At 33.6% G+C, this 260,631-nt stretch overlaps 7 protein-coding genes across 11 annotated transcripts; 3 read left to right on the top strand and 4 right to left on the bottom strand.

The window, feature by feature from the left end:
- Positions 1-74,918: 74,918 nt before the first annotated feature.
- Positions 74,919-178,852, bottom strand: LOC125060453 (interference hedgehog-like). The gene is made up of 17 exons (XM_047665357.1): positions 178,687-178,852; positions 140,662-140,721; positions 125,220-125,449; positions 113,721-113,915; positions 112,888-113,060; positions 107,090-107,294; positions 102,794-103,010; positions 100,972-101,102; positions 97,970-98,057; positions 96,240-96,346; positions 93,977-94,095; positions 88,344-88,503; positions 87,797-87,877; positions 86,337-86,456; positions 85,596-85,779; positions 79,593-79,681; positions 74,919-78,497 (listed from the first exon to the last, which is right to left on the bottom strand). Exons 2-17 carry the CDS (start codon positions 140,711-140,713, stop codon positions 78,390-78,392), a joined length of 2,259 nt encoding a protein of 752 aa, XP_047521313.1. The 5' UTR covers positions 140,714-140,721; positions 178,687-178,852; the 3' UTR covers positions 74,919-78,389.
- LOC125060454 (putative nuclease HARBI1) lies at positions 107,590-109,459 on the top strand. Its single transcript, XM_047665358.1, has 2 exons — positions 107,590-108,263; positions 108,643-109,459. The coding sequence occupies exons 1-2, from the start codon at positions 107,961-107,963 to the stop codon at positions 109,423-109,425; spliced, it is 1,086 nt and encodes a 361-aa protein (XP_047521314.1). The 5' UTR covers positions 107,590-107,960; the 3' UTR covers positions 109,426-109,459.
- Positions 109,460-111,385, bottom strand: LOC125060455 (myb/SANT-like DNA-binding domain-containing protein 3). 2 transcript variants are annotated; one of them, XR_007118861.1, is made up of 3 exons: positions 110,513-111,385; positions 110,083-110,315; positions 109,460-109,868 (listed from the first exon to the last, which is right to left on the bottom strand). XR_007118861.1 is itself a non-coding variant. In XM_047665359.1 (3 exons), exons 1-3 carry the CDS (start codon positions 110,690-110,692, stop codon positions 109,474-109,476), a joined length of 786 nt encoding a protein of 261 aa, XP_047521315.1. In that variant the 5' UTR covers positions 110,693-111,385; the 3' UTR covers positions 109,460-109,473. The 2 variants fall into 2 exon arrangements, 1 of the variants encoding a protein (XP_047521315.1); XM_047665359.1 differs by having other exon boundaries at positions 110,083-110,293.
- A 10,421-nt stretch (positions 178,853-189,273) lies between the features above and the next one.
- On the bottom strand, positions 189,274-198,030 carry LOC125060543 (hypoxia up-regulated protein 1). 3 transcript variants are annotated; one of them, XM_047665506.1, is made up of 11 exons: positions 197,864-198,030; positions 197,440-197,756; positions 197,174-197,316; positions 196,902-197,062; positions 196,429-196,583; positions 196,068-196,278; positions 195,169-195,401; positions 194,472-194,583; positions 193,802-193,807; positions 193,052-193,473; positions 189,274-190,391 (listed from the first exon to the last, which is right to left on the bottom strand). In XM_047665506.1, the coding sequence occupies exons 1-11, from the start codon at positions 197,882-197,884 to the stop codon at positions 189,443-189,445; spliced, it is 2,730 nt and encodes a 909-aa protein (XP_047521462.1). In that variant the 5' UTR covers positions 197,885-198,030; the 3' UTR covers positions 189,274-189,442. The 3 variants fall into 3 exon arrangements, with proteins under 3 accessions (XP_047521462.1, XP_047521461.1, XP_047521463.1); XM_047665505.1 differs by lacking the exon at positions 189,274-190,391 and having other exon boundaries at positions 191,561-193,473; XM_047665507.1 differs by lacking the exons at positions 189,274-190,391; positions 193,802-193,807 and having other exon boundaries at positions 191,561-193,473.
- A 1,360-nt stretch (positions 198,031-199,390) lies between these two features.
- On the top strand, positions 199,391-228,765 carry LOC125060277 (forkhead box protein N3-like). Its single transcript, XM_047665095.1, has 8 exons — positions 199,391-199,519; positions 214,465-214,679; positions 221,653-221,750; positions 223,794-223,861; positions 224,473-224,742; positions 226,012-226,086; positions 226,544-226,732; positions 227,939-228,765. Exons 2-8 carry the CDS (start codon positions 214,465-214,467, stop codon positions 228,080-228,082), a joined length of 1,059 nt encoding a protein of 352 aa, XP_047521051.1. The 5' UTR covers positions 199,391-199,519; the 3' UTR covers positions 228,083-228,765.
- An 8,406-nt stretch (positions 228,766-237,171) lies between these two features.
- On the bottom strand, positions 237,172-243,403 carry LOC125060424 (E3 ubiquitin-protein transferase RMND5B). Its single transcript, XM_047665327.1, has 8 exons — positions 243,085-243,403; positions 242,660-242,752; positions 242,210-242,370; positions 240,956-241,162; positions 239,998-240,175; positions 239,120-239,304; positions 237,749-237,900; positions 237,172-237,295 (listed from the first exon to the last, which is right to left on the bottom strand). The coding sequence occupies exons 1-8, from the start codon at positions 243,218-243,220 to the stop codon at positions 237,229-237,231; spliced, it is 1,179 nt and encodes a 392-aa protein (XP_047521283.1). The 5' UTR covers positions 243,221-243,403; the 3' UTR covers positions 237,172-237,228.
- A 3,218-nt stretch (positions 243,404-246,621) lies between these two features.
- LOC125060259 (mitochondrial genome maintenance exonuclease 1-like) lies at positions 246,622-251,111 on the top strand. Of its 2 annotated transcripts, none has more exons than XM_047665061.1 (5): positions 246,622-246,976; positions 247,313-247,771; positions 249,576-249,789; positions 250,317-250,659; positions 250,971-251,111. In XM_047665061.1, exons 1-4 carry the CDS (start codon positions 246,784-246,786, stop codon positions 250,651-250,653), a joined length of 1,203 nt encoding a protein of 400 aa, XP_047521017.1. In that variant the 5' UTR covers positions 246,622-246,783; the 3' UTR covers positions 250,654-250,659; positions 250,971-251,111. The 2 variants fall into 2 exon arrangements, with proteins under 2 accessions (XP_047521017.1, XP_047521016.1); XM_047665060.1 differs by having other exon boundaries at positions 246,625-246,976; positions 250,968-251,111.
- The last annotated feature ends 9,520 nt before the right edge of the window (positions 251,112-260,631 follow it).

Genomic DNA, 260,631 nt, shown 5'->3' on the forward strand with positions numbered 1-260,631 from the left:
GAGTCCATAGCGGACAAACAACGTGACACGTAATTTATATATATTAAGATATAACCAAGCAATCTCAAATGACCGGCATGCTTGGTCAATGTCGTGAAAGTGGATGAAGCGAGAGCGGTATGTCAGGACCGTAGCAAGTGGAGATCCGTGGTATTTGCCCACCATTTTGGGAATCACCACGAATAATTAATACTCGCGCTGACGTGGAAAACATTCGACTAAACTGCTTAGGAATTATTAACAACTTCGAGTACGTTTACTGTCACTTTGTTTGCGTATCTTAAAACATATCGTCGTCGCTGTAGAATGATAACCTCGTATGTACAAAGAACCAAACATTGCAGGAAGTGAAAAAAATGTTTCATTTCGTCAATGTTTGTTAAAATATTATTATGTGCTTTTGTCCATGGTTTTGGTAAAAAGGACTTATTTATTAATAACATAAATGGTTTTTTTTAAGACAATTCACACCAATTGGCAGAGTCCCATGCTACATACATATTATAGATAGATAGACATATAAATTCATATTTAAACACCCAAGACCCAAGCACAACACCAAATGCTCATCACATCGATAAAAAAATAAAAAATAAATGATAGAAAAATAAATAAAATAATGGTAACAGTATAACTGTTGCTATGAGTGTTAATTTAAAATAATGTTTATTTGAAAAGCATACAAAATATAATACATTATTTTATAGCAACCATCATTAATCCACGTCATTAGTAATGAAATAAAATAGTTGTTAGAAATATTTATCTCGCCTCGACTCGTTGGCATATTTGTGACCATCGAACTAAAACCAAGGGTAGAATGTTCAATATTATATTTTAGTCAGAGATTTTTAGTACATATTTAGTTTGTTACTTTGTAGTTATAATAAATGTTCCTACATGTCGATTGTAAAGTGTTGGACTAGTGGCTTCAGCGTGTGACTCTCATCCCTGAGGTCGTAGATCCAACCAATCCTTCCAGCTATCCACCAATGGACTTTCTTTGTATGAGCGACCAAAAGAAGAAGACAAAAGGGGCAGTTTTATAACTCAAAAAACATAGTAGGTTATATACAATATACATATATATTATATATAAATTCTACTGTTTTAAATAAAATATTATTCTCTTTTATTTGATTTTATTTCGAATATATATATTTATATATATAATATATATATACGTTATTAAACCTATTTAATTGTCATAAATAAAAGTTTCTTGCTAATGATTTTTACTCTTAGGCTTGATTATCACGGCATTTGACTTTAAAATACCCCTAATGAGTACTACGCTTAACGCAGAACATTAACAGAATGGCACCATTCGCGGGAATTTCATTAGTCATTCCTTACAGCGGGCATTCTATCATGGATTCCACCAGGTTTGCGGAATAAATATAGATCGGTAAACTCTTAGATAAATATTTCTCCCGCCCTATTTATATAGGTAAACTAACTGACCTGGCAAACGTCATTTTGCCATGTATATCATCTATAATAAAAAATAGGGGTTGATCGTAGAGGGGTGAAAATTAGGGGTTGTATGTATTTTTTAATGCTGTATCATAAAAAATCAAAAAATAAAAATTTAGAGGTGACCCCTAACATTTAGGGGGATGAAAAATAGATGTTGTCCGATTCTCAGAAATACCCAATATCCACACAAAATTTCATGAGAATCGGTCAAGCCGTTTCGGAGGAGTTTAACCACAAACACCGCGACACGAGAGTTTTATATATTAGATAATAATTAGCATACCTATGTATACACAATATTATGAGCAAAACTCATTAGAGTTACGCAATGTAGATAATGTACGATTTACATAAGCATTTCTATGATTGATTCTAAGATCTGACATATACCTAAAAAAAAAAGGTTTTAACTCATATTCAAGCGGTAAGCTGTGTAATATAAATACCAACGTATACAAAGTCTCCTGCTTATTACAATTGAAAGGACTCATGTATAAGTTTATAAATTTACATTTAAATCTGTTATGCCTAAAAAAGTAACAATAACTCATTTTCATTCATACAAATAATAACGTTAAGACTGAAGAATCCTACAAAGTTAGGGGAAGTTTTGCTTCATACACGTAATTTATTGACGTTTATTTTTCCATTTGTGTTACGAATATTATAATAAATTGAACGTATGATGAAGCGATGGAGTTTTGCGATGGCTAAATTGAATTTAATATATACTTGGTATCGTATGACACGGGTGAAAAATGTAACTGACAAAATCGATAGACATAAATGCTATAATTGGTTCAGGAATTTAATTGAGAGAGAGCAGCGTTGGCCTAGTGGTTTCTACCTCTGAGGTCGCAAGTTCGAACCCCGGTTGTGCACAAAAGGAATTTCTGTGTATTTAACAGTCACTCGTACGATGAAGGTAAACATCGTGAAGAAACCGGCATGTTTAAGACCCAAAAAATCACCATACAGGCTACGTACTTGCGTATTAGAAAAAACAAATGATCACGAAATGTAAGGCCCAGAGCTAAAAGGTTGTAGTGCCACTGTTTTTTATGAATTCAATTAGGTTTTAATAAATCTTGTACGCATAGTTGCCTCGATGGATCGACTCTAGTTCTATAGGTCAGTGCCCCGCACCTATACAGCCTTCATTCTATCCAACACATTATTTTTGACCTTCTCAATTCGTACTGCAGGTCCTGCAATTCGCACATACAATAATACAAACTCTTTTACTTTATTATATTAGTATATCACTACTCATATAATAAAGTAAAAGATATATAATAATATACCACTACTCATAGACGGTAAAATAGGCAGTAAGCATGATTATACTCCATGATTTGCAGCATAGGGGAGCGTGGGGCTTGTTGTAACAGGGGTAAATAGTAACAGACCTTTTTCAATACGAATTTGAATTTTATTCACGTTTTTTTTTAACCTAATCTTAAACATATAACGTGCCACGCAACTTTACCACAGCCAGGGTCCCGCCAGGCGGGTCAGTGAGTGGGTGTGTGCAAACGCTTTATTGTTGACAGGTAAACTATAATTTTACTAACGTAAATTTTTGGTTAGTTTTACTATTTTCGTAGCTTTGAAGTTTTATATATTTTATTTTATGCTAAAATATAACTATTTATGATGTTGTTTAACAATTTTCAAGATTACTAAGTTGATTTAATAGTTATCGTGATAAATATTAAGAACTATATCAAGGGGCTAGTTGTAACAAAACCGCGGGGTTTGTTGTAACATGTTACAATTTGCCCCCAGATTGCTGTAAGTTACTGACGGCCGATGTTCATTTTTCCCCGGCCTAAATACTCAGAAATGTTCATTCGCGGTGGACCTCAAGATTGCATTGGATAAAGAACTTTTGATTTTTGTAGATCATTTTATCAAAAAAAATTTTTTTCGAACTAAGAGATAATTACAAGACTTAATTTGGAGGTTATAATTTAACTTTCTGTGATTTTAAAGTGCCATGTTGACATGATATAAGTACCTTATACGCGACACGAGAGTTTTATATATTAGATAATTAGCATACCTATTAGGTATACACAATATTATGAGCAAAACTTATTAGAGTTACGCAATGTTACATAAGCATTTCTATGATCTGACATATACCTAAAAAATAATTTTAACGAATATTCAAGCGGTACATTATAATTATTAGTCATTTTTGTAGAAAATCTGTGAAATATAAATACCAACGTATACAAAGTCTCTAGCTTACTACGATTGAAAGGACTCATGTATAAGTTTACATCTAAATCTGATATGTCTAAAAAAGTAACAAAACTCATTTTCATTTATACAAATAATAACGTTAAGTCTGAAGAATCCTACAAAGTTAGGGGAAGTTTTGCTTCATACACGTAATTTATTGACGTTTATTTTTCCATTTGTGTTACGAATATTATAATAAATTGAACGTATGATGAAGCGATGGAGTTTTCCGATGGCTAAATTGAATTTAACCCTAGAAAGATAACGTGCGCCTCAGAGGCGCCCGCGAAATATATATTTCGCTGCCATTTTGTTACCGACGCGCATACAAGTTTGTGTTTCCTCGCCAATTCAGTCCTTGGTCATCACTTCCAAAAGACGGCTGCATCTGTTCGGTAAGTACCACAGGTTTGCTGTTAGAGCGATGCGTTGCGCTCGGGAGGCGCATGTTTATCTTTTGTGTAACTTTCGCCACTTTCATAGTGATTTTGTTTTTATAATTTTTTCCAATGTACGGTAAGTTTAAAGGTAGGTTTTTTTTATTGGTGAATACTTATTGTAATTAATTGTTTTTAGGAGCGTTTTCGCATCATGAGTGCGAGCAGAAGAGTGTTGGTAAAAAAGAGAAATTGTTTATTTATTGAATGAAGAAGATGAAGGCGCAGATGTCGGCAGTGACAGTGAGATCGAGGACCATGTAAGGGAAGACAATGTGCAAAGTGATACTGATGATGAGTACGTAGTTGAAGCTATGATTTATGAAAATTCGAATGATCCTTCATCGCAGAATGTCACTGAAAATACTGGACATGACCAACGCCGCCTAATGATGTGATTAGGGGCAAGAATAGGCATGTTTGGGCTACTGCTAAAGGACAAAATAACAGAAGAACGTCTGCGATCAATATACTTCATTCCAATAAAGGGCCTAGTCGCATGTCTCGAAATATTTTTGAACCACTTCCATGCTTTGAGTTATTTATAACTGACGAGATTATTCAAGACAAAGTATTGAGAATATCCTCCCACAGACTAACCGAGAGATGTCTGAAGAAGCTGATGAGGAACCTCCAGCTAAAATTCGACGGTACTGTAGCTTATATACAAAAAAAAAAGAAGAGAATGTCCAAGATGAGTTGCACAAAATGTAAAAAGACAGTGTGCGGAGAACATAAAAAAGATGTTTTCAACAATTGTCTTTAGCCGTAGATTTTTCCAGTATTTTTTTAAAATTGAGACTGATTATATTATAATTAATTAATTAATAAGAAAAAACACTATAAAAGTTACCTACTTTTAAAAATTTCTACCTAAGTACAGAAGTCTTAAAAATTTTGTTAAGGGTTTATAAATACCTACAAATTTTCATATTTTGAATAAAAATTTATGATAATACTTATGTATTTTATTTACTTATTAATAATTCAACAATTTACAGTAGTGAATGAAATAAAAATAATTGACATTCATAAAAAAAAACTGGTATTAAAACAGTGCGCCTCTCAGGCGCATGTTTATCTTTTCAGTACAAAAAAATAACGTTATCTTTCTAGGGTTAATATATACTTGGTATCGTATGACACGGGTGAAAAATGTAACTGACAAAATCGATAGACATAAATGCTATAATTGGTTCAGGAATTTAGTTGAGAGAGAGCAGCGTTGGCCTAGTGGCTTCAGCATGCAACTCTGAGGTCGTAGGTTCGAGCACCGCTTGTGAACAAAAGGAATTTCTCTCTATTTAACAATCACTCATACGATGAAGGGAAACATCGTGAAGAAACCGGCATGTTTAAGAACCAAAAAATCTACTGCGTTTGTCATATACAGAAGGCTACGTACTTGCGTATTAAAAAAAAACAAATGAACATGAAATCTGAGGCTCATGCAAAAAAGGTTGTAGCGCCACTGGTTTTTTTATGAATTGAATTAAGTTTTTATAAATGTTATTCACGCATAGTTGCTTCAAATTTATTTATTAAACACATTATTTTTGACCTTCTCAATTCGTACTGCAGGTCCTGCAATTCGCACATACAATAATACAAACTCTTTTACTTTATTATATTAGTATATCACTACTCATATAATAAAGTAAAAGATATATAATAATATACCACTACTCATAGACGGTAAAATAGGCAGTAAGCATGATTATACTCCATGATTTGCAGCATAGGGGAGCGTGGGGCTTGTTGTAACAGGGGTAAATAGTAACAGACCTTTTTCAATACGAATTTGAATTTTATTCACGTTTTTTTTTTACCTGATCTTAAACATATAACGTGCCACGCAACTTTACCACAGCCAGGGTCCCGCCAGGCGGGTCAGTGATTGGGTGTGTGCAAACGCTTTATTGTTGACAGGTAAACTATAATTTTACTAACGTAAATTTTTGGTTTTACTATTTTCGTAGCTTTGAAGTTTTATATATTTTATTTTATGCTAAAATATAACTATTTATGATGTTGTTTAACAATTTTCAAGATTACTAAGTTGATTTAATAGTTATCGTGATAAATATTAAGAACTATATCAAGGGGCTAGTTGTAACAAAACCGCGGGGTTTGTTGTAACATGTTACAATTTGCCCCCAGATTGCTGTAAGTTACTGACGGCCGATGTTCATTTTTCCCCGGCTTAAATACTCAGAAATGTTCATTCGCGGTGGGCCTCAAGATTGCATTGGATAAAGAACCTTTGATTTTTGTAGATCATTTTATCAAAAAAAAAAATTTTTCGAACTAACAGATAATTACAAGACTTAATTTGGAGGTTATAATTTAACTTTCTGTGATTTTAAAGTGCCATGTTGACATGATATAAGTACCTAGTATATCATGTCAACATGGCACTTTATACTTAAGTACAGAATAAGAAAGATAGTTAAAATCTTAAATCTTTAATTTGTTGATTATATTTTTTTTCCAGTTAACTATTTCATAAAAAACACATTATAGAAATAATTAGTTAGTTTTTGTTATATACAAAGCAAAATGATACAAGATGTGAAAAAATTAAACAATTGAAGGTGTAATTTTTGTTGTTACTACTTGCCCCAGCAGATGTTACAACTAGCCCCAACCATGGGGTAAGTTGTAACACTTCCCTTTTTTTTAAAAAATAATAATTGTGAGATAGTTGCCTGTAAATTTGATAATATTTCGATTAGACTTCATAGATAAATAGTTAGAGTATCGATCAAAGTTTATTTGGTAGTAATTTAGCGAATACACTTCATGATATTAAATTATTTGTTAAAATTGTTACAACTAGCCCGACGCTCCCCTACAGAAATAAGTAGGTACAAGAACCTTATTATTTATGAATGTATCAAAGGCTTCAACTACATGAAATGTTTCGGACGGACTTAGTATGAGTATAATGAAACTTTGACCGTATTCAAATATAGTTATATTATAGCCAGATTATAAATCAATGTAATTGCTACTTACGTTGCTACTCATTTTCATTACTTCGTAAACATAATTGCACAAAGACAATAAAATCAAAAATCAAAATTTAATTCATATTACACAAAGTACACTCATGAACGTCCATTCTTTTTAATCGCCAAGTTTGTTGGTTTCACACAATGATTTCCAGGAGCTGCAACCAATACACCATGTTCCACGTGACATCTTAAGTAATTAATAGTTAACTATAAATAATAAAATTAATTAAAAACAAAGATTTTACTGTAGAGTATTATTGTCAAAATTAGACATTTAGACAATTAGTTTTCATGAAATGGATTAAAGACACAACTGTCCTTAGTAAACAGATTGTTTATTTTCCATATATGCTTTTGGCAACTATCTAAATTATACTTATCAAATCTTCCCACGCAAATAAATAAGAAATAATTTAAATTTAAAACAATTGTGCTTTTATACAGGACAGTAAAAACGCCACTGGGCGTCTCCCACTCAGATAGATTTTCAAATCGCTTTACAGATATGTTTGCAGTGCGATGGATTTTACTGTTTAAATCGAGGTGCTGCGATTTATTTGTCCCTAATAGAATTTAAATGTCTCTTTGAGACATAATTATCTCTAAAATTCAAACTATTCCGTGTTTAATACATACTACAGTCCTGGGTTGTAGTACCGGCGAATTACACAAAAGTTACGAAAAACTTTAAAAGCCATACATAATATATTTTATATTGAAATTTTTACGTTACATAAAGCTAGCTACGTAGTGTAGGAACAAAACATAATAATCAGCCTTTTACCAAGCAAGTAATTACTGAGCACTACAAAGGTATTCTGTAAATGAGAGTTTCAGTAAAACCTAAAATGTAATATTAATTCACGTACATTTTCACATGCGGAAAAGAAAGCTAACAATGTGTTCGCAACATATTTTTCTGTTGAGAACAATACAGGTTACAGAACCAAAAATTTTTATATTCATTTATTATGAACTAGCTGGTCTGGCGAACATCGTACCGCCTAACAGTCTATTCTTTATTTTTGTTTAAATACTTATTCTGCTATTCGGGACACCGGTCTAGCTAGTAAGTTAAAAAAAGAAACTTGATAAGACAACAGATACATTATGTCAAAAATAAAAATATACCTTCCCGTAACCCCTCCACTAACACTTGAACTCTATGATATGGTATTAAAGTTCAAATTGACTTTTAAGTATTATTACGAATATTTTGTATGGGAATATAGAAAAGTGGTTTTTAGACGTTTTCACTCATTTTTTTAAATTTTTCTCTCCGTAAGAACCATCCTCGTACTTCAAGGAATTTTATAAATAAAGAATCAGACAAATTGGTCAAGCCGTTTTAATGTTATGTCGTGACAACGGAAAAAAAGGTTTCATTTTTATATATATAGATTTAAAATATAAAATGCGGTCAAGCAAGCTAATGTTGTAAAATTAAATAAAAAACAGGTTCGAAGAGCGGTTTGAATCGTCGACGACTAATTCCTTTCCGAGCGGCTTGAACCCTTCACGTTGCGTCCCTTCTACCACATTCACATTGGAGAATGTTCAGAGGACTTGTTCGGATTAATATCTGCAGCTAAGTTTCTTCGTTGACGTCGAGGCAGAATACGAAATTCCACCCGTAACAGCCCGACGTCCGTCGTTCCACAACCGAGCGTTATTTAAGGCAGTTTTTGTCGAACACCACCACTATGTGCAACCAGCTACCCACTAAAGTAATTCCAAACCATTTGATTTAGAGTCCTTCAAGAAAAGAGCGTACCAATTCTTAAGAGGCTGGGAAAGCACTGGTGAGCCCTCTGGCATTGAGAGTATTATTTAACATCAGGTTTTTATTGGACGTTTGCCCCCTGTTCTATAATAATAATAAAAGGTACAGACATCTTAACCCAAACCTACGTTGTTGGTTTTTAAAAACCAACGGGTTTTCACGTGACAACATCTAATAAATCGATGAATGCCGGCTGCACGCACGAAAAAGCATGATTCCTTGTCCCGTTACGCTCATTGTCCCGTTACGCTCATCGTCCTCTTACTCTCAGTGTACACTTGCACCGCATCTATCTCTCTTCCACTCGAAAACTTAAGTATGTAATTATTTCTTTTGTTATGACGTTGTCACGGTTAACTATCTGTAAACCGTCTTCACAGACAACCATTTTTATTGAATTCTTAAAGAATATTATACTTTGAAATGATTCTGATAACGATAAATACATAAATAGAATCTTTCAAATCACGAAGCGGGGATCTCGAATAAATTATTTTCAATGATGATTAGAGATAAATTGTTTTGCCACAGGGTAACAATATAGAAAATTATTAAATAATTTAATCTGGATTATACGAAATTAATCTAGAAACGAAGCTGATAGCATTTTGTTCGAAAAAATATAATTTGTACGCCAGCGGCGAGGAAAAACAAGTTATTCGCAATTATTATTTGCTTAACATTTTTAATAGCGTGGTTTATGTATTCACAATACATACCTAATATATTTTATTTATTTATTTACACTTCGTTACAGTTATAGAAAAAAAATAACATCTTATATATAATATTCTCGTTACGATACTCCTTCCCATACTCCTTCGAAACGGCTAGTCCGATGATTTTTTTATGCATATTTAGTCTGAGAATCAGCTACTATCTAGCTTTCTAACCGCTAAGTGATAAGGGCTGTCCACACCAAAAAAATTTTTAGTTAATGTTTTTTGTTTTTATTTTTTTATAATACAGAATACAAAAATATATACAACCCTTTATTTACATCTACCGTCTACGATCAACCCCTATTTTTTATTTGTTAGTTAAGAACTAATAACTTGAAATCTGAGGTTTATATAGAGAAAAATGACAGAAAAACCTAAAAAGTTTTCATTCCGGACAACCGAACAGTTTCTGGGATAGCATAGCAAATGTCCCATGTTGGTATTTACTTAAAAGATAGGCTAAGTAAAATCACATTAAGGAGAAACAATGTTCGCGGGGGCAGCTACAGTAATACATAAAAAATTATAAACGATGCAACGGGCAGCCTTATCACTAACAAGCGACCTCTTCCAGAAAACCCTATAAGGGTGCAAACTAAAAAAAGAAATATGAATAAAGTGCGTAGCCAAATCTTATAAAATTCTAAATTATATAATCACCAACCTTAATATATAATTCTGCGTCGTATTTCCTATAAAGCCGTATTCCTATTGTCGTATAAAGCCTTTCGTGCCTACGAAATGATAACTTCACCACTTCACCGTAGATTAAACATTAACCCTTTCGCCGTTTTAGTGACATTTAAATGCTATCGTAGCAGGTCAAATCTGTATATAACTATGTGAAGATGTGATTTTTGTGGTGTATTTTGTGATATTAAATACTTTGAACGATACGATACTAAAGGGTCCATCATAGACGGTTATTGATAACCGTAAAAATGTATACAAAAGACTATTGAACGGTTTTTTTTATCTAATCTCTATATTATATATGAAATTCTCGTGTCACAATGTTCGTTCCCATACTCCTCCGAAACGGCTTGACCGATGCTTATGAAATTTAAAAAAAAAATGCATATCCAGTAAGTCTGAGAATCGGCTACTGTCTATCTTTTAAGTGATAAGGTCCATCCCAAAAAAATTTTCTTTATTTTTTAGACAATTATTTTGATTTTATTTTTTATGATACAACATATAAAAATACAAACAGCGCCTAATTTTCAACCCTCTACGATCAACCCCTATTTTTATTAAAGTATAAATAATATACATGGCAAAACGGAAACGAGGCAACCGACTTGGCTTGGCTGACTGATGCACCTACTTGCCTATTAGATTGACCAATTATCATGAAAGAGACAGAAATCTGAGGCTCGAACCTAAAAATGTTGTGCACCTCTGAATGATTACTTTTATATATGTGATTTCTTCAGGCACACATTGAAAACCTGATTGAATCGGATACAATTAATCAACGTCTGGACAATTTATACGCACTTTTCACTCGGAAAGAATATTATTTCGCCCGAATACAATAATTAATGGTGCTTTTGATTTATTATACAATACATTTGCGGTATTTGTTTGGATTAATCTCTGCTGTCGTTAAATATTTCGTCGTTAATTTGTTGTACATGTATTAAATGTTAGTTGATTTAAAAGAACATATGAAATTTTTAGATTTATTTATTTAAGATCACATTCTTATTTCAATATATTTACTCTTATAAATAGTAAAAAAAACTTAAAAGGTCGGCAACGCACTTGCGAGCTTTCTAGCATTGGGAGTATCAACAGGCGATATCCCTGGATATCCCTATACAAATTCTTTCAATTAGAATATCATTTGAAAATGGAATCTTTTCGGTCTATTCAAACTATACACAAAAAGTACCAATACAATTTAAACAAAAACACAATAATATTGAGAATGTCAAATCGTAAATATATTTTGTATTCCAAATTTAAATGTTCCCTAAACAATATATAAAGATAACAAAAGAAAAGTAACTAAGTTTTGAGCAAGTGTAATCTCGAATATGATTAGGATTCTTAATTCAAATATTGCCTAAACAATATATAACAAGAGATGTTTACTAACTACCATAAGTATATACATTCAAAATTTTACGTTCCAAATTCAAAATTTTCCTAAACATGTTGATCGTACAACATTTAATTTCAATTCCCGTAGCCGGGAAACTCATTAAATTTACAAGCTTACACTTTATGCACCATTTCAATTTGTAAACCCCCCTTGTACGCTTACCCCCTGTAAAAAAGCTTCTCCAAGCTATATGTGTATTGAATTTAACATAATTTTGAAAAATACTGGCAATGTAGGCACCACCTTCATTCTTATCCCGTGCTCATTGGACCGATCAAGTTAAAAGTAAAATTCTTACGTGAGATTCTTATAAATTGGCGAGGGGCCTCATAGCCTAGCGGTCTTATTAAGTGGCAGCTAGGTGAGGGGTACCGGGTTCGATTCCCGGTTCGAGGGCAAGTTTTAATTTAATTTAAATTTGTTCTCGGCCTTTGGGAGGGTTGTGCGGTACCGGGCGAGTGCCTAAACCGTACATGGAGGACATGGTCGAATTTCTAAGGCAAAAAGCACCAATTATAAAAATCTTATACTTGACGCTGGCTAATGCACAAACCGTGCCAGAGCCATAAAAAAAATGGCCAAATTGTATAAGTCGTATAACATGGATCAGAGAAAATATAACATAGTGACTTCTTTCTTTCCTTCTTTCAACCTCTCGAAAAGTAATTCGCACTCACATACTTCGCTATTTCCCCACACGAGTGGTTCCCACTAACCTATACCTTTGACGCGGTATGAGGCAGCAAGGAGTTGCGCGTCTGTGATTTTACTTAGCCTACCTTTTTAGTACATACCTACATCTTGCTATGCTACCCCAAAAACTGTTCGGTTTTCCGGAATGAAAACTTTTTAGGTTTCTCTGTGATTTTCCTCTATATAAACCTCAGAGTTCAAGCTATGTTTGTAACTAACAAATAAAAAATAGGGGTTAATCATGAGGGTGAAAATGAAGGGTTGTATGTATTTTTGTATGCTGTATTATAAAAAAAAATAACTAAAAAATAAATTCTGAGGTGGACAGCCCGCTTCTCAGACTTACTGAATATGCATTAAAAAAATCATAAGAATCGGTCTAGCCGTTTCGGAGGAGTATGGGAACGAACATTGTGACACGAGAATTTTATATATCAGATTAATAAATTAAGAACTAAAATGTGAAAGATGTTTGACAGTTCATGAAAAATAATATCTACACTTCAAAGTTTCATTTTAATTCGCTTTTTACCTCAGCGCGACAGAGTTCATGGAATGAAGTCGCAGATAACTTCGGTACTTATTCAGTACTGTTTATCTTTACAAGTTACTTTTCACTGTTAATAAGAGACTGAAAGGGTAAATAAGATTTTGATGAACTGTCTAGACTATGTAATGCATTGTCTGTATTTCAAAAGCATTATTAATATTTTAAACTCAAAAGTTTCTAGGAATTTTTCACGTCCGAACTCATTAAATTCTAATGAAACACAACATAGTGACGACAGTTTAAAAGAATCTAATATGAAATTACGTCTTTTATGTTAATTAAGCCACTATAAAAACATTGTAAGGGTTTTCCACTACTTACCTAACAATTTATCAATTAAAAAAATATTCCAAAACGTTAAAGCGGAATTTCACAGAAATTGTATTGTGCCGAGGTTCGAACCTACGAACTCAGTAATAAGAAGCTCAAGCCGCTAGGCCAATACTACGCTAGTAAATAATTGATTTTTGAGCAAGCCGGTTTCCTCACGATGTTTTCCTTCATATTGCGCAAATAGAAAGAAACTCCATTGGTGCACAGCCGGGGATCGAACTTACGACCTCAGGGTACGACGACATGGGAGTCGCACGCTGACACCACTAGGCCAATACTGCGCTCGAAAATACACAGCTTATATAAACGCTACATAAAACATATCCGAGAGTTCAAACATTAAATTACGACCTTAAACGTCTCACTTTAAAAGCGATAAGAAGACACTTAACTCGGTAACCCGGCGTTAACCGACGGTTGAAGGTTGATTAATGCGTTTCACATTTGCTGCTGACGCGGACACCTCAGCAAAAAGAAGTTCTGTAATGGATAGGCTCTGTTGACCTCTGGTATAAACGAACGAACTGAATTTATTTGTATTTAAGTGTTTAAAGGTGTAAAACTTTGCTTTACACTTATTCAATCAATCAAAATTCATTTAATCATAAAGGTAACACAATGTACACTTATGAACGTCAAAAAAGAAATATGCATTAAATGCTTCCAATTTTACATTTACTGCCAGTTCTCAAATCAAGGGCGTGGAACGGAAGAGAAGAACTGGCAATAAACTCTCCGCCACTCTTTTTAATCGCCAAGTTTTTTGTTTTACATATTGTTTGTAAGGAGCTGCAAGCATTACCATGTTCCACATGACAACTTAGGTAATTAATAATAGTAATATAAATTAAAAACAAAGATTTGTCCTCGATCAGCAAGAGGTATGGTGAAACAGGAGCACGTACTTACATTCTCGTGAGAACATCAATCAAATATAAAGTCGAAATAACTAAGATCACCGCATACACGAATTCAAGTCCGACCAGTCACCACAAGTAGCACTCGTTCACGAGTACGACGCATGGCCAGCCACCTTTAATATTACATATTAAAGGTGTACTAACTAAACTTACTCCAATTTTTATGCTGTGAAAACTTTATCTTAATTTGAATTCCATTTTTGTATGAATACATCAGTAGTTAATTAATTAATAAAATTGTTAAAACTAAATTTAAAGCATTTCTAAACTGACATACTTTTAGTAACGATACATTACAAGTAATTTTAAATAGAAAATTAAAAGAAATTTATAAAGTTTGGTCTCTGTGGCAGTGTACTCTTAACGCTGGCAGCATTTCCTCGCTGTATTGCGATACTTATTCGTTGAGCGAGGAAAGCACTGGGGTCACCGGTATTATCTCCCAGACGCTGATTGAAATGTTTAACTATCCATTTTAGTTCTTATAATTACTATGTAGGTTAATAATATTGTAAAGACTGTATATTTTAAATAAATAATATACACTTTCTTTATAAATAAATTGAACACGAACCTATTGGTATACACTCTTAGTGTTGTTATGACTTTAAAAATACTGAGAGTTAACAGTGAATAACGTGTTTTATTCATAAAAGTCTTTGTTCAATTCACTGAATCTGTATTCAATGAAACTTGTAACAACCTTTAAAAACCCTTATATTTGACATATCAATGTTCGGTAAAAATAAGGCCGTTACTATGTTACCCGAAGTTCGTTATATTTGCGAACCAAATTTTTCCGATACGAAAACAATAAATATTAACCCAGATTTATTTACATCATCATATATTTACTGCCTATTATGTACATTGTAGAGGTAAATAAATACCTAACAAAATATTGGATGTATAAATTTATTATTTATTTGTAAGATATAATATCTCGTGCTACGGTGTTTGTGTACTCCTTCGAAAAGACGATTATTTTGATAAAATGTTATATTATTATAACATAAAAAACGGCGGATCTTATCTAAATTATTTATTTATTCAAAGGATATATATGCATGCGGCATTAGGAATAATCAGTATTTTGATCATTCAACTAATTTCAATCAATAATATTACAATAATACATTTTATAGTGACGAAATTTCTTATATCCTTTTTTTAAACTAACAACTAGAAAAAATACAATAAAATTACTGGCTCAATTTGGACTATAAACTAAATTGAATTGTAAACGTATGTCATAGTGGCAGTTTTATATGAATTTACTACACATATAGGCTCCATTTATGTCACCATAACTTGGCAGTCTCTCGACTACTATAAAGTATTAGAACAAATATTACGATAAATTTGTTTCTACATTTCGGTTAAGAAAAACCACTAGCTAAACATCGAGCTTCTCTAAGTATGTTCGTGGTAATAAAGAATTCCGTTTTCAGAGAATTTTTTGAATTGAAAAAGATTGACTGTCTAATATAAGTCTCTTTTCATCATAACTCAAATCCAATTGGACAGAAAGAACAATTTAATGATTTAGTTTAAAAGGGGGATATTGTTTCATATATTTCGTAAACAAAGCCATATAGTCTAGTAATTATTTCTTCAAAGAAAATGAGCTAGATGAGTCCTCGTTTCCCTCTAGGGATGAGTCAAGTTCAACACCCAACTCCCCACATATGTAATTATGATAAGTAATTAATTGTACCATAATCCCAGAGCTAATAAAGGAACGTGCCTATTAACAAACAGTTCGTATATATATTTTATTCTGCCACAAATAAAGTAAAATCCATGTATGCAGGGATATTTTTGTTATTTATGAGGAATAAAGATATGGCGTATAAATAAATGCAAAATTTTCAGTACATCCTAGTCAAGTTGTGTAATTCATAAATTGTATTCCAAACGTATCAAATAAACGTAGTTCTTTACGACGTCGCAGTTTGGGAAATAATTTATGAGCTAAATTCAGTCTCGATTACATTTTTGAACGTAAACTTGTGGTCGTCACAAATATATTAGACAATTGTGCAACGGTTCCAGAAGTAAGTAATACCTATTTTATTTCCGCAAATATTAGAAAACTTAATGGTAAAGATAGTAACTTATTATCTATTCTTTAAAAATGTGATTTCGTTACATTTAGAATACTTAAAAGTAGTTGTGCTAATGCTGCTTCTATAATTAACCATCTCATCTTCAAATACACTTTTTTGTCTAATATATTATTAGGTTAGCAGCAGCTTAAGGCATCTAATGAAAACTAACGTACTCACAAAAAAAGCCATTAGTTTGAAAGTGCAAAGGAACTTTTGTTACTGAACTTATAACATCTTAAAGTTTGTCTACACTCCGGGAGCGTACATGAATCTAAACGCAATAAATCGATTTAAAATGTATCATTTAGTTATCTGATGGAACAGTTTACTAAACTATGTTATAAAACTATGCCAAAACTATCTTATTGAATAAACCAAGTATGTTTTCAATATATTGTTACGAGCTGGGATCGGATAGAAACGGCCTGAAAACGCCTGATGGTTTCCTGAAAAGTGTACCACTCGACTACACTTGTTTATGAAACGGCCTGAAAAAATATTTCAGCCTCCTGAAAACTAGAGTAACATTATGTAAATTACATTTAAAATTATGTGATTGACCCTCTCCTGAAACGGTCCGAAATCATATTTCAGCCTGCTGAAAAGTTCTCTAAGTAGTGGAAAAATCAAGAAACATTGCAGTAAACGTAACAATATGTTCAGATATTAATCGACGCTTTTGTATTTATCGAGGGCATATTTTTTAACAAAGCAAGGAATAAACCAGCGTAAATCTGTATCGTACTAAAATTTGGCCATATATGGGCTGTAAATAAATGTAGTGGTTCCACATTTAAAGGAAATGATCGAGGTATTTTGAATTAACATTTTCATTGATAACCATATCTACAGTAGATAGAAGGTCTAGATTACCGTGTTTACACGCCATCACGCAATAGGCTAAGTAGCCTTCAACATTCAACATGTCTGCAGATTGTTAAGCGATATTACTTCTAGTTAATTAAACTGAAAACGAAATCTTTTTCGAATACATTCTTACGTAACTGTATGCGTTTCATATTCTTTTTGAGCAGTTGTGCTTATGGTTAACCATTAAGTTAAATCTCGGCATGCATACATTTTTTGAGGTCGTATTTGAAACGATCGAGCAGTGTTGGCCTAGTGGCTTCAGCGTGCGACTCTCGTCCCTGAGGTCGTAGGTTCGATCCCCGGCTGTGCACCAATGGACTTTCTTTCTATGTGCGCATTTAACATTCGCTCGAACGGTGAAGGAACATCGTGAGGAAACTTGACTTAGACCCGAAAAGTCGACGGCGTGCGTCAGGCACAGAAGGCTAATAACCTACTTGCCTATTAGATTAACAATTGATCATGAAATAGATGAAGAAATCTGAGGCCCAGACCAAAAAAGGTTGTAGGGCCATTGATTAATTTTTATTTGAGATGATCAAATAAAAAGAGGCGATCTGACCCCAATATTAGAATATTTTTGGGGTCATACCAAGGGATTTGGGGGAGAGTGTTGTTAGCAACACTCTCTTTATTACGTGCATTAAATAGAAACCTTTATCACAGTAACCAATATATGCTAGGTTTTATAACACGTAAAAAGTAACATACAGAGCAGTGTTGGCCTAGTGCCTTCAGCGTGCGACTCTCATCCCTGAGGTCGAAGGTTCGATCGCCGGCTCTTTTTGTGTGCATTTAACATTCGATCGAACGTTGAAAGAAAACATCCTGAGGAAACCAGCTTACCTTACAACCAAAAAGTCGACGGCGCGCGTCAGGCACAGGAGGCTGATCACCTACTTGCCTATTAGATTAACAAATGATCATGAAATAGATACAGAAATCAAAGGCCCATACCTAAAAAGGTTGTATTGCCACTGACTTATTTTTTTTACATTATGCTATGTGGGGTACATAGCTTCATCAGTCCGTAGTGATTTTCTTTATAAAGCCTTCTCAATAAAGATGCAGCTAGCCGGGTTTTATATATTTTTAATTTAATATACCTTAAATGCCTAAATCTGTAAACTAAACTGACATTTTACACAGAATTCCCTGCAGTTCGCCATAAATTAATTAAAAATAAATATTAAAGCTATACAAATTTACTTAAGACATAAAAAGTTATTTTAATTACTACATACATTTAATGCAGCTCTAGTTCAGTGATATATTTAAAAGCGTGACACATTTCTGAGTATTCAGTAGCTTTCATACTAAATGTCCTATTTAGTAGCTTGTGTCATTCATTTAGCGTTTGCTTTACTGTACACAGCTAGTAACGGCTTGATTAGCTTGTTTATAGTCAAAATTGGCTGCACGCAACGGTTTGTGCAGCCGCACGCGTAATTGCAAACACTCTCCAATTCGTTTATTTACTTGTTCCACGCGCCAACACTGTACTCGGAATTTAAATTTGGAAGATTTTTATGCAAAGTCATTTGAGTGTTTTTAATTGTATGTTCTATTTAAATTTGAATAAATGGAACCAATTAAAACCTAGATAATGTGTGACGCCTGTGTTCGTTCATTTAGTTCGTTCGTTCAGTTATTTTAAAAAGCGCATTAAAATGCTGATTAGGCATTTCAAACTGTCTTTGTTTACTTGAGGCTGAATGTTAAAAAAATTAGTTTGATACTCTAATTAGCTGCGCAGTTTAGACATCAATTGAAGTCTAACACCATATTTTTAAAACTGTAATAGTAAAACTAAAATTTAAAAAGTCACCGCATACCTGCTGTATTGACAGATCCTATCAAAATATGACATAATTTTAAAACCTTTAAACATGTACCAAAACCCTTAGCTTTAAAATACTTTAAATATATTTTTTATTAAATAATTATATGTACTAAAACAAAAGCATATAGTATTTTAATTTTATTGATAAAACCTTGTTAACGCTCGATACATTGGAACCACAATACATATTTTTTATGTGACAAACACTTATAGGCAAACATGACATACACGAAGAGATAATATAAATATTAAACAAAACAAGTATTGAACAAAACAATTACTAAACAAAATAATTAAAATTACAAAACCTAAACGAAAATCGATTTTAAAGTGTGAGAGGTCTATGGAGATCCAGCTCGTTTGTCAGAATGCTCAATCTGGAATTGTAATTGATGTTTTATTTAAAATAATATTAGCATTAACTTTATTATCACAGAATCATCTGTCGGAGCAAGTTGAACAGTTAAATTTCAGAACTCAAATAGAAACCACAAACAAAATTATCGTTCCTTCGTTCGGTCTTACCATTCAAATACTTTCAAATTCAGGTCATGGACCGAAAAAATGCGATTTAATTTAGGAACCTTAACTCATTAGTATCGTTAAAAGCTCATGGTTATCGCCAAGTTTATTTTGTCAATAGGCTCCCAATAAGAGATCCCCCCTGATCATTTAAAATTTTATATATTTAACATCAAGTATACACGGTATGTCTATAAAAGCAAAAGTTAAAGTTCAAATTTCAAATTATAGGCATAATCATACGCTTTAACTCAGAGCAGATCTTGATCGGTGCGTCGTTGAATCGCCTAATATTTTTTTTTTACAACTTGAAATACCTATATACATCTAGCATTTTAAAAAAACTGTTTCTGAACACACCTTACGCAGAGTATTATTACATGTATTTTGTTTTATACACCTTACACTTAGGAGAAGAAACAAACATATATACCTACTTTATAATAATTAAAAAATATAACTTTTATATAGAATTCACTATTAACTTTGCTATCGAAGAGCTGGGAACACAGGTACTTTTTACTTAAAAGGATTCCCAAATCTTAACATTGTAATGCATATCTACTTAAAATGAATAAGAATTTTTTTCCGTCACTCCAATTACGGTGTAAAAACTTAGTGTCTCGTTCATATACTATACTCGCAGACCGGCCAAGCGTTGCTGTGGCTAAGGTTTTTGTTATATTACATAGTAGCAAACTATTCAAGGAAAACGGTAGGAAAACACCAGTCATGGGGGCCACCATGCTTTTTTGGTGGTTATGCCATTAAATTGTAGCTTATGTGAAACGTTGGTACTTTCAACACAGCGCCATCTGTTAGAATTGTGACTATCAAATAATAAACAAATATTTTGCAGTAAAATAATATTGCGGGTATAAATTGAGATGTAAGCTATCCTATCTTTTAAGTTGGATCAAACTACACACGGTGTGCTAATTTGATTGATATCGGTTCGGTAGTTTAGGAGTCCATAGCGGACAAACAACACAAATTAACAAATTAAACAAATTAATCTTCTTCCTCTTAAATTTAAATGTACAGCTAAAGGCGTAAATAAGGAATTTTATTAATTTGCTTTGCATAATAATGTTCACAAATACGAAGTCAATTTCATTATCTGGGATAAAGTACAATACATACATTTCCTAATAGGCTGGGAAGTTTCTTCGAGGACGGTCGGATTTTTTGTTATCCCTCGGTAAGTTCAGGCTATTCCATTTAACTTAGGGATGACAGGGATGTGATTGGGTTGGGTTAGGGGTTAAATAGTTTTTCTCGAATATTTGAAATATTCAATTGTGTTTGGTGTATATGTTAACGTAAAATTGTAAACACCGTTAGATTGTAATCTATCTCGCGAGATTATAAACTGTCGAAAGATTGTGAACCTAAGCTTACTGCTTACAATTTAACATATTATTATTTGGTAGATTGTACTACACTAACTTAGTTATCATTCAAACTTCTTTGGTAAATTACAGATTAATTTTACTTTCCAACAATTTCATATAACTACCGAATAATAATACGTTAAATTGTAAGCAGTTCGTTGAGGTTCACAATCTTTCGACAGTTTATAATCTCGCGAGATAGATTACAATCTAACGGTTTTTACAATTTTACGGTGACATATACATATTTTAACTCTTTTTTTTACAAATTTAACTTTTAAAATAATGTATATAGACAAGCTTAAAATAATAATATACAGTATTTATATTTTTCTTAACCTACATAGTAATAATAATATTTAAAACTGAATAAATAGAAAATAAAAAGAAATTTAAAAATATTGGTCCCTGTGGCAGTGTACCTTTAACGCTGGCAGTATTTCCTCGCTATATTGCGATACTTATTCGTTGAGCGAGGAAAGCACCAGCTCTGGGACACCAGTACTATCTACCTATAACTTAAATCTTTAATTAGCGCCTGTGAACTTGAACCCTACGGCAAGAATCTCCACTCCAAAGGGAACAAAATTGAAGTTGGAGGAAAGAGTTGGAAAATTATTATTTTCCGCCTGCTCTGCGGCCGCCCTAGCTTTTTTGCTTGGAGGTGAAACGGGGCTATCTTGTCCACAAGTATCATCCCATCCCGGGGTTTGCCCTGTCTGATCCTCCAAAGGATCATCGACATCCCATATATATATCATAATTTAATATAATTCGGTTACGCCTAAAAGTAAACATGTTTTTAATTATATAATAGTCCACGAGGTGTTCATTAAGAGATTTTACAAAATTTTGTTCAACTGTTTTTTTTTGGTAGATACTTATTTTTTTCCTCAAAAAGATAATTCCACTTCTAATAAAACTAAGATAAATCCCGGTTAACAGGCTAAAACCTTTTCATAATGCTGATAATCCACTAAGCGGTCGCCCACGATCCAAGACTAATAAGCTTTTTAGCTCAATGACCAGTAATTTATCCCTATGATTCCTAATACCTCTCTTAATAGATTTATTGTATCGATAAAGGATATTTCTATTGATATTAAAGAATACTTAATATATTGTTATAGAAATATTCTTCATAAAAACGTTTCCAAATTTAACCGATTTTTGTGTTGACACTTTTATAGAAATGACAGTTGACAGTTTTGTTACCTTAAGTTTTTGGCAAAGGTGTTTTGCCTTAAAAAATTGTATAAGGATTAATAATAAAATATCTCATGAAGAATACCGCTTTATCCTCCCACTTCAGCAATTTATGTAGAAATCCAATCATAGTGCGGGATCTCAGGATTTAGAAAAGTATTTACAACTATTATTGGTCTATATATTATTTAGAGTTTTAGATAATATACAGGTTGGCCAAAAAGTCGTGGATCAAACGCAACTAGGGGTTAGGTGGGGTCATCAGCTGCAAAAAAGTGTTCTACGGGAGGTCCTTCAGCTTTATTTTACTAATTCTTATTAAAATTCGAAAAAATCTACACCCTGTATCTTTTTCATAATAGCCACTAGATTGGTACTGAAGAGTCCTTGTGCTAGACATGCTATTTATGGTTGTTTATTGGGTGTATTAAACATAACAGAAAATTATACGATATAAAATTTTCACAAATCATTACCTTTTTGTTTACATCGGACCCCACTGTAGAAAAAAATGCTCTACCGAAAATTGACGCTGTATTACAAGTTTTGAGCCATGGAAAGAAGCATGCTGAGGATAAGAAAATTAGACAAGCAAAGTAACATAGACATAAGAACTAGAACCGGTGTTACAGACATTCTTACTAAGATAGACCAAATTAAATGGAGATGGACGGGTCATATGCTACGGAGCCCCATGAACATTGGAGCAAAATATTGACGGAATAGTACCCTAGAGTCGGTAAACGAAGAAAAGGCCGACAACGCAAAAGATGGGAGGACGAAATCATATTTACAGAAAGCTACAATTGGAGAAGAGTCAAACTCAAACTCAAAATATCTTTATTCATGTAGGTAAACAAGTACACTTATGTATTGTCAGAAAGAAGGTAATTTAATTGTAAATTTACATTTACTACCAGCTCGTAAGTCAAGGGCGTAGAGCGGGCAAGAGGAACTGGCAAGAAACTTTCCGCCACTCTTTTTAATCGCCAAGTATTGTCATACAAATTGTCGCAAAGGATAGAGAACAGTGGAAAGGGTTAGAGGAGGCCTTTGTCTAGAGACACACCGAAGTACGCGATATATTGTAGTGAAAATGTATCAAAGATCACAGGTCACAGAGTTTCGGAATATAAAGGCTATATTATTATATAATTGTAATTTCTAATAAACTAGTAGGTAGGTGTAAAAGCGCTTCATTAGACACAATTAGACGTAATTATCTATTATTTCTAAAATATAAATAAACATGTCTCAGATGACCGTAACAATTATCTAATTTATAAAATTCTCGTGCCACAATGTTCGTTACTCATACTCCTCCGAAACGGCTCGACCGATTCTTATAATTTTTTTATGCATGTTCATTAAATCTGAGAATCGGCTACTATCTGTCTTTCAACCCTAAATGGAAAGGGGTGTCCACCCTAATTTTTATGAATTTTTTATTTTTTTTATTATGTGGCATTAAAAGATACATACAACCCTTAATTTTCCCCCTCTACTATTAATTTTTATTTTTATTGAACTAAAAAATGTTTCTTGAAATAATATACATGGCAAAATAATGCTTGCCGGGTCAGCTAGTTATATAAATAATAATTAGTTACTTCTATTTGCAAAAAGTATTTAACACAACTCGCAGCTCATATAATGTAATTAACCGCAACCCGCGAGGGGCAGTAATTAATTCGTAACACCCGTTACTATACTTGTCACATAAATTCCTCAAGTTCATATTATGCCTACATGTAACTGGGGTGACCATGGATAACCGACGATTGCTTACGCAAACTACTCTCAGAGTTCCATGGGACTAGTACTGAGAAGAATTTATAGTTTTTCTTATAGAAAACCACGTAAAGTTATGCATGATAATACTCATTATCAATATGTGCAGCGCGAGTAAACATATTATATTGATGGTAATAATAATGCACAAATATAAATTACGATTTATACGATATAAATGGAAATTTATTTTATTTGAGTCCGAAACGAATTAATTAACCAAAATATAAAAATCTTTATTCTAGGTATGCACAATGTAGAAAAGAAATGTGTATTTCTATATATGTTTTATATTCTGTCTGGACATTAAAAAATACAAAAACAAATAAAGGTAACGAAAAGTGAAAATAGCCGGATTCCGCCCTCTTATTTCCTAAAAATCTGACTGGATTAAACCAATCTAATGCCCTCAAATAGAACATGTTTAAAGAAAAAAGCTATGAAAATAACCTTACTTCTTAATTAAAACAATTTTTCCAGTAAAAAGCAAAATTTAATATGCAATAATGTTTTAATATCTTCAGAACTTCCGCAAAATAATACAAGTCCGAGCATTTGAATAAAAATAAACTTAAACTTAGTCTGCAGCCGGTGCATCCGTCAACTTTAGCTTCCTAGCTTCACTTAATCGCGAAATAAACGCTGAAGTTTCATTAAACTATCCTTTAGTTTTCATTTATATTTCTTAGGCTATAGTAGATTTCAAACTTCAAAGTGCGAAAGTAGGCTATGTGCGGCGGAATCCGAGCATTTCATTTATCGTTTTATTTACTTAACTTTTAGTTCCTGAGCCCGTAGTCCGTAACTTCCAGTAGAGACAACGAAACTGATGCTGACATTTTTGTATGCAAGTTTGAAGTAGTTTCCTAAATATTGGCAGGCTTATATCACCATGTACACCACATACTTTTCTTGGCCGGCGGCTGAAATTGGTACTACCGCCATTTTGGTGCGTACATTAAATAATTTTACAATCTACCTACATCTAATAAAAATCCAACTGAAATGTATTTTTATTCCTTGCATTATATACAATGGCAAAGTTTTAATAATCGAACGGTTCGGATTGCTAGGTATCTTAAAAGATATTAAATTAATAGTACAGGTAACAAAATCTATCATATCAGTTGTTCCTAATTTTGTGTCACATTTATAGATATGTATACTACATTGTTTTATTAAGACATTTCAATAAATTGTTAGGTTCATGGATTTATATCGTTAGATAGGCCCTTACCGCAGTGAGACCGCGCCGTGTTGTCGCACTGTCTAAGTGAGTGAGACTCACTAACCTGGGATCAGTGCACCCCTAAACACAGTGTTAGCCGGACGTGTTGTAAAGGACGTTTGCGAGCAGTTTAGTGTCACAAAATGCCATCGTGTGCCTTTCTAAAGTGCAACAACAATTCTACAAACACAAATAAAGCCAGAGGTGTAACATTTCACTCGTAAGTATTGCGATTTGATTTAAAAACTTTTATTTTTCCTTCCGCACTGTCTAAAATAACAAATTTAAATGGCGAGTGCACGAAAGAGAACGTAGTGTTTGCAACTAATGTAGGAGAAAAAGAGATGACACTAGTTTCGACCGTACCTTCTACACAAATTGCACTGTTTTAGGACGCCATGTTGACGCACACATTCAAACGTTTTCGTTAACGCACACATTCAAAAACAATGCCACAGTTTTTGGTGTCGGGGCCTATCTAACGATATAAATATATGGTTAGGTTAGCCTGCGTGACTTAAAATTATTCCCCAGATAATGGTTAATTTTTATTTACTGGCAACACTAATGTCCATGACAGCGAAACTCTTAACGGCCAAGAAAAGTATGTGGCACTGTACCTGTTGGATCCCTATTAGAAGTATCGATATATATTAGATCCCTATTACAGCTGATCTTGTTTATAAAATGGTATACTATCACAACTAAGAACACATATTTAATCAATGAGTATGAGGGTGGTGAACGAGTACTGTTTACCCAAAGTCTAAAGCTCAGCGCATTATTAACATTATTAAATGTACATGAAACCCTCACTGACTTTTTTACCTATTTGTAGAATTAATCTGTTAAAAAATGTTTCTATGCAATATCAAGTATATATTTCTATCTCACTCTTCAGTCGGCAGCTCATGCGTGAGCGTTGTGGTCAGCAAGGAAACATGTGGAGAGGACAATCTGTTTCCACCTTTTCTATCCAGCGCTTATTACAGTTTTGAGGACGATGAGTCTCACTTGATCGGTCCATCTGGTTGGTGTACGCCCACATGATCTTTAGCTTTCTGTGTTACCAACCACGAACTTCAAGTTCGCCTCTGCGCATTGTATGGCGGTATACTTCTATAGAATTGAGAAGAATAATATACGTATCAGCGAAAGCATGTAACATATATATACTGTATATTGTGAAGAATAAATTAAACTAACCCCAAAACTCGCTCTTATCTTAAAATAAATTCGAATTCTCAGGTCCTTATAACTATATTTTACGCTCTTCGTCCTTTTAGGCAATTCGTTTAGGATCTCCGCCATTAAGTTGTGGAATAGGCTGCCCGACTTTATATGATTGGGTACCTTCCTAACATCTTTTAAAACTCTTCTAAGTAAACACGTCTTGCTCAATCGTGACTTTTGTAATTCTTGTATTTCTTATTATTTTGTATTGCATCGCAATCCACGAATCCGTGAGATTAGCGTTTTAGTTTTTAGTTTATATTATGAATTATTTTTTGAACTAAAACTTCTTTAGGCGCATGAGGGTAACATTTTGACGGAACGTCACGAAGATGTGCAGCGTTTATGTCGAAGAAAAGGGAGAGAGCGATTGAGACCGATTGAGAGAGAGTGAGAATGGCGAATTACCTTATAGAAATTCTTCTATTTTATATTTTATTTAAAAAATTTATTGAAATCTCAAATGATGAATTGTAAATTACAATGACACGTGTTTTTATTATCGAAGAAATACGTTATAAAAATTTAATTTATTATATTTTGTATCAAGTTTCGATACTTAACATTTTAATCACAATTATTAAATAAGATATGTTAATATCTTATTTAATTCCTCGCTCTAAGTCTCGGAAATCGAAAGGTTTAGATTTGTATAAATATGAACAAAAGTTAAAAATTAGTTTGCCAAAAAAGTTTCCCTTCTGACATGTACGCACCTCCATGTGCGTACTTGGTACGCACGCACTTTTTTTGTATTATTTGAGATTAAGGTTGGTTTTGTATAAGATTTGGTTATGCGCTTCTTGCACTTTACCCATCATTTGTCTTTTTAGTTTTTTTTTATGTATTATGTCATTTGTTTTTCTATAAATGCAACGAAGTGTAAATAAATAATTAAAACAAAATTGTCTGATGACAATCTGACCCGTTAAACAAAATGTCTCTGTTCTGCAAAATATATTGATACCCTACATTAATGTTTCAGCGCCCAAATAGGGTGTGTATTTAAGAAAATTACGTAGTCTCATTCATATCTTTATGGCCCTAATATTAAAGTTCAAAGTCGGCCAAATATTTATATGGAGTTAAATATCACGGCACATTAAGCATTCTAAGACATTCACGGCAGACATGTCAACGGTTTAAGCAAATTGGGGCATGCTGTTTGTTTTGTAACATTTAAATAGAATTAATTAGAGTCTTGCCTGAATAAGCCTTTAGTGGTAGGACAACATCAAGGCTTTTATTAAAAGCTTAAATGTGCTGTTATATTCTCGTCACATGGGCGCAACGTTAAATGTCATAATCTCATGGTCGCGACTTTAAGCATGACTGTCACATGTCAGGTAGTGGATTTTGACATAACAGAGCCGAGCTTACCCTTATATAAATGCTTTTACTATCAACGTAGAAGAAGATTTGCATGTGTGTAGGTCTAAAATCGTGTAAAGTATAGTATTGTCTTTTATTGACATAACGTTTACACATTATGCAATATGTCCAGCAGACTCAAGAACACATTGCGGGCATCAGACATAGACGACACACAAAATCAGCAGTCTGTGAACACACACTAGATAGGCCAAATCACTACATACGCTTTGTCCAACCGAAAGTACTTGCGAAAGAAAAGATTATTTCCAAGATTGGTACGCAAAGCCATTGAAATCAAAAAACACCCCAATTTCAATAGAGAAGACGGCCTAAAATTGTCAAATACCTGGGTCCAATTATATCCAAATTAAAATCTCAAGATAAATGAGCCATTTCTGCCAAAACCCTCCATCTTTTAGTCGATACCAATTCCGGGGAAATAAATACAGATAATACAACTTTTTCTACAGCTGTGATACTTTTTGACATTCAACACCTTTTGTCGTCAGTCACCGTGACCACGCACGCTGTAAAGCACGCGAAACGTCGGTTAAATTTAAAATAATTGTAAATTTATGATACATAACTTCAATCCGGTTAAAAAGTGTTTTCTTTAATAGTGTAAAGTAATTTACATTCCCTGAGTCGAAATTGTGTAATATCCTTTAACCCGAGATGTATTAACGGGATAAGTAGCATCAGTCTTCTGTGCATCACTCCGTTGACTGTTGTCTATGACATGCCGAATATCGAGATAAAAAGTCTCAACAAGCAGCAACCTCCAGACTCTCTCATATAATAATGTAACAATTGTATGAGTAAAATAAAAATCAAGATAATTTAGTGACGAATCACAATTTCCACTCAGGGATTTGTGAAATAGCTGCGGTAAGCCGGGCTTTTGCAGTTAAAAAATCTGCCTGATCCGAGTAAATTTCCGCCGAGCCTTCATTTCTTTTTCTTCTAATCTGAGATTTTATTTATCAAAACTGTTAAGTATGAAATGCTAGCGTATTAATACTTATGTATCACAGGCAATGTTGCGCCCAATTTTCTATTTTATAATTAACAAAAAAAATATTTAGTTTATTAGTAAATAATTATTTTTTAAACAATCACAAATGCAACTTGTTGTTTACAGTATTATCTTAAAACAATATAATATATATTGTCGTGTGTTTTGTTATGTAACTGAAATAAAAAAAACTACGGTTTGCACTCCGGGAGTGCCGGCAGAAGTGAAAACTTGAATATTAACGTTGTGCAATTTTGAATTTTTTGGAATGGTTAGGGAATAATTTTGGTCGATATCGATACGATAGAATACAATATTTATTTATTGCGCTATCGTACACAAACATGACAATTTATATTACATTAAATACGCCGCGCCAGCTGCCTAGTCTCCATCCGTCTTATGAATTTTCGATCAGGTCACGTGTCCTGACGCGAGTTTAACATTTCTTACCCATTCCAAAAAATCGTACACTTACACGTACACTTTTACAACGCCGCTTAAAAAAGAAATTTTCACTTCATGAATATAATTTTACGCATTTTTTTTGGTATGTTCTCTTTAGACTGGTGCGTTCATGAATATTCCTTGTTTATGCATGTGCCTACTAACTATTTTGGTGATAAAATGAAGTTGTATTAACCTGGAAGTGTTTTAAATTTAATTAATGTCTGAAATCAAATAATTTACCGAAAATAGTAGTTGTTATCCATCCTAGGCCCAATATCGAACGAAAGCTATGAATAAAAAATTGCTAGAAGCGTCGCAATTTTTATTACGTTCACGAACCGTTCATGAAATCCCGCAAAAACACATATCAAAAACAATTTCCCGCCATAAAGCCTACCTTTGAATGTTTCGACGTGAATTGAATGGTGGCCGTTTGATCCCGTGATAGGATTGAAACAAATTTTATTTGTATTAACTGTGGCAAAGGAATAAGTTTTCTAGCGATACGTATAATCCGTAGGTGTAAAAATTTATTAATTTTTTCTTACAATAAATTTCACAATAGAGAGTGCGACATGAATTACAATCTAGATAATAATTATGGTTAATAAGTAATATTACTGTGTGCGACTCTCATCATAGGTCATAGGTTCGATCCCCGGCTGTGCACCAATTTACTTTCTTTCTATGTGCGCATTTAACATTTGCTCGAATGGTGAAGGAAAACATCGTGAGGAAACCGACATATCTTAGAACCAAAAACGTCGGCGGCGTGTGTCAGGCACTGGAGGCCGATCACCTACTTGTCTATGAGATTTAAAAACGATCACGAAACAGATTCAGAAATATGAGACCTAAAGAGGTTGTAGCGCCATGGATTTATTTTATTTAAGTAATATTACTGTACAGCTTGCCAGCTAATGGACTGTAAAATGTGTGTTTAAATTTGTGTGATAAATGTCAGGAGTATCTGTATGGTATATGTAGTGTATGTATTAGTAGGCTGTACTAGATAACTAAATATATGAGAGGGTGAGACCTAAGAACCTAACAACCCTACGGCAGGGATCCGAGCTTAACTTTGTATAACAATAGTGAATAGCTTAAGCCTTAAACTAAGGTAATGTTCATTAACAGTCTTAATGTTCTGAAATGTTTTGACACTGTGTTCGTGTGCTTGAGATACCACACTTGTATTTATATTCGCTACAAGAGTTTTAGTTACTGTAAAAGTTTAGTTCTGTTTAGGAGTCTTGTTCCTGTTGTGTCAAGAAGTTTGATTGCATCAGCAATTTCTTTTCTGTGTGTGCGTTAAAAACATCGTCAGTAAACCGGTTTTAGACCCGTAAATCGACGGCGTGTGATTGTGAATCGGCGGCCCAGAATGCTGATTACCTAATTGACTATTAAGAAAAATAAATGATCTCGAAACAGATTCAGAGATCTGAGGCCCAGACCTAAAAGGTTGCAGCGCCAATGGTTTGTTTTACTGCCATTATTTTTGTTTCTTTGTCTTGTTTATTCTTGTTTTTGTGTTATAAATATATAAAAAAATCGTATTAAAACCTTTTTCTTATTACAAGTAATAGAAAGCCAAGCTAATACACGTAGCTGCCTGTTTGATATCGATTCTACGACGATTTCTAAAATTATTAATGTATAGCTAATAATTTAAACAGAAAAGATTATGAAATATTTTATAAAGTTGTTACGTATAAAGCAAAACAATCCGGTGATCCAGTGCCTACGCCTCAGGGTGCGTAATGGTTTCGTTACAACATCGACCGCCGTTACTATTCCTACCCTCAGCGAAAACTAACCTCTCGAACATAGGTAGTATAAATTTTCAAAGAATTTAAAGGTATTGTGTTGTGTTACTGTAATGTGTAATGTGGCCGAGAAAAAGAGGCCGCTAGTGTTATATAAATGTTGCGAAAATAGAAACTATTTTGATAGTATAATACACTAGTAATAGTACTATTAGTTATTATGCCTATTAACCCGATAGAATTGTTTCGCAGGTATACACAAGATGAAGAAGATGTTAGTAATAACTTGTAGTAGTATACATACAAAAACAGCTTTTTATCATTAAAATAATTCCGACTTATTTATTATTCTTATAACACCTCTTCTATACTTAGCCTGTCTGTGACATCACAAAGAGATTTTCTCAATAATATTTACGGCAAAAGGAAAAATTATTTTTGTGAAAACATACCATTGTATAAGTTGACGCTCGTCCGAGTATATTTTTTCGCTTTACGAACATCGAAAGTCGAAAATCCGTGAAAATTTTCGATTACTGCTTTTATATTTGATTCGTGTTTTCCAATTATTAATATAGTTCAATGATTGGCATTTATGTATATTATTTATACAATATTTGAATTAACAAATAAAAAAGTATTATTATTGGTTATTGGTTAGTGGTTTCCGTACTTAGACTCTCAATAGGTCCGTTGTGCGTAAAGTCCTGGCTAACTAAGCCAGCCTAACTCCTTCCAAAAGCTCTCTAAGCACTTCGCAGGGATCACGGAGCGACCTCACTGTTCCGGGGATTTCTGCATGCATTCCAGGACTACGTGGGTGACTAATAAAAAAGTATAACCTAAAATTTTTTGTTAGCTATAGTTTTTATTTTAACTGTTCTAGTTTTGGCTTGCAAATAACACATTAATATAACATAATATATATGTTCGCAAAGCCATTGCTGTGAGTGAGGTAGGGTATAGATAACCGTTAAGCATCAGATGCATTGAACCATCCTTAATTAGTAATAATAATCGTACAATTAAAAGTCGTTGTGAAAGTTGGAATCCTTAAAATTGTCTTTCTACCTACAATGAAAGAAAAAAATAATGTAATTATAAAGTTAAAGGATAATTCATTTATTTAGTTTGAGGGCACTTCCCTGGGCAAATGCTTGGTTGGCCTTTTGACGCAAATACAGAACAAATAATTATAATACAAAATACTTAATTCGGGGTTCGCCAATACTTAAGAATTGTTAAGAAGGTAACGCGGTGCTACGGATATTGATTGAAGTACAAACCTTACAAAAACGTGACCGGTATCGGTATAAGTTTATTTGTCTTTTCACAATATTCCATTTTACGGGTTTTTATATCTATAGATAAGAAATGTTCTATTTATTTTGACTGGATATATTTAAGGAAGTGAAGTCATAAAAGGAAAAAAGTACTACTAAACATACTAAAGTAAAATGGTGCCCCAGGTACAGGAAACAAAAAAAGCAGAAGATAATTTAGAAGGTGGACCAAATTAAAGAAACAGTAGGTGGTACATAGCAGAGAGTGGCACAGTGCAGAGAGGAATGGCGGGATTTGGAGGAGGCCTTTGCCAAAGATACCTAAAAGAAGATTGAAATAGAAACGTGTTTAAATGTAAAAGTATCTGAATTAAAAGGTTATTATTATTTAAGAAAGAATTAAGTTTATTGTAAACTAGCTGGCCTGGCGAACATCGTACCGCCTAACAGTCTACTTATTCTGCTATTCGGGACACCGGTCTAGCTAGTAAGATAAAAAAAAGAAAGTTGATAGTACAACAAATACACTATGTCAAAAAATAAAAATTTACCTTCCCGGAAACCCCTCCACTAACACTTGAACTTTATGATATTGTATTAAAGTTCAAATTGCCTACGAATATTTTGTATGGGAATATAGAAAAGTGTTGTTTTTAGACGTTTTCACTCAATTTTTTAAACTCTCCGTAAGAACCATCCTCGTACTTCAAGGAATATTATAAAAAAAGAATCAGACAAATCGGTCAAGCCGTTTTCATGTTATGTCGTGACAACGGAAAACGGGTTTCATTTTTATATATATAGATGTTGGGAATTAAATTGCAAATGTTGTGACCGAAATAGATTTGCTTGTGTTTTCCGTTTGTTGGTGTGATGGGATCAAACGTAAGTTGGTAAGAATTCAGGATTTACGTTTGACATCCCACATTGTATATGTTGCTATCGCTATTAGAAGTTACAGAGTACTAGTGCTGATCGAACTCGTACGGGAAATAGTTAAGCTACGGGTCCACTGGATCGGAATCGGAGGGTACGGAGTCTTTCCGAGAATCCTTCCGGGATTTGATGTTTTTTATTGATTTCTATGGTACAGCGTGCACTGGATCGGCATTTTTGCACCTGAGCTGATGACGTCATCCGCAGTGACCGCGTCATTTGGATTTAATAGTCTAATTTCATGTTGTAATAAATCAGAATATAATTTAAGAAAATTTATACTTTTGTGTTTATATTATGAACCCATATCTATCGATTCCTCTTGTTTCTATCTTTCTCTTCTGATAAACAACTAATTACAATAATAGGCTTAGCTTTAATGAGCTATATAAATTTGACTCATATGAAATTATATCATAAAGTACAAAATACCGCGGAGGTTCTAGGATCAACTCCTAACTTTACAATATTTATTTTAGGAAGTCCCAGAAAGCTGCATTGTAAATTATTTGAAAATTTTTACCAGCTCTGATATATTAAAACTAAACAAAAAATATTGGTTGTTTGTAAAGTAGGTTTACGATCGAGATGTTTACGTGATAACGTCTTATTGGTAATATAAGTTTTTGGGAAGTAAGGAATTAATGAAGATAACAATTTTTTCAAATTTTAAATTACATCTATCGTTTTATTCACACTTTTGATGATAAATTTCGGGTGTAAAATGACAAGTTTACTTATTCGACTATGATATACATTTTTCTTCATACATTTACGGAATGACTGGCAGCGCTCGAGATGAGACGGGAGATCGGTCCGTCTCTCTCTCGTTATACCTGTGATCGCGCTCGTGAGGTTTTGGTGTGACACAAGTTTCTGAACATGTCACCCGACTAAAACGATTTTAAAGTCGTTATCACGTCAAAACCATTTTGACCTCATTAAAACATTGACGAACTTTCGAATTGCAATCACGAGTTCGCTAGTACATTAAAATATGTGAATAAGTTTTCCAAGGAAGATAAGCGCTTAAAAGACTTGTATGCACAAAAGCGTGCAGTGTGACCTGCTTTGTATAGAACTTCTGTTATACGGTGCATATACGCGACGAAAATCACATTTGAAGCTTTGTAGAGCGCTATTCATTTCAAATATTTTAAGTTTCACTAAGTTAGTTAAGTTACTTAACTCCGAGAAATTATAATTAAAGAATAATAATAATAACAATTATAATTACATTTACTTGTATATAATATTGACAAATGATCATGAAACAGATACAGAAATCAGAGGCCCAGACCTAAAAGGTTGTAGCACAACTGATTTATTTATTTTTACACGCTTTATATTAGCTTCACCTGTATGTATGTATGTAACCGACTCCTTCGGACTCGATTTTGACCCACTTTAAACGGACAGATTTAATTCAAACATTGTACACTTATAAAGAATCAGCGACAATATAATAATTTCATAGGTTTATCTCGAAAAACCAATGAATTTTTTTTAAGTCCACAAAGCAATACGGTTAAATTGAGATAACACGTATTGCTGCTAGGACTAAAAAGTGGAAAATAAATATAGTTTAAACAAACTAAAAAGTGAAAAATAATTCCTAATTTAGGCTGAAAATGGTAATGAACAAAAAATACTGGTATTATTGTGAAAAAACGTGGGTTGCTCGATTTAGGAAAAATATTGCACAGAGAGACTGATGTGCTTTAAAAGCGTGTTTTTTAGTTTTTTTAACTATATTTATTAGATACTTAATCTAGCCCGTCCATCATGTCAAATCACGAAAAGACAAAACTAAATTTGATATGGTTCTCTATAACACGGTAATGTTAATGTACTTATATGTATTTATAATAAGTAACTATTAACTAAAACTCTTGGGTCTATTACTGACCATTACGTAATTAAAAATGTTTAAAGTATATTGTTTTAAAATTGTAGGTAAACGTCGAATATTTCGCCAACGCGTTTGTTTTACGTCGCTAATAGTCTATTGTCTAAATTTGTACGAAGATTAATTTCCTGAGCTCTGGTATCCGCTACGGTCGTCCGGATATAGAGTTGCTAGATGCTCCGAGGTTACCACCGATTTGTAGGATGCCCAAAAGATTATTTTATCAAATTACAAGTTATAAAGCAAAGTTTTAATAACACTAGGGGAGGATAGTCCAATGAAACCTAATAATAATAATATCAAATACAATATAGTAATATATATAATAATAATACTAATAATAATAGAGGACATCGTGAGTCACTTCTGCAAAAACTCTTCTTTTAGTCGATATCAACTCCGGGGAAATAAATACATATAATATGTTTATTATGGAATATAAGATACAGGTATCACTTATTCCACGTCATTAAATATCTATTCCTTAGTAGACTCTTGGGCCGTAGGTTTCAAGTGCACAGGCGCTAATTAATGATTAAAGTTGGCGCCTGATAGATAGTACAGGTGACCCCAGAGCTGGTGCTTTCCTCGCTTAACGAATAAGTATCGCAAAACAGCAAGGAATACAGCACTAAACGTACACTGCCACAGGGACCCAACTTTTAAAATTTGTTTAAATTTTCTACTTGTAATTTTTTTTGTATTATTATTACTATGTAGGTTAAGAATATTGTAAATAATTTATTGTGTGTTGGAAATAAATCATATTACGTTATAATAAAACCGATACAGTTGCTACCCACCGAAGCCAAATTTGGCAATCGTTTCGAAAGGTTTGCATCGAATTAGCAAGTCACCGTCAGAGGTTTTTCTTTTTATTATTTCTATAAAAATAGTAGCAAATAACGTATCTAACTAACTAACTATCTAACGTCTATCAAACCTCCATCCCAATAGACAAATTAATTATTTTTTCATATTTTTGAATTAATTCTAGATCGGCTATAGACTACGGACTAAGGCTGTATCTACAATGTGCATTAATAGGCACCTGATCATGCCTGCTAAAGGAAATAAATAAATAATACAGCCTTTTAAAAAGATATGCAATATTTCAAACTATAAAGTTGCTAATCAATACTTGTACGAGCCAAGGTTGTACATTTTGCCCACTCAGTCTTTCTTAGTTTTATAAGCGTGGCGATTTCGTAATAATTTCGGGGCGTCGTATAGGACATCTCAACTGTAACATTGCATTCATTCGTAACATAGCAATTAACATTTCATTATTTTGCTTATACATATTTCTATTGTTGAACGCGAGTAGTTAATATAGAGTAAAACTAAAATCCTCTTCATATAAAGCACCCCCATGAACCAGGAACCGTACAATACTTGTCAAGTTATTTAAAATACATATGGTATTTAAAAAAATCGGTTGTCTGTAAAGTCGGTTTACTGACGATAGTTGAACGTGACAACGTCGTAAAAAAATATTTATGGGATGGTTGCATTTAAAAAAAAAAAAATTTAGTATGGATATAGAGAAGGAGGTAAATGGAAATCACAATTGAATTGATCAAGTTACATTTATTTGTACGCATTAATACAATTATGTCAATTTTAAATGGAACGCCTCAGAGCGAGGTAACGCCGCATGAGTCATGTTTTTTCGTGCATGCAGCCGGCTCCATCGAATTATAAGACGTTGTCACGTCAAAAATTAATATAAAACAAATTTACTAGATGCTTTAAACATTAACTCTTAATCTCTGAGTGATTAAAAAAGGATTTACCAAAAATATTAAAATCTTATCTAGGTCCGATAAGTGCTTGTGCTTAGCCTATCAATCTTTTATGTCAGTTGCACGTCTCAGGGCTTTTCAAACGATTATGCTTTCTTAAGTGCATGTTGAGTTTTACAATGAAATTAATGCCAACCACACTCAACAGTTGTTAAATTAAAATTTCCTAAAGAGATTTTATGTAATATTAGTATTTTATATTTTATGCAAGTAATTCATTGAAATCTTAAATGACGAATTGTAAATTAAAATGCCACGTATTTTTATTATCGAAGAAATAAATTTAAAAAATTAAATTTATTTTTTGTATTAATTTTCGACACTTAATATTTTAATGCCAATTAAATTCATTAAATTCCTAACATATCTTCCTTCTTCCCTCCCTCTAAGTATCGGAAATCTAAAGTTTTAGATTTGTATAAATAAGAACAAGACTTAAAAATTCGTTTGCCAAAGAAGTTTCATTCTGACATGTGTACTTTGTACGCACGCACTTCTTTTATTTGATGATTAAATATAACTTAAAACTTACCCACTAATATTTAAGTTAATCATATGGACTTATGATTGTCTTTTAAAAAAATAAATAATTATGCTCATGAATTTAATTCAATATTAAATGTTTTTTTTATTGATAAAGCTTAATATGAACAAGAGTTAAAAATTAGTTTGCCATAGATGTTTCACTTCTGACATGTGTTTTTGTACGCACGCACTTTTTTAAGGGCTCATCAACACGGCGCTACAATTAAAACTTAGCCCAACAACAAGCAGATAACCTGGATAATCTTATTGCTAAGTGCCGCTGCTGTAACCAAGTGACAATTCTCGTATGGGTCTTCCCATTAAGGCTCAGTAAGTGACCGAACAAAACAAGTGAATAACACTAGGAGAGGATACTGAATAGTCCAATGAAAGCCAATAAACTTCTAATAAATTATACTAAAATTATGCTTTATCTATTCCCTTCGGAGTTGTTTCAAAGCGATCTTTGTTAGATAACGCTAATTATTCCCTTGCGTTTTTCGTCCGCGGTTTTAAATTAATTAAGGAGTAAAATAGCCTTCGAAAAGCATCGTAAATAAAGAATTCAAAGTTTTCAATTTAGCTTGAAAAAGTACACTGCGGAGAACCGTTTTATCAGTTAACTTGTCTTCATTTTTTATTTTCAGCCCGTCAAGTTCCGGCTTCAATGAAATATGAAAACTGCCGAATCCTAGTTATTGCACTGGATTTTTTTTTACTTATAAGTACTTGCTTTTGTTAATAGTGTTGAGAGCACGGCATTAGATGGCTGTAGCCTATGGTCGTGCTATACAAAAAAAAAATGTGAACCGTCACGGGACACCTGACAGATGTGATACATCGACATTATTTTGTAAAAGTAATATGCAGAAAAGAACAGATTGTGATAGGAACTAAATATGTCATAATGATAAAATAAAATATTACGATTTTTTTTCCAGATAACGATGGCTATTTATTGAATAAACATTTATTTTCATTAAATACGAATTTATTTCAAATCGTGACTACTTAATTCGTTTAATCAGTGACTTCGAAATACACACACCGTACACACTACTGCATATAGACTGTATATTTATACCATCATATAGCGACGCGTCGCCACGGCATGCGTCGCCACGCCAGAAATCGGTTTTACGTGCGGCTATAGATGTTTCACATCAAAATTGCGTGCGTACAAAGTACACATGTCAGAAGTGAAACTTCTTTGTAAATTAATTATTACTAAGGTAAAAGCCCCAATAGATGATCACGTGTGATCAGTGAAACTACTTTAGGCGCATGAAATTTTTACGGATGAAACGCAATAATAATATTATTAGCGTCACGAAGATGTGCAGCGTTTTTGTCGAAGAAAAGGGAGAGAGCTATTGAGACCGATTGAGAGAGAGAAGGGCGAATTACAATTATATTTTTTAAATTAAAATTTCGTTAAGAGAATTTATTAAATATTAGTATTTTATATTTTATGCAAAATAATTTATTGTAATCTCAAAATACGAATTGTAAATTAAAAGGGCACGTGTTTTTATTATCGAAGAAATAAATATAAAAATTAAATTCTTCTTTATTTACACACAATATCACCTTTTACCCAATTTTTTTAAACAAACAAAAGATCTTTCACTCAAAATACTACATCTCACAAACTAATACTACGACAGTGATCAAATTTATACAAGTATCTTTTTGAAGCATAACTTAAAACCATCTTTAATATTAGTAGCACCATCTATATGTCAGCCTAGGAACTTTTCAGCCCGCCGATTATTACGTAGGAAGATATAAATAAATATACTTAACACAAAACACTAAATAGTATTGGATAGTTACAAGAATCGCTTTAGACAGCTTTAAACTAATTTTGCATAGCTATTAATAAATTATGTTGCCTAACATAAAGCTCTTTGGTGGATATGTAGGAAGGGCTTCATGAAGACCTTATATTATATACAATTTGTGTGTTTACAATGTTCTATCACTAGCAATTGCTATTTTTTACACATCAATAAGAATTTTCATGGGGAAGGTGATTAAATATTTAAAGGCAAAGTGCCTCAATAGCGTAGGCGAGTATTTAGACCATAAGTTTGACTACAATTATTATAAATGACTCAACTTAATATTATGACATTATGTTAATGTTCTTATTATATCACATTTATGAAAATTAATATGACATTTTCATGCCTATTTTATAGGGCTAATTGTACGAATTTAGAATTAATCGATATAAATGTACCACTTTCTTTGCAAATAAACGGTTTATTATTAATTAAAAAAATTGATTCTCTAAAATAATATAATAAAATCGCCTCTAGGAATTCATTTACAAGCAAACAAAGCACAATTTAACGCTGATGACGTAATTATAATTAATTTTAATAATACTAAAAGTTTACGAAAACGAGCAAGTTTGTCAGTGAATTTTCCCAGGTGTAAAGTTTGATAATTTTGTTATTTACGCTAGCAACATCTTGTTTTGTTTGAGGCTTTGTTTAATAATTTGGAATAATATCTTCTATGCATAAATGTGAATTTAGGATAAAATTATATGCAAGATTTTGAAAACCAAAAGAAGAGGGAATTATATTTAGGGGTCCATGACAAACCTAATACCAACGCAAACAGGGGCCTAAACAATGAACTTTTTGCTTAAGACCCTATTATTAGGGAAACGTAAGAATAAAACCAATCTTTAATACATCATATAGGAGAAAATCGTAAACTTTTATGAAATTTAATTACTAAATATTTTAAAACTATATATTATCTAAATGACTTTCGTTTTAGGCTAATTTGTTTCAGTTAAAATATGTTTTTTATAATATTATTTGAAGTTTTTAACATCTATATATTTCTCGTAAAAATGGACCCAAAATAGACTAAAATTACTCAACTAATATATATAATTTAAGGGCTATTAAATGCACAAAAGTACTACATGGAAACTCGAAAATATTTGTTAAGACCCTATGAAAAGATGAATAAATAAAAAAAGATAAATAAAACCACAAGCTGTATATATGAAATGTAGGAACCTAAAAACAAGTTGTAGCAGGGCATTCATCAGGTTCATAGTTGTCAGGGACGTGACTGGTCACGCAAAACATATTGTTCCCACGTCGACGGGTTTATACGCTTTCTTCATTCTATTTTCTTTTTCACTAGAAATGAATAAACAAGTGAATGTATCATGGTTAATCATATGTTCCAGCGGTATAATAGATATGCAATTTCTTTTTACAAAATAAATAACTGACTATTACAAACAACACACTCTTTTTTTTTCTTCGTAGTCTTTCATTACTGAAGGTTGTTCCCGTCTTGCTTCCACACCACTTTATCCTTAGAATGCCTTAGTCAATACATTTATATAATTATAATAGTCAAGTACACTTATATCGACTTACTTATGCTTTATCACTTATTATGAAGATACACATTAAATTCAAAACCCCTTCCTTCGGTTAATTCATTCATCAAAAATATAGTAAAAAAGTTGTGGAATTGCGTATCGATTTAAAATCATGGATATAAATAAAAAGCTTTTTATTTCTTGCAAAATCAAAACTAATTATATCTATTTCATATAAGTCAAAAGTCAAATGAATTATTCACAAAGTAACACAATCTACACTTGTGAACGTCAAAAAAGAAATATACGTTAAATGCTTCTAATTTTACATTTACGGCCGGTTCTCAAATGTAACGGAAAAGAAGAACTGGCAATAAACACTCCGCCACTCTTTTTAATCGGCAAGTTTTTTGTTTTACAAATTTAATTTTTACATAATTGTAAGGAGCTGCGACCATTACACCATGTTCCACATGACATTTTAAGTAATATATAATAAATTAAAAACAAAGATTTATCCTCTATCAGCAGTAGGCATGGTGAAATAGAAGTACGCACTTACATTCTAGTGGGAACAACACGCTAATACATAGTCGAAATAACTAACATCACCGCATACACGAATTCAAGTCCGACCAGTCACCACAAGTAGCACCCGTTCACGAGTATGACGCATGGCCAGCCATCGGCCCCCTCGCCATATTTTAGGGAGAGAGACAACCCGACGCATGCATAACACCTCCGCAGGAAGGCCTCCTCCAAGGACTTTAAATGTTAAATCATGTAACTCAGATTAAATTTCAATTCACACAGCAGTAAAAAATTTAACATTCCACCTAAGACTTTAAGTACATTTAGGTTTCGTTTGAATCGTAAAATACGTAAGCAATGTAATGAATTTTTGAAAGGGAAAGGATTAACCGTGCCCCGGAGATTATACTTTATTTCTACATTTGCGAAACGCAAACAAACCGATCATTAAATATGTACGAGCCGAGGACTGGATGATATATGTGATTTTACTTTCAGTTGTTATTATATTTCGTTCTTTTTAAGTCTTTCTTTTTTTGACAAATGGCGATTTAATACAAATAACTGCTATTATTGTTCCAAAAAAACAAATATATTTCCGTAAATAGATCTGCCCTGCGATTCTGTAACTCACTTTTCGAACTCACACAGCGATTTTCGCAATATAAACAATAAACTACAAGCTCCCACCTTTTCAGAATGCCAAACCATAAAATGACTGCTTCACGACTGATTTGAGAGCGACCGCCGATGTGAAAACCGCTGAGTGAGTTCGAAAAGTGAGTTACAGAATCGCAAGGCTTATCTGACCTTTAAAGCTGTTAATCATGTCACCTAGTTACCTAAGACTGGTAATTAATAAACGCCGATATAGCTTGTCAACTATGTAAAAATAATTTTGGTTATTTTGGGTTCTCATCATACTTAGTAGTTATAGATTCGAACCCCAGCTCACACCAATGTAATTTTCTTTATATGTGCAATTGTGCAGGAATAGATTGATCACGAGACTGATAACACACTGATAACAAAATCTGAGACCCAGACCAAGAAGTTGAAGTTTTTCTTATTTTTATAGTCGAAGCAAAGTGCAAAAATATTGTCGAACTGACCGAATACACGCAATTATGTTTAAAGGTCTTAACAATTTAATTGTAATTTTTAATATTAATATATATTTTAAATCGATAACGATATTGACTACTTACAAAAGTTATTCATAGTTTTTTTTAAAAGAACATTTTTTGATATGTGGCACTCGACCCACACCAGAATCTCTGCTATTCAGTTGGAAATACACACTTAAAACACATCGGGTAACTACCCAGCTTCCTCTACAAGGCTGCGTTAGAAATGTGGTTTTCGCATTCTCCCGAAGTTCAGCGGCAGTAAAGGATGACCATGTACAACAATAAAACAAGACAATATTTTAAAAAAAGACAGTAAAAAGAGTTATGAGCACACTCTAGCCACTCTGCGCGACATTGGAGTCGTGCAATGAATTAACGTAATATAGACAGTATGCTATGCTTTACCGTATAGAGCGCTTTTTGGCGGTAAATAATGTACATACACAAATAATAATAATAGTGCCTGGAGCGCGTACAAATTTACTCAAAGACGCGCTATTAACGATATACGACGCGATATATTAAGTTGCACACTGGCTGAATTCACAAGAATTGCATTATTTATATTTAGTTATAAAAAGGTTTAGGTTTTTGTTTTTTTTTTTGCTTTTAGTTTAATTTTTATATTAATAAGCTTTCTATCGTATTAATTAGTAAAATAGGAAATAAATAAATTACCGTTAATGTTGGCGCTCTTAATTTTTTATAAATATATTATCATGTTTAAAAGATTTTATTTTAAAATATTCAATCTCAAAATTCACTGAATTTAAAATGCACTGTAAAAGAGCTTTATAAAGAAGAGCTTTCAACTAAAATATTAACAAGAAATTTAATATTTTCACCTTACTTAATTTAATGTAATTTTTTTTCTTATAATTTGCTTCAGTGTTTTAATTAGCCAAATTATAGTGATTCCCGGGGCTAGTCGCTTTTTATTGTTTAAATAATTAAAAATTTATCATTGTACGCTACAACCTTTTTAGGTCTGGACCTCAGATTTCTGATTCTGTTTCATGATCATGCATTTATCAATCTAGACAAGTTAGTGATCAGACTCCTGTGTCTGACACACGCGGTCGACTTTTTGGGTTTAAAGCAAGCCGGTTCCCTCACGAATTTTTTCCTTTACCGTTCGAGCGAATGTTAAATGCGCAAATAGAAGAGGACAGCTGGGGCTCGAACCTACGACCTCAGGGATGTAAGTAGCACGCACGCTCCTACGCTTTTTATCCTTTATTTGTAATATACTTTTATTATATTGCTAGTGCTCAATAATAGCAATTCAATAAGGCAGATGACATTTATTAGTAACGAACGTTCGATATGTACAGTATTTCCGGATTCATCCTTTTGGGTCACGTACTGTGACGGATCGTGAGAGTGGAGGAAATAGGCCTTACTGATGTTTTACCGATGTACGTGTTTCTAGGAAACATATACGATTTCTCATTGATATAAGCCTTGAGTAAAAATTTTTGTACAGCAATGTTAAGAGTGAGGGGCTTTGAAAATTTATTTCGTGTGTTTTGAGAATTGGCTTAGTAGCTTGGGTGCATATCAAAGCTGAGCTCGTCTTTTTGAATCATGGCTGTGCACCAATGTACTTTTATTAATACTCTCTCGCACGTAAACCAGTTGGAATGGCTTAATCCTGGCTTCCGAACACACCTTACGCACAGTTGATACTGATACCTGACATGAAGTTACACCTTCATACACATTACACTTACTCATTTACTCACATGCACCCATACACTCACTCACATGTACCCACACACTCACTTACATGCATACAAACACTCATCATGCACACACACGCGGCGTCGCTTTTTGTTAAAAACAACTGGGAGAAGACTTGTCGTAGACAGTTTTAAAAAAATGACTAAATGTAATTGAACAATATAAAGTAAAATTAATAACTTTGTTATTGAAGAGCAAGGAACCGAGACACAGTTATTTTTTACTTAAAAGGGTTCCCAAATCTTACACATGCATAGTGTATATGTATAATAAATAAACACATTTATATATTTTTAAACAACACCTAATGTCAGGCACAGATGGCTGATGACTGACTTGCCTATCAATAAAAATAAATAATTATAAATATAAAACACTAAGGTCAATATTTAGAAGTTGTAGCGTTACTCGATTTTTGTTACATTTATTATAAGCTATAAAACTTATATTCGTTTAATCCTAATGCCATCTTCTTGTCTCATAAAACTAAATATTTTTTACCCTTTTTAGATAAAACCACATTTATTGAAGTAAGTAAAGTGGTAATTAAGTTATAATTGCAGACCTGAAACGGTAGGTAACTCTTAGGTTCAATAAATTTTCCTAATAATGGTGTTTAGTGGATAATCCAAAACGTATAAATACGTCCAGTTCTGATTTGATTGATGAACCTGCTCGTGATGATTGATTGCCACTTTAGCGATAAGTACCTCTCACAAATAAAACATAATATTGACATGTTAAATTGTCCTATATCGAACCTAACCTTTAGGGGTAAATACGTACACGAATCAAATAATCATTAGTATTCCTTCTGTCACTTAAGTACCTACAACATTTTTTTACCACGTAGTTCATTCTTGCTATTCTTGATATAATCTGTGGATGTGCCAACATTATAAAACTCAACTACGATAAAAATAGTACTATATATTGTATATAATAACCTCAATGTCATAAAGAATATTATTTATTTCCAACACACAAATGTATTCACAATGTTCTTAATCTACATAATACTAATAATTTAAAAATATAAATAGATAGGAATTTAAAAAGTTTGGTCCCTGTGGCAGTGTACCTTTAACGCTGGCAGCATTTCCTCGCTGTATTGCGATACTTATTCGTTGAGCCAGGAAAGTGCCAGCTCTGGGGTCACCGGTACTTTCTACCAGGCGCCAACTTAAATGTAGCATTTGCCTTTCTATTTTTGGCTGATTGTGCGGCTTTTATTATTAATCAATCTAAACTTTCTTGCAAATTAACTATTTATCTCGATACAAACGTAGGTAAAGGTTCCCTACAGGTTAAGATTATTATCTAAGTAAAGATTAGGTTAAGTAATTTATTCATTTATTTCGTAATCCTACAGCTAACAAAATATATTTATAAAAACAAACAATTACACTAAAAATATAACCAAAGATAGAATATATAATATTTGCGAAAAGATTGAATCATTTACAAAAGGGAAAAAACAATCAAAATTATTCAATAAATGTAACTAATTAATACCTAATTTGGCTGATGTGTATTATATATGTCTATACCTAGTTTTATTTTAATAATTAAGAAATAATATATAAATAAATAATAAGTTGTTGAATACGTATTTGATTTAATTAGACGTTCGACCTTGTTTTTGATCAATAGCCTTAAAATAAAACTGGCCTAACGGCTCGGTCACTGCCTTTGTTTAGAGTAACAGCGATAAATTGAACTGCTTCCGGCAGAAATAAAGGAATTTTAACGAAATCTAGCGTTATTCATTAAAATTGTACGCATCGTTTACTTTCTATATAGTTTTGTTTATATTTTACATATTATGTATTTGTATATTTGTTATTGATATATTTTCAAGTCATATTTAATTAAATTATTGTCTTTACATAAAACATAAAAAGAATCAAATACCACGTGACCCAAGTTGCGGGCGCCTAGACATAAATATGAAGGAAAGAGAAGATGACAGACAAAGACAACAAGACGAAACACTTTAATAATGTCGGAGAGCAGACAGAAGGATTTGACATAGAGAAAGGTAAAAAATCAATGTCAGAGACTGACAATTAATTAATATTTACGTTTAACAAGAGGATGGCAAAGGCAGAGACAGGAATTGATTGTAGACAAAGCCGCAATTAAGTTCCTGAAAGTTCCTGACTCCAGCCCATAAATAATAAAAAAAATATATTAAAAATATTGCTAACGTCATAGTTAATTATTTTGAATATTGTATCTCAACGATTCGTTGCCTATTATATGTTTACAACCTTAAGAATGTAAGTACAAAATGTAATGTTTTTGCGTCAAATAAAGTGATTTTTATGATATTTTATTTTATTGGCATCAGTTGATTAATCTAGATTTTAGAGTCTACTCTATAAAGGCTTCTGCTTAGTTTGAATTGAAATCCTTACCAGTGCCTATATTTATAGCTACTCAAATTTGTGATAAACAAGTGCCGTGAACGCCAGTTGTAGGCACGAGTGTCAAATTATTATTTTAATACTGATTGACTTTAAGTTTCAAAGGGTTATAGTACCAATAATATATTTTAATAACAATAATGACTAGGAATTCACTATTGAATAGTCAACAATTATATCGATCCAGTGATATTGGCCAATCGAATAAACCACAAGCATTAACGGTTTAGAACTGATTTGACATTGACGTTGTTAATTTGTAAGCCGTGTGACATATAATAACAATGACAGCTGACAGTTTCAATTCGTCAAGCCTGTAACGATAATGGCACCTGACAGTAACGCCATTGCTTCGACATATATATTTCCAAAATTTAAAAAAATACAATATATGTAATATTTCTTGTTATTTTAAACACTTGGCCGATACGACTTATAACATCTTACATCTCTTTACAACTAAATTTGTCATCACACGAAGAGTATGTATTATTTTTTGTACATTTAATTAATTAAAGGCAAGTTTGTGAATATTATTATTGTATTGTCTTTGATTAACATAACTCATTTCAAAAACACTATTTTGACCGGATTTAAGTTATGTATTATTATAAATTTACAACTATTTAACATAATTTTAAATTTATCCGACGTTTCGCGTGCTTTACAGCGTGCGTGGTCATATTATTATTGTATTGTCTGTTATTGACATAACTTTTAGACATATAAAAACACTTTTTTAACGGATTTGAAGTTACGTTTGATTAAAAATTTACAATTGTTTTAAATTTAACCGACGTTTCGCGTGCTTTACAGCGTGCATGGTCACGGTGACTGAAGACAAAAGGTGTTGAATGTCGAAAAGTATCACAGCTGTAGAAAAAGTTGTGTTATCTGTATTTATTTCCCCGGAGTTGGTATCGTTGGTGACCACGCACGCTGTTAAGCACGCGAAACGTCGGTTAAATTTAAAATTATGTAAAATAATTGTAAATTAATAATAAAACAACTTTAAATCATCGTTAAAAAAGTGTTTTTCTAATATTATTATTATTTACAACATTTATAAGCTACATATTAATTACTGAGTTTCGAACTTAACAAAACTTATATTATTAAAAATGATACATTATAAGGTATATTGTCTTCAACTTACAAATGCCAAAACCACAGTAATACGAGTATATAGCGGGATATTTCCTGCAATACGTTTAAAAATTTCTATTCATACTACTTAAGCTCCACTTAAAGATCTCCGAACTCACATTCCATCGTTAAAACTTCGCTATTACCATTCGTTGTCGGAGTTAAGACCTATAAACCTTCCGATAAGGTTTAATGATGTTAAAATATGCTTCACCGTCTGGAAAAGCCGTGTACGATCTCGAAGCCATTTTAAACCACTTTGTTTTAAAAGACGCGACGCGGATTTTTATTATCTTTATTCGTGGCCTATTTTATGTGCATTAATTAAGTTATAGCATAATATCCTTTATAACTAAAGCCTTTTGCGATAAATGGAATCTCCATCGCATTGGGTGTTAAGCATCGTATTTCATCTAGCTTCAAGTCTTTCCGGCTCTCTTATACTAAACATAAATCCAAAGAGTTTAGGGGCCTCATAGCCTAGCGGTCTTATTAAGTGCCAGCTACAGGTAAATTAGCTTGGAGAAATTTTTGCGTTTGTAGTAGTGTATGGTCAGCAAATAAAAAAAAAAACAACATTTTATTTTTAGTTTTTATTTTTTTAAAGGTAATATACGTTTGTGGCTGGAGCACACCAAATGCGTACACGTCTACGCATACGCACTACGTACTAATACGGACGTGAAAATGTGTATCCACTGCATTGTAATCTATGGAACTGTATGAGGCAGATAAGCCAGTTCCAAATATTACAAGCAGTGAATGCCGGTTTTCACTTCAGTGAAGACGTGTATGAATTAGGTGTTCTCCGGCCATAAATGTTTTATTCTAATAATTCATCAACCCCAGGCATATCACAATCATCCCCATCCTCGCTTTCATCAGATGAATTATTTAAATTAATTATGATTCGTTCTGATATTGTGTCTAAAGCTGCGTCTCTACCCTGATATTTGTTTTCCTCCTCAATAGCATGCAGACAAACTTTTCTCCATTCCTCTACAGTTATGGCGTTCATTTTTTCTTCAGCTAATGACATTATAACCTTCATATTCATTGCGACATTCTTTTTTGCGACATATGTTTTCACTATCCCCCATATATTTTCTATAGGATTAAACTCCGGATGGTATGGTGGTAAACGCAGCACAGTATGACCGTGCTGTCGTAATATTTCGTCTATCTTGTACTCTACAAATCTCGCCTTGTTTTGCAGAATCAGTTCATATAATTGAGGCTTAAGCAACGTGGATGAATGCTCAATGTTTCGCAATGTCAGCCAGTCAATCATTTGCTGTTTTCTAGAATTACTATTCGGTGCAGGATTTTGTATTGAGTTATGATATGGTGCGTTGTCAACAACAACAACACTATTTGGTTGTAAGTTGGGTATTAATTGAGTTTGAATCCACCTTGAATAGTTGTCATAGTTCATATTGTCGTGGTAATCTCCACTTTTTTGGTTGGCTTTAAACATAAGCAATGCATTTGGTATAAAGCCATCCATACCACCGGCATGAACAATGATTAAGCGGTTGCCTTTCGATATATGTTGCTTCAAACCTGAAGTGCTTCCATCTGACCAAGATTTCGAGAGGGTATGTGATGTATGTATATATGTTTCGTCGGTGTAAACAATTGGTCGGCGTTGTTCACGATATTCAGCAATTTTCATCAAATAATTAATTCGCAAGTATCTAATTTCGTGTTTTTCCATAAGAAGTTTCCGGTTATCTTCTGTTTGCTTCCAATTAAAACCTAATGACATGACGTGTTTTCGTAACGTGCTGACACAACCTTTATAATCGATATCTTCTTTTAATTTTGCGTGCAAAGTTTTCAAAGTGGGAATTTCTTTATTTGTGATGTGGAAGTCATGAATTGTTCTTCTGATAACTTGCTGATCAAAGTTATCGATTACTATTGTAGGTTTACGATTCGGTTTCTTTTTAGGAGATTTAAATGTTACTTCCTGATCTGAAGGTCGACATTTGCTTTCTGATACTACCTTTCTGACGGATGCTATTGAAATTCCCGTTGATTTAGCAACTAATTGAGTGGGAGTCATAATACTGCTCGGGTTGTTATTACACTCATTTTCGAAATATTTGTACAAACAGTACAAAACTTCTTTAGTTTGAGAAGTCAAAGGCTTGCCTCGACCATGTTTTAACACTGGAGCCATTTTTAATTAACAATATAAAGTTGCAACACTTACACACAAATTAAACACTTCAACAAATATTATAACAATAATAACAAACAATAACAACAATCAACAAATACAAAATTTAACAATTAACGTAATAATTATAATTTTTGAATGAAATGTGTGCTTTATGTTCTAACAGTACCAAGCGACTGACGCCGGACTGCACGTGGCACCTGCGGACAGCGTAAACTGGTTTATTCTGGTTTTGTGCGTGTTTCCACTTTCCACTATCAAGTGACGATTTTTTGCTTTAGATTGAAATATCTCGGAAACGGTGCGTCCTAGGCCAAAAATAAATTTTGACCCCCCCGTAGACCCCCCGGAGTTTTAAAAACCTAGATGAAAGGAAAAAAAAATATATATCGGTCTCTCCTCTTTGAAGTTTCACTTCTATCGTGTGTGAATCGCGCACACACCTTTTTTTTATAAAGTCAAAACCTTTTTTTTTAAATAAAAACTTGTTTTTATTGATAACAAAAATCAGAGTGTTGCTAGGGATAAGTATAATATTAAATAGTAATGTTAGGATATCGAAACATTTTTGTATAGGCCAGAACGATATAGTGGAAACGCGCTCTAAGATCTGAGTAATATACACACCACTACATATGCAAAAATTTCTCGAGACTAATTTCACTGTAGGTGATTCGATTCGATTAGCGGGTTCGATTCCCGGTTCGAGGGCAAGTTTTAATTTAATTTAAATTTGTTCTCGGCCTTTGGGAGGGTTGTGCGGTACCGGGCGAGTGCCTAAAAACCGTACATGGAGGACACGGTCGAACAAGCACGAATTATAAAAAAATCCTATACTTGACGCTGGCTAATGCACAAATCGTGCCGTGCAAAAAGGTTCAAAAATTTCCGGAAGGGAAATATCAATAAAAATAGTAATACGTAATACCTAATTCGGCTGTGCTAGCTGATGATGTAAAAGTGAGAGTATGTATATGAGGTGTGCTCATAATGCAGGTGAAGCATTTAGCACTATATTCTTAATTCTCCTTTGAACCTTATTCCGCGATAGCTTAAACAAGTCAAGACCTTAATTGTGGTCGCTGTATGTGTTGTATATCGATCTTTATTAAAAGATATGATATCTCATTCACACATAATTTTTTTTATTATAAGTCTCATATTTTTAATTAACGAACGAAGAATCATCCAATTTAGTGCAGTCCCTAATTAAAAAGAATGATTTCATAATTAATTATATTAGGTACTAAATCACAGAGCCTTCCTTAATATATTTTTTAGGTTATTATTATATATATTATATAATTTATAGGTTATAACCTAAAAAATATATTAAGGAAAAATAAAATAAGAATATTAAAATTAAAATTAAAACCAGTAAAACAAATACAAAGATACATTTATATAATATTAAAGTCTTAGCACACCATAGACAGTAGACCTAGATCGATGGACAAATGGCAACGTTTAGTCTATGGGCCATAAAAGCAGTAACATAGTGTCTGTGTAGGTGGCAATTCGATGACCACAGAGTATCTAGTGTTTGATAAAATATGTGCTGCCGGGAGCGGCTGTTACTTACACAATATCCATCATTTTTAAACCTTCTTTTATAGTAACGTAATACGATTTTGCTTTTAATACAAGGATTCATAATATTTAAATGTTGTGCTCGTGTTAACAATATCAATTATTTTACTTTGAAAGTAGTATTTTTAAGGTAATTTTTATTTATCGGATTTATTATTCAAATGGTATGGGAATGATCCATTGTTGGTTCATGCATACCTCATTGTGCATACTGAAAACTATTACTTATAAAATAATTTATTCATCATTTACTTCAATGGCATCTCAAAAAAAGGGTGCGTGTACTTATGTAGGCGCGTAAGAAGTTATACTTCTTTGGCATTATTAAAAAAAGTTTTTGATTGCATGCAAATAATAAATTACATTTAAATAATCAAAGACTGGAAAAGGAGTCATTATAGTCAATAAAGTTCAGTTTATATTTGAAAAATTAAATAAATAAATATTGATTATTATTCTCTTACATTAAGTGTAACATAAATTCTATTTTTATTCGAATGTTGTTTTTAAATTATGTCCAATGCCGTAGCATCTTCCGTGGGCAATTTCATTCTGTTAATTTTGTGTCACGGTGCGCGCGCATCGTAAAATTTCACTCTCATCAATTCGTCGCGCTTAAAGAAGTGTAACTTCAAAAAGAGCCAACATACGAAACCAGGTTAGAGTACTTTAAGATGTAGTCATTGGAGAAACATAGAGAATTGATATTTCGTTTGCTTTTAAGATATATAAGAACCTTTTTACTAGATTTAAATTTCGTTCTAGATAACCTAGGCATCCCATTTGTCCCTTTCAGATCCCTTTCAGATGAACGCGTTTTGCCCAAAACTGATATCCAGATAGAGCATACTGATAAAGGAGCTAGGGCTCTAAATATCCATGCTCCCCTCACACTTTGAAATAAATTTTCCTATAGTTAATGAATCGCTGTATTTTTTTTTCTTTTCTTGATAATAAGTGATTGCCACATAATCCTTGTATTTTATTTATCTTAAGTAAATTCCAACGCTGGCCTGAATTTTTATATTAATGTATTAAAATTGTACTTGCATCACTGATTATTATCATTTTAAACAGAAACATTCGTTAACATTACACTAATAAAGAATCATTGCGTAAAATGTCGTTTTTATCTGCAATGTATTGCAGGGATACCGTTATTTTAAAATTGACTTGATTATTTCATGAATTATTTCATATAAAACCATTTTTTGTTCAATTACGCATATAAAAAATTGTCGTTCCAGTGTCGCTACAACCTTTTTAGGTCTGGGCCTCAGATTTAATTATCTGCTTCATGTAAGTCGTCAATCTAATAGGCAAATACGTGATCAGCCTTCTGTGCCTGACGCACGCCGTCGACTTTTCGGGTCTAAGTCAAGCCGGTTTCCTCGCGATGTTTTCCTTCACCGTTCGAGCGAATGTTAAATGCGCACATAGAAAGGAAGTTCATTAGTGCACAGCCGGGGATTGAACCTACCACCTCAGTGATGAGAGTCGCACGCTGAAGTCATTAGGCTGACACTGCTTACATCCGGCTTTACTCCTTAATAAACGTACTACAATCACTGAGATGACGTCATACTCTGAAACGCGCCTGGAAGGTATCGCTCGAAAGCGATTAGGCCGCCAGATGCCCTCCTTTTTGTTTAGTTATGTCAATTGTATTGTGTCTGTCCATGCAACGAAATGTTAAAAAATAAATTATATTAATTAATTAGTCGGTAGGAGGCATAACGGACCTTCTTTCTTTTTTAACTTTCTTTGCCTAATTTGATATCGCTATATAGCTTCTTTTGTTAGATTATAAACTTTTACACTGATTGCGATACAAATATTTTCCTCGCATCCTCACAAATATCTCCAATACGAGCGCCTATCCGTCATAAAACGTAATATTTTCCGAAGCCGTACATCAAGTTGGAATATATCTCCGTCCATTTGCTTAAACCCTAGCATTGGATGGTTTTCAATTTCCCTTACGGCAACTGAGGATACATTTACTTAACTTTGTTGCTAAAATCTTGCTGGACTCAAGTACAATCTTATATAAGTATCAAGATCTTATATGAATATCTTTTTACACATGGAAGAAGTTTTTTCAAAATTTTGGGAAGGTTAGCAACATTTTAAAATTGGATAACATTTATTTCATGTCTAAATCAATATTATTAAGCCAGTATTTGCTATCAATATTTTTTTTATGTTACAGGAGGCAAACGGACAGGAGGCTCATCTTACTTAAGTAATACCGCCGCCCATGGACACTGCCAGAAGGCTCGCAAGCGCGCGCTGCTTTTGAGAATTGGTACGCTCTTTTCTTGAAGGACACTAAGTCGAATTGGTTCGGAAATACTTCAGTGGGCAGCTGGTTCAACATAGTGGTTGTGCACGGCAGAAATTGCCTTAGGAAACGCTGAGTTGTGGAATGACAGACAATGTGATATGGATAGTATTTCGTATTCTGCCTTAAGGTCCGATGATGAAACTTAATTTGAATGTCCTAAATAGTCTATGTTTTATCTTAAACATAATATAGAAAATAACAATTAAAAATAATGATTTAACAATTCAGTCTAGGCTAGGCTTTAAACAATTCACTCACAACTCAATGAGTGACCGACTTCTGAAACTTTTATATACCTTTGTTATATACTTATAGTACCTATACAGTAGATAACAGTACATTACACATTTCCATTTTAAATACAGTAGTAGAAGCTGAAAAAATTCCGGCCAAAGAAAAACTTTAGTCAAATTTTCTACGTGAATACGTGAATAAAGTTTACAATGTTATATTACTATGAGCACATCTTTTTACAGTTCTATTTCGCATTAGTTGTTCACTAAATTAGATTTATTCCAGGCCTGTAGGTTACTAAGCTTTAATTAAGGTCAAAAGCTCTTAGGCGTGCTTATAAGCTATGAGAACACATGAAGCGAAAATAGCATACTAAAAAATTTGCTATGCGGACGGGCCCATATTTGACGTCATTTAGAAAATCTACGAAATTATTAATACGGTTCAAAGATACTTTATTTCTCAAAGAATTACATTCACTTAGTGAGAAATTTTAGAGGTTTGTAATGTACATAGTATTGAAACTATTTAAAAATAAGTTATATAAAATAAAAATATCAGTTGCTAAGAATATGTACAATAATTTTTTTTTACAAAAGTGCAGGTTGTTCAGATCGATGTTACAACATGCATTGTGTGACTAATGAATAGTAATAATTTCTTAGACGCTCCCTTAAATTAATAGTAAAATTTACATAGTGGTTTGAGCGTGCAACATTCCTGAGGTCGTAGGTTCGAACCCCGGCTGTGCACTAATGTACGGTGAAAGGCTGCTACCTAACTACCCAGTAAACAGTTGCAGAAATCTGAGGCCAAAACCAAAAGTTGTTTTCTTTTAATAATAAAATAATTTTGTTTGGATGTCTTACGGCCCTTGGTACTTGGCCTTTGAAGAATAAAATATTTTATTACTATTAAAGTTAAAAATAATACAAAAGTAGGACTAAAAGTCAAAGTCCTATACGTTTTCACAGGGGTAAAAGTTAACGTTTCGACATTTAATCTTACCCTATAAGCTAGGAAATGATTTATCGTTCCTTCTCTCGTATTACTTTGCTAATAAATGATATCAAAACATTATTAAACTAAGCTTTGTAGTACGTTTACAAATAAAACCTATTGATTACTTAAGCTCAAGACTTTGTCTGTTAAACTATTGCTTTTCAATCATGTAATTTACGGGTTAAAGACTGTTCAATACCCAAATTATCCTTACTGTATTAAGTCAATACGATGATTTCGAAAAAAAAAATTAAATACGTTAAAAAAGTCAGTGGTGCTACAACCTTTTTAGGTCTGGGCCTCAGATTTCTGTATCTGTTTCATGATCATTTGTTAATCTATTAGGCAAGTAGGTGATCAGCCTCCTGTGCCTGATAGACGCCATCGACTTTTTGGGTCTAAGGCAAGCCGGTTTTCTAACGATGCCTTCACCGTTCGAGCGAATGTTAAATGAACCTACAACATAATGGATGAGAGTCGCACGCTAAAGCTACTAGGCCAACACTGCTCAATATTAAATACATAATATACACAATATCGCTACTGTGAACTCACTCTGCGTACATATATATATATATAAATATAGTATTGGAGACGGCATTCAGTAAACGCTTTGTTAACGGGGAACTGTGCAACAGACTGGTACTAGCCCTTGGTGTCGCAAACAACCTTCGCCGTCGCCGTCACACATACTTAGCTACAATGAAACTGAGTACTTGGAGAACTCTTGCGTTGCTCACCACCTCCAGCAAGACTTTAGGTATATAGTTGGCCAACTGCAACCCGTCTAGTTTCTAATTTATTGTACCCCACCTTCCCTAAGACCAATAATGTTGGGTATGGAATAGTAGGGATAAACGAATCGTGTAAACTTATCTGTATTCGCTCTAACATAAGACAGTTTCATACGGAGCCCAAACAGACAAATTACCGCTTAATTAAAATTAAATCATTGTTTCGCGAAAACAAATTTAATTTAAATTTTCCGTAAAGGCAACAGCATAAAAGGCTGCCTAATAAACCGTCTTTGAGAGTATTAATACCATAACTTTGGATAAAGACGCTGGCACTTCAAACTAGACTAATATCAGCGCTTATTAGACACGGCGTCTATACAGCCTTCTTGAATAGGTTTAATATAATGAAAAAGAGAATTTCCGACGAGAAATTTTCTACCTTATTATGCAAATTCAAAGTATTTACAGATCATCCGCTGTTGTAAGTAAATAGAAAAGTGTAGTAATTAAAATAGAATCAACAAGTAAATTCTAATTATGTATTAACTTTTATATTAAGGCAACGTTCAATCGTTTAAGATTTCTCTTCCAATCAGAATTAATAATGTTTTAGTATGGCATGATAGATATAATTTTTGAAGTAATTATAATAATCACAGAAGTCGAAGTATGAAGTAGACATGGGGAGAAATTGGCTATGCCAAAAATCAATCTGGAACTGTTTAGGGAAAACACCTTTTCTATGGCAATTAAGGTTTACAACAAATTACCAACAGAATTAAAAGATCTTCCGACTAGAGTCTTTAAAAAGCGACTTGGTGTATTACTTTTGGAAAAAAAATACTATTCAATAAATTATTATTTGCGTGAGACATTGTAGTTGATATAAATTGAATAATAAGAATAGACTTTGACTAATAATGTAAAATTCCTTAAGACAAATTTTCGCGCCATTGCAATTGTGTGTGGCGGAATATGCGAACTAACGATTGTACCACCTTACACATTTTTATACCATATTCTTGCCCTTATCTTAACGATATACCTACCTAATTTATTTACCGAAATACATACATTATCCTTACAGACCATTACGATAATGTCGTAAAATTAAACACATAATATACACAATATCGCTACTGTGAATTCACTCTGCGAACATATAGATATGTCGATAGTGTCGGAGAGAGCATTCAGTAGGATCTGTGCAACAGACTGATTCTGGCCCTTCGTATCGCAAACGCTTGGCCTGCGCCGTTGCACATATCCCATAGGCACAAAGAAACCGAGTTCTTGGAGCACACTTTCAATACATAGTAGGCCAACTGTCAGTCCCGTCTGGCTTTTTAATTTATTATGTCATGTTGTATTAACTAGCAGAAGCAGTCTTCGTAATGTATAATTATGTAAATCATATTTTAATAATCGTCTAGATATTTTCTATTATTTATAGTACACAACATTATACATTTTGTACAGTATACGTTACAATATTTAAAATACATGAAAATTACGGTAAACATAAATTCTAAGAATAAAATAGTATTTATTTAGTAATTAACTATTTGTTGGATATAAGATCTTGTTGGGTAAGTGCCGGCTTCCCTCGTATCCAGCAGCACCATAAAATATTGTAGACTTTAAAATATCCCTGACTTAGGCGAGGCTTTTCTTGTAAACATAAAGAAAAATAAATAATCGTATTGAAATTAAAAGATGTTTTAATTTTAATCTTGAAATGTACAAAAATATTTTATTATAATGTTGCGCTTGCAATTGAAACTCGGGGACTTGGGTGCACCGGTTCTAATTAAAGATTTCCGCTGCCTGGATCTCTTCAGAGCGAGGTAATAATGTAATTTTTTTATAATGTTATTTTATAGTATTCTGTCTGTGATAATGTATGAACGAAAATAAAACAAATCAGTGGCACTACAACCCTTTTAGGTCTGGGCCTCACATTCTGAATCTGTTTCAATATCTTATAGGCAAGTAGGTGATCAGCATCCTGTGCCTGACATACTCCGTCGACTTTTTGGGTCTAAGATATGTCGGTTTACTCACCGTTCGAGCGAATGTTAAATGCGCACATAGAAAGTAAGTCCAGCCGGGGATCGAACCTACAATCTCAGAGATTAGAGTCGCACGCTGAAGCCGCTAGGCCAACACTGCTCTGTATGAACATGAAATATAAAAAGGCCATTTTCGTATACTAGTCTCCATAAAATATATTTTTTAATTCCTAAGTGATTTCCTAGAAAAGATTTCCAAAATGGAAACGTGAAATTTCACTGTCACTAAACCTGATGTTGAAGAGGCTTAAACGATTATTTGTGAAAGAAATGGTAAGTCTGGAACACTTATATTACGGATCAAAGGGAAGCTTTATCAAATTGATCTAAAAGCTAAGCCAACCCTACGAATCAGCATTTTTACGTCTACATACCATTTACTATATAGGTATATCATTGCCATACAAACGCACAACGGACCTATTGAGAGTCTAAGTACGGAAACTGAGGCCAGAAACCAATAATAAATAGGTATATCAATACGTTCAGATATTTCGTAATGAAGGCATGCTAAAATAGTAAAATCTATACAGGTATATTATCCCGTCTCTATCCACTTTTCTACATAGGGTTTATTTTTTATAATACAGGGGCAAACGAGTAGGAGGCTCATCTGATGTTAAGAGATACTGCCGCCCATGGACACTCAATTCCAGAGCTTGCGAGTGCATTGCCGGCCTTTTAAGAATTATTACGCTCTTTTCTGATCGTTCTATGCCTGACACACGTCTTTCCCTCTAGGCCGTTGTCATTATTGTAAGATTGTTAAGACAGAATAAATTTAAATTTTTCCTTAATAATCTACGTTAATAGTCACAATAATTGGTTTAAACTAAACCTTGGTTGCCGACTCTTAGACGCCTTTTAACGCATTACATATGGATATCTAAAGATTTATGTTGGCGCGCTAATTAAAGATTTATGTTGGCGCCTGGTAGTACTGATGATCCCAGAGCTGGTGCTTTCCTAGCTCAACGAATAAGTATCGCAATACAGCGAGGAAATGCTGCCAGCTTTAAAGGTACACAGGGACCAAACTTTTTAAATTTGTTTTGATTATCTTTTTATTCATTTTTAATTATTTTTATTATTACTATGTAGGTTAAGAAAATTATAATATATTTAATAATATTAACTTCATCACATTTAAAAACTAATTTCACGTTAATATGAAACTATTATAAATACCATTTAACTATATATACAAGTGAATAGTTGTATAAGTTTTAATTAAATTTGCTAGCGGAGTGTAATTATGAGTGATCTCAATGCAAATGATAATATATTTCGCATTCCCGTCATTTAGTTTAATCTGGGGACTTTAGGTACTCATCAACCAGTTAATTTATGCGGAAACTTTTCATTAATGCTGCTATGGAGTTAAAAATATAGTATACAAAACTTAATATTCATAATATTCAACGTTGTATTTAATTCTACTAGGAATTCTCCTTTGTTTAATATGGCCAATGGTTCTGTACGGTTGTGAGGATTGATAATAAAAGATGACACCTGCCGGCATTTAGAAGCATTTCATTTCTTCGCTTGCTTCATATTAGTTGGATCCACGAGGTCTCTTTCGAAAAAGTTCTGCCTTACGATTCTGTAACTCACTTTTCGAACTCTCACAGCGGTTTTCGCAGCGGCGGTCGCGCTCTTATCAGTAGTGAAGCAGTCATTTTACGATTTGGCATTCTGATAAGGAGGGAGCTTGTAGTTTATTGTTACAGAATCGCAATGCTGGATTTGGTTGCAATGTTGAGAAAACTTATGCAGTACATTAAGCAGAGAAAAGTTGCGCCATAACTGCTACCATCTTTTTCTATTAGTTATGATAGGTAAACAGCGTGTTGGTAGAAATAAGAGTATTCAGAGAATTTGTTCCGATTAATACCTGCAGTTGAGTTTCATTATTGGAAGTCAAGGCAGAATACGACATTCCACTTGTGGCACCTTGATATACGTCGTTCCACAACTGAGCTTTTTGAAGGTAATTTTTGCCACGCACCACCAATATGTGGAACCAGCTGCCAACTGAACTATTTCCGAAACAATTTGTCTTGTCTTTCAAGAGAAAAGCGTACGAATTCTTAAAAGGCCGTCAACACACTCGCGAGCCCTGTGGCGATGTGAGTATCAAGGGCGGCGGTGTCACTTAACATCACGTGAGCCTTTTGCCTATTTGCCCCCCGCTATATAAAAAATTACCTGCGGGTATTGCTACTGCGGAGTAGTTTTTCCATTTGGCTTAGAACAAGTCATGCTTCACTGGAGTGACGGCGAACCAGTAATGGAGAGGCACCAAAAGAAAAAAAGAAGAAAGTCGAGAAAAGAAGAACAGAAATTTATAATTTAATACTTATTAAGTCTAATATAGATATATGTCAAATTAATATAAGAGTGTTCAGCAGAATGTGAATACTTTCTTAAGTACACCTCCCCGTACTCTATTCATTCACAAAATATATGTATTGGTTCTCAGCTGGGGATCGAAACTACGACCCCGCACGGAGAGAGAGTCGCACGTAGAAACTACTAAGCCAACACTGCTCTGTTTATTGTTGACGTTATTATTTAATTATAAAAAACCCTCGTCCAATATAAATAGAAATCTAATTTATCGTAAATTTGAAACCGTAAATAATTTAGCCTAAGCTCGAGTTAATAATGAACCAATTTACTGTTCAGAACCAAACCGCATGTTCAATGTATAGCCATATGCTATATAATCCTAGACGTATGCCTATTATAGTCACCGCATCGCACTAAGCCATAACGAGGGACGCCGGCCAAATGACATGGATCCCATTATGATGTTCCCACTCCTTATTTACTATATTAGTTACTATGCAATGGATCTTAATAGATCTTTACACATAAAAGAGACATTGTAGTTAGACAGGTCATTTAGACACGCCTATTAACAGCTTTTGCAAAATTAATAATTCTTGTGAAATTGTTATCTCTAATTCAAATTTAAAAAAGGAATGCGGAATTAAATTAAATTAGGAACGCACACCATAGTATATCTTATAGTTATTAGTATTGTCATAGTAGTAATGAAAAAAGTATGTGTAACTTAGAGGACGTGTTTAATGAGTTTTTATGTTTTGCGATCCACTTTAAAAGTATTTGTTTCAATTGTGTTTTATAATGTATTTATTTTATGTTAAAGGAGGCGGACTGGCAGAAGGCTATGATGATGTGTATCTGATGTTCTTGTTCTTGTTCTTGCAAGCGCGCTGCCGGCCTTTTAAGAATTTGTACGCTCTTGTGTAGCAGGTGGTTCCACATATCACTATGAAATTGCCTTAAGAAACGCTCAGTTGTGGAACGACGAATGTATAGCACACAAGCAGTGTTAGCCTGCGCTCGACTCTCATCTCTGATGTCGTAGGTTCGATGCCCGGCTGTGCACCGATGGACGGAATGTTCGCAGTCACAGTCAACAGTCACTCGAACGGTGAAGCATAACATCGTGAGGAAACCGGCTTGCCTCTCGACTCAAAAAGTCGACGGTTGTGTCAGGCACAGGAGGCTGATCACCTACATGCCTATTAGATTGACAAATGATAATGAAACAGTTAAAGAAATCTGAGGTCTAAAAAGGTTGTAGCGCCACTGGTTTATTTTTAATTTTTGATGTATAGCACACGCCTATCATTTGTTTGGAATTCATCAGTTTAATTTTAGTATTCACTAAATGGCTTTCTAACGAATTTCAAGGGACCTAGCATTATTTTTCGTTATAGAGAGTTATAGACAGGGAAGATAAAAAGAAAACAAATTTAACCAATTACAATAATTTCTAATTTTATTACTATCAATAGGTTAATTATTCTTAACAAATATAATACATAACGCTTTTCTTTTATTGGGCATCTTGCCAGTTTGTTTACGACTGATAATTCACGACAGGTGTCGGTGGTGCGTTTAGTAACTGAGACCAAAATTTCCCACAGGCATTATAATCTAAAGGCGGCCATTCACGGTCAATCCATATGGCTTTCGCGTCACTGGCTCGATCGTCGTCGCGCCGAGCCAAATTCATGCCATTCACGAACGCGACAGCGAGACGTTCCATTTGATCATTTTGAGTGTAGGCGTCGATAGCACCGGACGTGTTCATAATGAACTTCAATTCAGAAGATGAGTTTTATTTATCGACCATAGCAATTTGTCTAGTTTTAAAAAAAAGAAAGTGGTGTAAGGATTGGTTGCTGAAAAGATCGCAACTCACTTACATAAATTTAATGAAGGAGTTGACTTTTTTTTCTAAACTTATAAATAAATTGAATAACAAAGTCACGGTCTGAACTCATTGCGAAAACGAATTATATTAACAATACGTCACGTGCTTCGCGTCCTACGGCTAAACACAAACTAAAATCAAAATGTCGTGTTTGGCTCGCGAGTAACACCATTCACGAGCGAGCAAACCGTACGGCACGATGGCTCAGACCGACCGGACCGTTGGTTTTCCGCATTTACGAGCGCGCCGCCTGCGTATGCGCGCCGCGCCAATTGACTCGGCGCGATGGACTTTCGCGCAGTTGGAATTCCATCGCGCCGAGCCAATCCATTTGGACCGACAGTGTTTTCACATTCATGGACGAATTTTGGATCGACAGCGTGCCAAATGTATCGATGGATCGCCCGTGAATGGCCGCCATAAGAATGATGGCACACGTGTTCATGCAATTAACAATAACAAACGCGAGAAGGCTGTTTCTGACCTCAGGTGTCTTTCTTAGAAAGTTCAGCACCTCAAAAGGTTAGTTTTATAAGCTGATTATAAAAACAATAACACTTAAGTATGTCGTTGATGTCTAAATATGAAAATATTTATTCGCTATAGAGAATGTCTTAAGCGTTATAAAGAATAAATTAATGTATGGATTTTGTGTTAAACCAAACAAATATAACTATTTTTTACGTTATAGAGAGTTTACACTGTATATTGCAGCTATTCTATTAAATATTGAAAATATTTAATTTAAGTAGCGATGAAAAAGTTCTTGTCCTTTTTACGCCTTTGATTTGAGAGCTGTCATCCCGTATCACCTCGACGTCCGCCGTTCACACCTGAGCGTTTTTCAAGGCAGTTTTTGCCGCGCATCACTACCAGCTGCACACTGAAGTATTTCCGAACCAATTCGACTTAGGGTCCTTCAAGAAAAAAGCGTACCAATTCTTAAAAGGCCGGCAACGCACTCGCGAGCTCTCTGAGTGTCCATGGGCCGTGGTATCCTCCTGCCCTTTTGCCCCCTGTTCTATAAAAAAAAAGATCGTGTTACATAAATAAAGCAATTATGCATGTTTTATTTATCTATGCATACAAAACTTTAAGTAAGTTATATAAGACATAGCTTTAATGTCACAAAACCGCAATAACATGTTTTAATCCAAACACAGCACAAATCCACGTCGCTATAAACATTTTCTCATTTAATTAAAGAGATTCCGCGTAAGTGCGACGGAGGAACTTATTTCGAGCCGCGCTAAGAATCTGCTGCCGTGTGCTTATGAGTTCGGCCACAAAACTTATCAATATCTTCATTAGAACAATTATTCTTATTTTAATTTTTATTTACTATATACTTTTACACACTTATCTTCCAAGACTTCTTTACTTACACTGCAAATGTGTACTATTATTAAGCGATTGCATAGATTTTATCGCGGGCTTTGACCGCGGCGACCGAATCTAGAAATTCCGTAACGAAAACAAACCTTACACACGATGACGTAATATTGGAGTGGCCAATACGCGTTAGAGAGAGACAGACTATATAGCCGTGTTAGTCTGAGTCAAAAATACATAAATAAAACACAAATCATACCATACTAAATAATAACACCATTACTACTAGGTACATCAAAATTAGTCATAGTTCTTTGTGATAAAATTACTCAACTCACAGATTTGTGTTTTAACTCCTGCTGTTTCTTATAAGCAAAATTCAAGATTTACTGCATACTGCATACGGGGAAGGAATGCATATATTAGTCTCAATCAGAAGCACTGGTATATATGTAACAACTTTACAAATTATTATAATAGCAATGTACAGTAAACTAAAATAGTCAACAAAGCTTTAGTTCAATTATGGGTTCGCCATTTTAATTAAAATACGCCGTTTTCCTGGCTTCAGTTTAAAGAGAACTAATAGTTACCGCAAGCATTGTTCTGAATTCCTGCTCTAAGCCGGGAACATGTAACAAGCTCTGTAACAAGAATTAAGACAACGAAGCCTAGCCACAGATTATAAACTACGATTTACTATGTAGAAATAAAAAAATATGTTAAGTAATAGTAACCAAACATTAGTTAAAGTACATAGATATTATAAAACAAAACACTTAAACAATATACAAAGCCAAAACAGATTACATAGATAAACAATATATATGAAACAGAAAACATAAGTAAGTACATTAATACACAGAATATAAAAATTAATTAAAGAAAACTGAAACTTAACATTAAACAAACGACAATTAATACTTAATATTTTAAAGAAAAAGTAGATTGTAATTGCTAAACAAAGTTAAATATTTCACATCCTCTTTGGTAAGGTGTAAATTATCAATATCCTCATAATTAGTGGCATAGTTAGAAAAAACCCGAAACATTGGCAAATTATGCAGGTAATTCGTTCGAGGCACATGGAACAATCGTTATATATTTTAGTAAGCCAAAATGTGCCCTTTAGTTTTTCCCACACTAATAAATTGTAATATAACATTCTTGTTTCCGATACTGTCCAAAAGTTCGACTATAGTTATGTTGAAGTGTCACTTAGATTTAAGCTACGCTTCCCCAATAATTTTGTGTTAGTTACGTATATGAAGGGTACAGCGAAAGAAGGATCATAGTCAGTATTTTTCCAAACCACAGTTGACAATGCCATCTAGTAGAAAATTAAGAAAGCTATTGAATGATGAAATCAAAAAATTTTAAAAGAAATCTCAGTCAACATGTGGCTCAAAGTTTACTATGGCTGTAGGAAAAAAAGATCACAGTCACCTCTCTTGTTTCAAAAAAGATCATTGTCTATGGACACTGATATTTTTTTTGACATTTGTAGTATGACAGGTTACAGTAGTCTGATCTGTGGCCTGGCTTTATGAAGTTTATGTTTTGTTAAGTTAAAACAGGTATATATTAAAACTAAGTAATTAAAATATTAAAAAAAACATGTCATTCAGAATATGTATTAAGCTGTAAATTTAGTGAAAATTCATAAAAATTGACCATGTAAAAAGGATCATAGTCAAGTGACTTTTATCTTTGTTATAAGTAATTTAATTAAAGATATAAGTTTTTTTAAATTTGTCATAAAAAAAAACATTTAATAATGTGTTTTATAATGTGAATCATTGGCCTACATGTCCGATATAAAAGTGTGTACTTTAGTTGTAGTTTAATAAATTGATTTTAAGAGTAAATCTGTTTTTTGTTATTATCTCAAAAATATTTTTTCTTGACAGTGATCTTTCCTTCCCTGTACCCTTCATATAAGCTCATTTATAAACAATTAAAGCCAGTTGACACTCAGCTTCAAAGAGTTTAACTAACTATACATTTGAACATCCCTCCAACAACCGCCACCGAACTTAACTCACGTTATAAATTATAATCAATAAGGTTCTATACTTGGCTGAAGGCTGTGTCGCTAAATGGTTTCCTAGAGGTAATGCCTATCGGGATGGAATCCCGGTCAGAGGGTATTTTATAAATTTTTAATTGGCTTTTCGTCTGTGAGATGTATCGTATTGATTTCTCCATCCTCTTCTAGAAGCTGGTCAAGTACTTAGCACACTGAAAGCATTTACAGATGCTTAAAAAATCGTAAAATGAATATACCTAGAACTTATAAGGGAAATATTTTGTCTTTCAAAGTAAACGTTGTCGGAGCTAATCATTTATCTATTATAACTACTAGTATAAGTACTATGAATACAACACTGTATCAATATTTCGTATATAGGAATTAAATTAGGCAATAAATTATTGTTTGATGAGAGGAGTTGATTTATTTTTGGAACATGTTATAAAACGATTACGAATATTTGCAATTTCAGCTGAAATTATTTTCACATTAAAGCGAGAGCCATAATCCATGAAAGATATTGAAACTCGTCGTTGTTACGTAAAATAACCAGTGGCACTAACTTGTTAGGTCTGGGCCTCAGATTTCTGTATTTGTTCATGATAAAAGGCCGGCAACGCACTTGCGAGGGTACTGGCAATATGAGTGTTCATGGGGGCGGTTTGACTACACTAGACGAGCCTGCTGTCCGTTTTCCTCTTGTTACATTAAAAAAATGATAATTTGTCAATTTAATAGGCAAGTAGGTGATCAGCCTAGTGTGCCTGACACACGCCATCGACTTTTTGGGCCATTTTCCTCACTACGTTTTCCTTCACCGTTCGAGCGAATGTTAAATGCGCACATAGATAGAAAGTCCATTGGTGCACAGCCGGGGCTCGAACCTACCACCTCAGGAATGAGAGTTGCTCGCTGAAGTCACTAAGCCACTCACATAAGCTAAAAACAATATAAGAAAGTTATATCCAATTGATATAATATAATTTCAGTAATACATTTTATTCACTTTTGTTATATCCTTAAAACGTATATTTAAAACTTACTATTCTAACACTAAACCATTCCAGTTTTAATTAATCTTTATATCGAAAGTTAAAACAATCCCAAAAACCCATATCACAGTAATTTAATTAACCTGTCGTGCCCCGCGATAAATTAAAAATAACAAAGGCTGAACCCATCAAAATGGCCGCACATGTCGAAATTGAAACAGAATTTGTCTTCCTCATTTTTATTCAATCTGTACCATTTATCTTTTAATCTATTGTTAAGTCATGAATAATGTATTTCCATTGGATTACAAGATAATTGGGATTCCATGTAATGTACTAAATCGCTCTGGATTTTGTGAAATCTATGTTCTTTTTGAATTGCTTTAATTTAACAATCTGTCAAATTCGCGATGAACCTTATTGTATGCTGTAATTGCTATACTCGTATATGTTTGACATTCCTATGTATAAAGCGATAGATATGTATAGATTACTCCAAGTTTTACACAAAACTTTGCTGCAACTGCGCTACTACTTAAGGTAGTTAAAGAGTTGTACTAAATATATATTATTTGGAATACCGGTATTATTAATAAAATATAACCTACTACTATAAAAATATATCGATTAAAGTTTTACGCATCTGCTTTAAGATATTTATATTGTATCTAATAAAGCAACATCCCTAAATAATGAAATAAATTGAAAAAGGAAGTTTCGTGCGAAATTTTTAGCTATTGTGCTTCACAGACATCGTTTATTTATTTTATTGAATAGAAAATCCTAATAGAGCTGCAATGCAATTCAAATAGTTAAAGACTGACAATTTTAGACTGAAATTTTACGATGCGCGCGCACCGTGACACAAAATTAAGTTGCCCACGGAAGATGCTACGGCATTGGACATAATTTAAAAACAACATTCGAATAATAATAGAATTTATGTTACACTTAATGTAAGAGGATAATAATAAATAGTTATTTATTTAATTTTTCAAATGTAAACTGAACTTTATTGACTATAATGTCTCCTTTTCCAATCTTTCATTATTTAATTGTAATTAATTATTTGCATGCAATCAAAAATATTTTTAATAATGCCAAAGAAGTATAACTTCTTACGCGCGTACATAAGTACACGCACCAGGAACCAGATTTTTAGTGATATGCCCTTGGGCAGTGGCAGCTGGTATCATATAGCGACAAAGACTGCCTAAAATCGCTCAGTTGTGGAACGACGGACGTCGTAATACGAGTTTATTTAATTCAATTAATCAATAAATCCAAATTAAAAATCTAATACGGCAGACAAATAAATTCTTATGTCGCTAATAATATCAAGCCCAGCGTTGAAAGAATTCAAAGTTTTCTTTAAACAATTACTGTTAACAAAACTAAAGAATATATTCAAAAACTACAATTTACATTGTTTAATAAAATTTAGAAGCAACCCGCGTGTTTCATACCCACGCTGCATATTTATAGCTTAATCAAGCTACAGCTGTCGCATTGTTTACATGAACAGAATCACGACCTTTGTACATGATTTGCTACAAATGAGCGTCGCGACAAACGGTGCCAAATTGTCACTTGAATATTCGAGGTTCACTATTAAAGTTCTATTTTTAGGTATTATTCAGGTCACCTATGACGTGGCCAGAACGCCTCTTATGTCTCAAGTAGATATAATGGGTATTGCTCACATAGCCTGGCATTGGGAGCTGTCATGAATTCAAACTGGACCTATTAGAATTATTATAAAAATATAATATATCTGAAATCCTACAAAAAAACAATAACTAACCTTAAAATATAATTACTAAAATATATTATTAAAAGGAGTCCCTTTAGGCAAGGTACCGAAGATACTGGCTGTGTTCCCCCTTTAAATAGCTATACTACGCCAGCTCTTCGGCCTCCTGTGATGTCAACAAACATTTTTGCAATATCCTTAAAAAGCCTTATATGTTAGTATTGCGTGAATCAATATGAAGAAATATTAACATCCCCAAAAGATTAGAAAATCTGACGCGCTCGATAATTTTTTTTCTCATTTTCAACCCTTACGTACCACCACATGCATCAGAGTAACTTACGTACATTATTAAACGTAGGACATAGATGCTATCAATATGTGACGCGCTCGAGTATGTACATGCAACGAATTTTTTTTAAATTAGGGCTCTATGAATTTCGAGTTAATGTCCATTTAGCATCGTGGGCTCCCATGCTACACGGGGACTTACTATTTTATTAATTCGAAACCTCTGAATATTTCAGGTAATCATGCAATTGTATATAACAGGACTTGTACGGTATCTGTGGCCTTATAACTAATATTTGCTGACAGCTGACAATTAGCTTAACTGGTTGTAATTAATAGATTTGACAACCGCAATCATTGCCAATAATTAACTAGACGTCTTTATATGTACCTTGATTTCGTGGCTTAGCTTAGCTTAGAAATCTGATTATGGTTATATATGACTTCCGTACGTCTGTTAATCATTTGAAATACTATATATTGTGATTGCCGTTTGTTACCATGGTTACGTAATGTATTCTCTTCTTAAAACACAGCACTGTAGTATCTTCAGTCCACGCTTTATATAGTATACTAGCTGACCGGGCAAACGTCGTTTTGCTATGTATAATTGTATATCATTTATAATAAAAAATAGGGGTTGATCGTAGACGGGTGAAAATTAGGGGTTGTATGTATTTTGGCATGCTGTATCATAAAAAAATTAAAAAAAAGTTTTGTCTAAAAATTAAAAAAAAAATAGGGGTGGACTACCCTTACAATTTAGGGGGATGGATAATAGATGTTGTCCGATTCTCAGACTTACTGAATATGCACACAAAATTTCATGAGAATCTGTCGAGCCGTTTCGGAGGAGTTTAACCACAAACACCGCGACACGAGAATTTAATATATTAGATTTTCCAAATTTATTCAATAATAAAATATAACGACTTAAAATACCTGTCTATACTATTTACCTATAGTTTGTTGAAACTTGGAACTATTCCTATTTTAACTCTAATTCAAATTAATTAACTGATCGTGAAAGACATACAAGTTTTAATATTAATATTTATATCTTACATGTAACATACATATTATAAAACAAAACACTTAGACAATATACATAGCCAAAACATATACACTGATTAACAATATATATAAAACAGAAAACATACGTACAATAGAGAAAACGAAAAAAATAAAAGAAAACTGAAATGTAACATTAAACAAACGACTTATTTATATTTTCCAACCTTCCCTGACCTTCCATAGATAATTCAAGATCATAATTAGCCAAATCGGTCCAGCCATTCTCGAATTTTAGCGAGACAAACGAACTGAAATTCATGTATATATAGAAGACTATTGGACCCGACAGACGTTGTCCTGCATGATATTTCAAGTAATTAGTAAAGAAAAGTATGAAAGTACCGACTGCAGCGCTATCTGGCGGGCTGATTTGTGAATCTAAACCATTCCCAGATCCCCTTCAATACACACATTTCATCAAAATCGGTCCAGTCGTTTGAGAGAAGTTCATACACACTCACAGAAGAATTATATATATAAAGATTTACGGACTTATAAACGTAGCATAGCAAGCATTTATTATTAAGAAGACACAAGCACAAGGGTGATAACGTATTTGCTAAGTTATATGGAAAATAAATCTATTGGTTTTAATTTTTTATAGTTTTTATATGGTTATTAAGGTCAGTTAAATGTCAATTTAAATTAACAAAGAATAATTGAAAAACGCTCAAAACTATTAGTCACACTTGCATCGAGTACAGGGGCTGTCGACTATTGCACAAGATTTATGAACTGACTTCGCTTATAATTTATGAGTATAAATTCTCGGCTATTATAAGTTGAGCTCTAGACTGCTTGATATATCTTAAAGTACGTAGCAGCGTTGGAGCTCTAGTTGTGTAGCTGACGCATAGTCCAGTATTGTCTTTTAATTTATCGTCCATGGAGAAATGTGGACTCCATTCCAAAATGTTAATTCATTTTAAGGAGCTGTTTTTATTCATAATATAAACCTTTATGTGACGCAAAATCAAATAATTTTTGAGGTTGATAATATTCTAAAGTACATAATGAGGACTATATAAATAGGTCTGTATTACATAATAAAATGACGCCACGTAGCATTACATGGCGGTTTCAAAGGCACAAATATGAAGCTAGGTTTGCTTCACAGGATTTCACACAGTCAAAGTTAAAAACTTTACGTTTAAGGGTTTTAAGTCGTATTTTTATGTCTTATATATTCAATTAACACAAAAATGTACAATAAGGATACGTGGTGGGATGTATTTTTTCATTTCAACCGTATTGAATTAAAAATTTATGATAAAGCAAGATCTTTTACAAAATCCAGGGAGTGACGCCAGCTTATTGTTTTCCCCCAAATTTAGAGAAAATCAAGTTGTTCATGGAGTATTTAGGGGGTACTTTATTCAAGAAACAGTTTTTTTGTGTGTCTTACACGATTTTATACAATTTATATTCAGTCTCGAATCCATCCATGAACCTAAACCAAATATAAACTTCAACCATGGCTATAGCTGAAATATCGAAAAGGTATAATACTTATAGATCGAAAGAACAGCCATTTTGTACTACATGTATTTTTAATTCATATTTAAAATTACCTCTCAAACTGAGTGTTCAAATCTTTAGGGGTTTTTAATCGATAAGGAGTATTTGATGTTTGTCCTGGGGGAAACACTCAATAAGAGATGGCATCACTGGTTCCAGGGGCGTCATAACAAAATAATAGTCAAATCAAAAGTGTCTATATATAATAGAGTTTTGTGTACATGTTATTACTGTTGGTTCCATACGATGTTTGCTCCTCATGGTGCAGATGAAGAAGCAAAATATGCTCTAACGAAGTGGTATTTTTACCTCCTCAGAGCACAGCACATATCACCCAATTAACATGATCATGTGACTGCCCCCCTGCTCGAATTATTTTCCAGTCCTTTATACAAATTCATGCGAAAATGATTAAATAACTACAATATATTGTGATATACTGCACGTTGTATTAGCATATAAATTACTTACCGATCAAACCACTTAGGGCAATATTTGTATATAGCATATATTTTAATATATCTATAATATAAAAATGAATCGCAAAATGTGTTGGTAAGCGCATAACTCAACAACGCCTAGACCAATTTGGCTAATTCTTTTTTTATAATATTCCTTGAAGTACGAGGATGGTTCTTACGGAGAGAAAAATTAAAAAATTTAGTGAAAAAGTCTAAAAACAACACTTTTCTATATTCCCATACAAAATATTCGTAATAATACTTAAAAGTCAAGTCTACTATACCATATCATAAAGTTCAAGTGTTAGTGTAGGTGTTCCGGGAAGGTAAATTTTTATTTTTTGACATAATGTATTTGTTGTCTTATCAACTTTCTTTTTTTTATCTTACTAGCTATACCGGTGTCCCGAATAGCAGAATAAGTATTTCAAAAAAATAAAGAATCGACTGTTAGGCGGTACTATGTTCGCCAGGCCAGCTAGTATTACTATAATATTGTTCATTTCTGTACTGATATATATTTTCTCAAAAGAAAATCAATCGATATTATTTTAAATGGAAAAGCGAACGAATTACTTTCGGTAGATGACGTTCTAATTTAATTGGCGTAATTTTGATGAAATAAAACTCCACCGAATTTACCAAACTATATATACAGTCTACTCTCGATAATTTGACACTCGTTTATTTGAATCTCTCGATAATTTGAAAAAATATTCCGGTCCCTTGAAAAATACTCGATAAATTGAATAAAATCAATGATAATTGGTCCCTTCGGTAATTTGAAGTTGAAAAAGTATTATCTTGCTCGCCAACATGCGATAATTTGAAATTCGGTCTTCCCTACTCTCTATAATTTGAAGCGTTTATCATGCACATACCTGTCGTTTGTTTACATACATGCACAGACTTGTCAATTGTTTACATAAATGAGGTTTGTGTCAAAAATTTGTGAATAATTGTTATAATAATTGTTAATACATAATAAGAATATAGAAATAATAAGTAACAAATTTTGATCAAATTCTTATTTCCTTCAGTCGCCCCTCCCCCTCGTGGTTATTCAAACACTTGTTATTTGAACTCTTGATAATTTGAAATTTATCTCTGGTCCCTTGAGTTTCAAATTATCGAGAGTCGACTGTAGTTGGTAGTTTTTTGTTTAGATTTGATAACGGATAAAATTTCCTTGAGGATTTTATATTTTTAAGGTTTTTTTCGCCCTGTTACGGTGATGTTTTTGATTGGTTTATATTAAGTTATTATTAAATTACAAATTGTGACTGAAACAGCATTCGACTAAAAATGCAGCAAAATTTCTAACTTTAGGTACTATTAATGTATTTGTGTTTTTTTTTAAGACAATTCACACCAATTGACCTAGTCCCATGCTAAGCTGGTGAAGCTTGTGTTATGGGTACTAGGCAACGGATATACATACATATTATATATAGATAGACATATAAATACATATTTAAACACCCAAGACCTAAGCACAACACCAAATGCTCATCACATCGATGTTCGTCTCAGCCGGGGATCGAACCCGAGATCCATGGATTCGCAGTCAGGGCACTAACCACTAGACCAATGAGCCGTCAATCTACTAAAATATATGTAGATGAGTAAAGGCTGTCATGACGAAACATACATATATGAACAGTCAATATATGTAATCAAAACATATCACTCACAATAATCTAAAGAACGTATGTTTTCGACATCGTAGCATATCTCGTAGCATCCGTAGCTGATCGCTACGTTCGTAGCGAAACGGCTACGTTAATCCTTTGAGATCGGTTCTGATTTAACAATTTGCTTCGTTGCGTATAAACAACGTAACACAAAGGCTACAGTAATCCTACGATTTGGTATTTGATTGCATCGATAGGCACTTGTCTTCTACTTGCGAGCTCTGTCCCACATTTCTATGCAAATGAAATGCTGCCGGAATAATTTCCCTTTGTGTATACAAAAATATCACAAGGTTTGTTCTGTTTTTTATAACAATCAGCAATTGTTTTGCTTTTTATGTTGTATCTGTTTTACAAACATTAAATACAGAGCCAATATAGGCGCATACATAATAACCGTATTTGCTTAATAGTAATGTAAAAAATATCAATTCGGTTTATTAACTACTGTATATACTCGTTTATTACGCTGAAAATGAAGAGATGTTCAAACCATCGGCGATCAATCCCTCTCCGAGCGGCAGATCCTGTGGCTTTGTAGAGATGTGGGATCACTCTGCATCTTCTACCGCATTGACCATGGAAAGTGTTCAGAGCAATTGTTCATCTTAATACCTGCAGCTGAGTTTCATCATCGGACGTCGAGGCAGAATAAGAAATTCCACCCGTATCACCTCGACGTCCGCCGTTCTACAACTGAGCGTTTTTAAGGCAGTTTTGGCCGCGCATCACAACTTTGTAGAACCAGCTGCCCACTGAAGAATTTACGGACCAATTCGACTTAGGGTCCTCCAAGAAAAGAGCGTACCAATTCTTAAAAGGTCGGCAATGCACTCGCGAGCCCTCTGGCGTTGCGTGTCTATGGGCGGCGGTATCACTTCAAAAAAAAAAGTATATGCAGTCAAAATCTGTTATTACATCGAAGGGACTACTCATATTTAGTCGTAACAGCCGATGACATTGTATTAAGTACCTAATACAGTAGAATTCTGCCGGGACCTTTGACTTTGGTATGTTGTTCTAAACGATGTCATTGTAAACGGTTTTGACTATATCACTAATATTTGATACTAGTTTTAAGTAACTATAGATTTTAGAGCAGTCGTGGGTCAGACTTGTATTATGTTCTTAGAAAATGATGAGTTAACAAAAGTTCCGTTATAAAAGTCTCAGCAAAATGTTATAATACAATACCTCTATCCTTACAAAGCTCGTTAATTTGTAGAACAGCTCGCCCAAAATTAATTTAGATCAAATCGACCCTCAATCTTTGTCGAGTGGCTGGACACCTGCACAAAAGCCGATTTGGCGCAACGCCACGCTCGCACTTAAATCCAACAATCCCCTAAAGAAGAATTTGTTCGACAGCCTCGCTATTAATTGGCTACGAATGCTATAATACCTTGTACCTAATTACCCAATAAATTGCTTCCGGTTTAATTAAAACACATCTATTATCGTAATTGTTTATTTTCCATGTACAAATTGTGGACAGAGTAAGATGAGTTGAATATCAGTTCTTATAATTCATTAGTTACTTAATTTAAAGTGTTGCCATAATACATTCTACACAATCGGATACAATCTCTTGACCGCTTATAACAGTTAAAAATAGGCAAAGGTCAGCGCAACTAAAAATATGACACCGAGATAAAATCAAACCCTAAAGGGCTTTACAGAAGCTCCAAGGTCACCTGCATGCTTTCTGTAGACCAGTTGTGTAAAGCGTCTGCTTTTGTATTCTTCTAAAGTTTTGATACGTTCAAAATGACGCATCATATACGCATCATACAGTGTAAACTCTATATAACGACACTGAAGATACTGTGTATTTTATATCGTAATACAGAGTTCTCATTAAATGGAGAGAAGAAAAATCTGAATTATTTTCTTTTACTAGCCATATTTATAGTTTGAAAGTTGGTTAGCAAACTAAGAATGTGATAACGTATAGATGATCCATGATTTCTATGCATGTTGGTGACAGTCGAGTTTATTGCGGGCTAGGATAATAAAGCGACAAAAGAACGAACACAGCTGCGCAGTTTTTACTAATTTTAACAACTAAAAAAGTACTTTATTACTCAATTGTTGTCGTTATTGAGACTAGGTGTAACGCTATGTAGAGTATATCATTGTATAACAAGCTAAACCAACCAAAGCCAATTGATTTCAATGCTTTAGGGAGTTTGTCGTTAAATCGAGAGACGTTATATGGAGTTTGCACAGGACTTTGATAGACATCAATCTAGGAACGTCGCTGAAACTTCACGTAAATTATCTATACGATTTAATGTAATATTAATATAGAATTGATTTACGTAGAATTTATATTTTATTTAGAAATTGAGTTTCAAACTTATCACAGTTTGTACGAGAAAATGCAAACGGCCATTGTAATTTACTTCCCGACTTTAAATATATTCGAATGTCGTCCGTACGAGCTAATAATCTTATTACAGGGTTGTTCTAGTTTTACAATGAGTTACGTGGTTTGAGCTTTGGACGAATTGTGTAAATAAATAGAAATTTAATAAAAATGCTTATAACTTCAGAATTTGTTTTCTATTTATTTTTCACGTTCAATATCTGTAGACAACATTTTTACCATGATTTAGATAAGGTCAAAAGCCAGCACCCACAGCTCATGGACACTCATTTTAGTGGATGCGTTGCCGGATTTTGAGGAAGGAATATTTAATAAATATAATAGCAACGCTAAAGGGAGTTATAAACGTTATATATATAGTAAAATTCATACAATATATGCACGTTAGCATTTTTACATACAAAAAAACATATATATGTTCCAAATAGTATTTGATTCAATGCAATATGTTTCATTCACAACCCATTTGTCCACACAATAAATGCATTTATGCTAATTAAGTACGACGCCGATTAAAGCTATTTTTAATTTCGTTAACTTGCCTTCGTTGCGAAAGTTATCACATATTCTAGGATCTTAATTCGAGCCGAGATTTAGAAGACCGTCAGGTGCAAATAATGTAGTGAAACTTGTGTAAGCTAGAAACAAAGCAGAAGCTTGTGGGGTTCGAATCCCGTGTAACAACGAATTTTTCTATATATTTTCGAAGTTTATTTCCTTCGTACGGTAAATGTTTTGGCAGTTACAGTCCTCCAGCTAAGTTTCACTGTTAAATTTATAAAACTTTTTCCTCCATTTTCCTAGCCTATTTGTATCCACCAAAGAAATTATATAAATCCCTAAATCGTAGAAAATATGATATTAACAACATATAATTTGAAAAGTTATTTTGTAAAAATATTTTAAACGTTAAGTTTTCAAATAAAAATTTCATCAAACCGCAGATGTCGAGAAATCGCTTATTGAAATGAGCGTCAATAAATCACATTCCACCATTTACTATGCATTTACCAGGAATGTCGCTTATGACTAATGTCAGATCTAGAAAAATCTATATAAAACTAAATATATATAAAGAGATGAAACGATTGGTGAAACGGAACGACATGTCGCATGTTGGGTTCAAGTTGGAGATCACATTCAACGTACGTTTATTTTTAATTTTGAAATAGGAACGTCATCAGATCGATTTGCTTGACCAATCACAATCAAGCAAAGCGTCATCGTTTCGTCTTACATTTGGAATTTTGAAAATCGAACGCCGGATCGTGTTCCTTGACTAATCTCAATCAAGCTAAGTGTCACTGCTCCGTCTTATAATTTGAATTTCGAAAATCGTACGCCGATTCGTGTTCAATCAAGCATCATCGTTTCGTTTCACATTTTGAATTTTGAAAATCGAACAACGGGTCGTGTTGCTTGACCAATCACAATCAAGCTAAGCGTGCTCCGTCTTATAATTATTAAAATTTTGAAAATCGAACGCCGAGTCGTGTTCAATCAAGCAAAGCGTCATCGTTTCGTCTAACATTTTGAATTTTGAAAATCGAACGACGGCTATAGTTCCTTGACCAATCACGATCAAGCAAAGCGCCATTGTTTCGTCTTACAATTTTGAATTTTGAAAATCGAACGACAGATCGTGTAGCTTAAGCAATCACAATCAAGTAACGCAAAATGTCTATATTTTTGTGCTTTAATTTGTATTTTAAACCATTGTACACCAATGACATTACTAGAGAAAATATATTTAAATACAGCATCACCAGATTGAAATGTGTTTAATTATCACAATTTGCAGACACGAGTTTTATTTTTCATTTAATTTCACACAATTGTGATCATTGAACGCATCTTATAATATATCGAGGATTAAAGTTAAACACCGTATCTGTTACCATGGTAACCATGGCGACTCTAATCTCCGATTTTAAAAATAGTATATTTCATAGACAAAAGACAAAAACAAATAGTTTTATGGTTTATATAAAATATTGCTATTCTTAACTAATCATAAATTACGACTTTATAGAACTTACTTGAACTTAGAATCTAGTCTATTTAATATTAAACAGTTACTTTAGACTATAATTAGTTATTAATTAATTAGGTATAGGCTAAGTCCAAGTGCGCTCCACAGATATTTACGCTAAACATACACTCCTTAACTATAATAAATATATTTTTGTACTGTCAAAGACCGTGCACATCACTATCACATTTTAAACACCTAATTTCGAAATTCTATCAAAATAGTCTTAAGTAGTTACCGTCAATGTGTTTAATCTGCCATTCTATGCAATACCTAGGCATAATAATAATATTTTTTTATGTAACAGGAGGCAAACGGACACTAGGCTCAACTGATGTTAAGTGATATCGCCGCCCATGGGCACTCACCAGGAGGCTCGCAACAAAATTTGTTTGTTTTACTTTTACAAAATGTATTGCCGTGATTTTGCATTACCAAGTTTGCCTAGGCATTTCATAAATTGTCAGATACACTGCCAGTAACATATACAGTCTTATTTGAACCTTATACGTATTGTCTCGAAGGTCCATTTTTCCTTGGGGTGTCATCGTTGTTGCCGTTATTCCCGCAGTTGTTATTGTGGAGGAATGACATTTCCACGCCAGCTTCGCCCTGAAAAGATTCGATTTGAGGAAATTGTATAAATGCTCTATGAAAAATATCAAATTCAAATCGAAAATATACTACGTTATATGCAAAACCCAGTGATACTAACAAAATTAAAAAATCATTTAATCATATAGGTAAAACATTGTCCACTTAATCGTCAAAAAAAAAGAAATGTATCAGAAATGCTTCTAACTTTACATTAAATGCCAGTTCTCAAATCAAGGGCGTAGAACGGAAGAGAAGAACTGGCAATAAACTCTCCGCCACTCTTTTAAATCGCCATGTTTTTTTTACACAACGTTTGTAAGGAGCTGCAACCATTACACCATGTTCCACATGACATCTTAAGTAATTAATAATAACATAAATTAAAAACAAAGGCTTGTCCTCTATCAGCAGGAGGCATGGTGAAATAGGAGCACGTCTCGTGGGAACAACAACGCAACAGTCAATGAACGTCGTGTAACAGATTATAAATAAATCAGTGGCGTTAAAACCTTTTTAGGTTTGGGTCTCAGGCTTTTGTATCTGTTTCATGATCATTTGTTAATCTAATAGGTGAGCTTCCTGTGCCTGACACACGCCGTGGACTTTTTGGGACTAAAGCAAGCGGGTTAAGTCCATTGGTGCACAGCCGGGGATCGAACCCACGACCTCAGAGAGAAGCGGAGCAGTGTCGGCCTAGACATCTTTTATTTTATTTATTTTTGTTTTTGATTTTTCAACTGTTCAACACGCCTGAGTGCATGGGTGAGTGTGTGGGTGTATGTTAGTGAATGAGTAAGTGTGTGGGTGCAAATATGTGAGTGAGTCAGTGAGTGAACATACACATTATGTTGTACATATTAGGTCTCAGAAGCAACACTACGTAAGGTGTGTTCATAAGCCAGACCTTTAGTCGTATTTTTAGATGAGGGGGTAATTTTTAAGCAGCCTATTTATTCTAAATATATAAAATATTTTCATTTGTTTTCGAAATTTAATACGCTTCCAATCCTCTATATAATAGTGGAAGATCAACTTAACGCTACGTTTAGTCTAAATCAATGTTCAAATTAGGTCGCATTAATATGAAAGTTAGAGTTTATAATAGCTTACCTCAGTGTGCATCGGGTTAGCTGTAATGGTGATGGGCACTTTGGCCGGCATGTACCCGTTGCCACCGCTCTCAGCCGAACCTTTCTCTTCTATAAATAAAATATTGTATTAGATCTCGTTACGACGCCTAGAGCACTTTAAACTAGTCGACGTTATGGACTTTGAAATGATTAGCCTAGCTTGGAATATTTCTTCTACTTTCGTGGGCTTTTTTTGTATGGATTACCATTAAAAATCAAAACGTTTATAAAGTTTAGATGCGTCTTAGGGCATGCTTATGAATGTCAAAAACGTTTACAAAATTCGCGAAAGAGCAAGACTACGACATCCGTTCGCAAAACTACCAGGAGGCCTTGTTCTGAGAAGAACGGGCAAGAAACTCAGCAATTTTTACCCTCCCACTAAAATGTCATAAACCACAACGTCATTAAAGTTACATAAGTAAAAACAATCTGTTCTGTGATTTACCACATTCACCATTACACACATATTCACAACACTTCAAAGATAACAAAAAATATTGGTTGTTTGTAAAGTAGGTTTACGATCGAGATGTTTACGTGATAACGTCTTATTGGTGATATAAGTTTTTGGTAAGTAAGGAATTAATGAAGATAACAATTTTTTCAAATTTTAAATTACATCTATCGTTTTATTCACACTTTTGATGATAAATTTCGGGTGTAAAATGACATGTTTACTTATTCGACTATGATATACATTTTTCTTCATACATTCACGGAATGACTGGCAGCGCTCGAGATGAGACGGGAGATCGGTCCGTCTCTCTCTCGTTATACCTGCGATCGCGCTCGTGAGGTTTTGGTGTGACACAAGTTTCTGAACATGTCACCCGACTAAAACGATTTTAAAGACGTTATCACGTCAACAAATTACAACAATATAACTAGAACTATTGCCACGCGTTTTTAATAATAATAATCCAATAGAACCCTATATGGGTCTTAGTCTCGGATTGCACGCGTTTGATCATTGCAATTTCATAGACGGTGATCAGCCTTCTGTCTGACACATATAGTTTTTTGAGGGAAATGCCGATATCTTCACGATGTATGGTTGGTGGACTCAGTTTTCGCAGTTAAGCTACGGTTTCCTAGAAAAGCGGTGCCGTTAACTAACAGCCGTCATTTTACGGTTGTTAATAACGGCCGTCTTTACGGTGGCCAAGTTGTGGTTTCCTAGAAAGTAGTGCGACCGCATTCAATCGTAGTTACTCAGTACTCACTCGTGCACTGGTAAAAAATGGACGATTTGGACATAGCATTATTAGTATTTTTGGATGATGAAGAGTCATCAGAAGACGAAAAAAAGCGTTTGGAAGAGAGTTGCTTCACAAATTTTGCTTCATCTGAGCTTGTCTGTACTCTTTGGATTTGATATTGTACAAAGCTTCATGATTTTTAACAAAATCAATTAATTGTTCATCATTTTCGCTCGTCCAAGTCATTGTAATAATTAAATATGCGCACCGCTAACAGCAGTAGCATGACTTAATGATATTTTATTTTATCATTAAACCAAGCTACATGCGTATAATTTGTATTTACAATTTTATTAACCTACAAAGTAATAATAAAAATAATTAAAAAGAAAATTAAAACAAATTAAGTGGTAGTTGCAGTGTACCTTTACCTTTAACACTCAATTAATTACTTGAACGCTATATTTCAATTCGTACTCTTAGTAGGCCGAATAGTGCCCGGATATTCTTAAAATTCATAAACAACAGAATGAATTGAAAACAAGTTAGTATTACACTACTAAATTTGATCTGTGGTAAAAAAAATTCTTGCATATTTACGTTTAGTATATTAAATAATACATTGAACTGTTTCGACAACAAGTTTATCAGGTAACTGCGATTTCTACATGTCCAATACGATAAAATTTCGGGTCTTACCTTGGTATATATGTCACCGTAAAATTGTAAAAACCGTTAGATTGTAATCTATCTCGCGAGATTGTAAACTGTCGAAAGATTGTGAACCTCAACGAACTGATTACAAATTAACGTATTATTATTCGGTAGTTATATGAAATTCTTGGGAAGTAAAATTAATCTGTAATTGACCAAAGAAGTTTGAATGATAACTAAGTTAGTGTAGTACAATCTACCGAATAATAATACGTTAAATTGTAAGCAGTACGCTGAGGTTCACAATCTTTCGACAGTTTATAATCTCGCGAGATAGATTACAATCTAACGGTGTTTACAATTTTACGTTAACATATACATTACGATATCGACTACTTAAATAAAATATAATAAATCTAAAACTTAGGATTCTATTGTCCAGAGCAGGCTTTAACTCTCTGACAGTGGACGATGTCAATTAGGCGACTGGATGCCGCTCTTTGAACGTAGGATTTAGTCTCATTGAAATAAAGCTGGGGGAACTAGATTTCGCTTAAAGCACTGAAATTTGTATTAAGATGAAAATTTAATTCTAACTTTTGATACGTCCTGCCGGCTATACGCTTATCAACGCAAAATATTTATTAATTAACATACTACTACATAATTATGTATTTTGAAAAACTTCACAAGTAAATATTTATTAATTTACACTTCGTAAAATTAAACATACATATAAAAAAACAGGCTTCACAATTTATTAGGAGGGCGGCCTTAATATTTTATTACAATGCAGATTATTATTTAGTATTGTAATAATTGAAGGTAAAAAAAATTCTTGTGTGTGTAATTTAATTCAGGCAGTAATTTTAAATTATAAAATTTATTTAATGTTACATTTGAAGATTTAATATACATATATAATTATAATTGTAAAATTAAAAACTTGGCGATTAAAAGAGTGGCTCTTGTTTTGAGAACTGGCAGTTAATGTAAAATTAGAAGCATTTAGAATTTAATATGTATTTCTTTATTGACGTTCAGAAGTGTACATTGCGTTACCTAAATGAATAAATGATTTTGAATTTGAATTTGTAAATTTTAAAAAAATATTAAAAATCAATAAATAGAAAAATAAAACAATTTTAAAAAGTTGTGTCCCTGTGGCAGTGTACCTTTAACGTTGGCAGTATTTCCTCGCTGTATTGCGATACTTATTCGTTGAGGGAGGCAAGCACCAGCTTATAAGCCTATGCTTGTGTTAAGCTAGTGTCAAAAATCTATATTAAAATCGATTTTTGACACGATTTTTCTTTGCCGTAGTAAAGGTTTTACTTAAGTAGAAAAAAGCTATATAATCCCAAAAATACTAATTTTTGGAATATATTATAATGCTGAGAGTTTGAATGTTACGCGCTAATATCGGGAACTACTACGAATTGAAAAATTCTATTTCTCATAGTTATCAAGGAATACTTTGTATTTCATCACACTATGACCGAAATACGCATGGAAAACTGCTAGTAACAATTTCAATATTCTATAGAAAAATCTATACCCGGCATTGTTTTATTTTGTAATTTTAACCACAAGCTTAAAACATTGTAACTTTTTAGTTATTTTAAGCATGTTGAAGCTAATGCACTAGTATAATGAAATAGCTCGGCGGTCGTTAAACACAATCTCAGTTGGAATAAAAGGGAAAGAAGACAGATAGTGGCAACCTCGAATAAAACTTAACCTTATTACTGGCAACTTGACACTTTATGGCACCTATTTTTGTAAGCTTTACGAGCGATAAGCATACTCAATACGAGTGCTTGTTTACTTTATGGCCCATTGAATCCGAATCCAAAAACGCAAAGGGAAATGAGAATCTGTATCGTCGGTCATAACATTCGTTCTCGAATACTCATTCGTTTATTATTCGTTCAATCGTTCAGTTATCGGCTCGCATTTTTTACAGTTGGCATTTATTACGCTTTATACTGTTCCCTTATCCATTCATTTGCTAAGCGAGTTAATATTTTACATAAACAAATAGCCCTGTTCAGGTGATTTACTCGCGCAGATGGGGTTTGCTTAGCCAGCATTAGATATGTACTCAACAAGTTATTACGAAAAATACGCGGACGTATCGAGGTTTAAATTTTTACATAAAGGAAATACTTTTTGGTAATGTATTAAAATATTTAACGTGGTTTTATATTATACCAAGGAAGGTCTAGTTAATCGTTAAATATTTTTTTATCCATTCACGCCTCGTATATAAACTTTATACATCAATTAATATTACGTACTCATACCAAACTATCAAATAACAGTTAGTGATGAACAAAAAAATGATGTGTGTTCATCATATTTTTTTGTAACAATAACCGATCCTGTTTTGTTTCAGTGTACAATAAAGAAATAAAGTTTAATAATTATATTTTTATTCAAGATAAAGATAGTAATTAAAAATTTATATGACTACAAATATAGCAATTCGACTTCGAGGGTCCTTCAAGAAAAGAGCGTAAAAAATCTTAAAAGGCCGACAACGCACTCGCAAGACCTATGGCATTGAGTGTCCATGGGCGGTATTACTTAATATCAGGTGAGCCTAAAGCTAAAAGCTCACTGACCACGAAAGCTGAAAAGTACTCGTCTATATGGAAGTAGGGTTTAAAGAAGGCTGCTAAAATACTTGAGTTAATTTAAAAATTTGCTCAAATTTTTAAGTCAAACGAAACGCGAATAGTATTGTAGTTGAAACAGTTATCAAATGTAGCGGTTTGTATAACGACACTTTGTACGTGTACAATTAGATGGTTACCGAGTTGGGATCGTTTCGAGATGCAGAATAGATGTTTTGTCTTAATTAGAATGCGGTTTTTTGGGTCGACCCATTTCTAGGCTCACGGAATATTGTAATACAGTTTTATCGAATTGGCAAACCGGAAACCGGGCAATTGGTAGACGCTAGAAACATTTACATTGATATTGACTACAAAAACGCAAGCAGGTTTTTATTAGTAGTGCATTGTATACTCCGTTGATTGACCTTGATTTATTTATTTATTATTCACACCATTCTCCCAAAGGGGTAAGGGAGCGTTCAAGTATTACGTAACGAATTTGGGGGGGGAGGGGGTCCTTTTGTAATACATTACGATACGGGGCGGGGATTGATTTACGAGTTATTGTTAATATTATTTTCGACTTTCCAGTACTTTACACCACATAATGGTAACTTTTAGGTATAAAGAGTCACTAAGTGATCACGAAACGTTTTACTATACTTGGGTCCAGTACTGTACTTGGGTACAGAAAAACGTTACGGCGCATTACATGGGGAGAGGAGGGTGTCAATAATCTCCAAAAATTGCGTGACGTAATACTTGAACGCTCCATAAGCACAGATCACAAATCTACACTTGTTACGGTCCTTACAAACCTCTTTCGCTTCATCCACTTTCATGACATTCACCATGCACGGTTATGGGTACTTTCAACTTGTCCTGGAGTTGGTGGTTTCGTGATGGAGTAATGTACCACAAGGCCTACCGAATTCGACATAATATAGACGAATAGACATATCCATAATTGTCGGCAGGTTTCACCGCGTTCGGACACTTGGAATTCGATTTTATATTGTTAAAGTGTGGTGATATATTATTTATTAATAATTTTCTGCCTTGATTCCCCTTGATACGTTTTTTCGTGTTGTACCAACAGTAATGTAAGTTGCATACTCCTATTTCAGCATGCCTTGGTTTTATTATGTATTTAAGTTAATTATTTTTTATTTAATTACAATAATTAACATGATGATGAGCAAGAGGTTGCCGGTTCTAACAAAGATTAAAAATAAGTAAAAACTGAGAGTTTATTGACAGTTATTCTTGTCCGTTCTATGGTATTCATTTGAAAACTGGCAGTAAATGTAAATTTACAAACATTATCTACTTTCTTTACTGACATTCACAAGTGTGCATAAATACTTCTTTCCTTCTTCTCCAAACTCAAATATTATTTTTTAATGAAGTTAGAATTAATTTAACTTTTCGATGGCTCACGACTTAGTTTTAAATAACAAAAAACGGGACGATAACAATATCTTTCAGTTTAAAAAAAATACTTACTTGAAGCTGGCCGCCGGCTCCGCTTACACAAAAGCAAAGTAACGGCAAGTATGAGCAACAGAGCTGTCGCCCCAACTATCCCACCAGCCGTCACCAGCGTGGTTGGACCCTCCTCTTTGACATCCTCAGTTGGGGATGTGGTAGTGGTTGTTTCGGTTGTTGTAGCTCTCAGAGTTTTCGCGACCTATAATTTTTTAGGTTTAATTTTTCGGTAAATATTCCGTATCGCGACACCAGCGATTTTGAGGCAGATTTTTTTTATGAATTCGTCATGAGTTCTCAGCACCATAACTAGTGTTGTTATGATGGCGCATGCGCTTTTTTGCACAAAAAAAAAAGTACCTAAAACCGGTTCTTTAAAAAAAAATCTGCCTCAAAATCGCTGGTGCCGCGATACGGACCAACTTTTCTAACATAACTTTTTGATTATAATAAAATTGACATTGTACTTTTTTTAATCTATACTAATAGTATGGTAAGGTTTGTGAGGTTGTAGGGGGTTATTACACCAACGATCAAAAGTTTAAATTTTTCATTACATTAATAATAATATTTTTTTATAAATCTTCAGTTCACTTGTATTAAACTCCTAAATGGCTGGACCGACTTTATGAAATTTTTTGTGTTTTAGTGGATTCGATAATGGTTTAGATTTTTAATTAGATGATGTTTTTAAAAAGTGTACAAGACAACATCCCTCCGCTTGTATCACAATATAAGATTATTCAAATTTAGACTTACCAATCTGGAGCTAAAGCCTGAAGGCGCCTGCGTAGTATAAGCTTGCAGTTTGAGCTCGTAGGCCGTGTCTGGCGCAAGATGTGAAATAGACACGCTACGTGCAGAGCCGTCGACATTAACCTGTATATGTTAACGTAAAATTGTAAACACCGTTAGATTGTAATCTATCTCGCGAGATTATAAACTGTCGAAAGATTGTGAACCTCAGCTTACTGCTTACAATTTAACGTATTATTATTCGGTAGATTGTACTTCACTAACTTAGTTATCATTCAAACTTCTTTGGTCAATTACAGATTAATTTTACTTTCCAACAATTTCATATAACTACCGAATAATAATACGTTAAATTGTAAGCAGTTCGTTGAGGTTCACAATCTTTCGATAGTTTATAATCTCGCGAGATAGATTACAATCTAACGGTGTTTACAATTTTACGGTGACATATACATATCAAAATACGTCAAAACATAAAATTTTATACAAAATTTAATCAAACGTGTAAAGTAATTATAAAATACTATAATTATTCCTAACGTATTTCCGAACTGTGAATAAACTTAATAAATATCAACAAAATTGATTTTTTTCGTAACTCGAACAGAAGGCTCGTGAGTGCACTACTTTTAAGGCTCTATCCCAGAACGAATTGCTGTGTCAGTGTCTCGTCGTGGACTGCTGGGCGCAGTGAAGAGCTGGAGCACTGAGCCGCGCCGGCCCGTAATAACAATTAGTTATTTAAAACATTAAATTAATGTAATTTTATAAATTTGTTTTTCTGAAATGAATAAAATGAATGGCTTGCGATAAAATATATCGTGTAAATTTCAAAATCATGTTCTATATACATTTTCGACATAAAATGAATTCAAAGTGTTTGGATTATTTTTTTATCAAGTGAAGTTATTTAAACCGTGTCAGCTTTCAAAATGGATACATAAACTACTCAATTCCACCATATATTTTTCCATTCGCCCGTCTTCAAGAAATGATGACGAAAAATGGAAAGAAACAATGTGCTTTTTTGGAGTTTTGCGACCAGATCGGTCTTTGAGAATTGGTACGCTCTTTTCTTGAAGGACCCTAAGTCGAATTGGTTCGAAATACCAGTGGACAGCTGATTCCACGTAGTAGTGGTGCAGCCAAACCTTAAAAAGCGCTCAGTTGTGGAACAGCTGTCGAGGTGATACAGTCAGAATTTCGTATTCTGTATTTCGATTCATATTCTAAACTCAAAAGCTCAATCTACTTCGAAACACGCGTGATTAATTTTAAGATTAAATGTGTAATACAGAAAATAAAAATATTATTATTGCCATTTCCGTATTTAATTTATTAAACATGTTATTTCTACTGTATAAAATGTTAAATGTCTTCGTTTTTAATTCTGTAAAAACCCTAAAAAGCACACAAATTCTTGAATACAATGAACCATAATTCAAGAAGTACAAGAATTTTACCTTTTCATAAGCCCCGGCCGAGGATACCGCTCGGAAGTACACGTAGAAACCTTCCGCCTCCACGCCACCCTCGCTTGACCACTGTACATACAGCCTTTGTTACACGTTTAAGTATGAATAATTATATACTTAATTAACTTCTTACTTCAAATGTGATCCGCTACGTTTACAAAAGTATAAAAGAAAACTTTTGCTTATATTCTTACTAAAATTATTGGGAGAGCCTACTATAGCCTAATGTGTTACCAGCGTGAGGTGCCCCACAGGGGGCCTAGTCGTAAATTTATTAAAATTATATGGAATTTGAATTTCAGTTTTTCATTGTTTTGAAAATATACTTCCTGTGTTTGGTTAACAATATCTTAGCTATTCCTAAAACCTATAGTTGAAGTTTCTTAAGTGAACAATTTTTTTTTAATATTAAAAATTAGGTATGTAAGATAGATCCCCCCCACCCTCTAAGATTTTAAGAAACGCAAAAAAAAGGTTCGGAAACTTTAGGCTTTTAAAATAATAACAGCCAAAGTAATTTATATGAACAACTCACGGTCCAATTTAAGAGTAAACTATGAGGCGACAACGCGACCGCCATAGCGATGTTCGGTGTTCGTGGACGGGTCCCAGACCCTCCACGCCTCAAGTAGAACTTGGGACTGCTTCGTCCTAACTTGTTGTCCTGGTTCGAATAAACAGCTGCTATGCGGAATCTGTGGATAAAATATTACAAAGATATTTACAAAACAAAACTTTATATACGTAAAGCGATAGATAAAATATATATTTATATCATCACGCCTCATTCCCAAAGGCATAGTAGACCACAGATCTCCTTTTTCTACGGTCGCGGTGTCCTGAGATACTTCTCTCGCATCATCCACTTTCATAACATTTACCATGCATGCTCGTCGTTTAGAACCTTTTAACTCGTCCCTTCTCTAGTACCTCCTGGATTTGGTCTAGGTATGTCCGACAATCCCCAACCCGACTTCACCATCCACCGTTGCCATGTATAATGTATATCCTACTTCTAATTCATCCCGTCTACATGGCCAAACCACCTAAACATTACCTTGCGTATCCTTGTCTCCTATTTTAACCCACACTACTCCTATCTTAGTATTACTAAAGTACGAAACAAACGGAAGTGGGACAGCGATATACATAAATATTAGGTCCTTACATATGAAATTGGCGTTTTGTATGGGAGGAACAAAAAGTCGAATATTTTTAAATATCATATATTTAATTAATCAAAGTATGAACCATTGTTTTCTATGCCCTTTTGCCATCTCATAGGTAGTTCATTGATCCCTTTACTAAAAAAACCAGTCGGACGGGAATCAATAAAATCTGTGAAGGCGATTTGGACTGCCCCATCGGAGTTAAATTTTTTCCCTTGCAAGAAGTTGTCCAAATTTAGAAAAAAAATGGTAATCTGTTGGAGCAAGGTCCGGGGAGTACGGAGGATGTCTTAGACATTCCAATTCAAGCTCTTCTAATTTGGTAGCCGTCTGTTGTGCAGTGTGTGGTCTAGCGTTGTCGTGAAGTAGCAGTGGCGTGGAGCGATTTACCAGCTTAGGTTGTTTAGCCGCTAGCTTTTCCATCATGGTTTGCAATTGCTGACAATAGACATCAGCCGTAATAGTCTGGCCAGATTTGAGAAAACTGCAATGAACAATACCGGCACTAGTCCACCAAACGCTTACAAGTAACTTTTTTGGGGTTAATTTTCGCTTGGGGCAGGATTTGGCTGGCTGGCCAGGATCCAACCATTGTGCTGAGCGCTTCCGATTATCGTAAAGAATCCATTTTTCATCACAGGTAATGATTCGGTTTAAAATACCTTCATTATTGTGCCGGTTCAGTAATGTAACGCAGCAGTCGACGCGCTTTTGCCGGTTTGCTTCAGTCAATTCGTGAGGTACCCATCTTTCAAGCTTTTTAATCTTCCCAATTTGCTTCAAGTGAATTAAAACAGTTTTATGACTAACACCGCAGTCTGCAGCTAACTCGGACGTGGTTTGCGATGGATCCGCTTCCACAATAGCCTTCAATAGTTCATTATCAACTTGGGTCTCAGGCCGTCCACGGGGCTTGTTCTGCAGGTCGAAATTTCCAGAACGAAAACGTTGGAACCAAAAACGAACTGTGTTTTCTTTTGCAACATGACCGCCATACACATCATTCACCCTTCGAGTCGTTTCCGCAGCACTAGTGCCACGGCGGAACTCGTACTCGTAAATAATGCGATACTTTAAGTTTTCCATTTTGTAAAATGAGTGACGCAAACAGAAAAAAACAGAAGAAAAAAACAAATGAATGACGGTCATCGAATCACAAATACATGAGTAAATAGCTGTACAAATTTTAATTTGGAATTCTTAACCAAAGAGGAGATATTTGAGGTCAAAGTGGACAAAACGTATAACGCCAATTTCATATGTAAGGACCTAATATAAGCGTGAACAAAATTTCGTGTTTTCCTATCGTTGTATTATATCTTTCGTCTCTTTCTAACAAATTGTATTTACGCTTAGATGAAAAGAGATGAGTGTTTTAGTAAAAACAGTGGAATAGGGGTGATTTATTTAATAAGGGGGACAGAGATTTCAATGACCGCGGTTGTTTAAAAGCACTTAAAACGTCGAGTTAGGTAAATAATATAATTCGCGATCATATCCATTAAAAATGTTAAGAATTCAAGTGTGTGTCAAGGCATTATAAATATTAATATAATATTTGTTAAAAAAAAAATATTAATATTTGTTATAAAATGTTATAAATATAACAAATATTAATATTTTCTTGTTTTGTTAGAGTATGTGATATTGTTCTTAGTTTAATTTCTGTACTACAGTGAAATCTGTGGGACCTGGATAAGTAAAAAATCCTCTATTATGGAGAATTGCAATAAGGTCCCGGCTTTTTCATCGAATTACCTCTGTTAATGGAACTTTTCGAACCTGGTTAAATAAGATTTGATTCTCGGATGATTACCTCTATAATTGGGACTCTGTAGCTGAATGCCCTATATATGTTTGACAATTTATCAGGTTTTTAAAATGTGATAAAGCCTCTCTTGAAACAGCCATAAAACACATTTCAGCTGGGTGAAAACATCGCTAACTTGTGGAAAAATCGAGAAACATTTCAGTCAACCCATCCTCGTAACAATATGATTGTGGAAAGTCTATATTTCGACCTCTATAAGCGAAGCCTTTGTAAAAGACAGCTAAAATTTTAAACCTAATTGGAAAACTGGATAAATGAAACCTTTAAATGGTACAAAAATCCCTGGTCCTTTGAGGTCCCTATACAAGTTTCACCGTAATAAGTTTTCTAATACAGAAGTATAAATTCATTATAGTAAAGATAAATTTGTAAATAATGTTTATTAAATACAACTGTTTTACAATTGAATGCAGAAATTAAAAATCATGTGTCCAATTCACACGTGGTAGAAGTGAAACCTTCAAAAACAAAGTTTTTATAATTAAAATATGTAAATTAGACTTTTTCTCTGTCTAAATGTAGGATCTTTTCTTTAAAAAAATATATATTTTAATGTTAAATTTTTATTTATAACTTTAATATCAATCTTTAATTTGGTAAAAACTAAAATAATAAAAGTTTGAAATAAATTCACAAGATCCAACGTGGGAGAAAATGAGATAGGAAGCATTATACAGTGTATAAACTTTTAATTAAGTGTAGTACGAAGTTTTCACTTCAAAAAGTTTCTATAATTAATGATTTGTAAATAAAATTGCTAAATAATCTAATATTTAATTTTCATCAAATCTGTTTTTTTATTTCAGAAAATGTTTAAATACACACTAATTTAAAGTTTATACACTGTATAATGCCTCCTATCTCACTCTCTCTCACGCCAAATCCTATTAATTTATGTGTCTGTCCCTTTTTACTGTCGCTTTTTCCGTTGCATCCGGTTTGAAATCACAACGATTCTAAAGAAGTTTCACTTCAATAATTTAACATATGCTTTCAACAAAAATCAAACGAAACTTGAAATTATTCGGTTTGTAATAACACACTTTGTATGTCTGTACCGATCAAAATTAAAAACAAGTATTATGTCAGTAGCCATTAAAATCACCACTTCGTTTCATCACAATGTTTTGTTCTTGTTTTTACGTATGAGTAAATATTTTCCCATATAGGATACAATTCATAGGTTTAAACACCTTATTGGATTAAAAGTAGCATGAGTAAGTGCTCACTCTGAAAAATTTACTAAGAGCAGTGCACTCTAACTTTCAACAGTGATTCCAAATCTGTGATCCTTTAAAAGAAGCAAAAGAAGAGAACCAATTTTTAAAAGGCCGGCAACGCATTCGCGAGCCCTCTCCCAATTGCTCCCTGTTCTATAAAAAGATACCGACTTTGGGTTTTGACAATAATTGAAATTAGACCACACTGACAAGTGTGAAGCTAAGCATAGATTTTCATAAGAAATTCGTAATAATGAAAACATAGATTTCATAAGAAATTCGTAATAATGAAAACATAGATTTCATAAGAAATTCGTAATAATGAAAACATAGATTTTCTTATGAAATTCGTAATAATGAAAACAAAGATTTCATAAGAAATTCATAATAATGAAAAAATAGATTTCATAAGAAATTCGTAATAATGAAAACAACAATAATGAAATAACATAAACGAAAAAACCGTGTGAGAACTATGTACTTTAAACATAGGCATTTCTTTAAAAATACGCCACCTATACAAAGCAATAGCTAACTAGACACATCGGCGTCGTGTTTTCCAATAAATCTATCAATCTTTTTTTCATTAGTTCGTTTTGGTTTTTAATACAGACATTCACATACACTGGCTAGTGTTTCATAATCCATAATGTTTGATAATATGCTCAATACAACGCGTAACCGCAAAACTAATTAGTAATTACCTATTGAATAGAATTGAATTCGTATTTCAGTGTATCTGTTTGATTCGATTATGCTTGTTTGTATTATCACATGATATAGTTGTGGTAATAATTCAATATGCAGCCTTGCATTGCATTGGCATTCTGATAATCAATAAACTACAAGCTCCTTCCTTATCAGAATGCTAAATGACTACTTCACGACTGATTTGAGCGCGACCGCCGCTGTGAAAACCGCTGTGAGAGTTCGAAAAGTGAGTTACGGAATCGCAAGGCAGTGCCTAAAAGATTTAAATTTCTAGTGGATAGGTTAGGATTAACTAGTGAGCTTTGCATTGGGATGACTATTGGATAACGGGTTTTTTCTGGGAACTGAAAACAAATAAGCAGTCCCGCGTGCATATTGCCCATGATGGTACGCACTTGAAGTATCATATCGGTTCGAAAATACCTCGAAAAGTTCCACTGAAGGTGCGGCAGAAAGTGTCATAAAAAGCACTGTGTTGGAACGCCAGACGTTGAGGTGGAAAGGATGGAATTTCACATTCTGGCTCGACATCTGATCATGGATAATTCTTCAGAGAGGAAAGCCCTACGCAAAGAATCAAGCCGATCGGAAAGAGCAGGGCCGTCGATGATTCGAGTGATTGGATGCGATCAAAAGGTACTGCTGCGGAGCTGGGAGCTTCCGCTAGGTAAGAACATTACTACATGTGAGGCCGAATTTTCGCATATATTGATATTCGTTAAGCATTTTACAGCTGACATATTTAACAATAAACAGCTAGACTCAGTATGGACACAAATGGTATGCATTATATACAGAAATAACGTTTCTGTACTTATGTACACGCGTTAGAAGTTATATATCTTTGGCGTACAAGATGAAAATCTTTTCAAAAAATTTATTCTACGTTTGTAGAAAAATCGACACTAACAATAGAAAAAAGTTATTTAATACATTGAATGTTTTATTGTGACTCTTTATCTAGTTAAATAAAGTTTATTTTAATATCACAAATAAAAATGTTGACTAGCTAACTTCAGGGCGTCGGATTTTTGGAACGGTGTGCGCGCGCATCATAAAATTTACTCTCATCATTTTTCGCGCCAAAAGAAGTTATTCAAAAAGAGAAATACAATATATTTATTTAATCCTGGATATTTTTAATACTCTTTGAGCAATGAAATGTACCTGAAAATTGATGATTCGTTAGGTTGAAGTGTATAGTTATATTAATTACCTACAGATGATGAAGACTTACTTGTAGTACTTATCTGGCAGAAGTCCGCTTATCTCATATGAGTTTGTAGATGACTTGATCTCGTCGGTGGCAGTCTTCCAATTCACATTCGACGAATTCGTCACCTCCCTGTATTGAACCTGAATTGATATTTACCATTTATTAAGAGCATATTGGGTTGAAAAATAAAAAACAGAGTCAGGAACGTAGACATGAGAACAAGAACAAAACTCATAGACATTCTTACGCGGATAGACGTCTAAAAATGGAAATGCTGCGATTGCTACGCCAACCCATTAACAAATGGAGCAACAAGTACAACACTCTCTGGTAACCAAGAGACGGCGAAAGAGGTAGGGGTCGTCAAGTCAGGAGATGGGAAGATGACTTGAAACTGGCAGCGGGACCATTCTGGTTGAGAGTAGCTAGGGACAGGATCCACTGGAAGGAATTGCAGGAGGCTTATGCCAAAAGGCACACCGAACTTAGGGATCTCTTGTAACCCTACGTATAGAAATAAAAGGCTATTATTAAAGAGCATATTAAGTATTATTGGATAGTTGGTTTGGATGTAGAACGGATGAACGAAAAGCGGTTAACAAGTGGGATAAACAAAGCAACCGTGGATGGTGGGATCGGTTTGGGTAGGCCTTCTCGTACCTTCTCATACCTAGACCAGAGAAGAGACAAGATAAAAGTACCTAAGAATAAAGAATCGAGAGAGGTATATCAGGACTATATAGGATATATTTTCAATGTATTAAATTACTATATTTGTTCAAAATATTTCAGAGAAAAATTTCACTTGATCGATATCATAAAATTACTTGACAATGTAAAACGAAGTTGATGCGATGGCATGTTTGGTTTGAAATTGCTCGAACGGAACGACGCCATCGCATCATCGTTAGTGGATCTGTGATTGGGCTAACGATGCTTTTCGTTGTATATTCATAAGCTATTATTAAAAAAGACTTATCATACTTATACTAATTGCACCGTTGTCCAATGGAATCACCTTTTTCTTTTTATCGTAGCGTAAACACTGTTTGAAAGAAAAAGAGAGTGCTAGTGGGGCCAACGAGCTTACGGGACAGCCATGAAAGTTATTGCTGCCCATAGACAATCTAATTTAGTGAGAGTAGTTTTAGTCTTTTTCTTTAAGATATTTTTTCTTTGTCTCAGGCAAGACCTTCACTGGGAGTGAATGACGGATGAGATTGACTAGTGAAGCGGACTGGAACGGGATCTTGAATTATTACGGCTCGTACAGTTATGAAACGAAGTAGTTGCATACCCATACAATTCTTCAGAAGACTCTCCATAGTACAATTACATAATAATGTAGTCAGTCCCTAGATTATTTTTTTCAATGCCCGGGTGGAATGGTAATTTCAATGTTTCGTATTAACTTGATTTAAATTTTATCTATATAATAATAAACTATGTATCAAAGGAATGGTGCAACACAAACAAAATTGAATACCCAACTTAGCCATAAAAACTTTTCAGCTATGAACCTTTATTCGATTCCTGGCTGAGATAAAACATTGATGTGATGAGCATTTGGTGTTGTGCTTAGGTCTTGGGTGTTTAAATATGTATTTATAGGTCTATCTATCTATTATATATATATCCGTGGCCTAGTACCCATAACACAAGCTTCACCAGCTTAGCATGAGACTAGGTCAATTGGTGTGAATTGTCAAAAAAAAAAATTTAAGTACTCGTTTATTTTTTACTTTCCCTGCGATACTAAAGCATTTTTAGCACAATTATATATGCATTGTATGTTAAAACATACAATGCATATATAATTGTGGTGTAGTATTATCGAATCAGTTATGTGTAAATCGGTTATTGCTAAGATAAATACTGGTTTATCAATCCTTAGAGATTTAACCATATTACATTGATTTAACGAATTTAATTAGTGTTTGTTCGTGCGTAAACCATTAAAATTATTTGCGTGTAAAGGGAACTAATTTATATTATTATTAGTTTGATGTGCTTTAAAAGCGTGTTTTTTAGTTTTTTTTAACTATTTTTTTTTTTTATTTTTTAGTTAGATTATTTTTTTTTTTCGGATTATTGCATTGTCCGTTTAAAGTGGGTCAAAATCGAGTCCGAAGGAGTCGGTAACATACAATCATACATACATACATACAGGTGAAGCTAATTTAAGCGTGTAATAAAGAGTTCACACTTCAGTTTTCAATAATGAAAATAAAACATTTAAATCAATGATGGAAAATGATGTATTTAAATGTAAAAGCTATATTACCTTGAAAAACTGTATCGGTAGGCCGTGTTTTGAATGTGTCCAAGAAACCATTACTTTGTCATCGGAGAGTCTTGTCACATTCGGTCGAGTAGGAGCTATAAGAACCGCTGCAAACGTATCATTTATTAATTAAAATATTACTTTAATATTAATCTAATGGTGATTAATGTAATAATTATAATTCTTACGATGATAAATGTAATGATGATTAATGTATAATAAATAAAATTTGAGAGATGAGACAAATTATTCATGTGAAAGGGATTTTTTGGTAACGTATAAACGTTAAAAAATTTTCGTATTAAAAAATAAAATTAATTAGTGGCGCTACAACCTTTTTAGGACTGGGACTCAGATTTCTGTATCTGTTTCGTGATCATTTTATTATGTTATTGTAATAGACAAATAGGTGATCAGCCTTCTGGGCTTGACGCACGCCGTTGACTTTTTGGGTCTAAGGCAAGCCGGTTTCCTCACGATGTTTTCCTTCACCGTTCGAGCGAATGTTAAATGCGCACATAGAAAGCATGTCCATTGGTGCACAGCCGGGGATCGAACCTACAACCTCAGAGATGGGAGTAGCATTTAAAAAATAGCTTTTAAAAATACGGATTTTTCTTATTTTAAAATTATTAATAACGAAGCTTTAAAGCTCGGTTTGGTAACCAAAAACAAAGCTATGTTTGTACACATTGAGTTTTTAAAAATCGGCGAAACATGTTATGTAGCTAGTAAGCTACTGTAAGCCAGTGCAATTTTTTCGTATCGCATAACAGATGTTCCATAAACAAAATCACAGGCCGGTATCAATAAATATTCATGCCACTTTAACACCATTATATAAGCGAACTAAAAACTTATAAAATTGGTAAATATCTATAAAATTGTACTAAAATATTTACTGGCTGGAATATAGAAAGCATTACTGAACTTTTATGAATATAACCCTAGATGCATTTTCATTCATTTTGAATAAAATTTTACGTCATAGTCTGAAACTATTGAAGGAATGTCTTATAATTTTGGTATTAAGACAAAAATGTCTTTATTAGTAAATCAAAAAGAAGACTATTAATTATTATTATTAGTATTCCAACTTTCACAGACTATTTGTGGCTAACTGCGTAATTAAATAACTCTTAACCTAATTAATTCATTGCCATATCCTGGATTTAGAATAACTATAAAATTTATTGACTTTATGAAGAATACAGTATGGCAGACGAAGACTCTTTGATAATCTAGAAAAATTAAATCTCCCTTCAGAAACACGTGTTAGTTTTTAATATTCTTAAAATCTTGTATTTTTTTATAAAATATATAAACAATTTTTAAGAATCTTGCCATAAGCGCGCATGTGCCATAGTTGCTCATTTTACTCGTTCTGATGCTTACAAATTGACGTCGATATCGACTGACGCCCGAAGTGGGATGGAATATAAAACAAGTTGTGGCACATGCGCATGAGCATACTTCGTTTAACTTTGAAGCGATACAGTAATCAGTATGTAAAATCAGTGAAGTGAATAGTGAATCAAGTAATTAATGGAGTGATTAATTTCCTACCCTTGATCTAGTCTATCTTTATTAAGTGAAAATCAGTTTAGCACGATTTTGAGTTAACTCAAACAGTTCCATAAAAATACCTGAATTAAATCTATGACGTTGAGCTTCTGAGTTATTTGTGGACAAATAATTCAATACGAAATCAGTCGAAATGTTTATCTTACCTTTATTCTTTCTTGAGTTTTTTCTGTTGTGTTTTTTCGGAGGTTGGGATGGTATGTGCATAGATTTGGGTATATCCGCTGTGTAATCCTTGAAACATTTGTTATTTGTTACTTACACCGAATTAAGGAATAAAATCTTAAGATTTTTGTCCTTATCAATAAAATATTGCTATAACCAAAGTATGTTGACTATATCATATATATATATGTATATTCCATATATATACTTATATGTGGAATATACTCGAATCGTTTCGTACCTGATAACATCGGGGGTTCAACTACGAGAGATCTAGGAAATCTCACGTAGAGAAGGGAAACTAAATAAAGAAGAAATGATAGGAATATCAAAGAATGTCTTTTTTATGTTACACTAGGCTCATCTGATGTTAAGTGATACCGCCGCCCATGGACACTCTCAACGCCAGAGGGCTCGTGAGTGCGTTGCCAGCCTTTCAAGAATTGGTACGCTCTTTTCTTGAAGGGCCCTAAGTCGAATTGGTTCGAAAATAGTTCAGTGGGCAGCTGGTTCCACATAGTGGTGGTGCGCGGCAAAAACTGCCTTAGAAAACGCTCAGTTGTGGAACGACGGACGTCGAGGTGATACGGGTGGAATTTCGCATTTGTAATCTTTTGAAAAAATCATAGTCTAGGTCACGAAACTCCCTTTGCACCTTTTTACTGACTTCAGTAAAAAGTTCGTGACTCTTTTAATCACAGCGTCAAAACAATTTGTTAGAAAGAGATGAAACAGTATTTTAGTTAAAGGAGTGGAATAACACTGATTTAGATTTTATTAGTCAGGGGTTAATTTTGAATTAAATAGATAAACATAGAAAAACATTATATTTATTATTTGCTCACCCGTGATTTACATCGCAAGTCAAAACGTCGTTATATATCGAAAAATAATTGATTTTTGATATTAGATTAACGATTGTGCCTAGGGCAAATATTATTTTAATTCAATTATTAAATATAAGTAAGCTGTCAAAAATAAAAGTTTTTTAATTAATTAGCTGTCTCAGCGAACTTCGTTTCGCCTTAATATTTGTTTTTTGAAGTTATACTTCTTTAGGCGCATTACGAAAAATTGATGAGAGTGAAATTTTACGATGCGCGCGCACCGTGACACAAAATTAACAGAATGAAGCCCCCGGAAGATGCTACGGCATTGGACACAATTTAAAAACAACATTCGAATAATAATAGAATTTATGTTACACTTAATGTAAGAGAATAATAATAAATATTTATTTATTTAATTTTTCAAATGTAAACTGAACTTTATTGACTATAATGACTCCTGTTCCAGTCCTTGATTATTTAATTGTAATTAATTATTTGCATGCAATCAAAAACGTATAACTTCTTACGCGCGTACATAAGTACACGCACCCTTTTTTTTTACTTAGCCTACCTTTTTAGTAGCAACATACCAACAGTTGTAAAATTATGCTATGCTACCCCATAGAGACTGTTCGCTTTTCCGGACTAAAATCCTAAATACTAATTTACTCGAATTGGTCCCGCCGTCCTTGATTTTTGCGCTTAGCATATTATTAATAATGTATATTGCGATTCATTTTTGACGTGATAACGTCTTTAAAATCGTTTTAGTCGGGTGACATGTTCAGAAACTTGTGTCACACCAAAACCTCACGAGCGCGATCGCAGGTATAACGAGAGAGAGACGGCCCGATCTCCCGTCTCATGTCGAGCGCTGCCAGTCATTCCGTGAATGTATGAAGAAAAATGTATATCATAGTCGAATAAGTAAACTTGTCATTTTACACCCGAAATTTATCATTAAAAGTGTGAATAAAACGATAGATGTAATTTAAAATTTGAAAAAAATTTTATCTTCATTAATTCCTTACTTCCCAAAAACTTATATCACCAATAAGACGTTATCACGTAAACATCTCGATCGTAAACCTACTTTACAAACAACGAATATTTTTTTTTTTACTTTTTTTATTTAGCCAGGAAAGCCAGCCAGGAAGAGATCGCTCAAGTAGCCGCCCGTTACACCATGTTTTGTTAAGTTTATTGTTTATATTATAATTTAATCTTTTGCAAAAAGTGTGAAAAATAAAGAATCTATTGCGTTGTTGTAACCTCATTGTTATTTATTAAGTGATATAAACCTTGGTATTTTCGCGTAGACGGTCGAATGTGAAGGTCAAACGATCATCGCCCGCTTACAAATTAAAGATCAATGCTGTCTATGGATTTAGATTATTGCTCCATTATTAATGCTAATTGAATACTTATTTGTTCATTTTATAAACGTTTGTAAGTCTGCATTAGCTGGATTTAATCTTTAAGCTCATTTAAATGAGTACATCTTATCTTTTTATGGCATAAATACAATTTGAAAGAGAGACAGAACTAGTTTCGTTATGAGTGCTGTTTTTTTATCAGGAGGCCAACAATCCCAAGCCCATGGACACTCAGTGGGTGCATTGGGGGCCTTTGAGTGAGGAGTATGCTCTCAGGTAAGACCCCCACCGAGAACTGATTCCATAGTTCTTAGTTCGCAAAATAAAGTTTCTTATGAAGCGGACCTTGGAAGGCTTCGACGTCCATTGTTTCATAACTGAGCGTTTCTTAAGGCAGTTTTTGCGGCGCACCACCACTATGTGGAACCAGCTGCCCACTGAAGTATTTCCGAACCAATTCGACTAAGCGTCCTTCAAGAAAAAAGCGTACGAAATCTGTCAATAAATCTCTGGCATTGACTGTCCATTGCCCATATTCTTAAAAAAAACAAAAAAGGTGACCTCTTTACTGACGCATAACCCGAGACGAATTCGCTTCCTCGTAAAGTATCGTGTTGGGAAGTAGACTTGTATTAGTAAAAATTTATTCATAAATATTCATGGTCGTCGGTTCCTGGCTTTGATTACCGGCAAAACATTGTAGCTCAAAGCACAGATGACTGATTAATTGAAATACACGGAAATTTCCGTCCCATTTGGGGGAATCAAACAAAGTACCTGTTCTGATATCTGCACAGGAACAACAGTGAGCATGGCAGCGTCGTATGCGCATCCTAACTCGTTGCACGCAAAGCATTGAACGATTCCCGCGTGACGCTTTTCAACGTGGTCTATGTAGAGATCCGAGTCTGAAAAATTAATGATTTTAATATTTAAATTAAAAAAAAATTTAAGTAACAATTAGTTGAAATTTAAAAAAAGTAACAAATTAAATAAAAACTAATAAATTAATAAATGACTGGCGCTACAAACTTTTTTAAGTATGGGCCTTAGATTTCTATATCTGTTTTATGATCATTTGTCAATCTAATAGACAAGAAGGTGACCTGTGCCCGGCACACGCCTTCAACTTTTGGTCTAAGGCAAGCCGTTTTCCTTCACCGTTTGAGCGAATGTTTAATGCGCACATAGACAGAAAGTCCATTGCGGCTTAGCCGGGGTTGAACCTACGACCTCAGGGAAGAGAGCCAACACCTCTCTTATAAAAAATAACTAAAAGAGAGAAAAGAGTACCCTGTACTAAAGTAAACTTTGTAGATTTACTACAGAGTACTGTAGTAAATCTACAAAGTTTGGACCCTCACTGTTGCGATACTCAAATGTTGAGGGAGGAAAGTTTAAATAAAATCTATGGATGTTACTGATCTATATAGTATTTAAAAAAATAGTCTCGCTACCCCGTATTCGCCTCAAATTTCTGTTTATGTTTACTGATATTTTTCGTTAATATACCTTCTGTGCCTAACACATGCTGTCGACTTTTTGAGACTAGGGTTCATACCCTGTCTAGGGTCTAACTTCACAGAGCAAGTAATGCGCCCGTGAAATGAAAAGTTCATTGCCCAGCCGTAAGTTGTAATAATTAATACATTCCTAATTAAATTTCTATTAAATAATACTTCTTAAATAATATAAACGCAAAGAATAATTTACGATGTTTTGTGCTTTTAAAAATGGCAGGTTGCCACGACTGCGTGTGTCGTCAGTTGTCATCTGTCAGTTGTCAGATGAAATATTGACATTAACGCGCCATCAATTGGCGCGAATCAAAATATCGATGTGTGTAAATAATCTATGCGTTCAAATCTGTTTAAACAGGTTAACTTAAATGTACCCATGCGCAAATCACAATGAATTGGCAATGAATACACAAAATCAATAAAATTGTGGGCGTTTCATTGTGATTACTCGGAGAACAAGTTTGATTCAGCAATATTTCTTGCTAAATTATGTAGTATTTTGTATGATAATCCTAATTTAGTAGTATCAGCGGCTGAACTTAAATATTTTATATAGAAAACACTCTTTAAATTAGTGGTTGCCTGGAAGATCTTAAAAGCGATAAGGCCGCCAATTGCTCTCTTTTTCATTTAATTATGTCAATTGTATTATATTTCCGTATGCAACGAAGTGTTAATAAATAAATAAATGAAGTTTAAGGTATTAAGGTAACATTTAAATTCGAAACTTAACGCTGAGTGTGGCTCTAGTGTGTCAAGATTGATAGATTGTAATTTATTAAAATGATTTTATCATATTTTATTTCATTTGAATGGAATATAATTTATTACATAAATATATGTTTTATCAATATAAAGATATATCTTTAATTTGATTAGGTTTCATAAAATGGTCATGTCACTTCTGATATAGTCTATTACGTGTCATTATGTCAATAGTCAGATGACATTTGCAGTTCTTGACTAAAAAAGGAATTCAGTCCGTAATTATTTTTTATTAACCAGACAATACTATGTCTCGCCTCTGAATTGTAAAAGTGTTGACTGAATTAATATGAATCAGATTTCGTTAAACTCACCAGTAGCCCGAACGCCTTTCCCACTTTCAATGACTTCAGCGTTTAAAATCCAATGGACTGCAGGTGGTGGTTGGCCATACAGCCTCCCACAAGCAATGTGCGCACTTCCGCCTTCGCTGGCGTTCACACTTCCAGCTGAGCCTTCCCAATGCGGAGGTTGTAGGGCAATCGCCTTCCAAGAGCGACGAATCCCATTCGCCGAACACGAGTATATGCCCTGAGGAAAAAATCAGTTGTCTGTAAAGTCGGTTTACTGATGGAATGGTTGCATTTTTACAAAAGAAAATTTTAATTTTATTTGTTTGATAGATATTTTGTATGGATATAGAGAAGGAGGTAAATGAAAATCACAATTGAATTGATCAAGTTACATTTTTTTGTACGCATATTTATGCATTATTATATTGTATTTACAATTATGTCAATTTTAACGAACGAACGCTGCCGAACGCGGAGGCAGATTGTGCCTCTTTGTCGCTCGTTCCGCGCTCTCGCTTGCACTTCAAGCCTTTAATGGAACGCCTCAGAGCGAGGTAACGCCGCATGCGTCATGTTTTTTTGTGAGTGCAGCCGGCTCCATCAAATTATAAGACGTTGTCACGTCAAAAACCTTTAATCAATACACGTTTCATCGTCGGTCGCCGGTCAACAACTGAAGGTTTTTATGACAGTGTTGGCCGGGGATCACCACTATGTGGAACCAGCTACTGAAGTATTTCCGAACTCGACTGAGAGTCCTTCAAGAAAAGAGCGTACCAAATTCTTAAAGAACCTGCATTGCGAGCCTTCTGGCAATGTAAGGGTCCAAGGGCGGTATCACTTAACATCAGGTCAGTCTCCTGTCCGTTTACGTTTGTTATATAAACGTTTCTGTATAGAAAAGTGCGGTAAAAGTTTTCTTTAGCACTTTAACACTTTTTTAATGACATAATATTATTACACATTATACATTTTCAAATGACTACGACTGGCTCCTGACAGAGCGGGCATCATGCGCCCACCTCGTGTAATACTCGCATGTTATTAAAGTGAAACTTTTAGTACATCGTCTCAAACTTTTTCGTCTGTGTGTCGCATGTCGCGTGACGGTCGGCCGCGGAGTAGGAATAAAGTGAAAGGCGCTTGTCATAGCAGCCAAGGCCAATATGGCGGCGCATATAGTTCGCAGCAGCTGACCGTGTAGTGTATAGACTATTATTTAATATGTGTATATAATCTAAATAATTGTTAAGTATTATGTATGTCGTACTCTGTAAGACACAGAGTTCAATAAAAACATTCGTTGGAGACTTAGTCTACTTTTATTATTTCCCATTATCATTCCAATTTTCCAAGTATAAAATGATTGATAAAGCGATTTTTATACCCTTATACTATTCCAAAAAATTTTACTCTAATGTCTATAATGTGAAAAAAGTTTCATTTTTACCGTGGTTTCATAAAACCTCACAATGCTTTTTTTTATTCGTTTCATTTATATTTTATTTTAACCTACAAAAAGCGCAAACGCCCCATTTTGCCGCCCATCATGACATGAAACATGATGTATCAATAAATATTACAATTAATAAAAAGGTATTTAAAAGAGCAGTGTTGAGGTAGTGGTTTCAGCGTGAGACTCTCATCTCTGACGTTGTAGGTTCGATAGGGTTTTCTGTATGTGCATTCAACATTCGCTCGTACGGTGATGAAACCGGCATGCTTAAGTAGACCGGCATGTATCAGGCTGATCACCTCCAAACATCCTCCTTCAGGAAACAAATACATAAATCTGAGACCTGGATCTAGAAGGTTGTAGCGCAACTGGCTTTTTACTTTCACACAACTTTGATAAGCTTTATTTGTAGTAATTATTTTGTCTCCAATAGAATATCATACAGATATGATGTCTTTGATTAAGCGTATAAGATATTTCCGAGAATTATTCCTGTAATTCAAAGCATTCATGGCAGATGATTGAAATCGATACCATTGATGCCAACTGTGTTCTTGGAAGTCTGCTTTCTATATATCTAAAGCGTATCAAACCATGACTTATAGGAATAATTAAGTGATAAATTGTGTCAAAAAATTACCGACATTATTATGCGTCCAATTGACAAAAAGTTTTTTAAATCAATACATTTTTATGACTGATTCGTGGTCATTTTGTTTTTCTTATAAACAAGAGTTTATCAGCCTCCTGTGACTGACACACGCCGTCGACTTTTTCTGTCTATATTAGTGTTTTTTGTTTTGATTGTTAAGGGGCCAATTCGAATAATGGACTCGACGTCTTTCATTACTTTGAAAATTTAATTACTGTGTACAATTAATGTTTTGACGTGATAACGTCTTTAAAATCGTTTTAGTCGGGTGACATGTTCAGAAACTTGTGTCACACCAAAACCTCACGAGCGCGATCGCAGGTATAAAGAGAGAGAGACGGACCGATCTCCCGTCTCATCTCGAGCGTTGCCAGTCATTCCGTGAATGTATGAAGAAAAATGTATATCATAGTCGAATAAGTAAACTTGTCATTTTACAGCCGAAATTTATCATCAAAAGTGTGAGTAAAACGATAGATGTAATTTAAAATTTGAAAAAATTGTTATCTTCATTAATTCCTTACTTCCCAAAAACTTATATCACCAATAAGACGTTATCACGTAAACATCTCGATCGTAAACCTACTTTACAAACAACCAATATTTTTTTATATTAAAATTTATGTATGTTACTTGAAGGGGGCATAAGCGTTTTAAAGACGCTTAGGTAGGGGGCATGTCACAAAAAAGGTAGGGAAACACTGGTCAAAGCATGCGTGTTTCCTCACGAAGTTTTCCTTCACTAAATAAAGATTAGTTCCTTATAAATTTATCTCTTGCATTAAGTACACAAAGCCATAAATGCTTGAAATAATATCGTCAAATGTTGCATTCGTTCAATCCGCTTAGCAAATGTCAAGTGCTCACAACTCGGGTAAATAAAGACGCCTCAAATCGGCTTATATTCAACGCACATGTGGATCTTAAGTTATGTTTTCCTATATTTCTTATATTTTAGATCTACGAAAGCTCTATTTCAAAGGAATTGAAATTACGGTATTATTAAATAAAAGTACGTTGTTTTGGTGTACAGTAATGCCTTATATAACACGGTAGATTGGTTCTGCGTTATAGGAAACGCGTGTTAGATGTATTCTCGCATAGCACCCTTGTATGACCCCATATAACGCGTTATATACAAATGTAATGCAACTTATCTCGTTAAAGGGAAATATTATGAAAACCTATTTTACGAACAAATCATTATAAATGTCACAGTAATCCGTCCTATAACACTGTTCTGCGTTATAGGAAACGCGTCTTAGAAGTATTCTCGCATAACGCGCTTGCATGATCTCATATAACGTGTTATGTACAAATGATTCACGTTTAACATTTCTCGTTAAAGGGGATTTAAATCGAATATTAATGCTATGTTATGAACGAAACAGGTGCGTCAATATAAATCAGTACAGAAATATAACGTGTGAATATCCGTGTTATACGAAGGACTGAAATCGCGTAATATGTTATAAGGGGGTTTACTGTTTTTCAAATACTATTTATTATATGAAATAAGTTTTAGGAATATATTTGATTTGTTTTATTTTATAAAGAGATAGATAATCTGAAAAGCTTAAAGAAGTTAATGGTGAATATTGGGAAAAAGGGCTTTGATAGTACGCTCCTCTGTACTAACAATTGTTTATTGTAATATCCTTAAATGCAGGCGACTCAATCAAATCTAGCTGACCATTTCATGAAATAATCAATTTTATTATTATTTTTTTGTATTTCGTAATACAGCTAAAAAAATATAAATAAAAACAAACAATTACACTGATAAATGATTTATTTCTGTAAGTAAGTTTGTACAAACACTTTTACACGTCGAGCATATTTTTTTTTTAAATTAGATGAGTTCGACGTTTCCTATCTGACTACTCTGAGAAGAAACGCCGAAACAAACTCACTATAAATAAAGAAAAGGTTAGAATACATAATATTTACAAAAAGTTTCAATCATTTACAAAAGGGAAAAAAACAATAAAAATTATTCAATATATTTAACTAAGTAATACCTAACTTGGCTGTGTTGTGTGATGGTGTAAAAGTGACGGTATACGTGAAGATGTGTACGTCGTGTGCTCATGATGCAGGTGATTTTGCGCTATGGATATTCTTAATACTTCTTTTAACCATATTATCGGCCTATACAAATGAAATCAATGGATTCAAAACCCAACCCGGTTTTTTTTTAGTTTCGTACCTCATTTTCTGTAGTAAAAGGTGACACTGTGAGAGTGTGGTCATGTCTCCGAGGGAGGCTGGGTGATCCCTCCTTACTCCAAGTGACCTTCGGCGGAGGAGTGCCCACGGCCCCACACCAGAGCCGCAGTCCATCATCAGGACCCACTGGCGCTATGAGAACTTCTTTCTCGTATTTACCAACGTATTCTTCTGTTTCTAGAAATCTGTAGATACAAAATAAATAAATTATTAAGTTATAGACCGATTTACATTATCTTAGGGTGAGATCTATAGTCCGCACTTGGACTTTGCTCAGACTTACCTTACGAAAAACTTTGCTTAGTGTACACTAAGGTTAAACTATGATTTCGTATTTATAGACATTTTAACGGTTAGATTAAGCTAAGCCCAAGCTAAGACAGCAAATGTCAAAATACAAATTGATGTTTCATTTCATGCAATACTTTGTTTATTATCCTTTAAAAAAGTAAACAATAACAAATATTTAAACATCTAAAACGGTACACATATATCTTCAATTTATTGTTATTTATGTATTTATTTATTTTATTATTGCAATAACTAGAAATTTACGAGTAACCTTTAGAAAATGTATTTAAAGATGGCAATAATTTTGTTACGTAGAACGGATCGCATTGTTTTGGCAACAGCAACAGAGAACTTGTATCAACAATTCAAAAGTTTCAACCGCTTTTTCACTTCTCTGTTTCTGTTTGTTTGAGCATATAAATATTTATTAAAACAACGACTGGCTTTGTGACTTGGACCTGTACCGATCCCGTATACCTACTTAAGACCTACGCTTTCCTGAAGGACTGTGACGTTTTGTGTTTTGGCTTTGATACGAATTTTCAATATCGAAAGTGACAATGGAGAATATAGAGAGAGTTCTAACTTCAATAGAAAACATTGAAACGTTAGGAACTGCAGCCGATATGAATCCCCGTATGCCTAAGCTATATGTTCGGAACGAATACAACCAAAATCCTTTCGAGCTGTACAGTGAGAATGAATTTAAAAGAAGGTACCGTTTTTTTAAACACACGGTACTAAATGTGATCCTGCCACTGATAATTACAAACTTACAACCTTTTAATAACAGAGGATTGCCAATTCTACCGCAATTGCAAATACTTATTGCATTAAGGTTTTATGCAACTGGATGTTTTCAGGTAATATTGTGGTCATAAATATGTATTGTTTTTCGATTTGATATAGACAGTACTTTCAGATTGTCAGTCCAGTGGGCCAGAATGCGTCCCATGCTATTTTTGCTTGTTCTAGGTCACTATCGGACAAATTGTTATTGCCAGTTCACCTTACAGACAGCTATATTGGTATCCTTTGTTTTCTGACGGATCACCTCATTTCTAATTTGATCCTTCAGAGAAATACCAAGCATAGCTCTCCCCATTGCTCGCTTAACCAGTGTCAGTGATGTTTCTTCACCATGCATCATCATTGGCAGGACACACTGGTTGAAGACATTTGTCTTCTGACTTTCAGAAGCATAACATATATGTAACTAATAATTATTCCTTGAAATTACAGATGGTGTGTGGTGATTTGAACAGCATAAGCCAATCTTCAGTGTGCTTAATTGTAAATAAAGTTTCCGCAGAGTTGAGTAAATTACTTCCTAGATTTGTGAATTTTCCAAGAAATATGACCACAGTCAAAAGGAAGTTTGAAGAATTAGGAAAATCTAATACGCACCATGGCCTAAATAATATAATCGGAGCTATTGACTGTACCCACATTAAAATTAATAGACCCAGAGGTATCACCCACTCTGAAGCATACAGGAATAGAAAAGGGTATTTTTCTGTAAATGTGCAAGCTATAATAGGGCCTGATCTCGAAATATTTGATATAGTGACTAGGTGGCCTGGAAGTTCACACGACAGCAGGATATTTAGAAACAGCCAGGCGTATGCAAGACTGGTAAATGGTGAACTAGAAGGAGTTTTAGTAGGTGACAGCGGCTATCCAGCACTGAACTTCATGTTAACACCACTTTTGAATCCACAAACAAGAGCTGACAATAATTATAATTATTCTCAATTGAGAACTAGGAATATTGTTGAAAGGTTTTTCGGAGTGTGGAAAAAGAAATTTCCATGTTTGCAGAGAGGACTACGATCAAAATTGACAAATACCAGCAACATAATTATAGCTTGTGCTGTATTACATAATATAGGTATACAGAGAGGGGATGTTTATGACGATGGTGATTTTACTGATCAAACACCAGAAGTCGAACAACACAGAAACAATGAAAGATCTACTACAGGTCTAGCATTCCGGCAATCTGTGATTGCACAATTTAACTAGGTTGGTTTGGTAATAAAGAAAATTAAAACAAAAATTGTTTCATTTTAATCATTTATTTTCAGATTCTTTTTTAAACTGTAAAATTTCTAGTTCTAATTTATATTTATGTCGAAGAAATTCGATTTCTAACTGATTTTTTAGTTTCATGTGTTCCACTTCTATCTCAAATTTTTTTTTGTTGTTGTCTAACTCTTGCCACAGCAATTTTTTTTTAATATCCTCAAATGAAGTTTTATTTTTTCTGATCGCTGATGGTGTAGCTGATAGCTGAGAGGGTTCACTTTTAGTGGTGACCTCAACACTGGTTTCCGTTAACCCAGCTTCATCAGTCCAGTCCTGGCTTGTTCCCGGCTGAATTACAGATTCAAGTGTGGCCTCTATACTGGACACTCTTGCCCTCTTTGGTCTCCAGCTTTCACCGTCGTTGTCATAACCAGTACCAGCTATAAAAGTAAACAGTCAAATAAGTTATCATATAGGTATGTCTTTTATTGGTTAGAATAAGATAACATGCAGGTCAACTAATATACCTGTCCAGAAGTCTGGTAGGGGTGAGAACAGAGTGTTGTCACATACTTTGGGAGAGGCCTATGTTTAGCAGTGGATGTGAGTTGGTTGAAAATGATGAGGAATTATATCTTTGGGAAATGATCTTACCTTCTACTGTAGTTAATGTGTCACAGTCTATTGGCACATCTATTGATGGCATTATTTGTGGCATGACTGCAATCACTTGAGTGTCCATTGGCCCCATTTCAGGCGGTGCTGGTCCTCCTCCTGTCCTCTTCCTTTGGGCTTCAAGGGTTTTGGCATCCCTAGCTTTTGCCTTCATATTTTGCCACATCTTTTTTAATTGTTTAGAATCAGCCTAAAATCGAAAAAAAATTGTACTGAAATATAAAAGTTCATATGACAAACATGAAAATTTTATCAAACCAAAATTTACCACCAAGGTTACATTAGCATTGCTTTGGCTTTGGCTCATTCTATCCTTGTACCTAACTATACTCTAGTTATATATCTATCTTTGTAATTATCGTACAGCATATTGATATTTATAGATAGTGTATGTTGGTGGATTACTTACAGTATGTGACACGTTAGAGTTATTAAATTCTATTGCTAATTCTTCCCAAGCCTCGTGTTTCTTTTTTTGGGAAACGGCGTCCGTCTTCCTGTTCTCTAGAATGCCAATCTTTGACTGAACCAACTGTACAAGCAGTTGCCTCTCATATTCCGAGTAAGGCTTCTGTTTTTTTTTATCCATTTTTTGTGAGCGAGTCCGGTCCGAGTGAGAATAGCCGTGGTCAGTCGTTTAAGCAGGTACAAAATCCGTTGAGCAAGCAAGGTCGTCAGGTAATAAAAGGTAGAAGATTCAGGTAATCGAAAATAACGGTCAACGGATGTGAAGCGATTAGCGAGAGACGAAGTTGGTTTGCTTATATTATGTAGTTTGAATTTTGTTGTCAACATATGCCAGTGCTGCCAGATGACAGATACGATATCACACCAGTTATTTATAAGATCTCTCAAAAATGGGGTTGAACACTTATATAAATAATGTAAATAAACAACAATAGATACCATAATAATGTGTAATTATTTTATTTCATGCATTTCATAGGTATTTATCAAGCTCATTTAAAATTTCTTTGAATTCAAATTCTATTTTTCCCAAAGTCTATGGAACTCTGATACCAAATGGCAACACCGTTCATTAAAAACCGACAAAAATAAAAAGTCCAGTAAAAGATATGATGGTAGAGCAAATTTTAGGCCATTATTTTTGTTAGGCTTATAGTCAAAGTTTTTGGTAAGTCGTCGATTTCGTGGACTTGAGATTAAGCTAAGCCAACACTAGGGAGGGATTCGCAGTTTGCTCTATAAATACCGACTGTGTCTTAGCTCGATAGTTAAGTCAGAGTAAAGTCCAAGTGCGGACTATAGATCTCACCCTTAGTGTTTAGGATAGTACTTTAGTTGAAACATGTAAACGCTACTTGCTTTAGTAAACGCTACGCTAAAGAACTTGCCTTTCAAGTTGTACTAAAGCACTCTCCTAAACACTAAAATGTAAATCGGCCCTATTATGTAGTTTAGTTTACTTTTAGCGAAGTTAATATTCCGTTTAAGTAATATAAAAAAGGGCCCACGCCTCACAGGCGTAATTTCATTGATAAGGGAGGCTACTCGAAAATTATTTGGAAATTGAATTTCAGTTTTTCATTTAAATTTAACTTAACTTACTGTGTTTCGTTTACAATTTTCTAGTAATTTATTCCGAAAACCTATTAATTAAGTTTCTCAAATGAACAATTAATTTTTTTAAGTATTCAAGATTATGTATGTCATTTTAAAAAGGCTAAGGTAAAAAAATGGCATAAAAAAGGTTCGAAAACAATGGGCTTTATCTTTAGTATAAATGTTATATATAATTTTAATGTTAGCTGTATAACGATATTTTTGCTTGTATTACGGCTTCAGTGATGTATATACGTGGTGTACTTATACATATTATGACGATCACAACTCTTTCAAACTTTTTGAATCGTGATATCTCAAAAACGGTGGTTCTTAGGAAAAAAAGTATTTAGACATTTTTTATAGATAATTAACTGATCTACAATTTTTGTCAAAATTAATTTTATGATAAAACTTACAATTTTGCTGAAAATCGCGAAAAACCCATTTTTGTGATCTTTTACCCGGAGTAAATTTTTTTGCACGTGCCGGATCGATGAGGACTTTTCACATTTCCTTTATAATAGTGTATTGAGCAATCCTACCAATATTCAGCCAAGTGCGAATTATTGTAACCTTACCCCTATTTTTTAGTCTAATTTGACCGGATTATGTACGATTAAATAAATAATGTAAAATATAAATATTTAATATTCAGAAATTCCTACTGGGACTAGCTAAGCATTTTCTAATAGACATACATTATGAATCCACAGAACGTGCGTTCGACTCCAGGTACCACAGATTTTTCACATTTCGCGCGTAATGTAAAGGTAAACTTTGAATAAAAAAACTGGAATTTTATAAACCCAAATAGACTTGTATCAGGCACATTTGACTTTGATAAAAAAAAAAACGGAAAATCATAAACACAAAATATAGACTTATGTCAGGCACATTAGACTTTGATAAAAAAAACGGAAACTCATAAACACAACATATAGACTTATGTCAGGCACATTTGACTTAAAAAAACGGAAAATCATAAATACAAAATATAGACTTATGTCAGGCACATTTGACTTTGACAAAAAAAACGGAAAATCATAAACACAAAATATAGACGTATGTCAGGCACATTTGACTTTGATAAAAATAACCGGAACATCATAAACACAAATAGACTTATATCAGGCATATTTGACTTACAATCGTTGCGCAACAAATATCATGCGACATAAGATTAAATATAAAATGTTACACGGAACTGAAAAAACTTACCTAACTCCACCATTTCCCTCATGCTGCACCCTCAAGTATGTCCTCTCGGGAAGGTCGATGCTTTGCCCGCTAATCTCGTTGGTAGCGGCACATCCATAGGTTCCATCATCAGCAGCTGTCGCGTTGTGGATGACCAGCACACCGTGCGGTGTGTCCAGTTGTTTGCGAGAGCCCTAATTTGACACTCATTTAATATGTATGTGTGAAATAATAAATAAATCAGTGGAGATTAAACCTCTTTAGGTCTGGGCCTCAAATTTCTGTATTTATTTCAATCTCATTTATCAATCTAATAGACAAGTAGGTGCCTCCTGTGCCTGACACACGCCGTCGACTTTTTGGGTCTAAGACAAGCCGGTTTCCTCACGATGTTTTCCTTCACCGTTAAAGCGAATGTTAAATGCGCACATAGAAAGAAAGTCCATTGGTGCACAGCCGGGATCGAACCTACGACCTCGGGGATGAGAGTCGCACGCTGATGCCACTAAGCCAACACTGCTCATTTGTATGACATGACAGACAACAGCGCTATGAAGATATCGCTTTTAGGCGTAAGAGAGTATCTGCGCAAGTAGTAATTCTTTTCACGGTCTTATTTATATACGTAAAAGCTCAAAATAAAAACCGTTTTAATTACAAACTTAATTAAAAAAGATATAAAAAATAGTTTCAATTTTAAAATAATGTACCAAGAGTCAGAAGCGTTGGAAAATCATTTTTTTTTATCTTTTGTCTTCTTCATTAATTAGTAACGGGAATGGAATAAATATCAAAAGTATTTAAACATTAATAAAATCCACTAATGTATGTTTAATAACATTCCAACAGCTTACCTTGCCATTCTCCTTCCACCAGCTCAACACTGCCGGCGGTTCAGACTTCGGCTCTTTACAATGCAGTACCACGGTGTTATGCAATGGTGCAGTGATCACACGTTTCTCTGGCGTGTTCTGGGTTAAATCCAGTCTGGCAATGGACAGCTTTGCCGGTATCGATACCAGGCTAATTGCGCCGTACCATATTACACACTGAAAACATCACGGTTATATTTTATTTTCAAATACTTATGAATATATGTTATACAGAGGATATCTATACTAATATTATAAAGAGGAAAGATTTGATTTTTGTTTGTTTGAAATGAATAGGCTCCGAAACTACTGGACCGATTTCAAAAATTCTTTCACCGTTGGCAAGCTACACTATTCCCGAGTGACATAGGCTATGTTTAATTTAAAAAAAAATAGGGATGCTTACTAAAACTTGAATAATCTAACCCAAGGTGTAAAAAAATAAACATAAAACTTCCTTTAATCGCGTGCGCTGCGAAAACTATTAATGATAGAACAGAATGATGTATCAAAATTTTTCAGGACACATCACTATCTATAAAAAATGTCGCAACAGCATGTCTCTATCTTTTATAGTAACGTCACAATAAGTGTCCTTTTATTATTATTTTTTTTAATTAAAATACCACCGCTAGAAAAGGCTCTTTATTCGTATTGATCAAAATAAATACCAACGTTTCACATAAGCTACAATTTAATGGCATAACCACCAAAAAAGCATGGTGGATTGGTGTTCTCCTGCCGTTTCTCTTGAATAGTTTACTATGTACTATGTAATATAACAAAAATCTTAGCCACAGCAACGCTTGGCCGAGTTTACTAGTATATATGTGTAAAAATGACATGAGAACTTAAGAAAGCAGAGCTCTAACCAGATCCATGCAACTTCCTCACAATCGAGTAGCCCGCGATGCAAAACCACTCACCAGGGGACTCTTTGTATTGAAGTCGCATGGGTCCGCCAAGCATCCGCGATTTTTTTTTTTTAAGACGATTCACACCAATTGACCTAGTCCCATGCTAAGCTGGTGAAGCTTGTGTTATGGGTACTAGGCAACGGATATACCTACATACATATTATAGGTAGATAGACATATAAATACATATACTTAAACACCCAAGACCTAATCACAACACCAAATGCTCATCACATATATTTTCGTCTCAGCCGGGGATCGAACCCGGGACCCGTGGATTCGCAGTCAGGGGTACTAACCACTAGACCAAATACCAATACACTTTCAATAAACAATTATGTAGGAGTAAAGAACATAATAATAATAGCAAATAATGAATAGAGCAAGGTTGCTAAAACGATTCGGCGGAAAGGTATTATTTATACAGATTCTGAAAATGATAATATCGCAGGTGATCGAGTGACGTTTATTAAAGTTCATTATTCTTCATAATTTATAATTAATATTGCTTCGGTTGAAAGAGTGGGCAGGCTAAAAAGGCGGGCTTTGCTATAGAAATAGCAAAAACGACTCAAAGTCAAAAATTATTTATTCAATAAGGTAACACAATGTACACTTATGAACGTCAAAAAAGAAATATGTATTAAATGCTTTTAATTTTACATTTACTGCCAGTTCCCAAATCAAGGGCGTAGAACGGAATATAAGAACTAGCAAAAAACTCTCCGCCACTCTTTTTAATCGCCAAGTTTTTTTTGTTTTACACAACGTTTGTAAGGAGCTGCCACCATAACACCATGTTTGACATGATATCTTAAGTAATTAATAACAAAAAACTAAGATTTGTCCTCTATCAGCAGGAGGCATGGTGAAATAGGAGCACGGACTTACATTCTCGTGGAAACAACACGCAAACACATAGTCGAAACAACTAACATCACCGCATACACGAATTCAAGTACGACCAGTCACCACGTGAGTATGACGCATGGCCAGCCATCGGCCCCTTCGCCATATTTTAGGGAGAGAGACAACTCGACGCATGGACGCCGCCACAAGCAATCACATTTAAGCATGACGATCCTTGAAATGTGAACTTGGCTACATAATAAAACAATACTGGAAGACTATTGGCGAAGAGCGACATCTGAGAGTTCTTCGAGGAGTCAAGAGGGGTCCATATCTACAGGCGACTAAAATTTCAACTAACATTAAGCTATAAATAGACACTAAACAAATTTTAATAATAATAATAAAACTTTATTCATGACAGAAATATGTATGTGACAAAAAAGATCTGACGCTAGTCACAGGGAGTTGTTGTAGGTTTTTACACGCTTTATATTAGCTTCACCTGTATGTATGTATGTATGTAACCGACTCCTTCGGACTCGATTTTGACCCACTTTAAACGGACAGGTTTAATTCAAACTTTGTACACTTATAAAGAATCAGCGACAGTATAATAATTTCATAGGTTTATCTCAAAAACAATGACATTTTTTTTAAGTCCACAAAGCAATACGATTAAATTGAGACAATACGTATTGCTGCTAGGACTAAAATAATAGAATAAATAATAATAAATATAGTTTTTTTAAACTATATTTATTTTATATGTAATTCTACTTATGGATACGGAAATAATAATGGTATCATTATTATTGTACCGAGGAAGTAGTCGGAACTCCGGCTGTCCACCAATGGACTTTCTATGTGAGCATTTAACACTCGCTTGTACGGTGAAGAACATCGTGAGGACACCGGCATTTCTACACCCTCGGCGTGTGTCGAGCACAGAAGGTTTATCACATAACTGCCTATTAAGTTAAAGGAATCACGAAACAGACACATAAATCTAAGGCCCAGACCAACTGTTGTAGTGTCATTGGATTGCCAGAGTGCTAGGAGGATCGGCTCTTTCTTAAAGGGTATTAAACTAAATCAAGTTCGGGAATTAGTCCAGAATTGGGGAAAAGCAAAATTTCAATACATTTGGTAAACTGTGAATATTTAAATGGTACGTAATGAAATGCGAAATCTAACGTTGAGATAAATATTCGCCTTGGGGGTATTCCTAACGGGACTAAATTCTGGTTTCCGAGAATAATTAATCTTAGCCAAGTTTTCAGTCTATTGTAAACTTATGTTAAAACATCGAAATAATTATAAATTCATTCATTTGCTTATATTTAAGGCTTTATCAAATAGAATATTTTGTTAATTACACGCAAATAACGTAAGGAAATTTAAATACGCGATGAGATTACGAGCCGTAATTAGTCAATATAGTCCCGACATACACATATGTGTTTCGTCCGCTATGGACTCCTAAACTACTGAACCGATTTCAATCAAAGTGTGCAGTTTGATCTAACTTAAAATATAGGACAGCTTACATATTACTCTACTGTACGCGTATATGTCACTGAACTCCTCTTAAACGGCTGCACCGATTTGAATGATTTTTTTGTATGCGTTTGGGTGGAGCCCTGGATGGTTTTAGATTCACAAATCAGCCCGGCAGATGGCGCTGCTGTCGGTACTTTAATACTTTGTTCAATATCCTAATCTCCTGAAATATCATCAGAACAACGTCTTTCGGGTCCGCTAGTAGTAATAATAAAGTCTCTTTACAAATGTTGAACAGTAGGTACATAGTTTAGCTTTATTATATACATTTTTTTTCTTGTTACTCACTATCCTAACTTCCTTCACAATTGAGTACTTGCCTATTAGAGAAAACAAATGATCACGAAACAGACACACGAATCTGAGGCCCTAATCTAAATGGTTGCAGCGCCACTGTTGTTGAAACTTTTAACCTTTTTTTTTTTAAAAAAAGAACGCATTATACAAAACTATTTTTAACTACGGTACGGTTAAAAATAATAATTTTAAAATTGACAAATTATCTTTAAACATAATATGTAAATCAATTAGATATTATATTTAAAGACAATTAAACATTGATTGCACATAAGTATTGTTTTGCAAATAACTCATGTTGTTAACTTTAAACTTGTAATTGATTTACAACCATTAATAATTATGAATTGATATCTACAAATTAAATTAAACGTTGACAAGTTTAATTTGTTTGTCTTTTAGTACCTAGTTACAATGTCACACAGATACCCAAATAGCACCGTAAGCGTTAATGCAATCAATGCTTAGTCTTATGATTCCATTGTGTTCCACGAATCAAAGTTATCATGTAAGGGGTTTTAGCTGTAAGATTATAATTATATTAAAAGTAGTCTAATATCGGCCACCATAGTGATAGGGTCTTGCATCGACCACCTTAGGATTAGGGTCTAACATCGACCAACTTAGAATAAGAGTCTCGTATCGACTATTAGTTAAGAATATTTAGTGTAATTTACTTAATAAAGTTTTCCTTTTTAAAAAAACCTTTGATAACCGTCGCGATTTGACTGGCGCAGCCGGTAGGATATCCGTCGTGATCCTGTGCCTGTGAAGACTTAAAATCAGTCTGAGTGTAGGGTTGCGCGTGTGTTTTTACGCATTAAACGGATATTTTACGACCAAACAAATAAGTCATTATTGATCGCGTAATTCGACGGTAAAAGGTAAAAAGTGAAAGAAGCAGAAGCAGTTATAAATAGAAGAAATGGGTTGCAGACTTATGTGAGTAAACCTCTTCGCATTCCAACCTGTCCCATTTTATTTCCGTTTGACTGTGTATTGTGTAAAATAGATTTAAGTTATTTTAAGTTGATAAAGATTTTAATTGAAATAAAAAGAGAATTATATTGAATTATTAAGTAAGTAAAGAAAATAAATTTATATTATTTTTAATTTTTATTGTAATAAATAATTTTTGTTAAAAAAAATGCAAGAAATACGCACTATTCCAACTGATATTCTAAATATTATACCTAAGTTCGATGGGGAACAAAAACTACTAAATTTATTTTTAAATAAAAGTGAGTATGTCATTAGAGCCTTTAGGCCAGAACGTCCGAATATAGCACAAGATATATACATATTTCATGTTATAACAAGCCGCCTTAGAGGTAAGGCAAGTCACTTGATTAGCGAGAGACAAGATATCAATAATTGGGAGGAGCTAAGAACAACTCTTATCCAACATTTCGGAGATCCTAGAACTGAAGAATGTATTTCGATTGAATTAGAAAATATTAAAATTAATCAAGGCGAGTCATATTTAAGCTTTTGTAATCGAATCCAAAGCGTCCGTAGCACATTATTTTCAAAAATTAATTTAATAGAGGACGAGAATATTAAGAACGCGAAGATGAATATATATAACCATACATGTTTAAATGTTTTCCTTTTCAATTTGCCCGAAGATATGATACGCGTTGTCCGATTACATAGATGTACAACTCTAGAAGACGCGCTCAGTGTAGTAATGGAAGAAGTAAATTTCCTTAACCAATATAAATCACGGAGTGTTAATAGACAAAAATATACTCAAAATATTAATGAAAAAAATAATTTAACACAAAATAATTTTCCACAAAATAATTTACCACAAAATAATTTATCACGAAATAATTTTCCACAAAATAATTTTAATAAGTTTAATCAATTACCCCAATACCAAAATAAGCCTCCAATGAATTTCAAATTCGGAATACAACCACAACAACAACCTCAAGGATTTAAACCTAATTTCTCTAATTTTAAATTCGGTACCAACCAAAAGCAAGGGATATATAATCCTAATAATCCTAATAATTCACAATTTAAGTTTGGTGGTGGACCACCTCAATTTGGATACAGGCAATTCCCCCAAACAACGAATCAACAACAATTTAAATTTGGTATTCCACAAAATCATCAACCAAAACCGGTACATAGATATGAAAACGATGTATCGATGCGAACGGCGCCTCAAGCTAAGCCAAATTTTATGACACCAAGAACATCAAATAATTTATTTTATACAAATTACATGAACGACGATATGAATAATTATACACACGAAGATAATTATCCCTATGAATATTATAATATAGATCCGAATGATTTTACACCAGATAATTATTGTCAATTAGAACAAAATTCAGAAGAAGCGGTTGACACCTCAGAACCTGAAAATTTTCATACACAAGCCTCAATAACCGACAAACCGAAGTAATACAATTAAATCATCACGGTGCTTTAAAGTTGCCACATATTGAAATTCCCGAAATAAATAGTAAGTTTATGATAGACACAGGTAGTTCACGATCCTTTATAAGTCCTAAAATAGTAAATAAGTATTTGTCAGAATTTAAATATTATGAGCCATTCGAAGTCGTGAGTACACACGCACAGAGTCACCATAACGAAGTAATTTATATACCCCTCTTTAAAACTTTTTGTAGTACAGATTATCATAAATTTTATATCTATAATGTGGATAGCGATTATGGCGGTTTAATAGGATCAGACTTATTAAAACAACTTGACACTAATATAGACATGAAAAATCAAATTTTAAGAACTCGTGACACAGAAATACCAATTATTTATAGTCCACCTTTTGGCATTCATGTTGATGCACGATCTGAAACTCGTGTTAAGGTTCCTGTTAATCTTCCTAATGGACAAGCAATATTAAATTCAATTAATTTTGGTAAAGGTATAAGAACACCATCTGCTCTTGTAAAATGCGAAAACGGTTATGCTACCACTATAATACAGAATGCAACTGATAAAAACTATAAAATTAAATTCACTAAACCTCTAATGGTTACAAGTTACAATAATTTGTGTTTTGAATATAGAGATATTTTTTACAGCGAGCATATACCATTAAGTTTTTCTAATCAAGTTAAGCATAGAACTCGTATTAAAATAAATGCTTTAGGTAAAAACGATAAAGATAATCAATCAATGAAAGTAAATGTAGGAAACTCTGATAGAAATCTTGATTACTATATTCAAGAATTAACCGATTCAATAACACGATTAGGACAAAACAACCAAAGTAAAGAACCTGAAAATGATAACAGTAACTCTATGTCTTTTTCTGAAGTATCTAAGTCTATTCCATCTCGAGTTAATTCCAGGTCATCATCACGCACATTAACAATAAACTCTAGTACAGATACAGCACATTCTGCTGAAGATATGGATACTGATGGCATTCCCATACTTTACGAAGCTATAGATACAAAACCAAACCAAATATTAATATACCCATGGTTTAAAAATGAACTTTCAGTTAAAATTCGTTCACATCCCAAGCAAAAGATTTTAGAGGTTCACTTACCCCTAGATAATTCCGAGTTAATAAAAAAATTTCTTAAAGAATATATTAGACCCAAAATTAAATACTTTATCTATTACGAAAATAAAGCACACCGACAATTATTCACACAAGTATTAATTTCATTATTTAGAAAAGAAACCGTAAAGCTTTATGAATGCACTGAAAGAGTAATTAATGTCACTGACGAAAAAGAACAAGAGGAAATAGTAATGAAGTATCACGTAGGCAAAACCTGTCACCGAGGTATTAAAGAAACAATTTCTCATTTAAAACGAGTTTATTTTTGGACAAATTTAGAAGAAACCGTAACCAGTTTAATAAATTCATGCGACACTTGTAAACGTATGAAATACGATCGTAGACCATTTAAACCTCAATTACAACTTACACAAACTCAATCAAGACCTTTTCAAGAATTATTTATAGATTTATTCTCCATAGAAGGAAAATATTACTTAACCATATTAGACGCATTTAGTAAGTTAGCACAAGCTTTTGAAATCCCAGATAGATCAACACCTGAAGTAGTCAGGGCACTTATAAAGTATTTTTCATTCTACGGCGTACCTACTAAAATCAGTTCAGACCCTGGTTCTGAATTCAATAATAAACTCATGAAAGACTTAATGACATTATATAAAATAGACATTCACATAGGCACCCCTAACAATCCAAACTCAATGGGATTAATAGAACGATTCCATTCCACAATTTTAGAAATATATAGACTTGCGAAATATGAACATAAATTCACAGATGCTACATCAGTGATGACTTATGCTATAATGGTTTACAATCAAACAATCCATTCAGTAACAGGTCTCACTCCGTTTGAAGTAGTATTTGGTCACACGGAAAATAACAATCAATTCAATTTAAATTTTGATAAAGAATATACTCAACAACTAGTTAGGGATCATGCAAAAAGAACTCACTACTTATACAAATACTTAACCGATAAAATAGGAACTAGGAAAGAAAAAGTTCAACAAAGTAGAGTAGGAGAAACTAATTTTGATTTAAATGAAGGTGATAATGTTTTTATTAAAGGCATAAATCGACGTAGAAGCAAGGATAAGCCCAGGTATGAAAAAGCAAAAGTTAAGGGTAAAATAAAAAGAAATGTAGTATTGGTAGAAACTAGCACAAAAGATAAAAACGTTCCAATAAAAGACATAAAACGTCCCCCACAGGTTCGTCCTGCTAGTGACCCAAGCAGTAACGATCCGGGCCCTTCAACTTCAAAAGGTTGAGAAGAATCCAGGCGTTCTCCCTCTTAGAGAAGGAACCGCTATGATTACGTATGATAAGTGGATAGTAATTAAGACATTAGATATTAAACTTATTAAGGAAGAATTAGAATTTAATATGCATAGGTATATAGAACTAAATAGAATAGTAGAATTACAGTTAAATACCAGTAGTCCTTCGTTAATATACTTCAATGATGTTAAGCTTCAAGTTAATTATATGTTAAATATCACATTGAACAAATATTCAGAAATTGTACCAATTAATAGACAGAAAAGAGGACTCATTAATCCTTTGGGATCTCTAGTTAAAATGATAACAGGAAATTTGGATAACGATGATGCTATTAAATATGACAACTTAATAAAAAAATGTAAAATCTCGTGAACATTCTCTGGAAAAGAAAACTACTATCCGAAATGATAAGACTTGTTGCAAACTCTACTATAAATATTACAAACAATATCGAACAATTAAGTGATGCAATTAATAAAATTAATAAAAATATTAAAGACATTTCAATTATTTCACATGTTAACCAAATAACACATATCTATAATTCCTTCTTACATAATTTTCAAATAATTTACACAAAATTGACCGAGATTGAAAACATTTTAGCATTCAGTAGAATGGGCGTATTACATCAATCTATAATTAATACTAATGAACTCATTAATGTACTTAGAATCATAGAGAAAACAGATAAGCTGATATTTAAAGTAATTCCTGAAAATATTGTAAGAATTGAACAGTCCATGACATTGAAATCGTATTTTAAGAACAATGTTATTACTTTAGTATTAGAAATACCCTTAGTTAAGAAAGAAACTTATTTTTATTATAAAATTGTACCCTTACCTATCACCCAACCTGAAACAAACCTTACCTTAATAATATTACCCAAGTATCCTTACCTTATTGCGAAGGGGTTGAAAGCGAAATCGCTGTCGACACCATGTAAGAATATAGAAGAAGAAATATACCTCTGTGATGAGCTGCAGACCATGGTACCTGTTGAAGACACCTGTATCCTGGACCTAATGAAATATTCTCACAACGTCTCTTGCAAACAAATTCCAATAGAATTCGAAGAAATTAAAGTAGAACTTTTACAGATTAACCGATGGATAATCTACTCTAAATCACCTGTTGATCTGATTAGAACCTGTGATAATGAAATTTTACATTACACTCTCATAAATACTTACTTATTAACCATAGAAGATAAATGCCAATATAACATTGCAAATCACAATTTAAGAATACATAGCAGTAACGGTGAGAAGCTTATATCTCAAAAGCTGCCGCTAGTAAATTTACCTGAAAATTTGAAGATCAGTATCCAGAGCAACATTAATCCTGTTAAGCTGAATGGGGTTGATTTAACCAATTTAAAAGTATTATCATACGCCCTACAAAACAGTGAAAATCAAAGTGATAGTGTAGTGAAAACCAATAGTGTCAGTTTAGGGACAATAATTCTATATGTAATTTTAATTTTAAGTCTTATATCCTTTCTGGCATACAAAAAGATAAAAACATGTATAATATTTCAAGGCCGAAACCATCCTCCGAAAAATTGTTCTTCAGATGATTTCGAGCTTAAGGAGGGAAAAGTTACAATGTCACACAGATACCCAAATAGCACCGTAAGCGTTAATGCAATCAATGCTTAGTCTTATGATTCCATTGTGTTCCACGAATCAAAGTTATCATGTAAGGGGTTTTAGCTGTAAGATTATAATTATATTAAAAGTAGTCTAATATCGGCCACCATAGTGATAGGGTCTTGCATCGACCACCTTAGGATTAGGGTCTAACATCGACCAACTTAGAATAAGAGTCTCGTATCGACTATTAGTTAAGAATATTTAGTGTAATTTACTTAATAAAGTTTTCCTTTTTAAAAAAACCTTTGATAACCGTCGCGATTTGACTACCTACTTCGTTATTTGTTTCTTAGTATATTTATATACATTGAATTCTTAATAGAATTACGGAACATAGAATTTACAATTTTAACAAAGAATTTCCTTGAACAGTGTCTAGTGTATTATACTCTGAATATTACCTATAGACAAAAAACCACGGAGGCTAGAGACTAATAATTAATATAATTTTAAACGCACTTGGAGTAGGTTCTATTTTTTAAAAGGTTTTATTTAGCCCTTTGTTTAAATAATTATTATTTAAACAAAGGGCTAAATAAAACCTTAAACAGTAAAAACTTTTAAAAGTACATATAATTAACAACATACCTACCTATAAAATAACAAAAATAAAAACAAACATATTCTATATCTGTGTCTGTATAAATCGTAAAAGTTCAATATAAATTAATGGAATAATTATGTATTTACAAAACATCAAAAAGGCCCTTCTAGCATTTACTATGTCTGTGAACGAGCGTCTAAGAAATTATTACTATTCATTAGTCACATAATGCCTGTTCTAAAATCTATGCGACCTACTTGCACTTTGGTAAAAAATATTGTACATATTGTTAGAAACTATTTTTATTTTATTTAGTTTATTTTCAAATAATTTCATAACACGATGTACATAACTAACTTACTCTAAATTTTCTCGCTAAGTGAATGTAATTCTTTGAGAAATTAAGTATCTTTGAACCGAAACTTTTGAAATAAGTCGTATTTGGTACAAATTTTTTCGGAATATTTCGAGAAAAATCTTTCTGTGGTAAAACAAAAGTATGGTGCTCCGTCTTGGCACTGTTACTTAATATGATGAAGTTCTTGGGACATAAAGGTATGATTTTTTTTTAATCTGTTTTACATCCTCTACATGCATACATTAAGGTGTTCCTGGTGATGTGGAACTATTGTGGATTACTGTTATTCTTAAATTTATGTAAGCTGTGCCTTGGGATTTCATCCCATTTATTCGATCCTTTAAAGAATTTCAATTCGACACCCTGGTTTCAGAGATTGGAGCGTTCGAACCCCTTTATAATAAGAGTATAGTATAATGTTAATAAATAGACAACAATAAAATATTTGTTTATGATTCCTTTTATGAAATATTTCCTGTGGAACGAACCTGATATAAGCCATCAACCATATTCTCATTGACATCCACAACCAGCTTGGTGGACACTCCGTCATTTTCCCGTGCTGGTATCTCCTTCCACTGCCTCCAGTCTCCATCAGCAGCCTTCCACCTCCACTGTAGACGTTCTCCTGGAACTCTTACTGCGCACTCGAAGGTGACTTCATCACCAACCGGGGCTGCTACCGATTCAGGATATTTTGTGAACTCCATTTCAATTTCTGGAATGTTTGAATTTTATAGTTAGTTTTAAATTGTTTTTCCTTAAAACAGTGTTGAGGTTTTAAATAGTTTTTTTTTCAGTTTAAAACAGTTTCATACACAATGGTATCTAATATCATGGCCATACATAACCAACAATTCCCAATAAAATAATTATTATTATCGTTTTGTCTAGTCGTTTAGTAAAACGCGACATCAAAACATATCTGGAAATAATAAAATAAGATAAATACACTATAAATAAATTTAAATCACAACCAAAAATGACGAAATTCTAATATGTACTTCTATACGAAATGGCGCCAAAACACATTGCCGCGCTTTCGAACGCTGCCACAGATAAGTCAAAATTGCAACATGATATACCACAGAGATGGCGCTTGAATATGCGTTCGAATCGCGAAAATGATGACACCTCCTTGGTGGGATTAATTGTTATGACGTATTCTAGTCGAGGAATAAAAAATAGCAATATTTCGTTGCTAAAGTATTGTTTGGGTATTAATTATGTACGTGAATATATATGGAGATATGATTGGCAATAAGTCAAGTCGATTAAAAAAGGCGGCACGACCGTACCATCCTTTTCTTGAAACATTTCAAGCCATTCTCGACCCCCTTAACTTCGTTGTGGATAAAATTTGAAGCCATTGAGTAACTAAGCAGACATTGAATCAGTAGTTGGAGTATTATACCTAGTCAAAGTTTCTTAATTTTGTCACCCACTCACTGACGTAAAACCGACTGACCGATCATCAAAACTTTAAGTTATTTCTAGCAGAAAGAGGAGCTTGTAATTAAGAATTCATTTAGTATTTAGACCAGTGATTCCCAACCTTTTTTGTGCCATGCCCCACCTTAGCCTTACTAAAATTCTTATGACAATTTCAACATACGTAATTTTTATATAAATAACTCAATTGTTCACTTAACTTAAATAGGAAGAAATTACTAGGAAATTGTTAACGAAAAACAGTAAGTAAATTCTAAATAAATTTTATAAATTTTTGTATAACACCCCATAGCAATAGAATTGAAACCTTTTGGGAAATCTCCACGTTGGGAAACACTAAGTAAACTATAAATCAAGGAAGATTTTTTTTTTTTTCAATTTTGCTCCAGTTTTCTAGACGGTACACCAACTGCCTTAATAATTAAGGATTGCAATGAATGATCAGTCAGGTCTATAATATATAGAATGCAGAGTATTTAAAGTAGAAGAGGTACCAGAAAGGAAAAAAAGTAGGACTATCTAAAAAAAGAACTCGTATGCAATCGATCCTACCGTAAAAAATTGTGAGAGCCATGTCGTTTAATTTATTTAATCAGGGATCTTTGTCTTATGTTATTACGTTATTAGCTAACCTAACAACATCTTATAACATATCGATATCAAAAATGTTGTATGTTTTAAATAAATAAATTGGCTTGGCACTCGCACTAAACAATCTCATTAAATAGAATATGTTTAATTGTGAAATGCATGCGTTACGAATTTTGCGATATGAAGGTAGATAAGTGTAATTGCTATTTGATTTTTCTATTTGGCTATTCAATTGTTTAGATTATTTATTTCTCATCTTTCAGAATATAATTTCTATTATTTAGGCTTAATAATCAATTAATTGTATTTTAGGTACGTAAACAAACTACTATTTTAAAAAAATATCTAAACATCTTTGAGCCATTACATTGGTTTGTTGACATTAGTGTTAGATGATTGTGTACACAATTTCACATTAGATTTGACAATTGACTTTTTTTACATGCCTAAACAGACTAAAGTCATACCGCCATGATTTAATAACTTGTAGATTTGATAACAAATAATAATAAGCAATGTATTATTATACTTAAAGAAGACTATTAAAATTAAATTTGAGACCTGGGCTTAATCTAAAAACAAAATTCAAATGTCAGAAATGTAAAGATCATAGATAATTGTTTTTGACACTGTTCAAACAGGCTATAAACGTTATTCAAATTCCACGTTATAATAGTGGATATATTATTATTTTTTAAGAGCGAAGGTGCGCGAGCGGCGAGACTTCGGACGCTTTTTATTTGCATTCTTATGAACAAAACATGGAATAAATAACGATCAACTTGGCCTTGAAACGCGATTATGTTTCGAACGATTATTATCAAATGACGCATCCTTGTTACTAAATACAAATATAATATAGTAAAATATGGTATGTTTTATAGCGTGTAATTTTTTTATTTTTGTATGCAAGAGGCCTGATGTGAAGTGATACCGCCGCCCATGGACGCACATTGCCAGAAGGCTCGCAAGTGCGTTGCCGGCCTTTCGAGAATTGGTACTCTCTTTTCTTAAAGGACCCTCAGCCAAATTGGTTCGGAAATACTTCAGTGGGCAACTGGTTTCACATAGCGGTGGTGCGCGGCAAAAACTGCCTTAGAAAACGCTCAGTTTTGGAATGACGAACGTCGAGGTTGTTAAAAAGAATGAAATTACCTACTTTCTTTAAGATTTAAGCTACCAAGCCCTGGTCCTGAGAAAATATATTGATTATAGATTTTAAGGCTTGGTACGCTGTTCTGTGGGACTAGATTTTTCGTACGCGGAACCATTCATTGGGAGAAGCTTTTTATTTCATATAACGTAGTAAAAATAAATTTCTTCTTACCAAGCCTGAAATAGAATACCATTTACATTTTTTTAGAATTATTCCTAACTCCAAAAAATATATTCTCATAGTAAAAAATAATTGTTCATTAGTCTCACATTAACATATACAACAAAGAACACTCAACGCAACTTAATAAACATACCATAACACTATTATATCATGTTTCAAGTGATATAAGCTTTATATCAAGATCATAGAACAAGAAACTCAGAGGTGTATCAGATTGTTCCCATGTGCCAATGACCGTTTCAAGAATTTTAAATAAAGAATTTATTTGTTGCTGACTCACAACGTTAGCCTTTTTTATAATAATTAAATTATTGTGTGTGTGTGCGAATGAATCACACAGGTACAAGGGGTTTACTTAATGCCTTAACACAATAGTTTTTGTATGAAAAGTTTGAGTTTAACGCGTGTTAATATTTTTGGCAAATTTTACGTTCACCGTTATTATCTCTTTAGAACAATAGATTGTATCTTACGCTGTAGAACATTGTATTGCATATGCTGTGGTACACTTAAATAAACGGAAATGCATTTTTCGAACAGAATTCGAATAATTCAATCCGTGTAAAATTGGCGCGTTCGAACTGTCAAAAACTGACATTGACTTATGAATACTTGACAATGAGTAAATAAATATATATGTAATGGAATGATATTTCATTAATTTGAATTTGACGCGTCGGAGTGACACGCGATAAAATGGCGGATGACGTGTAAATTAATTTAGTGGATTATAGTGTAAAAAGATAGATTAAAGGATAAATGAACATTAAATGTCGTTTCTTTGTATTTCAGGTAAGAATAATTATAATAGTTAGATCATAAGTGCATTATATTATAAAATGTGATAAATAAAATAAAAACTTTGTATTTCAGAGAAACAATTTTGTGTTTTCATTTAGAAAAAATCCTTGATAATATTACTTATAAAACGACATTTTTGTTTATTAAAAAAAGATGGACCGGCTACAATTTGAGTTTACAATGATAGCCTCAATCGATGGCAAATCTAATATTTTGGCCATAACTTCAATATTGACAGAAGAAGGAAAATGTTATGTTTTACCTGATGAACTGAAGCCGGTGATTCATCATAAATATATAGTTAAATTGAACACTTTTTCAAAAATAAAAAATAGTATAAAGAAAAGGCACCAAAGCAGAAAGATATGGGTAAAATTAGATGAAGATCTAAAGAAAACATATATAGATGAGGAAGGTAATATGCAATTTTTAGATCAATATTTAGAGGAAATGAGCACAAAACAACCAAGAGGCAATGATGATAATTTGCAGCATATCCTGGAAAAATTAATAGAATCTACGACAAAAAAAGAAAATCAACATAATTTAAAACATGTTTCAGAGAAATTTATTATTGAAAAATTCACAAGTAAGAATCCTAATGCAGTGCAATGGATAGAGAATTTTGAAAAAGAGTGTGAGCGTTTTAATATTACAAAAGATGAAACAAAAATAGATATATTGAGATTATTTTTAGAAAACTCCAGTTTGGATTGGTATAGCTCGATGGTAATTAAACTATCAGTAAATTCTGAATGGAATGAATGGAAAGACAAATTTTTAGAAACTTTTAGGAACCAAGGGTGGGATGTAGTCACAACTGCTTTCACATTCAAGTATAAAGAAGGGCTGTTAATTGATTATGCTATAAAAAAAGAACGGCTTATACTAGACATAAATAAATCGATAGATTCCAGAACAATGATAGATCTAATTGCAACTGGTTTACCTGGTTTTATCTTGAATAAGTTAAACAGGGACGAACTCAACAACACTACTGATTTGTTCAACGAGATAAGAAAATATGAAGGTATGATCTTCAAGAAAAACTCAACTATAACAAAGAATATATATTCTTATAAAAATAAATTTAATGAGAAGAAGCCATGTAAGACTTGTGAATCCTTGGACAAAGGAATTAGATATCATCCGGAGGAGTTATGTTGGTTCAAGAAAAATAAAAGTGAATCTGAAAAGGTTTTTAAAGCCAAAAATGTAAATAATAATTCGATTATTGAAGTAGATATGAATACTGAGAAAAAAAACGAGTAAGTACACCATTAATCAAAATCAAGCTTTTATTAGAAAATAAACTAGAAGTGAGCGGTGTTTATGATTCAGGCTCACAGATCTCTTTAATAAATTCAAGATTGATTAAAGTAAAAGAAAAAAAAGACAATGTGAATATAACATATATGAAAACGGTTAATGGTGTGAAGAAGACAGATGGCTTGATAACAATAAAAATAAAAATCTTTGATTTAGAAGAAGAGGTCGATATATATATAGTAGAAAATGAAGATTTTGAGGATTTTATAATCGGATTGGATATGATAAAGAAGTTCAAATTAATCCAAAATGAGGACTTGCAGATAGAACAAAGGAAAATAGACAGGATGTCTAAAGATAACAGAAATGAAGATAAGAATATAAAAATATATGCAATAAATTTCAATGAACACATAGAAACAGAGGAATTTGTTAGTAAGACAGATCATTTAGATAAAGAAAAGAAAATTGAGATAGAAGAAGTTATAAATAAATATAAAACTATTTTTGCTAGGGACAAGTATGATATAGGATCAGTTAAAGATTATGAAGCTCACATAGATTTACTTGTAAATACATACTGTAGTAAAAGACCATACAGATGTACAATAGAAGATAAATTAGAAATCGAAGAACAAATATCCAGATTACTAAAGAATAATTTAATAGAAGAATCTTACAGTCCTTTTGCTGCGCCAGTGACATTAGCATTTAAAAAAGGTGAAAATAGAAAATCTCGATTATGTATAGATTTTAGAGAACTTAACAAAATTGTTGTACCACAAGCTCAACCTTTCCCATTAATAGATGATTTAATTATTAAGACAAGAAATTGTAAGTATTTTACTACTCTTGATATAAACTCAGCATTTTGGGCCATACCACTACGGGTGGAAGATAGATATAAAACAGGATTTGTCACACAAGATGGCCATTTTCAGTGGACCTGCCTTCCTTTTGGTTTAAAAACATCACCAGCAATTTTCCAGAGAGTTTTAAGTAATATTCTGAGAAAGCACAATCTCACAGGATACTCTGTAAATTATATTGATGACATTTTAATCTACTCCTCTACTTTTGAGGACCATATAAGACACATAAAAAATGTATTAGAGGCAATAATAAAAGAAGGCTTTAGATTGAAGTTTATGAAGTGTACCTTTGCCGCAGACTCAGTAAAGTATCTTGGCCATGTAATTCAAAACAACTCGGTAAGACCGTTAAAAGACAATTTGATTTCGATAAAACATTTTCCAACTCCGAAGACACAAAAGAATATCAGACAATTTTTGGGAAAAATTAACTTTTACCATGAATACATACCAAGGAGCGCGATTATCTTAGATCCATTACATAAGTTATTAAGAAAAAACGAAAAGTTTGTGTGGTCAGAGAAGTGTGAAGAATCATTTAATCAAATAAAGAGATATTTATGTTCTCAACCGGTATTGGAAATATATGACAAAGACTTACCAATAAAAATCTTTACAGATGCTTCCTTAGAGGGTATCGGAGCAATATTAAAACAAACACAACTGGACGGTAATGACAAACCAGTGGCATATTTTTCAAAAAAACTGAATGAATCTCAAAAACGGAAAAAAGCTATATACTTAGAATGTTTTGCTATGAAAGAAGCAGTCAAATACTGGCAACACTGGCTCATTGGAAAACAATTCACTATTTACTCAGACCACAAACCTTTAGAAAACATGAACATTAAATGCAGGACAGACGAAGAATTGGGTGATCTCACATACTACCTGTCTCAATACGACTTTACGGTAAAATATATACCTGGTAAAGAAAATGTAGAAGCAGACTGTTTGAGCCGAAATCCTGTATTAGAATCAGAAGATAACAAAGAAGAATTATTGAAAATAGTTAATTTAATACAAATAAAGGATATAGTTGAAGATCAAGAGCAAAATGAAACAATAAAAGAAACAAAAGAAAATCTAATACAAAAAAATACAATATATTATAAGAAAATAAAGAAACATGAAAAGATTATCCTCTCAGAAGAATTTAGTAAGAAACTTATAAAAAAGGTGCATGAAGATTTATGCCATATTGGGATCAGACAATTGCAGAAAAAAATAAGTCCCATATACACAGCTAAAAACCTAACAAAGAATATTATAAATATTTGTAAAACATGTGAAATATGCATAAAAAATAAATCAAGAGGTCAAGGAAAATTTGGATTAATGTCACAACTGGGACCAGCAACAAAACCATTTGAGATAATGTCAATGGATACTATAGGTGGCTTTGGAGGATCTAGATCAACAAAAAAGTACCTACACCTTTTAGTAGACCATTATACAAGATATGCATTTATTGTGACGTCAAAAACACAGAATGCAAGTGATTTTATAAAACTAACAAAGAATGTACTAGAAACAGATGAGATTGGAATAATTTTGACAGATCAATATCCAGGCATCAATTCAAGAGAATTTAAGCAATATCTAAATGAAAATAATGTGAAATTAATTTTTACAGCTGTGAATACACCATTCTCAAATGGCTTGAATGAAAGGTTAAATCAAACAATAGTTAATAAAATAAGATGTAGAATAAATGAGAAAAATAATAAGAGAACATGGACAACAGTGGCAAGAGAATGTATAGAGAAATATAATGAAACAGAACACTCCGTTACAGGTTTTGCACCAAAATATTTACTGGATGGTACAAATGTCAGCATTCTACCAAATGAATTAAAAATAATAGAGGGAGAAGACAAGTGGATTGCTGATAAAAGATTGGCATTAGAAAATACAATAAAATCCCACAAGTATAATAAGAAAATATTTGATAGAAAAAGAAAAATGCAAGAGTTTAATATAGGAGACAGTGTATATGTTGAGAATGGAAATAGACTGAATAGAAAGAAATTAGACGAATTAAAAATAGGTCCTTTTAAGATAGTAGGGAAAATATCGAACTCCATTTACAGGATTGACACTGGTAACAGAAAAACAGAATCAACTTTGTTCCACATAACAAAATTACAACCGGTTACAACAGAATCTGAAGAAGATGAAATATAAGGAAACGAATATGAAGATAGCTATTAAGTATAGTGTGTAGATATATTATTCAGAATTTTTTCTCTTAGGGGGGGAGATGTAATGGAATGATATTTCATTAATTTGAATTTGACGCGTCGGAGTGACACGCGATAAAATGGCGGATGACGTGTAAATTAATTTAGTGGATTATAGTGTAAAAAGATAGATTAAAGGATAAATGAACATTAAATGTCGTTTCTTTGTATTTCAGGTAAGAATAATTATAATAGTTAGATCATAAGTGCATTATATTATAAAATGTGATAAATAAAATAAAAACTTTGTATTTCAGAGAAACAATTTTGTGTTTTCATTTAGAAAAAATCCTTGATAATATTACTTATATATATTATCTATGCTTATGTTAGTGATTAGTTTGTGGGTGTAATTACAATCTATGTTCAATATAGATGAGGGCCATAGACTATAACTATCACGCTACAACCGAACTAACGCGGTTTAAGTCAAATCGTTATCTTTAAATAATCAATAGTAGCAAGCAAATGTTAACCAAATTTATTACTAAAATAAAGATTTTTCTAAATTCAACGCGCACTTAGTAGGAACGACGGTGACCTGTACGGAATTTCGAAGCAACTCCCACGCATGGAGACGGAATGTTTTGGGAATTAAAATGATTTATCAATTATTTTACATAGACCACCAATACACGGGGTCAAAGTTCTAATGCAGTAGAGGAAAGAAAAATGTCACAGACATTTGAAATGGATATAGTCGGCTCGTAAGTGTCAAACAAAAATAGAGAAATAGACTCTTTGGATACTGCAACTCCATAGACCTTTCGCCGAGTCGTATTAGAAACATTGCTCTATTAATTATTTGCTATATAATTTCTTTATTCCTACATAATTATGTATTGACTGTGTATATTCGCGGATGCTTGGCGGACCCATGCGACTTCAATACAAAGAGTCCCCTCGTGAGTTGTGTTGAATTGCAATTTGATGGAAGTTGCATGGATCTGTTTAGCGCTGCGCTTTCTTAAGCCCTTATCCTAGCACGAATTGCTGTGTCAGTGTCTCGGGGTAGACTGCGGTGCGCAGTGAAGAGCTGGAGCACTGAGGCGCGCCGGCCAGTTATAACAATTAGTTATGTTAAACATTAAATTAATGTAATTTAAAAATCTCAAATTTTTGCGATAAAATATATCGTGTAAATTCCAAAATCAATTTCTATATACATTTTCGTCATAAAATGAATTCAAAGTGTCAAAAATTTGCTATGTTTGGATTTTTTTCTATCGAACGAAGTTATTTAAATCGTGTATCTGTCACCGTAAAATTGTAAAAACCGTTAGATTGTAATCTATCTCGCGAGATTGTAAACTGTCGAAAGATTGTGAACCTCAACGAACTGCTTACAAATTAACGTATTATTATTCGGTAGTTATATGAAATTGTTGGGAAGTAAAATTAATCTGTAATTGACCAAAGAAGTTTGAATGATAACTAAGTTAGTGTAGTACAATCTACCGAATAATAATACGTTAAATTGTAAGCAGTACGCTGAGGTTCACAATCTTTCGACAGTTTATAATCTCGCGAGATAGATTACAATCTAACGGTGTTTACAATTTTACGTTAACATATCGATCTTTCAAAATGGAACTACTCAAACGTTTTTTTTTTATTTATTTATAAATCAGGCTGATCTGTGGCCTAGAAGCTAGGCTGGGGCTGTCAAATCTTCCTTTTCCTAAAAACTGTATTTACTCAAAAGCCTTGGCGTCTCCCACCTGGCCAGGACAACTAGCAAATAAGCTAATATTATAATATATAATAAGATAATTTATATTATCTATAATTTTGTATGTTATTCGGGACGCGGAGACATTTAAGATTCCATATAATTTAAAATTCAGAGCTAACATAACCTTCTATTTTACGACCGGTGTAAATTATGTGAAAATTGGAGATAAAGTGTACAATTTACCGTTGTGTGCCTATTTATACGCCGCAAAGAATCAGAAACTAGAGTCAGTCATGTCGTGTTTCCGAACTTTAATCTAACTGATTTGCTTTAAATTTTATCACAATGCACATAAGTGAACAAATACAAAACGTTATACATAATTCTATTTAAAGTTTGTTCGTTTTTATGAGGAAGTAAGTTATACTACATGGAGCAGTTAAAACGTTTTTGAAGTTATACTTCTTTAGGCGCGTTATGAAAAATTGATGAGAGTGAAATTTTACGATGCGCGCGCACCGTGACACAAAATTAACCGTCTAAGTGATTCGGGTGCATATCACACTCTATTATGAGAGACAACATAGTGAGCTGTTAAATAACATGTAAACTATCACTGGAGTTTCTGTATGTTTAAAACACTAATTTGAATAACAGGAAATTCAAAATTACCATAGTACAACAATTTTACAAAGGTTACAAGAAGTATTTTCGAACCAATTCTACTTGGGTCCTTCAAGAGCGGAACAATTCTTAAAAGGCCGGCAACGCACTCGCGAGCCCTCTGGCATTGAGTGTCCATGGGCGGCGGTATCACTTAACATTAGGTGAGCCTCCTGCCCGTTTGCCCCATGTTCTATGCAAAAAAATCGTACCTATAGCGAAAACTAACCTCTCGAAAAGAGCACACATGACACAATGTACGAAAACAATTAACTGCATAGATTAGGAGGCGTTTTTTATTGTCCGTTGAGAGAATTGACAAAAGATCTCTTTCATGCCAGTTCCTATACTGGTTATGGTTAGTCTTTTAGTAAATATTTTAATATATTACTGTTTAATGATGTGTTGTTTTTTTTTGAAGTGAAACTTCTTTAGGCGCATGAGGGTAAAATTTTTACGGAGCGTCTCGAAGATGTGCAGCGTTTTTGTCGAAGAAAAGGGAGAGAGTGATTGAGACCGATTGAGAGAGAGTGAGAAGACCGAATTACCTTACAGAAATCTTCCTTTTTCCCACGGAAGTCCAAAGACGGAGTCACGAAAATCCAAAGATTTAGATTTGTATAAATATGAACAAGAGTTAAAAATTAGTTTGCCAAAGAAGTTTCACTTCTGACTGATTGATGTGTACTTTGTACGCACGCACTTTTTTTTAAATTGTAATACTCGTATTACTAATAAGTATTGTTTTGTATGTAATGTATGTATAGTTAAAGTTCAATATAATTTATTTCTGATAAGGTAGGTACGTCAATAAAAAGGACTTATAATATTTGTTTCTCCGAAAGTTTCGCGCAAAGAAAAGCTTCGTGCTTATAAAGACATTTTACAAGGTGTTATTTAGAATAAATTAAGTCTGAACAAGAAAGTAGATGCGGAGTTAAGTAAAGTTTTGATTAAAAAGTTACACACTCGCTGCAACTCCTGTTTATATTCATATTCTGGTTTATTTTGAAGAGCTTTTGCGAGAGAGTTATCTGACTGTCAAAATATGCCATAAAGCAGACATATTTCTGTGTTTGATTCATGCATACACGTTCTTTAAGGCACCTAATTTGAAGCAGACACATTTCTGCATCTGATTCATTTATAAACATTCTTTAAAGCGCGTACTTTTGTGTCCGCTTTTTTGCGAGAGTTACCTGGTGCACTGTGTAAATATGTCATAAAGCAGACATATTTCTGTGTTTTATTCATGTATACACGTTCTTTAAGGCACCTTATTTGAAGCAGACACATTTCTGAGTCTGATACGTTGATACACGTTCTTTAAAGTTCGTAATTAGTTTTTTTGTGTCTTTTGTTGCAGAAAACGGGGGTTATTAATTTTTTTTAGCAGCCATTTTTAGCAGCCTACGGGACAAAAATACCGGTCATCGACATGGACACCCAATTTAGTGCGTGTGTTGCCGGCCTTGGAGGGGCTGTGTTATCATTACAATCTTTTCGTAATTTGACAATTTAATGTACACACAGTTCTTAAAAACTAGACACTTGAGTTAACTGTCAGTGTCAACTGTCATATGTCATATTTAGGGAAATTCTCGCGCATTAAAGTATTCAATTGTATATTTACTATATTGGCTTAGACTCATATAGTGAGTCAATATATTAATTTCGAATCAAAGGTTTCATTCCTACATTTGTTGCTTAAGTTTAATTAACACGAATAAAAATAAATAACACGAATATTCAGTCAAATACCGCTAAATGGTTCTAAAATTTTAATGCAGTAAATATAAGTTCAAATATTAAACCGTCTTTGCTTTATTTGAGGGCCCAAAGTCTACAATAACCCATTTTGGTGCTACCGGATTATTTATTTACAACTGTCGAAGTGTGTGTGACTACCTGCTGTATCCGCTTAACATAAAAAACCGTAACGATTCCAACGCTACTTTACTGAATGACAAATTGTACGTCATCTGTCTTGAAGCAGCGACGGATAATGAACATGGAATTTTAAACGATATCTTTTGTTGAACTCATCAATTGTGATACAAAGATAGCGTAAGCCGAAAGCTATCGTTTCAATACAAGTTTGAGTTGGAACATCTGTATTTATTGATTCATTAAGCTTTCGCCAGCGTCTTAGCCTTGCCTTGTTAGGCAAAATACCAAATTTTATTACATAGATACTAACCTAAAAATGATGGCTCTACAAGCTTTTAAGTCGGGGCCTCGGACATTTGCATCTAAATAGCCAAGGTGATCAGTCTTCTGTGCCTGACACCATCTCAAATGCATGCTGGTTTCGTCACGATGTTTCCTTTCATCGTACTAGCTAAGTTTATTCATGACAGACCACAAATACAAGATATATAAAAAAGTTATAACAGAGAACTGGCAATAAATGTAAAATTAGAAGCATTTAATGTATTTATTTTTTGATGTTCATAAGTGTACATTGTGTTACCTATATGAATAAATGATTTTTTACTTTTTGTTAAACATTTTGGTATTTCGTCTAAATCCTTGATTAGTTTTAAATTGTCTTTTTTTTTTTTTAAGACAATTCACACCAATTGAACTAGTCCCATGCTAAGCTGGCGAAGCTTGTGTTATGGGTACTAGGCAACGGATATACATACATATTATAGATAGATAGACATATAAATACATATTTAAACACCCAAGACCTAAGCACAACACCAAATGCTCATCACTTCGATGTTCGTCTCAGCCGGGGATCGAACCCGGGACCCATGGATTCGCAGTCAGGGGTACTAACCACTAGACCAATGAGTCGTCATTAAGTCGTCTTGTCATTATTATTGCTAAAAGTACAAATCCTATGACTATGTATACTGCAAGCTTTCAAAATTTGTTTAAATCAGAAGCATCGTGTCTGAAACTGGAGGTACAGAAGAGGACATTACCTCACGCATTCCATTATCCGTCATTATCTGGTGCCGTTTGCTTGTACATACACTACATATACACATACTCCTGACATATAAATTTAAATACACTTGTCACAGTTCTCAGTCCAGTCTCACAGCTTTTACACAATTTAATATTTCTGTTATAAGCTTTTAAGTCTGTCGATTCGAAGAAGTGGATTCATCTTAAGCCGTCCAGCACAACATTTCTATTAATCATTTAATATTTTGTCTTCCAAATAGAGAAAAAAACGTTTTAATAGCCAGTCCTAAAAGAGATTACCTGAGATATGGTCTGGATAATATTTCTAAATAATTTTTTGTGTTCATCATTTACAAATTCTTAATATATATAAATTACGCATCTGGACTCTTAATCTACTTAACTTTTTTCAATCAAATTTGCAAACCGTGTGCATTTTGACTGCAAATTCTAACTTAAAAGATAGGATATGTTACATATATGTATTTGATTCTACTGTACGTGTGTATGTCACTGAACTTCTCTTCATCCTCTGGACCGATTTGACTGTTTGTAAACGTGCAGGAGGCTCACCTGATATTAAGTGATACCGTCATGGACATTCTCAATGCCAGAGGGCTCGCAAGTGCGTTGCCGGCTTTTAAAAATTGGTACTGTTATATCATAGCCTTGTACCCTATCTGGCTGACACACTAATATCTTTTGTCTAGTCAGCATTTCCCACCGAGAGGTGAAACAATATCTAAATTATGAAATCAGTTCGGTATCATCCTTCGTCGCGGAAACACATTTATTGGTTTCCATTTTATTCTGTTCTTATAATTAATTAATATTCAAATAAAAGGTCAATTGATTGTATTGTGAAATCATTTTTCTTTTTTTTAAAACCCAATCACTGGGATACTTCTAACAGTACGCTCTTTTCTTGAAGGATATGATAAAAAATTTAAAAGACCATCAAATTTTAATCACAACCAATCGATTATCCCCTTGTTTTTAGGGGATAAACAATTTTATGTCATCCAAACAGATAAATGCTTTAAATTTCATGTTAGAAACTAGTTTTTGTCAGAGAGATTAAAACTTCATGTAAGTTAAGTGCTCGTTACTGCAGTGGCCTATATGCGACGAATGCACTTAGAACAAAGCAACCCAGTTTTAGTTTCAAAATTAACGCGCTTTTGAACATTACAAAAAAATAGGGCCATACAAAATAATTGTAGCGTCTACGTTTATATAAATAAATCAGTGGCAACCTTATTAGTCTGGGTAGATTTTTGTAACTGTATTATCATTTGTCAATCTAATAGGCAAGTAGGTGATCAGCCTCCTGATACACGCAGTCGACTTTTTGGATCTAAGACATGTCGGTTTCCTCACAATGTTTTCTTTCACCGTTCGAGCGAATGTTAAATACGCACATAGAAATAAAATCTGGGATTAGAGTCGCAAGCTGAAGCTACTAGGCCAACACTGCTCTCTACGTATATATATAACTTCTTTATTAACACAAAATTATTTGAATTAATAATACATATATATTATATATATAATACATTAAGAAGGCAACGGGCGGCATTATCGCTAAGCCAACCCTAGTAAGGAATAAGAAATAATAAGGGTGAAGAGCCTAAATTACCAAAAATAAAATAAATAACAATAACTTAAACAATTACAGAATGAAATTAAAACTAAAAGCTTAAGATTCACAATTTATCCAATGAATACAATTAAAAATAAATTATGATTTTTTTAAAGGTTGGAATACCTCCATAGGTGGCTGCCAACATATTCCTGATCTTGCCGCATAAATAACAATAGGTATACAGAGACCTTACTTAGTCAGAAGGAAAAGTTAATCTAAAATTTAAAAAAAAACCCCTTAAAATATATCTATAGACAAGTACAAGTTCTCATCTATAAATATAACACTTAGGACAAAATACACGAACTATACGTTCGGGCCAAAGCACAGAACACATCGTGATACTAGAAAATGTGACATTTATCTATGACATTGGTATCTCGCATTTACAGGCATTAAATCGCGACTGGTGCATACATTGGTATGTTAAAATTTTAAGCTTAAAAAAACTAACTAACCTGCTAATACGGGCACGATGGCTACCAGCAGCAAGTGAAGGTGAACAGCCATCGTAAGTCCTGGAAAAAATAAAATAGCATATTATTCTATAATAAACGAAAACATTTCATACTAAAAATAGTTTCCCTTCAAACAATCTCCTTACAAAATTTTATAAGCGATCCATACGTTTTGACTACGATTTTTTTTTACCAAGTGTTATAATAATTAATTAAACATTCAATGAAACAACACTTATAAATAACGTTTATAAAACAAATATAACCAAAACATTTTAAACTTCCTAGTAATAAAAGGTACATATGAAATTATCACAGTGTAAAGAAACTCCTCCGAAACGGCTTGACCGATTTTGTGTATTCGGTAGTTCTGTTAATAGTAAGTAGTAATCTCAATCAATGGCTCTATAGGCCCTTTGTGGGCCTTAGCCTCCTCAAGTATATTTCGCCATCGCAATCTCTTTCGTGCTTCTTGCCAACTTCGAAACCCTTCGGTTTCGAGGCCCTTGACAACCACGAAGGTAGCATTAAAAATACATATAACCCGTAATTTTCACCATTCTGACACCAACCCATATCTTTATTAGTACTACAATAATCTTTAAATGGCGAAACGTTTGTCAGGTCGGCTAGTATTTATATCGGAGTTATATGTATAACTTTCTCCTTCAATAACTGAATTTGAATAGAATTGTAATTACAGGCAATTAAAACCAAAGCTCTTTTTCATTTGAAACAAATCACGAAGTTATTTTCAGGTCGGGTGAGGGTCTCGATAAATGTAGAACCTTTTACAAAACAAGAACTGAAGTAGCAATTAAAGTCTCGCTTTCATTTAACATTTTAATAGAACGTACGCAGGTAATTGATTTTGTGTGTAAGATGTAATTTCCTCATGACTGTTAGGAATATAATATAATTTAGGTAAAAATACTACAACACGCGTTTATAATTATATATTTATCCTCTTATTAATTATACTCAGCATCATCAAAAATTAAATATAAAAGAATCATATTTCAAAAACCCGCCAAAAAGCTTCTCTAAACAAGATGGCGTCGCACCAATTCCTATGTAACCTGTAAACACGTAAACAATCAATTTTATTACGTATTTATATCATTCTTAAATAACAGCCCGTTCCCACTAGTCGTAAGTCGCATAAGACTAAAAGTCGAAAGTCTGATGTCCCTGTTCAGTGTTCACACTGCGTCGCGAGTCGTATAGGTCGTAGTTTCGCGCCATTCGGTACGTGGGTCGTTCTTCTTTTAAACCTACAATTTGATAAAGCTTTAGCTCAATTTTTAAAATAAAAATATAAAGCTTTCTTGTCAGTTTATATATATATTCTGATAGCAGATTTTCTATTCTATTGGAAAAAGTGGTTTGCCGAGATGTTTACAGATTTTTGTACGATTTTCTAGGCCTGAAAGAAAAATTCGACAAAAAAATTTACTATTTCGGCACGAAATCTTTTATTTTATTCTATCGAATACTCTTTGTCAAATAACTTGTACGTTTGTAATACATTAATTAACTAAATGAGCTTGTAGAAAACATATTAATATAATACATTTGTATGTATAAAATATGTTTTATTCGTGACCTAATACGACTCCGTCACATTTTCTGCTAATATAAATGTATTTTTTGCTATAAATCAATTTTTACTATCATTTAAAAATAAATACCAATATCACAGATAGCAATATAATCAAATAATATAAATATAAATTTTAAATGTTGCACTAGTCATAACAAAATATATAAAAGACAAAATAATTTTCCTATCAGGAGACAACATCGTGACGGAGTTTGATATTCTAGGGGATACCAGGCTGCGTTTTGGTATAAAACAGGTTTATTGTTCTAAAATAATTTATTTTGTTATACATCTTTTCAGTCTTCATCATTGTCATATAAAATAACATGAGATCGAACTTAGATAATTATTGAAATCACATTTGAGAACCTTTAGAATAAGAGATTCATATTTTAGTAAATTTAATGACTACTCATTCGTTTTAAGTAATTAAAGTCTAGTATAGCTTAACATCAAATTAACGTTTCCAAAAACATAAAATAAAATAATCATTAAGCCATTGATAGAAAGTCTTATTTTTCGAATATTGATAGTGGCTCTTCGAACTAGAAATATTGTCTCTTCCCTTTTTATTAACATTCGGAGCCTGGAGTGTTTGGTAAGAAGTACCGTAGACAGCAGTTTGATCAGTTGGATCTTTCGTTTTAAGCGTGGCGAAAGGCTGATCTTCATTGGTTGATTCATCTGGGCTGGATTATGTATACATAATATCGTAAAATCTTTTTCGGGGCATTTTAATTGTGTTCATAATATCTATGAGCATGAAATCTTCCACATCATGAATTATATCGTCTTCTTTTTCGTTAGATAAGAACACGCCCACAGTATATATATAGGCAGAGGCTGATAAATTTAGAATAAGAAAACAACGTCGTAAGAACAGAATTGTTCACAGCAACAACTAAATACCCTATGGTTTAAGACGAGTTTCCGTGAACATTTGGTGGACTTGCTTTGTTCCTTTCAGGGGCACAATATTATTTGGAATCGTTGTTGCTACCTTTTCTAAGTCTTAGTCTGTCAAAATGAACCGTTTAAATTTGTTGGCATCTTGAAAGTGGATAAGAATTGGAACATCTGCTAAAGTTTCCTCTACCTACTATGGCATCACCTTGGCGTTTCATTGTCCCTCCAACCATCAGAAGCTCCTTTTCCATGCCCTGATTCAAAGAAGTTCCAAGATATTTGGCGAAACCCATAATCTTCGAAAAAATTGTTTGCCATTAGGTAAAAGTGTGACAGAGTTGACATGTGACATAGGGGTAAAAACTTGTTGCTAAGTCGATAACATTTAAAAGCTGACATATAATTTATAATTTACTCATTGACAACAAAATATTTCTTATAACGTAAGAGTAGACAACAAAAAGTAACAATAATAACTATATTTTGAATCCATTACTTACGTGACGAAGCGGTAGCCGAATAAAAACACACACCTTCTGTCACAGCTTTCGAGCGATTGACGCGCTGACTTTTGATCTCATAGGGGAAAGTGTACCAAGGGGGGGAAGGAGGTCTAAACCTTCAATCACAGGCCACAAAGACGAGCGGCACAAACGCGTATTTCGAAGGACAACCCACGTGACAGAATTTACAAAATAAAACACCAGGCAGTAGGAGACAAGTATTTGATATTTTTTAAATATTTTATTAAAAGTGATAAAAAATAATGGTTGCTATTGCATGATAGGCAATATATTTAGGAGCTATAAGATATTTTTATGTTTTGTGTCATCATATAACTTTTTCGTAATAATATGGATTAAACGCAAGCTGAGGTAGCGGGAGACATAGGGAATTTGTATGAGATACACTTCTGTCACGCGGATTTACTACTTTGTCACGTACTTTTACAATTAAATTATTCAATATATTTGTTATTTGATCGTGCATAGCCATTATGCATATAGTACAGTGCATGTTGAAATACAATTAAGAAAAAAATAATAGTAATTTCCTTGTTTATTTTCTCACTGATTGGTGGAGACAACTAATTGTAGGTTAAAAAGAAGAATGACCCACGTAGCGAATTCGCGAGATGGACGCCGACGAAGAACTTGTTGTGCTCTACTACTTACGAAGAAAATTAAAAAAGTCAATTCCAAGAATATACTGGATGCACCCAATCCTAACAGAAAGATCGACTTTGGGAAGTTATAAAAATTTAATACATGAATTAAGAAATGACGAACGAAAATTCTTTAATTATTTTAGAATAAAAATAGAATAATATAATATAGAATAACAACGCGCTCGAGTCGATTAGATGCACGACTAGTGTGAACAGCAACAAACAGGCACCTATGCGAGCACGATTCGACGCGATTTTTAGTCTTACAACGGGCGCTGGCCCGTCGGATGGTTTTTTGAGTCGTATTAGACTAAAAGTCGCGTCTCATCCAATGTGAACAGCTCCATATAAAGTGTATGGTGACCAGAGCATTCGACTTTTAGTCTTATGCGACTTACGACTAGTGTGAACGGGCTGTTATACAAATACATATTTCGATTACAAACAGTCTCCAACGAAATTAAAATTCACGACAGCACAGAAGACATATTATTGACAAGCATGCGTAAACGTTGATTAAACTAATCTGTGAACGTTTTGTGTCACGTGACCGACTAAATTCAATATTCATTGATAAATGAATTCACAAGTTATTTAACTCCATAAAACTCTATAACGTCATTATTTATATTTATACGAAATGAAACTCCGAGCTAGTAATGCTATTAGATAGCCGAAGACATATTATTTACTGGCCTGTTATGTCATCGTTGATTCGACTAATCTGTGACTATCACGTGACTGACAATAACTTTTTTTTTACGATTTTTTGATAACTTAATGATTATTTGCATGTTCTTAACAGATTACTTTCAATAATAGTAATAGATCCCGCTATACAACGACCTTTACCGAGATGCTTATTTAATGAAACTTATTTTATATTTAATTTAATATGTCAATAAATATAATCCATATGGGTTGCCTAGCAAATTTCAGTCCAGAGTATGTTTAATTAATATTTAAAAAAAAAATTTTTTTTAATAATTAGCATGTAGTAAATTTTTTGAACTTTTTTCAATCAATATTTTTAATCAGGGTAGTATTATATATGTATCACTATAACCTTCTTTTATACTAAAGATGTATATATACTTTAGTGTCACATAAAAAATATACACATAAATAATTAATTGATTAAAAACAACCTAACTTTTGCATATTCTATGGGCTTCATACTTTCGATTGGTATAGAATTTATCTAATAATCATACCGGTGAAATGTTTAAAAAAATATTTTTTTTTTAAATTAATTAAAAATACTCTGGACTGAAATTTGCAAGGCAACCCATATGGATTATATTTATTGACATATTAAATTATATATAAAATAAGTTTCATTAAATAAGCATCTCGGTGAAGGTCGTTGTATAGCGGGATCTTAGACCATAACACTAACACAATTTTGTACTGAAGATTGTATGTGCTAGCATTTCCTATCTCCAAGAGAAGGCTAGTAACATACCACAAGGGTTTTTTTAAGACAGGCAAACGTGCTTACGAGACGCCAAAAAGGGCACCCATGGGCACCCATTTTAGTGAGTGTCATCCTTTGAGGCACGACAATGTTTTTTTTTTAAACAATTGAAGAACGAAATCTACCAGTGAAGACTCCCATCGGAAGTCGATCCAGTTCGCTAGTTCTCAAAAGAATATGTCTATTCGATTTCCAGACACAAGCTAGCGACACCATTCCCATATATTTATTTATAATATAGGAGAGAAATCGGGCTACACGGCTTACGGCCATGGGCACCTATTTAGTCAATGTATGTCATGACTGTCGGAAATTGATGTGACGGCAAGTATCTTAAGTATTAAATGTCGCTTTCATCCCCTTTAGAAAGTACTGTAGTATATAATTCAGAATTTATTCATTAAATTAAATTAATTAAGTATCGAAGAACACTTGTACTAGTACATCGTCTAAAGGAGAATATTGCATAAAGGGCTACACAGAATCCAGATCCTATTTCAGCTAATTGACAAGTAATATCGTTATCTACAAGTGGCAACACTAAAGTGGTTTGTTTATGGTCGATACGTCCATTAGTATTTAAATTAGTTCCCAACCTTAAATCGATATTCTCAAATAGCTTGAAACGTTATGCACGGGTAAATCTGGAGTCCCGTAATTACATAAAAGTGTGACATGGTAATAACTTCTATTTCACAAGTTCAGGGTCGGTACCCTGTAACTTCCAATAACGGTTGACTTTACTTGGTTTTAGGGCCGCACGACATCATACAGATCCTCGGTAAATCATCAGACAGTCTTTCGAGAAAAAAGTGTGCCAATTCATAAAAGGCTGCTCGCGAGTTCTCTGGAATTAAGTGTCCATGGGCGGCGGTATCACTTAACATTAGATGAGCCTCCTGCCCGTTTGCCCCCGATTTTATATATTAAAAAAAAACAGATGTTATAAGAATATTTGGGCTGAATTATTTCAACTATAGTGTTAAAGGCTCAAATCCCAAGAATTCTATGAAGTCAGAAAAATATTTTACACCTATTTTCCGGTGAAATAAGAAATAAAATTAAATTCGCGTGAATACTCGTTTCGTAGCTTTCAGTCTGCAGCTTGATTTACGTTTTGTCACTATATCTGCTACAATTTTATTCCGAAATTATGAATTCTCGTAGTTTTTCTAGGAAATAATTATTTTAAATCAACTTTTAAAAAAACTTTTAACCCAAGAATTAAGTTTGAATAAAAACCATATTTAAAAACTTGTAATGAAATCTCTTTGGTTGTACTATTTGTATCTGGCTGGTTGCCGATTCAAAAACTTGATTTAAAAAAAAGAATTATTAAAATGTTGCCTACAGCTATCATTTGTTTTTCTTTCTATCAACATGTCTAAAGAAGATATTTGATTAAACTTCATTATTCCTTTTGTGTAATAATTCAACCATCTATTTTATTGATTTATAGTGATTAAACACATTCTTTAATATATAATATCAATTGAAGAAAACCAGTTTGCAGCTTTTGGTAATGAGTTAGAGATAGAGAGGTATTGAGGTAGAGATAATAGAATTAAACTACGTTTCATGCCGGTTCACAATTCAAAAAACAACATGGCTTTGCAAGAAATAGGACACAACTTGCCACAACAATCCATTTGAGTAGATGAACCATTTAAAGAGATTACTTTAAAATTCAACTGACAGAACTGCCTTTTAAAACCCGAAATTATTTTACCAAATTACCGAGAGAAGAGGCGCGCTCGTTATAAATAAGATAAATTTGTAAGTCTATAGTGATGAAAAATAATGCCATATTCTTTTGATACCGAACCTTTAACGCATACAATCTTATTTCGTACAGTCAACAGACAACCTCAAATTTTGCGCCTTGTTAAATTGTTCACCCTCCAAAATCATTGAATAATGTGGTTCTCCAAACTTTTACGTCAGACTTCTGAATCTATTTCATGATGATTTAGAGCAATAGAAAGAAAGTCAAGTAGTTCACAACTGGAGATTGATCCTTCGAACTCAGGGATTTGAGATGGACACTGAGGCAATAAGTCTGATAAGCCTTGCTGACTCAATGAGTCTAAATTAAAATATATGCAAGAATCTGCATAACTATCGAAACATTGATACTGTTTAAAACTAAGGAACTTCATTTTTTTTTGTATAATTATAAAAAAGTTTATTTTTTCTCTGTTTGTTTTCGTTTCGTTTTTTTTTCTATTAATTGGTTTTATTTTTAACTCTTTAGATTATGGTGTTTTCTGTTCTTTTAGTTTTATATTAAGCAAAAATTGAAAAAAAAACTAAAACAACTAAATATTAATAGACACTTTAAGTAGAACGTTTAGTTTTATTCGAGTAAACAAGGAAACTATTCTTAGTAATTAAACTCTAGTGTTGCTACTAACGCCCCAGTAAACGAACGCAAACAGTCGAAACGACTGTTTTTCCTCTGCCATTTCTTTAGCCGTTTTAAAATACAATTTGTATTTGAATTTTAAATTTTCCTATACTGATTACTTTTTTTGTGTTAAAATTGTATTAATGACCTTTAAGTACATTCTAGGGTTTTCATAAAAATGAAATCAGTCAAAAACGCTGACAACCTGACAAACGATGTAAAGCAAAGTGTAATTGAGTTTTTTTAAAGTGTTGATGTTGATGTTAACCGATACACAGGACACTCTCAATGTCAGAGGGCTCGCGAGTGCGTTGCCGGCCCATTAAGAATTTGTACGCTCTTTTTTTGAAGTGCCCTAAGTCGAATTGGTATGGCAATCTGTATAAAACATGGCTTTTAAAAACGTTATGGAGTAAAATAATTATAAAAATCATTAATTAATTAAAAAAATTGTTATCGTCAGTCACGTGACACAAAACATGCTAGAAAATGTATAACGAATAAAAATGCTCGGTCCCTAGAAATTCGTTACAAAGAGTATACAATGAAATCTAAGAGTGACTATAATCAAATATCATACGCAGATGCATAAATTAATACACAACCAAACGCAAAATCACTCGTTCATTCACAACTGTAATCGGAACACGTCATTCTCAATTTAATTTCATTATTATTCACACCGTGTATATATTGACGTATTCGCGCTAATCCTCGAACTTATTAATATATCCTTGAATTTACTATACAGGATGTGAGCGTTATTTAATACCTCGGTTTAGTGTTTTCGCCTTCCATGAGGGGTCGTAAGGGGCCGTTCAAGTATTACGTAAGCACTATAGGGGGGGGAGGACTTTGATTTTATTTAGTGATTACGTCAACATTAATTATTTACTTTTTTACACATACATTGTCTATGCTTGAAACCGAATTGCATGTTTGAGGATTCTTACAAAAAATTAATACGCTTATGTACTGTTATTTTTGAGAGCTTTGCATTCTTTTGCTGACAAGAGGAGGGGAGGGGATTAATTGTAGTAAATCTGCTTATGTAAGTTTTCCACGGTCTTCACAAGACTAACTTTTGCGAACTAAGATCCAATTGTTAAGAGAAAGAGTATACTCCCGCCCTTAAAGGCAACGCGTGTAGAAGGGCTGCGATGACTGCCTTTTTGGGCGTCCCGCAGGCATGTTTGCCCCCCCTATACTATATAAAAAAAAACAATTATTGACTACGCCTGATCTCGTAATCATCAGTTTAGAGGGGATTTTAAATTACCAGTGGCGGTCTGGGCCATAGATTTCGGTATCTATTTTATGGTCATTTATTTTTCGTAAAAGGCTAGGTTATCAGCCTAACACACGCTGTCAAAGAAAAATCCATTTGTTCACAGAGAACTCACTACCTCAGGGTTTTTTTGTTTTTAATGTTACAGGAGTGATACTGTCGCCCATGGACACTCGCACTGCCAGAAGGCTCGCAAGCGCGTTGCCGGCCTTTTAACACGTTGAACGCCATGGGGGTCACCGGTGACCTCATCATTCCTCTATCATAGCGCCATGGGGGTCACCGGTGACCTCAAGTTATAGACATATTCAAACCGTTTTTTCTCGTCGTCTGCCATACCCACTGTTGATTTTAAAGTACTATGTGACCGGCACGGCGCCGTAGAACAATACTTCCGATTGGGACAAATGTACCTAGATAGTACATTGAAAAAATCGAAGGATTATAATATAAAATATAAAAAAGAAGCAAAAATAAAACTTCGTTCCAAAAAACTTGGATATTTAACTCAATTCAGTCTTTATTTTTTAAACAAAAATTAGCAGAAAGTATGTTGTGTTGTGTTGTGTACCAATATTACTGAAAAATAAAATTTATCTTTAGAAAAACTAGGAAATTGCAAAGTGTAAAAAAGTTCGGAAATCCACAAGGCCTTACAACAACCCAACCCTTAGAAATATTAATATTTAGCCTTAATTTTGTCAAATAATACAGTAAAAGTTGATGAGAAAAGATGTCAGAAAGAAAAACAATAACAATACATGCATACAGGGTTCACAATTATGTCAACCTAAGCCCAAACCGTTTTATGGTCATTTTACGATGATTACGATTTTTTTAAACCGCCCATTTTACGGTTCTCTGCAATGCCGAAGAATAGGCACCTATTTGGTCACTTATATCTACAGACCCTTCGGATTTATTATGATCCAATACGATCTTCGGCTTCCGAATCTGTTTGCCTGTTTACTCTACCACAGCAAATTTGTCGAAAGCAAAAGCACGTCCCTCTTATCCTTCCATTTTAACACCGTTACTCCGTCTTCATTCTCCACAGCCATTATTTTACCTTTCTACAATTCTGAATTCTAGAACAGCCTTACCCTCTTGTTTTTTCGCAAAGTGCCAATTAAATGGGTTTGTTTCTCCAATAACCTAGTTCTAAGCTTGTATACCAGTTGTCAGTTGCAAGTAAGTATAACCTAACGTCTTTTTATTTTCGGTATTAGCATCTGTTCGCTATCTGATTCTGAGTGGCAATCATTGTTTCTCAAAGGGTTTGTTGTAAAATAATATGGTAACGCGTTGATTTGTTGCAATTCATTCTGTGTCTAATTCCTCCATAGCTAAGCCAATACCTAAGGATCTCGTACATTATTAACGCAACCTAAGTTAAGTTCGTTATGTAGCGAAAACAAATTTAGTAGGAAACTAACAGAAAGAGCAAAGCAGAGGCAATCGTCGTAAGCGCGAGCGCACTAACACTGTCGAAGTGAATAGCGGGTGGCCGGCGGGGTGGGCGGCACGGCGCAGGGTAACGGAAAATGTCTTTTCTGTATTTGTGCGCCATGGGGTGCACCGGTGACCTCAGTTATATATTTGGCTGTAACTATGTAACCCATGGGCAGAATTTAATAAAACTACTATTTTCTATACATATATTATCATAATAAACAAATTACAGCAAAAAAGTTTTTTTACGATTTTTGTTTTTTTCTATTGGCGTTTAACGTGTTAAGAATTGGTACGCTCTTTTCTTGAAAGACCCTAAGTCAAATTGGTTCGGAAATACTTTAGTGGGCAGCTGGCTTCACGCCACTAAAGAGTTATAGCCCTATCAGTCTGGAGAAATAAATATATTATACAATACGATGAAGATGTATTTGACTACGAAACAACAGCATCAGGAGCTAATTTAGCCTTTTCTTATTTCTGCTCATCTTAAGCTACCAAAAAGCCCCTCCCATAAGCACAAGTCGTACACACACACCCTGTATTAGGAATTAATATTCTTTTTCCATTCTTTAAATACTCTGCTTCGTTTAAACCTACCTAACATTTGATTGACACCTTGTTACATCCTTTTGTATCGTCCTGTATCGCAAATGACCAGTGTTTGAATATTATTAATACGACCGTTAATTGGATGACAGGTTCATCATTTCCTGTTTTTTACAAGAATGGGCTTCCGTAGGCTTTGCGGTTGAGAAGTGTCATAACGTTTCACTTGGTAAACTCAAAGGGCGTGTAAGCAGGTCTTAGGATTAAATTGTATCATATTTTCTTGATGAACAGAAACACATAGGTAACGAACCTATCTGTTTCTGTTCTGTTTGTGTTCTGTGTAAAAATAAAAATAAAATAAAATATGTTTATTATGGAACATAAGATACATGTATCACTTATTCCACGTCATTAAATTTGAAGGCATCCCTACTCATCGGCAAAGAAGACAGAGGGTGTAGGCCGAGAGAAAAAGCCGGCGTAAAAAACTCTCGGTACTCTTTTAAAACAGCGAATCATCAAACAACACTTATTTAAAACAAATATCGCAAATTAATTAGAAGTAGCCTGTCTAGCACTAGTCCCAGGCCCTTTTATCAACTAGATAATCGTTGACTTTATAGTAAGCCTTTTTACACAGCTTTTCTTTAATACATTTCTTAAATTTATTGAAAGGCAGTGATAAAAGAGCCTCCGGGATTTTATTAAAGAAGAGTATCCCTATCTCCAAAAAAGAATTACTAACTTTAGATAGTCTAGTACGGGGAAATTGCAGCCTGCGTTTGTTCCGTTCCGTGTACTTGCTTGGGTCCTAAGATGATAAATTAAAGACACAGGAATGCGTCCCCTGCCTCATTAGAATGTTACAGGACATCGTCCAAATTCATAAGTCATGTTTATTTTACCATATTCCAAATACAAAATGAACGCGTAATTTGTTTAAAAAACAAAATATTCCAAATTCAAACAATTGTCATTTTGTCACGCCACAACATCGGGAGTAATTTTCTTAAAAAAATAATTTAAAAAATACTTTGTAATCATTTAATACTTATACTTCCGTGGCACTGTTAAATTTATTATAATTAACGAAAGGACGTGTTAGCCGAGATTAGTTCTATTTATTCCAAACATAGTTAATATGGTTAATAGTTACATGCACGTAATGTCCCGTTATTGGACAATGGGCCGATATTCCCCTAATTGGTCGAGAATTGGGACACGTACGTGATTAATTAGTGAAACAGTCGTAATCACTACGTCATATACGGTTCAAAAGTTAGTTACATCAAAGACGATCCAAATTATCTAAAATCTATCTAAAATTCTCGTGTCACAATTTTCGTTCCCATACTCCTCCGAAACGACTCGACCGATTCTTATGAATTTTTTAAATGCATATTCTGAGAATCGGACATCTATTTTTCAACCTCCTATATATATGTTTTGACATTTGTTTTTTACGATACAGCATACAAAAATACAACCCTTAACTATAATTAATCTACGATCAACCCTTATTTTTATTATAGTAGATAGTTATTTTTATTGAACTAAAGAAATGTTTTCTAGAAATAATATACATGGGACAGCAACGTTTGCCGGCTCACCTAGTGTTATCTATAAAAAATATTTTTTAATGGTTATTATTGTTCGAGCAGTGTAGGCCTAGTGGCTTCAGCGTGCGACTCTCATCCCTGAGTTCGTAGGTTCGATCCCCGGCTGTGCACCAATGGACTTTCTTTCTATGTGCGCATTTAACATTCGCTCGAACGGTGAAGGAAAACATCGTGAGGTAACCGACATGTCTAAGACTAAAAAGTCGCGTGTGTCAGGCACTGGAGGCGATCACCTACTTGCCTATTAGATTGAAAAATGAAACAGATTCAGAAATCTGAGGCCCAGACCTAGAGGTTGTAGCGCCACTGATTTTTTTTTTTTAATTATTGTTCGTAAATACCTTTGTTTAGTGTGCGGGAATGCGCTTTTTATCCTTAATTACGACCGCATTGTGTTGCACTTAAAGCAGTCTGTTTTAACCGTCCCGTAAACATTTTACGATCGAAGACTGCATATTAATATATGCGGGTCCATACAATACTACCGCGGTAGAGTTCATATATTTTATTACATATTCGCGGAGGTCCGGTTATGAATACAAATGCCTTTTATATAAGGTAATAATTTAAAACTAACTAACTTTAACTTCAATGTAACTCAAACTCAAAATAACTTTATTCATATAGGTAACTAAGTACACTTATGAACGTCAACAGAAAATATGTTCAATTGATTCTAAATTTACATTTACTACCAGTTCGCAAGTGAAGGTCGTAGAGCAAGTCTTAACTAGCAAGAAACTCTCCGCCATTCTTTTGGACGCAAGGAACATTTACTAAAAGCGAAAGGGATATGTGGGACTTGCCCACAACCCACCTCTGCTAAACAGAGAACCGGGTGAGCTATAACCACTGAAACCACATCGGGTAGTACCATCACGACCGCATCAAAGAGGCCCTCGAGGTGTGAACTACATAGGTTTTTTTTATAGAACAGGGGGCAAACGGGCAGGAGACTCACCTGATATTGAGTGATACCCATGGACCCTCCCAATGTCAGAGAGCTCAAGAGTACGTTGCCGGCCTTTTAAGATTTGGTACGCTCTTTTCTTGAAGGAACGAAGGACCGATCCAGCTGATCAGTGATTTTCAGTACGTCTTTCATCGTGGTCGCTCGCTTCCTTGTATACCTTACACATAGATGGGCAGAGGCATTTGAGATTAAAGTGGAGGCGCTAGCGGTTAGTTTAGATACAGCGTAAGCCTTTGATCGGGTGTGGCATAAAGCGCTCTATCAAAAAATATATATAACTTTCCATCCTGGTCATAGGATCATTATTATCATTTGAGCGGGCAAGACACTCTCATACAAGAGTGAAGTAGTAAAGTAGTACTCTCTCTCTCTCTCTCTCTTTGCTGTTTTTGGCCTCATTGGCAAACAAACTTTAACACTAAGCTAGAATAACAAGCTATAGAACTAACACAAATAGTTTATTAAGGAATTTAATAAGGCACGGCGGTGCCGAGCTTTGAATATTTGCTAAATATTTCTGCTAACCATAGTTTACCGGTGGTTAATATTGGCTGACTTCATTTATACCAACTGTTTACAAGTCCCGATGCAGTCTCAATCAAATCAATTGCTTCAATTGAATGGTGGGAATCTGGTTATAAAGTTTGCAATATAGACGACAAATTGATACCAAAACCCTTCAGAGGGGTTGTGGGGCAGACTCTTTACGCTTATTTATAAGACGGTGACCAGTTTTTCATGCCTAATGGCGGGGAAGGGCCGGGGTAGATATTTCAATTTGAGAATAAACTCAAACTCAAAATATAGGTAAACAAGAACACTTATGAACGTCAAAAAGTTAAATTAATTGTAAATTTACATTTACTACCAGTTCGTAAGTCAAGGGCGTAGAGCGGGCAAGAAGAACTGGCAAGAAACTTTCCGCCACTCTCTTTAATGGCTAAGTTTTGAGTCATACAAATTGTTTGAACTGGAGCAAATCAATCCCAAGGATTAGCATCATTTGAGTATTCGTCACATTTATAAAAAGCTTTATTTATTCAGTGATAATTCTCTAATTTCGCTTGGGAGTTTGTTGTAAAAACAAATACAATTTCCATATAAGGTGTGGTTCATCTTCTGGAGCCTGGTTGGTCGTACACTCAAATTAGAGTTAAAACTTCTTCTTGAAACAAATCTTTTTACGGTTAGACAATATGAAGACTTTTTGGAAACAAACAGCGACCACACAAACAACACCAACCTACAAACAAGATATCCAAAAAACGCACTTTCGAAGCAACGCCTTTTCTCCTTCTGTCCCTTGTTTAACCACATTCTTAAAACTACATTTTTACTAACGATTCCAAGTTATATATTCACTAACAATTTTAAACAACATCTCAACCTGTCTATGTTGAAATAGAAAGTATTGTTTATATGCCACAATAATTTAATAATAAAATGTAAATGTTATGTATAAATTATTATGTACCATGTATGTATCAGGGAATCCTAGTGTGGGGATAGTGCACTTTATTTTTACCTAATATCCTTTTTATTGTGTACAGTTTGTCTTTCTTAATTAAATAATACTTGTTGTACCCTTTGTAGGTGTATCTTTTTTACTGTTCCATATTAGGGTTGCCTGGAAGAAATTAAAAGGGTTCCCCAATTTTACACATTGACATGTATTGTTAAAATGAATAAACACATTTTTATTTTTGTTATGTCCATATAGTCCAAAGAGGGGACATTTTATATACATATGTAACAAATAAACTTAAAAACTACTCATTTCAAAAATTAATTAAGTACAATGACATTATATTTTGTTTAAAAAAACTTATGGGAAGCAAAATTACGTAGCAAATTCGTAATTTCTGTGCTGTTTGATTTGCAAAATATTTGTTAGTAATTTGTATTTATTTAACAAAACTCGCTACATTTCATACCAAAATATATCTTTAAAATTTTCCTCAGACAATAAGTTCTAAGTCAGCGAAAACTAGTGCCAAAATATTGTCAAGAAATGCCACAAAACTGTATGAAATATTCACTTTAATATTGCTGTCAATAAGATTATTCTCATTACCTATTGCAAGCCGGCTTTCCGCAAATTCAATAAATATAGCGGAGTCGCACAATCCCCAACCTAAATACCTTTAGCCTAGGTTTTGTTGAACGAAGAAAAACTTATACAAGACCGTGTTTTCCGTAACTAGTTCTTCAATTAGGAAAGAGAACGGTATATAACGTAGGGGTCTTTTTAATATGAGGTGAAAATGCGCTTACGCAGGCCCGTGCCATGGATGTTGACACGGGGATTGTGGGGCTGGGTCTACACTCAAAGCCCCCTACTATTCAGAGGGGTAGCGAGACCCACTAAAAACAGCCCTTCACACGCCCTTGAGATGGGCCCTCGAGGTTCGACAGGCATTCTACCCAATGGATAATATACTGGTCTAGCTTATAACGCATTTAACAAGAGTTTTACTAAAAGGCTCTCAAACATTGATACATGAATTAGTCTAAGGCGCAATTTCGATATATTTTTGATCCAATACTGTACCCTTAATTGACAATTTGCTCGGCTCCTCATAACGCACTAGAGGCGGAGAACAATAGGTAATTAAATCATGATTTGCGCTCCAACCGAAGGAAGACAGCAGATGAATTATCCCATCGCATGTCTACTAGGGAACTAGAGATGCTGTCGACCAATCAGAAACAAACGTGACGCGCCATGACGTCGTATTATACATACTCGTTCGCAGTTCTTTACGAAATTGCCTGACACAGGGTAACGACCGTGAAGACGCGTGGTGCGTTCATTATTTTAAGAAAAGGAGTAAGTAAGATATTTACTACATTTAAATAATGGTCTAGTAATGCTAACTTTAAGTTGGCGCCTGGTAGACCCCAGAGCTGGTGCTTTTCTCGCTCAACGAATAAGTATCGCATATAGCGAGGAAATGCTGCCGGCACTAAAGGTACACGGGGGCGAAACATTTTTAATTTGTTTTAATTGTGTATCAATTTTTAGTTATTATTATTACAATATAGGGTAAGAATATTGTAAATACTGTATATGTACGGTTCCTGGGTCAACGGCTTTAAATAATAGAGGATTTTAGGTTTACTCTATATTAACCACTCGCGTACAACAATAGAATATAAGCGAAATAATGAAATGTTAATGGCTATGTAATGACATGCACCAGTTGAAGAGAGTTCCTACGTCTGGCTATTCGACCGGAAAGTATCAGGATCTCCGCGCTTATAAAACTAAGAAAGCCTGAGTGAGCAAAATGTACAGGCTTGGCTTGGAAAAATAAATTTAACGCGGTATTATTCTAAAATAAGTTCTGAGTACTTGAATATATTTATACTTAGAAACGTGCCTCTGTTACAGTATCCAGTATCTTTAATTAGCCCAAGAAAACAATAATGCTAAAGAAACTATTCTGAGTAGCGGAATATCAATTACAATTTGTAGCAAAAGAAAGAAAATAATTTTCAGGTGGACCGTGACCTTTAGCTATTTTCGTTTGGCTATATTGTATGAATGAATGATAGTGTAAATCTTTGGTTTTTGTTACTACTACTAAACTTGCATCGAAAAATATATTTTCATAAAAATAAAGTTCAAAAACACAATTGTTTGCATTTAATCTTTGGAGGTACTGAACTGATTTTGGAACTCAATCTCCAAAATTTCGGAAATTAATTTAATAATCTGTTAAATTCTAATTCAGTTAAATATACAGTGTTACATACTTTTCTTGGCCGGTTAGAGCGTTGCTGTCATGGATTAGTAATGCCAGTAAATAAAAATTAATCATTATAAGGGGAATAATTTGAAGTCATGCTAACTTAATAATTTATTAAAATGTCTTGATAAAATAATGTATACTAGTATCTAGAAAAAACAGTTCTAGGCTTAAATGTGACAAACTTAGGAACGACTGATGTGATAGGTTTTGTTACCTGTACTAATAATATAATATCTTTTAAGATACCTAGCAATCAGAACCGTTCGATAGCTAATACTTTGTCATGTTAATTAATAATGTAAAGAATAAAAATAAATACATTTTAGTTAGATTTTTATTAGATGTTAGATAGTAAAACTCGCACGTTGTTTTTGACAGCTTGTCAGTTAGCTGTCAGTCTGACATTACAAAATGGCGATGGTAGTACCAATGTCAGCCGCCGGCCAAGAAAAGTAGACCCTAGGACCGTGGGATCCAAGTGCACCCACCACCCATCGCTGATGGTTTCCTCGCTCAGCGAATAAGTATCGCAAAGAGAGGAAATGCTGCCAGCGTTAAAGGTACACTGCCACAGGGACAAAACTTTTTAAATTCGTTTTAAATTTCTGTTGTTTTATATATATTACTACTGCATAGCATTAACCTTAGCCAAGCGTTGCTGTGGAGGTTTTGTTATATTACATAGTAGCAAACTATTCAAGGGAAACGGTAGGAGAACACCAGTCAATAGTCATGGGGTCCACCATGCTTTTTTGGTGGTTATGCCATTAAATTGTAGCTTATGTGAAACGTTGGTACTTTCAACACAGCGCCATCTGTTAGAATTGTGACTATCAAATAATAAACAAATATTTTGCAATAAAATAATATTGCGGGTATAAATTGGGATTTAAGCTATCCTATCTTTTAAGTTGGATTAAACTACACACGGTGTGCAAATTTGATTGATATCGGTTCGTTAGTTTAGGAGTCCATAGCGATTAGCGTACAAACAACGTGACACGTAATTTATATATATATTAAGAAGATGTATGTTAAGAATATTGTAAATACTGTGTGCGTGTGTTGGAAACAAATATTTAATATAAACATTCGACTTTTCAATTAATAAACTCTTTCGAGGCATAAAAAACTGATTGATTCGTGTAATGATGTCAGTGTAGCATCGATGAAACTCGAGTAAAACCGGAAACGCCGTGTGTGGCCTCATCGACACTATAGAGTTTCAAAATAACCACTCGGTAATCGATTTTATTGATTCGCGGGCATGTATGGGATATTTCCTATGTGATAATATGTAGGTGGTTTTACCTAAAACCGTTATATACCTCCGGTTCATCGTCTATAACTAAATAATAGATGTATAATGAAATTGATGCGTTTTTTTAATACAACTAGTTGACCCGGCAAACGTCGTTTTGCCATGTATATGTTAACGTAAAATTGTAAACACCGATAGATTGTAATCTATCTCGCGAGATTATAAACTGTCGAAAGATTGTGAACCTCAGCGTACTGCTTACAATTTAACGTATTATTATTCGGTAGATTGTACTACACTAACTTAGTTATCATTCAAACTTCTTTGGTCAATTACAGATTAATTTAACTTCTCAACAATTTCATATAACTACCGAATAATAATACGTTAAATTGTAAGCAGTTCGTTGAGGTTCACAATCTTTCGACAGTTTACAATCTCGCGAGATAGATTACAATCTAACGGTGTTTACAATTTTACGGTGACATATATATATTATTTCTCGGAAACAATTTTTTAGTTCAATAAAAATAACTGTCTACTATAATAAAAAATAGGGGTTGATCGTATAGGGGTGACAATAAAGGGTTGTATGTATTTTTGTATGCTGCATAATGATAAAAAAATACAAACATTTTCGTCTAAAAATTAAAATTTAGGGGTATGAAATAGATGTTGTCTGATTCTCAGACTTACTGAGAATATACATAAGAAATTTCATAAGAATCGGTCAAGCCGTTTCGGAGGAGTATGGGAACGAACATTTTGACACGAGAATTTTATATATATGGAGATTTGCCCCTTTTATAGATCAGTTACCGGCAAATAATATAAACTGGAAACGATTAAATTTTTCTGAATTACTTTAATTAGTGCAAATCTTTCGAAATCCTTCGAAATTTTATAATACATCCTACTAGACATAATATATTTGAATAAATAATTCAGATTTATTTATTTATAAAAGCTTGCAAACGCTCGGCATACTGATACAAAAAAAAACTGGAAATGTTAAAAACACACTAACACCGCTCCCATGACCTCGTAATTGAAGTTCATTTTGATATATAATATTTAGAATAACACAGGTCTGCCCTGCGATTCTGTAACTCACTTTTCGAACTCACACAGCGGTTTTCGCATCGGCGGTCGCTCTCAAATCAGTCGTGAAGCAGTCATTTTATGATTTGGCATTCTGACAAGGTGGGAGCATGAGTTACAGAATCGCAGGGCTGTTATGATTTTTTTTTTAATAATTGCAGGCCAAACGCGTTGGTGTTAATATATGTTGCAAATAATAACTTTATTTTATTATGTCACGTCACATTATTAACATCAATTCTTTTGTCTGTTTTTACGATATTTATTCTGTGTGCAACTATCCTATACTCTTTGGCTGATCATTCTAAAGTATATTTACCGTCTTATAGTCTGTGACGATCCATAATTAAAAATAAACAAAGATTTTCATTCATTTTATCAAATATTTGGTCCAATTTAAATAAAAAAGATCATCAGAATCTTCTAAATATGAAGTATTATATATATGACTATTGTTTTAAATAACTTTTAGAACATTTATAAGAAAAACAGTTTTTGAAATTAAAAATAAAATAAATCAGTGGCGCTACAACCTCTTTAGGTCTGGGCCTCCGATTTCTGAATCTGTTTCATGATCATTTTTAAATCAAGGCAAGTACGTGATCAGCCTCCAGTTCCTGACACACGCCTTCGACTTTTGGGTCAAAGACAAGTCGGTTTCCTCACGATGTTTTCCTTCACCGTTGGAGTGTATGTTAAATGCGCACATAGAAAGATAGTCCATTTGTACACAGCCGGGGATCGAACCTACAACCTCAGGGATGAGAGTCGCACGCTGAAGCCACTAAGCCAACGCTGCTCTTCTGCTTTTTGAAATTAACTTTCAAAAAAAAAAAATTGGTTGTTTGTAAAGTAGGTTTACGATCGAGATGTTTACGTGATAACGTCTTATTGGTGATATAAGTTTTTGGGAAGTAAGGAATTAATGAAGATAACAATTTTTTCAAATTTTAAATTACATCTATCGTTTTATTCACACTTTTGATGATAAATTTCGGGTGTAAAATGACAAGTTTACTTATTCGACGATGATATACATTTTTCTTCATACATTCACGGAATGACTGGCAGCGCTCGAGATGAGACGGGAGATCGGTCCGTCTCTCTCTCGTTATACCTGCGATCGCGCTCGTGAGGGTTTTGGTGTGACACAAGTTTCTGAACATGTCACCCGACTAAAACGATTTTAAAGACGTTATCACGTCAAAAATTAATATCAAAACAGCATGTGAATTTCACGAAAATGTAAATAAACTTATCAGTCGCGTCTTTATACCCTCTTTGCAATTCAATTTAATCTTTCCACAGTAATAAACCCAAACTTTTGGGTAAATATGGTCGCGCGAGTCGATTTAATCCCAGCTTTTCACGAAAAAGTTTTAACTGTCGTTAAGTCCCTAATAAGGGAATGAATTCAAATAAGAGTAATTTTTGATCGCGCCTCTTACAATGGCGAGTTTCTTTTATAAAACTGAAAATGCGAGATGTTTATAACGTGGTTATTTATTACATAATAAATAATGTTATATATTCCTACAGTGTACTCTTTATAACGTCATTCCTTATAACAAAAATGGGTTTTGATACATTAATTCACTTTTTTATAACGCAACAGCCACTGTCTATTACGACAGCGGCTCAGCATCATTTATACTCCATATCCATACCATTTCAACCCCTATTTCCAAGATGGCGGCCGTGGGACAAGGGTGGCGACCCCACAAACTTGTTTTTAGCTTTACACTGACCCCCCCTACACATCAAAAAAATAAAATTGCGTCCTAAAAAACGCGAGGTAAGGCCTAAAAAATGTAACATTTCAATGGACTAGAAATATTTTCATATTTAGACATCAACAACATACTTGTTTTTATAATTAGATTACAAAACTAACCTATGGAGGTGCCGAAATTTCTAAGAAAGATACCTTAGGTCAAAAACAGCCTTCTCGCCTTTGTTATTGTGAATTGTATTAACACGTATGCCATTATTCTTAGCGACATTGCCTGTAGGAAATTTTGGTCTCAGTTACTAAACGCACCATTGTCACCTATCTATTCTAAATTATTGTAATTAATCAATTTGGTGTTTTATCTCTTTCCTGTGTTTTAGCTGTCTATAACGAAGAAAAATGCTCGGTCCCTTGAAATTCGTTATATATGTCAACGTAAAATTGTAAAAACCGTTAGATTGTAATCTATCTCGCGAGATTGTAAACTGTCGAAAAATTCGGTATATTGTAATCTATCGGAGTGAATCCGTCAAATTGTGAAACGGATCGCACCTCGCACGCTGATTGGTTGAACAGAATATGCCCCGCGCGACCATATTTGTTTGTTAATTCGTTTGTTGCCGAATGTAAATTGATTGTTTTGATGAATGTAAATTGATGTCGTGTTGAAAGTCACTCACAGCTTTAGAATTAGTTATATGAAATTATTGGGAAGTAAAATTAATCTGTGATTGACCAAAGAAGTTTGAGTGATCCGTTTCACAATTTGACGTTAAATTGTAAGCAGTACGCTGAGGTTCACAATCATAGAGTAGTAGCTCGAGCCTAAGCTCTTAACCATGAGGTCGTGTGTTCGAATCACGTTTGTGCCAATGAAATTAAAATAGCCTATTCCCAATAGATACTCGCTACGGTGAAGGTAAATATTGTGTGGAAACCGGGATCTGAAATCGATGGCGTGTGTGAGACACAGATGCATTTGCGCATATATAGAAACAGGACAGCAGTGTTGATAAGTAATACAATATAAAGGAGGTCAGACAACGCAAATAAATGCATAATTATTTTAATTCCTACGTTTAATTAAGCTTAAGTAGAACCTTATATGTAATACAAACCCGGGCATACGGTGAAACATAATAACTGTAATAATTACGCCCATTTAATGTTTGCTCGTACAAATAAGAAAAATGTTTTCTGATGTTGCAACAGTGTAATATTTTTTAATTACTTAGCATTTCCTCGCAACGTACTTGAAGTTTTCTTTACGGAGATTTCTTAGAAACAATATTAATTACTATACGGCTGCGACAATATTAGCACAAAAAAGCAAATTAATCCAAAAATTTTCTTTTGAACGCATAATATAACATCCGAACATAAAAAAACCAGTTCATCACTCAGCGTATTGACATTAAAAAAAAGGGTGCGTGTACTTATGTACGCGCGTAAGAACTAAGAAGTTATACTTCTTTGGCTTTCTTTATTTTTATTAAATATAATTTATTAATATTTAAGGTAAACAATTTAATAATATTTAATATTTAGTATATTATTCAATTATTAATTAATATTAATAACAATTATTATTATTATTTTATTATACCTATTATTAATTCAATTTAATAACTTGGTATGTTTCATAACCTTTTAACTAAGTAACAATAGGTCTTTATGAAAAAGCATTGCTAAATTTCTTTGAAAAAATAGTTAAAACTCCTTTATTTGTTTAAAAGGTAAATGTCATTATGGTCATTCAAAATTCTTGGCGTAGCTGCTAACTTCACGCATATTCTATTTCTTTTTACTTGTAGATTGTCTAATTCCCATCTCGCTCGCGCACCCTATAATCACACTGACAACTTTGTGTCACGGTGCGCGCGCAATCGTAAAATTTCACTCTTATCAATTTTTCATAACGCGCCTAAAGAAGTATAACTTCAAAAATTAGGTGTGGGCCTCAGATTTCTGAATCTGTTTCATGATCATTTTTCAATCTAATAGGCAAGTAGGTGATCAGCCTCCAGTGCCTATATTATATTGAGTTTTTAATATAGAGTCAACCATTGATAGTATAGTGAAGCATCAATATATAATTATTGTTTTCAATTCAAGCATCACATACTTAGATAAAATAAAATCTACGATGAGTGATTTTGGTTAGTGCCCGCTCTTAAACAGCGCTTTCGCAACAAAAAAGACACATTTGTGTCAAACAGCTTTCTTATGTAGAGTACACATAGCGTAGCGAAAATTTAACACTATTTTCTTTAGTAATTCGCATATGTAAAAGCTTTCCACAACGCCTTGAGCACTTTCCTACAAACAATCGCTAATCTGATTCTACGAAGACCTTAATGCAGTTTGGAGCGCATGCTCGCGTCTTTTGTTAAAGGATAAAATAATGGCGGTCGGGTTCAACAATATTATAAACTTAATATAAGTGATAACTTACTAGAGTTTCTTAAGGCAGTTTTTGCCGCGCACCACCACTATGTGGAACCAGCTGCCCTCTGAAGTATTTCCGAACCAATTCGACTTAGGGTCCAAGAGAGAGCGTACCAATTCTTAAATGACCGGCAACGCATTTGCGAGCTTTCTGTTAATGTCAGTATCAATATCACTTAACATCAGATGAACCTCCTACCCGTTTGCTTCCTGTTAAATTTAAAAAAATCTCTGTTCATCATCATCATCAATCAGATTGCAGCAGGGGTTTCATTTTCTATGCGCAAATTGAGTTGCTGTACCGGAATCGGCTTAATGAGGCAGACAGCTGATCAATTACCTAAAAAGAAGTAGAAATAAAAGAACTTAACTACTTTGTAAAAAGCACTTTACAAATATAGTATTGTCTTTGATTTACATAACTTTTACACATTTAAAGAAAAACGCTTTTTACCGGATTAAAGATGATGCCCACCTCGAGGAGGAACTACAGCATGTCAAACAGGTGCTACACCGAAACAAGCTGCGCATCCCCCGGCTACATCACAAAAACAAAAACAAGACACAAACAGTTCCACGCCAGCCAGCCTACTTGCCATATGTAAAGGGAGTTACAGATAGAATTAGCCGGATCCTAAAACGAGCTTCTATTCATACAATTTTCAAGCCGCACAAGAAGATTCAGCAATTCCTAAGACCAATCAAAAGTAACACCCCATTGCAAGATGCAGGTATATACAAACTGGATTGCGACTGTGGCCTGTCTTACATAGGGCAAACTAAACGCAATATGTCCAGCAGACTCAAAGAACACATTGCAGACATAAGACATAGACGACACACAAAATCAGCAGTCTGTGAACACATACTAGATAGGCCTAATCACTACATACGCTTTGACCAACCAAAAGTACTTGCGAAAGAGAAAAGATTCTTCCCAAGATTGGTACGCGAAGCCATTGAAATCAAAAAACACCCCAATTTCAATAGAGAAGACGGCCTAAAATTGTCAAACACCTGGGATCCAATAATATCCAAATTAAAATCTCAAAAAGAAAAACAATCCGCGAAAATAGAGGACACCGTGAGCCATTTTTGCCAAAACCCTCCATCTTTTAGTCGATACCAACTCCGGGGAAACAAATACAGATAAGGCAACTTTCTCTGCAGCTGTGATACCTTTTGACATTCAACATCTTTTGTCTTCAGTCACCGTGACCACGCACGCTGTAAAGCACGCGAAACGTCGGATAAATTTAAAATTATGTCAAATAGTTGTAAATTTATAATAATAATACATAACTTTAATCCGGTAAAAAGCGTTTTACTTTACAAATAATCGTGATTGTACGGCAAAGAACTGTTCTGTAGCCGTTGTTACACAATTTAATCTTAAAACAATAAGCCCTAAGTACATAGCTCGGTTCGATATATTCTGAACATGAAAGCACACAATTGACAAGGATAAGGAAGATATTAGTATGGGAACAATAAAAGAGGGTAGACTGATAATAAAGTAACTAATACTTAGAATTTTTGTAATTCTTGTACCTACTTCTTATTCTTTTTTGCATCGCATCTTGCACTTTACATCATATTTCTTTGTTTAGTTTTTTCCTTTCTATGGTTGCCTGGAAAAGATCGCTTGTTTGCGATAAGGCCGCCCCTTGCATTCCTTATAATTTTTATGTATTATGTTATTTGTTTTTCTATAAATGTAACGAAGTGTAAATAAACGAAATAAATAATACTTTGCCTTTAAATAGTTTACACTCACTAAACAATTATGAAACAAATAATTAATATTGGCAAAAGTGTAATCAAATTCAAGTACGTCTAGCATAACCCAAGCCAAACAAAAAAAGTGAATTAAATGTGATGATCGGCCGAGTTCAAATATGACCCTTGTCAAAATTTATAAAATACTAATTCAAATTTCGAACATAATTAAACTTTTAATATATTTAAATATGTCCCACATTATCTTCCAAAAGCGATAGTGATACAGATTATGTACACAATTTCTATGTAGTCAAATCAATAGCGCGATCGTACCATTAAAAAACTAGAGATTCATGGACAAACTAGAACGAAAATACTGGAGTTAGGTTTCCTTGTTGTACAATGTAACATTTATTTCCATACAACAACTCTATTTGTTTAGATTGTATTTTATTTGGTAATTTTAAAAACGTTACACCGAATAGATGTTAAGATACGAAAAGCTAGAATGGCATCAAACATAATGACTTGGACCTAATGTAATCCTGATTATGTTTTATCTAATAATATTATAAAGTTAAAAATGTCACTCGATCTCAAGAACTACAGGTTCTAGTTCTTTTGTGTTTATACTATAACACACTTCGACCAAATAAACGCGGGTGAAACTGTAGACAAGAGCCGTGTTGGCCAAGTGACTTCAGCGTGCGACTCATCCCTGAGGTCGAAGGTTCTATCCTCGGCTGTGCACCAATGGACATTCTAGGTGCGCATTTAACATTCGCTCGAACGGTGAAGGAAAACATCGTGAGGAAACCGGCTTGCCTTAGACCCAAAAAGTCGACTGATCACCTACTTGCTTATTAGATTAACAAATGATCATGAAACAGATACAGAAATTTGAGGCCCAGACCTAAAAAGGTTGTAGGCTATTCTTCTACAAAGTAATAGTACTAAAGTAATGACAAAAAATGTATGATTTGATGTATTGGAACACGACTCTTAGCTTTGTGAAGACGTGTCAACAATATAAATTACCTGACTGAAGTCTTGACAAAACCCATACTTCTAACGTTCAAAACATCCTAAAATTAAAAAGCCGTCAACAGATCCTCTATATAAAACTCATCACATAAATTCGTATTTTACAAGGAAGCTAAGTAATAAGCCAACCCATTGTTATTTAGTGTAAAAATCCAAAGATTTTCTCGAGACATTTACCCTCACAAACTTTCTCAATATTTCCTCAAAGACCCTTTAGTAATCCCTCTCAGCTGGCACGCTAAATTAGGCACGAAATGCCCTGTATAAATATTCTAGAACATCAACTGCGCAAAATATCTTCCCTCGCTATTCACTAAGTCCACTAATGTTTTATCTGGCTATCTCATTTTACCGTTAAACCATATAATTAAGCGTACTTCATTACTCCGAGATACAGCACTTCATTTGAAAGCACTTGCTATGCCATTTATAAACCCCAGGCCTTTAGAAGACCACCTAGATTTTTCAAGCCGTAGAGTTGAAAATTCGCTGAAGAGTAGCTCGTGGCTTAAGTACTATTCACACGTGCAAGCTTTTTGAGCAGGCCCCACCCTGTATTGTGTTATAAGGCGACGTGATACAGTGTAACATCAGCCTTATCCATTGTGTGATAGTCGTACATCGCAAATATTTTGTACGATACAGACTAAGATTGTTCATTCCAATTTACAAGTCAAATAGGAATGTCGATTGTCAGTTTTGACTTTGACACGCAAGCTACAACCGGCGCAATTGTACTAGTAGTCGCCAGTAAAATTTTATCGCGCGTTATTGATTGTCAAACTTAATAGGTTACCTACTGGTTAAGTTTTTATTAAACTTCATTAGTGGTTTTTGCGGGTACATAGTGATTAGTTTTCTCGCCTAATGGAATACTAAACGAAGCAAATTAATGGTTTTGAAAAGTCGAGAAGATCAAAGATGTTTCTTAGTTATTCTGTGGAGTTAAAATACGTTGGATTATTAATGTTGGATTATAAATTTTGATAATTTGTAAACGAACCGCCATTTGCTTAGCATAGCGCATCAAACATGGTTCAAAATTGCTACAAGGCGTATTACATACCATTTATGATCCATGATCCTGTGGCAACCTTTTAAGTCTGGGCCTCAGATTTTCTATCTATTCGTAGCTCATTTGTTTTAACTCATAGTCAAGTAGGTTCTTCTTTGTCTAACATGACCACTTTCTAGGTCTAAGACAAGCTGGTTTCCTCACGATGTTTTCCTTCACCGTACGAGCGACTGTTAAATGCGCATTTAGACGAACGTCCATAGACCTATACCAAGTCATATTATCATAGAACTCTGCTATACTACAGAAATAAAAAAAATAAAAAAAAATCTGTGGCCCTACAACCTTTTGAGGTATCGGCCTCAGATTTCGGTATATGTTTCTAATCATTTGTTAATCTAATAGGCAAGTAGGTGATCAGTCTCCTGTACCTGACGACTGTTTGGTTCTCAAGTAAGTCGGTTTCCTCACGATGTTTTCCTTCACCTATCGAGGGATTAAACGCACATAGAATAAAGTCCATTGGTGCACAGCCGGGGATCGAACCTATGACCTCAGGGATGAGAGTCGCACGCTGAAGCCACTATTTTAACACTGCTCACATATACTACAGATATATATTAAAAAAATAATTGTTTTACATAATTTAAAAAATCTCTCGCCTTTGTGAGAAATTAAAATAATTATCACGAAATAGTTTTACAACCTTCGATTAAGTTAAAACGGCGTAGCCAATACACATGCGTTGTCTAATAAAAACTAATGGTTTTAATTAAATTCTCATGTGAATATTTGCCTAACACCACACTTTTGTATTAGACGTGTTTTTTTTTACGGGAATCAATATTTTACAAGATGTAGGTATATTAAAACCTAAATATAACAATCAAATATTCAGTATTTACAATTTTCTTAACCTACGTAGTTATAATAAAAATTAATAAAAGAAAATTAAAACAAATTTAAAAAGTTTGGCAGTGTACTTTAACGCTGGCAACATTTTCTCGCTGTATTTCAATTATTCGTTGAGTTTCTTGATTCAAAACTATGTTATGAACGAAATAATTGCGTACAAATCATTATAAATATCAAAGGACAAAAATCCCCGCGCTATATGGGGGAAAACCTGTGTTATACGAGGGACTGAAATCGTAATATGAAGATGCGTTATACGCGTACCGTGTTATAAATGGGTTCACTATATATTACGAATGTAAACCTTTTAAAATCAACAGTCACACACAGTGCAATATGAAACTATCAGCAATATTTAACTCGAACTAACTCACTGTTTATTCACACCACCACGTACATTGCCCCAATAGCACCTTAAATACCTGTCTCATGTTCCCGCAAGACCTTAAAACGTCTCACAGTCGGTAATTACATTAATTAATCTTTCTCATAGACAAACGGCTCATTTGATAATCTCCGAGATCCGTCTGCCGTGTCAGATTAATTATGGCTATGAAGATTGTAGTGTTAGGTTATCTTGATGGAATTCTAGAACATTGCCTGTGTGAGGGATTGTAGAGTTAACTTGTTGCGAATGTGTGCAAATGAAGCGTGTTTCTGATAATTAATTAGCTAATATATACGAACAAAGAAAAATGGACTAAGGATGTAATAGAGTGGTATCCGAGTAACGGGAATAGAAAACGAGGAGGTCAAATTAGATGGGAGGACGATCTGCCAAAAGGATGGAGAAAGTCTGCCAAGGATAGAGAGACGTGGAAACAATTGGGGGAGGCCTATGTTGACAGACAATCTGACCAGTTGCTAATAAATTATTATTTTCGCTATGTAAATTAGATTCAAGATACTACTGTTAAATAAGAAAAGCATGTAAGTTAAAATGGTCAGCTAATAAAGGGCTTTTATTATTATAACATATTGTGGTATCGGGATGCGGACAATGCTACGTTGTTACTGTGTCCTGCCTTGGGTGATTGCTGGCCCTGCTGTGGGGTTGTAGTGGGTTTGTACAGTATCATATAACCCTCCACCAGTAACGCCGCGGGAGTTCTCTACGAAAAAAAGGTAATTTTTATAAACGAAAATTTAGAGTACCTACATTCTCTCACTAAGGTCTTCTTAATTTACGAGTGCAGTTTCCTAAATCGTTCGACACAGTTAGAACCTGAGACCTAAGTCGATACTCACTTGAACATGGTATCTATATATATAAAAGAAAGTCGTGTTTGTTACAACACTTATAACTCGAGAACGGCTGGACCGATTGTCATGGTTTTTGATTTGTTGGATTTGTTTCCGTCCCGATAAGCAGAATAAGCAATAAAATATCGGATAAGTTATCGAATAACAATAAATAAATTAATTAATTTTACGAATGCAAAAACCATATGGTGCCATCTGTTGGCAAAACTACGCATCATTTTACGTCGAATTCGTGTCAGTTCAAGAAATTCCGATTGAGGTGAATGAGTACATGCATAACCATGCTTTGACCCTGATTAAAAGATGTTGGATATCAGAAAGTGCTTAACATGCAGTATCGCCATATTGACGCTAGAGAGAAGATGCCTAATGTGTAAAACTGCCATTCTTCTTTAGCAATGGCAAGCAATAAAACATTTCTGTATTTGCAAAAAAGTTGTATAAATGTAATACTTAACATTAATGAAATCCTAAAATAAGTTAAATTAAAGTAACAACGATATTATAAGGTTGTAGGGCGGAACGAAGTTAGCCAGGTCAGCTAGTTTTAATATAAATTAAATCAATCGGTTTCAGGTCTGGGCCTCAGATTTCTGTATTTCATGATCATTTGTCAATCTAATAGCCAAGTAGGTGATGAGCCTCCTGTGCCTGACACACGCCGCGGTCAACTTATTGGTTCTAAGGCAAGCTGGTTTCCTCACAATGTTATCCTTTACCATTTGAGCGAATGTTAAATGCGCCCATAGTAGTCTTTCTATTAAAGATTAATTTTACTAACTTTAATTTGTTATAGTCGATAGGCCGCAGAGCTGGTGCTTTCCTCACTCAACGAATAAGTATCGCAATACATCGAGCCACAGGGACCAACCTTTTTAAATTTCTTTTAAATTTCTATTTATCAATTTATTATTATACATGTCAGAGATTAGGTTTTAATAGAACACGGTGTAATTTGTTTGATTACAATGACAACACCACGCAATATCATGGACATCTTACAGGTTGTAAAGTGTCAATGTGTCAATTGTCAAAGTCAAGCTGTCAGTAGTGCGTAAAATCGGTCGTGAAGTGCTAGAGTTGCTTTCCGATCGGCGCCTGCGCCGGACGTGCGCACTAACTGTGTTTAAATATTAAGTAATAATGTCGGACGACGGTAGTGATACCAACTTTGTAATTATTAATCGCGTTGAATCTCCGACATACATTACTATGTAGGTTAAGAATACTGTAAATACTTTATAACAAATAGGTGGTCGTTTATGTAAAGGATGTCAAGAAATCGTCATTTACAACAATTTCGCAGTACATGAACAAATACATAAAAGCGCGCCACCCCTGCCCTATATATAGCTATATTCATCTTAAACAATGCTCAAAATGAGTGCCCTGAACTTGTTTGAGTTATCCATTACAATGCTTCAAAAGGCAAACGTAAAGTAACAGTCCCTTGGACAAAAGCCTCCTTAATGACTTGGAGAACTCGGATTCAATGCGTTTTTACAACTTTTATCCACGAAGCCTGTCATATGCTTTAAAAAGTTTAATGTGGGCTTTTAAATTTTTACGCTGAGTGCATTTTCAGTTTAAGAACTCTCTGAAATATCATACGATATTAAAATGGGTACAAGAGGGGACAATCCAGAATGGTATTGGGAGTATTCTTATTTATTGTTCGGTCATAGTTCGTTTCTCTTTGTTCCCGCCTAAGCCTCTTAATTAGCCTACAATTTATCAAGCTCACAACACACACTGCACGACACTTATAGATCTCTCTGACACAAACATAGGTAGTCTATAAGTAGCTGACACACCCACAGGCCGAATACACCATCGACCTGTGGACATCATGTAACATAAGAACTAGGGAAATAAACATCTTTCTATTCTATTCTATTCCAAGCCTCTTAAGTCGCTCCAATTAATAAATTAATAAGTTATGTCGCTACCATAGTGGCGTTGCACAGTTTTGACGTATTTCATGGTTCTCTGGCCTCAGCTAAGAGTAGATACAATACATAAATATGATACACTTGGATAAACCGATAATTCAATGTTTGCTTCAAATAGTTTAATTTTTTTATATATTTTTTGAAGTTATACCTACTTCTTTTGGCGCGTTAAGAAAAATCATGAGAGTTAATTTTTACAATGTGCGCGCACACCGTCACAAAATACCGACACCCTGAAGTTAGCAAAGTAACCATTTTAGAAAAAAAAAAATTTTTTTTCTATGTAGAAATAACTTTTTTGTGATATTTAAATAAAAAAATAATTATAATAATATTATTAATTACCTTTACTTCCCATTAGGTTTATTGACGTCGCTTTGAGATTGCGACTTGGCTAAAAAAATTATCACAAATTTGTCTGAAATATTATCGTTAGTATAGAATGATTCAAGGTTTCTTACAGATAATACTAAAAACCTATAAATAACCATGTAACAGTGACACCGTCACGAATCACTAATCAAACGTAAACAATACGCAAACTAGTTGATATAATCGTAATTATTTTAAGATTAAATCATAAACAATGTTTAGTAATGATAAAGCGTTGCCTACGTGATTTCCGACATATACCACTTTAGTTAAAATACGTACGTCTTATTCATAAACGTGCCAAGAGTGATAAAGACAAAACATTATCGCTATTTGAGGTACGCCTCAGTACAATTATAAGGGATATTAAACCTATTTATTATTTTATTTTTTTAAATAGGTCGTCCAACATATCCTTACATTATAAAAGGACCTGTCCGGTCGCCAAACTCCGAAAAGTAAATTGTTTCCATTTTTCGTCATCGTTTCTTGAAGTAAGGCAAATAGAAAAATGTATGATGGAGTTAAGTAGTTTATGTATCCATTTTGAAAGATCGATACACGATTTAAATAACTTCGCTCGAAAAAAAAATCCAAACATAGCAAAATTTTGACACTTTGAATTTATTTTATGACGAAAATGTATATAGAACATGATTTTGGAAATTTACACGATATATTTTATCGCAAGCTATGTATCCATCCATTTCAGAAAAAAAAAGATAAAATTACATTAATTTAATGTTTTACTTTAATTGTTATTACGGGCCGGCGCGCCTCAGTGCTCCAGCTCTTCACTGCGTACCGCAGTCTACCCCGAGACACTGACACAGCAATTCATGCTGGGATAGGGCCTTAACAAAGGTACTTTGTGCTATAAGCATAGATCCAATTGGAGGCTGACACATCACTTAATAAGCAAGGTTAATTCTTTTTGCGGACCCCATCACCGATCGAATCTCTGAATCCGAAACTGGAATGAGCGAGACACTGACTCACTTCAACAGCCTCTACCAGGATGAGCTTGTACCTTGCGCGGTGTAGTCCATCCCGGAGAACACGAAAAGTCTCGACAATGTGTAGTAGTGATGCAGTTAAAGCCCAAATTAATTATATATTTATTTGCGCTTCGTTACCTTATACAAAAGAATACATTTAAATAAAAAAGGTATAATAAAAAAAAAAGGTATATATACTTCTTTGGCATTATTAAAAATAGTTTTTGATTGCATGCAAATAATTAATTACAATTAAATAATTAAAGACTGGAAAAGGAGTCATTATAGTCAATAAAGTTCAGTTTACATTTGAAAATTAAATAAATAAATATGTATTATTATTCGAATGTTGTTTTTAAATTATGTCCAATGCCGTAGCATCTTCCGTGGGCAACTTCATTCTGTTAATTTTGTGTCACGGTGCGCGCGCTTCGAAAAATTTCAATCTCATAAATTTTTCATAACGCGCCTAAAGAAGTACTTCAAAAATCAGGTTTCATAAGTTATTAGGCAACGGGCGGATTTATAACAAGCGATTTCTTCCAGTTATTTTTGAGAGCTTTGCTTACTTTTGTTGACAAGAGGAGGGGGGGGGATACATTGCAGTAAATCTGCTTATGTAATACTTGAACGGCCCCTAAATAAGTAAATATTAATGACAAAGCATGGTATTACCAAAATCGTAATAAGGAAACTAAACGTAAAATCGCGTTTAACGGATAGCTAACGTTAATTACATTATTTAAATAACTCATGTTCTTTACAGCGATCGTGGTCTATGAGACTGGCAAGTTTGTACAATGATCCAAATATCAAGGCTTTAATTTCATCCTAACAAGGTCTTAGCAGTCGTAATTTGAAACAGTCCCCAATATTTTATTATTGACGGGTGTCGGTCGTAAAGTTTCTCCATTAATTTCAACATTCATCATCATCACGTTTTACGATGACGTCTTTGATTAAAGAAATTGACCTTTCGGCCATTATCTAATATCTAATCTATTAAGCGATTGGATATATTGTGTTATATTGCTTGCCTCCGTGCGTTGTTCAGGATACATTTTTAAGAACAAGGAGGGTGGTCTATAGGTTTTATCAACTGATTTTACGAGTTATGTTTGTATTAATAAATAGTAACGTAAAATTGCGTGTTTTTTTTTGCATTTGGTGCCCAATAATTGGGCAGTTAAAATCTCATTAAGACGCTAAATATATCGATTAAAAATGTTGTATAAAATATTTTACATAATGTTAGCAACTAGTATTTTTAATTTTATATAGCTGATTTTCATATAATTTCATAACTCAACACTAAATTTAATCAATGAGCTCATGCTGCACTAACAAGTCAATTTATATTATTCCTTTAACACTTTTTTCATAACAGAGAATATTCGTAGAATTAAAGAAAAGCCTAGAATATTATATTATTTACCAGCCTAAATATATTTTTGAAAGATTACTTTGCGTCTCAAAAGAAAACTCTCATTCAACAGCGTAGTGTCGCGTTTTTTACAAAAGTTTACAGTTCATTTTAGCTTTTATATTTCCAGACGGTTTCTATCAAGCTTTCTATGCCCATCTAGAATACATAAGACTTGGAAATTCCATTCAGCGTCTCGTGAGGATAATAAATAAAAAACGGTTGGCCACAATGCTGAAAAGGATTGTGAATTGTTCGCTGTTTGTATCCAGTATCCAGTAGCGCTACAACTCCTAAATCTTGCAGCTGGGTCATATAGAAGTTACTTAATTTAATAAACATTTCAAAACTTAAAGTCTAAATTTAGTTCTAATTTTATTTTAAATCCCACGAAATCTAGTTTTTAATCCGCCCAAAAACAATGTATCTACTTCTTAACAATTATTCTTATTTTTAACTTTTAATTTTATTTTATTTTATTTACACAAATACAGTATTTACAATTTTCTTAACCTATAAAGTAATAATAAAAATAATTAAAAATAAATAAAATGAAAATTAAAACAAATTTAAAAAGTTTGGTCCCTGTGGCAGTGTACCTTTAACGCTGGCAGCATTTCCTCGCTGTATTGCGAGACTTATTCTTTGAGCCAGGAAAGTGCCAGCTCTGGGGTCACCGGTACTATCTACCAGGCGCCAACGTAAATCTTTAATAAGCGCCTGTGCACTTGAACCCCACGGCCCAAGAGTCTCTACTCCAAAGGGAACAAAATTGAAGTTGGAGGAAAGACTCTTATATTTGTGCCGTTTGTTATTTTCTGCCTGCTCTGCGGCCGCGCCAGCTTTTTGGCTTGTCCGAAGGAGATGAGACGGGGCAAAGGTGTCTACACAGGTAGCATCCCATACTAAAGCCCGTCCCATTCAAAGACATTCCATCTGGCCGCTTGCCATCGTCTCTTGCGATGCCTGTTGGCTCCAAAATTGCTGGAACATTGACGGAGGCAAGAGAGCGGCGTATAATGTCGTTTAGCGCGGCATGGCGAGAAAAACGACCTGCACTCTTTTGGCAGTGTAGGCCATGGTGTCCAAGGCTACTTACTTGTTATTTACATTTTTATTATTTTACTATGTACACAAGACTTCGTTACGTACACTGGTAACTTTTTTTATTATTTTTTTTCTACAAGTATTTATTACATTACTCTTTCTTTTTTTGCGACTGAGGCGCAAACTAGCTGCAGTGGTCTCTGGCAGAATTACAGCCACAGCACACACGCACTTGGAACCAACCGAATGGGACAGGGACAGAAACGGAAAAGAGGAAGACAATTTTGAAGGTGGATAGACCAGATTAAGGAAACAGCAGATGGTACATGGCAGAGAGTGGCAAAGTGCAGACAGAAATGACGGAATTTGGAGGAGGCCTTTGCCGTAAAAGAACACACAAATACTAAGGAATGAATAGATGATAGAAATATAAATGTACCTGAAATAAAATGCTATTATTTTTTTTTTGTCAAACCTAGTAACATATGAACTCCCTAATGTAGTGTTAGTTATGTCATAATTCCTATACTACAGATGTTAGAACGCGTCCGTCATCTTTTTTAATAAGCATTCAATGAATAAGCGACTATTAATCGTATTCAATGGAAGTTCGATTCTATACAACGAGTACATTGTGTGTACCTGTAGTATTCATCGCTAATATTTATTTATTTAAAAACTCAACAGAATAGACACATCACAAATACAAAATATATGAAAAGAAATACAAGTTCTAACCGGAAAAATGCCCTTAAATATCTTCACAGATAGGATTTATTTTAATAAAACAGTACTAACACTTTAGATGTATCACTACTCTTTTATAAAAAAATATAATTATAAATAAACATACATTTAAGAATAAGTTAAAACTCTTATTATCTTGAGCTTTGTGTCGTCCTTGTTTTTTTTTTTTTAAGTTTTTGTAGCGGCTAGTTTAGTGTCAAATTTTGCTGTCATGTTTTGTCTTGTCTTACTCATTAGTGAAACTTTTTTCGAGGATATGTCCAATATGTCTATTTATTTTATGTTTACATATATTTTTATTTTTTCTAAATAGTGATGTATCTGTTTAGTTTCCAATAAATAAATAAATAAATAAATATATTTTCGGCCAATATATGAAACACAGATTACTATTACAGAATATAATCGTGTCTAGGTACAACTTTTTCATAGTAAACAAATACCACAGATTACCGCATTCACAACTATCACACGTGGTTTAACGTATGGAGACGTTCCAAAAATGGTTCGCAAGAATGTCCGGTTCATTATTCTGCGAATGGATCATATAAACGTGTCAACGATTTTCATTTTTGTGCACAAGGAATTATGATTTTTATTATATGTATGAGTGTTGCTCAAACAAATTCTTGAAAATTAATAAAGGTGAAGTGTTTATTAGTTTGCTTAAAAGTTCATTTCATAAACTGTTTGGAATTAAAAATCTTTTTGTGTTGGATAACAACATTTATCGAGGCTGACTAACATCGCTACGAATTAACGCAGGTGAACACGAACCACATCTAATAATATAAAAGAAACATTTTTCAATATAATAACGTTTCTTATTAACTAAATTTAATCTGTCTCTTATTATCTCAGCTTAAAAACAAAGAAAGAAACGAATGATTATTTTAATAACAGAAATTTGACCAGTTTGCCAAAAAAATTTTAACGCAAATAATAAGACCATCATTCTATAAAACAGACAATTCCTACCTAATGCAATAACATTGAAGATTTTTGATTTATTTTAAATGTTTAAAGTACTAATAGATTCTTGAATAAAACATGGTAAATACTAAATGGTCCTAAGTTTTTAATACATAATTCGGTTAATATTTATTATTCCAAGGAAGTCTAAATAAGGAATTATAATAAGATAACAGGAAGGACGGAATAAAAGAGAAAAAAAAACATACGTAAAGAATTACAATAGGTGTCAGGTACACCTACAGTAAAATTAAAACTGTATATTAAAAACATCTTCAATTATCTTAATTTTGTTGTATTAAGGTCACCCGATAAAAATAATGAGCTAAATTCGTAATATTTTGGCTCAAACTTTCCTTAAAAACTACTGAACTCATTATTTTAATTCAAAAATAATCGATGTGAAGAAACGTGAGCGAGTACGATTTAGAATTGGTTTACACTATTGTATTCGGGTTCATGTAGGCGTCAAAATTGTTATTTAGGTGGCATTCATTATCCAAATATATAAGTATTATATTTATATATATAGTATTATATTTATCACAAGTTGTTCTATTATTTCATTCATTAAAACGTAAAATGCATTAACTAAAGCTTATGAATGAATGGTTATCAAATTCACACAGAAACATGATAGTTTTTTGTTTGGAATTCCAGGAAGTTGAGGTATCTGGCCCAATAAGTAACTTGTTCCCCAACAATCGATTACGCCTGTAATTGTATTGATTCAAGTTTTTAAACAAGGTGCGCTTGAGTCGTTGCATTCTTCCAAGAGGGCCGGGAGAGGGAATAAACTGCATTCTTACTTACCGTTTCGGGACGTACACGGAAGCCAACTAGCACATATCCATTTGTCACCTCGTCAAACTGTTTTTAAACACACACGTTAATTAATCTTTTGTTTAACATTAGTTCACAGCCGCACGGACACCAAATAACACACCCGAATAACTAGCGTATAACAAGCAAACTGGATTCGGTCGATCCGACCGTCCGGCTCGACCGAATGTATTTTGTCTCTCTTGCGCGTATTGCAGTCGTATTGCTATCTCGATTTAGGAAAGGAAGGCGCCAATGCAGGCGCGGGCGCCGAGTTCTTCCTTCGGGATTCTTGAACAAAACAAAAGCTCTTTTGAACAAGTTGTCGGTAATGGGTCTTCGTGGTCTCAGGTGTAGAGTAATGAACTTCTAGGACTCGAAGATTTTTTGCATTATTATAAATGTCACGCAATACAGAATTAAAAAACAAGGGAGTAGTTAGTAGTATGATGTCGGATGCGTAAAAATAAGCTCAATACTTTAGTCAGTCAAGTTTATCAATATACCTATATTTCATAGGTTAAACAAGGTAGGTTGTTAGCAACGAGGCCGCCCTTTGCATCCCGTATAATTTTTATGTATCACTAGCTGACCCGACAAACGTCGTTTTGCCATGTATATCGTGTATAATAAAAAAATAGGGGTTGATCGTAGAGGGGTGAAAGTTAAGGGTTGTATGTATTTTTTAATGCTGTATCATAAAAATAAAAACAGAAAAAAATATCTAAAAATAAAAAATAAAATATTTAGGGGTGGACTACCCTTAACATTTAGGGGGAAGAAAAATAGATGTTGTCCGATTCTCAGACATACCCAATAAGCACACAAAATTTCATGAGAATCGGTCGAGCCGTTTCGGAGGAGTATGGCAACGAAAACTGTGACACGAGAATTTTATATATTAGATGATATTTGTTTTGTATCAATGTAACGAATTGTGAATAATAATAATAACATTAATAATAGGTTTTTTGTATGATGTACAGACAAGTGAAAGTATGTTATTATATCAAATACATATATAGTATGTAAAACACTTTAAAACGCAAAGGAATTCGCGGTAAATAATAATCTAGATTTATTTCTACTCGATTGAGATATTGCTTTAATGGTAGAAAATGTTTTATGGTCACTATGCATTGTTTAATGCAGGGTTTCCCAACGTGGGCTATTAAATTTTTTTAAATTATATTATTTTTGAATTTCGGTTTTACATTATGTTTTGAAAATTTACTTACTGTTAGTTAACAGTTTCCTAGTAATTTCTTCCTAAGCTTCTTAAGTGATTTTTTTTTAAATTAATGCCTAAAGTAGGGCATGGCACAAAAGAGGCAAATACCTCGGATTTTATAAAACACACCTGAGACAATAGTGAAAGCATAATAATGTTACCCTTCACTTGTAAATTGGCATTAATTACCCTCCACTTTCATAATGCAATCACAAAGAACAAACGATATTAAATTATAAGCGGAGTGCCGGGAAATGAGCTCTACTTAAACAAAGCGAACGAAAAATTTCTTCATTGTCGCGAACCAGCGGCGAAATAACAAGAAAATATCTTGCTGCATCCTTTAAAATACTCGGTGTAATTATGCAATGTTGAGCTCAACAAATTCTTTGCGCGTTCGGGGAAAAACGAAAAGCCTTTAGTAGAAACATTTTTTATAATTCGAACAATGATGCAGAACGTTGTGAAAAGAGATTTTTAATATCACAGAAATCAGCGAATACCTTTCGAATTGAACGACAAGAAATAATCCTAGATTAATATACATACTAAAAATATATACTACAAAACTTAAGTGGAATTGTTACTCAAATTCGACTCTTAAAATCGAAAAATACACATAGAAATCATGCCTCTGTAAGTTGAAATTTCAACAGTTAAATCATATGTATCTCGAAGTTCTTGTTAAAGCCTGAACCCAATAATCAATCCACAATCTCAAAATCGGACCGTGACAGTCGATTGATCTCCTATCTGCATCCCAATAACCAAACCCTACGAAGACAATGCATTTTTGGCGACGGATAAAATGCTCTTTGTCGTTCCATTTTACCGAGTTTTCACTAATATTTGATAATCAATGTAAACCAAATAAAGTAAATAAAACCGTACAAATAACATTAAAATATACATGTGTATGTTTAAAACATAACAAACAGTTTTTTTAATTATTTAAAAAACTTGTTTAAGTTAATATCTGTTAAAATAATTTATTGTTGAAATCGAGCTTTCGTCAACTGTCATTTTCATACAAAGGTCTATCCACAGACACCGATAGGACCTTCCAATTTCCATGGATAGCTTGTATCGCCAGATGGCTATTACAATCCGGGCACACTTGTAACAACATTTGGATGAAGATTTCTATCTCAGACGGTGGATTATGGATTGAGATAGGTTATTGGGTTCGGGTGTTAGTCGAAAACTCGTTAGGTCGAATTCTTTTACTCTATCTTGACATTCGAGTTATAACGATTCCACTGTACCTACTGATCATTAATGTTTATAAGTAATCATAACAATCTAATAACCAGTATTTACAACTTTCTTAACCTACATAGTTATAAAAAAAAAAAAAAATTAATAAAAAGAAAATTAAAACAAATTTAAAAAGTTTATAGACCAGTGCCGATAATTTTTGAAACCAAAAAAAATTACAGTAGGATGAAACCCATTAGAAAAGCAGGGGAATATGATCAAAATGAAAGGAAAAATAAATTACGGTCGATCTGAGGTCGGGAAGGGGTAGGGGGGGAGTTTTAAGGGTAAAAAACGGTTTATCTCGATTTCCGGCAAAACTAAAAGTCCTATCGAAGAAAACTAAATGGCAAAGTTGTAGGTAATAAAAAGATCTAAAACTTTTGTATTCACACATTTTTCACATAACCTCAAAATTTATGTGAAAAATTCAAAAAACCAACTTTTTGGTTTTTTATTTCTATCTTTTACAAAAATTTATTTTTTTAAACGAAATTTGGTGAAAACTTACCTTGTCCCAAATATACTGTAATTTATTTGATTAAAAATATTTATGTTTTCACCTTATTTTGAATTAATATCGAAAAAACACCCTAATTTTCAATCGAAAATTCTGACGTCAAAATTTCAGCTTTTTTCAAAAAGTTGATGTGCTTTCAGTGCGTTGAAATCTCTACTTTCCTATGGTAAAAAAATATATATATATTACCATAGTAAATCTTCTCGGAAAATGCAAAAAATAGTATGCAGTAACGCCCAGACCCGTCGTCCCCTTCCCTACTTCTGATTTCTTCCGTTTCATATTACTGTAATTTTTTTCACTTTTTATTTATTTTAAAGGCTATCTGCACTGGTCTATTAGTCCCTATGGCAGTGTAAAAAAGTGCGTGCGTACAAAGTACACATGTTAGAAGTGAAACTTCTTTGGCAAACGAATTTTTAACTTTTGTTCATATACAAATCTAAAAATTTCCGAGACTTAGAGGGAGGGAAAAAGGAAGATATTATGTTAGGAATTTAATGAATTTAATTGTCAGTAAAATTTTCAAATTTCTTCGATAATAACAATTTTGTTAATTTTCAATTCGTCATTTGAGATTTCAATAAATTATTTTGCATAAAATATAAAATACTAATATTTAATAAATTCTCTTAACGAAATTTTAATTTAAAAAATATAATTTATATACGGTAATTCGCCCTTCTCTCTCTCAATCGGTCTCAATCGCTCTCTCCCTTTTCTCCGACAAACACGCTGCACATCTTCGTGACGTATCCGTAAAAAATTTACCCTCGTGCGCCTAAAGAAGTTTCACTTCAAAAAACCTGGAGAATAGTTAGTTAAACTCCCAAGCGAAATTAGAGAATTATCACTAAATAAATTCAAAGCCCTCGTTAAACGAAAATTGATCAACAAAGCTTTTTATAAATTTGAGGACTTCTTAAATGATCCTAATCCTTGGGATTGATTTGCTCCAGTTCAAACAATTTGTATGACAATACTTGGCGATTAAAAAGAGTGGCGGAAAGTTTCTTGCCAGTTCTTCTTACCCGCTCTACGCCCTTGACTTGCGAACTGGTAGTAAATGTAAATTTGCGATTAATTTAACTTGACGATTCAAAAGTGTACTTGGTTACCCCACTTGAATAAAGATATTTTGAGTATGAGTTTGAGTTTAGCGTTTTCGCATACGCCTCGTAACCCTTGGTCGTGCGTTCACAAATAGCATGTCAATGCATTTTTTCATGCACGTATAGTTCAAAAACTTAATAGGTACCATATTTTCGGCGACTTTGTTTTTCTACCATTTTCTAGTATTGGACCGATTTTAAAAATTCTTTCACCATTTGAATGCTACATTATCACTGATTCATATGGGGTATTTTAATTGCAAGAAAAAAATAGGAACCCTTTTAAAATCACAATAATGTTACCCAAGGTATAAAAATTGCCTATAAAATATCTTTCATCGCATGCGCTGCGAAAACTATTGATGATAGAAGAAAAAAATGTTCTACAATATTAAAGAACTGTATCTAAAAACAAATGTTTTAATTTGTCCACCCGTACGAAGTTGGGAAGTGCCGCTAGTTTATTATATTAAAGTGTTTTTATTCTCGTACTTAAACTAAAATCTACACAAATATATTATATATACATACAACAAGATATGTTGTATCACTCTTTTACAATTGATTCAATATGATGTGAATAAAAAAGTTATTCCCATGCCTCATAAGAAACAATATCATAATTCTTATATCGAATGACGTGGAAAAGAATAAAAAACCCATTCATTAAACGACTTATCTTCTTTAATAAATTCATAGTGTCCATTAATCTTGGCTATTATTTATTGATACGTTTCCTCTGCGTTTTTACAACTGTGATCGACGATTGACGAGTACAGTCAAGTTAAAATGAAGGTAATGAATTACGCTTTTATTATGATACTAGCTGACCCAGATCACTTTGTTCCGCCTTACAGTCTAATAATATCGTGTTAACTTTAGTTAAACTTAATTTAGGACTTCGTTAAGTTAATAACGTTAATACAACTCTTTTTGCAAATACAGAAATGTTTTATTGCTGGCAATTGCGACAGAAGTGGTAGTTTTACACATTAGGCTTCTTCTCTCTAGCGCCAATATTGCGATACTGAATGTTGAAGTACTTGCTGATATACCTACAACATTTTTTGATGAGGTAACACATGTCTGGATCAAGATCAAAGCCTAGTTATGCATCACCTTACAATTTCAATGTAAAATGATGCGTAGTTTTGTCAACAGATGGCACCACATGCTGTATGCATTCGTAAAATTAGTTAATTTATTTATTGTTATTAGATAACTTTTCCGATATTATTCCGATTACTTATTCTGCTATTCGGAGCAGAAAAGAATCCACCAAGAAAGAGATAACTAACATCGGTCCAGCCGATCTTAAGCTATATGTAGTGTAACTAACACGACTTTGTTTTATATATTTAAGATATTTTAGACAAATGCAATGCAAACGTAGGTCATGGGATAGTTGCCCATATCTGTTTTACGTTATTTGCACTGCTGTATATTACAAAATATTATTTATTTATTGTTACATACATAGTTTATAAAAAAGCAATTAAAAACGCAACGTCACCAGACGTACCCAAGTAGGTACCTACTTATTAATATTACAATTTGTAAATCACTATTGAATTATATACAACATATGTATATGTGACAACCATTATTCACTACATACAATTACCATTTCATAACTGAACTGTTCCTTACTCGTTTCGGGCCAGTCGCTTGCGCCAAAAAAAACCTTTTCTTAATATTTATGATCTATTTAAAGAAAACACTTTTGTAGGCAACTGTACAATCCTGGGAACGTTGGGAACGGAAGGACATACTGCGATTCCAGACATTGGCTCAATCATTTACCATTAATTAATTATTTAAAGACTATCACTAGGATCTCTGGCAGACAAGTTCTCTATGAAATAAACTATTTCATTTCCCACTACACTTCGTACTACAATCATCAAGTTCATTGACATACTTTATTACTATTAATTAAGTATGGCTATATTTTTTTATCATAAACAATAATATTCATAATAGACATTATCGTTATTTGAAACGCACGCATGACAACTCTGACTAATGCGCTAAGTCTAAATACAAGAGATGTTTGTAAAGGCCGATTTACATTATCTTAGTGTTTAAAAAAAAAAAATTCAAAATTCAAAAATCATTTATTCACGTAGGTAACACAATGTACACTTGTGATTCGTCATTAAAGATATAAATATTAATGCTTCTAATTTTACATTTACTGCCAGTTCTCAAATCAAGGGCGTAGAACGGAAGAGAAGAACTGGCAATAAACTCTCCGCCACTCTTTTTAATCGCCATGTTTTTTTTTTTTTTTTACACAACGTTTGTAAGGAGCTGCAACCATTACACCATGTTCCACATGACATTTTAAGTAATTAATAATAAGAACATAAATAAAAACAAAGACTTGTCCCCTATCAGCAGGAGGCATGGTGAAATAGGAGCACGCACTTACATTCTCGTGGGAACAACACGCAAACACATAGTCGAAATAATTAACATCACCGCATACACGAATTCAAGTACGACCAGTCACCACAAGCAGCACCCGTTCACGAGTATGACGCATGGCCAGCCATCGGCCCCCTCGCCATATTTTAGGGAGAGAGACAACCCGACGCATGGACGCCGCCACAAGCAATGACATTTAAGCGAGCATGACGATCCTTGAAATGTGGACTTGGCTACATAAGAAAATAATAAGGAGAGTGCTTTAAGATAGTACTTTAGTTGAAACATGTAAACGCTACTTGCTTTAGTAAACGCTACGCTAAAGAACTTGCCTTTCAACTTGTACTAAAATACTCTCCTAAACACTAAGATAATGTAAATCGGCCCTTACTTGTAGTACGGCACTCATTAGAAGGGTAAAAGCACAGCGTATACATGTGGGATCTCTCTGCATCTTCTCCCGCATTAACGATGAAGAGTGTTCAGAGGGGTTGTTCGGACTAATACCAGCAGCTGAGTTTCATAGGACGTCAAGGCCGAATACAAATTACCATCCGTATCACCTTGAAGTCCGTCGTTCCACAACTGTGTGGTAGCTGCCCATTGAAGTATTTACGAACCAATTCGACTTGGGGTCCTTCAAGAAAAGAGCGTACCAATTCTTAAAAGACCAGCAGCGCGTTTGCGAGCCTTCTGGCTTCTAGAACTCACGTATTTTGAAAATGAAGAAGCTAGAACGATCCCGACACGTCATTGTAGATTAACGGAGTTTTAACTAGTAAAATAATATTTCTTACGTTATCTGTAATTTAAGATCTCATTTTGACTGCGAATACATGGGTCCCGGGTTCGATCCCCGGCTGAGACGAACATCGATGTGATGAGCATTTGTTGTTGTGCTTAGGTCTTGGGTGTTTAAATATGTATTTATAATTTATATGTCTATCTATCTATAATATGTATATCCGTTGCCAGTACCCATAACACAAGCTTCACCAGCTTAGCATGGGACTCGGTCAATTGGTGTGAATTGCCTTTAAAAAAAAAAGATATATTTTCTTCTGACTAATCCAGGGGTCTATTTGGCGCAATATTTATTGGGAGTTAGAATTCAAATAGTGGAGGTGTTTAGAAAATTATAAATGATACAAAAGCAAAAATGTGTATAAGCCAAGCCCAGACATACCTCAAATATTTACGAGAGTCGTTCCTAACGCTTTACACCTAACAAAATGTTTAAATGTATACATAGCCCGATGGCAACAAGCCCAAATTTGACTATCAAAATATTTAAGCTTATTTTAAATGTTTGTTGTGAAATGATAAACCTATTCTTAGGTAAACTTAGGAGAAAGATGAGTTAGTCAACAAATATTTTAAGTGTGTTTACATTATTTTATAAAGGTCGTCTACTAAATGTGAATAAATATTAGGTCTTGTTTATAGAGATTATTAAGTTGATACTGTCAGGGGTCAAACCTGACATTATTAGACATAACGTTTATTACTAACGAAACACACAAAATAATAATAATTAAAAAAGAAAAATAACAAAAAAATATGGAAAGAAAAAAAAAGGAATATGGTACATTTTAAGTGTGTGTGTTGTGGTTGTAACTGGGCCTAGCTCAGCTGGTAATTCTGCCAGAGACCACAACAGACAGTTTGCGCGTCAGTCGCGAATAAAATAATAATGTAATAATAATAATATGTAGTAGAAAAAGTAATAATAGTAATAATTAACAGTGTAAGTAAAGAAGTCTTGTGTAAAAGTATATAGTAAGTAAATAAAAATAAGAATACGTAATTGTTAAGACATAGATAAATAAATATTTTTGGGTGGAATAAAAACTAGATTTCGTGTGATTTTTTATTTAAGGTCATATTTTTTTAGCGTATTATATTGTATGGTTTCATCGCACTGATTTGTAGCCAAAGATGTGTCGCGTGATATTTTTGTTGCTTATCTACGTGCGTGTCTTTATTTTTTTATGGACGCACCCTTAAGACGAATCTGCCTGCTGCGAGTGACGTTATCTTTAAATAAACGAAACATTTTACTTTGAAATGTAATTAGAAGCGCAGTGTATTATCAGCTACTATTGTTTAATTACGGCTTCGGGAGCCATCTTTACATAGCTACTTTGAGGTTGTGTACTAATTGGTTAGCTGATTTAAGAAAATTTCATGTTTTAATAAAAGTAAGTTATTATTATTCTCTATGTATATTTCATATTGAGACGCTTTTCCACAACGAAACAATTATTGTCTATAGAAAATCCATAGATAGCTCACTAAGTGCATCCGTTTTCTTAATTTCAATTACGTTTAACGGAACGTTTTATTTTAATTCTACCTAAATCTGTTGAATATAAAACAATATTTAAAAAACGAATCTAGATAATTTGTACATCTCCTGAGACACGCATGCATGAGCATATTAAGGTGTTAGTATTTTTACCTACATAAAAAAATATTGGAACAATATTCCATACAATGGACAATATTCTTTATGGATAGTATGATTACCTACATAATAATAATAGATTGGAATTATACGTATATTATAATGGAAATGTTTGATCGAGGTAATCATTAAAATTGTAAATTATGTTTTGTATTAGTTGTTCTTATTTTTTTATAATGTACCGGTTCCGACAGACGTTGTCCACGTCTTATATACAAATAAATCTAATAACGGAAATTGTAAATTGCTCTCGACTCCACTTGAACACAAAAAAATTATCAAAATCTGTCCAACCGTTTTAATTACGAACACATATGCACAGAAGATTTATATATGGTCTAAGATCCCGCTATACAACGACCTTCACCGAGATGCTTATTTAATGAAACTTATTTTATATTTAATTTAATATGTCAATAAATATAATCCATATGGGTTGCCTAGCAAATTTCAGTCCAGAGTATTTTAATTAATATTAAAAAAAAAAAATTTTTTAAACATTTCACCGGTATGATTATTAGATAAATTCTATACCAATCGAAAGTATGAAGCCCATAGAATATGCAAACGTTAGGTTGTTTTTAATCAATTAATTATATATGTGTATATTTTTTATGAGACACTAAAGTATATATACATCTTTAGTATAAAAGAAGGTTATAGTGATACATATATAATACTACCCTGATTAAAAATATTGATTGAAAAAAGTTCAAAAAATAAAATGCAAATTATAAAAAAAAAATTTTTTTTATATTAATTAAACATACTCTGGACTGAAAATTGCAAGGCAACCCATATGGATTATATTTATTGACATATTAAATTAAATAATTAAATATAAAATACGTTTCATTAAATAAGCATCTCGGTGAAGGTCGTTGTATAACTATAATATACCTGCTGCTTAGATACATAAACTAGCGACTATACTGACTGCAGCGCCATCTGCCGTGCTAATTTGTGAATCTAAACCATCCAAGGCGCCACCCAAACGCATCCAAATAAAAAACAATCCAATCGGTCCACTCGTTTAAGAGGTCAGTGACATACACACGTACGTAGAATTTTAGTTTTAAAAATAATACTTGCTATTTTTATGTTTTATTTCATAATTTTTTGTGTGATAAATAAAAAAAATCCTGATATACATCATTCTAATATATAAAGCAAAATAAAACTATAATTAATTTCCAATAATTTATTATCATTTGCGACTGGGTACAGAATAAATCTCACTTACATTATACTGACAGTTTCATGGATAACGACATCGATTCTAAAAGCTCCACTCCATATACCTATAGCGACATTTCTAACCAAAAACTCCAAACAAAATCGCTATTATAAGCACTTATTGGGAGAACATTAAGGGTCCACACTCATAAATAGACAGTACATATCACATTATCACATAAATTACAATTACATAGCGAATTCATTGGGGCCATTTTTCCTTAGCTTACGACGCCGCTGTAAAAAATTGGACGAAAATAAATTCAACAAAGGAAATTGTGTTTTAATGAAATTTTTATAAAAATTAACTTGAAAAATGCGATTTATTGAGATTAAATAGCACAATCGTTTTTCACATCCAAATTAAGGAACATTAGATGAACCAAATATTCAACAATCAACACCAACAAATCTAAAACATAATTGTGCTTTACGCGGTATAAAAACGAACGCCCTAATAAATTAAATTAACTAAATAAATTAAGTTAGCGTCATTATAACTCGGAATGTTCATTATCTAACTGCGGTATTTCCGTAGCCTCTTCCTCGACTTCTACTTTTTCCGGCTCCTTCGACTTTTCAGGTTCCTCGACCGGTTTTTCTTGACCCTCCGTTTTTTCCGATTCAGTTGGAGTCTCTGTTTTATTCTCCACCTTCTTAGGTTTCTTGGGGCGCCAAATCTTCAGTTTGTTGAGCAGATACTTAACTTCACGATCCAAGTTTGTTATTTTTTCCCTTATACTTTCGACTGTCAGTTTTATATCTTCGTTCTTTTTGAGCGCGTTTTGTTCTGCGACGGATTTGTCCACCCAACTTTTGGTTTCTTCAATTTTCTTTTCCAAAAGCGATATTTCTACATCAGTAAACACATCTCTTTCAGGGCTAGCTTCTTTGGTGTAATTCTTGGCCGATTTAAGGAATTCCCTAGAATTGTTTAGAACACTTTTGATTGCGGCAATCGCATCGGGTCTCTCCCTATGTTCCCAATGTTTGTAGAACATCTGGTTTGTCTTTTCTTTGACTGCGTTCAATTTCTCTTCGAACTTAGCAGTCTCAGCCTCATACCCATCATCATAGAGCCAATCGGAAACTTCACTACAGAGTTTCTTGATTACCTCGATCTCTTCTGGAGTTCCACATTCTGCGTACTCCTCCATGTCTACTTTCATTTGTACGTCAACAACGAATGCCTCCAAGTTGTTAAGTGCTGTTTCTCTTTCGATTCGCTTTCTGTCGATTTCGTTGAGTTTGTTTATCTTGGTTTTTGATGTTTTGAATTGGTCTGGAGATAACGGTTGTAAGTTTAGTATCTGCTCGTTAGCATTGACGGGTTCTTTTAGAACAACAATTTTTGGTTTCGGTTTGCTTTCTGGTTCCGTTGCGTTTTGTTTTTCAGTTGTGGTCTCATTAGCTTTGGCGGTATCATTCTTCCCGGCTTCTTGTTCCGTTTCCGTTTTCTTAGTTTCAATTACGTTTAACGGAACGTTTTATTTTTATTCTACCTAAATCTGTGGAAACGCATGCATGAGCATATTAAGATGTTAGTATTTTTACCTACATAATAAAATATTGGAACAATATTCCATACAATGGACAATATTCTTTATGGATAGTATGATTACCTACATAATAATAATAGATTGGAATTATATTATAATGGAATATTATAATGGAAATGTTTGATCGAGGTAATCATTAAAATTGTAAATTATGTTTTGTATTAGCTTATTTTTTTATATTATACCGGTTCCGATAGACGTTGTCCTGTACATGTCTTATATACAAATAAATCTAATAACGTAAAATTTAAATCATTCTCGACTCTAATTGAACACAAACAAAATCATCAAATTCTGTCTAGCCGTTTAGGAGTTTAATTACGAAAACATGCACAGATTTATATATACTAGCTGTTTATTTGCAGAATAGATAAATAACCTATTACCGACTGCAGCGCCATCTACCGGGCTGATTGTGAATCTAAACCATCCAGGGCGCCACTTAAACGCATACAAAAAAATCATACATATCGGACCACCCGTTTAAGAGGTCAGTAACATACATACACAAAGAAGAATTATATGTAAAAAGATGTACAGTCGACTCTCGATAATTTGACACTCGTTAATTTGAATTTCTCGATATTTCCGGTCCCTTGAAAAATACTCGATTAATTGAATAAAATCAATGATAATTGGTCCCTTCGGTAATTTGAAGTTGAAAAAGTATTATTTTGCTCGCCAACATGCGATAATTTGAAATCCAGTCTTCCCTACTCTCTATAATTTGAAGCGTTTATCATGCACAGACTTGTCAATTGTTTACATAAATGTTAATTGTTATAATAATTGTTAATACATAATAAGAATATAGAAATAATAAGTAACAAATTTTGATCATTTTTCTTATTTCCTTCCGTCGCCCCTCTCTCTCGTGGTTATTCAAACACTTATTTTGAACTCTCGATAATTTGAAACTCAAGGGGAGTTTCAAATTATCGAGAGTCGACTGTACCTAATTGCTATTTTTATCTTTTATTTCATAATTGTGTGATAAATAAAAAAAATCCTGATATACATCATTCTAATATATAAAGCAAAATAAAACTATAATTAATTTCCAATAATTTATTATCATTTGCGACTGGGTACAGAATAAATCTCACTTACATTATACTGACAGTTTCATGGATAACGACATCGATTCTAATAACTCCACTCCATATACTTATAGCGACATTTCTAACCAAAAACTCCAAACAAAATCGCTATTATAAGCACTTATTGGGAGAACATTAAGGGTCCACACTCATAAATAGACAGTACATATCACATTATCACATAAATTACAATTACATAGCGAATTCATTGGGGCCATTTTTCCTTAGCTTACGACGCCGCTGTAAAAAATTGGACGTAAATAAATTCAACAAAGGAAATTGTGTTTTAATGAAATTTTTATAAAAATTAACTTGAAAAATGCGGCATTGAGATTAAATAGCACATTCGTTTTTCACATCCAAATTAAGGAACATTAGATGAACCAAATATTCAACAATCAACACCAACAAATCTAAAACATAATTGTGCTTTACGCGGTATAAAAACGAACGCCCTAATAAATTAAATTAACTAAATAAATTAAGTTAGCGTCATTATAACTCGGAATGTTCATTATCTAACTGCGGTATTTCCGTAGCCTCTTCCTCGACTTCTACTTTTTCCGGCTCCTTCGACTTTTCAGGTTCCTCGACCGGTTTTTCTTGACCCTCCGTTTTTTCCGATTCAGTTGGAGTCTCTGTTTTATTCTCCACCTTCTTAGGTTTCTTGGGGCGCCAAATCTTCAGTTTGTTGAGCAGATACTTAACTTCACGATCCAAGTTTGTTATTTTTTCCCTTATACTTTCGACTGTCAGTTTTATATCTTCGTTCTTTTTGAGCGCGTTTTGTTCTGCAACGGATTTGTCCACCCAACTTTTAGTTTCTTCAATTTTCTTTTCCAAAAGCGATATCTCTACGTCAGTAAACACATCTCTTTCAGGGCTAGCTTCTTTGGTGTAATTCTTGGCCGATTTGAGGAATTCCCGAGAATTGTTTAGAACACTTTTGATTGCGGCAATCGCATCTGGTCTCTCCCTATGTTCCCAATGTTTGTAGAACATCTGGTTTGTCTTTTCTTTGACTGCGTTTAATTTCTCTTCGAACTTAGCAGTCTCAGCCTCATACCCATCATCATAGAGCCAATCGGAAACTTCACTACAGAGTTTCTTGATTACCTCGATCTCTTCTGGAGTTCCACATTCTGCATACTCCTCCATGTCTACTTTCATTTGTACGTCAACAACGAATGCCTCCAAGTTGTTAAGTGCTGTTTCTCTTTCGATTCGCTTTCTATCGATTTCGTTGAGTTTGTTTATCTTGGATTTTGATGTTTTGAATTGGTCTGGAGATAACGGTTGTAAGTTTAGTATCTGCTCGTTAGCATTGACGGGTTCTTTTAGAACAACAATTTTTGGTTTCGGTTTGCTTTCTGGTTCCGTTGCGTTTTGTTTTTCAGTTGTGGTCTCGTTAGCTTTGGTGGTATCATTCTTCTCGGCTTCTTGGGGTTGTTCTTCAGATTTTTCTTCCGCTTTGTCTGGCAATTCTGAGTCTGAGCCGAATAGTTTGCTAATAGTACTTCCGATTTTAGATAACGTACTATCGGTATCTTCGTCGTCGGTGACAGTTTTCTCTGCGACGAATTCTACGTTAACTAGGTTAAGAATTCCAGAATCATCCATATTGAAATGTGCTTTGATGCCTTTGTTTTCAACGTTGTCTCCCGCATTTTTGTTAAGGGCATCACTGACCCCAGTGAGAACAACTTGCGTTAGGTTTAATGTACCAATGTTTTCCAGTTCATTGGATGGGATGTGATCTAATTCAGCATAGTTGACGTTAAAACTGAAATCGTCTGTGTGTTTGTTGAAGGTAATTACTTTCTTTTGGGGGTAAGGATTCATCGGGCCGAAGAGAGTTCTTCTTATCTGTAAAAGTTATACAGACATTTAAGATTTTGTATCTTAATAAATTAACTTTGATAAAATTTATTGTTATAATAAACTCCCAAGAACAATTATTATAAGCAATAAATAACAAGTAATTGCATTGCAAAAAAATAAACAGAAATAAGAAAGGAAGAAATAGAGAGAAATTATTGAAGTTTAAAAAAACAACGATGAAATGATTGTAGAAGAGTAACTAATCCACCATCAATCACCCACTTTGTAAGAGAGTTTCAGAATTTATACAAAACACAGTTTTACAAACACACAACAAAAACAAACAAAATACCACCAAGTATAAAAATCTTACCATTTCCTGAAATGAAGAAATAATTTATGAGTACTTTATTAAATAGTGAAATGTAAAAGTAAAATTAAACGACACAAAGTTTATTACTATATTCTGATTTTTAATTTCGTAGAATTCTAACAGCTATAATTTTTTGACATGTCAGAGATTACAAACCTTTTTGCCCGGGCACATTTTTCAATTTCAATACGAGTCAACATCTGTCTCTAGATACAAACATTTTATTTGTTAGTGAATGTATCCATTTTATTAAGTGCGGTGCTCAACATACAGATAATTATATATATATATATAATTACGTCCCATTTCATCACAAACAGTAAAAAACGCAAAAGATAACATTTTATTGCTTTTAAAAGGTTTACTAAACCTAGAATTGGTATGCAGTGAAAAAGTAAAAAAATAAGTAATTAAAGTGAATTCGATATATTGTTCATGATATTGAAATATTTGTTATTTTTGTATAAGGTCACTTGAGTAAGTAAATATTAAGATTTACATTTTTGTGGGTAAAACAGAAAAAATACGTAGCAATTTTATTGCCCTAAAATGGGTCAAATTTGTCCCTTTGGTGTAGAACTTTTTTAGTAGCAACATTTATGAAATGTCAGAATTCTACGGAATTAAAAGTCCGAGATAATAGACTATAACCAACAGAGCAATAACTCACCAATTTCTCATTTCCATCAACCTGTCGGCTGAATACCACTTGTATGGGCAATAGAACCGCGTCTCTGACGTTGAGGGCTGCCACTTTGTATCCCGTCGCGAGAGATGCAGCTCTAAATATACAGAGAAATAATTTAAGCTTTATACAGTAAGAATTTCCAAAGTTTTATTGTTTATTCAAAAAAAAATAGGATGCGTGTACTTATATACGCGCGTAAAAAGTTATACTTCTTTGGCATTATTAAAAATAGTTTTTGATTGCATGCAAATAATTAATTACAATTAAATAATCAAAGACTGGAAAAGGAGTCATTATAGTCAATAAAGTTCAGGTTACATTTGAAAAATTAAATATTTATTATTATTCTCTTACATTAAGTGTAACATAAATTCTATTATTATTCGAATGTTGTTTTTAAATTATGTCCAATGCCGTAGCATCTTCCGTGGGCAACTTCATTCTGTTAATTTTGTGTCACGGTGCGCGCGCATCGTAAAATTTCACTCTCATCAATTTTTCATAACGCGCCTAAATAAGTATAACTTCAAAAATGCGTAATTTAAGTTGTTATAAATTAAATAAACATGTTCACTTTAAGGCACTTATTTTCAATTGTATGAGTGGCACACATAAATATATGTGATGTATGCAATAATGGAAATTTTATACTTTCCATTAAATTATTCTTATTTCTCACCTATAAACAGCCCCAAGGGTAGCTGCTTCATCAGCATTGATGGATTTATGGGGATCAACGCCGGCTGCTGTTTTCAAAGCCTCAAGTACTGCGGGTACTCTTGAAGCACCACCGGCCACTATCACTTTGGCTCCAGCACCCGCTCCACCGGCTGATGAAATGGCTCGGTGGATAACGTTCGACACGCGTGCCCAAAGATCAGAGCATAAGCCTTCTAGATCAGCACGGGTCACCTTTATAATGGGAAATGCATACATATTAAAAGACATAAAATTGATTAAATTTAAAAAACAAATAAAAAAAACTAGATTATTAATCTTTATATAAAGATTATTAACTTAATTTAACCAATTTTAAAATTATGATCAGCAATAAATATCGTTACAAATTTCTATATTTAAAAAAAATAACCAACTCCAAAATGCATTAAAAAGCATTTAATAACAATATTTTCTATTCATATATTTATGATTGGCCTTGTAACATAACTAAATTTATAAAGTATGAATTTTCTTAAAAAATGCGAAGAAACTTTCTCCCCAACCTATTATTATCTTGTATATGTTTTAATTATATTTTTAAAATTTTACATTTCTATTTTTCGTTTGTGAAACTTATGTTTACGTTAATTGTCACACATTTTAGATGTAAGATTTTGTAAAATAATTAGTAGATTAAGTACTGTGTGTGATGTCGTAAGCTTAATAACTAAATAAATAAAGTGTTAATTTATTTATTTACATAAATTAAGGTGTGAAGATCCTATAAGGCTATATTTTTGCAAAAATCAAACTTTATGACCATTACGATCACAAAATAATACACAAGAAAAAAAAATATGTTAACTTTCTCACACCTTCGGCTTGAATAAGTTGATTAAAACCAGTCAAGAAACTTACTTGTAACTTGAAGTCCTTATCATCAAGTAAGCTCTCAATCTGCGCATAATGTTCAGTATTGGCTGATAATACGATCTTGACTCTCTCAGCCTCTCGGAACAATTTCTCCATAGCCCTCGGTGAAGCCCTTACATCACCACCTCCGTTCGCTTCCCATGCCTTAATCAAATGCTCTCTTAACCGTAAAGTCATTTCTAATCCACCCAAGGTTCTGAAAATCAACACAACATATTTAAAACCTTAATAGAATGCTGGTACGTTTTTTGGAGACAGCACATAACATGTCATGTAGTTGACATGACAAAGAGCACAGTAATTACCGATTCATTTTTAAATTTTAGAAATTTGTATTGATTAATACCTATCAAATCCAACACCAATCACTTGCAGTTGTGGTACTGTCTCGACATATCCCTTTTCTTTTGTCTTCACTGTTTTGTATTCAACTAACGCCGCCTTTGTGGATGCCGATCCCATGTCAAAGAAAAGTGTGTGCCATGCCGTTTCATTGATTTCCTAAAAACAAATTTCTTAATTAAAAAATATCTTGTCATATAGATAATTTAATGTAACCAGAATATGTTGCACTATGGTTAGAAACTGCTTTGGTAATGTTCTACATAAAATTCCATTTCTGCAGTCAAATAGTTACATTTTATTGAGATTCTAGTAACAGACAATGTCATGTAAAATTATCCATGAAAAAAAAACTTATTTATAAATTTATTGTTCTCAAATATTTCAAGCCAGTACATTTTACTGAAGAAAAAGAAAATTAATCTAAAACTAAAATCAGTATTAATTTTCACTTCAAGAATCCAAAGAAATTCTTACCTTCCTCCGGAAAATACCATAATTGATAGCAATTGCAGTATAATCATTAATTAGTTGAAGTACATTTAAGCCTGCCAAAGAAGCAGCTTCCTTCATAGCCCTACGCTCAGCTTGGTTGAAGTAGCCGGGGATGGTAAGGACACACTCACTGATTGGTTGACCTATAGTAATACAGTTTTACTAAGTATTTTATAAGCATCAAATTATAATGTGACATTCAAGTAATTTTTTTTAAAGTTTAATTTAAAAAAAGAATATATTGTACTACTTACCATGGCTTATTTCAGCGAATTCTTTGGAATTAGCAAGTTGTTGAGCTACCAACTCTTCTGGGGTAAACCTTGTCTTTTCATCGTGAACAAATTCTGGCGTTCCTCTTTCTGATTTTACAATCTCGTAATATGGGAATCTTTCTCTAAAACATGAGAATAATAGAATGTAACATAATTAGAAAGTCATAAAAATTACACCAAATTCTGATAGAAAAAAATCGATTTCGAATAGTTTTGAATACGTCAAAGTAACGGCACATTCTTACCTGTAGGCTTGTACTAATGGGTGATCATATGGCTTGCCCAAAAGATCTAGAAGATATTTATACGCATTTTTAGGAAATTTAACGCCAACTGTCACAGCATCTTCGCCGAATGTCCTAACTTCATCCCTAAATGCAACAACAGCTGGTGTTTTTCGTTTGGATTCCTTATTTAGCACTATTTCCATAGGAACTCCCGGCGAAACGATTCCGGTTTTTATCCATTCTGAACCAAAATCAATGGATATCACTGCAGCAGCATCGGTTTGTTGACTTAATAATAAAGATAACAGTATCGAAAACACCACACCATACATTTTCTGAAACAAAAAACGAGAAAGAACGTAAATTTACTGGAAACACATCTCCAAATTTTCTATTAAGCTGTCAATGACCGCTCATGTTTAATGAATTTCTATTAACTTACGAAATTTATGGCCATCTTCATTCAGTAAATACCATTAGTTAACTTAATTTAACTTTATTTTTCTTGATCAATAAGCTTCTTAAAAGAAAATGTAGTACATTATTATTTCTATGCAAGCCAGCTACTTTAGTCCACGTCAATTTTAACGTGTTTTCTTCTTTTTGGCTAGTGTAATTGATTGCCAGTGGAAAATATATATGCAATTTGTCATATTGTTTTTATACTATGGCAACTTTGACAAGTTAAAATTTGCCAATAGAAATAATATTAAATTTTTAATTTACATTATATATCTGCACTTTCTACACAAACATAATATTATAATATCATTCTAGAAAAAAACAATTATGTCAAATTGACATTTCAACGGACCATAAACAATATTGCCAAAAAAAATCATATGTTTATTTATGTAGGTTACTCTATAGCCTATGGATCAATGATTGGGTCAGTGTTGCCAACTCTACGTCTTTTTACGTAGATCTACGTATTTTAGGCCTTTCCTGAAAACCTACGAACTTCAGTCACAGAATCTACGTATTTTTAATCAAATTGTAAAATTTTGCACAATATCCAAATTAATTCGGCTGAATAGGCATAACATCTATTACTTTCGAAAAAGAAAAGATAAAAACAATCCGACCGGGATGGAGAACTTTAAGAAACACAAATCTTCCATTTCAAGAGGATCAGCTAATCAAAGCAGATGAATTTTGGCGTCATATTGACAAAACCCTCACAGGATTACTTTGTACAAAAAAGTGGTCTAAAAAGTAACCCTGAGCCAACGCAAGATCATATTAAACTTTTTAGTATAAAACATGCACAAATTTAATTTACCAAAAAATAATTTTTGTAGTTATACTTCTTTAGGCGCGTTATGAAAAATTGATGAGAGTGAAATTTTACGATGTGCGCGCATCGTGACACAAAACTAACAGAATGAAGTTAGTGGCGCATGTTGGCACGCACGCCGCCTCTGTTTACTGTATATTTATATTTATAATATTTATCCACATGCTTTGAGTTTCTACATTTAAAACACCTGTTTTCATTATACAAGTGCGAATTTTATATGTGCGTCTGAATTATAATGAAAAGAAAAAAAAGAAGTACTAATTAATATTAGAAAATAATAATAAATATAAATATAATACTAATAATTATTTATTTATTTAATTTTTCAAATGTAAACTGAACTTTATTGACTATAATGACTCCTTTTCCAGTCTTTGATTATTTGATTGTAATTAATTATTTGCTTGTAATCAAAAACTATTTTTCATAAAGACAAAGAAGTATAACTTCTTACGCGCGTACATTAAAGTACACGGACACTTTTTTATTTTTAATAATAATTTTAAAATAAACCACTAGTTTTATTCAGTTTTACCTACTCTACCCTCTTCATTTCACTCATTAAAAAAAAGTACGTAGATCTACGAACTTTTCCTATACAATTTTTACTAAATCTACGTAATTTTCTAATCTGGCCTACGTAATTTTCAAAATCCGAGTTGGCAACACTGGATTGGGTGTTGATTTGTGCAAAGTGTTTGTCTTATTGAGTGTTGATTTTTATGAGCGAAGGCAGCGTAATGCTGTTTATTGTTATACAATTTTAATTAGTGCGATAAACAAACAACATATACAAAGGTAAGTCAACGTCAAGTAGCTACCAAGTAAAAAATCTTTATATATATAGTTTGTTTTGTATAAAAGTGGTATTTGTAGTTGTGCAATTCGTCAATACATGGATAGATAAGACGCATTAAGCTTTAAAAAATTAGGCATTTCTATTTTTCGTAAATAACAGTAATAAAGGATCACGTTGCGCGTGTCAGCGTGGGGTGCAGTATCGTTTACATGCGGTTCTAAAAATGTGACAAGACACGAGTAACGCAGCGATGTCGGCTTCGCTCTTGCTAAAAATGGAACGAAGCATTCGTAAATCGTTTAACTGAGATTTGCGATATGTTGATGTTAGTAAAGTTTTATCCTTGGCAGTTATGTAATGACCCTTAACGTTGCTTGGCACGTGCACATACCATATGCACCACGCGACACGTAGAGACGAGGCACGCGGTCGCAAAACCCTAAGTTTCCTAGCAACCTATCGTTGACGCCATCGCCCTGGCGCCTGCACTGACCCAATGAGCGCAAAAACACATGGTAATCGTTACATCACGTCCACGCGTCGCTATTCGCGTTACACGTTGCTAGGTATTTTGATTAGCCATAACATTCAACTGTAATTTACATAGCAAGTGGACATAATTGTAAGTAAAGCTTTTCTTGCATGCAACCTTGATCATGTTATTTCATAACACAAGCTGCGTAATCTACTAATTTTGCAAATTTTCTCCTTGTTATCTTACACCGCAATTGACCTACATTTAGCTTGAAAAATCTATTATAGACCATTTAGATACTTCATCTCCAATAGATATACAATATAAATCTTACAATTACTAAGAATTATTAATGTAATAATGTAATGTTATTGATTATAGTTTTATTTCAAATGGGTATTGCTTAGTTTTTATTTTCTTAAACTTCAAGTTATTACAAAAATGCAAGGTAAATCACCGTGTTGATAACAAAACTATTACATCATCATGACTATTATTGTTATTGATTAGAGTTGTATCATATATGATTAAACTACAGGAGTAGCATTTTACACACTGTTTATTTTGAATATCCACTCATTTGCAAAATGAAATGAAAATTGATATATTTGATAAAAACCTCCTAGTATATCTTATGCTTGCATTAGAAAATATCTAAAACTTTTTGTGTATTTATTTTAATATAAGCTTTTTATGATTATGTTTTATAATCTAAACCTAAAGGTTTTAGCTTAACATAACTAAAAAAAGTGCCGTTATGTGGTGGCGGTGGATACTTTTAATTTTCTAAACTAATTTTAGCATACTGTATTAAGTGTACACCATAGTAACATATATGCATAAGTATATACTATAGTATTAATCAATGCTTTTGACCATGTTTATCCAATTAAACTACTCTGATGCCATACAAATTACATGCAATTTTTTTGTATATAATTAAAGAATACTAAAATAAATGAACATATAATGAAGGCTGTGATGACGCAACAGAAGCGTATCTACGCGTAAACAAAGTACAATTTAGTAAGGCCGATTACTACTGAATAAATTAAGCCCTTGAGTACAATTATCTCTATTAGATTTTATTTACTGAGAAAGAACGCAATTTGAGGATCTGATTGCACATGAAACTCGTATTTTTTGTCTAATCCGTTACCGTATTTTTCTACGATAGTGTTTTCCTCATTTTTATACGTACTAGAGTACTTTACTGTAGTATAAAAGTTGACGTCATCACGTCACGCGTCTTGTACAGTACCTAGTTACAATGTCACACAGATACCCAAATAGCACCGTAAGCGTTAATGCAATCAATGCTTAGTCTTATGATTCCATTGTGTTCCACGAATCAAAGTTATCATGTAAGGGGTTTTAGCTGTAAGATTATAATTATATTAAAGGTAGTCTAATATCGACCACCATAGTGATAGGGTCTAACATCGACCAACTTAGAATAAGAGTCTCGTATCGACTATAAGTTAAGAATATTAAGTGTAATTTACTTAATAAAGTTTTCCTTTTTAAAAAACCCTTTGATAACCGTCGCGATTTGACTGGCGCAGCCGGTAGGATATCCGTCGTGATCCTGTGCCTGTGAAGACTTAAAATCAGTCTGAGTATAGGGTTGCGCGTGTGTTTTTACGCATTAAACGGATATTTTACGACCAAACAAATAAGTCATTATTGATCGCGTAATTCGACGGTAAAAGGTAAAAAGTGAAAGAAGCAGAAGCAGTTATAAATAGAAGAAATGGGTTGCAGACTTATGTGAGTAAACCTCTTCGCATTCCAACCTGTCCCATTTTATTTCCGTTTGACTGTGTATTGTGTAAAATAGATTTAAGTTATTTTAAGTTGATAAAGATTTTAATTGAAATAAAAAAAGAGAATTATATTGAATTATTAAGTAAGTAAAGAAAATAAATTTATATTATTTTTAATTTTTATTGTAATAAATAATTTTTGTTAAAAAAATGCAAGAAATACGCACTATTCCAACTGATATTCTCAATATTATCCCTAAGTTTGATGGGGAACAAAAACTATTAAATTTATTTTTAAATAAAAGTGAGTATGTCATTAGAGCCTTTAGGCCAGAACGTCCGAATATAGCACAAGATATATACATATTTCATGTTATAACAAGCCGCCTTAGAGGTAAGGCAAGTCACTTGATTAGCGAGAGACAAGACATCAATAATTGGGAGGAGCTAAGAACAACTCTTATCCAACATTTCGGAGATCCTAGAACTGAAGAATGTATTTCGATTGAATTAGAAAATATTAAAATTAATCAAGGCGAGTCATATTTAAGCTTTTGTAATCGAATCCAAAGCGTCCGTAGCACATTATTTTCAAAAATTAATTTAATAGAGGACGAGAATATTAAGAACGCGAAGATGAATATATATAACCATACATGTTTAAATGTTTTCCTTTTCAATTTGCCCGAAGATATGATACGCGTTGTCCGATTACACAGATGTACAACTCTAGAAGACGCGCTCAGTGTAGTAATGGAAGAAGTAAATTTCCTTAACCAATATAAATCACGGAGTGTTAATAGACAAAAATATACTCAAAATATTAATGAAAAAAATAATTTAACACAAAATAATTTTCCACAAAATAATTTTCCACAAAATAATTTATCACGAAATAATTTTTCACAAAATAATTTTAATAAGTTTAATCAATTACCCCAATATGAAAATAAGCCTCCAATGAATTTCAAATTCGGAATACAACCACAACAACAACCTCAAGGATTTAAACCTAATTTCTCTAACTTTAAATTCGGTACCAACCAAAAGCAAGGGTTATATAATTCTAATAATCCTAATAATCCTAATAATCCTAATAATTCACAATTTAAGTTTGGTGGTGGACCACCTCAATTTGGATACAGGCAATTCCCCCAAACAACGAATCAACAACAATTTAAATTTGGTATCCCACAAAATCATCAACCAAAACCGGTACATAAATATGATAACGATGTATCGATGCGAACGGCGCCTCAAGCTAAACCAAATTTTATGACACCAAGAACATCAAATAATTTATTTTATACAAATTACATGAACGACGATATGAATAATTACACAGATTACGATCATGAAACATTTTATACACACGAAGATAATTATCCCTATGAATATTATAATATAGATCCGAATGATTTTACTCCAGATAATTATTGCGAATTAGAACAAAATTCAGAAGGTAATCCTTCAGAAGGAGGTCTCAATAACACCTCAGAACCTGAAAATTTTCATACACAAGCCTCAATAACCGACAAACCGAAGTAATACAATTAAATCATCACGGTGCTTTAAAGTTGCCACATATTGAAATTCCCGAAATAAATAGTAAGTTTATGATAGACACAGGTAGTTCAAGATCCTTTATAAGTCCTGAAATAGTCAATAAGTATTTGACAGAATTTAAATATTATGAGCCATTCGAAGTCGTGAGTACACACGCACAGAGTCACCATAACGAAGTAATTTATATACCTCTCTTTAAAACTTTTTGTAGTACAGATTATCATAAATTTTATATCTATAATGTGGATAGCGATTATGGCGGTTTAATAGGATCAGACCTATTAAAACAACTTGACGCTAATATAGACATGAAAAATCAAATTTTAAGAACTCGTGACACAGAAATACCAATTATTTATAGTCCACCATTTGCCATTCATGTTGATGCACGATCTGAAACTCGTGTTAAGGTTCCTGTTAATCTTCCCAATGGACAAGCAATATTAAATTCAATTAATTTTGGTAAAGGTATAAGAACACCATCTGCTCTTGTAAAATGCGAAAACGGTTATGCTACCACTATAATACAGAATGCAACTGATAAAAACTATAAAATTAAATTCACTAAACCTCTAATGGTTACAAGTTACAATAATTTGTGTTTTGAATATAGAGATATTTTTTACAGCCAGCATATACCATTAAGTTTTTCTAATCAAGTTAAGCATAAAGCTCGTATTAAATTAAATGCTTTAGGTAAAAACGATAAAGATAATCAATCAATGAAAGTTAATGTAGATAACTCTGACAGAAATCTTGATGACTATATTCAAGAATTAACCGATTCAATAACACGATTAGGACAAAACAACCAAAGTAAAGAACCTGAAAATGATAACAGTAACTCTATGTCTTTTTCTGAAATATCTAAGTCTATTCCATCTCGAGTTAATTCCAGGTCATCATCACGCACATTAACAATAAACTCTAGTACAGATACAGCACATTCTGCTGAAGATATGGATACTGATGGCATTCCCATACTTTACGAAGCTATAGATACGAAACCAAACCAAATATTAATACACCCATGGTTTAAAAATGAACTTTCAGTTAAAATTCGATCACATCCCAAGCAAAAGATTTTAGAGGTTCACTTACCCCTAGATAATTCCGAGTTAATAAAAAAATTTCTTAAAGAATATATTAGACCCAAAATTAAATACTTTATCTATTACGAAAATAAAGCACACCGACAATTATTCACACAAGTATTAATTTCATTATTTAGAAAAGAAACCGTAAAGCTTTATGAATGCACTGAAAGAATAATTAATGTCACTGACGAAAAAGAACAAGAGGAAATAGTAATGAAGTATCACGTAGGCAAAACCTGTCACCGAGGTATTAAAGAAACAATTTCTCATTTAAAACGAGTTTATTTTTGGACAAATTTAGAAGAAACCGTAACCAGTTTAATAAATTCATGCGACACTTGTAAACGTATGAAATACGATCGTAGACCATTTAAACCTCAATTACAACTTACACAAACTCAATCAAGACCTTTCCAAGAATTATTTATAGATTTATTCTCCATAGAAGGAAAATATTACTTAACCATATTAGACGCATTTAGTAAGTTAGCACAAGCTTTTGAAATCCCAGATAGATCAACACCTGAAGTAGTCAGGGCACTTATAAAGTATTTTTCATTCTACGGCGTACCTACTAAAATCAGTTCAGACCCTGGTTCTGAATTCAATAATAAACTCATGAAAGACTTAATGACATTATATAAAATAGACATTCACATAGGCACCCCTAACAATCCAAACTCAATGGGATTAATAGAACGATTCCATTCCACAATTTTAGAAATATATAGACTTGCGAAATATGAACATAAATTCACAGATGCTACATCAGTGATGACTTATGCTATAATGGCTTACAATCAAACAATCCATTCAGTAACAGGTCTCACTCCGTTTGAAGTAGTATTTGGTCACACGGAAAATAACAATCAATTTAATTTAAACTTTGATAAAGAATATACTCAACAACTAGTTAGGGATCATGCAAAAAGAACTCACTACTTATACAAATACTTAACCGATAAAATAGGAACTAGGAAAGAAAAAGTTCAACAAAGTAGAGTAGGAGAAACTAATTTCGATTTAAATGAAGGTGATAATGTTTTTATTAAAGGCATAAATCGACGTAGAAGCAAGGATAAGCCCAGGTATGAAAAAGCAAAAGTTAAGGGTAAAATAAAAAGAAATGTAGTATTGGTAGAAACTAGCACAAAAGATAAAAATGTTCCAATAAAAGACATAAAACGTCCCCCACAGGTTCGTCCTGCTAGTGACCCAAGCAGTAACGATCCGGGCCCTTCAACTTCAAAAGGTTGAGAAGAATCCAGGCGTTCTCCCTCTTAGAGAAGGAACCGCTATGATTACGTATGATAAGTGGATAGTAATTAAGACATTAGATATTAAACTTATTAAGGAAGAATTAGAATTTAATATGCATAGGTATATAGAACTAAATAGAATAGTAGAATTACAGTTAAATACCAGTAGCCCTTCGTTAATATACTTCAATGATGTTAAGCTTCAAGTTAATTATATGTTAAATATCACATTGAACAAATATTCAGAAATTGTACCAATTAATAGACAGAAAAGAGGACTCATTAATCCTTTGGGATCTCTAGTTAAAATGATAACAGGAAATTTGGATTACGATGATGCTATTAAATATGACAACTTAATAAAAAATGTAAAATCTCGTGAACATTCTCTGGAAAAGAAAACTACTGTTATATCCGAAATGATAAGACTTGTTGCAAACTCTACTATAAATATTACAAACAATCTCGAACAATTAAGTGATGCAATTAATAAAAATATTAAAGACATTTCAATTATTTCACATGTAAACCAAATTACACATATCTATAATTCCTTCTTACATAATTTTCAAATAATTTACACAAAATTGACCGAGATTGAAAACATTTTAGCATTCAGTAGAATGGGCGTATTACATCAATCTATAATTAATACTAATGAACTCATTAATGTACTTAGAATCATAGAGAAAACAGATAAGCTGATATTTAAAGTAATTCCTGAAAATATTGTAAGAATTGAACAGTCCATGACATTGAAATCGTATTTTAAGAACAATGTTATTACTTTAGTATTAGAAATACCCTTAGTTAAGAAAGAAACTTATTTTTATTATAAAATTGTACCCTTACCTATCACCCAACCTGAAACAAACCTTACCTTAATAATATTACCCAAGTATCCTTACCTTATTGCGAAGGGGTTGAAAGCGAAATCGCTGTCGACACCATGTAAGAATATAGAAGAAGAAATATACCTCTGTGATGAGCTGCAGACCATGGTACCTGTTGAAGACACTTGTATCCTGGACCTGATGAAATATTCTCACAACGTCTCTTGCAAACAAATTCCAATAGAATTCGAAGAAATTAAAGTAGAACTTTTACAGATTAACCGATGGATAATCTACTCTAAATCACCTGTTGATCTGGTTAGAACCTGTGATAATGAAATTTTACATTACACTCTCATAAATACTTACTTATTAACCATAGAAGATAAATGCCAATATAACATTGCAAATCACAATTTAAGAATACATAGCAGTAACGGTGAGAAGCTTATATCTCAAAAGCTGCCGCTAGTAAATTTACCTGAAAATTTGAAGATCAGTATCCAGAGCAACATTAATCCTGTTAAGCTGAATGGGGTTGATTTAACCAATTTAAAAGTATTATCATGCGCCCTACAAAACAGTGAAAATCAAAGTGATAGTGTAGTGAAAACCAATAGTGTCAGTTTAGGGACAATAATTCTATATGTAATTTTAATTTTAAGTCTTATATCCTTTCTGGCATACAAAAAGATAAAAACATGTATAATATTTCAAGGCCGAAACCATCCTCCGAAAAATTGTTCTTCAGATGATTTCGAGCTTAAGGAGGGAAAAGTTACAATGTCACACAGATACCCAAATAGCACCGTAAGCGTTAATGCAATCAATGCTTAGTCTTATGATTCCATTGTGTTCCACGAATCAAAGTTATCATGTAAGGGGTTTTAGCTGTAAGATTATAATTATATTAAAGGTAGTCTAATATCGACCACCATAGTGATAGGGTCTAACATCGACCAACTTAGAATAAGAGTCTCGTATCGACTATAAGTTAAGAATATTAAGTGTAATTTACTTAATAAAGTTTTCCTTTTTAAAAAACCCTTTGATAACCGTCGCGATTTGACTACCTATACAAATGTTTATCAACTCATTTCGTTTATCACGGTTTTTGGAATGTTTGACGATGCCATAAATGTGCGGTTGCCTTTTCCTGTTAGCGAGTTTCAATTACTTCCCCAAATTAACAAAAAACAAATTTAGTAGCTTTTGTTTCTCATTGTGCTCAACACGTTTTACTTTAGTTATTTTATAGAATAAGGGGGCTGAAACCTCACTGGGTGTTACCCGATACCGAGGCAAGTGGGTTGCTGGTTTCGATGGATATAGTGCCGGTTTAAGGCCGGTAACTCAGCCATTTCTTTATCTTTTTGGCGGTGCGTCCATGGGCAAACGGTATCATTGAACCTCCTGTCCGTTGGTCCCCTGTTCTATAATAAGAGATTCATTATTAGACAAATTATTCAGGCCGGATATCCGTATGTAAATTCATTGTTGGGATATCCGTTTAGTCCTGTTATATAATGTTCCAAAGAACGTTATTTATGGCGGTTTAGGGTTGTTCGGTACCTGTCGCGGATTTTGTCAATGTCAAGGTTATTCGCATAGAAATACTGTAGGGGAACGTGTAAATAAAAATGGTAATAGCCGTGCTTAAACATAACCGATATTTAATTTAAAATTAAAATATTTATTAAAAATAGTAGATAGATAGAATAGCAGTGTTGAGAGAGCGGCTTCAGCGTGCGACTCTCATACCTGAGGTCGTAGGTTCGATCCCCGGTTGTGCACCAATGGACTTTCTTTTTATGTGCGCATTTAACATTTGCTCGAACGGTGAAGGAAAACATCGTGAGGAAACCGACATATCATAGACCCAAAAAGTGGACGGCGTTTGTCAGGCACTAGAGGCTGATCACCAACTTGCCTATTAGATTTAAAAATGATCATGAAACCTAAAAAGGTTGTAGCGCCACTGATTTATTTTATTTTTAATAAAACTAATGATGCACTAAATAATGGAATTCTAGTCTTTAGTACTGTTAAATGAAACTTTAAATGATTTGAGTCTGTGGGCCATAAACTTACGTCAAAAGATTGTTGATATACGAGAAATGCGATGACGTTAATTAAAGCTGTTACTAACCTCTCACAATTTTATTTAAAACAAATTCACGTGCAAACATTAACAAAAACCCGATAAGGTCTCGAACATTTGTAGCGTTGGATTCTTGTCTTAAATAGTCGAACTATGCTATTTAAATATATGCGTATTAAATAATTATGCAATTTTTAAGTGTTTACGAATTTTTATAAAGTTTCTACTTAATAACTAATCTAGTATTTAACACTCGTTAATTTATTGGAGATGTGGTCCAATCAATCTTGGATCAACTCGGATTTCGTACGAGGCTCTCAACAACATGCTATGGAAAAGTTATTACTTTGGTCATATCGCCCATCGCGAACTTGGACAAGCTGGTTGTCGTCGGCAAGGCAACAGACCGTGGGGAAGATCGCCAACCCGCTGGTGTGACCAAGACACGATTCTCATGGGTCCCCCATAACAGCTGCGCTAACAGAACAAAGTGGAAAGATATCACTATCAGGGTAGCAGGCACCTTACAGTGACATAACCTTCAGCAATGAAGAATACGACGAGAAGAAAGAACAGGATGTTTAACCGGGATTCGGGGTTCAATTCCCCGGTGATTGAAATGAATGGAAGACTTGGCTGCTGCTTATTTATAGAGAGAGATGTATGTTTTTAATCGAATTCCAGACCCTCCTCGTTATAACGTCATATACGAATAGAAACCTTAAATATCCCGTCCATGTACAGCTTTGTAGGAGTGAGTAATGACGTCACTGGATGACCTTTAAACGTGAACTACGAATCGATGTATCAATGAAGACCTAGCCACAGAAATAGCGAGATTTGTACTGTATTTATTCATTTATTCATCGACTTTTATCTATGTATTTTAACATAGATAAAGCAAAAATAGGTTCGGATAATACAACGCACGTACAGTAGTTTTATGGAAATCGAACATAGAAAATGATTTATATAATTTCAATGCTTAATATACAAATAATTAGATTCAAATAAAAATATTTTACTCAGAAAGTTATTTTGTTTAGTTTGTTTAGTTAGATTTTACTGCTTAGTTATACAACACAATAACTGAAGTTACAATTATTAACAAAGCGTCCTCGGTACCGATTAAACAAACCCTGTCTTGCGGTAGAAAGGTAGGTGTACCCAAAGAACCATCAGAAATATTAACAGTACAAAAATATGTTGCTTTGGTTGGTCCAAAGCAAGAAAATACATAAAGGAAACTAATAATTTATTTTTAAAGTACTTTTTACTGTACCGGAAGAGTGGTCACTCACACAGGAACATTCTAGTGAGACCAGCGTCTTTAAAATAATGCAACAATAAAGGTTTATTTAAAAAAAACATGATAAGATAATTTAACGTTATCCTAGAATGTTAAACTTGAAATATAAACTAAATTGTTATCATTGCATAATGGTATCTTTTTATATCTTAGAAATTCTTATCACCCGGTGCCAAGTGCCAACTCGACTATGTCAATCAGTGGGTCAGTGTGTCGTAATCAGTGTTTCCAGATCGCGAGTTTAAAATTACCGTAAATTCCTTACTATTGTTAAAATCTGTATAAAATATGCAAGATACTGTATTTTTGAAGTAAAACTTATTCAGGCGTATGAGGGAAATTTTTTACGGATAAAACGCAATAATAATAATATTAGCGTCACGAAGATGTGCAGCGTTTTTGTCGAAGAAAAGAGAGAGCAATTGAGACCGATTGAGAGAGAGTGAGAAGGGCGAATTAAATTATAGAAATCCCTATATCTTCCCTTTTCCCTCCCTCTAAGTCTCGGAAATCTAAAGTTTTAGATTTCCAAAGAAGTTTCACTTATGACATGTGTACTTTGTACGCACGCATTTTTTTTATAGGACAAACGGGTAGGAGGCTCACCTGATGGTAAGTGATACCGCCGCCCATGGACACTCACGATGGCAGAAGGCTCGAGAGGGGTTTTAGGAATTGGTACGCTCTTTTCTTGAATGACCCTAAGTGGTATTTGTGGTGCCGATTGCTGTCAGCAGACGATAATAAGACATTTAGAAAAATTAGTCCGACTTAAGATACGTGTTATAATTATACAGAAATGTGTGGATACCCATATTGATTGAGTCTCGATTTGTTGAAGTCATATTCCATAAACGAGTGGACAAACTTACAATTTTTTTTAGTCGCGTTCTTTATTACTACTGGAGGTAGTGTGTATTGTGGAACAGTATGGAACATATTAAGGTATCACTTATTCCACGTCATTAAATTTGAATCTGTAGGCATCCCTACTCATCGGCAAAGAAGACAAGAGGTTGTAGGCCGAGAGAAAAAGCCGGCGTAAAAAACTCTCGGTACTCTTAAAATAGCAAATCATGTTGGTATTGCATCTTACTCCCTTCCCTCCATTTTCGGCAACCTTAAGCGCCTGTGTAATATTAAAGTCTATAAAGACCTTAACTTGGTCGTTCCAGTGAGTGGGGATCGGCATCTAGGTTTAATGCCCTTCACTCTACTTGTCACAACAAGGTTGTCCAAGTTTTTGGGACCTCTGCGTGCTTTATGTCCAAATGGGGCTTAGGATCTTTTGGTAACACATTAAAGACAAGACATACACATCTGAATAAACCAACTCCAGTAGAATCCAATTCCATCAATATCTTATGAAACTGTCAAACAGATAAATAGAGAGAGATAAAACAGATTTTGTTAAAGTCAGTAACATTTAATTATCAGTATTATCAGTCACTCATCAAAATGCAACAGAAATGCATAAATCAAAAATGAAACCCGTTTTTCGAAGCAATTGAAAATTCTTCAGGGCCATTGGTATAACCTTTATTCGATTAATAGTCGACCTGAATATGGCTAATGTAATTTTAGCTACACGAAAAAAAATACACGTGGTTAGGTCAACGTTTTTTGTTTTCTATGAAAATAAATTAAGGCCGTTCACACCGAAGCTTGGCCATCGACAATTCGTTTAGAAACTTCATTCATTGTATAATGTGACTAGTGTCATAAACCAAATCTTTTAGGGTGTTTATGTCAAAATCCAATAAGTTTTTGACATCCTTGACGACTCTATCTTTCCCCTAATCTATTTTCTTTGTATTCTGTGCCCGGCTATAAGCGAATCTGTGCTGCAGTGCTGTTTTTCCCCTAATCTTAAGTATACACTATACGTATAGCATATAACATAAAGAGTTAATTGAGTGATATTAAGAAACGTAAGAATTTATTTATTCGCTATCCATACAGTACTAATACGATAATGTAAAAAATAAAATATGTAATATTAATGCGATTTTCGCAATGGTTCATCTAAATACCTTATAGGACTGTTTTGAACAGTTTTGGCGGTCCTAGAGCGAGGGCTTCTCAACCCAAAAGTTTGTTCATTCGAACAAATTCTTTCTTTGTTAAAATAAAATGCGTTTATTCATTAAGTACTACATATGCATTGAAATGTGTAAGATTTGGGATCCCTTTTAAGTAAAAAAGTACCTGTGTCAGGTTACACAGCTCTTCCATAACAAACTTAATTATAAATCCCTTAAAATAAATATAATTTAATACATCTTTTATTTTATTTATTTTTGTTTTTTAAACTGTTTTTAACGCGCCTGAGTGCACGTGTATAGGTGTAAGTGACTGAGTGAGTTTGTTAGCGAGTCCTAAATACGCATTTAATACCTGTTCGTACTGTGAAATAAAAATAAGAAATTTTCCAAGACCTAGAGGTTGTAGGACCACTGTTTTTTAAACGGCTGTTTATGAATACAATCAACAATGTTTACTATTAAATGGAAGATTCGCTTATTGTTCGACGTCCTTTGTTCTCAAGAATCGAAATGTTATGCAATCTCCGTAGTAAATTATTGATATAACCTAGAAACTAAATGCGATTAATTATGCATTTGTTTTAATATGTAGATTTGACATTTGAAAATTATATATGTATGATAATTTTATATTACTAGCTGACCCGGCAAACGTTCGTTTTGCCATGTATATTATTTCTAGGAAACATTTCTTTAGTTCAATAAAAATAACTACTATAATAAAAATAGCGGTTGATCGTAGAGGGGTGAAAATTAGGGGTTGTATGTATTTTTGTATGTTGTATCATAACAAAATAAAAACAAAAAAATTAGTCTGAAAATTTTTTTAGACTGGACACTCCTTATCATTTACGGGTTTGAAAGATAGATAGTAGCCGATTCTCAGACTTACTGAATATGCATACAAAAATTCATAAGAATCGATCAAGCCGTTTCGTAGGAGTATGGGAACGAACATTCTGACACGATAAATTTATATATAACCACGTACTCCTTACATTAATCAGACAACGACATATTTTTGCGTTTCACGGAATATAAATGAAAAGTTAAACACTTAACGTGTTGCATTTAATAATAAATAAGTTAATATAATTTATATGCTTTCATTTTCATTAATTTATATCTACAATAATAGGTCAAAGGAAAATGAATGTTTTGTGTGGAGAAATATTTAGTAATTGCGTTTGGATTCAATTTATTAATAACTCTTAACATAACTGCGCATTTTCCCATAATTAGTCAAAGGTCTCCGAGTCAGGTACAATGCTGTGTACCAGCCACGACTTGTTTACAACCACAAATATGCAAACATAAAATCACTACGTACTTAACATAGTGATTTTATGAGAATAAGAATTTTAAATGTTCTAGAAACACAAATACAGTACAATAAAACACATTATAACAACTCCCTCCGTACGCTAACAGTTTAAAAAAACCGTGTTACGTAGGTGGCCCCCTAATTTTCACCCCTCTACGATCAACCTCTATTTTTACACGCTTTATATTAGCTTTACCTGTATGTATGTAACCGACTTCTTCGGACTCGATTTTGACCCACTTTAAACGGACAGATTTAATTCAAACTTTGTACACTTATAAAGAATCAGCGACAATATAATAATTTCATAGGTTTATCTCGAAAAAACAATGAAATTTTTTTAAGTCCACAAAGCAATACGATTAAATTGAGACAACACGTATTGCTGCTAGGACTAAAAGTGGAAAATAAATATAGTTTAAAAAAACTATAAAACACGCTTTTAAAGCACATCAAACTAAAAAGTGAAAAATAATTCCTAATTTAGGCTGAAAATGGTAATGAACAAAAATTACTGGTATTATTGTGAAAAAGCGTGGGGGGGCGCTCTGTGCCATATTTTTCGTCTATAGAGCAAACCACGCTTTCGATCTTTTAACTCAGATTTATATAGAGAAAAATCACAGAAAAATCTAAAAAGTTTTCATTCCGGAAAACCGAACAGTCTCTGGGATAGCAAAATGTTACATGTGGGTATGTGCTAAAAAGGTAGGCTAAGTAAAATAACATTAAGAAGAAACGAAGTTAGTGGGGGCAGCTAGTTTTCATAAAAAAATCGGTTGTCTGTAAAGTCGGTTTACTGACGATAGTTGAACGTGACAACGTCATAAAAAAATATTGATGGGATGGTTGCATTTAAAAAAAAAAAAAAAAATTTTTGTTTGATAGGTATCTTGTATGGATATAGAGGAGGTAAATGGAAATCACAATTGAATAAACGAGATTGTAAATTAAAAGTTACATTTATTTGTACGCATAAATACAATTATGTCAATTTTAAATGGAACGCCTCAGAGCGAGGTAACGCCTCAGAACGAGGTAACGCCTCAGAGCGAGGTAACGCCGCATGAGTCATGTGTTTTCGTGCGTGCAGCCGGCTCCATCGAATTATAAGACGTTGTCACGTCAAAAAAAATTGCGTTTTACGTATTTATATTTTTTGTCCAAAGATGGCGCCGATGCGTAGTGAGCGTGGCGGGTCCCCGGCACGAGGTGCGCGCGCGTCACTCCCACTTCCGCGTCGCCTCATCCGGCAAATCGCTAGGCACGTGGCCTCCAGCGGCCGGTCCCTTCGTAGGCTTGAAGTATCCGGTCGCGTGATTGACAATTTCGATGACCTGGATGGCGCATCTGATGAGTCGGATATGGAAACTCCGCAGCCTGCGTAAGTATTTTTCAGTCCTATATATGCTTTAGAGATCATGAGAATTATTGATGCATGATACAGACAAATCATTTCGTCACTGTAGAATGATAACCTCGTATGTCAAAAACCTCTTATGTCATTTAACTGGTATAATCATGAAGTAAGGACTAATGTATGTTATTAATAAATATTTCCTTTTAACCGTCCAAAACTATGGACAAAAACACATAATATTTCAACGAACATTGAGGAAATGAAACATTTTTCGTTTCCTGCAATGTTCTCTGGATATACGAGGTTATCATTCTACAGCGACGATTTCTAGAAAGTCCTATAAGTTTTCTGTAATATATATATGTATATGCTGCGTAAGTATTTTGCAGTCCTACATATGCTTTAGAGATCATGAGAATTATTGATGCATGATACAGACAAATCATTTCGTCACTGTAGAATGATAACCTGGTATGTCAAAAAAACATTTATTTTTATTTTTACTCTTATGTCATTTAATTGGTATTATCATGAAGTAAGGACTAATTTAAGTTATTAATAAATAAGTCCTTTTAACCGTCCAAAACTGTGGCCAAAAACACAATAATATTTCAACAAACATTGAGGAAATGAATCATTTTTCGTTTCCTGCAATGTTCTCTGGACATACGAGGTTATCATTCTATAGCGACGATTTCTAAATAAGTAATATAGTCCTATAAGTTTTCTGTAATATATATCAACGTAATACATAACAAATAAACGTTACCACCCAGTGACTCTTTATACCTAAAAGTTACCATTATATGGAGTAAAGTACTGGAAAGTCGAAAATAATATTACAATAATGCGTAATTCAATCCCCGCATTGTAACGTTTTACAATAGGACCCCCCTCCCAAAATTCGTTACGTAATACTTGAATGCTCCCTTAAATGAGATAACTATGGCATTCAACATTTTAGGCACTGCAAGAGGCCTGCAAGTCTAGTCACACTAGATTCATTTCAACGTATTGATTGAAAGCTAGTATTAGTTGTAGCTATCAATGTATACACATCGCGACATATCAACCGCAGACCAATGAACCATTGCGTAAGCGATATATTGATGCACTTTCCCTCGTATTTAATATTCAATAAAATAACATCACTCTTTATCCTGGTAATGAGGTAAAAGTATACATTAGTGATAAGGACAGATCTATCCAGTAGCTATAAACTAGACGGCGATAGGGCGATGACCGTTCAGGGAATATGTGAGAAAGACGGTTGCCAAAACCCATCGGCATATATAACCAAGGAACTAGGTGGCGCTATTAGCAATTTTGGTATAATAATAAAAGCCTGTTTAATTTCCAATCAAAAGGAGGATAAACATCTTAAATTTGTTATATACATTTATTTATTATTCTAATATCCTAGCTTACTTCATTGAACCTGATGGTAAGTGATACCGCCGCCCATGGACACTCAATGCCAGAGGGCTCGCGAGTGCGTTGCCGGCTTTTTAAGAATTGGTACGCTCTTTTCTTGAAGGCCTCTAAGTCGAATTGGTTCGGAAATAGTTCAGTGGGCAGCTGGTTCCACAAAGTGGTGGTGCGCGGCAAAAAATGCCTTGAAAAACGCTCTACCATACGAAAATACCATTCATGGCTTTCTTTCTCAATTCCTGCTAACCCTTTAAATTTCTTCTATCCTTTTTTGGGGCGATCTCTTCTCCTTTTTGCTCTTGGTACTTTCCATTTAGTTGTCTTTAAAGTCTTTTAAAAGACTTGGCCGTGTATGCAATTGCATTTCAGTTAAATACTCTTAAATAATAAAACTAGTTATGCTGGATAAGAAGGTTTTGTTACATTAAAGGAAATCGTTCTTAAACTATTCGTACCAATTCTTGAAAGGCCGGCAACGCACTTGCGAGCCTTCTGGCATTGTGAGTGTCCATGGGCGGCGGTATCGCTTAACATCAGATGAGCCTCCTGCCCGTTTGCCTCCTATTACATTTAAAAAAAAATGTATAGTATTATTATTATAATAATTTATAGTAATATTAGTTATTATAGTTAAAATAGCTTTGAGCTACTTACAATACTCTCCTTGTTCCACTTTCGTAGCTTTAGACGGCAATTGTTTTTCTATTTATATCTATAGACGTACCCTTATCAATTTCTAAATATATACGATTCGATGTTCTGGGTATTTATTCCTCGATACAGAATATAGAGAAAATTAATGTTTTATAACGAAAGATAGAGCTGGTGGTGAAGCGCCTAGGTTGATTGATCTTATAAACAACAATAATCACTAGAACAGATCTGAGTGTATACTATAGACAAATATGCACTGCGATATGATAAACAAAACATTCAATAGCTATTGTAGGTTATGGAATTTTGAAAGGAGGTTAGTTTTTATATTTCACATAAAACCTAACCTCCTTTCAAAATTCCAATAAACAATTATTTAAATTAAGAAAAGAATTGTCAAGATTTTAGGTCTGGGCCATATATTTCTGTATCTGTTTCGTACTTTTTTTTCTAAGTGATCAGCATTCTGTTCCTAACGCCGTCTATTTTTAGCTCTATGTTTGCTTTTCTCACGGTGTTTTCTTTTGAGCATATAAAAAAAATCTGTGGCACTACAACCTCTTTAGATCTGGGCATCAGATTTCTGAATCTGTTTCATGATAATTTTTAATCTATTAGGCATATAGTAGCCTCCAATGCCTGATACATGCTGTCGACTTTTTGGGTCTAAGACATGTCGGTTTCCTCACGATGTTTTCCTTCACAGTTCGAGCGAATTTTAAATGCGCACATAAGAACGAAAGAAAGTACATTGGTGCACAGGGATCGAACCTACGACCTCAAGGATGAGTGTCGCACGCTGAAGCCACTAGGCCAACACTGCTATTCTTTTGAGAATATAGCGAATTTAATACTTGTACAGTAAAGAAGGACAAAGTCCACTGGTGGGGTCGAACCTTCGACCTCAGTCGCATGCTGATACCACTAGTCTAACACTTCTTATGTCGTACTAAACCTGTGTTTAATATACAAATAATCGTAATAAATTCATGTATGTTTAAATTGTGAAAGGTAAATGAAAGTTGATTTATTATGCAATACATACGTTGCAACTAGACGCCAATCTCTAAATCGTGTTTTTGGAGGTTTTCTGTCTCATTTAATGAAAATCTCAGCGTCCTTAACATACAATACGTCACATTTGATTAAAACATTCATTTATACAACATAGTACATAGTATTGTCTTTTATTGACAATAATATCCAAATTAAAATCTCAAGATAAACAATCCGCGAAAATAGAGGACACCGTGAGCCTTTTCTGCCAAAACCCTCCATCTTTTAGTCGATACCAACTTCGGGGAAATAAATACAGATAATACAACTTTTTCTACAGCTGTGATACTTTTTGACATTCAACACCTTTTGTCTTCAGTCACTGTGACCACGCACGCTGTAAAGCACCCGAAACGTCGGTTTAATTTAAAATTATGTAAAATAATTGTAAATACATAACTTCAATCCGGTAAAAAATTGTTTTATCAACATAGTACATTTCGTCATAGTCGTAGAATAATGACGGATCTGACAAATAGTAAACTTTACAGGGCAGCCATTTCAAAATATATTCATGTTAGTTTTTGTCATAACTATTTTAATTCATATTCTCTTATTATGAAAATTGGCATACAAGCAAACAAAAGGGTTTGTTTTAAAACAAAAAAAATAACATTAAATTACACAGTTTTCTAGAAATATCACATCTTCTATCAAATCCGTCACTTTACCGACTGATTAATTCGAAATTTAAAACACATGGATTTTTTTATGTAGCTGTAATATCTAGTGCAGTATCCAATTATGATAAAAAGTGGATTTTGGATTTTTCAAATCCGACATTGTTCTACGATCATGACGATTTGCTGTGCCAACAAATATTTGTTCCAGACGATAATATATTCTCTAGGTACTTCTATCATGAGGGTTTAGAATCCCACCTGGGATCTGGACATGTCTTGCTGTATCACAAATATGTATTTATATTGTTACAAAAAAGTTTTTTGTGGATATTTACAATTTTTTTTAATTCAATAAATAATAGTGGAAATAACTTTTTTAATTTATTTATTTCGACTATGTATTTGCGTGTTGTTCCCACGAGAATACCCTACCTACTTAGAGGACAAATCAGTGTTTTTAATTGTTTTTTATTATTAATTACTTAAGATGTCATGTGGAACATAGTGTAATAGTTGCAGCTCCTTACACATTGTAAAACAAAAAACTTGGCGATTAAAAAGAGTGGCGGAGAGTATATTGCCAGTTCTTCTCGTCCGTTCTACGCCCTTGATTTGAGAACTGGCAGTAAATGTAAAACTAGAAGCATTTAGAATTTAATATGTATTCATTTATTGACGTTCATACGTTGTGTTACCAAAATGAATAAATGATTTTGAATTTGAATTACGCACACAAATTTAATATACGGTATTATTCATACAAATGTGTTCCTGTAACGCAAATGCTATACTTGCCTTTTAACCTCATTGTATAAAGCCATGATCTTATTACACTAAGAGCCTTAAGAAAAGCCCTTTACAACTCATATCCAATTCCTACATTAAAACTGTAATGAAAAATGACTTGGTTGAAAATTAAATCTATGAAGATCTTTCGCCGAGTCGTTTCAGCTACCTTAAGGTGTGTTATTTGCTATTGTTGTTATTTTATTTTGCCTTGTTATATCCCTACCTAATTGCTATTTATGTATTTACATTGTGTATTCGCGGATTCTTTTCGGACCATTGCACTTTTTCGAGATAGAAATAGTCCCCTCGTGAGTTGTGTGCGATATTGCGGGCTGCGCCTTAATTTTCTCGTGTCATTTTCACACGTGTATATTTTATAACATACTAGCAAACTCGGCAAACTCCGTTTCGCCACCAGATGGCTTCGTTTTATGTAACATTTCGTTTGGTGATCCCGCTTTTCTGTTGAAATTTTTCCTGAATTTTCTTTTCTATAAACCTCACGGAGCCCAAGACCTTTCCAACGAATGCAAAACCGTGGAAATCGGTTCGTGCGTTCTGGAGTTATAGCGTCAGGAAGGAAAACCCGACTTATTTTTATATTAGTAGATTTTCATAAGTATCTGATTGTTCTCCTTGTGTTATGTTTGAGAGCAGCAATTTATGACGTGACCAAATGTTAATTGAATGTCATTAAGCGTTGACGATTCAATGATTAGAGGTGACAGTTTCGTGACAGAATTGTTTGTAAGCTATTTGGAGAATAGTCCATTGAAATGTTACAATTTGAGGGCCAAACTAAACATTTGTTAGAGGACGCAGTTTGAATTTTGGATTAATGATACAAAGTTATAGACATAATTATAGGTATAGCGATTTGCTACAAAATAAGTTCTTACAATTTTTTTGTACGATGGATAGTTTAGGAGATATAGCCAAAAACGTGTGCTCACCCCTTTTTCCAAGATGGCGGCCAGGGTACAGTCCCCCCTACACGTCCCATAAATAAAATTGCGTCCTCTCTCAAATGTTCAGCCCATGTAACATTTCAATGGACTAGAAGAGGACTTTCAAGTTTCCGACTTAAGACTTAAGCTATTAATTAATATTTGTTTAATTGTGTTTTGGATTCAAACTAGGAAAAATAGTAAAATTATGTCGCCTATATGTTTTAAATGATAAGCTATCATTACGATCAATCAATGCCAACTGTTTGATATCTTGATTTTTAGGTGACCCGGTAAAGTCGGTTTTATAATACGGAATAATTAATTTTGGCTTACGCAAGTACTACACTTAAACAATAATAAGTGTTGGCTTCAAATTGTATTTCTTATTTTATTTTTGTATATGTTGCACTACGGTGACTTCAAAAATTTTACGGTAATCAAAAACTCGCTGACCCTAGACTAGTTACAAATACTTATTATGTGACATTTGCATGCCTATTTCTATATAACCGATTTTGCGGATTTTTATAATTAACTACCTGACCTGGCTAACTTCGTTAGTTTAGTAACTCCGTTGTTACTTTAATTCAACTTATTTTAGGATTTCATTAATGTTAAGTATTACATTAATACAACTCTTTTGCAAATACAGAAATGTTTTATTGCTTGCCATTGCGAAAGAAGAATGGCAGTTTTACACATTAGGCATCTTCTCTCTAGCGTCAATATGGCGATACTGCATGTTAAGCACTTTCTGATATCCAACATCTTTTGATCAGGATCAAAGCATGGTTATGCATCTCCTCATTCACCTCAAGATCGGAATTTCTTGAACTGACACGAATTCGACGTAAAATGATGCGTAATTTTGTCAACAGATGGCACCATATGGTTTTTACATTCGTAAAATTAATTAATTTATTTATTGTTATTCGATAAGTTATCCGATATTGCTTATTTATATTATTGCTTATTCTGCTATTCGGGACGGAAACAAATCCAACAAATCAAAAACCATGGCAATCGGTCCAGCCGTTCTCGAGTTATAAGTGTTGTAACAAACACGACTTTCTTTTATATATATAGATGAATCTGATGTACCACTTTGCAAATAAACTTTTTTTAAATCATTTATTATACAAGTTATAGGATCAGCCTTTGCTTTACAATTTTGTGTGACACACGCCGTCGATTTTCGTTTCTGCATGGGGACATATTAACGTTATAAAAGCATTTTTATATTTTCTTCACTCACAAATACTATACGTATATATGTTCATGGAAATTGGTATACAATGTAAAGGTGTTTTTGTATATTTATTAACTTTGTTAATTAAACTTTCAAAATTAATATCAAGGTTATGTTAAAAATATCAGATTTATTATTTTAAAGTAACTAACGATTCAGAAAGTTCTTGGTACAGAATCTGTATATATCGTTAGATTATACATTGAAATGTATTTAAAATGTAAGTTTAACAAATTAAATTACAGACTGGCGTGTGGTGGTAACGCTGGGACCCTCCCACCGGCAGACAATGATGACGATCTGACGAGTCTGAGCTGGTTGCAGGACAGGAATTTACTCAGAGGTAATTGAATTGTCTTTAACTTTTAATATAAACGCTTTTAGTTATTTCTTCATCTTAGTTAAGACGGGTTTTTGGTGCTGAATCAACTTCTGTAAACTGATGCAATACCATCGCCATCTGAACTCTTTTTACGTTCCAAGAAGTAAACGTTGTTCACAAAATTAATTATTATTTATGCACTGCTTGTACTTTACTCTCAGTAGGTATTTGTTTTTTTTTCATACTGGTGTTGCCTAGAAGAAATCGCTTGTTAGCGATAAGGGAGCGTTCAAGTATTACGTAACGAGTTTTGGGAGGGGGGGTCCTTTTGTAAAACGTTACGATGCGGGGCGGGGATTAAATTACGCGTTATTGTTAATATTTTTTTCGACTTACACCACATAATAGTAACTAAAGAGTCACTAGGTGGTCACGAAACGTTTTACTATACTTGGGTACAGTACTGTACTTGGGTACTGAAAAACGTTACGGCGAGTTACATCAATAAATAATCTCCAAAATTGCGTTACGTAATACTTGAACGCTAAGGCCGCCTATAGCCTAAGAACATAATATGTATGTATGTATGTTTTAATGGTAACGCGGTGTAAATAAATAAACATTTTAAGACGATTTTATTCCTTTTTTAATGCCTTTTAAGCGGAAATATGTATTCTCCAGAAACCGACATACTATATTTTAATGACTTATATCGAAGGAATTCAATTTACCACCTTTTCCTAAGTTACAAAAATGGCTGATTTTCATTTAGAATTAAAAAAAATACTAATCAAAGCGATATTTATAAATCAGCCAAGGTCTACACGCCTAATAGGCTTTGCAAAACACCTTATCGGTATGAAATATGTGTTAAAGAATTACTTGTATCAATTTAATTCTGATATTTCATTCCTCGGCAACAGTATCTCAATCGTCACGTGCGATAAGATTTTGCGTTTGCGTAAATTAAAAAGTTAAAATGTCGGCACGTTTCTTGGAAATGTTTCAGGGAAAACAGAAGCCCAACAAAGCTTTGTTGAACACGTTATTTTCCTCTCGTCTATAATTTTTTTACGATTTCGAAAGACTGTTATAAAATACTCGAATTGAATTTTAATATGCCAGAACTAGGATTTCTCTATTTCTGATCTCAGGGTTCCGAGACGAGACTTAGGGTCTGTTTCACAATGTACGGATAAGTTCTACATAAGTTCCAAATTAGCTATTTATTACTTATTGGTAGGATAAACACTATTGTTGCGTTTCACGACTGGCAGATATCGCTATTCGTCATATAAAGTCCATCATACGTTATGAGTCCGATGAATGTCAAATAGCACAATTTATCTTCCAAATAATTTATGTGTTGCAAAGCTATTTAGTACTTTATCCATTGTGAAACAGACCCTTAGTGTGACCTGATTTTAAATTCAATGTTAGAAATAAATACATGAGAAATTAAAAATATTAGGAAATGCGTCTCCTTTTGACCAAATTCTGCGTAGGGCTTGGCGAATTGTCAATCTCCAATGTATTACCGACTTAATTCTCTCTCTCTACCAGAGACATTGCGTATCTATGCGTCAACTACAATGTGTACTATGGAGTGTTCTGTAGAGTTGTTTGGGTTGATCCATCCTGTCTCGTTTCATCATCGTACGAGCCGTATTAACTGATTTAGTCTCAGCATACTATCTACTGTTCACCATGACCTTGATGGCACGATGTCTTCCACGGTCCGCTTTCCAAAACATATTCTTTTGCTAACTAGCGAACTGCGGAATCGACCCCCGGGGAGCCTTCCCTTTCAAAGAGTATATTCCTCCCTCAAAGGCCACAAAAATGGGTGCCCATGGGCAGCAATGAGTGCCTTTTTTGGCGTAGTTTGTCTCCAAATACTTCAGTTCTAGTCTTCTATGAATAATAAGATTTTTTTGTATATATTAAAAAATTGGTTTCCTTCGCTATAAATACTCGTGTAAATAATGTTGAGATATCGACTTTGCTCTATATAAAAGGACCTTGTAATATTATTTATCTAACAAGATAATTCGTATCTTTCAGGCATCAATCTTACTACAAAGAGCGATATGGAGGACTCTAAAATTCTAAGGAACGAAGTTATTATCAAGGTATGTTCAGTCATAAGCAAGCACAACTATCTCGGATTTTTTTGAACCCATGAAAACTAATTATAGTGGGTTATTAATGCGTTAATAGTATTAAATTTATCACGTGACCCGTCTTAATACCAAAACAACAATCAAATATACAGTATTTACAACATAGTTATAATAAAAATAATTAAAAATTAATGAAAAGAAAATTAAAACGAATTTAAAAAGTTTGGTCCCTGTGGCAGTGTACCTTTAACGCTGGCAGTATATCCTATTGCGATGCTTATTCGTTGAGTGAGGAAAGCACCAGCTCTGGGGACACCGTATTTAGATATTTTTTTACTATTTATTTAACAAGATTATATCGCTCCATTGCTGTACATAGTAAGGGTATGTCAGACTAACTGTTCGCTTCTGAATCTCACACTTAAAAAACTACTTTATCAGTCAATTTTTTTTAGCAAAATAATTTTACACATTTTTTATTCATATATAAATTCTAAATATATTGATTTATTGTGTGATATCGATTACATACTATTTGGTATCTTGAACTTATAGGTAAAAATATCGAGAGTCAATCCAACCAAACAGCTGCAATCATTATAATATTTTGTATCTCACAGACAGAATCGAAAACTCCTCCCCCCTTAGCCCGCGTGGCCTCCCCACCTCGCACACCCTGCAAGTCTCCCCCCTCCCCCACCCACACAAAGCCCCCCTACTCCTTCTCGTGCCTCATCTTCATGGCCATCGAAGCCGCACCAGCTCGAGCCCTGCCCGTGAAGGAGATATACGCGTGGATAATTCGCCACTTTCCATACTTCAAACACGCGCCCCAAGGCTGGAAGAACAGCGTGCGGCACAATTTGTCATTGAATAAATGTTTTCATAAGGTGAGTTAATACAACATATTTTAAGTATTGATTAACAAAATTTCGTATTTATGTTTATATTATCAAGATATTAATCTAAAAATCAAATTGATGACCTCCTTAATTTATCTGAAGTCGATTAAAAATAGGAAATTATATATTTATTGCAATTGTGTATCAGTTACTTTTGCTTAAAGGTCCCCAATGGTTCAACTGTTATTGATTATTTAAGCCAATTGAGTGACCTGTGCGCGACCTGATATTCTTAGTTTTGCTTTGGAATTGAAAATAGATTCTAAAGCTAGGATATTTATATAGATAGGGAGCGTTCAAGTATTACATAACGAATTTTGGAAGGGGGGGGGGGGCGTCCTTTTATAAAACGTTACGATGCGGGGCGGGGATTGAATTACGCGTTATTGTCAATATTACTTTCGACTTTCCAGTATTTAGCACCAGATAATGGTCACTAGGTGATCACGAAACGTTTTACAGAAAAACGTTACGGCGCGTTGCATGGGGGGGAAATCAACAATCTCCAAATATTTCATGTCGTAATATTTGAACGCTCCCTAAGGCACGCCAGAAAAAATATAAGAACTTTAGCAGAAGTAGTTGAATTTTCTTTGCAGAGAACTTTAACTTGGCTTTCATGTGCTAGAATTTCCTTAGCTAAGAAAAACTTAGTAACCAATATAAATACATAGAACGTATATACACTGTAAACTAAAAGAAGTTTTGGCCTAGTGGCTTCAACGTGCGACTCTCATCCCTAAGGTCGTACCTTATGCATCAATGGACTTGATGTGAAGGAAAACATCGTGAGGAAACCCGTTGGCCTTAGACCCAAAAAGTCGACGGCGTGTGTCAAGCACAGGAGGCTGATCTCCTACTTACCTATTACTTGGCGATTAAAAAGAGTGGCGGAAAGTTTCTTGCCAGTTCTTTATACCCGCTCTACGCCCTTGACTTGCGAACTGGTAGTAGAATGTAAATTTACAATAAATTTAACTTTTTTTTGACGTTCATAAGTCTACTTCCTTACCTATATGAATTAGTCTAGTCGACAAGTTGAAAATGGTACAAAATAGGGATACTGCTCTTAAAATTATGTGCGACCATTTTCCATTACCATTTTCAACTCGTCGACTAGACTAAATAAAGATATTTTGAGTTTGAGTTTATTATTTCAGTCAATTTACAAGGTATCAGAAATACCTAATTACTTGAATATTTATTACCTGAATAAGCTTTATATAGATTTATCAATCCGTTATTCAATAACTTCAGGTTGCAGCAGCTCCCGGAGTTGGCAAAGGTTCTCTATGGACAGTAGACCCTCAACATCGCTCCACCTTGCTGCAGGTCAGTTGCTTAGCTAAAGCCAGTTTACTTCTTTATTGCTGTGGTAAAAATCATTTATTTTTGAATTGCTTGAGAGTATTTATTCATTCAACTTAAAGCGTACCCCTGACTGCGAATCCATGGGTCCCGGGTTTGATCCCCGGCTGAGACGAACATCGATGTGATGAGCATTTGGTGTTGTGCTTAGGTCTTGGGTGTTTAAATATGTATTTATATGTATATCTATCTATAATATGTATGTATATCCGTTGCCTAGTACCCGTAACACAAGCTTCACCAGCTTAGCATGGGACTAGGTCAATTGGTGTGAATTGTCCAATATAACAAAAAAGCAACTAAAAGTACAACTTTCATAAAAATCGGTTTAGTAATTTTCGAGATGTGGCATTTTTAGACAAAAATAAATCAGAAAAAGTACTAAAATTAAGAGATAATAACTAAATTTGATAATTTCCAGGCATTCGGTCGGCAACCAATCCCACCGCCTGAGGTGGAAACCCCAGAGCCAGGCAAAAATGCCCCAGACCCACAACTGTTCCCGTACCTGGCGCGTCGTCTGGCCGACACCAGTGAGCCTGGCGCTGATGAATATCTGGCGGCTGCTACGGTACTCGCCATGAAGTATGGCCCGGCTGTTTTAGACCAGGTTAATATTGTATATATAAATAAAACGTAAATAATCAGTATAGACCAGGGTCGATAATTTTTGAAAAATAATAGTAGGATGAAACCTATTGGAAAAGTCCCTGGTCTAGTAGGATTGACAAGATTTAAAAAACCATTTCAGATTTTTATTAATGACTAACTTGTGACGTAATATGCTTGTAAACATAAAAACGTCAAGTTTTTACGTGTTATTTATTGATCATTCTTAAATTACACAAACACACATTACAATTTGATCAAAATAGTCTCTGACAAAATTTAACTCCAACACAATTATAACTCTAAGACAGTATTGGAATTTGACAGGCGAAGACATTATTTACAAGCATGTTACGTCATCGATTCGAATAATCTCTTGTCACGTGACTGACATATAAAAATCTATATTAAATATATCGAGTTGTTGATAAATTAATTATTATTTACTAGTTTTTTTAACTCCATAACGCTTTTATATGTAAAAAATAATGTATTCTAAGTAAAAAATATGTATGTATATATTCTCAACTCTTCCATAACAAACTTAATACAATTTTTTTTTTATTTTTACAAACAGCATTACGTAACACATAATATGTAATACATGAATGCACGACAATTTTTTATTTCTTAAAAGTCGAAATGTATTTTAATATTGTATCAATCGTATGTCCCATACGTACACACTAATTTACAAATACATACTAATACATACTAATTTAAATACAAAATAATCGGTTTTTAATGAGTGATTTTCTTTATTAAGGTAATACTTTTGTTTTAAGAGATTGTATTGTTTTCTATTTATATTTTAATCAATGATATTTCGAAGCTATACTTCTATTTGGCGCGTTAGGGAAAAATTATGAGAGTAAATTTTCTAACACAAAGAAACGACACCCTGAAGTTAGCTATAGTCAATATTTTATTTTGTGATATAAATATCACAAAATAAACTTTATTTAACTAGATAATGTGTTATAATAAAACTTACAATGTATTAGATACCTTTTTTCTATTGTTAGTGTCTTTTTTCTACAAACGTAAAATAATTTTTTTGAAAAGATTTTTATCTTGTTACGCCAAAGAAGTATAACTTCTAACGCGTGTACATAACTTTTTTTTTACTTGCATTCTTTTACCTGAAATATTCATCTGCCTTCTGAAACGATAGAGTTAAGGCCTAATAATTTATGTTTTTTTTCAGCTGCCACCCGAAGCGCACTTAGTGATATCGCGCTGCGCAAGAGACGAGCACTCGTACAGCGGCAGTGGCGAGGAGAGGCGCACGGCCGAGGCCTTGCTCAACTTAGCCGGGGTGACCAGCCACACGCACGCCGCACTTAGCTAGCGGGACTTCGGGTGAGGCGTTTAGTTTACTTGAATTGGGGTGGCCAGCTTTTGGAATTTAATATTGTGTTTGCGGAGGCTTCTTTAACGGAAAACTACTACGTACGTACATACAATTTTTTTTTTTCAAATTTAAACGACTACTGTTTAACGAGTAATTGTAAATGTTTTTTTTTTAATTTAGAGAAATCTGAACACGTGACATACATTCCGTTAAAGAAGTTTTACTTAAATTGTCAAGAAGCAAAACTTTTTTTTAAAATCCTATTTGAGGTTCGAGAGCTGTCAATTTGAAGGTTGACGTTTGACAGGTGTCACTTGTGGAATATATTTTTAAACATAACGAAATGTGTCTTAAAACTGTCACACCTGGTAAAAAAAGGTTTTGTCATGTTTATATTTGTTATGAATTATAAAAACTTTTGAAGTATGTATGATACTTCACTATTCAAAACTTAGAATTTTTTATTTACTTTGTAAGTTATAACCAAAGCGTTGGCCGCTCTGAAGATTAATTTAAATTTAGTTGAATCGTGATTAGTTCATATTTGGATTGTGTTGTTGTTATTTTTTTTGGAATGTAGAATAATTAACAGTTACCGGAATTGTATAGATTAGTTTTGGCAAGCCAATGTTTTTAATATTATTTACACCAAACAAATTTATTTTGTTGTCTATGTTCTATAATCTATTTCAGAAACACGCTAAAAAGCAATTAGTTTTAAGTAATACATTGAACAATCGTTTCTCTGCTCAATAAGTAGTTTTTGTTGCCCGGTTCGTATATCCAATCTACAGTTGTAACGAGTCGTAAGGGGCAGAAGCTCGTGACAGTCTTGGATATATGTTTTGGAGTTCCTTCATAATTTTGCGTTAACTGGAAGTTCATATTTAACCTGGGCCAAGCCCACAAAGTGATTATTACATATTAGTTCTAAGAACAAAACTAAGCGTAAGACACAAAATAGCTTATAGTGATCTGTCACTTATGAGCGCCATTTTTATTTTGAACGGCTTATCACTATGCGTCTCTAAAATGTAAAAATATACGGTCGAGGTATTTAACCTAAGTACGGTCCGATAAAAGTGAAGCGACCGCGACGTGTGACGTCACGTACGCGATCGTGATCGTGAAAATTTTGCAAATTTAGAAATTCAAGCTAATTTCGATGAAATAATAATTATTATTTACAATAAATTAATTTTCTAAATAATCTCATCACAACTATGAGTGCCATAGTGAAATTTAGAGACGTATTAACGTATGGCTTCATTCAAAAAATATTTTACGTCAAACTTTTCGACGGCTTAACTGTTTACGACCGAAAGTTTAAAAATATATTCTAAATTGGGTTTGTTGCGAGTGTTAATTTCACGTTCGTAACAATACCAACAAAGATCAACTTTATTTTAATATATAACTTGTATATAATTAGCTTTAAGCAAAGTTTTGTGTTCAACGCTGTGTTCTTCGAGTCTGTCTATTTGTATCTTCGTGTTATAACGACCGTCGACAAAGCTTACAACTCTATTTTCGATTTTCTTATTTACAGGTGTTTAAACATGAGAATCAATTATAAAATTTCTACTTTTAAAAAAGATCTGATGTCAATAAAAACATTTTTAAACCACTTTTTTTTGTTCATTTAGACGTCATACGTCAAACGAGCTACGATTCGATTATACTATAGTCTCGTTAAAAAATTAAATTTCGAATAGTAAATTCTAAATATATATAGTAAAGTTTCACTATATCGAGTATTTGTAATTTAATTGACGTAAGTGACGTAGGGAGCGTTCAAGTATTACGTAACGAATTTTGGGGGAGGGGGGTCCTTTTGTAAAACGATGCGGGGGGGGGATTGAATTACGCGTTATTGTTAGTATTATTTTCGACTTTACACCACATAATGGTAACTTTTATGGTTGGGTTAGGTGGTTACGAAACGTTTTACTATACTTGGGTACAGTAAAACGTTACGGCGCGTTACATGGGGGGGGGTCAAGTATCTCCAAAAATTGCGTGATGTAATACTTGAACGCTCTCGTACCTAAAACTATATTTTTTTAAAGGGAGTCGAAATAGAGTGTAGCTTGAAAAATTGTCGATTTATTTTTTCTATGTAATTAAATGGCTATTTACGCAATTTGTGTCAAGTGCCTGCTCTTCGCGTTTCGAAATTATCAAAATTAAATAAGTATGAAATTTTTTCTAATCTTTTCAATAACCGTCGTAGCGTGTGTAGAACTTCGTAGGCGTAATCGTCTGATCTTTATATACATTAGATTAACTTAGACTGATGGACGACTGATTCGTAAAGCAATATATTATTAGGAAATAATCCGAAGTTAAGTTTCGCTCCTCGCTTTATTTCATATCACTTGTGCCAAATGAGAGTCCTATGCAAGCGAATCCAAATACCAGAATGATATATTAGACTAAGTATGCTAAAGTGAATGCTGTATTTAGAAGCGTCTTCCATCTAACTCATAATTTCTCTTATAAATATGGTAAAGAGCCCGCGTGGATAGTTATAGTCTGTTACGGGTTTAAATCGCGGACTTTTTACTGCCTCGCCTATTAGCCTTTTTGGTGTTATAAACATGTAGAACATACAGCAATAATTAATTATAATGTAGATTTTTCGCTCGTAGGCTAATGTTAAGTGTGATACACTTGAGGTTTTGAAGTTATTCGGCTTGTGTTTTTACTTTTGACAATGACGTTGACACCTGTCAGCAGCTGTCAACCGTTTACAAGAATGCATAATAAATATATGTCTGTGATGTATTTTGGAAGTGTTATTTAAGCAATTGACTTAAATGTGATAGAATTGAGGATCGCATTTAAACAAAAGGAACTGTCAAAAGTAAAAGCACAGAATATCAAACTATTCTACAATTTGTGTAACCATAAACAATCGTCTTCGTTTTAAACGGACAGCTGTAAATTGTTTATGCTTCCAAACTGAAGTTATATCGATATGATATTAAAATTGTTACGGCTCATTTATCGAAATCATAATTTAATTTATTTATTTTATTTTAGGTTAGTGAAATTGTTATTATTTCCTAGTGATCGGTTCGTAAGACGAAAACACTTATGTTGATTTTGGTTGGTGTTATGGTTTTATGAATTTGTTGACGTCACTATTGTTATTACATACCTGAATTAAATAACATGAATTCTGAAATACCTGTTTCAATGTTTTTAACATAAGATAGTTTATACAATAAAGACAATCAATATTTTCTCGAGAAAAATAGAGGAACAAATTGCGTTGGTTATGATTTACAGCTTTACAAAGAAAATCACTAAACTGATCCTTAGCACATTCTTTGATATTTTGTCTCGTATTCGAAGTACGAACATTTATTCATTTATACAAGAAATATGATGCGTGAAACTTAATTCGCAAATAAGGATTAGTTATTACAAAATCAAAATCATTTATTCATTTAGGTAACACAGTATACACTTATAAACGTCAATAAAGAAATACATATTATATGCTTCTAATTTTACATTTACTGCCAGTTCTCAAATCAACGGCGTAGAACTGACCAGAAGATCTGGCAACAAACTCTCCGCCACTCTTTAATCGCCAAGTTTTTTGTTTTACAAAATCTTTGTAAGCTGCAACCATTACACCATGTTTCACATGACATCTTTAATTAACTATAATAATAAAAAAATATATAACTAAAAAAAACAAAGATTTGTCCTCTATCAGCAGTAGGCATGGTGAAATAGGAGCACGCACTTACATTCTCGCTGACAATGAACCGACTGATTCCACGCTACAACCCTTGGGGAGCTATGAACCACTCAATATTTTCATACAAAATTTATTTTTTCTTTTTATATAACGTATAAATTGTGCTAAGGGTCCAATGCAATAAGTCTCTCAAGTATTTAATAACGATTCTTTGATACGTCTAATATAGCGATAGTGACGTCACTTAGGTTAAGTTGATATGACCGAACTATATTTAAGTATAATGTTGTTAATATTTTCGCCAGCTTGCAAATGACACCAATTATATTTATTGCTATTGTTGAAAATTTATGCCAAAATTTTTATTTGTCAAAAATCTTTCTCTGTACATATCCATTTAAATAAATTATGTACCGATGAGTTTCTGTTTTATTTATTTAACAACGAAAACCTAATAATTCAAGTGCATAGCAAATCCCGGTTATGCAAAAATGAAGTATTCTTTAGGTTCCAGCGAATAATAGGGATAATAGCCAAGCACGTGATCAAATCTTTGGCCAAGCTAAACAGCAGAGGAGAGTCTAATCTCCTCTCTCCTATAAAAGGACTTTATTAACTAAAACTAGGTCTGGTTTAATTAAGATTGTTAATAATGTATGTAGGTACAAAAATAGAATTTAAAATAATCTGTCCCATGCCAATGTGAATGGTATGAAGGCGAGTAAAACATGAAAAATGCTTTTTATTCATAAATACAGTATTTTGAGTAGTTTTAATTAACTAAAATATAGGAATAAACAGTCAGTCGCAGGTAAGTGTTTATTAGGACAAGGTATTCAAAATTAAGGCTTTCTACTTTTTAACGAATTTTTCTAAAATAACTTTTTAACTGTATTTGCTGTACATACTCCTTAGGTAGTAAAAAGCAACTAATTTTATATGAATCAATTAAAAATATTAGTAACATTGGAACTCTGCGTCTAGGAAAGAATCATTCAGAACTCGGGAATGCAGATTACAATTGGGCGCGTAAATTTGAATGTCTGAAGTCTAGTTATGTATTTCATATAGTTTTGTAGGTGATTAGTTACCGTGTCGTAATGAAACATTGATGTGTTCAGACAAGAACATATCAGAATAGATACGGTCGTGTGTTCTGAAAAGAACAGTTTCATCGTGTCGTAAGACACGGTAATATGCCCTGACAAGGACAGTTGTCAAACGTTTTCGTCGAGAAACAAGAATAATATGTCCTGAATAGGACAGTTTTTAGCGTTATCGTAAGGCTACGATACCGAAGTGTTCTGAGAAGAACACGTTCGTACGCTTCGACGGCTGCGTGCAGAAAAAGGCCAACTTTTTGCCGCGCCGCGTTTTTATCGCCTACTCTGGTACCTGCGCAACCAACCAACGCTCCGCATTTGGGCACCACATGTCAATTGTAAGTGCAGGATAATTTTTAGGTATAAATGTACACAGTTTTGTAAATAAAATCATTCATTATTCCATCTTCACCTCTTCTCTACAAGTAATTAGGGAGTTTTATTTTAACACGACCAAACTCTGAAGCAACCAATAAACCTCGAGCAACATCCCTAAAGTTTCAACATCGCACGTCGAAATTCCACCCGTATCACCTCGACGTCCGCCGTTCCACAACTGAACGTTTTTATGGCAGTTTCTGCGCTCACCGCTATGGAACCAGCTGTCCACAGAAGTGTTTCCGAACCAATTCGACTTAGGGTCCATCAAGAAATCGTAACAGTTTTTAAAAGGCAGGCAACGCACTCGCATGCCCTCTTGCATCGAGTGTCCATCGGCGGTGGTATCACTTAACATCGGGTGAGCCTCTATAAAAAAAAATGCGTCTATATCCGATAAGGAAGTTGTATTCCAATTAATCAAATGAGTGGTAAGAAATAGTGCCGCTGATTTAGCTTGTTTTGTTGAAACCTTACTGTGCCTTTGCGCCACACAAGGTTTAAAATAAAAGTCCAATGATTCTAAATATGCTTTATTGCAAAAGAACAATATTCTATAACCAGTCTATAATAATGTTAAAGTCTATGTTAATATTTAATTGATCAATGTATAAAATCTCCTTTTTAGTTCTAACGATTCGCTCTATGATAAATAACACCTGCTCGAGAGATACTCCTTATACATACTATAAACCTAAAATATCCGTATCACTGGTAGACACAAGAAAAATCTACTAAAATAGGCTTATGGTACATAAATAGGTATGATTTTCGAGAAAATGTTTGTCACAGTGCGAATCTTGACATTTGTCTTATGTATGTGATTTTTATATACCTAGTGGTATTTCTTATGATCGAGTTTTGATATAATAATTTAATACATAAATTGTAATTTTATCTACTCAACTACATTTTTAATAATTTTTCGCTTAACGCATTCAAATACTGGCTAAGATGTAGAAACGATACGTTTAAGGGTCTTAATACTTGTTGAAATTATAACCTTATATATAGAATATAATAATATATAATAGATTGAATATATAAGATTCAAAACCAATTATAGGAACAAACACAAAAATTGTGCAAATAGACCAGTGCAGATAGCCTTCAAAATAAATAAAAAGTGAAAAAAATTACAGTAGGATGGAACCCATTAGAAAAGCAGGGGAATATGCTCAAAATGAAAGGAAAAATAAATTACGGTCGATCTGAGGTCGGGAAGGGGTGGGGGGGGGAGTTTTAAGGGTAAAAAACGGTTTATCTCGATTTCCGGCAAAACTAAAAGTCCTATCGAAGAAAGTTAAGTGGCAAAGTTGTAGGTAATAAAAAGATCTAAAACTTTTGTATTTACACATTTTTCACATAACCTCAAAATTGGTGTGAAAAATTCAAAAAACCAAGTTTTTGGTTTTTTATTATTATCTTTAACAAAAATTTATTTTTTTAAACGAAATTTGGTGAAAACTTACCTTATTATGTCCCAAATATACTGTAATTTATTTGATTAAAAATATTTATTTTTTCACCATATTTTGAATTAATATCGAAAAAACACCCTAATTTTCAATCGAAAATTCTGACGTCAAAATTTCAGCTTTTTTCAAAAAGTTGGAGTGCTTTCAGTTCGTTGAAATGTCTACTTTCCTATGGTAAAAAAATATGTATATATTACCATAGTAAATCTTCTCAGAAAATGCAAAACATCGTATGCAGTAACGCCCAGACCCGTCATACCCTTCCCTACTTCTCTATGAATCTTCTTTAAATTATAATTAGATGCCTATTTATTACTATTTTAAGATAACTTATATATACCTGAGTGACCTAAAAAAAATTTATAACCTTTAGATGGGCTAAAATTTTCGTATTTCATAGAGAAGTAGGGAAGGGTATGACGGGTCTGGGCGTTACTGCATACGATGTTTTGCATTTTCTGAGAAGATTTACTATGGTAATATATATATTTTTTTTTACCATAGGAAAGTAGAGATTTCAACGAACTGAAAGCACTCCAACTTTTTGAAAAAAGCTGAAATTTTGACGTCAGAATTTTCGATTGAAAATTAGGGTGTTTTTTCGATATTAATTCAAAATAAGGTGAAAAAATAAATATTTTTAATCAAATAAATTACAGTATATTTGGGACATAATAAGGTAAGTTTTCACCAAATTTCGTTTAAAAAAATAAATTTTTGTTAAAGATAAAAATAAAAAACTAAAAACTTGGTTTTTTTAATTTTTCACACCAATTTTGAGGTTATGTGAAAAATGTGTAAATACAAAAGTTTTAGATCTTTTTATTACCTACAACTTTGCCATTTAATTTTCTTCGATAGGACTTTAAGTTTTGCCGGAAATCGAGATAAACCGTTTTTTACCCTTAAAACTCCCCCCCCACCCCTTCCCGACCTCAGATCGACCGTAATTTATTTTTCCTTTCATTTTGAGCATATTCCCCTGCTTTTCTAATGGGTTTCATCCTACTGTAATTTTTTTTCGTTTCAAAAATTATCGGCACTGGTCTAAAAAACAAAATCAATGATATTTCTCACATTTATTAATAAAATTTGTTTAAATCACGAAATAATTCGTATAAGGTTCTATTGTCTTTGGATGTAAATGACGCCATTAGCTTCATTCTACGTCAACCACATTTCAAACACAGATACGCAACATTACGTTTGACAATCTGATTTGAATTTGATTTTAAATTATTACCCGCCAAATTAGTATTATCATTATTTCATAGTAAAAGAATGTAAACGAGTTTATTAGATTCTTTTAAAATTTAATAGCTTAAAATATTTTAAATCATTTCGTTACACATTACTAAACATTTACATAACTATATATAAAGAGGAATATAAAGCTAATAGATGAAATCTATAACTTTAAATAATTCAATTATTTTCCTAATAATAAAAGTGACTTAGTTTAAAAGGGTATTTGTTATTCACGTTTCTTTGAATTTTATTACATTATTAAGGCCTCAGAACCGACTTTTTGTTGCCAAATAAAAAAATCTGTTAATATAATTAAAATATCAAATCAGTTGCGCTACAACCATTTTGGGTCTGGGCCTCATATTTCTGTTTCTCTTATATGATCATCTGTTTATCTAATAGGCAAGTAGGTGATCAGCCTTCAAGGCAACTAAGGCAAGTCGGTTTCCTCACGATGTTTTCCTACACCGTTCGAGAATTATTGGAGCACAGGCGGGGATCTAACCTACGACCTCAGGGATGAGAGTCACACGCTGAAGGACAGAACTGCTCTGTTTATATAGTCATGTATAAACACTTGCATATTTTTTATCAAGAATTAAACATCAATTGCATAAATATCAGAGGCACATGGAAACAAATTTTGGCCTTAATTTATTAATATATTTGTAATATAACAAAAATCATCTAGTTTTTAACCAATCATTACTTTTCTTATTTCCTCTGAAATAAAGGATCACTCTGAGGCTAACACAATACAAACTTAAAGTCTTTTAATAGTTGTATATTTGCTCACTGACAATTTTTTTTTTTGATAAAAAAAAAATTGTCAGTGAGCAAATATACGCAAATATTGATATATTAATTTCTAATCCTAAAAAATTAAATCAGTCTTATTCTGTTTTAACCAGTAAATCACTATTTAACAAAAACTAATAAACAAATTTAAATGTGAGAATAAATGTTGCCATATGCTCTTACCTTGCGGCATTACACGGCAACATTTTAATAGACATCATAGAATGTCAACATGACAGATAAAAACATAGTTATCTGTCAACAGTCAAGCATCAACTGTCAACTGTCAGGCATTCAAAATGACAATAAACTGGCGTTTATAATCTTTAATTTAAATCAGTGGTTTATTTAAAACAGATAAACTGATTTAGTTTTAAGTAAAATTTATGTACAGACTTAATATTACAATAAACATAAAACAATTCAAGAGAAATAAATTTGTCTGGCCTCGGCTGGCGATTGTTCCATGGGACAATATGGGCATTTCAATCTGGAACAAAAATAAATGATTTTGGGCCAATGGGACTTCGGGCGATGACATTTCTATGTTTACGTTACCGTTTAGAAAATAAAACATTAACTAATAGTTAAAAGGAAGATCGTGGGTTTGATTCCCGGCAAAATAAAGTTAATGACAATTATGACGCAGTATTATTTCAGCTTGATATAAAACTTTGCTTCTGTTTATGATAATACACTTAAATTAATTCAAATATAATGTTATGGGGCCTATAGCAGGAAACAGCCTTAATTGAGTCAATATATGAGAGCTCGTGCGTTGCCGGCCTTTTAGAAATTCTTAAAGTTCAGATATAACATATAAAAATTGGATTGGCACAACCTTAGTAATGTTTTTTTATAAGGAATAAATTATATATGTACCTACATTTTCTTTGAAATATATTTTTGTACGTGTGTTTGTTTCTGTAAACAAGATACTTACTTGACGCCCATAGCGAGTTTATTCAAAGCGTCCCGTGATATGACGTGACCGCAGAGTAGCCTCATTGGTGGGTTCAGCTCGGAGGCCTGTTGACGTAAGATCGGACACGCGAACACTGAATGGTAGCCACCGCCATCTTCACCCAACTCCACCTGTAATAGGTATATATTTTATAGGAAATTTTATATATTTTATAGGAAATTTTATATATTTTATAGGAAATTTTATATATTTTATAGGAAATTTTATATATTTTATAGGAAATTTTATATATTTTATAGGAAATTTTATATATTTTATAGGAAATTTTATATATTTTATAGGAAATTTTATATATTTTATAGGAAATTTTATATATTTTATAGGAAATTTTATATATTTTATAGGAAATTTTATATATCTTATAGGAAATTTTATATATTTTATAGATTAGTGCATTAGTGATTAGGAGAAAACAAGTGTGGACAGCGACTGTGCAGGTGATTAGTTGGCTGCGTAGTAAAGTGATTAGAAGCGTGTTCTATTTTTTTGCGAGTGAACTGCGAGTAGTGACGTCACGTGCGCCCACCCTTCCCCCTCACTCGCAGCGTGCCTGCCAAACTATCGACAAACAATAATTGGGCACTACTTGGACTATACACCTGCACTTATCATCCTCAATTACTAATCACTTGCACTCGCACTAATCAAAGTGAATACAGGCCTTTACTCAGTCACTGTGGTAAGAAAAGCAATGTCGTTACAATTCCGAGTCTATGCTTCAGATTTCTCTATTTTACTAATAAACCAATTAATTATTGTTATGTGTTAAGCTGGCCGAGTGGCGTCAGCGTCTGAATTTCATTCCTGATTCGATTCCCAGATGTCGTCGGACTTTCTATGACACAACATGACACACATGTTATCTATTTATATAAAAACGAAACCCGTTTTCCGTTGTCACGACATAACATAAAAACGGCTTGACCGATTTGTCTGATTTCTTTTTATAATATTCCTTGAAGTACGAGGATGGTTCTTACGGAGAGAAAAATTTAAAAAATTGAGTGAAAAAGTCTAAAAACAACACTTTTCTATAATTCCATACAAAATATTCGTAATAATACTAAAAGTCAATTTGAACTTTAATACCATATCATAAAGTTTAAGTGTTAGTGGAGGGGTTCCGGGAAGGTAAATTTTTATTTTTTGACATAATGTATTTGTTGTCTTATCAACTTTCTTTTTTTATCTTAGCTAGACCGGTGTCCCGAATAGCAGAATAAGCATTTAAAAAAAATAAAGAATCGACTGTTAGGCGGTACGATGTTCGCCAGGCCAGCTAGTAATATTTAAAATGATATTAGAAAGAATTCTCGTCAACTCACTCACCTCCAGAGGCAGTTCATCGTCAGCCCAGGCTGCGATAACATTGGGGTGGCTCATCTTAGCCCGAATATCGTGTAAGGCCGGTAGAACTCTTGCGCCGGCAATCACTGCCCCCGCTAAAGGAGACAACGCGGCCAACCGCAACACTGCGCACGATTCGCGAATGAACAACTCCGCTGCCTCTGCGCCTAGATCGAGGATTTTGTTTGATTACGTTCATAGATCATAGATAGACAATTGTTTATTATTCAATAATAAACAGATATGACCATTTTTTAATTAATTAATTTATTTATATGAAAATTTCATTTGAAAATATAAGCATAAGGTCATTCAACAATAAGACACAAAACGCATTGGCGCACGCACTACTCCCAGGTTACCTGCGTGCACGCATACATACGCGCGAAACAAGCACGACCATTAATTTAAATATGAGAATTTTAAGATCATAAATATTAATATCAAACTAATTGGAATTAGGGTCGGCCCTTCAAGAAAAGAGCGTAAAATCTGGCCGCAAATAAGGGTTACTGGCTGTTAAAGATAATAAATATTTAAGGTAGAGTGAAAGAGACTTAGCGCGTAACATCATTTGTCAGACGAGGACAGCGATTGTCGGCTGTGCGACGCTTTTGTATTATATTTTGTATATATTCTCTTAATTATAAATAAACATAAAAATTTGGTTTTAGACAAAAAGTCGATGAGCACACCAATCCTGCAGCGGGATCTTAGACCAAGACAGTCTACGTCTACATAGACGACAGCCATTTTCATGTTGCACACACATTTATAATGATCTAAATGTTATTTCCCTGTCTATTTAAATTTTAAAATTAAATTTGACAACACAGGAACGTGGTTAAATTAAAACATACCAAGTGCCTTAGGGTCTAACAGGTGCGCGTAGTTAGCGGGCGGAGTGGGCGCACCGGGCGTGCACCAAGCGAGCGCACACACCGCGGCCTGCAATTGGCGCTCGTGGCGCGACGCGAACGCCGGGAACTCTTTGCGTACGTACTCTATCGCCGATACTACGCCCTGCTCGCGGGCTAGCTGAAAATCAAAAGTGGAAAATGGGACTGTCACATTTTGTTACGTAATAAGATAAAAATTTAAAACCAAAAGTGTACATTTATTCTAATTAAATACTTATAATAATAAAATAATATACATTGTAATAAATAACTAAACTTAACATAAACTAAAATATATAATAAGAAAAGTGTTGTCTTGAGTGAATATATGTTTATATTTGAGTGATATAAAAAATAATGTGATTATAATTTTTTTTTTTTAAAGACAATTCACACCAATTGACCTAGTCCCATGCTAAGCTGGTGAAGCTTGTGTTATGGGTACTAGGCAATGGATATACATACATATTATAGATAGATAGATATTTAAACACCAACATCAAATGCTCATCACATCGATGTCCGTCTCAGCCGGGGATCGAACCCAGGACCCATGGATTCGCAGTCAAGGCCCAAGTGTACTAACCACTAGACCAATGAGTCGTCGATTTAAAATCGATTATAAAATCACATAAGGTTTGATTGTAATATATAACTACATACTACGTAAAATTCTAATTTTTAATTATGTAAGATAAATTTGCACATTATGTGGCAGAATATGCGGCAGAATATGTACAACCATAAGATTTTTATACAATATTCTTGCAAATAAATTATTATGATTATAAGGGTCAAAGTAAAATTATAAAAACACTGTTGCCCCCCCCTCGAATATACCCACTTTTTATAAATCCAAGCAATAACCCAAATCTTTACGTTTTTTGTTTAAGATAGTCGACTCAGGTACTGCAATCACCTTGAGGGCCTGCATCCTATGCAGGGTGAAGGGGAGCGGTGAATGTGCAAGTTCCTGAGCCCTTTTCTCTGCCCATTGCAACGCAGGCGCCGGGTCTCCGTCCGAAAGTGCAGCCGCACAGCGTTGCAGTTGAGCGAACGTACACGTACGCTCAACGGGCGGAATGTGCGCTTCGCCAACGAACACGTCGCCCACGTCTTCGAGACCCTAAATATAAATTACATACTTGTATTACACATTTCAATGAAACTTAACAGATATGAATAGCAATTGATACATCATTTGCTGACCTAAATTGCGTTCAATTTGGACCAATTTACATAACTGCTTTGAACTTAAACCTACTAAACGGGAAGATAAGAACGAAGTTTCCAATTATGTTCTTAAAATATTCTCTGACAATATTTATTCTTTGCAACAAAACTTCTTTAACACAACATTATTGAATAAGTTAATTACATAAATTGAATTTACAGTAGAGATTGTAAGTAAAACTGATTTATATAAAAAAAACTGTGTTCATTGTAATCAACGCATTCAGGACACCACTGGTGCTATGCCGATGCATCAAGAAAGCCTTTTACTGAATGGCATTAAAACCGTCCGTTCGGTTCTCGGGAACCGCAGAACATTGGCAAGGCCAATAGCAACCTAAACCTGTTGTTAATGCAGAGCGTATTCAACGCTTCTGGTTGAACGGGCCCATATGCTGTACAAGTAAAATAACTGACAATACGCCTTGAACAGAATAACTTTGACTTCTAAGTGCAAACCTCCAGGGCAGCATATTACTCATTACGGCTGACGCTCTTCTTTCTCGCTCCAGATCAGCGCCAACAGACAAATCCTCTGCATCACAATGACACAAATACTACAATACAATAATATATTACTTTTATCGGTATTGTATATGAGACCATGAGCTGCCGCGAAATCTTCACATGTTTTTAAACGCTTTTTGATGACACCTACTGACGGAGCCAATAGAACCATATTGTATATACCAGTTTGTAAATGAAAAATACATCTAATAATAGATGTGATTATCTATTCTGAAATCTTTTTGGACAAATTGCACAGGGCAGTCTCATAGTCGTCTGTTATAGGTTGTTCCTACAATAAAACACTATATCTATTTGCGATTTCATATAAATGTATCATTATTTTCTATAATATTGAATATATAGTCTTATTACAGACATTCTCAGTGCCGGCATGATAATGATTTTGATATAAATTGTGTAACAACTTTACCTGTCTATACAAATGTTGTGCGATAGCCTGTTCCATAATGGGTCTATTAGTTTCACTACAAAATGATTCAGCCTTTGGTGCAACAGCTGCATAATCCGCAATAAAGTGCCTGTCAATAGACTTTCCAACTCTGGATACTGTTGCATGAAGTTCACGATGCTCTGAAACAGAAATGCAACAAATTTTAATAAGTTTTTTTTTAATTTTCTTATTTATATACATTATTGGTATTTTTGCCTATCTTGTGTTTAGATAAAAAGTTTCAAAAATTGTGCCATAGAAAGAAAATCTGAAGGCTTGCTTACCTTGAGTTATAGTTTTGCAATAAATTATCATTAATATTTTATTTAAAAACTGACTGTTTCCTTAATCCAGGAATTATAAATGTCTTGAATAGACGAAGTATGATTTATCATATGGATTTTTATAATAATACTAAATTTAAATTACCTGTTGACATCTGAAATACTGTTTGCTTCAATGTAGCTGCTAACTCACTAACCAATAATGCCTGATCTTCAGATAATTGTTCATTTTCAGGCTCTGAAGTCAAAAAGAAAAAGTTAACATAATCAAGTAGATAATTTAATAAGTATACAGGCTTTAACAGGCTGTCTATAGAATAGATCGAAAATAATTCTATAAAGAGGCTCATTGAGATTTGTTACAAATCACATAAGATAATAAGATAGTACTTCTTCTCTAAATATAGTGTATGAAGTATAGTATAAGAATTTTTTTCACGATATACTTAATGTCGTGTAAAAAAATTTCTAATCAAACCTTAAACAAATCAAAATTGCTAGTTCATGTTCATGACGACACAATTTCCTAAAGCTCATCATAATTACATGGTAATAAAGGACTATACTTACGTTTAGCGATTTCCTGCTTTATATTTTCGACTTGGGTTAACAGATCCTGCAGGATTTTGTTCGTATGATCATGAATCCCTGTAAATTTTGTTGTTGCTTTGTCTAAATCCTGTTCTACGCCCAGACATGAATCCATTGTTTTAAAGACAAGTTTATGTAACGTAGAGTTGTTTCAGGTCCAGGATTTAAGATTATTTATAAAAAAGTTCTCAGAATCAGGAAATTATTAATTGCAAGTGTGTTTAATAACAGATTTTCACAAATATTTCACCTAGAACAAGAAAATACTAAGTGACAACATACAAATTTCACAATTCATATGTCAAGTGTCAATCCATAGTGAATTTTTTTTTAAATTGATGGTGCGTTCCACTAAGCGCTCACGACGATCAAAATTCTCCTTTAGCCATTCTACATACAGTGTTGCCAACTCGATCTCTTAGGTAGGTGCTAAACGACATCTCAAATAGTGCTAGATTGATAAAAAATATCAAAAATAGTGTTATTTTTTTTAGACATGAAAAAAAAAGATATAATTAATTTAATTTTGGTTTATATGATAATAATTATTTAAAACTACATCCAATCATCTTCACTATCGTCTGTCTCTACTGCTGATTCTGCTTCTCGTTGTACTGACGCTGAAGCCACCGTGGAAGTGGAAGGTTCCTCGCTGTCAGACTTTTTCAATTTCAATGAGTACATATCTTTTTTGCCAATTTTTTTAAAGAACTTCTTGGGGAATTTCATATGTATGGCAATTTGTTCGGATATGAAGAAGTGAATTCAAAGTGTCCAAATTCATTTTATTCCTCAGTTTATTTTATAAAATGTTCATTGAACTGAACACCCTCTCAACATCGGCGTTAGAATGCGGCAATGATAGTAATATAAATGCCAATGAAACTAGTTAATTATAGGGATTTTCGTTGTTTGCATCTTTATATTCAGATACCTCTACCCAAAACTTAAATGTGTCAGTTACATTTTCCCATTTATTATTGTTAATACTTTTCCATTGGTTCACTATTTTATCAATGTTTAAAGTCGATTTAAAAATTATAGTAGCGTTTTATTACTACACCTTGCGTGGCTGCGTTTTGTTACAGCAACCAGAGAAATCCGAATGATGGCTGTTTAGTGCTAAATTTAGTGCTAGGTGCTGAATGTTAAATGACAGTGCTTGAATTGCGAAAATAGTGCTAAATCTAGCACCGAAAGTGCTAAGTTGGCAACACTGTCTACATACCGACCGCGGTCGTTGTGGTCACGGCGAAAACGTCACTCATGACGTCATGACTAATGCTCACGCAACGCTCACTGTGAGCGGCTCACTGCTCACAACGACCCATCTAAAGAGGTGGGTCGGTCGTCGTATTTTTTGCAACTGAGCTGTTAAGAATTTACATGAACGCCCGAAACGCTCCATAATCCATTCCACTTGTGACTTGAGTTAATGACAGTAACATTCACAATCAAGTGGAATGGGGAAATCAGCGGTCGTGAGCGTGAGCGTTGTGAACGCTTAGTGGAACGCAATTTGTTTTATTTAGCTAATCCATAATAGTCCAACAATCAAACAACCAGTGGCGGTATAAGTTATACCTTTTTGGACAACCCTCAGATTTCTATATCTAAATTGTAACAAACAATTTGTTGTTTCAAATAGGCGGTAGTTTGGTAACGATTCGTAAACGATGCGCCCAAATTTGGGGTTGCGGGGGTGGTGAGGAGGGGGGGAAGGGTGTAGTAATCACCCCCCACAAATTTTGCGCGCCGGAAACAAAAAAAAAAATTTAAAAAATCTCACCTATTTATCTAAATAATAATTGTTTATTCAGCCCTCGGCAACTCGGCTTCTTGGTCGCCATCGGCGACCAAATATTCATATACTAACCTAACCTAACCGGTCTAAATAATATTAGTTTTTTTGGACAGCTCCGATCTAAATAATAATTGTTTATTCAGCCCTCGGCAACTCGGCTTCTTGGTCGCCTTCGGTGACCAAATATTCATATACTAACCTAACCTAACCGATCTAAATAATATTTGTTTTTTTTGACAGCTCCGGCGCTACGGGAAATGCAGCCCCTCCACCCTTGCGTACCAAAGCACAGGCATTTTATTCAAGCCAAGTTACAGCGGGTGGGGGCTGCTCTTCCTCCGCGCCGCCGATTATTTATATACACTCTAGGGGTAAGGCAGACAAGACCACGTGGATAATGGGGTGCTCTGATTCGGTTTTGGGTACTTTTTGAATAATTTAAAAATTTTCGGAACCATACACTAATTGAAACATGAAGTTAATGTAATGTATGTACATTTGACAAGTAATGATTAAATTAGGTTCAACTATAAAATTAACAAATGAGAAAATAATCGATCCGATTAATTTACCGAGAATGTCACATCACTTATAACCAACAGAAAACGAGAATGACACATCTCTTATAACCAATAGAAAAGTAGATAATGGTGGATTGTTTACAAATTTCAATGCATTTCACAAAACTTTGTTTTAAATACTTTGACGCATTTACGGCAGCTAAAATTACTTGGAGGTGTTCCAATCAAGGTCCCCGAGACTCCTGCATAATCAGTATCATCAGATTCGAACGCATTATTTTTACACCCAACCCAAAAAATGTTTACATAGCACGATGAAATAAAGCTGTATGTAAATTAAACATTAGGGGTGTTGAATTATAGATATTTTTAATTGTTGTGTGACCTAGTCTATTAGTTTAACATATTGCTTCGTTTGCTGTATTATAGGGCGTATCTATTCTAGTTCCGGTTTTAGGTCTGTGTACCGCATACCACATTTTAATTTGTAATGCGGGCTACACACCTTCAGTTTTAACTGTGCGATTTAACTGTACAGTCGAACTGTACAGTTAAATCGTTAGGTGTGTAGAACAAACAGTTGAACTGTACAGTTTTAACTGAATCTAATCAAAATATGAATAGATAAATCTGTACAGATAGAACTGTACAGTTAAAACTGAGAGTGTGTAGTCGAAACTGCGCAGTTTTGTCAGTTTTGTCACAGCGAGCGTGAAGTGAACACGTATCGACCTTGCTATTTGCCTTTGCGAAAACTTGTCGACCATGGCTCAACGCGAATGGCTGGAAGAGTTTATACTACTACACCAATCGGAGCCTTCGTTATGGAAAATCAAGAGCAAGGATTATCATAATAGAGTAATAAAAGATTCAGCTTATGAAAAGCTAATTTTAAAACTACGCGAAATAGATTCTAAAAGTAATAATTCGTTTTCTTCTAATTCCTTTTAACACACACATTAGCCCTACGATCGCTAAAGCGTCGTCTATGGAGGCCATGATGATAAAAACTGAAAGATCGTATATTTTTACTTGATCGTGTGTAGGCTGTATGAACCTACGTTTTAACTGTACAGTTCAACTGTACAGTTAAATCGCACAGTTGGAACTGAAGGTGTATAGCCCGCTTAAGTTTGTAACAGTCAGTACAGTATATTGTATCTGTAAAATGTATGACTGCTAATGATAGCTATCTGTATTTTGCTTGCAAAAATTTAAGCAATTTTTAAATTAGTTTTCCATTTCGTACAAATAAAATAAGCAGATTTGTGTAATGTATATTATACAATATTTAGTAAACGTATGATAATTGATATATATATCTACTTAGTACTAACATAATTGGATAACACCATGCTTAGGCGAATTTCTAGAATTGGTTACAATACTTCTATACAAAAGGAATTTATAAGACAAAAAATTGTTAGCCCGGCTTCACTTTTAAATCCTGCAGATAAATTAAAACTATATAACAAGGAAAATAAAGAACTATTTGGTCCCTTGTTGGAAACGAATAAGCAAAAGAAAAGTAGATTGAAAAAAGAAGGTTAGTAGCTTTCACTTTTAACAAATTTCAAGGCTAAAAAGTTCTGTTGGTTTTCTTTTAATACAAAATCTATTTCAATCATACAATTAACTTATTATTCTGTGTAATTATTGTACTACGATGTTGGGATTCACGCGTAACGTTCTAAATTGTACTACGTATTTAATGTTAAAAGAAATACACGATTCTCACAATTAATAAAGACTCGCTTTTATCTGATAACTACGCGTTATTTACAGTACACACTCGTGCCTGGTGTTTTTGCCAATATAAATAATCATATGACATTAGCGCCGTGCGATATACGCATCTACTATTTAAAATTATCTCTTGCAGCTAAAAATAGCACACATCAAAACAGAGCAAAAGTTCAGAGTGACAGTGTAGAAAAGTTTTGCCACTCAGCAGCAAGAAGTCTTTTTAGCAGTGTGAGTTCATTAATTGCACCAGTCTACAATTCATCTGTGTTTCCAATTATAAATAAAAACAAGATGTACCAGAATACAAGAAATTTATTGAATGCTACTGGTGTAGTGTATAACATTGCTGTGAGAAACATAAAAACTTCATCTGTTGCAAATGCAACTAAAAGTTTTCCTGCTGAACCAGGATTTGCTAGTGAGGACAAAATTCTTCAAATTAGACAACATCAAAATGATTATACTAAACAATTCCCATCTGTTACATTAATTCTTAACAAAACAATGACAGAGGAGTCAAGAAAAGCATTAGAAAAATGGAAGAAGGAAAGGATTGAAGAAATGGGTCTAGAGGAGTTTAATAGGTATAATGAAGGTGAGTTTAGTATGTTCAATGCTTATTGTTTAAGAGTTTTATAGTCAAATCTTAAGGAACCTGAAACAGGACCGTTACAATTAAATTTGTATACCTCAAACATTTAAATAAAATGTAAAGAAATATATAAAAATGTTGAAACTCCAAAATGAAGTAAATTATTGGATGTCATAACATTCTATAATTATTTAGAAGCAATATAAGGCTAGGTCATTGCTACATGAACTAAGAGATAATCCACGTACATGTATTATAATCACAAAGTTCATGGACTTTTTATCTGTTGTTTAGTAAATACTTATCGGTATAATGTTAAAACCTGCATTTTATATTGATAATGCGATAGTACTATTATTGCTCACTTAGTCAACGTCTATGACTCTGTAATAACCAGATTGAATAATCAGCCATTTTCCTGTCATCATGAGATTAATTAATTTATTGTTTTTACACCTTTAAAATAGTAAATTAAGTTTTACAGTCCATTATGTTACATCAATTGCATGACATAGTTCCGTTTCAGAATGCTGAGTAGTTGATTTACTCAAGCTATCTGGATTTATTGTATAGATTTTTGTCCACCTAAAGTGGAAGTTTGTCCTATCATCTTGTACCTGTTCTGTCTGCTTGTTGTGGGAATTTATAAGATACTAGCTGACCGGGCAAACATCGTTTTGCCATGTATATCATTTATAATAAAAAATAGGGGTTGATCATAGAGGGGTGAAAGTTAGGGGTTGTATGTATTTTTTAATGCTGTATCATAAAAAAATAAAAAATAAATATTTTTTTTTAATTTAAAAAATATTTTTTTACCCTTAACATTTAGGGGATGATAAATAGATGTTGGTCGATTCTCAGACATACCCAATATGCACACAAAATTTCATGAGAATCGGTCGAGCCGTTTCGGAGGAGTTTAACCACAAATACCGCGACACGAATTTTATATATTAGATATAAGAGTCAGAGACCCAAATGTTAAAAACATTGAATTTGACATACAGACGTCAGTCTTAGTCCTAGAGAATATGACTATATGTGGCTAATTTGCATCATAATAATATACATATATGTGTTCTAATATGCACAAAGATAAACTATTGCTAGCGTTGTTGTTTAAAATCTTACATTCTTAAATATATTTATATGTTTTGTACATTGAAGAAAGTGATCTTTGAATTGTAAAAGAACATTGAACTTAAAAATATAAATGGCGTGTTGCAAGGTGACCTGGTAAACAAGCACAATATAGTATTATGTATTCAAGTTTCAGACTGATGCCAATTTAAATTCCTATTTTATGTTGTTTACATTGTAGTGTGAACACAAAACACACACATAGTCAAAATATTCATAAGAATTCCTTTCATAGGAGAATATTATATTAAGGGCCGGTTTTTTGATCCGTAGTTAAAAATGGAATAACCATTTGTTACATTAACTATAGTTAAATGACTAACCAGTTGTAAAATCGTAAATGCGTTTTTTGATGTCTATTTTAACTATAGTTAAACTTAACAATTGGTCAATTTGTTGCCAGTGCAATGAACAATGACATCCCAAAACATGTAGTTCTTTTTGGTGGGGAACATTTATTTTGTATGACAACACTAGACATACTGAGTGAATGAAATTCATTTTTGCCATCTTCGTTCGTTATTTGCGCTTTGAATGTGGAATGAAATTAAAATTTATCTTTACATACTAAACAATTAACAAAAGCAGATACAGAAATATAGTACACTACACATTTAAAATAAAAATAGCTTCATGTCTATAATTATGATTTTCTATGTTCCAGCACAAATGGCAGTTGGTACAAAGTTCCACAGTACAATAAAGAACTATTTTACTCAGCCGCAAACACAATTACGAATTGAAAAAGATGTAGAAGGGGTTTGGGTGTCTGTAGCCGAGGTATTGAAACATATATCTTCACCTAAGGCAATAGAATCCAATGTTGTACATCCTGTACTGAAATATAGAGGGGTGTTTGATGCCATTGCTGATTATGAGTGAGTTATTAATATAACATATTTTCAAAAATAATTTAACCCTTTCGATTTAGACTGAACTGCTATAAATATTTGTAATGCCAGACAACACTAAAACCCGAAAAGTTTATATTAAGTTTTAACTGAAGACACAATTTAATTAAAAGTAAATAGAAACAACAATTAAAGCTTATAAACTAAATTACTTGACACAATATTAACAAATTAATTAGCCCATTTTAATGATTATATTATGTAAACTTTATTTATTAATTTACAGCTTGGCCAAATTTCAACTAAAAGTATTATACAATTATTAACAGATAACTTTTTGCTTACCATAAATCTTTTCTAAGTACCTATATTTTTAAATCATAGTATAAAATCTCCATACAGTTCACAAATAGGTCTCTCCAGCGAAAAATTGAAAATATAATTAAGCTGCGAAAGTAAGCGGAGAATAGGAAATTGAATTTTTTTACACCATTAGGCACACATACAGACTGTACTAAAATAATTCCATATTGCATTTTTTAATTTTTTTCCAGAGATAAGCCAACACTAATTGAATGGAAGAAATCGGACAAGCCTCGGAAATCCATAGCCCTAACTTATGACAATCCTGTCCAACTAGCGGCTTACTTTGGAGCTGTGTGCAATGACCTAAACTACAAACATTTGAATGTACGAGATGCTTTGTTGGTCATAGCCTACACCGATGGTTCTAAAGCAGATTTTTATCATTTACACACAGATAAATTAAGAGAACACTGGGCACAATGGTTGATAAGATTAGAAGAATATATGAAGAAATTTAATAATGAACCTGAGAAACAATTGAAGGGTGGGAAACGCCTGTTTGAGACGGAGATTGGGAATCTCTAAAGAGTGGTAAGTGCTGTATTAGTCTTGATTTTAATTTGACGAAAACATTCTTATTACTAAGTTTCGCTAACTAAATTACTTATTATGGCAATCAGACATTTCTTATTATCAAAAAGATTACAGAACCTTCCAATGTTATACCTTGTGTACTTTATAGTTCAACAATGCGATTGACACTTGACATTTAACTGTCAAACGCTGAGACATTGTATTGTCATATATATACGGTATTTGACGTTTAATATTCGCGATAAGGGTACATAATCTATTGAGAGATTAAAAGACTGAAAATGCCAAAACTTAATCTGTTTCAGAAGGGAATACCAGGAGAATCGTTATTATGTATGATTCGGCCATCTTATGAGTCTCAGAGCTAAATCTCTATCACAATATAACCAGAATAATAATCTGTTCAAATATGTGACGATAATATTATATGAAGTTCATTTAATTTTGTTATTGGGAGCGTTCAAGTATTACGTAACGTATTTGAGGGGGGGGGGGGGGGGTTTCCTTTTGTAAAACGTTACGATGCGGGGCGGGGATTAAATTACGCGTTATTGTTAATATTTTTTTCGACTTACACCACGTAATAGTAACTAAACAGTCACTAGGTGGTCACGAAACGTTTACTATACTTGGCTACTGAAAAACGTTACGGCGACTTACATGGGGGGGGGGGGGGGCAATAATCTCCAAAAATTGCGTTACGTAATACTTGAACGCTCCCATTACCTCTTTATTGTTATGGTTTAGTGGTTACGGAACATTTTCACAATATATTATGTATTTATGGTTAATTCAGATTCACTTTCTGTAATTATTTTTTCTTATATAACTTGAATGGGCTAAATACTTGGGAAAAAATGTTGTGTATTGTAAAGATACAATACACAATACATATGGTTAAAAAAGATTGTTGAAACTTTTACTATATACACTGCATAGCCCTGATTGATTTAATATTCTATAAATATGCCCATGGGCATAGTGCACAGACAAATATGGGTCAAATAGTAGTATGATGTTCTAATGTTAACCATTTGCAAGTGTTAAGATGATACTGCAATGCACTGGTTAATGTTTTATGGAGGCCGAAAACCCTCATTTTTTGTTGGATTGGTCGAAGGTGGTGTTCAAAATGGAAGACTGGCTGTTTATGGTTAGGACGATGGTTGACTTATTCTATTTTTTATTGTATATTATTTTTCTCGCTTAGTTTCCTATAAGTTGTTTGCATAATTTTAAATTATGCATAAAAAAATTGTTATGTCGAAAATATTATTAATAATAGTAATTTGTATTGGATTTGTAACACCATAATCGCTTTAATATAAAATTTATATGATGTAAACTTTACAACTAAGAAAAAGAAATAATTATGGGACTACTGTTATATTCTATGTTGTATTCATATTGTATTAGCTACAGTTTGTGTTCTATAACAAAATTCAAACAGTGTAGCATGAGGATATGTCATTTTGTTTGAAGTTTGTAACATCTGTCAAAAGTTTGTCGCTAGATTCGGAATTCGCGCCAAAATGTTCAATAAAGGATGGCAAGATACAAATTTTTGTCGTCGTTAATTCTTTTATTATTCTAGAGTACTTAATTCTAAATATATTTTTTTATTACTTTTAGTTTGCAAAGCTTTTTAGCCAAATTAGTATGTAACTAGTGAGCTAAGTTTTTGTCAACTTCATTTAGAGAATCATTTATACAAATGGGAATTAATATCCGAGGACCCTTCAACTTTTGCAGATTTGTTTCACACTTAGATTCAGAAGCAAGACTTCGCGCTTATTATTACTCCCACACGTCTGAAATGTATTGAATGTTGACATTCGAGAGTCTAGTCTCATTTCTGAATCGAACAGTGAACAGATACATTTGTTAATTTGTCATTGGATTTTTATAGACTCAACTTGTCTTGTCTCTAGTCTCTACATAACCATAGACTAAGATTCATGCATAAGCTTAAGTGCGAACAAATTCTTCCATCTGTCAAAATACTATTTAGTTTGATACATTTTGACAGATATGAGAATTGTCAATTAAATTATCTGTAAAATTTAGCCGTACAGTTTAGTTAATTTTGACATTTGAAAGCATTTAAGATTTAGCTGTTACATTTAAGATACGCCATTTTTTGTTTAATAAACAGATTTATAACATATGGCTTTTTAATTAACGTAAATTATGTGTAAATAAATAATGATAAACATTCTCCTCAACTCATACATATTAACGAGCCACAAATGAAGTTTTGCTTGTTTAAAAAATGGAACTTGCGACCTTAGGATTCGTCATAGATCTGAAGTAATAAAGAAACTTTCGTAATAGAAGGTATTAAGAAAGTTGTAAGTTTAGGATGTATTCATAGAACCTTGTTAATATGTCTGTGGAAGTAGTGTTGTTGGGTGCCGCGTAATTTTTTTTACTAGCAAAAATAAAAAAAAATCCCCGCATGGGGGTAGCCATGTGTTAAAACGAAACACGTCCACAACAGAATAAAGCTGTTGTTAAACTGATTTGTTCTAGTGCTCTGAGCTCTCTCTTAGGCCCGATTTACATTATCTTAGTGTTTAGGAGAGTATTTTAGTACAAGTTGAAAGGCAAGTTCTTTAGTGCTTTAGTGCGTTGCGAGTGAACGTTTACATTTCTTCCAGTAGAGTATCATTACAGCGCCACAATGAACGCGCAACGACGTCGGCAAATACGCTCTATTCTACGCAAAATACTAACTGTACTTATGGAACAAATAGAAGACGAGATTTTATTCGAAATAAATAAACTAAATATAGAAATTTTACCTAAAAATAAAATTTGTATTATGTTTCCTAAGACGTCCGAGGTCCATTATGAGAGTACATCGTTTCCTTTTCCGCCCAAATCGCTAGTATCCGACCTTTTCCCACCACGTGACACCGCCGCCAGCGCCCAGCGTTTGAAACTGGAACTAACTTTTTATCGCGCTAAAGCAAGCCGCCAGAGTTCTTGTTCATTGTTTGTCTCATAATAAGAGAACCAGGAAGAGCTTGTTTGGACCTCGGACGTCTTAGGAAACATAATACAAATTTTATTTTTAGGTAAAATTTCTATATTATGTGTTCCGTTTGACGTCCGAGGTCCATTATGAGAGACGTGTTTGTTATCTCCTGGTGGCTTGTAAAGTTATATATTAATAACTAAAAAACGCAACAATGTGATTTGAATTATTTATATCCGATAGAATCATGATGAAATAAACAATACAAGCTAATTAAAGCCTAAGCTTTAGCATCATTTAATAAACATAATAATTTTTATTGTTTATAATGAAGTAGAATACTTGGCTAATCATTAAGCGGCCGAAAGTACTGAGAAAGAGACTTCTGATTGAGTCTCAGCATTCTGACTACTATATAATCTAGATAAGATTTCGACAATAATATATCTTTAATGTACTTTCATGACGCCAATTTGCCTAACCAAGAATATCATTTATGTTTCTAAAACAATTTAGCGAAGCAACAGCTGATCAAGTACCCCGAGATGCTTCGATACCTGATTCCAAAAGGGGTTTCTTGACCCAACCCCCAAAAATTGTGGGCGTAGCTGGTCTTACAGGATATCTGGTTGTAATAAACAAATTTGTCAAGGAGCCTCATCTATTATTAGAGACAGTTATGAGTGTCCTAAGCCAAAATAAGGGATTTAGATGCTTCTCCGGGCACGATAAAAACGTCCAACTTGACTGTCTATACGTTCCTGTATCTGTTTTAAAACCGAAACCCGGATGCAAAGTGATGGAATCACCGTTATCAATAAAATGCTGAGGCTCGAAAAAGCAAGAGAGTCAAAATATCATGAACTCTATGCCCAGAAGCCAATAAAATTATTGTGGCTGTGTGTTTCGAGCTATGAAATAAATTTTGCTCATCTAGTTTTAGTTTTCAAATAATTTATAACTTTCCCCGCTTCCCATACTGGCAATTACTGCGCGATTGGTCTAGCTATAGATAGGATTGAGCTAGCGCTTTAAGGATATGTTTTACTAATTTATTAGATAAAATTTTAACATCGCTTAGAGCCTCACAAATTGATGCTATGTCAGATTTGTGAACTAAAATAGATATAGATCTATTTAGATAATAGATTTAGATATATAGATATCTATGCCAGATGATCCTTTATAAATAGGTTTGCTAAGAATCTAGCTACATCAGGAGGAGCCGGGAATCGACAGTTTATATTACTATGTTGACACCAATTTACCCATTTATACCAAATAGGGGCATATGTTTTCCTTGTTGAAGCTCTCAAACACGACGAAATAAGTTGTTTTTCGTCTCGTGTCTTGCAGCCAAAATGAGCCACGCTTCCAACTGTAATTTCTGCCCTTTGAGGAGGAGGTTGACCCGTTACGGTATTGATCAGGGTTTTGTTTAAATTCCGTATTGGTAGCGAGGGTGCAAGTGCTCGGCCTTTCAAATCCGGGCGCCAAAAAGGCTTCCTCCACCTGGGTGCTATTATTATGAACTTCCCTTGGGATAAGTTGAGATGGTGCAGCACTCGAGGTAGAGCCACTGGCGGTGGAAATATCCACGCTAGATCGTATCGCCAGCATTTACTGAAGGCGTGGTGAAGCAAGTGTTGGAGTCTAATAAGTCTAGCGACACATAACTTGCCACGACAAGAGCCTCTCGTGACGCGAAAAGATCTATTTCGGGGGTTCCCCATCGTCTGAATATGTCCGTGGTTGCCTCTTTCAAGAGATGCCATTCGGTGCCCCTGCGATTGCGCGAGAGGTAATCGGCTTCCACGTTGTACATTCCCGGCAAGGAAGTGAGGGATAAGTACAATATTCAAACTGTCCGTCAGTGCCAGAAGATCTTTTGTCAATTTTAACAGCATTTGGGACCTTGTTCCTCCTTCGTTTTTTATGTACGATACAACAGTTTTGCTGTCGCTTTGCAGGATTACCATCGAGTTCTTTAGGACTTCGGATGTCAAAGAGATTGCTGCTACCACAGCGTGCATCTCCTTTAAATTGCAATGCCACTCAATCTGACTTTGAGTCCAAGAACCATTCAGGGGTTTGTTGTTGATTAGCGCTCCCCATTGTAGATCCGAGGCATCGGTGACAATGTAATTCACATGCCTTGTTTTGAAGTGAATCGGTGTTTTGTGACTGAGGTTGTGCAAACACCATACCACGTCCTGATTCACCTCTGCAAGAGAACTCGGGCAAAGAGGAGCTCTCCTAAATGCATTGCTGTGTCGCTGCAGCGTTCGGCAACGCAACCTTCCCCGGTGGGTGATGAAGGTCGCAAAATTGAGATACCCTAAGAGGCGTTGGGCCTGCTTGAGGGTCCAATTTGCCGGCTGACAAGCGTGTTATCAGGCACTGACGAATTTTGATAACTTTTTACGGGTAAGGACTTTGCATTTGATAGTGTGTCCCACGTGATACCCAGAAAATCGATCGACCTCGTTGGAGTGCATATCGACTTCTCTCGATTTATGGTCCAGCCCAGGTTCTTCAAAAAGGTCATGGCTACGAGAACCTGGGAGTTAAGAATTGTTCTGTCCTGGTGGACCAGTAAGTAATCGTTCAAGAAAACGATCACTCTTAAGCCCTGACGGCGTTATAGCTCGGCTGTCCAATTTGTCACCGAAGAAAACATTTTCGGAGCTATGGCCAACCCAATAGGTAGACAAGTCATTTGAAGGAGCCTTCCCTCGTAACTGATACGCAGAAAGCAACGATGTTCGAGGGAAATCGGTACATGATAGTAGGATTGCCTGTGATCCAGCTTCACCATCCAATCGCCTTTATGTAGGAAATTTGGCATTTGGTGGTGATGAAACAGATGAAAAGGTTCTGGTTTCATGAACCGATTTAAAGATTTTAGGCTGAAAATGACTCGATTTTTCCGTTCTTCGTTATTATGAAATATGAACGATATGATATGATAGATATGAACGACGGAGACAGCGGTGCTGGCTCCAGTATATGGTCTCGAATCATGGTATGTATTTCCAAGGAAATCGAAGTTGAAACAGGTGTTTGCAACTTTTTTAGGATTTAGGACAGTACTAATAGCGGTTTTCGATTGAAAGTTATTCGAGCGGAGGTTATTAATTTTAGAATGGAAAAAGGAGGTTTTAATTTCACCCAATTTTTGTGATAGTTCCTTAAACATCCGCCCGAAAAGCCCATCGAGTCACTTATGTTGGTATTTATTTGGATTGTTATATTTGCGTCCCCCCTTTTGATGTGAAACATCTATAACCGCACGTGAAACCGATTTCTGGTGTGGCGACAAAAGCCGTGGCGATGCCACGCTATATGATGGTATATATACAGTCTATATGCAGTAGTGTGTACGGTGTATTTCGAAGTCACTGATTAAACGAATTAAGTAGTCACGTTTTGAAATAAATTCGTAAATTTTTGTATTTAAATGAAAATAAATGTTTATTCAATAAATAGTCATCGTTATTTTAACAAAATAATGTCGATGTTTCACATCTGCCAGGCGTCCCGTGACGGCTCACATTTTTATTTTCGTGATCATCGAAGTTGTGACTCTGTTGTCCTTGTCCTCCTGTTTTGAGTTGTATCGGTTACCAAGAAAGGGCTTTTGACTAACCTGAGACGTTGAAGCTACAGGCGATTAAAAACGTATGCGTGATTTAACGCGTATTGTTTTAGATTGGTACCCGCGAATTCTGTCAATTTTGACAATACTACCAACATTTTGTAAATATTTAGATAATTTTTCAGGATTAAACATGTACTCCGAAGAGGGGTGGGAATTTTATCTAAATCTTCTATAACATGTTTTTAAAGTTTGACCAAAACATTCTTGCAATTTATTATGTATAGAATTTAAATTAAGAACCGCGTTCGACCACTAAAACGCTACGTAACGCTTTATTGATAAACTCATTTTTAAATCGGTAAAAGCAGGAAAAGCAACGTATTTCTTTTGTATATCAATATAACGTACACAGTTCAAATCAGAAATGTAAAAACCTCTGCATTGAAATTAATATTATAATTTATAACTCGGAGGTTCTTGAACCGACACGTCTAAATGAGCAATATCATTAACTACAGCCGCATGGTTCAAAAAAGGGTCGTGTAGGTTTGCATTATTAGATTCGGTCACTTTATGTAACATGCTAGACGACGCAGCATAATTGTAAAACAGTATTATTAAGGTGACTCACCAATTACTGCAACAATTGCTCAAACCTGAGAATAATCACGTGAATTACTGCTGTGGCGGCGGTTCTTCATCCTCTTCACTTGTACTCGAACTTTGCGAAGAACTCGGCTTGTCAGAACTTGCAGAGACAATATCTCCCGTGATATGAGACGGCCTTGTAAAGCGCGGGTGAGGCACGTTTGACCGCGTAGCCAACACATTTACACCGATTTTAGCACTTTCATTAGCCATTTTATATTTTTAACGTGAAAACCGAGTTAACCATGTTACGAAATAATTATTTCCACTTTGAAAATAAATTTTAGGTCGATATAACTTTGAATATACTGATTCGTTTTTAAGTGTGCACTAGCGACTGTGCAAGACGAAAAACGACGCAACAATGAACAAGAACTCTGGCGGCTTGCTTTAGCGCGATAAAAAGTTAGTTCCAGTTTCAAACGCTGGGCGCTGGCGGCGGTGTCACGTGGTGGGAAAAGGTCGGATACTAGCGATTTGGGCGGAAAAGGAAACGATGTACTCTCATAATGGACCTCGGACGTCAAACGGAACACATAATATAAATAATAAACAAAATAGCTTCTTTTAAGGCAGTGTATGCCGAATGCCTAGCCTGTTTGTTTTTGTATAAATTGTTTTTAACGTTCCACAAACATTCGTGAACAACACATTCAGACACAAATTTGATAGTTGTACCTTCCGACCATTTTAAAAATCAAAAATCACGCACGCGTTTCACGGCACTTATGCACTCTCCTAAAGGTTTTTACTAAACTACGTGTTTACACACAACGAGGGAAGATCTCGGGGGGTGCGCGGGCGCGGGAAGGAGTATCACTTGAAACAAAAATAAAAAGCGATTCTATTTTGATTCAACTTGAAAGCCAAGTAGAACCGTACTAAAGCAAGTAGAACCGTACTAAAGCAAGTAGAACCGTACTAAAGCAAGTAGAACCGTACTAAAGCAAGTAGAACCGTACTAAAGCAAGTAGCGTTTACATGTTTCAACTAAAGTACTATCCTAAAGCACTCTCCTAAACACTAAGATAATGTAAATCGGCCTTTAAGTCTTACTACCGGGATAAATATTTAGATACGAAGGGATTTTTAACGTTCAGAAACAAGACCTAGCGCTGTGTCGCCCATATGTCAAAAACGTATTGGACTTTGACATACGGGAGACATAGTTCGAGCTAGTTGAGGGTAGCGGAGTTGTTTTGCGAAATAGTGTGTATAAACAATCTTATACGCTCATTGAATTATTTTAATTATATAATAGAATTATAATGAATCTTAATGGTAATCCAGTGGCACTATAGACCTATATATCTACGTCCAACTGAGGAGGCCTGCCAAGTGAGAGGAGTGCCTCGTCCGCACATTAGTGATTAGCCTAAAGCGGTCTATGTTGGCAACACTTTTTCAATTGTATTAGAATACCGATTGAAAGATTCCGTCCGGCAAAATCCATATATCTAGGTAATAGCTTAGCAGCTACTCTGGAAGCGCTGCAGGTTAAGACTTAGCCATGTCAAAATTATGACAATATTCCCTAAGAATATTTTGAAATCTGCAATTAAATGAAAATTTAAAAGCCTTTCTTTCCGAAAAAATTGTTTTCGCAATCCGAAAAATTTGGTAGGTAATCTGTAGCTGTGCCGCGAGTTAATACGAAGACAAATAAAATGTGCATCTTCACTTGTGAAGATTTGAGAATCCACAATAGAAATATCAGCGCAAGTATACAATATACATGCCTCAGAGTACCATTGCAACCACCATACCGGTCCTGCATCCGCTAAAAACTTCAAATCAGATCGCAGCTCACGTGGCAGACCAATACTAGTAAAAGTAAATGCCATAAATTACCACGTTCCCGTCCTTCACGTCCAGATAAACCCTCAAGATGAAGTAAAAGGTGCGCTTCGATATTTGTCAGCCTTTGTCAAGTTAATCTATGACAGTTTACCCTGTCAACATAAGTAACTTCCAAATTGGGATTGAATACCGGTACAAATTCAAGTTCTGATTCTCAATTTAGATTCCATAAAAGGTACCACTTTTCGGTATGGTTCCTGTTCCGGTTCTGATTCGGTTCGGGTTCTTAATTAAGGTTATTGGAACCCTTATTATATAGGTTCTGTAGTGTACTGTTTAGATGTTTTCAAAGTGGGTATATTCTCTTTTAGCTAAACTAAACGTAAACTATTGTGTTGTGTGTATATTGTGAATTTTATCATCATGGAATTATGTGGTACATAGTAGTGACAATATGTAAAAACTAAAAGTATGTATTCAAAGAGTTTTAAACATAAGTATTTTTTACTTTCCGTTTAATATTATGATTATTCTGAATATTTTAATTATTATTAAATGTATTATGTGTCACTTACAAATTAAAATTTTGTAAGTAAGTAGGTACTCTTAACTGCGAAGAACGAATGACGAAAATATTGTTTTAACTTTTAACAAATCGCATAACAATTTGTTGCAGATAAATCAAGGCTAGTACATAAAGTAAAGTTTCGACGAAAATAACACCGTCATAGAGAAAAAAAACGACTCTTTAAGTATTTTATACGTAAACAACATATTATTCCTATTTAATATATTTACCAGTCAGTGAACGAAATAATATGACAATAAGAAAATAAAACTATATCAACCAAAAAGTAGTTTGTTATTGAAAATTTACATGTTATTTTTAAATTGAGCATTTGCAGATATTTTAGAAAATTACAAAATGCATATTTATGTA

The sequence above is a fragment of the Pieris napi genome, chromosome 21 (assembly GCF_905475465.1).
Source record: "Pieris napi chromosome 21, ilPieNapi1.2, whole genome shotgun sequence".
Lineage (NCBI taxonomy): Eukaryota > Metazoa > Arthropoda > Insecta > Lepidoptera > Pieridae > Pieris > Pieris napi.

Coding starts and splice junctions, on each gene's coding strand:
- LOC125060453 (XM_047665357.1), bottom strand. CDS start 140,713: ATGGCTGTTCACCTTCACTTGCTGCTGGTAGCCATCGTGCCCGTATTA. Junction 96,347..97,969: donor AAACTCAAGAAAGAATAAAG/GTAAGATAAACA, acceptor ATACGTTTGCAG/CGGTTCTTATAGCTCCTACT. Junction 87,878..88,343: donor GTTTACTCTTAAATTGGACC/GTGAGTTGTTCA, acceptor CTGTATGTACAG/TGGTCAAGCGAGGGTGGCGT.
- LOC125060455 (XM_047665359.1), bottom strand. CDS start 110,692: ATGGATAAAAAAAAACAGAAGCCTTACTCGGAATATGAGAGGCAACTG. Junction 110,294..110,512: donor ACTCTAACGTGTCACATACT/GTAAGTAATCCA, acceptor TTTCGATTTTAG/GCTGATTCTAAACAATTAAA. Junction 109,869..110,082: donor CACATTAACTACAGTAGAAG/GTAAGATCATTT, acceptor TTACTTTTATAG/CTGGTACTGGTTATGACAAC.
- LOC125060543 (XM_047665506.1), bottom strand. CDS start 197,884: ATGAAGATGGCCATAAATTTC. Junction 196,584..196,901: donor ATGGTATTTTCCGGAGGAAG/GTAAGAATTTCT, acceptor ATTTGTTTTTAG/GAAATCAATGAAACGGCATG. Junction 195,402..196,067: donor ATAAGGACTTCAAGTTACAA/GTAAGTTTCTTG, acceptor CCCATTATAAAG/GTGACCCGTGCTGATCTAGA.
- LOC125060424 (XM_047665327.1), bottom strand. CDS start 243,220: ATGGATTCATGTCTGGGCGTAGAACAGGATTTAGACAAAGCAACAACA. Junction 241,163..242,209: donor CACAACATTTGTATAGACAG/GTAAAGTTGTTA, acceptor ATTTATATTTAG/GGTCTCGAAGACGTGGGCGA. Junction 240,176..240,955: donor ATAGGATGCAGGCCCTCAAG/GTGATTGCAGTA, acceptor TTTGATTTTCAG/CTAGCCCGCGAGCAGGGCGT.
- LOC125060259 (XM_047665061.1), top strand. CDS start 246,784: ATGCTTAGGCGAATTTCTAGAATTGGTTACAATACTTCTATACAAAAG. Junction 247,772..249,575: donor GTTTAATAGGTATAATGAAG/GTGAGTTTAGTA, acceptor TCTATGTTCCAG/CACAAATGGCAGTTGGTACA. Junction 249,790..250,316: donor GATGCCATTGCTGATTATGA/GTGAGTTATTAA, acceptor ATTTTTTTCCAG/AGATAAGCCAACACTAATTG.
- LOC125060454 (XM_047665358.1), top strand. CDS start 107,961: ATGGAGAATATAGAGAGAGTTCTAACTTCAATAGAAAACATTGAAACG. Junction 108,264..108,642: donor ATGCAACTGGATGTTTTCAG/GTAATATTGTGG, acceptor TTGAAATTACAG/ATGGTGTGTGGTGATTTGAA.
- LOC125060277 (XM_047665095.1), top strand. CDS start 214,465: ATGGCGCCGATGCGTAGTGAGCGTGGCGGGTCCCCGGCACGAGGTGCG. Junction 221,751..223,793: donor GGACAGGAATTTACTCAGAG/GTAATTGAATTG, acceptor CGTATCTTTCAG/GCATCAATCTTACTACAAAG. Junction 224,743..226,011: donor TGAATAAATGTTTTCATAAG/GTGAGTTAATAC, acceptor CAATAACTTCAG/GTTGCAGCAGCTCCCGGAGT.